The sequence below is a fragment of the Myiozetetes cayanensis genome, unplaced genomic scaffold (assembly GCF_022539395.1).
Source record: "Myiozetetes cayanensis isolate MyiCay16 unplaced genomic scaffold, myiCay2020 scf3, whole genome shotgun sequence".
Lineage (NCBI taxonomy): Eukaryota > Metazoa > Chordata > Aves > Passeriformes > Tyrannidae > Myiozetetes > Myiozetetes cayanensis.
Genome location: NW_026087521.1, coordinates 28,693,356 through 28,981,713, shown reverse-complemented (window position 1 = coordinate 28,981,713; position 288,358 = coordinate 28,693,356). Strand labels below are relative to the sequence as shown.

At 38.9% G+C, this 288,358-nt stretch overlaps 1 protein-coding gene across 2 annotated transcripts; it reads right to left on the bottom strand.

Moving 5' to 3' along the window:
* Nucleotides 1-56,464: 56,464 nt before the first annotated feature.
* Nucleotides 56,465-288,010, bottom strand: PDZRN4 (PDZ domain containing ring finger 4). Of its 2 annotated transcripts, XM_050325400.1 has the most exons (10): nt 287,405-288,010; nt 285,019-285,105; nt 281,284-281,388; nt 98,332-98,585; nt 96,706-96,808; nt 74,079-74,177; nt 71,798-71,860; nt 68,266-68,367; nt 64,891-65,007; nt 56,465-58,621 (listed from the first exon to the last, which is right to left on the bottom strand). In XM_050325400.1, exons 1-10 carry the CDS (start codon nt 288,008-288,010, stop codon nt 57,095-57,097), a joined length of 3,063 nt encoding a protein of 1,020 aa, XP_050181357.1. In that variant the 3' UTR covers nt 56,465-57,094. The 2 variants fall into 2 exon arrangements, with proteins under 2 accessions (XP_050181357.1, XP_050181358.1); XM_050325401.1 differs by lacking the exons at nt 281,284-281,388; nt 285,019-285,105; nt 287,405-288,010 and adding an exon at nt 158,738-158,806.
* Nucleotides 288,011-288,358: the final 348 nt, after the last annotated feature.

Genomic DNA, 288,358 nt, shown 5'->3' with positions numbered 1-288,358 from the left:
AGGATTAGACGTAGCCATAAATATGATAAATGGCTTGCTAGAAACTACATTAAATAGCAGTGATACCAGCCCAGAGATGAGTTCTGCAACAATCCTATCGCAAGCCTGTGTGGATGAATGATTCACTATGTGCTTGCTTTTCATGGACATCATTTAATGGAACTTCCTATGTCACTAGTCATTTGCACTCCAAATACAGAAGACTTGTGTGTTGCTGTTTACCATTTCATCACACTCTCCTCATTCTCCTATTAAATAATGGGAAAAGAAATCAGATGAAATACAAGTTGTGCCACCCACTCCCTTCTATAATACTTTTTCCATAGTCTTTTGACTGTCCCTATTGTGTGTTGGTTTGTTGTTGTTTTTGTTTGTTTGTTTGTGGGTTTTTTGGTGATTTTTGTTGGGTTTGTTTGTTTGTTGTCTAGTCTTTGACCAGGTTTTTCTCACTGTGCTTCTCTGCTCTGTAATCCACCCCCACCGAGGGCAATTCTGGATACTCATATTAGTGCTGAGTCCTACATCAAGATCCTGAGTGCTTGAGCACAAATTACTCTTGCATTTTGTGCAGTGGCTCTGTTTTCACAGTATTCCAGGGACCCTCACTGTAAACCAGCCTAGAAGGTAGGCTCATGGATGAAATGCCCCGTCTGCACAGAGTTACACTATAAGGAGTTAGCCCTTGTCAGAACTCGACCCACTACTGCATACAAACTACATACAAAACTTAAAAAAGTAAAGTTTCCATCAGGAATTACTCCTACTGTACATTTCCAAAGGATGTGTCTTCTAAATACAAACTTTGAATATTGGTATACTATAAATAAAGAAACTCATGTATTTTTTTAAAGAACATTTGTTTGACAGTAAGTATTGCAGAGATGAAAGGGTGAAATAGGGGACCAAGCTGCAGTGATGAAACCTAACAAAGACTACCAATTCTAGGAGCCTGTGGAAAAAAGTCGTAACAGGAAAGAAATAGCACTTCCTTTGACAATGACAGCAAAGATTTGAAAATAGGAACAGAAAGTGTACTGTCAAGATGACTTTATTATAGCCTGTTTGGGGATCTTTATCTCTGAAGTTGCTTGCAGCAATGCATCTCATTTAGCTCCTCAGCCTTGCTGATGCACAGTGCTTGACCCTGTGTCTTGGAAATGTACTTGCTATCAGTCAAGCCTGTTTGTATTAATGTAACCACTTTTATTTATCATAGTAATATACTTCATTTATATCCTTCAGTTGAGCTTTGCTCTCAGATTGACCCAGATGTTTGTATGCTGTATATGGAGCTATTCTTGCTTTTGTGGCTTACATTGACTGAAGAGCAGACCTGAAAAGACACTTGGGGCCAGCTTGTATGGAAAAAAAACCCAAACAGAACAGACATATCAAGTTGCAGTTAAATCCAGACACATTATTTACAACATCTCAGACAATACTTTTACACCTCCAGGCATTTATAGCAATTACTCAGTATGTATTATTTTAACTCCTGGTTATAACATATTTGACAGCTTGCATTGTGGCATGGTAATCATCACTAAAGTTATCCCGAGTCCTTCCTCAGTGTTTGGAGGCGAAATGAGAAAGATTCAGCCAGTAATCCCAGTTTGTAAAACCAGCAGGTTTTATTTGGCTCTGATTACTCACCTAGCATAGCTTCACCGATTTATAAATAAACAAACCCAACATGCTTTAGTGTTCATGGCATAAAGCTACGTGAGAGCAACCTGTGCAGGTATTGGCTGACCCCTCTTGCTCAGTGTATGATTCAGTCCCTTATGTGAGATCACTGGGTTGGAAAGATGTGTCAGATTAAAGAAGAGTAAGAAATGCTCCATGCTCTCTTTTTGTAAAGGTTTCATAGCACTCAGTCTATGGGAAGCCTGCCCCCTGCTTCTTCCAGACTACGGATATTACAGGGCTATTGCTAGAAACCAAGTTAGGGAGATGTAAGGAGTTACCAGCTGGCAGATAAGCTGTGCTACCTAATTGCATGAATGCTCCTTGTCTGTTACAAGTGAAGAGTAAAATGTGTGAGCTGAAATTAGTAAGGTGATTTATGTAAGAAATAAATGTTTTATTTTCCTGAGCCTTATCTCAATGCTACTTATACAAATTGCAACTCTGACCTTTGCAATGCTTTTTTGTTCCACCTATGGATTAGGTGACATATACACATACAGTCAGCCACTGCAGCTCAATGACAAATGTAAACCTGTGGAAACTAACTATGGAGACTCAATTGCTTGTGATTATCTTCCCATATCTGATATTTTGTACAGTTTTTGTAAAAAAACTATAAGAAAGAGGTATGCTTTGAAATTAGGAGAATTGAAGCCCTTCGTAAGTTTGAATAGGATTTCCATGTCCATAACCTGAATTGTTTATGGATTCAGGGACATGGGAAATATAATTGTGACTTGAGAACACAAACAGGATATCATTTATTAAGCTCATTCTACTCAGTGTATTGGTTACAATGCTGAACATCAGCCTTTTTTTTTCTTTCCCTGTTTTTGAATCCTTTATCTTGGCCTTAGTAGGAGGTTTGATGCTATGGACTGGAAGATGGTTATTAGCAGATCTAAAGTGATTTTTCTATTTGATTTTCCACTCCTGTATGTTTATCACTCTTATTTATTGGTTTGCAAAGTCCTTGAAGAAACTAGTGCTGTGCTCTTGGAAATATCTAAGTCAAAACAGTCTTGAGACTTTTCTACCTCTGCACAGTTGGTTTATGTGATATATGACTACAGCTCCTGCAAGGGCTTTAGACTTCACAGATGGACAGCATCTATAAAAGAGTGAAAAGAGAAAGCAAAAAGTGGAGACATTCAATTGCTACAGCACTTTTCTTAAGCGAAATCCTAGGGGCCAGATTGTATGTCACTCCACATTGTGTTCACTTAAGTTACACCACTGGAAATTGTAAAGCAGATATAATTTGCTTCCAGCTCTCAGTACAGCAGCACTTTATATTACCAACCATTGCTATTAGGGGTCCTCAAAGAATCGTGCAAGAGAGGTTTTTTTCCCTTCCTTAAAGGTATGAAATTGTCTCCTGCAAGAAATGGTACAAGTGTCATTGCATGGACTTTCTCTCCTTAACTGAGCACTGGGACAGGCTTGAAAATGTATAGCAACCTGGTGACCTGGGAGTCTCCTTCAGCTCTAATTTCTGTGATCAAGGAGAAGAAGGATAGAGATAATATTGAATTATGTTCATGGCATAAGGATTCCTGGAGCTAATTGCCTCTCCCAGGACAATGTCAGTCTAAAATGTTTTCCAGTACCTTTCACTAGCAGTTTTGACATGTGAAATTCAGGTGTTTCTCTGAGCTCTAGCTGATGTTGTTGATAACATTTATTATCACAAATGTCAGGATACTGTCCCAGTTGCTTCATTATTGGACTCTTTTTCACATGACCTTCCACAAGATTATTGGTCTGCAGTGGTTTATGAAACTTCATAAGGTCCAGCATGAGCTTCCTGTAGTGACAGGACAAGCAAATGACTAGAAATACTCTATCTCCACCAGTCATATGGTCAGCAATACCATGACCCCTAATACAACTCTTCTGGAGTTGCTTTTGCCCTGTTTTCTCTCTTTAATCTTTGACCTAAGCAGTTCAGGCTGAATGCTTGGGATGCCCTTCTGATAGGTTTTGGGGAGTTATATTTAAGTGCTTGCAACCTAGGGAACTCCGGTACAAAAGGTTATAAACCTACCTCTGAACACATTCAGACACACCTTTCAAAACAAATGAGAAATAGGACCTCTTTCATTGCCCCCTTTATTCCAGGCAATGTTACTCATATACTGGTTGATTCTGCTTTGCAAAGATTCAGATACCACTTGAACGATTCTTTGAAATTTCTGAGCTAACAACAGTGAAGGGGGAAGGAAAATACTTCTTTAATAACCATGTCTTAAAATACTATATACCAGTGTGATAAAGAACTTGAGAATCTACTTCCTCTAGTCTTTTCTTTGAGATGGCCATGTGCACTTCTTCGAAGCTGGTGTTGAAACCACCACTTTAGTAGCATTTTAACTTAGTTTTGCTTCACTTGGAAGACAAACGTGTGTTTTAGAAAAACATCCTTAGCAATTGGGAATTTTTTTCATCTAGATTTGCTTTCCTCATGTCCCAGCAATAGTCCAGGCTGCTCTCCTGCTGCTAATACGGACTAGATGTAATAGATGTTTTCACCTGTCTTTTATGGGGTTTTCTCAGATCCAATAAATATCTTAGAATCAGGAAATGCACAAAGAGACATCTATTATTTTATGGTACTTCCTTAATTCTAACCATTATCAAAGCTTCAGTACCTGTGCCTATATCTTTTTTGGCAAGCTAAGAAAATCAACCCTGCTACTTCAGCTCATTGATTATTGTTCTGATGAAATTGTTAACCATTAATAGGGCACAGTGCTGAAATATTAACCCATTTTACCTCTCCAAGGCATTATAATCAACAGATTGAGTAGGACTTAAAATGTATGTCTGGAGAGTGCTACAGTACATAGCACACCAAACTATGACTTAAAACATACTCTGAAGAAATCCATTCTTTTCATATGCAATATGTAACTGAAATGAGAATTAGAGACAGAATGGTTACCGATCTTTCACATGAAGATGTTAAAAAGATGTCTGCTACTGCACCATCAATTGTTTTATTCTGCTACTCTGGAAGAGATGTAAGTTATAAAGGAGATACCATAACGAACTTCCCATGTAGATGAGCTAAATTGAAAAAGAACTCCCACCAGAGTGTATTATGCAGATCACCTTATTCGTGTGCCTCATATGCTTCTGCACAAACACCAATCTTCTTGCCCTTAGCTGTCTTGCCATTTCCTACTTTAATCAGTAAAATAAATTCTAGTGTAATGCATGAACCTTTAATGAACTTCCACGTTTCACCAATCATTATAGTAGCAGCTGTAAAAAAGGCCTTCTTTTGTTAAGAAAACCAAAATACACCATAGCACCCTTCCAACAGCCAAAAGGTGCTAGTTATATCTCCAGTATTGTGTGTCTGCCATTAACTTTCTCTCTGGAAGGCCCCTCCTAAGGTATAAACCAGAATCAGAATACCTGATATGTTAGCTGTGTTTTGCTGATAGCTTTTGTTTTGTTTTAGAAGACAGTTTCAGCCATCTCTGTGTACCTCTAAAGATTTTTGTCTGATTCCTTACAAAAAGGGTATGAAGTGAACATCCTAGGGATGATAAAACAAAGATAAGAAAAGATTATATCTTTCTTGCCAGCTTCCATCTCTGCAAGTTACTGAGGCAGCCGGATAATCCTGCAAAAAATGAGGTAAATCATAAGGAACATTACAGTTTGAATGGGTTTTGTCTTTCATTTAGCTGACAATGCCTTAGATGTGTTCAAATGCCATTATTTCTGTAATGTCCATGACACACAGTTCTGATAATTAAAAGAGATTTCTTGCCCTTAACCTCTTGTTTTCACAGTGACTGTGTTAACATGAAACATTACCCAATTGTTAAGTCTAGGTATCGATTATTTCAAGCTGTACATGGACTAATATTGTTTTCCTTGTGGACAGACTAATGTATTTGTCCACAACAAAAGACAAACAGACGTACATCTTTTTTTCAGAGCTCAGAGATTAATTTTTAGAAGGAAACTAGACAAAATTACTTGCACTGCTGTTAAGCAGTTTCCTTCTTTGTTTTCTTTCTTCTCCCACTGAGGGGACCAGTTATAACACAATACTTCTATTTTTGCCACAGGAAAGGTAGGGATCCTCTGCTTCAACAGAGGAGGAAACACAAGCTTTATAGAACAAAGAAAGCTTGTGCACTTTTTATTAAAAACTGCATTTTACAACTGAAACATAACCTGCAGATAAAACAGCTGATACGGCTATTTTGCTGGTTGTTAAAAGAGTTTATACTACATTAAATTGACTCCCATGGGTTTAATTTTTTCAGTGCTGTTACAACCACCAACCTTTCTTATTGAGAAGGTCAATAGGCACAATGTGAAGTCTTGTAAATCATTGCCTTGCTATTTTTGTAATATATAATGTGACCCTTTTCACACACCTTAAAAATTATAAACCAGAGCACATACTGTATATCAAACAAATAAATCAGCTGCTATAAATGTAGTCTTTCTTTTGGTTCTGGACAGATTAATTCTACTGCATTTCATATGTTTTAAATTGTTTTTGGCTTCACAGGCAAGATCTGCTTTTGTAGTCAGAAAGCAGAGACCCTGGATTAAATCTATTTTAAAAGCTTAATAGAAACAAAGTGACCCTGAAAGCATATTTTAAAATTATTCCACTAACAGCCTTAACAACTATAAACATTAAATAAATTAAGTGACTATATTGGAAAAAAAATGTGGTCAGCTGATAGAAACTTTTAAAGTGAAATTTTGAAAAGGAGAAAGAACAAGTGAGAATTAAGCTTAACAGTGATCTGATAACCTATTTAGTGCTCCAGGGATGTTTTTTTCCACAGGTGTATTCACTAGCCACGTTTCACAGGCATACTGAATTTCTTGGTGTGACATCTGGGAAAACTGACTCACTGAAGGATATGTTTTATAATGGAAAACTACAGTGTTATAAGGAAAAAGTTGTTTTAACCAGGAGACTGTTTATTCAGCTACACAGAAAAGCAGGATATTTTTACTTCATATTTTGTGTGGGTTTACTTCCTGTTCTTCATGCCTATTACCACCTGCATATCAAGTCCATGCTTGCAATCTTCTGCATCAGTCAATAATGAGAAATTGATGACCTTGGTCCTAGTCCTCTGCCTCTGCTGTTGGAGGAGAAAAGACTGATCAGAGGCATTTGAAGGGGAACATATGTAAGAAAGGTAAATTATTAGAATTAAGATAACATAGCCAATTAAAAAAAGAAAAACTCTGAAAAAGCTCTGAGACCTGTGAGTCTTTGTGTTTCTATAGTGTCAACTCCACCCTGCAGAAGACTTTTCTCAAAATGTCCCTCAGTCACAGTCTACAGTGAAGTGACTTTGGCGTTGGGCACTGTCAGTATGGATGGAGTAAAGGAGGCGATGGATTTGTTGCACATGTGCCTTTCACAATGCTAGCAAATTCCATATTGTGGAGCTGAACCAATGGTGAGATGTCCCTTGAATTTCCACTAGGTGAGTGTTGTACAAAGGCTTCCTAACTGTGTTCCTGTGATGACCCGATTATGCTGCTACTGATTTTGCTGAAGAAGTTTAATATAAGAATTTTTCTGTTTCCTATTTATCTTTTTATCTATTTTATCATGTCTCCATCACCTTATTTTTCTAATGATTCTTTTGTTCTTCTTTCCTATATTTCATATGTCCCAGATTTTTACACTATTCATTGTTAAACATTAATGGTTCATGCTTACTGCAGTATTCAAGGACTGGGAGAGACACTCTTACTGAAAGTCCAACAAGAATGTAGTGCAGAACATACATGAGGTTGTTAGACCAGCAATGGTTTTACAGGGCCCAAGACAGCTGGGAAGTGCTGTTTATTGGTAAGATAGTATTTTACCTAGCTACATGAAAGAAATTAAATTCGAAGTACAGTGCTTCTTGCACTGACTTGTACAAGGCCAGACAAAATTTGACATGACATAAAATACTTTCCCATGAGAAGAATTTGATATATCTATAGATCATGTCTAGGCTGACAGCCAAGTTGTGATCTGTACAATTCCCTGATATAGACTTGCATTATTTTTTTAGAGAACACTGGTTTTTTGTATGTGGTAAGTTATAATTGACACTGTCCTACAAAACATTGTGTTCAAGTTATACTGTAACTGTAATTAGCGAAAAGGTACTGCTTCTTCTTTGTGGTTCATTTGATGTAAGGGCCAAAAAAGTTTGAATTCAGTGATCTCTTGATCAAATCAAGTCTGCTTGCAGTTGATATTCTAACCATTTTAATTCATGAAAATAATTTGTATGCTCACATTTACTTTATTTCAGGCAGAAAAATCCCTTTGATTTGAACATCTAAGAGTTTTCCTCTTCCTTTCCTCAACCTCTCCAGGGAGCTTCCCCAAAAGAGTTCTCAGATCTGCCCTTCAATTCCTAGCCTTTTCTCTACAGTTCTTCCAAATACTTAAAGTAGACCTGGATCTCAGTCTGTTTTATGTCCTATGTTTTATGTCCTATATTTTTTCTCAGAACGTGTTTAGAGGCAGAAGATGAGATACAAAATACTGGGAGTCCATGAGTTACACCATGTAATATAAATATGGAAAATATTTTCTCATTTTTTTTTACATTCTAAAAAACAAAAAACCAACCAACCAAACAAACCAAAACCCAAAAAACCAAACCAAACCAAACAAAAAAAACAACCCCCCCAAACAACAAAAACAATCAACAACAACAAAAAACCCAAACAAACCCAAACCAAAACAACAACAACAACAAAAAACCCCACAACTTACGTTATGGAATGCATACAGCTGAAAAAGAAGACATAACCCCAGTTATTCTTGGTTCTCAATCTTATCTGAAAAATTCTTGAAATTTAACTGCAGATCTAATGATTTTAGGATAAAGCTCACTTTTTTTTTTTTTCATCTGTGTCAGTCTTATTAGACTTATTAGGCAACAGGCAGAACCTGATGAATGGGAAATTCCACCTGAATATGAGGAAGAACTTCTTTACTGTGCAGTGACCAAGCACTGGAATAGGTTGACCAGAGAAATTGTGAAGTCTCCCTCACTGGAGACATTCAAGAGACATCTGGATGCAATTCTGTGCGTGGTGCTCAAGGATGACCCTGCCTGAGCTGGTAGGTTGGACCCAATGATCTACCTGTGATCCCTCCCAGCCTGACCCATTCTGTGGTTCTGTAATATAAACACTATGACAGGAAATGGCCTTCCTATACCCATACCCACTGTATCTGCAAAAACTGGGCTCAGCATCATTGTCTTCTCTCTGTTAATTTTCTTTTTCATAAGAACACTCCACTTCAAAACAAACAAACCCAAACCTAAACTTAATTGTTTTTTGAGACCTTTTAAGCTTTTACTCCAAAAAAGTTAGTCCCACATAGTTTGGTGCATAGTTCCTCAATCAATGACATAACCTAGTAATTTCAAATTTAAGATTAGTTGTGGGGGAGTTGGATTAAAATGCATTTCTAAATGTTACTGTGATAGGCTAAAATATAAGAAAAATTTTATATATTAGAGTTTTACATGAGACTTTTTGTGAAAATATTTGGCAGTTTTACCAGTATATCTAACACAGTCCTGTAAGCAACAACATTTTGTCACACAACAAAAATAAAATACAAATATAAAATATGTGAAGAGTTAGTACAGTAACAAAACCCCAGGTAAGCTTTTTTCTAATATAAAAAAGGAAAGTCAAGACTAGAAAATTTATTAATTAATTTGCCTTCATAAAATTTCCTTTAGAAATGTGTTTTATATAATGAAATATACATGTTTCATATGATCTAAAATATTTTACTGACAATGAAATATCCACAATCTGGCAATAAATACATGTAAGTAGTTATGCTATGACTGCCTTAACTTCAAGATTTTTAGATGTCAGTAATAACTACATGGTGTATTCATTTATTTTCTATGTTAAAGAATATGCAATCGAATTTGACTGACATTAGCAAGCCAGAAAGCTTGTTTAAGCTTTCAAAATACTTCGAAACACTAAAATAATCAGTTTTTATAGCTTTTAAAATAGAATTTCAAGAACATTGGGGTTTTCCATTGAAAATAGCTGTTCTAATATATACAGTGATGTTACTAGATAATTACGTAATTTAAAATGTAGTTCAGTATCTGAACTAACCTGCCCTCTCTAATCCATGATTCAAAGGATGTTGAATGTTAAAAGATTTTCATTAGTTGAAGCAATGTCATATTGATTGAGCGTAATAGTCTTTGGGGAAATTTCTCAGATGTTTAATCAAAATGGGAGCTCCCAAGGGCGCAGGAAGTTCCTCTTCTACCCTGTTGGTTGTGGAGGCCATGGCAAGATCCCTTCATTGATCCTGGCAATCATTCACAATGTGCATTTTATGTGGGTGTCTGAAATGGTATAGTGCTGAAAAAGTCCTTATGACTCATGCTTTGATTTCTGCTCCAGGGTGTTACAGGTATCAATGGTGGGGAGCACAAAGCAGCCGTGGCAAGGTGTGGGGCCTAGAGAATTGCAGAGGTGGGTCTGTTTTTCCTCCTCCTTGAACCCCCTTTTGTCTCCCTCTCTTTCTATTGCTTGCACTCCTAAATATATACATGGCACACTGAAAGAATGCTTGGAAGGTTCTGCAACACTGCACTTTCTCATCTTATTAGGAAATTGGCTTTCCTGTTGACTTTTGTTTTCCCTTTGCAACTCTATAAAGAGGAGCTTCCCAAGAGACTGAAAGATGATTGGAATAAAGATCCTTGCCAACTCCCCTCCCATCTCAGAGAAAGGAAGCACCTCACATCCCATTTGCTGGAAAGGCACCTGAATTGAGGTTGCTTCCAAGTATTTTGAGGCTTCTTTCTGCAGAGGATCCACTGAAATATGAGGATTGCTAGTGCCAGCACTCAGTATGACCCCAGCTGCCGTGGACAATCACGAGGTGAAAAGTGGAATCCCAGACAGACAGGCCCCAGGCTACATTTGCCTTTATCATGAATAGAGGAACACTTCTCCATGGCAGTCCAGTGTAAATAGGAAGCCAAAGTGTTTAGTGAAAAATTGACTTCTTATGTTCAGCTGAATTGCAGCAGATACCAGCAGGGCATTGCCATTATCATGTAGGTCACTGGAAGTCAGGGCAATGGGAAAACCTGGGAAAACCAATACCAAGGGACCCCTGGCACAGGGGCTGTTCTGCATGCCCTTGGTCAGCAGTTAAAGCAGTGGGCTTGCTGCTCCTGACTCGTTCAGGAATCCCCCCCAGTAAATTTTAAGAGCCTAGTTTAAAACAAGAGGCTTGAATTTGAGTGCCTAAAGTGTACATCAGCAAATGCTGGTTTTCAGAGATGCTGAACATCTGCAGCCTCTGCTGAGCTCAAAAGGCACAAAGGGCTACAGCCAAATGCTGAGCTGCAGGAGAATATTATACTTGAAGCCCAGTTACCCACTTACTGCACTGGGCTTGGATTTGGATACTTCATTTAGAGAACTAGCATTAAATCATTACGGCCTTTGACCTTGAACTCTGTGTTTCAGTTTTACCTTCCATGAGGCAATAATAAAATTTACCTACACTATTTTGAATCAGGAAAAAGCTATCAAATGCACCATGAGCTGCACCATTGCATAATTGGACGTTTTTGTTGTGATTATATAAGAAAAAATAATATACCATGCAATTAAAGAACACTTCATCTTTTAAATCCCTGTGATAAAAATTTCTCTTTTTTTGGTGGGTAAGCTGTGACAATATATGCATATGTTTAGCAAAACGCCCTTGAGAAATAAAATAGCATGTGAAACTCATTTTTTATTTTGTGGTAAACTTCATAACACTTTCTCAAATTCCATCCATCAGATGGATTTCCAGTTTATCTAATGTTTGAGAAATAACCTTATAACCTACATATGACAGTTGTTTGGGTTTTATTAAGTGCCCTGCTCACTGGTAGCATTGTGGCATTAGTCACAGATATTTGTGTGCTACTACAGAAAGCCAAGGAAAATTATTATTGTTCCACATTTAACTATGGTGTCTTCCTTTAGCCCCATGTCACTTAGAAGCATCTTGCACCAGGATGGTTTTGCTTTTAAATTGGAAAAAAAAAAAATTGTTTTTGTGGTTTTTTTCTGTAGTTGGCTCTGGTATTCAGTGCTTTGGAACAGGCAGCTTTCTTTTCTGAAAACAGTTTGCCAGCCCTTTAATTGGCTTCTGTTTAAAGGAATATTTTTATGTAGAAGCTGCCTCCTGTATGAAGAATGAGGGGGTAAATTGATTTCCGTGTAGAGTTCAAGGAAAGCTGTCAGAAAAGGAGGAAACACATAGCTGGCGTTAGCCCTCTAAAGAATTCCTCTGCTGGGAATCAGAGAAATAACTAAACCTAAATGAGTTTACTAATAAGGTGAATTTAAAAATTATTCTAAAGGATTGTTATTACTATTATTATGAGAGAGGTTTATTACAACTTTTCCTATTTCCAATCTCAAATGCCAGCAGTAATGACATCTTCTGTGAGAATGATATTCATTATAGCGCCCTGGGGCTGTGCACTCTCCTCACCTTTTTTATCTCTGACTCTCTCTGCTGGTTTTAATTCAGCATAAGGTACAATACAAATGCCCTTTCATGGGACACAAGCCATTGCACACATGCCAGCTTTTATGAAAGCAGTTGAGAGTCTGCACATGAAAATGTACCTTTGGCTAAAATAGTGTCCACAGCAATGGAACTGCCAGGTGTTTCATAGGCACCACTGATGGAAGAATACTGGAAAAGATAATGCTCCACATCACAAATGAAAGCTTTGGCTGAAGGCAAAATGAAGAGAACAATTAGTATTCCTGGCATAATGGGTCAGAACAAATGCTGCAATAGGTGTTCCATATTATTAAAAGGTATTGTGATAAGGGTTCTTCTGCAAACACAAAGGCAGAATTATGCAGAGCAAGGTTTAAATCTCAATTATTTTTCATGCCTTTTATTGACAAATAGCTAATGAAAATTACTCACATTTTCCCTGTATCTTATCAAGCATTGCTAATGAAAAGCCCCACTGTTTTGCATGGATGTTGCATCATTTCATAAAATTTTCAGCAGGATATGACTTACTAAATAAGTTGTCACTCAAGCCTTATTTCCTGCCTGTCTGCAACGAATCAAAATGGACACTGAATTAATGCTGAATATTGTCTGTGTTTGATGAGGTCTCTTCAAGATCTTTGTTCTGTCACTGTTAATGCACTCTGCTTGAGGGACTTTTCTGATTTCCTATTGTTTCCAGGAAAAGATGAGATACTACAAATGTATCCCTGGCCTCATCTAATTTATGCCTTTGAGGAATTTTTACAGGAGTGAAGACAAATTAAAAAATTGGGGAGATTAATCATTAATTCACAAGACTCCTAGTCAGAAGGGCTTGCAGAAGTAGAAAAATAAGTACTACGTTTTGTTTGTTCTGTGTCTTTAATAGTATAACTGAAGTGTTAGCATTTTAAGTAGTTGTCATACGCTCAGGAAACAAAGAAAAATTTAACCTTAAAGCACTGAGATGAATGCAGAAAGACTTTTCTCTGGATGGGTCCAAGAGCTGAGCTGTTGCATAACCCTTCACCTGGGTTTTGTAGGACAAGGCTGGCACAGGAGCACATCCAAGGATAAGGCTCAGCAGAGCCTTCCCTGATGTCCACTCCAAAGCACCTGCACCTCAGAGAAGGTCAGAGTTAAGAGGTATCCTGTCTTTTGCACATCTATTGGTCAAGTTAGACAAGTCCCTACACATTGTTTTTTATTTCCTGAATGCCAGTAAGACTCAGCCACATTTTGGTTGCCTGTGGGGCGGTGAGATCTTCAGCATCAGGTGGGAACGTAGCCTGGGGACCAGTACTTAGCCTGCTGCCAATCCTAAATCCTTTTTGGGCTTCACCCCTCTGTCTCTATTTTTTATCCTCCTGTAACACCCAACACCAAATATCACTGGTCATTTTTAGATGATTTAATCATGCGCTGCTTTTTTTTTAAACATCTTTCTCCTCCTTCAGCTCTGTGTCTTTCCTGAATAACATTTGCCCTGGGTAGGTGAATTTGTTCTCTCCTATCTCCTTCTCTCCATTTACCACACAGAGTATTAAAGCTGATTGTTACTGGGCTCTGAAAACTACCTGACACAGAAAAAGAAACCATTAACATGCTTCAAGGAAAAATTATATGCAGGGAGCCAGGATGCTCTGTTCCATTTCAGTAAAATGAGGTATCACCAATGAGATGGCTATAAATCAGCTCATGGTGCCATGCCATTGTTCCCATCTCCCCTGCACACTCATGATGAAGTACAAGGTCTGTCCTAGGCCACACCATTTTCAAACATGTTAAAAGCATAGCGAAATAAGCACAGAATTCCTATTGCTCTGCATGGTTGAGATTAGATATAACTGCAATATGAGATTATTTTAGGATTTTGTTTAATTTGGAGAGAATGCAACAGGAATCACAACTTGAGCTCTCAATTACAGCTACATTCTAGAATGTTGGAAATCTCAACTAATAGTAAAAATACTTGATGAACACAGGTCTTCTTGTTGCATAATACACACAAGGGGGTTTGTTAACCATCCTGAGTTTTACCTCAAGCTATTTAAGTGCCTTGCAGAAGATATTAATTTTGTATGTTAATGTTTGTATCATCAGATGTTCTTATTTACACACTACATTGACACATAGTGTTAATTTGCAAACTGTGTTAAGAAATATAGTTTCTATGTGTTTCCTACATTAAACATACAATCCTCTTACTTCCACTAGTGAAGCCATCTTCATAAGTGCTGATTGGTCACTTTTATTCAAAATTCATAACTAGTCACTGTTTTGCTTTTTGGAAATCTGACTGTGTTCAACATACCGGGATGTTGATGAGTCCTGTGGCACCAGTGGAGGTAAAGCGAGCCATCTTCTCACTTCAGGTGAAGGTCCTCCCCAAAGACCTTCAAGAGAACAAGGCCAGGACTCCTCAGGACTCATTATATGAGAGACATTGGGTGAAAGGGCTGGCTGAAGCAAGAATGAAGCACTGCTCTTCAGCCACTGGAAGAGAAGCTCAGTTAAGAAGCATGTTTTAGAACCTGGGCAAATTCTGTGTGTAGATGTCAACTGGTGCCTATGTTGCTTTTGTCATATCTTCCTGAAGTAAAAAACTGTAGTTCCAGAGTATGTCCATATGGTCAGCTTTGTTGACTCCATCAAAGGGACCAAAATCCCTTAGTTAGTGCACTGTATGCCTGGAAATTAATCCACAGCCTCTAAATCAGAACAAACTACATAGGTCTGTTGAGAGGCAAACTTGGACACAGATCAGAGGATAACGTGTGCCAGAGTTCTCACCCCAGTAAGCACACACAGATGTGTACAAACGCAAACTGATAGACAACACTGAACAGGGGATAGTATGGACATATTTTGGAGAGAATTACACTGAAGTTTGTCAGTGAATGAGACAATAGACATTGGTCCCAAGGGTGAAAGGTCTCGGAAAAGGCAACCAGAAAAAAAAAAAAACAGTGCTACAGTCCATTACAGCAGAGGACACAGGGAATGAGGAACTGAATCCCCTGACTAACGCAGGAGTTCTGCCTAGGCTTCAGGTCTGCATGTGTGTGTACAAAATGAAAGGATGCCAACAATGCAGCAACACAACTTTTAAAAGGAGCCTTTTGCAAGAAGCTAAAGCAGCTATGGAATACATGACTCTCATGGGCTGTCTCATAACAAAGCAATCTGTCCAGCTAAACTGGAAATAACTATTTGATGGACCATGTAGCTGCTTAATAAAACATGCAGTGACCAAGCATGCAGCACTTCTGATCCATTCTTGGCTATTGCCTTAACCTTTTCAAGTGGTGCTTATTTATTGCTCTTAATACAACTACCTGTATAAGAAACAGTGACCGGTAACACAGAGTCCTACCTTAATTTATACCTCTTCCATTGCATCCCCTAGAAGCTCTAAACATAGTCTGGAGATGCCTGCTCTCAGCAAATAAAACAAGATCCATGATTTGATTTTCATGCAGTCTCTGAGACAGAACTTGATTTATGTTTGATATAGTTCTCACAAAAAAAAAAAAAAAAAGAGAGAGAAAATTAGTATGCAGCAAAATGCAGTCACACAGAGAGCTGGACACTGCTCAGATTTAATGTTTGCCTGTTTCTGATTTATTAACCCAGTGCAGATGCACCTGCTTCTTTTCAGCAGAGTCCTATTCTCTCTCCACTTTTCCACTTGCACTGCCAAAGGCACAAGAATAGCTGCCTTGCCAAAATGTGCATAGTACCTGCTGGCTGGGGAAAAATGAGGATGTAAAGCAGTCACAATCGCATTTAAACATAGATATATTCTGGCATCCTATAGCAGCAACTAAAAGCATCACAATTTATTTCAACATAGTGTTTTGGCAGAAGAGCAAACAAAAAATTGCAATTGATAAAGAAGACGAGGAATCATAAGACACTAATTCTTCATAGTTCTTCCATGGGTTCCCTATGTAATCTCAGTTAAGTCACATGGACCATGGTTTTCAACCCTGCATTTGTGAAGTTTTGTAAAGCTCAGCTTTACACTTGACCCTACATTGGGTCTTAAGCATTCAACATGTGCAGCTCAGCACTCCTTACCAATGGATAAGAATAATGTATGGATAGGCCAACACACTCACCTCATCCCATCATGCACACAAACATGTCCTGTTGCTGAGGGCTACTTGCAAAGAGAATTAAAAGACTGTTTCTCCTGGCAAGGAGCAATATGACAGCTGAGCTACAGAGCAAATTATTTCTCTTTGTGTAGTTAATAATCACCAGGTCAGGGATCTCTCCCTTACATCTAACAACTGTGTGCTCACCGAAAACCAACAAGCTAAACATAAGCTCTTTTAAGATTTTATTTTAATGAATCCGCTCCCTCCAGGGCATCTGAAATTCAGCTGAAATTGCCAGCTTCCCTAGTTTCAAATCTGAACAACAAGGTTTGACGTGGTTTACTGCCCGTAAACAATCAAAATAAAAAATGCTTTTCTGTTTTAAAGTGTTGCACAGCTTGTGAGGAGGCTTTCTGGAGATGAACTGTATCCCTCGATACCATATCTGAGGATGAAAGAATATGTGAGGAAAGCAAATGAGAAGTACTAAACCTTTTAAGGGATTTCATTCAGCTAACATCCTTCCAGTGTTTCAAATAGCAGCAAGAACTTCTGTGCGTTGGCCGGGGTCTTGTGGGGCAGAGGCAATCCCATGGCCACTTTACCTTGGGGGTTACCAGGGCTACTGGACCCCTAGCTGCCATCCTCCTTGTAGCTCCTTCCACTTTCTCAAGGTTGGTGAGGAGCATCAGCATCCTGCACCAAATAAACTCCCTTGAAGGGTCACAGGCAGCATTGACTGTGAGCAATGCAAGGCAACATGCTTTGTGCAAGAACACATGCTTTGTGCTTCACAGGTATTGCTCATGCTAATGACATTGTAATTCTTTCTGAGTGAGGATATGACAGTAAGCAAACTTACTGCAAGAACCAGTTTAAATCTTTAGTTACTTTGGTTATTGAAATAAGAACTGTGAACAATTTCTGAACCTACATAATATTCTTGTGGGAGAAAATAGTCTCTGGAATATATGGATGTTCTGTTCTGTTGTGGAATAAATACATCTTTCCTCTAACATTTTAACTAAAGATTTTCTGAAAAATAACAGAATAAACCACATTAAAAAACCTTTACCCCAGGCTACTGTAATGAAGAAAAAGTGTTCCAAATGTGAACTAATGAAGTACAGAGTAATGAATATTTAATTTGTATAATTTACCAAAGTGCAGTTAGGAATCCAAGTGACATTCTTTACAAACAAAATGTTCATTAGGCCTTTACTGTAGCTTGCATGCAATCATTAATTTTTTTCCCCATATTACTCTTATTATGGTATTACACAAAGGTGAATTAACATCTCATGAGAGTGTCTAGAACTTCCAAAGGAAAAAAAAAAGAAACGAGGAAGGCAGTGGTGTCTATTAAATTTAAATAAGCTACCTGTTTACAGTGAAAAAAGATAAAAGACTAAGCACAGCAGAAGAGCAACTGAGAAAAGGAATAGAAAAGGTAATTGAGTTTTACATTATGGGCTTCTTCACTTGGCAGTGTGAATATTATTGAATTAGCTCTATTACTATAAAGATTACACAAAAGCAGAACAGTGTGAAGGCTTGGCATGAAACTTTAACAATATCAATGGAGGTGAGATAAGTGCTACCAAAACTGTGCATAGGAATGTATCAGAGAAAGAATATAGTGGGATTTTTTTTTTAATAGAACTGAACTATGGTGTGATATGAATTTTAATAGGAGCACACAGAAAAATGAAAATGGGAACAGCCAAAAAAGTCCATGCACAAAGGGAAGGATTTCACAGCCACAACCTGCACGGTAAATATCAAGAGGTGAAATATTTGTATTGAAGGGGATGTCCTTCATACCATAGCTTTATTTGACAGACTATCCCTTGACACATCCTCTCTGTCTCTAGCTTACCAAATTGACTCTGGTACAAGGTCACATATTTACCTGAAATACAGATTTCTAAGTGAGAACTAAAGGTCAGCAGATTTAAATTACTGAATGTGAATCTAAAACCTATACTTTTTTTTTTTTTTGACTGCAGAGGATTCAATCAAAGTGGTGCTGCATTGTTTCACTCTCTTTTCCAATGTTTCCTTCTTCACTGCAACCCAAATTTATATCTGTTCCTTATACATTATTTACTTAGCTACTGACACAGATTTTTCTGCAAAGCACCTCCATAGGGTGTTTAAAAAAATCTATAAAATCATAGCATAACACAATTACTATTTCACACTTTTCTTCCAGAAGGTACCATGCATATCCGGTAAATATAACTGACTTAAAATCAGGCTGCTTTTTCCATACCTCACTGAAGTGGAAAAGTGGGGCTGCTCTACAGGGGTACTTACTGTGGCACCAGGGATCCTGATTAACCATAAGAAGTACTAGTGCCTCAGGCTGGCAAGAAAGTCTAATCAGGTATTAAAAGAACATTATTTTGACAAATTATACATTCTAGGAGTGTATATATGCAGCATGCTGTGTTCTGCGTTTTGTCTTCCCCACCTCTGAATGAAAGAGTGAATTGCCCTTGCCACGGATCACCCCCATCTATTCCCTCACCTTGCTCAGCGCTGTAAGTTAGCAACACAGCCCAACTGGAAGGAGCTGGCAAGCAGAGTCCAGGGGGATTTCCTGCCTGTTTAATGCAACTCCTGCCCACTTGAACACAGAGCAGGCAGGTAGTAGCAGGTTCCTGGTACCCTCCCAGGAGCTCAGTCCTGGCAACTTCAGGTGTCAGCAATGGAAGAGCCCAGCAGGGTGCTAGACCCACACCCTTCATTTAGCAAGCTGTTTGCAAAACATGGGAATGCAGCATGGAAATGTGCAAAAGATGATCTATGAGAGACTGATAACAGAAGGTGAAGTAATTAAAAAAGCGAAATTAGAGGAGAGATGCAAACTACGATCTAGACATAACAGGTGATAGGTCCTGAACATAATTGTATCTGAATGGGCAGTTTTCAGGTTTCATCACAGATATCGCAAGATCAACTAGGTTGGAAAAGACTCTGAGATCACTGAATCCAACTGTGACCCAACACCACCCTGTCAACTGGACCATGGCACTAAGTGCCACATCCAGTCTCTTCTTAAATACCTTCAAGGATGGTGACTCCACCACCTCCATGGGCAGCCTATTCCAATGTCTAATCAATCTCTCTGTAAAGAATTTCTTTCTAATGTCTAACCTAAAACTCCCTTGGCACAGCTTAAGACTGTGCCCTCTTTCCTACTGCTGGTTGCCTGGGGGAAGAAGCTGACCCCCATCTCACTCCAACCTCCACTCTCCTTGCAGAGAGTGAATATTTTTCTTGCTGTCTTAATTTAACAGAAAAGTGAGTAATTCCCATCTTTTGTTCCTCAAAGAGACCAGCAGTGATGTGACACTAAGGAACCTGAAGTGAGGCACTAGGATCTGGAAAGCAGAGGTGAGCTGAGTCCACAGTAGCTGCTACAGCACAGTGAAATATCATCAGCCTCACTGCTCAGGAGTGTATTAGCCCAGTGCCAAAAGACCAGTTTAATTTACTACCTCAATTTGCATTGGACTCCATTTCCATGTGCCATAGTTGGGTATATCAATATCTGTCCTGTGAGGACAGTACAGGGTTTTTTTTTTTCCCATCCCTGTGGTAATGCCCACTACCCTATGCAGGTTTGTTTCTATCCCACCCAAGCTTTCTGTGTGTACTGGTGAGGAAATAACAGCTCTGATCATCAAGTTAACAGTACATGGGCTTAACTGAGACCTGTCATAATGATAATGCTTCATGTTCTTGGCCATGTCAACAATCCAAATGCAAACACTATAAAAAGTGTTATAACAGGGATTAGGCAGTCTCTGAATATGCCAGACGAGACACAGCAAGACCAGGTTTTGCATGAGTCAGGTTGTTACCATGGAAAAGACAAGACAAGACAAAGGAAAGCTGGTGGCATAAAGGAAGGACATGGATATGCATAAGGAACAGCACTGAACAGGCATGAGCCAGATATGGTGAAGAGGGGAGTGGTGTGGCCAGGGCAGCTGGCCCCACGTCAGAAAGCAGCTACCCCATACTGAGCATTCACCTCATCCAGTCAGCACTGTGTTTTATTCAAAGCCAAATGACAAAACTGGAACCAAAATGTGGCCAGTGTCTATAAGTAGCCCTTCTCCTGATGGAGACAATGTTGTGCTGATGAGTAGAACAACAGATGGACATTTTGGAGGAAAACAGTATAAAATGAAAAATTTCTCTGTTGGCTACTGAGGGCCTTAGGTATTATCCAAACTTCATCATCTGAAATAGTGGCAAAAGAGGTGAATGGCTATGATGCAAGACATGGATCCAGAATATCCAACCATATCTTACAGGTTGGCTCTATCACTGCATCAGTTTTAGCAAGAACTGTGGACTGGACCATTTTATAGGGAACTACGTTCTTCTGGTTTCCCAAAAATGATCCAATAGAAATGTTGGTATTGAAACAAATGGTGTCTGGTTCTGCTTGGCAGGGAGTGGGATACTATTCTTTACTGTTAAACTGTGGATGAAATGTAAATATTTTCACTGTGTTTAGTGCTTCTTTGATGCAGCCATGCAGTGCTCCTCAGCTGAGCAATCTCCTGACAGTGGTGTTTGCTCTTTGGCCCTTGGGACTTTTCAGGGTCATGGTGGCAGCATGCTGCTCTCCCTTATAGCTGGATTTTGATAAGAAATGCTTCCCTACTATAGCTCCAGAATTATAATGAATTAGACTGGGGAGTAATTCATTTGTATTGAAGCATTTCCAGCCCCAAGGTTGGGAGACCTCTTAATTCCCTGCCTTCTCCCTCCTGCAGAAAATGGGAGGAGTTCCCACAAAGGAAATGGGGAGAGAGTGCAGACTTGAAGGTAAGCCTGGCTCAGATGAGAAGATTAAAGGCAATTTGCTATTCACATTGAAATGACTTCGGAGCAACGTTCTATAAATATTAGATATTTCATCAGTTTATTTTTATCATTTGTAAGCATATTCCCTTCTCCTTCCTGAACATAAATGAACTGACTTAATCCTACTCTTTTTCATTTAATAGAATTATTATTCCTTTTGCATCTCCCCTGCTGCTTCATATCACTGCTGAGTATTTATTAAGAACTAGTAAAATTCATGGATTTTGCTGGCTTGCCAGGTACAGAAAAATACAGAAAGTAGGCAAAGAGCAATCTTTTGCGCTTACTCAACAGGGAATGCTATGGCTATAACAAGCTGTTAGATTATTTAAAGAAAAGTAGTAAAATTGTGGAAATGAAGCAACAATTTTCGTATCTCATGACCCAATCTTGCAAAGGGCTGATGCTGCAGTTTACAAAAAACCCTGAGATGATAAGCAGGAAGACTGTGGCAGTTTCAATGGCACAATACAACATTATGGGAAACACTCAGGACCAGGAAACAAAATTTTTAAATGTATTTCAGTCTGGGGATAAGTTAATAATTTTTCTCTGGAATACAGACTTTGCATTGCAAATTGAAGACCCTAGTCAAAATGCTCTCCTTAGTCTTCCCCATTCTCAACACCAATTTCCTTTAATTTCCCCTCCCCCTTTTTCTTTTTTCAGCATTCTTCTTTTTTCCTTATTTTCTTATGATTCCTCCAAAATTTTTCACTTTCTCCAGAGATCTACTTTTAAAAACTATTCTCCAAAAGAGAAGATAAAGACCCCACTTCTCAAAGAAATCCATACATTTAATTATCATCTAAAAGATATGGGCTCATGTTAGCATGTTTGATATTTGCAAATTCAAAATGTATCTGGCAAAACTTCTCTAAAATGGAATTATATTCATTGTGTATGGAAAATTCTGAGCTCATATTAGTATTAAACATTTCTTGCAAAACAATAAATTATTTTGATAATTTTGTTTTAATTTTATGACCACATCTTAATTATAATAAGTAACTACATATATAAAACCTTTAGCATGTTAACAAAATAAATATTTTTTTCAAACACTTAATTATATGCAGGAGTCATCCAAATTGCGAAAAATCTCCAGGGAGACCTTCAGAAGTAATTAATAATGTTTTATTCAGGTGCTAGTAACATAAGTGAGCCAAAGGTGGAAATCACTTGTTCACTCCCCTTGGTACTGAGATTACTCTCTTAGGCCTAGTGTCTGGCTCTATAAAAAGGCTATCTTTGTTTCTCCAAAAATATTAAACTGCCGCATGAGAAAAGATGACACCCACATAGATAACTTGAAAGATTTCTCATTGCTTCCAAAAATGCCAAGCTTCACTCTGTGCACTGGAAGTGTCTTCTAAAGAGAAAAGCACCAGGTTCCTTCTTCTACCTGATTCCAGGAGAACCAAAGTTACAAAAATGAACACAGAATACTTCATGCTTGAGGAAAGATATTATTGTACCATTAAGAAATTATATCCCACTGGCTCAGGAAAAAGCCTCCAAAATTGCAGAAATGACAAACGCAGAGTGAAACTCTCTAATAATAGGATTTATGGCTCTATGTTTTATTTTACGTGGGTGCCTCATACTTATAAACCAGTAAACTGGCATTTTGTGCCTCAAAGTGTCACTTTGCATCCATAATAAAGGATTATTTAAAGATTCCTGAATATATTCTTGGCCTTATGTTTGTGTTTCTGTGTATGTACACATATATAAATAAAAATGTACATATACACTAGATATATACAAACTACATATGTATGCTATATGCATACATACACACACACACACAGATATATATATATCTCCATCCATCCATAGATAGACATTTAAGTTCTTCCCACACCTAGTTTTCTGGAATGCACTAGGTATTCTCTATTTTTCTTATAAAGCCATTAGGATGTAGAAAGTCATGCAGAAGTCCAGCTGTCATATAGAACTTCGTGTTTAAAATGGTGATCAGTCTCAAAAAGTAGGGAGAGTGTATGCATGCAAAAAGCATGTCTGAAAAATTAAAACTGATTCAATGTCCTCATTACCGCCATCAATGATATATAGAAGGCAGTAGGGTTTGTGGTCTGGCACCACTAAAGACTGATTCAAGATAATTAACAACATCGGACTATGGTGTAAAATATCTTGATTGGCCACTCAGAGAAATTATAAGAACCACCATGCTGATGGCCTGGGAAGGCCTTGTATATTTGCAGGACTCACAGAACATGAAAGGATGTCCAGAAATAGGGAACAATGACCCACATTACAGATTGGTTTAGTTTAAGGCAACTGGTCGTACAAAAGTTTACATGCATCTTCAGTTGATGCAGAATACATACTTTCAGCTCTGGATGGAAACTTTCAGGAACAACCTGAGTAGGATGAATGTGTAGATCTGAGAAAACAGTTTTGTAAAGATCCTAAAAAAAAACAAACCTCCAAACAAAACTGTGGAGGAAAATAAGGTGAGGGAGTTGTGATGTGCCACTTATTTGCTCATCACCTGCTCAGGATATATAAAAATCTATAAGGGGACATACGGATCCCAGTCTATGACCTTCTGGAAAGGCAGAGCCTGAGCACCTGTGAACTTCTCAATCAGACTGGATCTGTCTCATTAACTCAACCCACTCACACTATGGATGATTTGAGCTGGAGCAACAGCTGAAATACTCTTTCAAAAGGTAAAGAAAAAGGGTGCAGGTCATGGTTGTTGCTGTGCTTATGTCTTCACCCTACTGTCACCTTGCTCTTCACCCTACTGAATAGTCACTGCCATAGGTGAGCTTGAGGAAATAAATTGTCATTAAGTAGATTCTACTTAAACAAATAATCACATTTAGAAATATCACTGGAAGGAGGAAAAGGGGTATGAAAAATGTTTACCAATTAAAAAGTGAAACTTCATATAGAAAAGCAAGGATTATGAATTTGATATACTCATGGGACCCAAGAAAGAGACCCAGAGGTGAGGCAACAGGAAGTCGTGACGGTGACATTTTGGCTCATCTGGGAGAGTAGGTGTCCAAGAGGCTAATAAGTCATCTCCAAGAGAGGAGAGAGAAAGTCTTGTCACTGGCAGTGCTAGAGGTTAGGGGAGCAGAGATGATTTCAGGGGCAGCCTTGAAATTTCAGTTCTGGGGGTAGAGTTTGATATGGGATGGCAGCCAATCCAAGGTGAAACATCCAAGAGAAGGAGCATGAGCCTGAGAGCAGGCATGTGCAGTAGGAGGAGAAGTTAATTTGAGAATTGTTAATACGACCATGTGGATGAATCTACTCAGTGATAAGAAGACTAGAGGAAGATGACAGCCACAGGCAAAGAACTTGCGCTATTATTTGTAATTGGATATGTCTTTACTTCCCATTTATCAACACCTCATTTACCCACTGTGCAGGTTCATAGGCAGTTAACAAAATGAGGAGCATCCTGGAAATTACAAAACAGAGTAGTGAATGTATGGTTTTACAGGGGAGACAGAGGCAGATAGTTTAAATGACCTTCACTATTCCAAACAGTAGAAAAACTAGGCACTTCTCACTGTACGAGTTTAGAAGCTGACTGCAAACTTTCATGCAGACAGAAATATAACATCTGTCCAGAGTATGTATGTAGGAGCACACTTGGCCCTGCCAAAACCTTAATGCTGAAGGTTTACTCCTTTCCTGATTTTCTCGGGATTGATTCATTAAAGCACTGTCATTTTATTATACTTCCTATTTCAACCAGATATTTAATAGTAAACAATTCACTACATGATCTCTGATGAATATCAAAGACTCATTTGTAGTGAAATAAACTAAAACTGCCAAAAGGCAAGTGTGTAAAGCAAACTTTTGCCCTTGAAATCAACTAGTTTTGAAATATCTCTTACACCAAAGCAAAGCAGGAAAGCAAAGCAAACAAGGATCCTGGAGAGACAGTGAGGATGGAATCAGACCAAATAACAGATCACAAACCTGGGGAATCAAGTAATATGCAAATAGTGGTAATCAACAAGGATAACAGGAAAAGCATGATCAAAGCTAAACTCTTCTGATATGAATGACTCCTATGATATGCTGGAAGTGCATTAGCACCCTGTAACCACAATAAAAGAGCCAAACAAAGTAATTCAAATCAAAGAGTAGCACACAGAAAGAAAGAATACATAATAAAGTAACACATGGTAAGCAGGTTCCACCTCTTGCTACAATTAATTTAAGAAAGTGAAAAATGGTCTCACTGAGGTGCTTGATATTAAAGCAAAAATTAAAAAGGAAAAAAACCCAAACCCAATAACAACAGAAAAAGTTCCAAACCAGCAGCCAAGATTCTGTATAAAAGAGCTGAAAACATTTGAAGAACTGAAAATATGATGAAACATAGCAAGCCTCTCAGGACTCATGGAACTAATTATGCGGTGTTTCCTAGGAATCCTCTATATTCCTTATCTTCTCAGGTAATAAACCCATCTCCCCTGATTCTTGTGAATCCCACATCCAACATCTGTTATATATACTTTTCAGTATACACTGCTATGTCCATGGTCTTATGGGAACTCTTGTCCATCTGCGTCACTTATAGCCCCACAGTACCTCAACAATCCCCTGACAACAGTTTTCTCCATTTTCCCACCCGCTTTCCATGTCCCTTATGCCCTTCAGTGACACCCTCTAGGATGTCCCATGTTCCTGGCATCCTCACATTGGGTTGTCCTCACTCCCACGTGCCCTATGCTTCATCAAGTCACAGAACTGCAGAGATTGGGAGGACTTCTGGATGTCTCCAGTCTGCCTGCCCTTGCCCAAGCAGAGTCAAATAGAAGAGATTACTTGAGGCCGTGGCCAGTTGGGGTTTGAATGTCTCCAGGAACTCCGCAGTCTCTCTGGGCAACTTTTGTCAGTGTTTGACAACCCTCATAGTAAAACAGTTTTTCTTAAATTTGAGTGGAATTAACCATGCAATAGTTTTGTTCTGTGACCCCCCCCCCCCAGAATATCCCCCACTGTGACCAGCTCTGAGCCATAACACATTCACCTGCTCAGAGTACCCTTAATCTCAAATCCACATCTTGCACCTGCATGTAGAGGTTGACATCTCCCTTGTCTTCTACCTATGTGCTTTGCTTGCTGGCCAGGCAGAGGCTGTGCCCCTGGTCAGGATGTGATTGGCCATGCACATGAAGAGCTGGAAGCCTTTTGGTTGTTAGGCAAACCAAGTATAACCCTCAGGGTTGACCTCTCTCTGTTTACCCTGATGATTGCCTTGTTAAGGTCCTTTCCTCTATGCAATCATCACTAGAGCTCCCTCTGACAAGTAATTGCACCTTCACTTGGCTCAAAACAGGCAGCGGCTTCAAAAACTTTAGACAGATGCTAACAAAGAAAGCCCAAACTTTAATGAGGGTGTTTATTCCTTCCCATTGACAGTGCTTTTAAGTTAGACTCTGAAGCTACTTTTATGTTTCCAAAGGTGGGAGGAATTAGGCCTACAAACAGCATAAGCACCTAGACATAGACTACATTGAGAATACAGTGATAAGACTGGAGACAGTCTTGTGACCCAAAGAGATATTTCAGATGTTCATGATGGATATTATTACTATCTCTCTTCAGTCAGGGAAACTATGCGAGATTCAATAATAAGATCATTTCTGAAGAAAAGACAGCATACTTCAAAAATCTTAAACCGTGCAATGTATTCCATACAAATCACAGCTACTATGATCCCTAGGCATTGGTCTTTTTAACAAAGCTTTCAGGGAGCAATATGATATTGAGCAAGAGAAAAAAATGCATGATGCCAAATTCACTTGATGAATCACTGAATGGTACTGAACACACCTCAAGCTCAGAGATCATTTTTCTTTCTTCCAAGAAATCTGCAGAATAAGATTCATATAAAAATAGGTTGTAATAAAAAACCAGTTGCCTGGGGAAAAGAGTAAAACTGTTCTAAAATAGCATCTGAATCTATGAATGGAATGAACTAATTTAATAACACTGAAAAATATTGCAGAGACCAGCTTCCAGCTGAGACAAGTTTAGTAAAGCACCTCCTGGCTTAGTATTTTGGCTCACCTGGTGGAAATGCATTGAGGGTCTCAGCTGGAGCCTCAGCTGTGCTAATGTGCAGGACATACATTGGAAGTCCAGACACCAGATGGGGGATTTTGCTTACTGCTTAAATTGGCTCTCATGGCTGTCCACCAGTTGGCAAGCACAGGAGCATTTTAGGTTTATATTATGCTAAAAAGCACAATAGCAAAGGGCGGAAATGAAGAACATGACTAAAAAGGTAACCCTGTTCTCAAGCAAACATAGATGTGATTGATTTCTCTGTGATTATAGGAGTCTTGTATTTGCCATTGAAATCTGGCATGTAATGATTCTCATTTTAAAGGCAATGTAAATAAAAAAATACCAGTGTGAATGTCACACGTACATACATATATACCTGGACTTTTAGCTAAAGTATTGAAATCCAGGAAAAACTATTGATATTTATGTGTTTTGGAATCCCAACTGTAGGAAAGCTACATACTGAAGTATGTAGCAAAGTATGCCCTTTGTTGCTTTACCATATTGAAGCTATTTTCAAAGCTGCCTTTCATTGGTTTAGGAGCCAGACGTTTAACTGTCTTTGAGAAGCTTCAGTTTATTTTTATCTGAAATTCTCTGCATGGCTGAACTCATATTTTGCAAGGCTAATTCTGTATGGCCAGATGAAAACCATTGCACAGCCTAAGATTATCTCCAGTCCAAGTTTCATTATTTCAAATACAGTCCTGTGCTCACCTATCAAAACAGCTACCAGACTTGAACTAGGGACCTGAGCAACTCAGAGTGCAAATAGAGTCAGTCCATTTTATTACATATCCAAATGTCAATTCAGTTGGCCGGTAAACTGATGCTTTGGGCTACTAAGGCTACTAAGTCCAACCTCAGTGGTAGTACAGTATTTTCTATTGCATTTGTCACAGTGGGGCAGAAAGTGCTCCAGTTTTACAATCTTTGGAGGGAAGACTGAATTTCACTACTATGCAGGGAATCTCCCTTGGAGGAGCTCATGGACACTTTTGGTCATGTCTCACATAGAAACTAAAACAAATCTGGTAATTCCAATCAGCTTATGTACTCCTATAGCCAAATGATGCATATTAAGTTGTTGTTAAAGTAGAAAACATAGTAATATATTAGAAGACTATGCTATAATGGGAAGATATAAAAAATTACAGCTATTTTCACACCTTCCCATTTTATTGTATCATTCCATATTACTATACTTTGCTACCTTTACTCTCTTTTGTTTACTCCTAGCTACTTACTACTTTACTGTCACTTTACTGTATAACTATCTTTTTCAATTCAAGCACCTCAGAAATTCATAATACATGTCAGGAGAATTTGGATCAGAATCCAATACAGCTGATGTCTTAATCCCTTTGTGACCATTGAAATAAGAATGATGAACATCAGTGCCTGAGGCTACGGTGGCATGTGGATTGCAGGTGATTCCAAATCGGAACATCGTGTTCAAGATTTATAGAACTATCTAGGGACATCTATCTCATTTCCAACTTTCAGCTTTTGGCTAAACAGAGATCTCCTGTATTCTTTGAACCAAGTTATCTTTCCAGAGAAAGAAAGGAATTTTTAATTTTTAAATTTAAGACCTTTAATGCTCCTCTGAAATGGATTAAGCCCTTAGCCTGTGGTAAAGAATACATAAAGTCGGTAAATTTGAGACAGAAACTAGCCATTTTCTTAAAATATAGAAGAAATTAATTCAAGACTAGTGTTTCAGCACAAGAACTCAAAAGAAAACTCTCTCTTTAAGAGAAATTAATTGCTTTTGCTGATAACTAGTTTTGATTTGTGAGCCAAAAGCATAAAATATGTCTAAGAGGTGAATAATCCTCAGCTGGAATAATTAAATTCCTATCAATTGTGACATAAGAACAGAACAGTCCTCTAAAGCTCTGGTACCTTTGCAAAGTAAAGATCATCTACAACTACATAGTGCTTCATTATTTACAAAATGTCTCTATATTTTCTGTCTCTATAAAAATTGCTATTCTAAACTGATTTGCTTTTAGGATGGTTATTTTTCAAGCATCAAAAGTAAATATTTTCATGTTTCATCATTATTCTGTGGTATTGAGCACTTGGGTTATTTTTCCCCATATCTTATACAGTTTTGTATCCTGGGTTGGATTACCATCATGGTCATATCTGGTGTCTTTGTGCCCGGGGTGATGTTCAAGTTTGTCTTTCTACTCAGTAAGCCACTGTGCAAAGGATGCCACCACCAAAGGATGCGTTTTGACTGAACAGCCACGAGCCCCATGTCCTGCACAGCAGTCACTGCAAGCAGCTCACAGTTCTGTGTCCTGAGAATTTCATGGTGATGATCAAGGACATGCTTTGAAAACGGAGCTGCTGGTGAGGGCATGTAGATGGGTCAAGCATGGATCTGGAGCTAAAACTGGTCCTCTGGGTCCTTGCTCTGATTTAGACAAACTGCATCCTGCAACCTCATCTCCAGTCTGGATCTACATGGCAATACAGACTTAGGTTTGTGGTACATCCCGCAATTCACAATTCACACAATCACTTTGTGAGTGTGGTGTATCTTTCTTTCTTACCATACATTCAAGATTTTCTCCAGAGAAATCCAGGACTTGAGGGGAGACCGTACTTGTCCATCCAGGTTTCTCCTCAGATGCCTGTGGAGATCTAGCCCAGTTGTACCCTGAGGGACCAGGATACCAGCATACACTGCACAGTCAATGTATAGGACCTGATTCACCCTTGGGAGAGGCTTTTCTCTCTCCATGGAGAATACAGGGACCTTGGGGTAAGCAGGCTTCTGTCCTAAAACCTTACAGTTAGGTGATGTGAATTCAGAAAATCTTTAACTGAAGCAAGCTGACACAGCATCCATTAGTGGGGCTGATGCAGAATACAATCAGGTTTAAGTCAGCTTGTCACAGTAACAAAGCCTGTTTAAAAGAAATCAGAAATTCAATAAGAAACATATTGAGAATTTCTTAAAATACTGATGTTTTACAAACTTTTTACAGTTCAGGTACTTGGATCTTAGTACTTTGGTACTTAGCAAAACTGCACTGAACATTGCCTTCCTGTTTAATAGGCACTGAACTGTTAAGATTTACTTATTTGTTTGTTTACTTGTAGATTTGAAGGTCTCCCTTTGCTAATGCACAATTTTTATCTTATTTTAGTGCAGATATTTTTATTTTCAGCTACAAGATAAAAGTCAGTCATATCGTAAAAAATCCTCTGTATGATACATATGTTTCCAAGAGGACCCAGAAATGAATTTTAATGTCTAGAGTATTTGCATTTCTTCTTCCACTAAAGAGGGGAAGGAGCATAATCTCAGCATTATCTTGATTTATACTTTATGGGAATGTATGTAAAAGAACATAAATACTATTACTGCAGTTTTGTATCATATTTCATGAGGGTTTTTTTTCTTTTTTTTACTAGTGCTTCCCAGTTTCATCTGCTTACTGCCTTCTTCATGGAAGAAATAATCATGTTGATATAAAACGTTGCATCAAATACACCTGTGAACATGCACTCCTGTTTACTGGATTTTAGAAAATAAAGAAGCTTTTTTCCAAGCTCCTGCTTTACTACAGAGAGAGGGGATAAACAGCTTTGGTTAATATCTTTGAAAGTGCTGATAGACATAAAATACTGAGCTGCATTCCTGCTTCACTCATACATTAAAAAGAGGTTGGAGGGTACTTAGGAACAGAAGGAAATGAAATTAGAAGAATAGGATTGCTCAGCAGAGTAACTAGAAAAGTCCTGGGCTCTGTGGTTGGTAATAATACTAGAATTAATGTAACTAGCCGTACTGCTGTAGCCTGCAACTGTGGAAGGTGTTCTGGAAAAAAGGGAAAGGTTGTGTATGGTTTTTACATGTAATGGAAGTTTATTTCCTAAGATTGCTGTTGGAGCAGAAACCATATTTCACATTAATATCACTTAATATGTTATTCATTGCCCTGGGCTCCAGAAACGAGCAGTGAATTAGGTCATGGTGAATAAATACCTATCAGTGTCCATCAAATGACATTCCTCATCTCCTTTCCCTCTTTTTTTTCATTTCATATGGTATCAAAATCTCATTCTGTTGTTTATCAGGCAGTACATGACAGAGCACCCCTTTCTGGAGGCAGCTATAAATATATAGTTCCCATTACAGCTAGCATCAACCTCAATACAAAGGGTAAGGCTGATGTAAATCCCCCTCATTTTGATGAGGTATGTGCTTCATTTGGTCAAATGAGTGCAGTTTAAATGACCCTCAACTAATTACCTCTCAATGTCATGGCATGAGGCCAAACTAAGGGCCAGCTCAAGCTGCTGGGGCTGTGGGGTCTCCATGCTGTACCCAGGTCCATCACTTCTCCCTCCCCTTGTCTAGAGGTTGACAAGAACTTATTGTAGTAAATGCTGGCTTACAAATAATAACTTCTGAAGCTGCTCATCAGCAAATGATAGTTGCCCAACCTTTTTTTTTTTTTTGAAAATGATCCCATTTTCTTTTTATCTCGTGTCCTTTGCATCAGACAATTGTTGATATATTTCTATTTTGATATACATTGACGTACAGCTCCTGAAGGACTACATAAGTGATGCAGGCTGCTGCAACAGTTAATTTATAGCCTGCAGACACAACCTTAGCTCTTGGTGATGCCCAAGACTGTGTGCAGATGACACTCTCTGTTGTGCAAGAGGCAGTTCCTCACACCTCGGCATTACTGGATAATGGATGCTTAGCAATCTACCTCATAAAAAGATGATCAGAGCATTAAAATTAATGGGACAGGAAAGATTAGTGGCCTGCATTTAGCAATGCACAAGTGTTATACGACTTTATTTGCCACTAATGCCCGTTTCAGGCTCACCACTGGCCCTGCAGCTGCTTTGTTGTGTTCAGTGAGAGCCCAGCACTGCCCATCAGAGTTAAAACTCACCAGGCACTGCCAAAGAAAGAGTGTACAGAGGTCCTCTGCAGAAAGTTTTTTTGAGAACAGAGATTTATGCTTGCAACCTGAATTAAAAAAGAAAAATTGGCTTCTTTTCTGGGTGATAATTCCAGTCAGCTGATGAGAGGATACTGCTCTTTTGCCACCTGACCAGAATGACAACTAGTTTTGGCTGTACAGTTTCTTATAGGAAGATTCACTTTAAGTACCTTGTTAGGGAACTGTTGCTATTTTAGGGGAATGCCCTGAAGGGCCTCCACCTTGTCTCTTCTATTTATGCATTTATATTGCTTTAGTTAAGACTGTGACAGCAAAGCTGTCATAGATACTGTATTTTCAAGAAGCCATGGGATCTTTTTTAACACTGTAATGTGGGCATAAAAATGTGCTTTGGGCTGCAATGAGTATTACAAGATATGAGCCAAGAAGCAGACTCATTTGACCAAAGTAAGCCTTACCATCTCAAATAGTTGGGATTTTTTACGTTCTACATGTGCAAAGCATGAACACATTTTAGTGACTAGGATAAAATTTTTCTGGACTACCTTTGAGCAAGAGTTCCTAGCAGTGCAGGGGAATACAGAGGAGCATGCATGCAGTTACTGAAGAAAGATGTCTGCCTTTCTTTGGTGCCAGAAAAATAGAGACACAATTGAGTATCATCCTGACAGTACAGCCTCACTGAACACTAGACTAAAAAGCTGAGCCACAATGAACCCAATCCAAGGTTGACAGGAAGAACATTAATGGTGGTGACATGGGCAGGTGGGACCCTAGTCTTCCCTATACTTAGGTTTTGTGAGACATCATAGAATTAGTCTATGCTCATGGCATCTGACTTGGCTTTACTTCATTCATTTGGTGCTGCTTCTAACTGTGCTTCAAGAATTTTCCTGCCTCAAACATAGAACAAATGTCTGTATAATTCAGGCAGAATTTCCCCTTTTGCTATGGCAAGCATTTTAATAAAGAAAGCCAAAACTGTCTTTTGACTCAGACACAAGGGCCCAGATTTTTAAAGAACACATGGAGAAACGGACAAGAGAGAAATGGACAGGGAAGCTGAAGTGAATCCAGAAAAGGTGGGAAGATGACATAAGTAAGCTACTGCATGTTAAACCACCATGTGGCTGTTCTCACTTGAAACAAAATGTTCGTAACTGGCTGTGGATAGCTCCTAGAAGATACTCAGTGTAAGAATGCCAACTTTACAAATTTAATTCATGCACCTCACCTCCTCTGGGTGCCCTTGTGCAGGTGAGTCACAGTGAACACAGCCAGTGACTCTTGTCAGTTAAACTGGGTCTCTGCAGCAAACTTCTGTCAAATTGACATTACTTTTTATTTAAACTATACTCAGATAAAGACTCAAACTTTCTACCTAGGCAAAGTTTCCACTGAATTTTGAGGAAGGATTGATTCAAATTTCAGATTCTGGTCTCCAGAATGAAGGGGGGCTTTTGGGTGGATGGGGAGGAAGAGTCCTAGAGTCTCTGAGTCAGTGGATATAAGAATGATTGGAAGTAACAAGTGAGAAAACAGACTTAAATATTGGGGTTAATAATGCTACCTGGTAAATAAAGTAAATAGAAATAGAAAAAGCTGGAATGTTGTACTGATAAAAAGCAAGTAAATGTTCAGTGGAAATGAAAAAAATTATGTTCCTATTCAGTAAACAAACTAGATTTATTCAGAATTTCTAGATACTGGACAAGATTCAGGGCTGTTTTGGATGATGAAGTTTAAGTTTTGACTAAAGCAGGTTAAAATAGTTGCATGGTTTTAAACAATTATCTCTTTCTTGAATGTGGGCAGACACCACATTAGCCAGCAATTGCAGCTCCAAGGGGATGTGCAGGAGAGAGTCATGAAACCTAAGTCACACCTGAAAATAGAGTCATGCTTCAGGTCCATCTTCTGTCTGAACAGTGGTGGACTACACTAACACCACCCTGAAAGGCTGGAGTGGTACAAGGTGAAAACAGGACAGGGAATAAATCATAGGGTTAGCCATGAAGCAGAATGGTAAATGAAGGGCTAGTTGATTTAAGGCTCATGTTTATTCAATTCTAATTACACTAGGTTGAACCATTTAATGTGGCACACTGCATCACCACAGGGAGCCTATCATTCATGGTGAAAGGGATGCTGGAGATAGCTGTATTTATATTTAAAATAATTTGTACTAGTGTGTGGGATCTCAGCAGTCTTTTCTACATAACATCTGAGGATTTGAACAATTTTATATTGTCCCTGGAATTATCGAGGGTGCACAAAAAATCCAAGGGGATGGGTATTGAAGCTGGGGTAGCTCTAGCTGACAAATTTATTACAGATAAATTGGTATTACTGACCTTTGTTTAAAGCCACTGGACACTAGATCTGGCCAATTGATTTGACTGTGTTCTTTTGTCTTTTTCCATGGATAATTTTTATCTTCTCTTGCTTCAAAAGCTAACTCACTTCCTTTGAAGGACAGTAAGCTTCACAGGGTTCAAGCTAAGCTTCTTGAACTTAAATCCACCATGGATATCCCCTGACTGAATCAGCGATAACGTGAATTGTGTATATCTAATATTTCACACAATTATACTCCACATCAGCTTAAGACTATGTGAATTCTAGTGCTAAATTTAATCAAGTGCTCCTCCAATGTGGAAGAGAATGGATCTCCAGAATTAATGAAAAGAGACAAACAGAATCAGTTCCTGGGCTCTTGGTTCTGTCCACTCTGAACCAGAGCATGTCCCAGAGAAAAGACCTTCAGTAACAACTGAAGGCTGAAGTCTGACAATGTGAGAACTTAACACTGCAAGGTATGAAACCCATGAAGAATGGTACACTTAATATGGACTGTAGAATCAACAAGAATTTAATAAGTTAATCAGATCATCACTGTTTGAGTGCACATAAATTTGAATTGTTTCCCCATTATAAAGTGCTTGTCTGTAAATTATTGCAGAGAAAGCCATTTTCAAATTAATGTTTGAGCTATTAGAAAATACAAAGGGCATTTTCATTAATTGGAAGCAGCTTTTCTTCCTCTCTCTTTATCATTACCTTTGTTACTAAGAATCAGTTTAGTGCTCAGATTTATTGATGTGTATGATTCAGTGGCATTATTTGTTTAGAATTTGTCCTATACCTGGTGGAATAAACTCATTAAGTGCAAATGAATAGTTATGTAGTCATCAACTAAAATGAGTCACTGCAGTTCTCGTTACAGTGCCTTTGAACATAGCTGGAAAGAAAGTCTCTGTGAAGGTTACAGCTTCCCTCTCTGAGGTAACCACCATTAATTTTCATCCCTTCTTCGGAATGGCTTCAGAGACTCATTCTTTGGCAGAAGACTGTGGGTCTTTCTTCTATCTAAGAATGTATCACACAAGCCAGCAAAGTATTTCACATTTCTGCTGACGCAATGCATTTGTTTTCACAGTGTATAGGAGCTTGCATTCAGAAAGGAGAACATTGCTTGGAAAAACAGCTGCTTTAAAACCAGTATTTTTGGAGATAAATATGATATACATGTACAGCGGACAAACTTGCTGCCATTGAAGGTTGAAAGAAGAGGAGGGTTTGTGGACTGTAGGACTCACCAGGTTCTCTATTTCAGTAAAACTGCCCACAAGGACAGGAATTCCTCATTTCATGTTAAAACTGCTGCAAGGGAACATACTGTAAGCAATTAAGGCTAACTAGGGCATTGACTTCATTTTTTTGAGAAATAAGAGTCTCCACAAGCTTTGCCTACTTGTTTGGATGCTTCATAATATAGGTAGACTGAACTCCATTTTGTTGATACTCATACCATGCTAGCACATGTTTTGATGTCCAGTATAATAGAGACTTTTAAGTTGCTAGCAAAGTTGCTAGGGTAATACACCTCAAATGAACAAAGGATTCCTACTCACTTTTTAATAGCAACTGGAATAACTTAGTGCACCAGAGGCAAAATCCATAAACTGATACAATCTTTTTCAAAGTCAAATGCATCACACTGTATTTAGCATAAGCCTTTTGAAAATCCTATTGCTCAAGAGCCATTTCCCTGAGAATGCTGTATGCTAAAAAAACCATATGGAAAAAAATCACACTAAAACTGATAATATCTAATAGTCTTGCTCACAGCTACAAACAGCTCAGTTACCTGAGTTTTTCATCTAAACAGTCTTAATACATTTTGTAAGCACGCTGACTATGTTTCTTCTCCCTACTTGCTCAAAGGCTGAGTTCATTTGTCATGGCCAGAGACATCTATGAAGGGAATATCAGCTGCTTACAGCATTTGTAATACCGCCCTTAGGCCCATGCATTCCAAAATATGTTGGAGTCCCTTCACTTATTTTTACAATGCTTGTGGAGCACAGGTATGGTTGCAACAGTGTTTACACAAGATCAGAGCCAATGCCCCCTGAAATCAGCAGGATTTTTTCTTTCAAGTTCTGGGGATTTCAGACAGAGCATGCCTACAGTCACTGTTATTTCACTTTAGGCCACTTAACAGGAATTAGTTCTAGTTCCTTTTCTTCTTTTTAAATTTGTGTTTCCATGGCACAGGAACATAATTAAAGACCTGGGAAGACATTGGAAATGCAACCAATGAGACATTTGATATAGCGCACATAAAGTTTGCTTCAATTAGGAACGCAGAATTGTATTACACATCACATTAAATGGTACATTAGCAGATTTAAATGCTTCCGTTGAATTAAAACCGGTTAGTTTGCTTGTTAGATTATTTTTTTGTTAGAGTAATTGTGTAGTTTTCTGGTTTTCAACAGCACACATGGAAGAAGTAATTCAACTCTTCCCTGTGTGTGGGTTCTAGACATGGACCAATATAGCTTTTCTACCTGGACCACTGCACGCAACATGGCACACAAAAGCAAAAGAGACAGAAAGTGTTCTGTTAAGTTGCATATTTAATTCACAGAAGAAAAAAACACTTAAAGATCTAAAATTCTAATTAATTTTAGATGTATTGTACAAATTGCTCCAAATATTACTTCTGCGCTGAGCATCCATATTATAAGAATTCACCATTCCCTGGAAGTAAGCAAATTAAAAGAAGAGCAGCCAAAAAGGTATATACTGGAGAAAGATGTCAATGCAAAATGGGTAACCTCAACTTGGTTGAAAAATGCTGAGTTATTCACCAAAACGTTTTCTCGGCGGAAGACATTTCTGTAGAAAGGCAGCTCTTCAGTGCAGGAAAGCAAAGCAGGAGTCATGAAAAAAATTGCAGAAGCTACTGATGGAGCAGGAAAGGCTTGTTGCTGTGTCTCCATCTAGAGCAGATTATCTCATTTGAGGTGGAGCAAAGCTGCACCTCCGGCAAACTGACCTTGCAGAGTCTTTTTGGCCTCCATCAGTGTCACTGGGAGAGTACAGCAAAACAAAGCACAAGATGCTACTGAGTTATAGAGTCTGTTCTCTGCCCCATATGGTACCTGGGACACACAACTTCTAACCTTCCACCCCAAATTCCCTATTGAACGTAAATCCAAGTTGAACTTTTCATGGGGTACCCTCATGGGGAGCCAGAGACAGGGTTGTCCTACCAGTATGTGTGAAACACTCATGCTTCCTCTTGGCATTTCCATTTACTTTTGCCTTCACAGTACTCTAAGATTCTTCACATGGCCATGACATGCTGTAATATTTGCTTTCTGAACTATTCAGTCAGTCATCTTTGAATGACCTCACTGTGTGAAGCATCTCAGTAATATTATCTCATTTTCTGACAACCTTTATGTTCATTTTCCTTGTAGCCAAGCCACACAGAAATAAGAAACAAAGAGCAAACTCTTCTTTTCAGAAGGATCATGAGAGAGTTTTAATTTCCTGATTGGAAGACTTCTGATCCTAAGCAGAGGAAAAGCCCCAGTAAAACCATACCTTTGCTCATACATCGCATTCATCTCAGTGTGCAAAATTAGATCATTACAAGCTGTAGTGGCTTAATCAAGTAGCCTTTGAAACACAAAGGCCTCTGACTCAAATAGGGTTAGTGGGGTGTAGGTGGTTTTGTTTTTTTTTTTACCACTGCTACCATAATCTTTAAAGTCATTCATGTTTCCACAGACTGCTTGCTGATGATTATGAGTAATGAAGCTTTGGATCCAGTTATACATGTGCTTCCATCTGGTGTTGCAGAAGCTGATTCTATCATTGTTGCTTTTTTGTTAATAGCTGGTTTCTTGAACTCATTTAAGATACCTGTTACCCTGCACTCTTCTTCATCAGCAGTGTCAGTAGAACAGCTGCTTTTGTATTCAAATGTCCTGAGCACAAAAATTGCCAATCGAATTATATCTGTTCTGGGTGTTGATCTGAAGAGGAGAAAACACATTCATTCTCAACAGTTTGTAATGAACTGATTCTCCAGTTGTTGAGGCACATCATCTGACAGCGGTTCCAGGTTTGGGAGGATGTTTTTACATCCACTGGCAAGTCATTACTGAGAAACTTACTTATCTGTGGATATCTGTGAAAGGTTCCCATGTTCAGACAAATCTTTCTTCACTTGCATATTATTCCTTCCAACAATATGACATCCACCAGGAAACTGTTCAATGGTTTCTTTCTCCTTTTTAATGAATTTTGCTAACTGCCATTGAGGACTATTCAAGAAGATGCTTCCTTCTCTTCTACTGTCTAAAGGTTATTTTTAGGTTACTTTGGACATTTTTGTGTGATCTGTAGTGATGCCTCACATCACCCTATTATCCAGAGCAGCATTGCATGACATTTGAAACTCAGAAACTTATCTTTACCCATCATCAGTAAAACTCATGACCCCGTTCTATCCAAAAGTACCATTCCTTCTCTTCCCCTCCCCCTCAACATTCAAGCTAAATTACTGATGTCTCTGTGGTTTTAACCTCTTTTACTCAGTCTCAGTGTTTGTTCCTCCTACCATCTCTTTTCTCCTATGTCCACAGCAGATGAGCTTTATTACCTTCTCCTCTCAGTGCTGCATGGCTAGAAGACAGGTCCCCTGTTATGTGCCCTCAGCCCTCTGCATAGAGCTTGTTTCCAAAATGGGCAGAGCAGAGCTCAGAGTCAGACAAAGGTGGGAATTACAGCAAGTCTAAGTCTGCAGTAGGTTCTAGTGAAGAAGGTGACCTGATGGCACTCCTATTTGGTCAAATGGTCCCATATACGTGTTCAGCAACATTCCCCCTCCTCTGCCTTATGGTAGATGAACATGGCATGGGGAACTTGCTGCTCATCATTGCTTCTGCCTGGTGCTGAGCACTGCAGCTCATGATGAGAGGATTACCGTTATATCCTAGTTTACTTTTTGGACATGTTCATTTGCAGTTCATGAGCAGACAGGAACTGTCAATACTTTAACATCTGATGGGTAAACTAGAGTGAGCTTAGATGACTGGAATATCATAACTGTGTAGCTGAAGGCATTTCTCCTCACTAGGCTATAATGACAGGAGCATTTTATGTGATCTTTCCTCTCTGCTTCCTTCAAAGAAATATGTGTGTGTGACAGATTATATTAATGTGGCTAAGGCTTGCAACCAGTTTATATGTGCAGTGATATGGTAATTGCAGTTGGGTGGAAGTGGTGGTAATGGTGAAGTTTTATGGACATTCAGTAAAACATTTTGAAATAATAAAGTAAAAAAAGCTATTAATGACTCCCTCATTTAGTACTGTCATTGTAAACAAAGTAATGGCCATTACATCAGTGTTTTTATGTTTGCATTTGAAAGCAGATTTGCAATAACAAAGCTGGAATCAGTCCAATGCAGATCATAAGCACAGTTAAAAAGCTACATAGTAAAAAGCACAGATAAGACCTTTCATTACTGATGTTCAATAGAAAGTCCTAAGGAAAAATGAAAAAGTAATTTGATGTTTCTTCCGACCTCCTTAATCCCCTTGTGGATATTATGCTTGTTTGACCTGATCTAACTTGGTTTAGCTCACTTTGTTGTCCCTCGAATGTATTACTCCAAATGCTAATGTCAGTATATTCACTTTATTGATACAACCTGCACCGTAGTGACAAGAATAGCCTGCTCCTGCATCCTGTAGGTCATTTTGCTGTTTCTTATCCTTCTAGGTAGGCATATGTTTTTCTGCTTTATTATTGTACACCTGGACTTAACACATAGTATGATAAAAGCAATAAAAAAGAGTGCATTGAAATTTCAGTATTAAGCCAATAAACACTGAATATGTGATGACTTTTTCCTTGTGTACAGCATTGGTATTATTTCAAAGAAGCAATAGGAAACACAAAACAAAACTATTTAATCTCATCTAGTCTTGGTCTTGCCTGCCTGAAGTCAATCACTCGCTGTTGCAAAGTTATGGGCCCATACATTCACCCTCGCTAGTGCATAGTGTGCACCTGACTTTCCCCCTGGATTAACTGTTGAGTCAGCAAAAGGTGGTCCACAATCTGTTCTAGAAATGAAGACTTGTGGATGAGAGGTAAATCTGAACCTCTGGCATAGCCCTGACGCTCCTCTGTCACATCAGGTTGCATGCAACAAGCCAGTGGGTCTGTGCAGAGTGGCCCAGCTGGGTGCAGAGTGCTCTAGCTCAGCCCTGAACTGCCTAGTTCAGTGCAGCAAGAGGGGATGGGAAAAAAGGGAAAAAAAGAAGGCAACTGGGAACTGGGATGAGGTTTGGCCTAACAATTTACCAATGTGATTCTCAAGGAGCTAAATTGCTTCAAGTAACTGGGTGAAAACCTTCAGATTTTGGACCACTTAAACATGATGAATTGAATTAAAGGAGCAACAAGCACAGAGAGGTATAGGCATCCATAAGCTTGCAGAAATATCCTATTCTAATCTTTGTTACTTTTCCAAGGAGAAAATTCATATCTGCAACAATTTTGCACTTCAAAATTAAGCTATAGAGAAAAATGAGTGCATGAAGAAAAAGCAAGAGTCAGCCCTGGGTTTATATTAATTTTAACTACAAAATGGTACAGAAGTCTACTGCATCTTGGAAGTTACCAAAACCAGAAGGAGTTTTTGAAAGCTTTTTCTGCTCTGAAAATATTTTAAAATACACATGGTTTGAAAGACTTTGCTCAAGCTATCGACCATCTTCATAATGCTAATGTCTATTAAAAAGACCAAACAGTTGCATTTATCATATTGGATCAGGTTGTAAATATGTAAAGAAGCATGACAGACAATTTAGAAAATTAATGGTGATTGTGTTAATTTTGCAGTGTTTACTTTCTTTGAGTTCATCATAATGCCATACAGCATTATATGTAATTCCCTGTACAGCACTATGTGTAATTTGCTGTGGAAGGCACCAGTCCCTTAGTACTCAATTTCTTTACCCATTCTTAGCTGTAGACATTTTGTGAAAATAATAATAATAATATAAAACCCAGCAATATCCTTCACTACCCAAGTGAACGCAAAAATTAATAATCTCAGAAAGTCTGTATTCAACCTGACACAGTGAGCAATGCAAATATGGTACAAAGTCTATCTTTACATTTATTTGCAAATGTGTATAGATATGCTTCATATAAATTAATCCTCTATTTCATTATAAGGAAGGAATTATGTCTGTGGTCAAAAGGGTGTGGTACAGTTAATCTGATTTAGCACAGCATGGGAAAAATTAATTGAAAGTCAGAACTGCATAGTGTTTATTATAAAGTAATTTCACACCAGCTCAGGATTAGCATGGTAACAGGTGACAATAGGTCATTACTATGTTAATTGAAAGACAGCATGCTTTTGTAAAAAAAAAAAAAAAAAAGAATAAAAGAAGAAAAAAGAGATAGAAAAAGGGATAGAGTCGAAATGAAAAGGAAAAGACATTAAAATGCAGTATTTTATCTAGGGCTGTAGTTGTATGGGACATGTTCCAGGGAGAAGATAACTTCTGAAAAGAACTCGTGAGCTTATGGTGATAACCTTGCATTGTTCACTGTGCATGAAGCATGGCAGATACATGTCTCCTGTACGAGTTAAGCTGGTCACCTCTCTTTCCACAGGAACAAGCTGCATCTCCAAAGCAGTGGCTGAATGTTTTCAGCTTGCTGACACTGCTCACTGGCCCAATCACATGGAGGTGAAGGTGAGCACAAGGGAAGCAGAGCTCGTATATTTACCTGGCTTGCCCAAAGGCAGTGTGGGCCCAAACAATGCCACTGGGAGCCAGAAGACTTTGCAGCAGTGTTTAACAGAAGCAAAAACCCTGGGTTTGTTCCTTGACAAGAGGATTAATAAAATAAAAAGACTTTCAAACCACCAATGGAAAATTGCCTGTCACTTTGATAGCATGCTGAAGCATGAAGCCGGGGCAAGCTCATCCTTCCACTTGAGCTGCAATACCATTATCCAGCTCTGAACAGGAATGGGTGCCGCAGTGCTCGGCTGCTCTCCTATTGTGCAGCTTGACAGACACTGATGTGTAGGCATTTCCCATTACACACTGCGATGACCTGAGTAAGCAGTCCTGAACCACTAGCTTCAGTCCCTTGGAAGAAATCAGAAAACTATTTTTCCCTTTTATTTGCATAATAGCAAAAGATGTTAGATCAGTTTTGGGGGAGAAGATCATTTTGCAGGTTCTCCAGTTGACAGGATACGAAGGGTACAATGTGCACTTGTGTGTAGATGAGAAAGACAGAAAAGAACTCTGTATTAATTGCAATCACCACAAAAAGACCTTTGCTAATGGAATGTTATAATTTAAACTAGGATACTTGCTGAAACCAAAACAATATGCCTATGTAATGAAAATAGCTCTTGCTTAAAGTAAATGGAAATTCAGAGGCGCAGCTGGACCTGAAAATGGGAAACTCTGATTTTATTTCCTGGAAGAAGTATTTAACTTCTTAGATATCCTCACTCAGCTTGATAGATGAGCTGATGAGGAATATGACCTTTCTGCTCATTCTGCTTCAGAAAAGTTTGCAATTCAGTGTGACACAATCTGTTGTAATATGTTAATTTTGATGCAGTTCTGCCAGAAATACTAAGGGTGATCCCTGAGACCTTTACATCCCACAATATAATCCTTTCAGACTTCACTCTCACCTCAAAACATCCTGATTATGGTGCCTACTTATCTAATAAAGGTCAAAAGAAAGGAAAGTGTCAAAGTTCTTTGATTACTTACTACAAAGAAAAGAGCTCAGGCAGAAGATGGTGCCCTTGCATTCAGTGCATGGTACAGTGTGATGTGGTCTGCTGAGATCAAGACCAAAAGAGTAATGCTGCTCCTGGTCAGACCATATACCATCCTAAACTACTGCAGGGCTAAGGTAATAACTCGACACAAGTACCCCTGAAGACAGATGGGGTAGAAACGTACTCACAAGCCGTACAAAGAAGCAATATAATAGAAATATTTTTACAACCTTGGCAGGAAAATCTCTTGGGATAGTTAGGGTAAAACATAGCCTCAGGCCTTACTATGGTTAGGAGATATGATTTTCCTGACGATAAGACAGACTAGTGAAGTTGAAGAATAAACACTCAGGCTCCCCTCTACACATATAATATTTCAAAAAGTGTATTAGGGTTGGTGGTTTCTTCTGGGACCATAGTCTAATTATTGCTCAGTAGAATTATTTTAATGGTTTATCTTTGCAGCTCAGTCCGTCAAAATCTCAACTCATGCATTTGTAACAGGCACCCGTGCTCTGATGCTATTCCTCCTCCATAGCCAACCTGAATTATAAGCAACGGTGCTGCATCCTGCTCACCCCACTGCTCCAGCTCAGCACCCTGAGTCCAAGCTGCTGGGCCACACACTGCATTGATCTTCCCCTGGGGACTCCCAAAAAGGCACAACTGGCACATTCCCCTCCCCATGGGTTTGCTGTGGTGACGGCTGCTTATTGGCAACATGCAGGCAACACGTAATTGCTACGGGCAAGAGTAGAGCTGAGACACTTGCAGACGACATCAGCACCATTGTTGCTGCTTCAAAGTGTCACTGATTCCCTTTCTGTCAGGGTCTCCTTTTTGCTCTCCACTTAGTTAAAAAAAAACAAAACTAAAAAGAAATAAGAAAACACCCAAACTCTCAAGCAAGGTAGACAGAGTGGTAATAAAAGTGTGTTATAAATGTGTAGGCAAAACTAGTAAGACAAAATAGGAAAAACCTGTCTGAAGCTGCAGCAAATGTAATCTCAAAATGTTTCCAAAAGTAATTTTTTCCCCTATTCATTTGTTCTTGGCTGTCTCTGTTGTTTACTCTGCTGTTCTGTGATCTTTAGCAATAACAGTTCAATTTAAACTCTGAGCAAAAAGGACTCTGTCTTCTCACCTTTCTGTACGGCTCAAGGATAGCTTACACAGCTGCGTTATGGCTTTGCCCTTTCTAGATGAGGAATATGTTGATCTGGTTTCAGCTCATTAACTCTCTAAGGAATCTCTTCCAGCTTAGCTGTCTGCAAGGCTGGAATCGCCCATACTTCAGGATGAGGGCTTTTTTCCTCTTTGAATTTCTGAACAGTTGTCCCAAAAGGCATAGACACTACAAGGCAGCCCAGGAAGCTGCAGGGTGTACTTCACTGGAAATAAGCATCCTCTCTTAGGGTAATGAAATTTTGTGTGCTGCGTTTGGCGTTCTGGGATTCATAAAGGTTATCAGTCAGGCATTTATAATAAAAGTTCTTCCTGCTTTTCCTGGCATGCATGGGGAAGATGGGAGTGTTATCATTCTGACATTTCTGTCAGAACTGGTATTTGAACCACTGGATGATTCTGACAAATGCCACTGCTGTCATCTGCTGCTCAGTTTTAATTATATCTGACTGAGTCTTTCAATGGCAGCAAGCAAAAAACTTAATTAGTTGGTTTAAAGGCTGATCTTCAGAGTTTGAAGAATCCAAACAGCTTTGCAGCATTTCTGTATAGAGACTGCCATTTTCAGTCTGACAATGCAACTCAGAAGAATTAATGGTGCCACTCATAGGAAGGAAAAACAGAGAAAGATTTACAAAAATATACAACCACCACCATTTTTGTACCTGACATGTCAGTGAGACAACCTCATGTCTAAGAAACTGCTGCGCTGGCTTGCAGGTGGGTCTCAGACAAATGGTAGCAGAATGCAGGCAAAAGATTGGGTGCTCAAGGGAACACAGCAAATGAACATCTGTTACCTTAAACAGAATGTATACATTTATTCTGCAGCAGACTGCAAGCACTGCACTATTTGGGAAGACTGAAAGGCTGGCACTTTCTCACACACCAATGCACTGTTCAAACAAGCTGCTCAAAAGAAGATTGCAGTAACAATTTATACTACCTCTGTGTTTGCTTTCACAACCGTTAATATGATTATATTTCTCTGCTATATCCTGGAAAAACAAGCAATAGTAAGATGCAATGTCAAACTGCTAATATGATGCAATTAGAAGTTAACATTACATTCACATACTCACTGCAACTTGCCTGTGGGGAAAAATGAACTGTAAATACATTGTTTGTTTTCCAGAAATCCCAGGACTATGAGTTTGGGCTGCTTCATGATGTGGACTGGTAGATGGGCTTTCCTTGTTGGTGATGTCACATCATCTGGAACTGTGCTGCTGGTGTCCTTTAGGATATTGCTGAATTCCATAATTTTCAAGGTATGGGCTGGTTTTCCTACATAAAATGTGCCAGGAACTCCATGTGAGCTGCAGTCAGTAGGCAAACCACTTGATGACATACAGCCCACAGGATTGAACAGCTTTCATTTCTTTCCCTGTATTTGAAAGGTTTATGTTTGTAACTTATCACTGACCACAGAATCGCAGAATCACCGATGTTGGAAGGCACCTCTGGAGATCTCCTCATCCAACATGCTGCTCAAAGCAGGTCCAGTTGAGTAGGTTGCTCAGGGATGCATGTGTTCAATCAGGTTTCAAGTAATCTCCAAGGCTGGAGACTTTCCAACCTTTCTGGACAACCTGTACCACTGCTAGATGCATGTCAAAAAAAGGCTTTTTCTGTTTAATCAGATTTTTCTATATTTCAGTTTTTGTTCACTACCTGTTATTCTGTTGCTGAGCCCCACTGAGAGGGACTGACTCCATCCTCTTTCTTCCCTCTTCAGGTATTTATACACATTTATGAGTTCCCCCTAAGTCTTCTCTTCCTGGTCTGAATTGACACAGCTGCCCCAGCCTCTCTTATGACAAGTGCTCTAGTTCCTTAATCATGTTTGTGGCCCTTCACTAGATCCAGTCTGGTATGTCCATGTCTTGTGTGGGGAAACCCAGGACTGGACACAGCACTCTCCACTGATCAGCATTACTCAGGCTCATGTTCAACTTAGTGTCCACCAGGAAACCCAGGTGCTTTTCAGTAAAGCTGTTATCCAGACAGGTGGCCTCTCAGCAGCACTGGTGCATAGGTTTATTCCTTCCCAGGCACAAGGCTTAGCATTTCCCTTTGTTGACCTTCAGGAGACACCTGTTGGCCATTTCCTGCAGCCTGTCCAGGTCCCTCTGGATGGCAGTACAACCAGCTGGTGTATCAGCAACTCCTCCCAGTTTTGTATCATTTTAAACTTGCTGAGGGTGCACTCTGCCACACTGGCCATCATGAATGAAGAGGTTAAACAGAGGATAGGGGGAAAAAACTGACCAAGGAAATTTTATGACTTCTATCACTGTACTCTCACAGAGTCACAAATCTAGTTGAGCTCTCCCTGCCTGGATGCTGACTAGGCTGCTATACTGAATCCCAGTCCACTGGACCTAAAGAGGTCCATGAACCCATGTAGGTGTACGACTGGATGACAAAAAATGTGCAGTCAGCTTCTCTGGCCTTCCTCTGCAAGCAGAGGGGACCTGTCTCTCTTCTGAACTATCAGTGGGCTAATGAAAATATTCTCCCACTGTGAGGGCAGCCTCTTCTCTCCTCTTTCACAGATTATTGTGTCCTTGGCAGCTGACCCATGAAGGTGAGTATAAATAAATAGAATAACATACCTCCCTGTAACATTGTAGGGGAGTTTAGTTAAAGAAACTCATTTGGCCTTGGATAGTACTTTTGCTAATGGCCATAAAGCAATGTATTTATAGGATATGTGATATGTTTTGTTTATCTTGGACGTTTTATATCTTACCATTTTCTAGGACATACACAATAAGCAAGCTCACTTTTTACTTTCCATTAGTGGTTGAAAAGTAAGATTACATTACTGTTAGGTTTTTCCCTTGAGTATATTTCAGAAGGTAGCAAGTGTTTGCATCCACATAACAGGCAGATGTTTTGTCAGATGCAAGTGGTTTGTATGGCCTGACAGAGTGACACCCCAAACCTATTAGGTCCCAGAGTGTTAGGTTTGAACTGAAACAAAGTCATCAATACCTTGCAGTGCCTGACAAAGTCCACAGCATTACGACAACAGGCACAGAATACCCTATGAGAATTAAGAACCTCCTCAGTGGAAATATCCCAAGGACTCAATGTGCTCACCAGCAGAAAAGTGTGCTGCAGTTACAGCAGGCCTCATTTTGGCATGTGAGGAGCTGATGCGTGTATGAGTGTATGCAGAGGGTTGTGAGCACTGCTGCTTCTGTTCAAATACAACCTCCTTCAAGCTGACATTTTGGTACTAAGCTGGGCAGGCCACCTTTGTGGCAGAGGATACAAAAAATCACCTTCTTTATGCTTAAGGGCTGGAATTATTGCTTTCATCCTGCAGTTGTGAAACAGTGCACCATGTTTATTCTTCAGCATCACTGTGAGGGAAAGGGGTCATCCCAGCAGCCACTACTCATCCATGTATCTCCTTCTTACTCCTTATGCTCTGTTTTTAGCCATTCCTGGAGGGCTTTCCCCATCTCTCTACATGTCTGCCACACATTAAAAGCTCTTTGGCCATGTTCATAAGGAGTTTTATGTTTCAACTGTGTTTCACTACAATGTTCACAAATGAACATTTCTGTGCTGTGGCTTCCTGCTGAAGGAGAGGATGTGGCTGGCAAGCAGCTCTGCAGAAAGGGATCTGGGGGTGCTGTTTGGCAACAGGCTAAACCTAAGTCAGCAGTGTGCCTTGGCAGCCAAGAAGGCAAACCTCATCCTGGGGTGCATCAAACCCAGCATCACCATCTGGTCAAAAGAGGTGAATATCCTGCTGTATTCAGCATTGTTGTGGCCTCACCTAGAGTGCTGTGTGCAGTTCCAGGCTCCCAAATTCAAGAAAAATGTGAAGGTACTCAAACGTGTCCAAAGGAGAGTAACAAAGCTGGTGACAGGCTGGAAGGAATGTGCGATTACACGTCCACCACACCTCAAACACGCACACACCTGTGTGTTTACACACACAGCTCTTCAGGAAAGAAAATCTAGCTCTTCTGTAAATTTCCAGTTCTTTCTTTCATAAAGTTTTCTGAAATGTCTCAAGAGGAGATGACAGGCTCTTACCAGATAATTTGGTAATGAGGACTACAAGTCACTTTTTATTTATTATTTAGAACATTTAGATATCAGAGGAGGAGCATTAAATTTCAAAAATAATTTGAGTTTTTCTGGTAACTTTTAAACTACTAATCCTTAGAGTTCTTCCAAGGATATGAAGAAAACAACAGAACTTTCAAATAAACTGTATATTCAAGATAGGTTTTGCAGTTTTTAATGACAAATGCAGGAAACTCCTCACTGAATTCACAGATTGGCCTTAGACAAGATATTCAACAACTCAGGGCTTCACAAGCTTTGGTATTTTTTTTTCATAAACCTCCCACAAGCAGCAGCATCCTCTCTTAAGGAAACAGAACTGGAACTCATTGAGATTAACCATGATAAATACACATCTTATAGTGGATCAAGGTTTCCAGAGCAGCTGGGGAGCAAAATAGCCACATGGTGCAAGTGCCTTGTTGAGGCTCCCAGGATGCAGTGAATCTCCTTTCCTTCTAAAAACATTCAAGTAAGTAAATGTCAGTATACTCTTTCTGCAAAAGCATCTTATAGACCTGTTCCTTTGCATGAGGATGGCTGGAGTGCCTGCCCGTGTAGACTCAGCCTTTTGGCTAAGCTGTCACTCTCCATCATCCAGCTAACACAGTTATTTCTGTATTATAGACCCATTATTTGACACTGAAGATATCTGGTTAATATATTAGCCAAAGGGATACTGAGAATAATATGCCACCTTTAGCAGGGAATATTGGATGCTTTAGTCTTTGAAAAGTCCCACTGGTCTTTCCTTTGTGGATAGCTGTAAATTGGTTACTGGAACTAAAATGCCACTTTTTGTCCAATTCTTTCTTGATTTTACCCAGGAGGTACATAGCAACACTTGATTAAATTGCTTGGTGCTGTTCTCTGTCTAAAAAAGACACATGACTCTCTCAGCATATGCATTTAGGATACGTTAAAAACAGGTGAAAAAAGAGCTTTTTTTCTTGTCTATCCTTTTTTTGAAAGGCATTAACATACTTTAAGACAGAGTTTTTACTCTGCTAAAGCTGTGTAAAAGTTAGAGGTCTAGCCTAAATTAGCTGGACAAAGTCCTCCACAGGACATATTTCCTATAGAGGAAAATTCACTGTCTTTTGGAGGTTTCTCCCCTCCATTCCTGAAGCTAACTTAACTTTTAACATAGATGGCTAATTTAACTACTATCCCAACTTCGAGGTCATTACAGTTAGGTGAGGTGATGCACACCAAAGCCTGCAAAAGCTTTCGATAATTTTCTCCCTTTAGGAAAAATCTTCTTTTAATTTTGCAGGCCAGGCAAATTCTTAGGAGCCTCTTGGCTTTAGAGATTTCAGAGATGATGATAGTGCAAAAGGATAACAAAAGAAAAGAGTAACTCTGACTTCTTTAGAAATTTTATCTCATTCCAAAACCTCCCAGTAAGCATATCCTTGTCTGGGAGAGGGAGCCTCTTTGGATTCACTACCATTCGTCAGCTAATGGGAGTGCAAAAACTGCAGTGGACATTATTTCTTTTCACATCAGCAAAAAGGGGGAGGCATTCAAATTTGAACTGAAAATTGAGATGAGGTAAAAGATGAGTCATTCTGTAAATATAAACCCTTTAAAATAAAATTATAAAATTATACAGATGACATAGAAGTATAAAAATTGTTACTGACATGAATAATTCACTAACTATTGAATGGTATAAGTCACCAACTAATGTGTATTACGTGCCATTTAATAGTGGATGTATCTGAAGAAATATGGAAATTGGAATACTTTAATAACTTTCTATATGAAAGATGATGAGACTGCCTAAATGATTAAGAGGAAGATATGTTATAATGAACTAAAGCCACTCGAGTGTAAGGTAATTTTAATTCAAATCTCCATCTGCTTATGTATAATTAAGACTCATTTAACAAGTTAATGCCTAACAGTGAGAACTGATAAGTTTGGTATTAAAGAGCTTAAAAGAAGTAAATTAAACTGTCGAGTTTGAGGAGCTTTCATTTGAATTCCCTGCACCTAACCAAAACACAGCCTTCCAGGTGCATTTCTTTATCCTGTCTATGCAGCTAGGTCCCAAATTTGGGGAGAAAAAGGAGGTAAAAAACCAGAATTTCTTTGTTATATGTTTGTTTTAGATATCATGTCAAGTCAGGAGTTTGACAGCATCTTTGCTGACATGAATATTTATACTGTTCAACCTGCTCTCTATATAGTGTCTATACACCATTAAGAAGACACTTTGCATTCCATCAAAAATATTTATACATTGCAGAGATTGCCAGTGGGGTGAAATAACCTATGAAAATAAGAGGATTGCCTTTGATGTGCAAAGAAAGTAATATTTTCTTCAGTGGTAAATTTTATGTGTTATTCACCCGCTTAACTTTCTATTTAAGTCATTCTCCATATATCTTTCCTGCAAGGTCCAGTAGTCAAAACACTGGCTTCAACCTTTTCATCTTTCATCATGCAATTTTAATTTTCTTCTTTTGGCTTCTTATCCACTGTCAAGATGAGAGTTTCCTATATTCACTTCATATTTAAAATTCTCTGTACTCTCCAGTGACAATTTTTTTGTCACTGGAGTCAGACATCAGCTTTGATTTGCTCCTAGTGCTTAGGAATAAGTTAAACACTTGCGTATTGGAATGTGTTGGAAGAACAAATACCACAGTGTGTCCAATGCCTATTGCAATGCACATGTTTCAAAGTGAAGTAAGACAGAAAAACAAAGCCATGAGGTTTTATGACCAAGACAAAATCTCAATAAATGACCAACATAGACCTTGCATAATTGAAGTTTACTGTTTTGTTCCAATTTACTGTTTATAGAAAGTTTCTTCATTCTAAAAGCATTTGGGTTAATACCCATTTTGCTTGCTACTGTGGGTCTCGTAAACAAGGGAACATACATTTTAAAAGGTCTTCCTTTCCTCCAAGGTTTAAAAATGCCCTCTCTGCAGAGATGTCACCAGAGGCATTTGCAGCACTTCAGCAGAATGAGTTTCAAGTGGCATAGGAAATGTGCCAAATGAACCAAATCACCTAAAACTGAGATGAAAACTTAGTTACAGTCATACAAAGGTTTCCATTTGTCTTGATAAGCTGATCTCTGAGAAAAAAAATGGCCTCTTTTAGTTCAATGCCCCCTTCAATATTTATTACCTTTCAAGTTCAAAAAGTCTTGCTTCTAAGGGAAGGAAGTAAGTAAGGAAGGAAGGAAGGGAGGGATGGAGAGAGGAAGGAAGGGAAGTAGGGAGGTAGGGAGGGATGAAGGAAGGAAAGAAAGAAGAAAGAAGGAAACTTAAAAGTGCAACATAAGATGAACTAGTCTGGAGGAGGAAGAGGCCTGCATTTTCTCTGTGAAACATTGCTGACGGCCCTTCCCTGGTACCTGAGTGTAACCCAGAACGCATCCTAACCTCCTAGATGACACTGTCACTTCTGTATTTTTGTATGTTGGGATATCTTTGTTTTGGGAGATATTTGTATATTTACAGAAGAAAGAAGCTTTCAGCAGGGAATGGACTAATTAGTAAGGACTCTGTCACTCTGCATGGTCTAGTGACTGTGGAAAACAGCCCATACACCTGTATGTAACTCAACTCTCAGTTTTACTTCACAGTTCACATCAGTTGTCAACAACATGCCTGTAGCCCAGCCCCACTACCAGCACCTGTCACAACCAGGATGGTATATGAGACAACTCCTTCTTCCTTTGAAGAAGGATTTAAGCGACTTCATTTGGGGTGGGGTGGGGTGAGGAAGGTATTTCTAAATATCTGTCTAACATGGCTCACTGGCCAAACGCTTTTTGTTTGTCAAGTAGTCTTCTCCATCTAAGCAATCTTTACAACAGAAGTATTTCACTTCTTAACCTCACAGGTATCAAGGTTTTGAACTGCTACACAAATACTATTTTTCCCCGCCTCAAAACTAGATGAGTTGAGCAAGGGAAGTTAAGATTCTTAATTGCCAGGAGCAGGAAAAGCTGCACATAGCTGAAGGCTCTCACAGTGAGAGATGGACCCTTTTCACAGATGGATAGAAACCTGCTTGCTCCCAAGAAAGGCTCAGGGATTATACTTGAGCTGGCTGCCTTGCCAGGTGCATCCCAAATCCCAAGTTGCACCTCAGAGGTGTCATCCAAAACCAGATGTCCATGTAGTAGCGGATATTAGGGTAAGATTAATGACATCTGAAAACCTGGGCAAAATCTATACATAAGCAGTTACATGCAACTAAAAATTGGACCAAAGTGCTTAGCCTTACAAATGCAGCAAGTGTCATATAAGCAAGTGGAATGTTCTTCTTTAAACAAAGAAACATACTTCAGAGCAAAGGCATTTAAAGAAAAAAAACTTGCTTATGATCCCTCTGCAACATCCTTTCTTCTCCTCTAGGCAGTAGCCAACAAACCTCCCTGAGAATAATAACACCAGGTTTCTGACAGCTGCTCTGTTTTGCTGTAGCCAAATGACAGTCCCCATCACATTCATTTTAAGCACATTCCTGAAGAATATTTCATACTTTGAAAAAGCAGTAGGTCCATAAAATGAATATTAAGAGAACATTTAGCACATATCTGTTTGGGATTAGCAGCTTAAAGGTTAAAAACCCAAATAAAACAAAACCTGGAGCAATTCCAGCCTTGAGTCAGGCAGTATTTTATCACCAAAGCCATGTCATGCACCAAGGATCCCGTTCTGTCATTTATACCAAGAAATGTGGCTTAGAAATGAATATTAGTTAAACAAAAACAAAGAAAGAAGTCAAACATCATTATATTAATGAATAAAATCCCCATGAGTTAAGAAAGTGTAATGTAAAGTTGCTGTATCATTGCTTCTGAAGTCCTTGTGCCCTCTCACAAGGCAATGTATCAAACACAAATTGGATTTCACCTCTGGTTGCTCTTGTTCAGTTCAGATCGTGTTACCAGTTTCTTTTGCAAAAAGTAATTTGATGCGGTAGATTTAGTTTGTTGTCGTAATCATATCAAAAATACCATTTTCCCTTTAAGGATACTTATACAGGAAGATTCAGGGATCCCACTGATTTTAACCTTACTTGTGGTGAGCAATGCTCCTCATTCAGCTGGCAATACAGTTGTCAAGTACACAAGCCTTTTTACAAGGTTGTTTTGTTGGCTTCATAGGAAAAAGTACCTCCCACTGGTCTCAGCTGAGTACCAGTGTTGGGGGAAGGATGAGTGGGACATTAACACCTTTCCCAGCAATGATGTGGCCATGGTAACACACCTATGTAGCTCCTCTTTCCTGACCTTTGCTCTTTATCCCAAAGCTGCAAGCAACCCTGCTAAGAAAGATCTGGTCTTGTTCCAGTTGGAAAGAATTTTTATGTTTATGTTACTTCATATGGGAAAAAACCTGTTCTCACAACAAACGAGTCTTTAAAGATTTATGACAACATGAAATGTATTTTGTTCCTTTTCTTGTAATTTGCCTTGGTGCTAAAATGTTATTTTCCTCAGTAAAAATCACGACATTCAGAAAAAAAGCATAAACAAGAATAAACTACATGTGGGATGTCCGCATTGTATTTCACTGATAAAGAATTGCTGGGATGAGAGAGCACAATGCTGAGTCCTGCCCAGCATAGAAACTAGCTGAGAGCTGCAAGCAGTAGAACACTCACCTGCCATTCAGCCCTACTGCACCACCATCATGGGTAGCCTCGCAGCCCCAGTCTGGGGTTGCATATTTATTTTTCTCCTAGAAGAAATGACTGAGGCATTTCATCAGGGCAAAACCCAACACTTCTTCTCCCAAAAACTGCTCAGGAAGAAAAGGAAAATTACACTAAGGAAGAGTAGTTAAGAAAAAAGGAGCGAAAACCACGGGTTGCTGGAAATCCCCCAGACTAAGGATTAGGCAGGGGTGTGCCTATTTCATTAGGTGAAGGAAGGTGCCTGAGCTCTGACAGGTGTGTGCTGAGCTAGAAACCACGTCATGTGTACCACCGACAGTACTACTGTATCACCTCTTGATCTTGTCTTTGTGTCTCACTAGATTTTGATTAAATTTTTCTCAGATTTGGACACATTTCAATTTACATTATATTAATATACTATAAATAATGTTTATTTGTTTCTCTAACTATTATCTATTACTTGCCTCCTCTTCTGGCCTCCAGTTAGAGTCCCCATCCTACCACCCTCTAGTTAGGACTTTTCTCTAATTAGACATGGATTTTCCTAGTTTTATTTCTCAGTGATGAAATTACGATATTACATATTCTTGAGATTCATGTTGTTCTCTGAATTTGGATGTCATGTTAATTTGAAGGGAGCTCTGAGCCATGATTTAATAATGGGAAGAAAATAGTAAGCACTGTATCTAAGAGAAAGGCATAACAGTAGCCATTGACTGGAGTTGACAGCAGCTGAACTCTAATTAGGAATGAGACCTGTTTTTGAGCATGATCATTGGAATGCAAGAAGGGAAACGACCAAACCTCTGTGCTTGGAAGTCTCCAGAAAATGAATGGGTACCTTTCTAGATGACTTAGGTTGGGCAAAGATAATTCCTGACTCAGCTGGAGAGGTGATCTGGTAAGAGTCCCTTGAAGCAATACTGCATCACCCTGTGAACCTTTCTGTCTTGGACACCACACTTTCTCTAATTTAACAGGAAACAGATGAAGTATTTTTCATTGTGATCTGAACAGCTGTATGCTTAGTGAGGATTTAGCATGATGTTTCCCTGAGTCTGGTGGGGAGAATTTTCTGATTATCAAACTGTGAACTGTCAGTGGCATAATCTTTTCAAGCACTTGGAGAGCAGTGTTTTTATGGTATTTTCTAGCCTGGAGATGGAAAGAGCACTGCCAAATGCCAACTGGAGCCAAAAGTGGTTAGAAAACAAAAGAGTGATTTCCAGAATTATATTTTGGAAATACCATAATGAGCCTTTCTGCATCTTTAAACATATATTTTAAAGCCTGATGTCAAGTGACTTCTGCACCTAATCCCGCTATAGAAAGTGCTTCCATCAGTTAGGAGCTGCTGTGAGTCAAGCACAGGGACAATCAAAATGGGGCTATTAGGCAAGGTCTTTGACCTCGCTGACTACCCAAGACTAGTCATTTCAGCTTGCTGTAACTCACTGGGTTGCCAGCAGCAGCAGCTCAGAAGATGCCCCAGCAGCAGCTGAGATGCCTCTGCTGCATGGAGAGACAGGGACATCAAGCACCCAGACAGCAAGTTGTAGTTGCTCCTGAGCCCCAGCCAGCTCCCACTGGGACTCTTCTAGAAGACATGGATACTCCTCAACAACAACTCCATACCCTCAACCCATTTAGTTGCTTTTCATTCTTTACTTTTCTTAACTCATCTTCTATGAAAATGTCACTCCCAGATTTTCTTGCCCAAGATTTGGCTCAGGTTAGGCATATGGTGTGTTTATGTTTTGTATGTGTAGAGCAAATAGCAAGCTCAGCCAGGGAAGGACTCACAGTAGTTACGTGACATCTTACAACACAGTAATACATCAATGAATCATTCAATCAACTAATAATAGCAGATAAGGAAAAAACAGAAAGAACTTGCTAAGTCCTATGGGTTCTGCAAAATGAAAAGCTAATTCATAAGACATAGCCTATGGAATTGTGTCCCATGTTCTTGAAATCTCTATATGCTCTAAATACCATGCACAGTGAAATGACTCATACTTTAAAGTCAAATGCTCAATTTAAATCAAAGAACTCTTGACTTTTTTTTTTCTTAAAGATAAGCAATAATTTATTTCTCTTTCGTCTTCACAATTATCACATACTGCCCAGCTACATGACCAATGCCACTACATAACACAGGAGAATTGCCCACTTACACTTTACTTGGACAGATACAATTGCAATTTACAGATTAAATGTACTGTACAATGTGTAGTTGGGAAAATGTCAGTCTTATCTATATGATGGGATGTGGCATATGATTTATAAACAGATTCAATCTAAGATGTAAAACTTTAAAACTTGTTAAGCCAAGGATACAGTATAAAGCATTTTGTTTGGTATTTTATTGTTACTAAAGTAGGAAAAGCAAAATTAGAGAAATAAATCCAGATCTTAAGTTACGGATATGTATTAGTTTAAGAAATTAATTGGATTCTCCACTTTTTTTTTTTGCTTTGCTTTTTTTCCTTTTTATTTTTTTCCTACAAATGAATATATGAATATATTGCAGGATAAATAAAGACTGCCAGATAAAGAAGGTACCATTATATGAAAAACAAATGAAAAATTACCAGGTAATTTTGCTTACAAAAAGATCAAACTATAAACAGTCACAAAATATATAAAAACGCCACATTGAACGAGGCAATCGTAGTCTACCTAAATTGGTAGTATACTCTCTGAAAGAAGTTGAGTTCATACAGTAGTAACTGATAAAAAGGCATTGTGCACTCTTGTGCCATCTGGGGATTTAGCACCATGTGTCATCAGTTCTTGGATTGTCATCCAGTTGTCCAAGATTTTCTTGTTTCTCTTTTTCATCATCTTTTTGTGACTCAGTTCAATAATGTTGATTTCCTTTTTGCCCTCACTGCCACTCTGTGGACTTTCCTTAAGACACTCCAGCCTGCTCCTCATCATGAACTCCCGCCGCCTCCTCTGCTCCTTAGCTCGCACCAAATGTTGCTTCCGCTCTTCTTTGCTCCAGTAGCGACCCATCTTCATCTCACTCATCGTATCATCATCTGTTGTCATCCCACTGCGCTCCTCTTTAATTTTTAAGGCACGTTCCTTCAGGATTCTGTCTCGAACTGGTCTCTTTGTGATGTACCTTGTCCCATCACTCCTTATTTTCACTTTCCATTCCATCTTGGGCTCTGCACACTTCTGTGAGTCTTTGCACATGCTCACCAGGCTGAGCTGGCTTTGGGCATACTCCACGGCAGACTTCTGCTGGATCAGTTGCATATAGCTTTGATAATGCTTTGCATGAGCAGGTATATTCCCGTACCTGTAAGATGAACTGTGATATGGAGACAAGTAGGGAATGTGCTCGCTGCCCTGTCTTTCCTGGTCTGTGAATTTGCTGCTTTCTGATGCCAGCACTGCATTCTCGACAGCACTGTTTTGTTCTGTAGCTTTGGTTTTGGCTGAGGCTGTCTCCCTGTTGCTTTGTCCTGAGGATGACTGATTAGCCACGATTGTGCTCCTCAGGTTTTTCCTATTGGTTATGCTAATCATCCTCTGGAGAGAGTTATCAGGGGATCGCTCCACTGTCAGCGGAGTGCTCCTGCAACTTTCAGCTGTGTTGTAGGCACTGGAGCTGTCCTTGTCAGACTTCTCAGGGTGCTCCATGATATCATCCAGTTTGCCTCTTTGTACATCTATACTGGTGTTATAATTCCTGAAACTTTCATCGTGTAAAGCCCAAATGTCTCCGTACTGATCTCTCACCTTTTGGAGCTGGTGAGCTTGCATAATATTCTGGCATTCAAGTTCAATGTTCCTCAGTTCCTCATTGAGTAGCTGCAGCTCATGCTCCACTCCATCTTGCTCTCTTCTGTTGCACTCTATCATGCTGCTCGAGTAATATAGATCATACTCCCCATGGTTTCGAATCTTGCACTTCAGTTCCAACAGCTGCCGAAACCTTTCACATTCCTCCTCTGGGTTTCCTACGAAGTCAGATTCAATGTATTCCCCAGACACAAAGCTTTTATTGCACTGGAGCTCAACACTTCCTAACATATCCTGGCTGTGGCCCAGATCCCGTTTGCTCTGCAGGATAGTGCTGTTTTGCTCCTCAGGTGCATTTTCTTGCTCCGAGCTCTCGTCGTTGCGGAGACTTTCATCTGTAGGTCCCACTCCGCTGTCCTTCTCGTGATTGTTGGATGATGAGGTTGCAGTGTCTGTAGTGCCATCCTCCTCTTCATGTTTCTTTGGCTAAAAATTGAGCAAACCAAAATGATTACCAATTGCAGACCATATTACAGGAGAACATTTTCCATATCTGTTTTACTTAAACAGCTGGGATCTGATTTAAGCTGAATTAAAATAGATCACTAAGCAGCAGTCCTACTGCTCATAGCCTTTAAACATTTCTGAGAGTCATGCTGTGGTGGCCACACAAAGAAAAGTAGATGAATTACAGTACTAGTGACATAGTTTTTAAAGTCTGGAAAGAAATATTTCCCCCTCTATCTAAGCCATCTCTTTGCAGTGCTTAAAGATAATGATCACCAGATGGTGCGCTGTTTTTGATTCTGGATTATAGCCAGAGACTGGTGGAGTTGAAGTCTTCTCAAACTTAGGAAAAAACTTCAGTACTGGTATCAATTCAAACAAATAGAGCAAGCAGCCAATCAAACTTATGGTACTGGCACAACCTAAGAGGGTGCAAGAAGACTACTGTTTCTTTTTTTAACCAGTGAACTTTTTTTTTAGCTTCATGGAGATGGGCAAGGTTGACCTTGCAGAGAGTTAGCTACACCTTCCATGGCCCTCTCTCACATTTCTCATATTCAGTAGCCTTTTCCTGAAAGAGTGTTGATTTTGAATTCTAGGATTTTGCTCAAATAAACCTCAGTCCATTGCATCCCTGGAGACTACTTTTGTTCCATCTTTAATGTTCCTTAGAAATAAAAACAGTCTTTCACTATTAAGTATAGAGCAACACTGAATGCTTTGCCATGGGCATAATGTCAAACTCTTTGGCTGTTGATTCACACTCCAATCATTGTACCTCATCTATTTATATTCTCAACCTATTTATATTCTCATAGAATGTGAGATAATACCTCTGTGAAGAGACAGACACTTTATTTTTCAAACTAGATTAGCAAAGAATCATGCAGAGTGCAATTTATATGACCAAGTACCTTATTGTACACAGTACCAACCAAATGCCATGTCTCTTTTAGAAGGTATAATTGCATAATTATGCATAATGATGGTAATAATCGAGGGAGAAAAAAGGAACAGAGCACACAGTGAAAGCAAACAAACTCAACATACTGTCATATTTCCCTTTTCATCTACTTTGACAGACAGTAAAACAGAATGAAAATGTCTCTCCTATCTCATCCTTTCTCCTCTCTTCGTGTGCACCTCATGATCACACACCCTTCATCTGTTTTTTTATTTCTTCAACAGCTAGGAAAAAATAATGGCCTAGTCTCAGAAAAGCAAAAATAGCCTCCACCCCCAACTCAATGTAAGAGTGGAATAAAACAAATATTGAAAGAAGCACACTACCAGGAGAATTCAGTGCCTGTGAGAAATCAGTTAAATTTCTGAAAAGATGCTTTAGGACATCTAGGTTTAATATCATAATTTTCTAGTTTACCTCCTCCAGGTGAGTGCTGCTACATATGCTATTCTGGTCCCTTCTCTCACCTGCTTTGGAGCTGCTGCAGCTTGTACTGACCTCTTCTGCTCCCAAACCTTTCAGCGGAGAAGTATCTCCAGTGTGGGTCACCTACACTGCACCCCAGCCACTGCACTGTGCAATCCATGTTTCTCACTGCTCTGGAAAATATTTAACTCCTGACAGAAAGGAGAGCAGCTCCACCAGACAATGGGAGGGTAATGCTGCAGAACAGTCAGGAATTTGGGTGCCTGTCCCAAATGCAGGGCTTCACACTATCAAATGAAGAGGATGAGCATGAGTGACATAGCACTCTCTGACCTTGAGCGTGAGTGACATAGCACAATTTGCATATATATGATTAAAACTCCAAAGAGGGTGGCTTATCCATAATGAGAATGTGTTAGCACAGTTACACAGCTTACAGGAGCTGAGCTCCATGATGCTTCCTCTAATGTCCCTAGAATGGTGCTACACCACCAAAGCATGTATTCAAGCACTTCTGAAAAAAACCACTTAATGAGGCTATTTGTATAGGTGTTGGAAAAAGAATTTACACTTTGGGTCCCTGCAACCAGCACTTTCAGAATTAGTGGCTCTTGTTTTCCATACTGCTTTCATCAATAACTTAAACTTTGCTCCTTCAACTTCCACTTGATTTAGACTGACTGAAAGTAATACACTGCCATCTAGTCAAGTTACACTATCCAGAATTAATACACATATAAAAAGATGTAAACAAAGCAAAGCCATTTTATCAGTCTAATAGAAACCAGATGGGTGGAATTGATCTGATGAAATACAAGTGTCTATAGTACAGGCATCTGAATGTCAGGTAGTCACTTTGGGTTCCCCTCCCTGTCAGGAAGAAACAAGTCCCTTCTCAAACTTTAGCAGACATCCGTATCACATAAAATCTTTCCTTAATATATGGATACTTGCAGCTAATTCCATTAAGAAAATGGAAAGTAATACAGATATTTATTGTACTGCATGTTTGTGAGATACATTTTATTAAAAAATCCACTTTGACTCAAGTAAAGTAGTCCCTGGAATTTCTGTCCTGGACTTTTAATGCTTTCCTGAGCTTCTAAATGTGCAGTAGACTGAGCAGTTTTTTACAACATAGGATTGCTTTGTCTGGTGTTATCTATTATCTATTTCACACAAAGTGTTTGTTTTCAAGCATATATTGTCCACCTCTTCTACAATTACTTCTGTTTGAAATGCCAAAAGGCTCCTCAGGCCTCATCTTTGCAGTGAGAACTCAGATAATGAGAAGGTAAACCCAGTGAAGCGTACAATCAAGCAATAAATGAACCTCAAAAGATTCTGCATTTCAGCTCCAGCAAGCATTCATGCCTATAAAATGGCTAATCTTACAGGAATTCAGGCACTGTTCTATTCTCATTTTACAACTTATGATGTATACTGGGACTCAAAACCCAGATTGCTACTAAACTCTGAAGGCAGTAAGATTCAGCTGAAGGGTCTAACAAGCATAGCTGCTAGTGGGATCTCTGGTCAGTCTCTGAGAGCGAGAGGGAGACTGGCCATGGGGAGAAGAATCTCCAGTGTCAGGCTAACCACTCCAGCCATAAGGGAAGTTTGGAATTGATTTCACTGGTGCACTAAAAGGCCTCTCTAACAAAAAAAAAAGGATTTTCTCCCAGATATTTTCACTTCATTTCAGCTTTGAATGTACTAGAATGATTTTTTTAAAATCCAATTCTTTCTCTTCTTAATAGGTTTTGATACATTCCATGATACCAATAAGAGTTTCTGCATGGCAAATGTATGGTATTCTTCTGAAAATTATCTCTGCTGCACAATGAAACATGATATTGTAAAGGGGAAGGAACACAATGGGTTATTAAAAAATGGAGAATTACATCTTTCCTTGAGGTTTATTGGACTATTCCTTACAGAGAAGATACAATTCTTGATTGAATTCTATAGAGTGGGTGACTATACACTTGATTCTTCTATTACAAACTGTACCAAACTTTTCAGTGACAGCTTACATTAAATGTTAAAATGGCATTCTATAAAATGGACTCATATTTGGAATAATATTCTGGTATAGAGTGTATTCATTCCTTTAGCTCTAAGATTCATGATGACAGATGATTATGACACCAGAGGACTAAGGTTTTGTTCACTAAAAACAAAGCTTGTCTCCAGGGCCATCTGGGGAGCTTGAAGATAGTCAGATTGGCCACTGGCAGCTGCAACAAGAGCAGTTTCATAGCTTCAATGGATTGTGTGATTCCCCTAAGGAAACTGCAAGATTTCCCAGCCTAACATGGAAGTAAAGAACCAGTTTTCTGTCAAGTCACTATGTAGAGTCTAGAAAGGCAGCAGCTGTCACAAATTACTGATGCCCCATTACACACCAAGCTGCATTTGGTTGAACCAATTACTCATCAGAAGGGCAAAGGAATGTCTGGCTGTCCTAGAATTACTTCAAGCAACCCAGTGTCAGATACTGACAAGCACAAGTGACCATAATGTTTTTCAAGTGTAATGCTCTTCTACAGTAATATAAGATCTCAAAAGGGGAAGAAAAATATCCTTGGTAAAAGATCCCAATGGGAAACAAACAATATCAATGGGTTCTGTGAAACCACTTCACAGAACACCACTATTTAATAGTTAACACTATTCAAAACTCAAATTCAGTGAAAAAGCCAAAGCTTGACAAGAACTTTGGAGTGGAACATCACAACTGTGAAGTGATTTCAGAGCTCCCAACATGTCACGTGAGGGTCTAGTAGGAGTTTGTAGATAGGCTTGTTCAAGAATTTCTACCAGAAATGGGGGTTTTGTGAGAATGTCACCATGCAAACAAATTTGCCTTGCAAAGAACAAGCGTTCTTTCTGACAGGAAATATTCTGCTATCCAAGATAAAATTTTGGTTAAAACAATAAAGAAGATACCAAATATCAGTTCAAACTAGGTATCAGTGCAGACATTTGACCTGGGAAATTTGCCTGAGGCTTGCCTTACAGCCTGGAAAAGAGAGTCACAACTAAAAGGCTGCTATAAAACATGTTGCAAGGCTTGCTTCACCTCTGACCCTGGAGTTATTCCACTTCATGTAAATAATTAAATGTTTATAAGATCAAAGATTTGTAATCTGATCTATCATATTCCATGAAATTGTCTTATTATTCTGTCACTGCCTCTGTCCAAATGAATATTTCATTTATGTTTAATGAATAGCTTTAATAGAAGCTATCATCTACTCATTAGACCAGTGTCAAGGCTGGAGAGGAGGTCAGGAAACTGAATAGATGCATGCTCAGGCCCTCAGTGTGAACCAGGTACTGAGGTATCTGAAGCCAAATAAGCTTCCTGGTTTCCAGAAGAACTCATGCAGCCTCACCTTGAATATTGTGTGCAGTCTTGGTCACCATAATATAAGAAAGGTATTAAGCTCTTAGATTGTCCAAATGAGGACAATGAAGATGGTGAAGGGCCTTGCAGGGAAGCTGTATGAGGAGTGGCTGAGGTCACTTGGTCCGTTCAGCCTGGAGAGGAGGAGACTGAGGGGAGACCTCATTGCAGTCACAACTTCCTCGTGAGAAGAAGAGGGGCAGGCACTGATCTGTTCTCTGTGGTGGCCAGTGACAGGACCCAAGGGAATGGCCTGAAATTGTGCGGTGTGATAAGAAGTGTCAGGCAATGTTTAGGTTAGACATTAGAAAAAGGTTCTTCTCCCAGAGGGTGGCTGGGTGCTGGAACAAGCTCCACAGAGAAGTAGTCATAGCACCAAGCCTGACAGAATTCAAGAAGCATTTGGACAACACTCTTGGGCACATGGTGTGACTCTTGGGGATGATCCTGTGTAGGGCCAGGAATTGGACATGATGATCCTTCTGGGTCCTTTCCAGCTTGGCATATTCAGTGATTCTGATTCTGTGAAGAGGGAAGGCTCTCACAGTCTTTCTCTTCACTTCAAAGAAAAATGCCTCAGGTTATTTCTGAGCAATTCAGAATGGGGAAAAAACCTGTAAGTCACAAAGCTGTGTGGATAGGAAACCAGTTTCTCCCCAGTGGCAGAATCCAGAAGCCAGGAGATGAAGTTGGATTTTATATCTTTGGCTCCACACAGGTGTGCATACTGACAGATTATCTGATTCAGGAGAGGACACTTACGCTTTCCACAACAAAGTACAACTGAGAAGATCTTCCCTTGATGAAACAAAGATGTATGGCATCTTTGCCACAGTCACACTGCCTACAGAACATATGGCCAGGTAAAAGTCAAGATAGCAGCAATCTGAGACTATGCTAACAATATGCCTATTTGTCTCCATTAACAAAACAAATGCCAAGCTGTGCACTGTTGGTGTAAGAAAAATACACTTTCATTACAAAAACACCTGTTGTTTATTTTAAGTACCTCTTCCATCTTCTTTTGCAAGCTCTCTGGTGGAAGGCTGGCTCATACCTTGCATGCATACAACAAGAGGGGCACCTATTTCAGCTCAGAGCTCTAGGTGCTACACTGGTAAAATTGATTAAAAAAATTGAAACAAAGTATAACATCATAAACCATGAACAGTTCAGAATTAAAGAAAGAAAGAAATATTATTCTGAGTGTTCAAAGAAAACGAGAAACCTGCACTTATCACACAGTCTTAAATTGTTTGCTAACTTGCCATACTGGGCCTAAGCATCTATTGTTCTCCTTTTCCTCACCTACAGATACCAGAGTTCACAGCATTGTAGAGACAGAAATCTATCAAAGCCTTTGACTCCATTTTACAGCATACATCTCTATTAATAAAAAGGTATACCTAGCAAAATTTCAAATGATATGTTTAGTAGTGGTCCTACCTGCTCCACCTCGTTGGCTGTGTACTGCATTGCTTCATTATGCTGCTCTTCCAACATTTCCAAGTTTAACTCCTCTAAGAATTCATTCCTTTCATCATCCAGCCACCCTTCCTCCAGCTGCAAAGAATACATTAGTATATTATTTTATGTTAGCAAGGACACATGCTAAAATACAGTAAACCCAAATGGCAATGCTCGACTAGTTCTTTTTATCCTAATGATTCTCTTCAGAAAGCCAGGCAGAAGGAGTTCACATCTCAAAAAAAGGAGAAAAAGAAGGATAAAAAAATTGGACTCTTATGCCTTTTATCCTTTCGTAAAACAGTATGACTGATTTTCTCTCATAATGAAGGAGACTGCACAGCACAGACATTATTTCCTTTCAAAAGGTATGAAAGGCACAGCACATAATCCTGAAGCTGTCATGTTCATTACTGCTGAGAGCCCCTGCACTGAAAGAGTGGCAATGTTACTAATAGGACCAGGAGGCAACCGGTCTCTTTTCTCTAACAACCTCCATCCCAGTGTTGTGCCCTGCTGCTGCCACCTCAATAGAAACCTTATGCTGTATTTCTGTCACCATTTTCCCATTGATCTTCCAGGTAAACAAATAAAGAGAGCAGGGTCACAGAAAAATGTGGTGACTTGAAGGGAGGCAATTTTTGTTCTCCCAGTGTGTCTGGAAGCAAGGTTTATCCATTTGTTTGGGTTTTTTTCCCTGAGTGTAAAATAATACTTTGACATTTGATGAAGACAGTGTTGCAAAAGGACATGAGGGAATGCTATCTTTTCTGTCAAGTGCATATATCCTCTTCCTGCACCCGTTTTACGCCCTTCACATCTTTCTGAACTGGTAAAACAGGCACCCTGGCCTGAAAGGTTATTCTTCCCATTTTGTTCATTATGCACATGTGTGCACATGGTGTACATCCAGTTGTATCTGCAATCCCTTGCCAGATGGCACACTGCATCAAAAAGAAAAACTGGTCAGTGGCACTCCTGGCTGTAACAACAGGATTGTAGCAGAAGGAAACACTTATTGTTTTGTCGATGATGAAGAAACCAGAGGATGACAGTGACAAAAAAAGTTAGAAGGGAAAATCCTCAGCATCAGACAATAAAAGACTACCACCTACTCATATCCCAAGACAGCAAGAGCAGTGTAGCACAGGCCAGCACCTACAGCAGAAGTACTACTGCCTCAAAGTCAGAATAGCTCTGGCCCCAGATGTCAGTCAGAAAAATTACACCAAGCTAACAAGTTCCAAACTACAGAAGGAGTGACTAGTGCTGTGCAGTACTTCTAACTGATTACAGGCAGGAAATCACTGTTTCCTTTACAAACTCTGTTGTGGTTTTGCCCATGTCAATGAACTCTTCCTCTCATAAAGAACATAAGCCTTTCACCATTTCCCTTGGCAAAGCCAGTCTCCTACAGTTTGGGATTAGGAGGAGACTACTTTTCTTAAGGACATATAATTTTTTTGTTTGTCCTTAATGGGACTTTCAAACCATTCTATGAAACATCTAGTAATGGCCACTGGTTTCCTTTACTTGTCTTATTTTTTTCCCCACAAGGAAGGAATGAACACAGCCTTCCCCTACCATAAAGGACGCAGTTTAATTTCCGCCATTTGAGGAAATTGCAGAGATTAATGAATCTGGAAGATGGAAGTTGAACCTCACTTAGGCCAATCTGTTGCTTTCATTGTGGCAGGCTTTGTATCTAACTAATGAGAACGTTTGTGTTATGTTACAGTTTTTAGAATAAAACTAATATATGGTTTAGTATGCATGTGCACTACATGCACTGTATACACACACACCCCCTCAGAATGCACATGCATGGGTGCTGTGTGCTCCTCTGGTGTTCTGTCTCAAAACCTAATTATTCATCAATATTCACTGCACGAATACATGGTCAGAGAGGTTTTCTTCCCTGTTGCTGAAAGAATATGCTCAGCAGTCACCCTTCAAGACTGCAATACTGCCATTACCATTTTCTATCTAGAAAAGAAAGCCTGCTTAATCCTGTTGCCTTTTACCAGAGTCAAAGCAACACAACTAGCAGAAATGAGTTGACAGCCTGATCTCTGACATACTCATGGCTTTTCCATAACTTTTGTATGAGTATGTTCTTAAAACACATAAATCCAACGCCGATGCCCCAAACCTAAATCAAACCACATTGTATGATTTGTAAGGAGCATCTATATGAGAAGCTACATTGGTACTGATACGCAATCCCTTAACTCACATAGATGTAATTTTTTCATGTTGACCAGTCTAAACAAATACAGAGAATGAACTTTCCCTGGGCATGTATCTTGTAAGTGGGTGGGTTTCTATTCCCTACTGAAAAATAGAATCTTAGTGAAAACCAGTAAGAATAATGTTGAAAAAATTCTTTCAAAATTCTGTAATTGAGGGCTACAATTTTGCAATATAAACTGAGGCATGGCTTTTTTCCTGTACTTTGTCATCAGTTTTATGGGATTTGTTTAGATTCTTGAAAAACATAAAGGAAATGAATGCTGAAGTTGTGACTCCTTTATAACTACTGTATTCAAGCAGAGATTCCAAGTTGCACTGAATTACACTTACTTAATTTAATTTATACAGAGTATGCAGCTAGTGAGACTGAATCAGATCAATAGCATGAGAGACAAATGGCAACATAACCAACTCAGAATTGCTGGTAGATGGAGAGAACAGTGAAAATGTAATGTCTTTAAGCTTTGCAAAGGCCTACAAATGGAATATAAAGAGAAGTACAAGTTTTTGTACTTCTTGTATGTACAAGCATGTACAAACATGTTTTTGTGACTAAAGTGCTTGAAAACCAATTTGATTCTTGTTTGCTGAATTGTATTGTAGTGAAAGTCCCATAATTGGCACATAAACAAATTATTTACATGCCTGCTTATAAGCATATAGCACAAAAAAGACACCTCACCAATGACAAGCTACAGCTTTGCATAAGGTCATATAAATTATAAAGTTCACATAAAAGATAAAATTGATAAAGGTAAGTATGGGAAATTTATCCCCCAAATAAATTAGAATCATGTAATGAGTAATGTATCATCTTCAAGCTCTACTTCATATTTTACTAATACCATATTAGTCCTGCCAGCTTTATTTATATACCAGCTTACTCTGCTGGAAAAGAAATTGCTTACTTTCAGGAAAACAAGCCCTAGTAATATCACATTATTTTCTTTCCTGGCTAAACAGGGGATGCTCCACAATTATCTGTTTGCTCCTTTTGTCAGTAACTTTGGCATTCCTATTTCTTGGTAGTTCATTAGTTACAGTGACAGTGAATGCCTGGTATAACCCAGGTTCTGGCTCAGTGCATCTATTTAGTCTAACCTGCATCTCCGGTCTTGCAACCAGCAACACAATTTTCTTGCATTCTTCGCTGGAGAGCAATGCCACTGCCTCTTCACGATTCTGGACATCTTGGCCATTTATCTAGAAAACAAATGAAAGCAGCATATTAGTTTCTATTTCCACAAAGCAACACACAATAAAGGGCAGATATCAGCTCATTTGTGCTGAATGTATGGACAATGAAAATTGCGCAACGGGCTCATCTTCAGCCCCTCAGCGGTAAGTGCCTTCACTCAATTATGCGCTTACTGTAAGAGCTGTATTGATCGTTGAAGGATGGTGGACATCAGAGGAAGCAGTTATGTTCATAAATGTCCAACCTGCGCCCTGGTAACATACATCTAGCAACACAATTAACCAGCCCCTGACAGGTGACGTTCATCTTTCTCCGTTCAGAGTAATGGAAGTGTCACTCTGAGATAATAGTGCTGGTGGAAGCAAGACTGGTAATGCTACAGCTGAAATCAGTCACACTGTATGCTGGTAGAGAGCCAATTAGAGAGCTACAGTATTATCTCTCACCAGGCAATACTTACAGGCCACTGGTTATTGCTGCTCCATTTAATCATTTCATATTCCTGTAGACAGCTTAGTAGACAGAACCGCACAAAACATATGTATCCCTCTTACAAGGGGATAATCAAAATAAAAGTGGTTCTTCCCTGAGACTGTGCTTTTCTTGCTACCTTTCTCCTATTCTGTCAGTCCATTAGAACAACCACACCCATGACTACACGGTAACAAACAGAATTTGCATTGTCCAAAACCCTTTACTGAGGGAATCAAATAAAAATCTTATTTCCCATATGCATTTTGTTTGTTCAATTCACAGCACAAGAAATAGATTATTCTCATTGTGGCAACAAAACCTCAAAAATTTAATCTATTTGAAAAAGGGTGAAAACAAAACTGGGAGACAGAACGTTGTGAATACTTGGGGAAAAAAAAGTCTAATGGTTCAATTTCAAAGTAGCAGGAACTTCTGGTTGAAAATGAAAGTTGAATTTCTGTATATATGTTTGGCCTGACTCAAAACATAGCTTAAATTTACATTAAAGAAAACTCCAATGTATCCTGATGACCTAACTGGCAATGAGTGAAACATCTGATAGTTCAAAGCTTACACAGCTGTGGTCTCTGGGAGTCCCGACAACCCAGGTAACACAGTGCTGCTCTAACCTGAAAAGCAGAGATGGCTGCTCTGGTGACTCCTATCAACTGAGTAACTGCTCCCTGTGGACCCCAGAGACGGTGGCCAGGCTGCCCCCATGGAGGTGCCCACCCCATCTCAGCTGCACCATCAAGTGGGATGAGCAGGACTTCAGCCTGCCCCACAGCATCTGACCCTGTTGGACAGCACTTAGCCTGAGGGTTCACAGCTAAAAATAGCAGAAGTTTAGACAAGTCCCACTAGGACTGTCCTTACAAAACCTTTCCCTTGACTTTGTAACATTTCATGTAAAATACACAAGCAGTTTTCAGATGCTTAAGGAAACTGTGAAGGTTGGCAGTTTTGGAGAATGAGAAGTTAACAGACTCAGAAATGAGAGGAAACCTGCTATAATTTTGTGAGGAATACACAAAACAGAGCATCTCTCTACAGCCTTAACCGATGCCACCTGCCACCCACAGAAAATGCCCCCATGCTCAGGGATCCGCCTCTCTCCCAGCTTCAGCGTAATCCCTCCATAATGGCACTGTCACCTTCTATTTCTCTGAGTTATCTCATCAATAAGAGTAGATAGAGGTTCCATGTATTTTCAGATATGAAAGTAAACCCCACATAACTCTCTGGGTGTTAAGTTTAATGATCAAACTCATAGCTATATATCAGCACTGACATTAAAGTAATTCTCCAGTCCACAAGAGGATGGCAGAATTATCTACGTTTTCTCTCATCTCCAGAGTCTTTACTCAAAATTGAAATGAATTTCATTAGGAACTCGAGAACATTCACCTGACCTGCTGTTGGCTGTCTACCCAGAAACTTTACAAAGCAAGGAAAGGAGCAGAAAATGGAACTACTCTCTATTTCCTAATTTTGACAAACATAGAGTAGGAATGAAAGTTGTTTCTACTTGGTTAAATAAAAAAGGGATGTTTTTCTGATTTTTGAAAGTTATAAATCCTGCTTTCTTTCTTCAGTAGGTATTTTACAGAATGACACAGAATGTAGTGCCCTGACTTTTCCTCTCCTAGGTGCACCACCTGGTGTAGTTCCTTCACCCCAAGTCCTGCTGAGGACCTCACTTCCCTCACACTGTAGCATCTGTGTCTTCTGGCAGAGAACATTGTCCTACAAACATTTTCACAGTCCCAACCACATAGAGTCCCAACCACAGTCCCAACCCAGCCGCCCCTGAGTGAGGCCAGACATTAAAGTTTAATTTATTATTTTCTCTCCAGATAATGGGCGACTTTGGCAAGCCTGTTGTAGCTACACTCCAAAAGGTGATGTAAGCTGAACCAGGATAAGAGATACAGGCATAGGTTTCAGTAAAGACGTTTCCTGCAGAAATGAAAAGATTGGAAGGAAGGATCAGACTGATCTTGTGACAACCTGAAAGCTCATGTGTTAATGAAGGCTAATCATGGACTACATTACAGAAAAGCAAGCTGTGATCACCAGGAGCTACTTCTGGGGTGTCAGTGAAAAAAAAGGTCAAAATACAAGGGAAGTCAACTTGGAATCTGAATTAAAATGCTACAATACAGCAAAGAGTTTCTAGTTTAGTGATTTTTGGTAGCTGTTTTGTGATTTTGCACTAGGGCAAAAAATGCACTATCCACTGCCTGTTGAAAATGGAAACCCACTGCCATTCTAGCTACTTCCCTCTCTGCACAGGTTCATTTCCCTCCTCCAGAGGCAAGAGTCAGCTACCCTCACCCACAGGGGCTGTATCACAAAAGCCTCTCTTCAGGGCAGCTCTTTCAGTGAGCAGATCAACAGAACTGAAGGGAAAAAAAAAAAAGCCAAGATGGTGGATTAGAAAAGAATTCAGAAAAGTGATGTTTTATTGGGGAAGGAAAGAAAATATTAGAAAAGCTTAATGAACCCCCTACTTAAGTATGTTCAGGATCATCCTTCTCTAATAGCACATTTTTTTGTATGAAAACTCTTATCATCTATGCTCAGCATAAATGAGCTTTACCCAAATTTATGCGTTTGGTGAATGAGCGGCAAATCTCTGACAATCATATTTATGTATGCAGGATCCTGTTTAGAATTTGACACTGAGATGAACATAGTGGAAATGATATTTTCTAATAAATATGGGGGAAAAAAAGACATGGGATGTAAGTGCATGAGCCAGAACGAGTTTGTCAGTCTCATTTTTCAGTACACGCACTCTAGCTCCCAGCTATTGTGTTAAAAAACAGACAGACATGGATTTTTGCATCGATCACAGTAACAAAGAGAACTTCCTTCCCTCATTAACAGTCCACAGAGAAGATGGCACTCCATGTTTGTCTGAAGAAAGAGTTTAATGAAGAGTCTGTTTTCTCATACTTGCAAAATGCGGTCTCCTTCACGGATCCGTCCATCTCTGGCAGCAATGCTGTTTGGATCAACCTGCACAGGACAATATCGATTAACTGAACATGAAAAGATTTTTACCGGAAATTGTGACAGGTGCACAATTGTGTGGTTTGAAAAAGTACCATTTTTACACCATACAGAAGCAATCTGAAGTTTCCCTTAGAGTCATATGAACTCAACAGTTCTTTAAATGATTGCATAAGCTTGTTTCAGATAAAAGGCCTCAAAACAGAAAGGGTGAAAGGGTTGGGAGCATATGATTTTCAGATTAATACTTTCCTATGCCACTGCCAGGCATTAACCTTCAGCTGTCAGAGCATTGAAAATTAATGACAGAGATTCTTTTCTATGGAAGTTCACTATGGACTGAGGTGCTTCTGCAGCAGTTGATACCTCTATACAAATGAGCCTGTCTTTGGGAAAAGAGCACAATTCTTTTTCTTCCATGGAAACACTATTAAATTATTATTTCAGTAATCAATCTGTTATTTCCTCTAGAATTTTGCAGTTTGCAAAGAAACATTAAAAAACCCAAAGGATCCACACTGTATAGATCACTCAGAGATCTTCTATATTGTTCCTAGTCTGAACTGGTTAATTTTAAGTTAGTTTAAGCTAAATAGATGTTTAGGACTCCACTGATAGTTTATCAAAGTCACTATAGCGCATCCCTGAGCAATGACCTACTGTTTGCTGCAGGGCAATTCAATCTATCACCTTTCATTTGATGGTTATCTAAAATAATTTATTTTGCCTCATCATGCCATAAGCTATTTTTTCAAGCCAAACATTTGAGTTGAGCATTTGGTTCACAGGTTACATCCTCTACATCTCAGATATTATTTTCTTCTTGTGCATTGTCATAGAAAAAAAAAAAAATGAAGTGCTCAATCAATTACGAAAGACAATATAATTACATTCATTTTCAAAGGTCTGAGAAAATTTTACCATGTAGGAAAACCAGAACACTTCAGATATAATCCTGGAATGTATTAAGAGATTCATAAACTTTCTTTGCCTTCACAAGGTCAAACAGACTTTAACAGCAGTGCTTATACAACTGGTGGAAGATATATTCTTGGGTAATTTATATTAATTCCTCATTCTTTTTCCAAGGCTGTGCTTTTCAGCTTCTTTGACATTGATATTGGCCTGTGAATATGCAATCTCGCTTTCATCCCCCTTCACTGATACATAGGAGAATTGTCTTTACTGATCCTCTCTGTCCATGAGCTTCACTCAGAATTTAAAATCATGGAATCATGTAATTTCTCAAGTTGGGAGGGACCTATAAGGTTCATGAAATCCAACAACCTTCTCCTCACAGAACTACCTAAAACTAAACCATATGACTAAAAGGATCATCTAGTTGCTACTTGAACTCTGTCAGGCTTGGTGCTGTGACCACTTCCCTGGGGAGCCTGCTCCAGGAACCAACCACCCTTTTAAGTGAAGAACCTTTTTCTTAATGTCCAAATTTGGATCAAGATGTTGAAAAAGCAACAAATTTAGATCACACTTCATGCAGAAAAATCACCAGTGAGCTTGGACTTAGCAGTGACCTTGGATTCACAGGAGTTCTGTTTTACCCAAAAAAAAACCCCTCTTTGAATGTCTGGAGAGTCAAAGGGAGACAGTGTTCCTGGAAGTCTTGTGGACTGACCCATGAAACACTAACACCTTGTGCTGCCTGCCACATTTTATGGGTGAAGCAAATGAAATCTGAGGGTTAATCCCATTTCAGTATCTAGTATTCTGTTTTTTGTTTTTCCATTCATCTCCCAAGCTACTCTCTCCACCCACCTGTGGTATGTCTGTGTACCACAACTGTTAACAAAAGCAAAAATAATACAATAATGATTGACCACTGTTATAATTACCGAGCCTGTAGCAGGAGGAGAATGCAAGCAGGCTGCAGAGAAGGCACTTTTCTCCCTTAAAGCTCTGCCTGATTTCCATCATAAGGGCACATTTCTTTCGTAACTCAGATTATGCACAGACTGCTTTTTCCTTCCCTAACTATGATGTCGTAAGTAAAAGCACTTACATTACAGAAGCCCACTTTAATAACTACACTGCTTGGACAACATGATTTAAACTGATAATATAAACGAATTGAGAGTGACACAAGCTGGTTGCTGGCTGACACTTCTGCGCTCTGGTCTCAGAGCAGTTGCTTGTACATTCCCTGGCACATTTAGCCCTCCACCACGAGCGTCTCCCACACTCCTCCCCAGTGCCATGTCCTTACCTCACTGACATAGATTCCTGTGTCCTCCTCATCGTCGGTTCTGTAACAGACAGTCAGTCCCAGTTTCTCCTGGCTGCCAATGCGGCACAGCTCCACCTCCTACAAGAAAATATACAGGCTTGAGTGGTGGCTCTTGCCAAGGGTGGGCAAAACTGCGCAGCACAGGGCAGCACCAAGTCACTGAGATACTCCTACTGTATGACCTACTCATACCACTCAGTCTTAAGACACAATATTTTGTGTGCATCTTTAAGGGGGAAACTATTCTGAGAATTAAGAAGGAAATTCCAGTACATTGCAGGTTCAAGCTATATAGAAACTGTTCAGTAAGACAGGCCAAACTTTGAGAAATATAGCTGTGCATCAGTTTTGCAGTTTTTTGACTTTTGGATAATAGAAGCTGGCTTACAACAGATTACATAGTCATTCTAGTCCCATCACTCCAGCTATTGATTTATAGGATATGAGACAGACTGGCTACACATCAATCAATCCATCACACAAGTGCCAGTCTCTTATAACAGCAATCCAAGCCATAAAGCAAAATCACAGCCTTCCATTAATAGCATAATTCCTCCCCTGACCAGTTTAGTGACACAGCTTCATTGCAGAAGCTGTTAGATAACAGAAGGATCCTTCCAGGAATCTCCTGTGGAGCTGAACAGCCTTGGCATCTTCCTCAATTGTGAGGTGATGCAGAAAACATATTTTTAGTGTCAGTTGTCCTAGCAATGGTATCTTATTAAAAGTGCAAGTTTTAGGGCAGATGGCACAGTGATAACTACTACATACATCCGAGTTGAGCATCTCTAGGGTTTCTTAGGGGAACCGTTCACAAAAAAAGCAAAACTGCACTTGTCTTGAACACTGTGAAAAAAACCCAGTTGTAATACAGCAGAATGAACCAAATAACACAGAATATTAGCTTGGTTGCAAATGGGAAACTTTAGCTGATATTTGTATTTAAAGGGAATCTGCAAGTGACACTTGGACCTTAACAGCTTCTGCTTCTGAGGCTGTGCAATAAAAGAAGAGAGACCAACCTGTGCTTCATTTCTCAGTCTGTGATACAGAGTTTCTTCCTTCCCATCCCCACAGATGTCATGCAGACTAACCCACTAACAGGCACAGGGTGCACAGCTGAGCCCAAGGAGTTGTGGAGACCAGATGTCAAAATACCTCAACATACAGAAGAACCTGCACTTCGCACACATGGGTTAGCCAATGAGCCTCGTGACATTTTCATTTCAGCTGAACATCTTTCACAAAGTGCACTGCTATGGTTCGCTCCCTACTCCCTCACCAATGTACAAATCTACGTAGGTTTATTACCTGCACAAAGCCTGTAAGCTTCTCCCTCGACTTTAGGCATTCAATGTATTAACAAAAAACAAGAAAATATAGGAAAAAAAAGGTGAAACCTGTAGCATTCTTCAGTTTTTCTTAAAAATTGCAGGAGTTTTATATAGCATGGTAAAGAGTGGAATTATTAACCAGTACACATAACACATTGGGTTTGAAAGAAGAAATGCAGGACCATGTTTTATTAGGGAAAACAATTACAGTGACCTGATTTTGGCATTGGGAGCAAAAGTATGTGTATTGGAGGGAGGCCTATTCAAAACCCGTAATAATTGATGCCTCCACAGGGAAAGAACACTTGACTAGAACTGTAATATTAGGGAGAAATTACAGTAACAAAATGGCTTCAATTACAGCAACAAGGTATACTTTTAAGGAATAGAGAAGCTTGTGGTCCCTTGGAGGCCTATAAGGAAACCTAAATACACCATAAAAGACTGAAACTGGGACCTTTAAATCAAGGCAAATGAGGATCTGTGCACAAGCAGAAATCCATTGACTTTCATTGTCCTGCTGGCACAACCTCCTATCTCCCCACATTAAGGCTGGACAGGGGCCCCACGGACTGCTTTGAACACAATTTCTTTGGATGGGAACAACCTTGAAGTTCTCATGGATGATTTGTTTCAAAATGTTACTACAAAGCTGTACCGATGTTTCAGGTTGCAAACAAACTGAATCCTATCGGTGCACTGGCTCAATGAGAAGAATAATTTAATCATTTAGGGCATGAAAGAACAAAGGAAAATGAGGATGACCTAATAGGCTTCATCCTGGGAGTCGAAGAGATTTACTAAAATTGTCTCTGGGAACCAGCTGACTAACAAGTATCAGTGACTAACATCATCTGACTGGGATGCAACAGCCCTGGCTGCTCATAGTACCTGGGCTACCACAGCTTTTGTTTCTCCGTTCCAGTAACAGAGTTTAGAGCTGAGATCAGTACTCAGTATTCTTGGATTACCTCTTTCCTAAATGACTATATGGTGTGGAGTCTGATGACTGCACAAGGCTGTGGCCACTCAGAAGCTATAGATACCTAACACTGAGGTACTGGTACTTATTGTGAAAAGCCCAACAACCATTTCTTATTTTTCAGTCTAGATGCAAGTACATACTCAAGTAATATCTCATTCAGCACGAGGGAGAAGTTGGATGAGGTCTTTTGCTTTGCATTGGAATTCATTTGATTAAAAGACATTTGGTTAAAAGACAAACATGGAAACTAGAATAAGGGCTACCCCCTCTTGAAAGACTCAGATGCAAATTTCCAAAGTAGCTGATTTCTTCAGACATGGGAAAAAAGAACAAAGATGTGCAGATCATGCTTCTGAAGGTTTGAAACTAGTTATATTGGCCATCCTCTAAAGTGATGGAGGAGTGGCTGTAGGCTGTGGCTCCTGGCCAAAGGCTGACATTCTTCACTGATGGAAAAGCAGTTTACAGGTTATCAGCCTCAGGAGACATAAGACCAAACAATCAGCTGTCAACTCTTTGTGGAGGGAAGACTAGGTTACTACTGTCATTTCTCTCAAGTCTTAGAAGAGTAGATTATAAACATCAGCAAGTGGATTGCTGGCTTTCTAGAACTGCTGAAAAAAAGGTTAAGTGCTATTAAAGGAGACCTCATAGAAGTTCACATCAGTTTGCAGTTATAGTGAGTCTTTCTACTAAGAACTAGATTACATAATAAAGATGATGGTCTGGTACAAAAGAGACCATGAACCCCTCTGTGATCAGTCTTTTAGTGGGAGGAAGAGCTCTGAATTCTTCACACTTTCCCTCCACACACTGGAAAACAGATTACAACCTAAGAGGAAAGTTGGTAAAGTGTCTTCTCAGTGCACACAGAAGATGTTGACAAGAGTTATTCACCAGCTGACCATGTGCTGGAATAACTGCACACATGGGAAACTTACTCTGCCATATTTTGATTTGTTGACCACTCTGCCAGTGGTGTCTACTAAGATCTTTGAATCCTTCCCCACTTTCTGTCAGGATTAGCTACTCCTTGTTCAACACTGTCCACCCTATTTAAAGTGTGGCTGAGCTCTGTCATTCCCTCCCACCTCCATTTGAACCATCCCACCTCAACACTCCTCTCCACCAACAGAATCCTTCCATCCTCATCTTCAAAACCATCTCAGTTCACTCTTTCCCTAAGGGACCCTTAACTCATATTCACACACAGTAGCCTCACTCACCATTTTCTCTGTTTTCCCACCAAATGTTACCATTCTTATTAAGTGCCCATGTCCACACAGTCCCCACATCACCTTCATTTTACTCTCACCTTATAACTCATCCTGTTATCTCACCTCTAGAAATCTGTAAAAAAATTACTGTCTGGTAATCAGAAAGTCCCATCTACTAAACTGACCACTTCTCCCTGTATGAAACACACATATAGCTGAGCTCTGCTGAAATAACCTATTATTACTGCTACTTTGTTCTCCTTCATCTCTCTCATCCTCTGATTCTTTGTCTTGCCTGCCTCCTCACACTTCTGTATGATGAGAAGTTTTTGTATGGGTAGGAAATTAGGTAAACAAGAAATTACAGCTCAGTACAAATTAGTGGCAATGAACAGCAGGGCATAGTCTTCCCAAGGTAGGAGACTCTCAAAGTCCATACAAGAACTTTCAGTGTTTGGAGGAAACAGGGTGGCTTTGAAACTCAAAATAAACTTGAGATTAAATGTGTCCCTTGCCCTCAAACTTCCATGGAATGGTTCACAGAAGCCCTGACACTCTCTGTGTTAATATTATTTTGTTGAATTAGACCTACCATATCCACAGTTAGTGAAGATATCACATGGAACTGTTAACTCCTGGGCTGCTCTAATGCAACGGAGGTTTAATTAGAAAAACACTGCCCCAGCTCTAATCTAAATGGTTTAGAGTCCAGTTGCTAGACAGTATAATGTTGTCTCATCTCATTCTATGTCCATTTTTCATTTTTGTCCACTGATGACTTGTAATGAAATACAGGAAAACTAGTTTACTATATGAATTGTAGATCAGTATAACTAACTAAAGCCATTCAGTTATTCAACATTATTTTGCTATATGAAAAAGGTAAACTCTACACTTGGTCACAGAATAGGAGTTTAATGAAAAGTCAATTTTTCCCCTTCAAATTACAAATACTTGTAATAATATATATCTTTCTTTTGGTTTTTTGTCATAATTGTCCAAATGTAAAGGACTCATTTGGAATGTAGAGGCTGGGAGCCAATGTGACAATTTCATATATTTACACACACTGCACAATAGAATAGCTACTGCTTCAGTCTTCTTATCTCATTTTGCCATAAGGTTCAGTTTCTGCCTTGTCTGTGATATTCCCACCTACTTTGTTTAATGAGAAGCAAGTGAGAATGTAGGATCTAAGATTAGTGAAAAGGAAACCCTTTGCGGCATATTATCATCTAGCTAATTATACTAACCTCCTCTGGTATCCTTGCAAATTCACACTTCTGTTGAGCGACAGACCAATAGTGAGGACTGAAGTTGACTGCAGAGAAATACTCTATATAAGCAGTTTATCATGGATCTCTCTGCTCTGAAAGCAAGAATTCATGGTTTTCCCAAATACAAAACATACCGGAAGGGGTGTTGTGTCTGAAGAAGGATAACACATGTACACATATATGTTGTAGGAAAATATATGTATGTAGTTAAGTCCTTCTAACAAATCAGCATTCATACTGCACCACGGGAAAAGAACAGAAATAAAGAGGATGAATACGAAGGTGGAAGAATTAGGGATAAAGGTGACTTATTTGAAATAAGAAAGCGGATATTTTACTTTCCCTTAAGTTTGATCATCCAGACAATAGGGGAAAATGGTTTTTATTAGCATTTAGGGTATTTTGTCTTTAATAATTCCCATAAGGGTTGATTTTGGGATTTATATTTCTGACAGGAATATGAAGATTTGTTATTATGCGTGCTAGCTAAGGGGGAAAACTCAGCTTCAAGTGGAGGTTTGTGACTTCCTGGAGGATAGACTGTCAGCTACTGAGCCTTTAGCAGACAGGAAGCCTGTAATCTGTAAAGGATTTTTTTTTCCCTTCTTTGACTTCCTTGTGAAATACACTCACTGTAAACTCCACCATGTGCTGTCAAGTTAAAATATCCTGTAAATGCAAATCAGACAGGCCACACAAGGCTTGCCAGGTCCACAGAATTAAAAACTGGGTTTATCTCATTCCCATATGCTTAGACCCTTCCTCCCATTGCAATGCTGTATTTGTTCATAGCACAGTGATCAAAAGTTTCTCTCATTTATCACATGGTCCAGCAATCTCATTCATCCAGCCTAACCCATCTCCCCATCTGCTCTGTGACTGCTGTCTGCTCCCTGTCCTCACCCGATGGGAGTCTCAACTGACACCACAGTGTCTTCCTCCTTGCACTCATGACCATCAGATTGTTACTTATCATTACATATCAGACTGCTGAATATGCACGGGTAGGCACACCATGCCTCAAGTTACTCCATCGTTTGATTTTTTTATGTAGAAGTGTAGCATACCCCAAAAATTTTCACTTCAGATCTGCAGGGTGAGAATGAATTCCCACATCCAACAGAGCTTCTTTATTATCATAGGATTCATCAGCTATAGAGCCAAATTCTGTTCTCACAGGTGCAAGATGATATTTCATTAATAGGTGCCTATATGCCAGCACATTAGTTCTGTTTTTTTCCTGCTAATATTTTTTTTAATTTTTTTTTTTTTTTACCACTGCTGTTATTGTCTACAGCATTCTGCTGTCTCAGAGCACTCTATGTCTGGACACAAAACAGCATGTGGCTCTAAGTGTAGCTATAAAGCAGGGTTTAGCAAAAAAGTGATTTTGTTTTTAAGTGTTTCTCATTCTGCATTATATTTGGTTTTGGTTGTATTATACATTTGAGAAATACTTGCTGATAACTGTCCTTTCTGCTTTGATGTAAACAAATCTTGTGTCAGAGATTCCTAAACCTAAACCAGGCTTTTAAAAATGAGGATTAAATTTAGCCTATAAGGTAGAGCCCCCATCCCTTGAACTGAGCATTGTTTTTTCCCCCCATGTGGAATGGAGATAACCCTCTGTCTCTTTGTGGTAAGCTACAAACCAGATCCATTCTGGCAAATCTGACAGCCAACGTGATTTGTCCTTTTCGATGCTGTTTATGTGAAGTCAGGACAGTCTTCTGTCAAAATTGATAAGTGAAAAGACAGTGGGGAATGTAATTTTTTTTTGTAACAGCAGAGCTGCCACCAGTTCCAACTTGTTTACATCTGGGCTGGCTCTGTCTTGCTCCATAGCTTTTCTATTTCCATCCAAATAGCCCCCAAGTACATTGTGGTTGTGCCTGTCTATGTAAAATCTGAATAACAGAACATACTGGGACTGTTAGAGAGAGGAAGAAAGAACTTATTTCTTTAGGTTATTTTCACTACCTGAGAATGTCAGTCAAAGCAAAACCTTGAATTCTACCAAATCTCCATAGGCATTTACAGAATGGGTTCTAAATGGGTTCTAAAACTGAACTCTAATCTGTTAAAATGCTGCAGCACTGGTTACCTTCCATGGTAAAGGCACCAGAGGTGTTGTTTTGCTTCTCTGATGGAAGCATTGTTTTTCTGATGGAAGCGGCCAGTGTTTGTAAATTAAATCCCCTACAGACTTTTAAATACAAGTTCATTCATTGTGAAAAGGATGCAATGGGACCCTGCAGTGACCTGTGAAGGGGAAGGCCATTTCATTGCACTTTGTTTCACGCTGAATACTTCTGCAACACAGCCTACAATTAGCCTGTGTTACATAGACATTAACGTATTTCCTGGAAAATCCCTTTGACAGGAGACCATAACTCTTGATGGCATTAGGATAGTGATCAGGTCTAGGATGCCTTTGTTTGCCTGTGGTATTATTTGCTTTCAGTCTGGCACTCCCAGAATCCCAGGTGGTTTTGATCTTTTTATATTGGCACATGTAACAAAGCTGAAGTGATAAGCATATCCTCTACAGATCCTCTCTTGCGAGCTGTTTTTTTACAGTAGCTCACCCTAAACAATCATTTGTCATGGAGGTAAAGTGAAAGAAGGGGTTTATGTTTGACTGATTTATCTTATGACAGACGAGCTTTTTTAGCAAACTGAAAATTCTTGTTTCCTTTTGCCATTTCTCTTCTTGCAGTTATTAATAAATAGTTAGTCTTCTATGTGGTTTGTCATTAAAAGGTAGTAGAGTCCAGGGATGGTTATAAATGTCACTGCTCAGGTTCTGTGAATTGTGGGGTCATCTGACAGTTTTGCTTTCTCATTTTAAGCATATAACCTGTCACTGTCTTTTCAAGATTTGTAATCATGTTCTTAAATGAATTTTTTGATGATTGTCAGGAAAGACTCTCTGCAGTGTAACTGACCTGCCTGGCATGGACCTACACACAGATATATGCACACTCTATGTACCTATATAGTCACACACAAAAATTTGTACACACAGGTACATGCACACACAAGTAAAGAATTAAATATTTAACACCCACCCCAAGCCTGAAAGCAAAATACCTACCTTAGTATGAAATTACTTTGTTAAATGTACAGTGGAAGCACCACAGACTCTCTTCATCTAAACAGAGATAGGTAACCCATAAGAAAAAAGAAATCATCATATTTAAAACAGATTGTTTTGGTGACTTCTGCTAATGCTAGGACTTACATCTTTTTTTCCTGAGTTTCCACAAATTACTTCTTGTCACCCTTAAAGACACAAATTCTAAACAAAGCAGAGCTAACAGTGTCATTTAGCTACTGTGTAATGTGATACCTGTTTGAAACGCTGTGTCTGTTTTAAGTGTGCAGTCTTACACATTGTACACAACCTGATCATTTGTACATGACAGTCACAACTCCTCCTGCATGGTACAAACTCAGAAGTGAAATAAACTGTGCTTTAAAATGAAGTCTAAAGAACCACTTTATTCTGATGATGATGCACTTTTTATTTTTTTTTGTTACAAACCCAGGCTGTCATTTCCTGTTTTACCCCCACTCTCATTTGCACATATGAGTTTATGTAACATGTAATATCACTTTTATCACTTCTGAATTTGAGATTAACTTTTCTTTTTTATTAGCTCCACTGTTAGCTCTCTACCCTCCTAGGGCTTCATTAGATTGAACTATTCCTGTACGAGGAGTGAAGGTTCTGTTTGCATTATTTATTTTTATTTCATGAGTAGAATTACTTGCCAGTGATGATGAGTGTGTGGCATTATGAAGATTAAATATTATAGAAGGTAGCTGTGTATATGACCAGTGATTTGGCAGCCTGAAAAAGGCAGTCATGTGGAAGAAAAGGCCAAGAAAGTGAATGCTATTAGTGAGATGCTGCTACGTGCTTGGTTGTTGGAAGCTCTGCCTGATAATGATCCAAATGTTTACATCACTCCCAATGACAAGAACTGCAGAGTTGAGATTCCTTACACAGTTATGAGACTGATACCAAGCTTTGCTTGGTTTCCATAGTTTACAGAAACCACTAGCAAGAAGTTGATAAAATTGATCTGACTTAATAGGACAACCTTCCTGTAGTAACCCTGACAAAAGTATGAAAAGCAGCCAAAATTCAGCTATGCATATAAACTGGAGATTGATCTCACCCATAAGGATGGAGAAACAAGATGATACTGAAGAAAGAATCTTAATTTTAAGGTGCGTATAGTCCCTGTAGTCCCTGAGCCCTTCTATTTGATACCTCAGAGCTCAGATGAATGAGGAATTTTTTTTTTTCAGTGTAACTAGTTTATTAAAGTAAGTCAGACTTCAATGTACTTTCTCAGTTAATTCTTCATTGAGCTATTCTGTAAGTACCCTGTTCTCGGCCTTTTTTGCTTCATTCATTCTGTCAATTATACCATTAACAAGATGAACATTAAAAGCAGCTTCTCAGCTATTACTACAGGTAAAAAGGAAAAGCAAAGATAAAAGTAACTACTCTTCTCCTATTTTGCTTTATTATTTTGGTTTTGTTTTATCTTTTTCTTAAAATTTATGCTAAATGCTATGGTCCTCCACTGTGTATCATCAGATATTAGGCCCCTCATTGCATTCAGTAAGCCTTGTTTTCTTCTCAAAGTGCAGTCAAGGCTATGACACAGAATAACTTGACTGGCAAAAAACCACTGCTTTACAAGTGCTTCTGAGAGAAACTGAGGAAAACAAGGTCATAATCATAAAAGTTGTCAGCTAAACCTTGGTGTATTTTAGCCTTTGCAAACTCTTAGGTCATCCCACTATGAAGTAAATCATGTAAAGAGTTCAGAGCTCTGCCTGGTAATGGTCTGTACAGGGGTAGAACATAAAGGTGTTTCACCTCACACCTGAGGTTGTTTCAGAGTCTGCACATGACCACTTATTTAGCAATGGGCAGTAATTCAGTAATTGTTGAAAATTGCATTGTTCTTGGTGGCTATAAAGATCACTTTTTTTTCCCCCTTTGATGTTGCAATAATATCAACTAGTAACAATTGTAACCTGGTTTTAGTCCAAGAGGTACTGATACTATTCCTCTGGTACAGAAAGATTCCTGAACAGACAGACATGGCCATAGACTGCATTTCTTGGAATTTTTTTGCATTTGAAAATATTACATTACTGTGGATGTTTCACGACAAAAGGAGTTTTCCAGACTGGCAGCATTTATCTTTCTACTGGTGAAGTAGGAATCCTTCTCCAGTATGCTGTGGTGATTTCCTTTTGTAAAAACTATGTATGTATGTACTGTTGTGTTGATTCCTAATTTAAACCATGTCTTTTTCATACATAAATAGCAAAGCTTCTCTTCTCCTTTCTGTTTTTTGTTTTTTTTCCCCATTCAGGAGAGTTGTTTAAAGAGAAGAGGGAAGAAAGGACACTGTTTTGGTTTTACAGGCTAGACTATACTGATCTTTTCCTCTAAAGATAATGGAGCTAAACGGGATGAGCAGATGCTAGTTAGTGCTGAGAAATTAAATAGTCAACTGTATCACAAACTGAAAATGCTTAGTATCCTCTGTCTTACCATGTAACAAAAATATAAACCTTGAGCTATGAATCACAGGTTCTGTTGCACTGGAAAGTAACACTAATTACAATTAATTTGTTTTTTGACTATGTCTCAATGGTGAGATGATATTTTCATCATAATGAGGACTTAAGTGTTACCTGATCATACATTGTCCATTTAGGAAAAACACTGTTATATTTTGATTCCATACTGCCCCTTCTAATGGTGTTACCACAGTTCATGGGACTCATCAGTCTGACATACTGTACAGGTGAAAGGAACTCAGTAGCTATGACAATTTTGGTAGTCTCTTTTGGTCCTTTTAGTGGGTGCAACAATTACTTTAAAGGCAGATGGGGAATACTGGAAGGATGTAGAGTATTTATAGTATTTCTGCAGTGCCTTTCAAACTTTCTGCATTTATTCTTTTATGTGCTGCTACTCTGGTAGTGTTTGCATTGTTTTCTGCTTATAGGTAATGACTCCCCTATTAAAACTCTTTGGCTTTCAACTTTGAAAAATCAGAGATACAGCTAAGGAATCATTTTTTAGAGCTCCTTGAAGGTGGGAAGAAGAAACCTCTCAAACTTTACCAGTTCAATTTTTTTTTTCTGCTGACACTTTCCAGAATTTGTTCTCCAATCTGTTTTCCAATTACAATGGCTCTGACATAAAATGCTTGAATGGACCATCTCTTGGTTATCAGGTAGGAATATAGCACTCCATATCTGGCTAGAAGTCCATTACCTAACTAGGGGGCTGGAGTACACCTCCTGCAAGGGGAAGCTGGGAGAACTGCATTTGGTTAGCCTTTTGAAAAGAAGTTACCCTCTTAATAAGGAGATTTTAGGCAAGAGTCCAGAAAAGTCAAAACCAGACTCTTTCTTGACAAGCACTGTGACAGCCACATGAGCCAACAGACATGAGTTGCTACTCAGAAAATTCTAATTAGATATTTAGGGAAGTGCTTCTTACCATGAGGGTAGTCAAAGACTGGAACAGTTGTCCTGAGAAGTTGTAGACTGTATACTGCAAAACATCCCAACTATATTTACTGTATAATCAGCATACATTTCTTTGCCCCTCTTCAATAGGGTCTCTGCAATTTCTGGACTTTCCTCAAATAGAGGTAATTGAAAGCAACTTGGAAAATTTAGAAGTGATATCTACTGCAGGAAATGGGACAATATTAGCACATGACATCAGTGCTAAAATCTTTACAGTGACTTCTACATTTCTGTTTATCATTTGTCATGTTGGAAATTAAGGTCTGAAGAGGATCCAACACCTTCAAAAGCTCTACATACTTGGAAATCAGTCTGAGCACTTGAGACTGTCAGATATATCCTTCTCTGTTCGTGAATGTCCCCTTTGATACTTAGGAGTTTTCCTGGTCCTAATGGTACAAAAACATTCAAATCTGACACGCTTCAATGGGTAGAAGAAAACCTGTTGAAAGTGAGAATTCTGACAAGACCAGGAACTTCAGGTCCCCAGAAGATTGCTATTCCTCTTCCAAAATACACATATGCTGCAGCTGTTTCTGATTATCAATGATCTTGAATTCAATAAAGAGCCCCTTCATAGCTTACAGTTGTTTCAAAATGGCAGCAAGTGCCTTCTTCTAGACAAAACCCCAGGGATTTATGGGTTGTCATAGCTGCAGTTCAAATCAGTTGATAATCATGTGGCATAGTTAGCTTTAACAATACAATAAATTAAATAATAAATTAAAACAATACAATACAATAAACTTCACCTACTGCAGGTAAAATCACACTTTATATCTGCCATATTTCAAAATGTTACTGCCCAGTACTTGGCTCTGTAAACATCATTGTTACTGCTGCCTGACTGCTTTGGGCCTGAAACATGTCAGAAGATTTATCTGCCTCATCAGCATTTTCTAAACACTCAGGTAGCCAATTGAAATGGGGAGGTATAACAGATGTGCCAACATCTGCTGCCGCAAGATGGACAGCAGAACATATAGCTGTAGATCCAAACTCCTAACCAGTTACAATTCCATGTGTTTGGACAGCCTAGATCTACAACTTTGTGAAGGTTATATTGGGATATCAATTAAAATCAAGTTGAAACTGTAATTACATTTGTGAGATATACCTTCCTGTAATTCAGTTTATGTCTTTCAGACACAGCAAATGCAAAATACTATGAAAAAGTTAAAGTTGAATTTATAAAATTAGAAATTCTTAAAAAGCACTATTAAAATCCCATCCAATCCATGCTCTTTTTTACCTTGAGGTACACACATATTAAAATATGTAGAGTTAAAATATGCAAATTTGAATCACATACTTGTGCCTATAAATCAAGCACATGAAGCAATAGGCAGTGACTTTCAAAACACATTTTTATTTTCCTGGCACCAAAATGAGGTCTATGGGCATCATATCCATGCTGAGTTTCAGCTGTTCGAACTTCTGTTGTACGTGGAAATGTCCTCCACTCCCAGACACATACTTGTGTGGGTTGGTAAAATCCTGAGATGAAATACAAAGCAAACTCATCACCTGCTTTTTTGATGCACAATACAGTTTCACCTGCATTCCTGATCACCAAACCATGCCCTCCAGGAATGACTATCACATTCTCTTTGAAGAGATTCCTCATTAAATAAAAAAGCAAACTCCCAGAGAAAAGGCCTCTCCTGAGTTTTTTGATTTCTCCTCTGAAGACCCAGCATGCATAATATTGAAACCTTGTTTAAAGTCCATTTTCTTGTAAAAGGTTCTCTCTTACTAGGGGGATTCAGCCCATGCCTTCTGTGCTCTAGGATTTCCTAAGATACTAAACTTTAAAATAGTGACATTATAATAAGGTGGTTAACATGACTTAGGCTATTTTTAAAAGAACATGTAAACTAAATTATTTTCTCCCATCTTTTGTCTTTATAGCTAGATTTCATGCCTCCAAGACAGACTACATGAACATTCAAGTAGAAGGCATATGAAAAATAGCATTAATAAAAACCTTAGAAACATTTTGACTGTAAAGCATATATGGAGATATGTGGGATAATAATATAAGAACTGTCTAAACAAAGAATTTCTCCAAACCAGAAGATTTATAATCTGCAGATTACCATAAATATGAAAATATTGCCAGCAACCTTCTCTTTCTTCACTGAGTGAAAAAACACATACTGTATGTTGTAATATTGCCCAACAATAAAGTGTTGCAGAACTATAGTCACTTTTCTTCATTTGCCTAGAAAAACATAAGCTCTGACAACAAGGAAGAATTTTTATTACATTCCAGGTAAAGTAAGGAGTAACCCTGTGCTTGTTTTATGAAATCATGAAACAAAATGAATATCACTGACTTGATATATTTTCTTCCTCTTCTAAAACACAATAAATGGTAATAACTTTGATAAATTTGCCCATATAAGTTTTGTGTCTTTTTCTTCCCATTTTCTCATGATTCTCTGAAGTTGTGGACCCAATTCAAATCCCTAAACTGGGATATTCATTACTTAGGGGAGATGAGATGACAGCAACTTCATTGGCTTTGAGTGTCAGGATTTTGTGATAACATACAGTAATAAATAATAATAATAATAATGGCCAGTCTTCGCGAGCGAAGATCCGGGGAAGGTCTTTCCACCTTCCAGCCTGCGCATTGGATTTTTTAGGTGAGACACAGTGTGCGCGGAACTGAGCCCACCCTTTAATCCTAAGGTTCATCTGCCGGGGCCAAGCGAGCTTGGACGGTGGCAGTGAGGTCCTTAGGACGTAGGTGGGTTGCCTTTAAGGGCTAACGAGCCCCACCTGCCCGGGAGTGGCCCTGACCGGGAATCGAACCCGGGTCTCCGCGGTGATAGCGCGGCGCCTTTACCACTGGACCACCAGGGGCTCCTAACATACAGTAATACACTCAAAATCAACAAACAACTGTGACAGAAACTACCCTGAAATCGTCTTCTACCTAAATGACCCACTGATTAGCAAGGAAGAAGAGTGATTTATGGCCAAAAAAGAGATGCATTACAATTAAAGTCTCCTGGGTTTTACTGCCAGTTCTGTCACTGACTGACTTGGCAACTCTTTCAATACAACTGTCCTTAGCTGACCTGCTTATGAATTCCTGTAGCAATACAGGACATCATAAACTGAAGAATCTTAGTAGAATGGTCTTAAGCTTAATTAATTTATACTTGAAAAGTTATTTCAATTCTTAAAAGACAAATGAAAAACTGAAAAGAAAGGGCTGCCCCTCCTACCAATCCTTTGCTCATTTACAGTGTACAATTGTCACAGTTAGGGAGAAATTCCCGACTTATTATTGTCCCTGTGTAAATTATACTCCTATAAATTAATGGGTATTTGAAAAATAAAAATGCCAGTGAAATACATAATCTTACACTGTTGTATGTCAAATGCTTGCTAAGAGTCTTTTAATTATTACACAATGTTATTCAAAGAATAACTGTGACCTCTTCCATTTTTAGTCAATGGTGACAGTCAGCTGGATCACAGGCCAAGTGTTAGCACCTCAGAACTCCTTTTGAGTTAAAAGAAAAAAATCACATGGAATCACTGTAGTGCTTTCTCAGGTTCAGCTGAAACAACTCTAATAATCTATTTACTTATCCAGGAGTTTTCCTCACAAGCTTTTCAATTAATACCTTTAAAATACAGTCCATTTTTTCCCCTCTGGATTTGTATGACACAACAGGTAGGAATGGAAGAAAAAAATCCTAATCACTCCAAGACTCTCCTAAGCAACCAAGACCACAGATTACAAGCATATTTGTTCACTTCCTTCATGATACTGATCAGCAGATGCTATATAGTAATAAGAATTGCCACAAAAAATCACAATGATGGTGTCAGTAAATGCCTCTATACCATGGGGCATCCACAATTCAGCTATAACTGCTAGGCAGATTATGAACTAATGATCAGAAAACAAACACAATGCACAAAGTGTCACTCCTATAACAACAGGCTGAGAGAGTTGATGTTGTTCACCCTGGAAAAGAGAAAGCTCCAGGGAGACCTCAGAGCTGCCTTCAAGCATGTAAAGAGGGGCAACAAGAGACCTGGAGAGGGACTTTTTACAAGAGCATGTTGTGATAGGACAAGGAGTAATGGATTTAAAATGAAAGAGGGCATGTTTAGATTACATATTAGGAAGAAATTATTTACTGTGTGGGTGGCAAGGCACTCAGAGAAGATGGGGATGCCCCCTTCCTGGAAGGGTTCAAGGCCATGCTGGATGAGGCTTTGAGCAACCTAGTCTAAAGGCCCATGGTAGGGCAGTTGAAAACAGATGATCTTTAAGGTCCCTTCCAACCCAAATCATTCTATGATTCTAAGATGAAGTCCTAGCTTATCTAAGCCTACTCTGAGCTGTCAAATTGGCCCCTCCACCACAACAGCAGCTGCATAAGGTAAGGCATGTGGCGAGAAATATCTGCTTTTCACTGAAAATCTACACCACAGCAAACCTGTTCCCATTCCTCTTACCATACCAATCAGGTCAGATGACACTGGAAAGATACAATAGTGTCCACCATTTCAGCTCTTCTAAACTACAACACCCACATCTCTATTAGGATCCTTTTTTCTTGAAGCCTTCCCTTTTAAATTATGGTGGTTGCTAAATTCAAAAACTGGCTTTTATTTGCTAAAGGTGACTCATCCCAAGTTTGAAAAAGTTCAGGAGGATAAAAAAGACTCCAATCACTGTAGGATGTGCAGTAAACAAGCACAACCTTATAGCAAGTCACAGAGGTATTAGAGTGGTTCTTTCCCTCCACATCACTGTCATCCTTCCTGAACATGGCTGGAACTTGGTCTGAGGAATACCTATCAAAACAAGGTTTCTCTCTCTCTCTCTCTCTCTCTCTGTCTCTCTCACCCCTTTATATTACTGAATAGAAAACATGACTTAGTAGCTTTGCAGAGAATTTCTATGCTACGTGTAAGGGATTTCTAGAAAACTCTTATCTAAGAAATATTTTCCATTTTGATGGTTTCACATCCATCTTCTGGTTTAGCTTCATTGTACAGAAACTCATCAGGTAACAAAACAAAAGAGCCTGACTGCAGCAATCAGCAGTGCTGGCAGTGAGTGCACAGAAGCTGTTCCCATAAAAGCTGTTTGTTCAGGTACTAGCAATTGAGGAGGAGCTTTAATTGCATGGCTGCAAGCTCCTGTAATGCTCACAGAGGGGTCTTTGCAGGCTATCGCAGCTCTGGAGGGTGCTGTTACAGACAATGAGCTCAGTAATCCTCATGTTAAAAAGGCCCTAAATATGTATTTACAAGATAGACAGATCTGTTTGGTTTACTGGTTAAATAATCCATGTGTTGAAAAAGCCTTAAGTAGGAATTCACCAGGCAGGCAGGTCTCTCTTGGCCTATTACTGCAGTGGAGGGCTGTTCAGAACGTCACTGGAGACCACACTTTAGTGGCCCATAAGGATGTCAACCCATAAGTACTTACAGGTGTTAAAGTAACTTTATTCACATAAGCAGTCTCACTCGGACTGCTAATCTGAACAAAATTACTCCTTCTTTAGTTCTAAGGAAAAAATACCAGTAAAATCAATCACTTCAAAAGTGTAATGACACAGAAACGGTAAACTTGAATTTGCTCTTGAAATGCCTTCCCTCATCAGAATGGGATGAGTGTTACTGGAAGAGTGAACCAATGTGTTACTGCAGCATTGCACCTAGTGCAATGCTCAGATACGGAAAGAGAAACAAAGAAAACAGGATAAAATTTTCCCCTACACAACTTTTAAGTGTCCAGTGAAAAGAAGTCTACAAAAAGCCTTACTCATAGCCAACTCCAAAAGCTTACCTCTCTTCATGGTTCACTTTTCGTTGTTTGTGAAAACAGCTGACAGCATCTGATCCAGAAATGCTCAGGTCAAAAGGAAACCTCAGCAATTTCAGCAGGTTTGGATCAGGCCAGTGGTAAACTTAAGGGACTTATCTAAACTTACAGTTAACAGATTTATGAATGCAAATACTTATCAAAACATTTATATGAACAGCTGTGCATAATCATAAATTAGCACTTCCATTCAACATGCATAAACACACATTTATTTCCTTATTCTGATGGAAAAATCTGTCCCTTGGGTCTACAAATCAGAACACAATCTTAAGAGTAATAATTTTTGCCCAAAGGTATTAACCAACCATCAGAGCACTATGGGTTGCTCTGCTTAGGAGGAGGTACTGATGATGGAGTAAAGCATCTCGCATATGAACATTCCAATTTCCAGAAGTCCTATTTTCTAGAACATAAGAGGAATCCAAATAGCATCTGTGTAGTTTCTAGCTCATGCTCCAAGAGGGACAAATCTCACATGGCATCTTCTTAAAATACTATACTCTTTCATGACTGCGGTTTCCTGCAAGAACTCTTATCCTTTCATTGTCTGGACACAAAAGGTTCCATAAAAACTGACCACAGAAAGATTTCACCTGCACATGACTCATGTGCTTGTCTGTTCATTTAGTGACAAGCACAGACTTCATGAGCAAAAAAAGTAAAATAAAGTAGCTCAATGGTTTCTAAGACCTGAAGTGAAGAAAATAAGAGTACCTCATAATTTCATATAGGGTCAACTCTACCCTTAGGAACCTCTGCCAGGTACTGGTCTCTATACTGTCCCAATCTGTCAGCATTAGCTTTGCCACATGTTAAAACTTGTCATCAGACACGGGCAGGCTCACACAATGGCTGCCATTCTCCCTTTTTCACTCTGAAAATGTTAAACCTGGCATGGTGGACCGTTGATGTGGTTTTCCAGTCTCCTGAGAGCTGTGTCATTGTACTGAAACAATCACTTGTGTCTAAAAATGAGAACACTCAGAGCTGGCAAGTCTTTTAGGCAATTATTCCAGTCTCCTTTGGACATCCATATCAGCTAACATCCAACCTCCCTCCAAAAAAACCCCTCAATTCTGATAAAAAGCTTCAACATAGTCTTCCTCATATATGCAACAATACCTACCTCAACCCACTGCTATTCCTTGTCAAGGATACCTGCTTTTGCTGTTTGCAAGAAGCATTCAGCTGGAAATATGAATCTTTTCCTATCTGAGATATATGAGTTTTTAAAAGCTGTAATCCCCCAGCAGAAAGCAATCATTTCCTATTTTGCTTTTGCTCAGAAGCTACTTCAGTACATGCATGGTATGAAGGTCTCTGCCCTTGGATAAGGAACTGTTGACTAAACAACACTACCAACTTGTGCCTGCTTGTAACATCTCGTTTCCTTCTGCCTCTTTCACTGAAAGGCTGAATATGTGGGACATATTCAGATATCAGTGATGCTTTCTTTTGACCAGCTTTGTCTTTACAACATTCTTTGTGGTTTTTCTTCTACCTATTTTTCAACTCTTCCACCATTTAAGTGACTCTAGCCCCTTAATTTCTGTCTTACTGGTAATGTTCCAAACCAAGTATATCATATTTCTGTCTCCTGCACAGTAGGTTCAGAAATGTTAGTTGATAAGTGTACATCCATTATCTTATTTGCTCCTTTCTAGCACCAGTATCCTCTATTCTTCTTACAAGAAGAAATTTTAGAGCCAGGGTTAACATCAGATTAAACAAAAGCTGTGATGCTTTTAGTCCTTTCACTCATTAGTATCAGTAAGTGTGACGTATACTCTAAAATCACGATGTAATTCCAGCAGCACAATAAGCCACTCCCAGCCAGACTGGGTGGGTTTGTCCTGATATCTCTGGCTCTCTGTCAGTGATACTGACTACAAGTCCAACTGAGCATTTACAAATCAGTCAATTCCTTCTTAAAAGTCATGATTATCTGGCTATGCCAGAATTGCAAATCTTGTGGTCTCTTTCTGCCAATACCGACTGATGCTGACTCTGCCCTCATCCCAATATCTACAAACAATTAGGATTCCTTTTAGGGCAAGTTTTGCAGCAGCAACATAAGGATGTTCAAGTTGGCTATCAGCAATCCTTCATCATCTTCCCAGACATTTGTTTAAAGTATGGCACTGTATGGACCCTAATGAGCCTCCTTGGGAGTTTATCCTTCCAAGACAATTGGCTCGTGCGTGAGTTCACTGCACTGCGACAATCTGAGCAGAACCCACTGGGCTTTTCTAGCTTACAAATGGAGTAGAAGAGTCTTGTAAGTGTCTAATCCTATCAAATCCACTGCAAGTACAAGTTCATATCCTAGCACAGATTATTGTATGTGAGCCTCCTGTTGGTTTCTTATGATGGTAACTCATGTACTTAAACACTCGCATGTATTTCTAAGCAAGTTCCAGACTGATGAGAGTTTTTCAGGATATTCCTTTTCTTGGAAAGCATTCTTGTTTACAGCATCTCAGTTGCTAGTCATCTTATTTCCTTATCTGGCTGAGTATTTTGCATTTGTGTCTCAGAGTTGATGTATTCTTCATTTACAAACCATTTCTAGGATGTAATGAGGTGTTGCATTAGTTCTTTTTCTGCTCACTATCTCGTTTTAATTATTTTCTGAAATCTTCAGGTTTGGCTTTTAATCCATTTAAAAGTTACTGAGTTTGCCATGGAGACCTGCGAGCAGCTTATCTGTATCCTTTTAGTACAATGGGAATGCTAATATGCATTTTAGAAACTGAACCACACTCCTGACATCAGACAGGTTTTTTGTTGCATGTGACTAGCTAAAGTTCACACCAGAAAGTTGTTATGAAGAAAAAAACCAAGACAAAACCAAGGACCACTAATACAATTCTCCTTCTACATACAATACAGAAATAACAATAAATGTGTTTCCCCTAGACACACGAGAAATCAAACAGTGTGAGATAGAGAACACTCTCTGATTCTTCCAACCAGCTTGCAGACCACAGGGTGGCACGAGCAGAGCTTCTGCACCTCCTCTTCTTTCTGCTTTCACCTTTAGATGGTGGATGGACAGCGATGATTTGAGAAGTTGTCTTCCCAAGTCCTTAGCATTTTTCCCCTTCCCCGATGCTAGTGCCACAGCAGAACAACTTGTGCAGCTGTGCAGGAAATCAGATCAGGCAGCTGGACTACATTAAAAACAACCCTTCTTAAAATCTATTTTTAAAAAATACTGTATTACTTCCCACAACTGTTTCACAGTAAGTAACACTGACATAACTGAGGGGCCAGAAAACATCAGGACAAGTCCTTCCATACAGGAACTGAGTGGTCACAGCAGGGTACACCTAAGCCAGTACTACTGTAGACTGTGACAGCGTTGGACCATTGCACTGTCCTGCTGCTTCTCCCCGGGACTGGCAACAGGAGCTAGGAATCTCCTTTTGACTCTCAGATTTTTTGGGGGATGGATGTATATAGCTCCGAGAACAACGCTCTCAGTTTTTCCAGCTCATTACTTATGGTATGGGAGCTTAACAATGAGTAACCTTAACCATAATATTAACATATGAGTTTAAATTTCGGGAATGCCTCTCATGTTCAGAGCTCTGTTAATTAAAGGCTCTGAGATTCTTTTGTTTCTCCTACAAAATTACCACATTTAGTAGAAAGCGTTCTTCTCAAAGGAGTCTAGACATTTCCTTTCCTATTTAAATTTCACTTGAAACACTTTATTTCAGTCGCTCAGTGAACTTGCCTTGGGCAACTGAATCACAGCTGACAGCAAACTAATGACTATGATGGTGTGATTAGTAGAGATTACAGGCAACAGAGAACCTGCCAAAACATTTGCTGTTGTCATGATGCTTATGCCAGCCATTATTAGGGATTAATAATGTCCACAAAGAGGATTTGATTCCACCAGGTAAAGCCTTTAAAAATTGTCACTGTTATTCTGATTAAATGGTGAAAATTATTTTTATTTAACCATTTTTTAATATATACTTTCTAGATGTGTACATTACTAATTTATATTTAAATATTACCAGAAAAAAATAATTTCTATTACATTTAAGAAACAAGTAGCATGACAAAACACACTTGACAGAGAAGTTTAATATTATATTACACATGGGGAGTCAAAATAGAACTTAAACTCTGAGAATCTTATGTTGCAAGATACCACAATAAAACCCAACCAGGAAGAAACAGAAAATCCCTAGCAACGACTTTTTGAGGAGTTCAAATATAAGTTTGCTTGCTCTGATGAGATTCACTAAGCAGATGTTATTTGATTTTTCTGCTTCCTGGGGGAAGAACTTCATATTCCTCAGGTTACTAGAAGAACAATGGGCTGAACTTGCAATAGAGCATCTTAGCTGTTAAAACCAATAAAAGTGAACTCACTGCATATTTGCCAAAGCTTTTGCCATGCATTTAATTTCCAAATGTCATCCAGTTATATGAAACCTTTAAAAAGGTTTCTTAAGGTAGAGCAAACAGAAGGATAGGATGTTTTTAATCGTGTATTAAAGATATTTAATTATTTATAACCACTCTTATTTAAAATACAGTAACTTGAACCTATGTAAAGACTCAGCACTGTTTAATAATAAAAAGAACCATCTGTTTCTTATGCTTGTCCCTATAAATATTTTGTAACTGGATGATAGTGGAAAACATGAAAAGTTAATGACTGACTGACAAGCAGACTATTTAGACATTGAAATGAAAAGCTAATGAAGAGCAACATCACTAATCACGTTATCATTTTAGGAAGCCTCATATTTTCTAGTGACTCAGAAACACATCCACCCTTGTCACTGGAGAGTGCAACACATTAGCAGCAAAGGAAGATTTGTGGTAGTGAGCACAATTTCTTACAAATGCAATACTTACAATGTCAAATATCAAGGAGTAAGTAACAGAAATTATATTACTTTTCCAATTTGAAGTATGATCTTACAAATGCTCAAGTACACATCCAAGTATCTGAAAGACTGATCTCTAAGGCAGAAGATATAAGGCCAATTGATTCTTAAAGTTAGAGGCAGGGGGAAAGCAATCAAAATTCCAGTGACCATTTTTAATTCTTTACTGCACGAAGAGGGAACATATTTAATAAGCCGTCTAGACTCGTATGTAGTCACCCACTGCAGAATTCTGCTTTTATACTTCACATATTTAGCCTAACCCCAGTAAATCCTGTGACATTACACAGGTATAAGATAAAATAGTCTTTGGTGCCGATTTTTTAAGAAGTATTCCCACTCTTTTTCTGAGAGAAGCCTGCTATCAGCTGTGTAAATGCCATATCTGTAATAACAGAAAGAGAGGCTGAAGTGTGCCAGTGATCTTACCTCATACTCAAAGTCCTCTGCTCTATCTGCATCAGCAGGCAGGCTGGAAAGATATTCATTACCTTCATAAAATTCATGCTCCACTGGATGAAGAGAATGGCAGCTATGTGGAACAAAGCAGTACAACAACAGTAGATGAGGCAATAGGGTTTTTTTAAATTAAAATGTGATAAAACCCCACATTTCTTTGCAGTTTTCTCATCTCAGGACTGCCACTCTGAATGGCACGACAGCCTGAAAGGAACTCTACAAAGAAGCAGTATGGGCTGTTTTCTTTTCAAAAGCTCATGCTCTGTCTGAGTTAATTTTTCTGGGTTCATTTTTTGTCATATTTGACACAGGGTGATTTCTTAAAAGGGTCTGGTTTCAGTCAAACTGTTTAATTGTGACAATTTGGGATTTCTTACACTCATAAAGGTACTTAACTCCAAAATTCACATGCTGCATCATGGCTGGGGGCAACTCACTAGTTCTGGTCATAGTCTTGAACATCCACGGTCTACAACCCACACCAGGCTCACAAACTGTTCAAGAATTCACATAAAATAACTTGCATTATCCTCTTCTGTTAAAGTGGTAACAGGGTAGTGAAGTGCACTTGAGCAACCACACATTTACAAATGTCAGGAAACTGCACTGTTAAATGGGCTTGGTACACAAAGAATGCGGTCTTTACAACAGCTCTAGACCAAAGGCTGGATTCCAACCATGAAACACTCAGTGTGGATCTATCTTCTCCATGCTGAGGGCATGGGAACTTCAATTGCTGTAGCCTGCAGTTTGGTAATATCCAGTAACAACTCAAAAATACACATATCATGTTCCTTGTTGTGCAGCAGTTGGCAGTAAGCTCAATCCATCTTACCTACAATTTCTAAAAATGGACCTACATCAAAGTCAAAAGTGATATATTCTCCATTAGCATCAATTCTGAACAGAAGCACAACATGATATAAAGTCAGTGAAAAAGCTCTAGGACTATCACAATTTTGCTGGCTACAGACAGAGGGTCTGTAGGGTCATCTAGGGTCACCCACTACATGATGTTACTCATGTGGTGGAGTCAAAAGAGGAACTCTATACCCTATTTATGTATAAGTTCTATCTGCTGGTGATTGCATCCAATTCTGTTCCAAAGAATTGAACTAATGGATAATTTAATTTATACAATTTGCCATATGACAGGTGAAACTGTATTTTTTGAGCTATATATTTTTGGAATTGTTTTGGTTTTGATAAGGGGACCTTCATATTAAATAATTTGTTTCCCTGATTTTTTTGTAATAAATTTGGAAGAACAGAAAACAGCAAGACAAGCTCCTTCTAGGTTTGAAGAAGCCTTGTTGGTACTCTGGAACCCAGAATAGTTTTTCTTCTTAACCAGGGCTTAGTGTATGATGAACAAACACATGAACATAGAGCAAATATCGCCAAGATTCCTTCCCGTAGCTCTAATCCACAAGTAGAGTTTAGGAAAGCTGTCACTGAAGTATGAATGGGACAGTGGTTATCAAAGACATTTGTAATTTATTTAAAGTGTTCCTGACAGCTTTTCAAAAGAAGGCTACAAGCTACCACTGCAATGCCTCAATCCCAAGGTAAAATGCAGAAAAACATGAATCATACCTGTCTGAAAGTAGAAAAGGGCAGATATCAGGAACTGGCGGTGTGGAAGGCCTTAGTTTGGCCAGAGCCATAATGTGCTCAAAAGTGATGTCAGTCTGAGTGCTGGCATCCATAAGCTGAACATCCTGAGAGCTACTGTGAGCTTTGCTAACTGGGGCTCGTCGTAAAACCTGAACTACAATTGGCTCCTTGGCATTGCGAAAAGCTTCCACTGCTTCTTCGTGAGTGGCCCTGGAGAGGTCCTTCCCATTGACCTAGAGAAAAACAAGAAAATATAGCAAAGGTTAGAGAAAAGGCAGCATAAAAATATGGATGTAAAACATGGGGGAATGAAATACTTGTGTAGTACGTCAATCCACCTGACGACATTGACTGGACTATATTTTGGTATACATGCAAGAGGGAAGATACAGCTGGAAGGGGAAATAAATTCATTAATCTTTGCAAGAAATTAGAAATGGTTAGAACCCTTCCATAATTGTCCCACCTAATGGAATCCAAACACAGCAAAGAAACTACAATATTCAGAAAGTGATGTAAAAATATTTATCTCATGCTATTTTATTCATCTCATAAAATGGAAATAAAAAAGGAGGGGTGCCTTTAATTTTGAATTTCATAATTTTCTGTGGTATGCAAATGTTTTAAGGATTTCAGGCATAGCATTGTTAATAATGCAGATGTCAATAAACATGTCTCTGATGTCTAAAAAGAAACAAGGTCAATTTTCAATGTTTTGTCACTTATCTGCTGTGGCTATTATACAACCATTAAGACCAAAGATAGTGACTTGACTGATGTAGTCAGCTGCTGCTTTTTTAAGGAAAGAGAAATCTAAAACAAACCAACTGAATAAATAATTTGCTATGAACGGGAAAATAATAAACCTTCCAATCTAGATGAGGCCTTAGGCTATTAAAAAAGGTAACTGCAAGGATGGATTATGCTAAATTAATATGAATTCAGGTGTTTAGGGCAAGATTTCAGCTCACTACAAAATGTGAAGGCCAATTTGTCAATGGTAGTCAATAGCTAAGCCCTTGTACACAGAAAATACTATTACACCGTTTCCAGAGCAATGGAATCACTGTTGACTGCTATACAGGACTTAAATGCTGTGAGCTACTGTGGAAATGAAGTGATCCTGTGCTGGGGTAGAAAGGCAGGGCTTTCTAGTAAGAATTGTGAATATCTGAAGGTACCAAAACCTGATTAAGATTTGTATGCCTAGGAAAATTTCTACACTGGTAGCAAATCAGAAATAGGATTCTACTGAAAGTTCATCTCCAGTTAAACTTTGTTGTATAGACAATGAGTCATAAGACTGCTTACTGAATTAAGACTAAATCCTCTGCAAAAATGGTACAGACCACATAACTGACTTTCCCCAACATTTGCAAATACTGGTTGAAACAAAAATTTACTTGCCACATCATTCTTTCATTCAAGAAATTCTTGGAACTTCCTTGTCCAAAAAAGAAAAAATTCAAACAAGAACAATGTCAGCAAACTTAAAAGAGCCTCTGTAACTTAGCAGCCTTCAGCAACATTTTGGGGCAGCATGTGCAGCCATAGTCCTGCCTATTTGTGTGCATGACTATTATACTGTTGAGCATTAACTACACATATATATCAAGTCAATACATTGACAGGGTATGTGCTCAAATACAAGGCAGAACCATCCTTCCTGTGATACAACTTCCAAAGGAGCAGTGATTTCATGTCCACATTACTCATCACATATCACCCATGAGGACATGCAAAAATGAGGACTGTAGAATAGCCACCAGTGCAAAGATTAGCCAATCTTTTTACCTAACTCTGATGCTGTCTGCAGTGATGAGAAGGTTAAAAATGTTGAACAGATTTCTATACACAAAAAACCTCAAAATTCCCTGTGCTGTATGCCTGGGATACTCAGAAGTTCCATACTGCTGCAGCCTAGACAGTGATCAGGTAATACAAACACAAACTAGTTTGGTCACCTAAGTTCAAGGTTTCTCCAATGACTGAAAATATTAAGATTTAATGTTATAATTTTATTAATGTTATAATTTTATTGCTTAAATTATCATCCATCACATTATAACCTTGGGTTACATTAATCTAAGTTACATGGAAAAGTATGAGTCATATCTAAGAGGAAGAGCCAGAACAGTCAAAGAACAAGTTATGTTATAAGAAAACCAAAGAAATTTACCCAAGGAGAGTGCTTCTGCAAACACTTTCCAGGAAGACAAGTTATGCTGCCAGGGTGGTCAGACTCAGCCCCATCTAACAGGCAATTAGAGATAAAGCTTCAAGCCTGGGTCTTCTAGTCACTCTTCATTTCTAATCTCTGCTTCATTCTTGTTTCTACCTCAGATCCTACCAAGGACACAATTTTTCAGTTTCTGCAGTTTTTGTAACAAGAGTGTCCTATACGCTCTCTGACGAACTCTCATTCCTAAGACCCTAAGAACAGAAAAATTACTTTCCTAACTCCCAAACACCTTTTGATACTTTGAAAGCTTCGGATAACTATATGGTGTTTCTCCTAGAATTAAATGCTTGGGAATAAATACCACGTAGCACCGTTTCAAGTTTTCCCATACTCAAGTATAAAACACACAATCCTTCTGTATCCCAGATGAACCACATGGATTTTGGCTCAAGCCGACCATTTTATCACAGATTCACATCAGCAAATCAAAGAGATACAAAATACAAAATTACATTATTAGTTTGGTTTTTTTTTTTTAAACCAGAAGCTCTGTTTATTCACATCAGTCAATACTTATCACTTACTCTATGGAAATAGACATAAATTCACAGCAATGCTATTTACATGTAAATTTTATTTCTAAAGAATAATAATATTTTAAAATCACATGAATGTGAAAAAATCACAAAAGATACACATTTTCATTTATCCTGGGAACCTATGGTTGACCTCTATTTTCATTTAAATGCCTATTTATTATATAGACTTTGAAAACATTCCATCCATTATGTTGGTTTCCTCTGAAATACAAGCACACTGGACCCAATACTTGTTTAAATTCTCACTTGAAGTTCATCAACACACTTTCTCGATCTGCATAAAGGTCACATAATTTATGAATGCAGCCTTTCTCAGAAGAAAATCTATAGCTGAATTACTATGTGCTGGCAGCTGTCCTGCCCACTTGGGGCTGACGAGAGTTTTTTGAAAACCTAAAGCCAGTACTACAGACGGGGTTGGAAGCTCTCTTCATGCAGCTTCTTTAAGGATTTTCAGCCTTCTGCATTATCCCCCAACTCACATATAGTTACCCTGGGAGCCATAGACAGCTGAGCACTTATTTACAGCAAGCCATTTACAGGTTCTTAGTGGATGATTAAATAAATTCCTTGCCTAGGAAAGGTTACTTTCAGTGGAATCCAGGGTACTATTTTAAGTGGATAGACAAATCAGTCACTTTTAACAGTCAACACAAAGACATGGGAATACATTTGTTGTAGCAGATGGGCTAATTAATCCACAAGCAAGTTGTGAATGTTAAGTAAAGAATATATCTTTTCTCAAGTAAACCATCCTCCTGCCCTGTTTGATTAAGCTTTTGTTTAATGGACACTTTCCCCCACCCCCTCACATTCCCTCCTCCTGACCCGCCCTGATATTGGACACACTGCTAAGTCTGAACCACTCGTCAACATCTCCCCCAGAGTGACTTGTGGCCACTGCCTGGATCACGGCCATCCCTTCTGGATTCTTGCTCTAAATCCAGCCACATGCAAAACTTCATCAGCATCAGAAAATAAACAAGGAAATAGGCTTTGTCTTTCATGCAAACATCGACTCACTTTGGCAAACTGCCACTTCCAAATGCCAGCATCATTGTACATATGCTTATTCCCACTCACAAAGAGGTAGACAGAAGAGAAGGAAGGACAGGACTAAATCACAAAACATTGACTGTAACAAATGTAGACAACAGGTTGTTAGGTTATCCTCATGTTATGAGTTCTGAAGATGAAAAAAAAAAAAATCAGTCCTTTGATGAAGACTGCTTCCAGGATTTAAGTGCCTGTGACTGAGAACTTAAACTGCCTTGTCTGTCTTCTAACACTTTTCTGCTCTTGATAATTTAATACAGGCCAGAATTTTTGAACCAAAAGGGCCAGAACTTTTGTAGCCTTTACTTTTTCCATATTATGAGAAAAATTAGGGAAAAAAGGAAGAAATAGGAATAGTCACGTGAATGCAACCATCACAAAAGGTGTTGCATAAACAGCTCATGAGATAAACCTCCTGTCCTCAGCAAATACCTCGCATATGCAGGTTGAAATTTAAGATCAATTCTGCTGAAGTAAAATCCTTTCAGATGCTTCGTTTATTCAGTAGAGGCAAAGGGAAGAATAACAGGAGTGCTGCGTAAGAGCAGAGATGCCTAGACATAAGGCTTTCATAGCAAAATGACAGAGATGCTGTCTGACATGATGATGGAGTTCACACAAGGCTCAGTGTCCTAGGGGATTTCAACACCGATAGAGAAGATGTCCCTGACCTGACAGGTGCTAAATCTATTTTCATCACAGCAGTTGCTTCACCTTCAGTCTCTCACCCTAAATACACCCAGGCTACCACACCCTTAGTGCATCCTTGGACAGCAGACTGGCACAAAGATTGAACACTGTCCCTACGTTTGACCAGTCCTTCTTTAGGACAGGAATTTGAGCCCTCCCTAAATGCAGGCCACAGGAAAAAAAAGAACAAAAACACACGACCTTCCTCCCAGACTTAAAGCTTTTGGCACATACAGACTCTAGAAAACTTCCACTGCTGAGGAGCAACAGCTGTGAGGCTCCGTGGGCAGGACTGGGTGACATAGCACTTGTGAACTACCAGTGACACACATGCCGAAGAGGACACTGCAAGTCTGCTGCTAACACAAATGTGATAGCTCATCTACTGAAAGGGCATTTGACACACTGACCTTTTAGGTTACAGTTAAGTACTAAACTGCATTTCTTCAGCAAGTTAATCTGAGAGACAGCAAATTCAGCCATTATACAAGAGCACTGTCTCAGTCAGGGTTCATGCAAGTTCAGTAAAGGGACAACTTTTATTATGCTGGTTAATGACATTTCCTCTTCCTTAGCCAGATGAGTTAAGCAATCCTTGTTCCAGTTTGATCCTTTGCCGCGCTGACAGCAAAATCTTATCGTCCCTTCTAAAACCTACACAAGCTGCTGAAGATGCAGCTTGTACAGGGAACGGACAAATAGTTCTCATCACAACTGCAGTTAACTATAGCAAACTAGTGAAAAAGGAAACTAATATGGATGAGCTTGTGCAACTTCAGTTCTCCAACAAATAGAAACTCATTTAATATCTTTTTGCTCCATGATTTTGCCTTCTCGACCCAGTCATCTCTAACTAAAAACCTCTGCTAGAAGAAGTGTCTCCCAAAATTGTGTGCAGAATCATGCTCCATGTTTTGAAAGAAAAATCAAGTCCATTGTAAGCAAAGCAATCACTGAAGATTCCCCTTAACTTTAAGAGGAGGTTTGGGGTTTTAAATAAAAATTTATTGACTGCCTAATTGCATTTATGGTACTGAGTATAGGAAATGGATGGTGTTTTAGATGCAAGGTTGCTTCCAGCTGGCTGAGTTAGGCACAACAATCATTTACCATAAATGCCTGTGAGTATTTCAATCTCCTCCAACAGTGTATGGACATTTCCATGCTTAAAGGCTCTGTGGATTTGGGCCCTCACCTTGGGACGTCTCTTAAATAAACACTTAGATGATACACTTCACATCTCCAGGATAATTATACCTGCTCCAAGTTTTAAATCATTACTGAATTTGCAGGTTTAATTTGTGGCCAAAATGCAAACTAAATTTCTGTACTTCACAACATGGAGCTTGGCAGTCTGTGTAACTGGAGAATAGGCTCTCCAGCTCACAGCCGTGTGTTAGAGCAGTGCACATCTCACAAAGATCCTTTCAAGTCCTTTAATACTGATGTCCAACAACATCAGAACAGCTCAGAAAGCACAGTTCAGAAAGCACAGCAATAGCTCAGAAAACATTCACTTGAGTTTTGGAAGAGAGAATGTAATGTTATCTGCTGTTCTCTTGGTTTGTGTTATCTGCAATTTTCTTGGTTTGTGAGTAAAATAAAAACAACAAACTAAATTTAAGAATCACTGTATTAGTTTTCAGAGTGAGATTCCCAGAGATAAGAGCAGGTACACATGCATTTGTGATCAGCTACTGCTATCCTTTTCTGACTCCAGCAATCTGCCCAACAGTGACTCATTGCAACAGCCACTTTTCTCGCATCCTCTTCCAGCTAGTATTCCAAGTCTCATTCTCCTTTTCCTTCCTTTGTTAGCTCTGGTCTCTCTCTTAGGCTGCCAGCTTTTCTCACCCTGGCACCTTCTCTCAGTGCGGACTCTTCTTACTCTCATGCTTGCTGATTTCAGTAACTTCCATCTTTCCTTTTCTGATCTCTTCTCCACAAAGACCTCCCACTGCTCTCTCACTGAACCTGTCTCCTACCCTCAGGTTGGGAACACTGGCACTTGTCATGCTCCCACAGTGACAGCTGGAGAGTCTGAACCCCCATGAGGTCTGCCTTCACCAACACCTCCTGGTACCAACACGAATGCTCAGCTAACCCAGATGGTAATGCTGCAAAGCTGGGGTGTATTTACTATGCAAATTGCTTTTAATATTGACAAACAGTTTTTCTGATGATATTAAGATTCTGCCTGAGGGTAATAAAGACTAAACTAGTTGTGGCATGCATAAAATACGTTGTGTTACTTCTTGATATAATTAGACCATCATTTATTACATTAATCATTGCAAACTTTTTCTATTTATGGATAGGACAATAATTAAATCTCTCAAGAGATCTACCACATGCAGCAACTCTTTTATGGTGGAGAAAATGCAATCAAAGGTTAATGTGTGTGCTCAGAACACGTTTTATCTCTAAGCCCTTGCACTGAATGCTGTATTCTCCTGCAAACTTCATGGTGTCCCTGCTCTGTCACAAGCTGACTCTCCAGTTTCTCTTAAAGGCTAGGTATTTTTCTCAGGGAAGAGACTCTTCAAAAGATATTTGCCATTAAAGTTTTCAGAGATCAAATTAACAACATTCTTTAATCATGTGCAATTCCCAAAGAATAATGGAAGAGGCTGAATGGCACATTTCAGGACTGTAAACAACGTGTAGTCACTTTTTTCCTTTTCAGGGAATTATATTCTAGGTTTCACTAATAGAAGAGTTTCTCTTGCACTTCTAAAAAAATCCCCCACCCTTCCATGAACTCTGCCACGGCTGGCATCCCACATGAATGTTACACTTATCACTGTCATAACAATTCATCCACATACAGACGACTGAAACTCCTGGTCTCCTCTGAACTGAGTAGTTTAAAAAGATAGATGGCTGCCTTCTGGCTAATTGTGGGAGTTCTTTCATTACTATAAAAAGACTTTTTATATCTCAAGTGACTTTATAAGCAGTGAATAATGAGACTTAAAGTCTTGGAAAAGAGTCTACTGATCAAATGCTAGGATAACTTATGGGCACAGTGACCTTTTCCTCAGTAAGATACTCCAAACTGCTGCTGTTGGCACATTATTAAAATTCCCCATTTAAGGCATGTAGTTAAGCACAAGGCAGACTCTATTTTTTTAAGTTTAAGGTAGTACAGCAAGAGCTAGAGGTCTCCCAGCATGGAGGACTAACTCCCAGCCGCTCCAGCTGTGCAGGAGCAGGACAGATGGCTGTAGTAGTGCAGGCAGCTGTCTGGGTCTCACCATCCTGCTCCCAACTGCACTGCCGACACCAGGAGCCTGCTTCTGCTGTGCCACAGTGATCCTTCACCCAGCAAGGGAGCACCTTTCTGCCAACATGTCCACCAGCAAGCACCAGTACACTGGGTAGGCTCCTACAAAGCTGCAAAGAGCAACCAACAGAGCATTGCCTCCAGCCTATCTGGTAAGTGGAGTTGTGCCCTGGCCAGAAGGGTGCTCCATGCGCCAGCATTTCACACTGCAAAACTGTAGTGTGATTAAACCCAACATCAGAGCACTGAGACAGGTCCCAGCCTGGCTGATACCCTGGCCAGTTCCCAGGTTCTGCCACACATCCAGTGCAACCCGACGTCCTGCTGGGGTAGCACCTACATGAAGTGCTAAGGTTAGAGTGATCCCTAATTGCACCTGCATTGTTTTTTTTTAATGAGCATACAACACACTAGCTCTACTTTAATATGCGTTTTTTACTGTGCATCTGTTTTAATTTTCATCTTGAAGGAATAGAAAAGGTTTCTCCTCTTTGGAAACACAACTTGGAGATCTCTTTCATTATTCTTCCATTCTTCTCTCATGCTGCCTTGACACTCATTTGACACTGTTCTTCAGTGATTTCCATGGCTTTACTCCAGAAGCATCATATTCGCAATTTGTTTTGGCATAATAGTACTTTCAAAAATTCCTTCCAATGTTTTACAGGATTAAATATTCAAAAAATACCTTTGATAAGCTCATATGTATTTAGATTTTTTCAGATATAGGGGCTGAAAAACAACAAATTACAATTAAGTTTAACTTCATCCTATCTCTGGAACATGGCAACTTCCTTGATCTCTTTTTCAAAGAAGAAATTAATTCAGAGGAACCACCCATTTTCTAAAATGAAGCAAGTGATGGGACTTTTCTTGCCATTTAAAAGTTCATTAGATGCTCTGGTACCAGAAAGTTCCCAGTAGCTTTTAGGAAAGCTTAGCAACAATTTTTATTTGAACATCAAGAGAAGAGCTGTAAGCTTTTAGTTACACACAATGAACACAAATAAACCTACATGCAGAGGCATCGAAAAGGGATTTGATGACACATATTTATGACTGTTTCTTCCCTTTTGTTCTCTCTCTCCTAATCCAATCCTCCTTTAAAGACTATTCATATGAGATTACTTTATTTTTCTACTGGATGATGGCTTACTGCACTGACACAAAAGTATTTTAAGTTGTTTCTTTCTAAAGAAGCAACTTCGTAGGAGGAAAAATGGTGAGGGATGTGAATATCAGTACCAGTTTAATTCTATCTTATTTATACAGCACTGTGACTGTGTACATGCCTTCAGTAGTTAAGAGCTGCAGTTCCTTCCTGGCTGAAAATCAATTACAGTTGCTATTTCTGTCCCAGTGTTTCCGACTCTACTCTTTCTTCTAGAGTGTCTCTCTCCTTCCTCCATCCGTATCTTCTGCCTTCCTTCACCACTTCCTTCCCCTGTTTTATTCCACTTGCCTCCGTGGCTTCCCTCCACTATCTTTCACTTGCTTCTTTGACTTCCTTTACCTTCTTGGGTTTGCTCTCTGCAGCATTAGCAGCAGCAACCACTCCTGTACAGCTTTAGTATTTAACACCTGCAAAGGGAACCTTCCCTGAATGAAGTTTACATGGGAATTCCCTCCATACCACCTTCAGGAGAGAATGAAGTAGCTGGCTCATTTCTCCAATGGACTCTCCAAAAATCAGCAAAGGGCAATTTCCGAGAAAGTTCACACAATGCTCATCAGTTTCCTTTTCCCAGGCAATTCCAGGTGTATGGCAAGTCTGTCAAAGCTGCAGTTCGAGCTCTCCAAAGGCACAGCTAGACTGTTAAGGTCCAAATGGCTGAAAAATACATCAGGGGAGCTTTTATGTGTCTGGTAGCCAGGGCTGTACTGTTGACTGGCCACTGAATATGCCGCATCATTGCCCTACAATACCACAAATACCACTAAAATATAAACAGATTTTGAAGAATTTGTCAACTCTTCAGAAAACAAAAATGGCCTTTGGATGCATGTGGGCAGTTCCTGCTGCTTTCAATTGCCATGCACCGACATCAGATGTTACAGTTTAGCATACAGAGCAGAAAAGACCTTTTAATATCAGGAACAGAGTAATTCTTTCTGTTTGGAGCAACATAACTATCCTTTAATGTGTAATGAGGTTATCTGACAGGCTTTTGATTATCTTATTTAAAACCAGCATGAAAACTTAATTAAAACACTGAAAAGAATGCCACAATTCACACTTTATACCTGCTATACTTATGTATTTGGAAAATAAAAAAGCCTAGGCGCAAGAACTGTCTTTTTGGTTACACAGCATCAAACACTAAAGAGCCTCAAAGTAAGCAGGGCCTTCTAGGTACTGTATTAAAATAATGACTATACATCTGTGCTGAGAATTTAGACAGTGATTTACACCCTTTTATATAAAGTTTATGGCCTAGACAATAAAAATACTTTAACCATGGCACACTGCAGGATATCAAGACAAGCCCAATGTCATCTTTACTTTTTCTCATGAAGAAAATCCTTTTAAAAATGAGGTTTCCTTTTCACAATTTATATGACATTTCATAAAAGAAAAAGACACCAGTGAAAGAAGAAATAAGACCCTTTATTTTTTACATTATTTATTAGAAGAGAAGTGTTAGGTGCACATGAACTCCTGCTGGTAATATACAGATTATATACACAGGATTATTTTATAAAGGAAGATGTAAGTTCCATATGTGCTCATAAAACAATGATTACCAGTAGAATAGCTTCTGCAACCTTCTTCAGCAGAAGGCAAGAAACCATGGTAAAATATAAAATACCTATGCTCTGCAGAAGTATAGATTAGGAGCAGAGTGACTGGTGAGCAGCCCGGCGGAAAGTGATCTGGCAGTGCTGGCTGACAGCAGGCTCAGTGCGAGTCAGCAGCGTGCTGATCCTGGGGTGCATCACCAGCCTGTCAAAGGAGGTAATTACACCACTGTATTCAGCACTGGTGCAGCCCCAACTAGAATGCTCTGTGCAGTTCAGGGCCCCACCCTCTGAGAAAGATGTGAAGGCACTTGAATTACATGATCCTAGTAGGTCCCTTCCAACTGTATTCTGTTCTAGTCTAGTCTAGTCTATTCTCCCAGAAACCAAAGTATGAGATGTTGCAACATCACAGCTTGTAAAATTTTTGTTTGTTCTTTATATAGGAGGCAGGCAGGGAGCAGAAGCATAGGCTTGCAACTGGATCAATATGCTGTAGTGAAGTGCAAATTTCAACCAAGTCATATGTGTTTTTACAGCTGAGATGTACCTGAATTCAAAGGTTTCTTCTTGGCTTATTTGTTGAAAAGGTTATGTTTTAAAATGGCTCAATTGAAGAAAGTGTATTTTCCCGCTTAAATTGAAAGTCAAATAGGTTCTTGTTTCAAAATCCACATCATGTAGGACTTGACTGTAGCTTTCCTGTTACTGCTGATAGATATATTCTTTAAGAAAGTCAGGTTCCTTTAAACTTTCATGGTAAGCTGGCTTTACAAGCTAGTAAAGTAAAATGTCATAGCATAAAGTTATTGGTGAAAAGAACTGCATGTGAAAAGCAGAGACTTCCAATAAATTGAGAAATGTCTGAAACCAGCTCAAAATGGCAGGGCCAAATTTAAACAAGCCTTCCCCACCCGAGGAGAGGCAGACAGGCATAAATCATTCCCAGCAATCAATTCTGCTATTTGAATTCGTCCTGACACTTGTTGGGCTCGGTTGCTGATGTGGAACCATGGCAGAAAGGCCAGGCCACTGGGGAAATTTGGCCAGCTTCCACATCTGAGAATGAACCACCCGACCGCAGGTCTCCAACCCTTGTATCACTGTTCTTTGTTCCAAGCATAAACCATTTTGTCTGCTGTATTTCAGGTCTGCCATTATAAAGAAAATTTTTTGATTACTGTTCATATAAGAGATGGGAAATATTGGAATGGTACAGGTTGCTTTTTAGGCAGACAGTTTAAAAATAAGCTTGCCAAGTTAATATTAATGATTCTGTTTCTCACTGTGACTAGTTTGCAGTTAATTATTGATATTGTTAGACAACAAAGAAAACATCTGAGAAAAGGGACTGTAGGTTTCTAATTCTGTCAAAATTCTGTGAAAATTCAATATTGGAAACATTGGAAACAAATTTGCTCTTAATGGAGATTGTCAGAGAAGAAGATTTTTGTAGGGAAAAATTTGCATATTGGCCTTGAGTGCTTTCCTTAATACCAAATTGGAAATACCACTCTCAATTGTCAGCATGTAAATCTCACAAAAACACAGTTAAGGTAGCCAGCGCTATTTTACAGATATTCAGAATGTGCATTTTTTTCCCACCTCCCCCTACAAACGTCAGCCTTAGGAAAACCCAGGAACTGTGAGGTCAGGTACCCAGACATGCAATCTTAATCTCCAGCTTCCCCTGGTGCCTGTTGCAGTCAGTGGAAACAAGCTGCAGGCCAGTCATCTCATCCTGTATGTCGCACAGCTCTATTGAGCGAGAGGGATTACTTGAAGCAGATTGTGACACTGTGATCTCAGAGAGGGCAGTGCTATCCCATCTGATATCCTCATATACGATTAACAGCCCAGGTGCACGAGTATCAAAAGGTATCAGTATCCTCATTTCACCTCGCATTATTTGGGCAGGAGAAGGCACAGAGTTCCACATAGACTGTCAGGCAGGAGCTGCTTGTGATCCGTGGAGCAAGAGAAGAGCCATCACGCTAACAGGCTGGAAACAAACTCAAAAGGTACTTTTAGAGCTGCCATCAAAGCCTTGCAGTTAAGCAGCCACTTCTCCCCACTAGATCTACCCTTTACTCCAGGCCCAGGATAGTCAGCCAGATTTCTTAAAAATAAGTCAACCACTAGAACACAAGACTTTTCTTAAAAAATGAGGACAGTACAGACTGGGAGCAGTACTAGCTGCATATTGACACATTAGTCTAACAAATAAGTCATTTGCCTAGAAATTGGGAAAGCTGAACTCAGCATAACTGTATGAAATCACATCTTTCACTCTGCAAGGCAGTCTTTCCATCAGGTTACTAGACATTTTGGAATGCAAGAAATTATACACTGCTTTCTGAAGTTGTAATTTCAAGTCATCAAAATATAATCTAACCACCTATCAAATAGGGCTGGACTTAAGGAATTAAGTATGTGGGTGGATGGAGGCTACTCTTCTGAGTACTCCAACTCAGCCAAATGAGTACAACAACTATGTTTAGAACTCTGCCAGCAGTGGAGCAAATGGGAGAGATAACGGGTCTAGTCTCAGTCTCTGTGTTCTTATTATTACACTGATTACTGTCTTTTCATAAAACATGACTCATTAGGGCATGTCTCTTTTTTCTCTCTACCTTCTTGCCTCATCATTTAGCCTTCTCCCCTCCTCACCTTCTCCTTTTCCCCCTCAGGGTTCCCAGGTAAACCTTCCAGTCCTGCTGAAGCCATTGGTATTTTTAAAGACATTAAGCATGACTTTAGGAATTGGAAGGTGAAGTTTGCTGATATTTCAGCAAATGTCACTAATAAAAGCATTAAACAAGATCACTGCAAAGACGTACTCTCCGGAAGCTCCAGCAGTAACCTCTCTGCAGCCTTTCACTTTCCTTTTTAGCACTACATGTAGATGGATATTCCTCCAGAGTCAACTCTATATCCTCCTTACAACCTCTTATCTAACCAATTCTATTCCAATTTAGCTAGTATTTTTCTTTATAATACCAGACCAGATGTTTTTGTTAATCTGAAGTCCAGACAAAGGGAACCTAACACATACTCTTCATTAAGATAAGGCATTTGCTAATCAAAAAGTCTATCAGGTTATCCTGGTTTTGTAACCATACACTCCTACTTAGTCTGTGATTCATTATGCCCCACTTACCCTTGCCTCTCCTAAGTGTAATCATCCTTTTCTTAGAAATTGTACTTTAACACCTTCTATACTGTGTATGCTGAACTTGGAGGCTGGCAAATCCCAAAATGATCCTAAACCTAGGTACACCATTTAATTTTATTCCATCAACTCCCCCATGCTAAACTAGATTAACAAATCTCCCTATTCATCCTGGCTACTGCTTCTCTCAACACTTGTGTCCCTTGCCTTCAGTATAACTACATCGATATGGGGGCTGTGATAAAAAATGAATCACTGAAAACCCTTGCTTCAGAAATCATCTTTATTAAAACGTTTTGGTTATTTACCCTACAGTCAATTGCCTTCTCCCTCCATGTTGTCCGTGTTCCCCTCAAATCCACTCTCCTTCCCCTTCACTCTTCAGGTGCGTTTTGCCTCCACTCCAAACAGGTACCTGTGTAAATCCTTCTCAGAGTTTTAAACTTTTCTGCTTGACAGACATTGCACCTTCCGAAAGGGCAGAAAACCTTCAAAATGGGCAGACTGTGATAAAATGATTACTCTCCATAAGTTGTATTTCATGCAACTATCTGGACACAATGCACAGTCAATGTACAGTGGAGCCAACTAGGGCTCCAGGTTGAAGAGGAAGACAGCAATTGTTCTGTAGTACTAAATACCTTACATTTGTGTGAGTATTCTTTCAATTTACCAAATGACAAGACCTGGTTTTGGAGAATTGAGGGACAAAAAAATCAGTCATTAAAATAAAATCAGTGAAAGACAGGAAGAGAACAGTTTAAAATGCTGAAAAATTATAAAGACGTTTTATTATGGCATTTGTTAATCCAGGGAGAACATCTCCATTAATAGATCATGGTATTCAAGGGTGTTGTAAACATATTTCCCAGGATGAGGTCTGGTTTATGGTCTTGGACAGAAATTATTCTTCCCATGTCTTACAAAAGCCAGAAAAAAAGTGTTTGCTCAGCATGATTTCAAGTTACACAGCGGAGACTCCATTGCTTCTTGATGCCTTCTGTGTAGCCAGAAGGTAGCTCAAAGATGGTTTTACTTTTTAAAGTAATATTTTACAGGCTGTTAATCCAGAAAGTGGATTATTGCCTTTGGGTATTTTGTGAAAAAGTAAAATAGAAGACAACTGAGATATTTCATTTATTATAGCTGTTGCTGTGTGTGGGCAATCATTTATTTTTCTCCCATAATATATTAGGCTTCTCAGCACTAGAACTTCCTAAAGCAGCTTCATTAACATAGTTGGCTCTAAGCCCCTTAGAGTCTGTCTTGTCAATTATCTGTGGATTTCAAGACTTATAAGAAAGATCATAATGAACTGGGTTTGAAAGAGGCTGTAAAGGTTTGAGGTATTTATACGGAAAAAGGTATTTATACCTGAAAAAGGTTTGAGGTATTTATACCTGAAAAAAGCACATTCACCAAGCAAACTGTAATAAGGACAGATGTTGAAGTTTGATTAAAAACTGCAGCAACAGCACAGAGCAAAAACAGGCTAAAGTCATGACTGATATCTGACTGTTGTTCATGTATCTCCAAATGTCACCAATGTTTAGGACTGATATTAAACAAGATACCAAGAGGGGAATCACAGCATGGTGTTAGGAGAAATAGGACAGTTCTTGTGCCAGTATATCTGCATTTCCAATCTATCTGACAGCTGAAGGACTCCATTTAAGGTCTGGACACCTGTTGGCAGATACAGATATAAATGGCTTGCAGGTACAGCTCCTGGAAAATATGATGGCTGCAAAGAACAACTCCCAGTGTGAGTACTCTGCATGGCTCCATCCAGATCCTCCTCTGGCACATTCCCTCAGCAACAGGGTGGCACACTGATGGCACCAAAACCAGCTCTGCCCTCAAATTTCTGACTCTCAGCTTCAGTAGCAGTGGATACAGGCACAGTTAACCACAAAACTTTGGTATCTCTGTACTTTGCATGCTGTAACACCTGGATACAGCTGGGTTAGGACACTAATACAGTGGTTTGCTTTTAATAGGTGACATGTGGCATATGCCTGTTTGTTCCTGGAGTACATTCTTTATTACATGGCATGAGAAAGACTTTTAAACCACTGTTCACGGAATTTTGACTCATTCAGAAATTCCCTTCTGTGTCAAAATAATAAAGGCAGAAGTCCTCAGGATAAATAGAGAAAACTAGAATATATGTAGTTGTATACACTAATTAGCCCCCTGGAATGCACATGAAAAACAAGGCCTGTGAATGTAAAATTAATCTTAATTAAAAAAAAAAAGTTTTGTGAAAAAAAGTTGGAGGCATATTTGATAGGAGGCCAGAATATTGTTGCCTGAAGTAGAATGATATTTATAGACCAAGATGTGCAAAACTGGAACATTGTTTTTGTCAAGTACAAATTAAGCTAATGTACCATTAAAAGCTGGAGGCTCATACACATTAAAATCATGAGATTAGGACACAGACTGTGTTATGACAAACTATCTGTGCAGAGACATGATAGGGATGATCCAGCATCCAGCTAGGAACTTGAAAATCAATTTGCTGCTTCTGTGGTGTATTTAGGATGAGCCTTCTGAACACCAATATTACTCCAAGCAAAGGTGTGCTTTCTTGTTTTGTGAAAAGAACTAACAATGGGTAAAAAGAGAAAAAAAGTATGAAGCCTTATGAGAGGTAAGTCAGTACTTCTGGAGATAGTATATATAACCTTGTTATGATGCACAGCTCTTCCTTAAGTTGGATCTTATATTCCTCTCCCTGCAGCAACTTCATTTAAGCCACACAGAGGACAAAGGAGGAATAAGACAGAAAAGAAGCTTATATGCCAGAATGGTAAACTAAAGTTGAGTCAGAGGACACTGGACATTAACTTTACACTGTTTGTCTCCACCTTCAGCTACAAAATCAAAATTCCTTTCATGCTGCCTCTGCCTCCCTCCTCTATAGTGTCTCTCTGACCTTTTCGCTAATAGATATTTTTAATATTAAAAAATCACTTGCAACTTTATCCTTGCTTGTTCATGGGGAACCACACACAAAACAAGACCACAAACAAGAATTTAGAAAAAACAAAAACAAAACAAAGTTAACTGTGGATCGCACATCTTGTGGCAAGTGTGCACAACACCTGAGGCTCACAGGTCTTATACAGTGACAGCCTCACAGCTGGAGGGGGCACTAGGAAACAGACAACCTGAATCCAAGGCCCTCCACACTCTAGAGGGCTCAAACCTCTGTGAGATTTTGCTCTAACCACAAGGTCATAAGCTAGTATGCTCTGGATAGCTCTGCTGCCACTAGAGGAAAAGGACAAGTGCACAAGTGGCTTGGTGAGGGAGATGAGACACCTCTCTGAGCAAAGTGCACTTGGACAGTCATTTGTACTTTAAAAGACAAACACCCTGTCTCGTTCCAAGGAAAGTTTCACTATCTACAAACTCTCAGAGGTTTCTGCTGAGAACAGTTCAGCAGGAATGAGAGAGAGAGATTTCAAAAATACTGATGGCACACAGAAAAACAAACCCTGTGGATTTTTGTAGGAGCTCTTTGCTTTCTCAGTCCCACTGGAAAACTCAACCCTAACTTTATTCATAAATCATGAAAGAAAACATAGCTCCAAGCCACCTCCTAGCCACAAAACAGTCAGTTCAATAAAACAGGAGTTGGACGCAAACTGCCAGACAGCACAGAGGAATTTAGGTGAGATTCCCAAACTATTGAGAACAGCCAACAAGGAGCCTGCACCTCCAGAAACAAATACAAGCTGCACACTGAAAAGTGAAACCCTCCATCTCTGTAAGTCTGTGCTGCTGCTTTTTCTTTTTACCATGTGTGGTTGCTCTGCTGTTTTGCACATTTGCTTCATCAAAGCAATTATCATCTGCAGCCTTTTTGAAATTATTTTCCAAAGATAAAATAATTATGTCAAGGACTACTAAAAGCTCTTCATTGTTCCGTGTCTGCACAAATTACCTTGTATTTCAGATGATTTGATGTACATTTAATCACTACAGATTAATTAGATGGCACACAGAAACCAGCAAAACTGAAGAGCTAACTTCAGTTTAAGTACACATGTAGCTTACTTGTGGCTTTTTAGAACAATTTTAATTAAAAGTTCTAGAAAAACCATCCAGTTGAAAATATTGGAAGCTTTGGGATGGGCTTAGCGTAGCTAATTAATTTTATATTTAATCAAAGCAGCCTTTGGCTGTAATAAAAATCTATTTTCCTCTGGTAATAAACATAGTAATTCTGTGAAAGAGAATATATAATTTACAAAATTTCATATGTACAGAAGATCCATTCTGAAAAGAGATCACTGCAGTATAAACCTTCTGAGAGCAGGTTTTTTTCCTTTTAAATATGTAACACTATTTTGAAATCAAATTTAAATGCCATGTTATAGCAGCAATTTCTGAAAAAGATGCCCCAAAGTGCCTTGGATTCTTCCAGAAGAGGAGAAACAATCTAAAGTGACAGTAGGTTTGAATGAGACTGACTTTTCCAGTGAACCACAGAGAGAATGCAAGAAATGTCCCACTGGTTCAGACCAACCACCTCCACCTAGATAGCTTGCTTCCAGCAACGGCAATGGCAAATGCTGTTTGGAGTGACTATGAGGCCAGCTACTTTTGGCAATCCATTCCCATGTAGCATTCCAGGCGCTCAGAGAATTTTACAGATCATCCTTTAAAAATGTCAATTGCACAAAAAACCTGAAAACCAGACCTTTTCACTTTGTTTCTAAACAGTAATGTATAATAGCTGGCAGATTTCCAGCTCTAGCCAGCCTGGCCAAACGCTGGATTTGATCCATGCAATCAGATGAAAATAGCCCCATTAATGCAGTATAAACCTTCCAGCTTCAGGAGTCACAAAAACACTCATCCGTCTACTTACACAGTGACAGCCAAGAGCTGCTACAGCATCTTTTCTACTAGAGAGTTCCTTTCATTTATATGACAGAAATTCCCAGCTGTGCTGCTGTAACATGTTTTTCATGTGGTCCCACACTGAATTATCTGCATTCCTTTATACTGGGTACTGCAAATTTAAATAAAATTGCTACATTAATCTAACATGATGCATCTTCTGCTCCTAAAATATCTAATGTTTTAATATAAATAACAGCTTTGAGTCTCTGCTTGTTTAGATGGGTCAGAATGCAAGGAACTTTAGCTGCACTGAAATATTTAATTAATTTGCAATTGTAAAAATACTTCCTTACCTTTTTTTTCAGTTAACACAGGAGACTGCCTAGAAAATTATCAGTCTGATGCACCCTGCTGATACAAATAAATTGGCAAACAGATTAAGTATTGATCTGCTAGCAAACATTTATTGGTGGATACCAGTTTATTGGGAATTAATGCTGAAATGAAAATGGGTGTTTAATTTATAATATATATTATGTATATATGCACACGCTGCAACCTCCAGTCATTATGATTGAATTACACTAAGCATATAGATCCTTGCTTTATTATAAACACATGTAAGTACAGCAGATCTGCATAGATTTTGCAACATTATAAGAAGACTGGCATTAAGCACTTTTCCTGTAGTAAAACTTAATGCTGCAGTTCTCTTTCTCTGGCTTCTCTTCTACTTTCTCTGTGTATTTCAAGTATATTTTCTCCTTTTCATATCTAAGAACCAAAACCTGCTCATCCTGATACTCATGCAAATACTATCTTTGTCAGCCTGTTGTACAGATTTAAGGCTGTTTAGTTGGCAGCAGAAAGCTTCCTGAAAGCCTTTCTCAAGGACCTCAATTTCACCTGCTCTTTCAGCAGGACACCAAAAAACTTTAGCACTGTAGTCAAATAGTTGAAACATGGCTCTTAAGTAATTTTTACATCTCAGCTGTACTTTGTCTAGCAGAGGTATGGCATTTAAATTACTTTCTCTTTTCAGTAAAAGTGTGATACATAAGTATAAACTCTCCTATTGCCTTCCACGGTTTACAGTTAGGCCTTTTGCCCTAGCAAATAGGTCCTAGTCCCAATCAGCTAGTCCATCAGTTTTGTTCTTGCTTGTGCAAAAATGTCTCTGGAACAGGATTCTACAAACTAATTACAAAGGGTCTTACTCTGCATATTTACTCCGTAACCAGCATTTCCTAATAGCAAACCATTCTCTCCGGCTAGTTGTACTTTGTTTGGGATACTTTCCATTGCCCAATATGTCATCACTATTTTTCAAGACATTCTCCAACTATATGATAGTGGGTACCTTTGGAATAAAGGCTTAAGTACGTATGTCCAATCTCCGTGCTGAGAACATGAAGAGAAAAGCACAAGCCAACAATTTGTATTTGGGCTCCATCTTAATGACAGGCTTTCCTAGCATTTTCCATCCAGCCCTCTTTTTAGATGTCACCCTATGTGACACTTTATGCGTCACCCCATGTTAGCCTTATTCAGACAGTTTGTTCCATAGACAGTAAAGGTCAGAAACTTCTCTGTAGTAAAGACAAATCTTGAAGGAGAATCAATCAAACCATAACCGCAAAATTTAAGGTATAAACCCCTTCATTTCCTCCAGTGAATCTTCCAGAGCAAGGTACTTAGGTCAAAATGTAATACCTTAGACAGAATTAATCAGAAGATGAAATTTTAAAGTAGTCAAAATTAGTTGTATTGATCAACAACTGTGCATGTAAGAAGAGCAACAAAGACAGATGATGAGGCAGTATGCTCACCTACATAGGGTACCAATAATAATTCATATTGCATATACTGAAATGTTAGAAATTTTCCTAACATTTACTTTGCATATCCTCGAGCTTTGCCTTCTGTTTGCTTACACAATTGTTTGCCCCTGCATATTTCATGGGGAAGGAGACTTGAAAGAGGTGTGCTTCATCAACGGAACCATTAAAAAGAATGTATTGCTTTTGCTTTCACAGGCCTCATTGGAGCAGAAATAATTAATCTATTCTGCTCTAAGTAGATTCTCTACCTCAAACTTAGTAAAAATACAAGTGCATCAAAACAGTAAAAATGGCAATTTGATTGATGACCAGAAATTATCAAAATGCTGCTTTATAGGTCCTTGTGCTGATGCACACCTTTAGGATCTACTTTAAAAAGATACCAGAGCAACTAAACATTAGAAAAAAAATAAAACAAAAACAAGTGGGTTTGAAAACATCAGAATACACAGCATGCCTCATTTCTCTTCTAAGAGATTAAGTTTGACTTGATCTTATCTCCATTTTTTTCAATAAATGATCTAATATCAGAGCATTTCTCTGTTTCAATGACACACAACACAGAACTAGTTATGGTGTTATTGCTGCTATTATCTAAAGACATCAGAATAAAGTACATAGAACATGATAATACATCTTGTACAAGAAAAGGTCATGCAGCAGTTCCACAATCTGCTGATCCCAAATATATGTACAGTTATGTCACTGCATTATAATCACATTTCTAATGTATTGCTGGAGTGCCTGATAGCAAGTTTATGGTACAATGCCAATTGCATGACATCGTGGGAGAATAGACAACTGTCGAACCAGCATAAAATTAGAACAGTGCAGACAGATGATATCTGATTTGGTATTAAGCATAAGCCTGCTGGTAGAAAATTAGCCAATCAACATTTTTTCAACAAAACTGGAAGATGAATTTTAACCCAGTCAATAGTAAGTGAAATGCAGCCACAGAACTTGCTCTCTTGTATTTATGAGCCCAAGAACAGCGTTTACTGCATCACTGAATGACAGCCCAGGAGAGCTGGGGAATATACATGGAATTTATCCAGGCAAGCTTTTTTCCTCATCCAAAAGAGACACAGCAACTTCAAATGAAATGAGGACTGTAGCAGTTGCTCTGATTTAAACTGAGCTGTATTAATTATACAAAGGCTAACTAAAGGGTAGTTAGCACATGTAGAGCAAGAGGCAGTGGAAGCAAGGAGTAAGAACCCAGAGAGAAGAACAAGGAATCAGCAGGTTGGAACAGTGAATGGCTACCTTAGTCAGATGTAGATTATGAGAAAATAACACAATTTGCTCAAATGTCTCAATCTAGTTCATGATTTGGGGTATGACTGACATTTGTCTGTCTCCCAGGCAGAGCTTCCTGTTTTTGAGGTCCAGTTATACAACATATTTTATTTCACTTGCAGAATAAGTTATCATAATAAATGTTTTTTATTGATTAAAATGGATTAAAAATTAGGTATTGTTTTTCTAAGTCTCCAAAAATGGAGTTTCTGTGAAAAAGAAATGGAAAAAAATATCAATTTGTAGCTGTTAAAGGAGAATACCAATTAAAGCTAGATTTAACAAATTCTAAATAATATTGACTACAAGGTAATGTCAAACCACATCCCCAATTAAGAATACAAGACTTGAATGAAGTATACAGAGATAATTAATCTTCTAATTAGGATGCTAAAATTAGATCAGGATTTGAAGGGTGAAATGCTTTAATCTTTACTTATCTATGCAAAAGAGTTTCCATCTTTTACTTTTTTAAAGAAATCACTAATCTTTTCCATTCTGGTGTAATTTTTTCACTGGTGTATAATGAAAATGGCAAATCACATGTGAAAGCCTGATTCTCAGAAACTTCCTGTCTTAGTTTAGGAATGTATGCACTCAGGTAAACTGGAGAAGCAGACACATCACAAACATGGATTGGATTTAGTGCTGAACTGAGTTTCTTGAATTTATGAAGAATTTATAGCTTTTTAGTATATGTCCAAAAATCAAACCCTTTACAGATTTTCTACTGAGGAAGCATTAGCTTTTTAGCACTAGTTATTATGCAGAAATCTTGCACATAGAGGCTTATGTCCCACAACCAGATGTCCTCTGCCAAATACATAAATTCATAATTGAGATTACTGATCATAATCAGTCTTTATGTTTTTAAGCCATCTTTAGGCCATTCTTAAAAAAAAAAAAGTTTAAAAACAATGAACTGTGAACCCAGTCATTGAAAGCATCCAGAATTTATCACCAGTAGATCCAACAGTGTGAGCCAAGGCTAGAAGTACCATCATGTTGCTGGAGAGGGATCAGTGTGAAGAAAAAACGAATGTAAAGAGATAAAAACAATCAGAGTATCTGCTGCAACTTCACGACAGTCATGCACCATGGGAAAAGGTTTCAAGTCTATTTTACCTGTCCCCTCTCAGGGCCACAGTGTGCTCATTTTTTAGTGAAGGATAAAAGGCGAGGGATTTGCTGCATCCTTTTTTAGAATGAGTCACTCTTGAAAAACCATGCTAAGTATCACAAACTTCAAACCTGTCATGACAGGACTTTGATTGAGACAGAGTAATACTTTAAATGCAGGGCACACCACATGTTAGAGGAAGATCTGCTTCCAGCCACTGCCACCACCTGCCCTAGTGGCAACAGCCTGGCTGGTAGATAAAGTGATGGAGAGCAAGGGGAAGCAAACTTTTAGCCTTGCTTTTTCAAACCAAATCCAGGAGTAAATATGTCTCAGCTCTTCACTGTCACAAGTTTAAAGCACATCTACAGTTATACTGTAAATTAGATAAGGCACCAGGATCAGACACAGTACATTAAAAAAGAAACCCTGTAGAGAAAGGCAAAGCTTGTTCATTCTTGTTATATACCACTTTTAAGCTCTTCTTTGCCATTCACATCTTTGCTAAGTTATTTTATTTTTTTTAAGTTGCATGACTTTTATTGGTGAGTAAAACAAGAACAGCAGGATCCAACTCCTACTTCTGTAACTCTTTCATCTGCTTAGCTGACTATATTAGCCACTTTCCCTGAATGGAGAATGGGGGAAAGTTCAACAGCAGACTGACATAATAATGAGGACACAAAATATAGATGAAAAGAATACATGCCTAAATGTCTGATGAACTGATATTAGCATATAAATGCAATGTATGTACAACAGCAGCCTTTGAATTAAACCACAAAGAACACTGTCTACTTGATTAGTTGTTTACTTTTTCTTTTGAGGGAACACATCTGAGCCTCAGATTGATACTTTAATAAGGAACCCAAAAACCTTTAGTGGAGATTAAAAGGGCTACTAGTTTTGTGTCATAATTCACAGATACTGATTGTGTAGGACTTTGACAAGAACCATTAATTGTCACTGTATAGCTACCTTCTGAAGTCACATACTCAATTTAGTTCTAGTTCTTACAAGACGTAGTAGGATCATTAAAGGATGCTTGAGGCTAAGCACTGATAATGGGAGTATTTTAATATTCTTGGTACTTTCACAAAGGAACAGCATGTCATACGTCTTCTCTATGTATTGCACCTAAACTCTCAAAGGAAAAAAGTCTTTTTGTTGCCTCCAATGTTACCTAAGAAAGTGAGGTGTTAGGGTTTCTGCACTCTTTTACAAGCCTGGTGTACAACAGGAATCTAAAAAAACCCCACACAAAACAAACACAAAAAAGCCCAGACAAAAGCCAAAAGGGCTTTCATATTTTCTTTGTACCTTTTGCACTAATCTTACAGACTGACTACTGTTTCACAATAAACAGAAAAAAATTAACAACAACGGGAGTCTTTCTTTATCTGAAGGCTTCAGGAGTTCAAGAAGGTAAGATCTTTCTTCTCCAACAAAAGTCAGGATGGATAAAACTCCAGATTAATGTAAAACTAAACAGAAACTTTCCCATTCTCCTTTATTTCTTCTTTGCAGTTGCTTCAGAGCAGCAAGACTGAAACACAGCAGGATAAACAGAGGCTAAATGCGCTTGTGCAGGCAGAAAAGCAGAGGAAAACTTCAACATGAGGCCAGGTCTCAGAGCTCATTATTAATGCAATAGCAAGGTTTAGGTCAAATAAATAAGCATTGGAGAGGTATGGAGGCAAAGAAGCTTCTCTCAGGCCACAGTGTTCATCCTGCTTGGAAGGATTGGCAGGTTTATTCTACCACAGGCAAACACTACCATAAAATCAAGAGATAGCATCCACCTGACCTGCCTTGTAGATATCTGAAGCTCTATGTCTAGAGGCTGCAGGCTGGATAAACACATCATGTGGTAGGTGAGCAATTGGCTCATGGGTCAAGCACAAAGGGTAATAGTGAATGGGGTAACATTAGACTGGTGACCTGTCACTAGTTGGGTTCCACAGGGCTCCATCTTAGGCCCTGTGCTCTTCAACATCTTCACTAATGACTTAGACGCAGGACTGGAAGGGATACTGAGCAAGTTTGTAGATGACACAAAACTGGGAGGAGCTGTTGACTCCCTTGAAGGCAGAGAGGCCCTGCAGAGAGACTTCGACAAATTAGAGGACTGGGCAATTAACAACCATATGAAGTCCAATAAGGGAAAGTGCCAGATTCTACACCTGGGATGGGCCAACCCTGGATATATGTACAGACAGGGGAATAAGATGCTGGAAAGCACTGCCACAGAAAGGGACCTGAGAGTCCTGGTCAATGGCAAATTGAAGGTGAGTCAGCAGTGTCCTGGAAGCCAGGACAGCCAACTGTGTCCTGGAGGACATCAGGCAATGTATCGCCAACAGGTCAAGGAAGGGGATTGTCCTGCTCTGCTCTGCACTGGTGACCTTGAATATTATGTGCAGTTTTGGGCACTGCAATATAAGAAAGACATTAACCCATTAGAGAGTGTCCAAAGAAGGGCAATGAAGATGATGAAAGGCCTCGAGGGGAATCCATATGAGGAGTGGCTGAGGTCACTTGGTCTGTTCACCCTAGAGAAGAGGAGACTGAGGGGAGAAATCATTGCAGTCTACAACTTATTTGTGAGAGGAAGAAGAGGGGCAGGCACTGATCTCTTCTCTGTGGTGACCAGTGACAGGACCTGAGTGAATGGCCTGAAGTTGTGTCAGGAGAGGTTTAGGTTGGATATTAGAAAAAGGTTCCTCACCCAGAGGGTGGTTGGGTACTGGAGCAGGCTCCCCAGGGAAGTGGTCACAGCACCAAGCCTGACAGAGTTCAAGAAGCGTTTGGACAATACTCTCAGGCACAAGATGTGATTATTTGGGATGGTCCTGTGCAGGGCCAAGAGTTGGACTTGATGGTCCTTGTGGGTCCCTTCCAACTCAGCATATTCTGTGATTCCTGTGAAGTCAGTGGGGAAGAAGGCAGCTTGACGCCAATGCATCTGATCCATTTAAGCTCTGCTAAGGAAGAGGTCAGCTGTACTCTGATGGTACTTGTTTCTTATGCTGTTTTTCCCAAGTCCAGACACATGGTTGAAACAGGGCTGATGATCTGATTCAAGTGTCACTCCTCTTTTGGCAGCTTGGTTGTTGACCTCAAAGAGTTACTATTTCATCTAGTGAGTAACTGGGCACCAGCCTCCATGGAGATGAAAATACACAATGAAAACATTTAACAAGTGAATATTAAAATAAAAATATCTTAATTAGCAACCCACCAGAAGTTTTCATTCAGGTAGTCTTACTTTCACTTACATTTTGCTAACTAAATTCAGATGTTTGCTAATTAAGATCACCTTTTGGTGTTTTGATGGCTTAATCTGAATACTGTCACTGTTCACACAGGACCACATCTAGTCTTGTTTCAGATGGATACTGAACTCAGGATTTGGCTCTATGCCTCAGTCACAGAGGTTTTTGCTCTTCCCTTTCTTTCCCCTTTTCTTTTTTGAGAAAGAGTATGAGATATTTCTCAAAGTGAGACAGCAAAACTGGTCATATTTCAGAATGCTTCAAAACAGAAACTATTCATTCTTCAGAGGAAAGGAAACAAAGCTCTAGAAGAAGGTTCAGCACTACAATATCCCCCAAGGTTGGCCAATTAATTTTAGTTGATTTGGAAGATTCAAATCATGCTTTGTTTACAACTCATTCTATATTATTTAACACATTATCGCTGTTGACATCACATTAATTAAATAAGCACAGAGACAGATTGTTCCAGCTCTTGAAAGCAGAATGAATAAAAGACCCCACAAGAACAGATTTCTCCTCCTCACACACTGCAAACATCAGATCACAGCTACAGTATTTCCTGTCACAAATTAATCAGGTACCAATCTTTCATCATCTGAGCAATTTCTGTTTTGATTACAAGCAGTGCATGATAAATTAAAAACTGCCAGAAGTTTCACAAAGGCATTCCTTGAGTGAGTAACCCACTTTCTGTGTCTCTCTCTGAGATCGCATGCACCACAAGGGGAATTTATTGGACTGAGAGGTCACAGGAAACTTGTGTGGGAAGAGGGAGTTTGCACTCAGTAGTGCCTGAACAGCACTGATTCCAGACTGAAGTCATGTCCTCTTTCCTGTGCCCTGAGAAGTTGAAAGGAAAAATATCTGGGAGAAAAACACTGCTAACATGCTTTCTAGATAGTGAAAACCATCCCATTTGATTGTTTACACACTGACACCTTAGCAGGGTCTCCTAGGACAGCTAATCTAGCTACCCTTACCATTCCATGGCTACTCACTCATCCAGATATTCTTGGTGCCACCAACAGAAAAGTGAGTATTTTCTTGGGTTCCTGCAGACCGTGAAGGCTGCTGCTGAGAGAACAGCGTGTTTGGGACCAAAAGCCCAAGCAATTACATTGTTGGGCTACACTGTTTTCACTCCCTCCTGCTCAGCACAGTCCACCCAGAGCAGGACTGCTAATGTGTGCCTCCTGATGCAAAACTACAATTTCTCTCATCAGTATTCTCATAAAGAAGACTTTGTTTTCCACACAGTGATTGCAAGAATCTTAGTAACTGCAGATATTTCTGTTTTACACCTTATTCATACTTTCTTTCATGCACCTTTGTGTCCTAACTCCATCTCCTTCTCCCAAGTTAACACACCATCACTTGTCCAAAGAACTCCCTCCATGACCTCTGTAACTCCAGATGTTCAATTGTAATGGATGTACTACACAGAGCTCATTTGTTTTGTATAAATAGACTATGGGAGCACCTTGGAATGACCACATATATTTCAGGCATGCTATTAAGATCAAATAAACTATTTTAACACATCCTTAATCTTTCTTTAATAATCTATTCTAAGTGAATTATCTTGAAGCAATGCTGGACTATGATTGATGGCTCTCTACAAAATCTTACTGTTGGCTCAGTACAAAAGCAATACCATACTAATAATAGGAAGCTCTCCCTGGATATTCAAACCAGTTTCTTGCAGAAATAACAGGACGGAAGACAGACTGATATTCCTGAAACTAGTTCAGCAAGTCTTGTGTTAAAGCATTTTTAAACTCAGAATAAATATGTATGCTGCAGTCCAAGCAAATATTTAGGTAAGTGTGATTGTTTCACTACTTGTTCTGCTACTGCACATGCAAGAGGTAGATTCAGAGTCGAAGCTCTCAATACTGTGACTGTCAGTGCCAAGAAAAGACCACATCAAGGTTGCTGAGAATATCAAAAATACAAGAAGACTTCAAATGTTAACCAGAACAAGTAAAAGCATAACAGAAGCCTTCCCCAGCACCAAGGCAGATATCCTCTCTTGCTTATAAAATCCTCCTTGCCTGATCTTTGAAGGTTTTTGACAAAACACTGGGTAGTAATTTATCCTGTCTTACCCTAGTCATGATCATCACTTCTTTATCCAAGTTCATCAGTATGGGATGGTAAAGTAGCTTAAGCTAAGTGGCACTTCTGGCTCTTAAAAGGGAATGATTTGTACAGTGGAACATTCTGCAGGCAGGAGCAGACCAGTCTGCTAAAAGCAGGATGAGTGGGAGGTCTCACAACAAGGCACGTGGCTGGGCAGACAGGCAGGGGCTTGCTAAGGAAGTTACTTCGAAAAACTGTGAAATGGGTTGAATGAGGCAGGAAGCATGCTTTTCTCTTGATGCTACAGATAGTAAGATAACAGTGGGTTGCTACAAACACTTTGGGTCTTATTTTATTCTCCGGGAATGCAGTCAAACTAAAAGTGCTTGCACTACCACTCAGACACTACTGCCCAAAAGTATCTGCTTTCTCATACACACAAAGGGACATGTGAATGTGGATTTCCACTGACATGTTCAGAAGGAAACATAGATTAGCATTATCAGTGTATATTAACATCTTAACAGGTATAAAATGTGGAGAATTTATCAGAAAATTGATATACTCTCTTTGTATGAATGCATAACCAACAGTCTGCATATCAGCATATAAGCAAAACAAACAGAAACAAACAGAAAAAATAAAACAAAGGGAGGAACAGATTGACAGTGAGACTGTGAAAATTTGCTTTATCAGCATATTATGTCATCACCACATTCTGTAACTTACTTCTGATGTTAAATAATGTCTTCTTTTAAAGACTATAACTAGTGTCCCTTTAACAATTTATAGAATTAAGTGGAACTTCAAGAATGCAACAAAAGGTAAAAAAGCTTCTGAACACTGGAGGAAACTGGACCTTATTTTCAAACAAATGCTTCTGACTCTTCAGCTAACGGAAAACAAACAAAATCCCAACTACTGAACATCTTCGAACATGTCAGCACTTTTACTGCAATTACATGAAATTCTGTCAAGCTGAGTCAAATACACTTCAGTAATCCCCAGATAGATCCCTTTTGTTACATTTCAGTAAATCCCAGGTGGATTCCTTCAGTTACTTGGGGAAAAAAAGGAAATATTTTATCATAATATATTGCTTTTTCAGAAGAAAATTTTAACTTCCGGATTGCTAGTTAGTATCAAAATAGCATCAATTTTCCCCAAAATGCTATTTACACAGAAGAAATAGGAAGTTTTATCACTCAAAATTAGTGGCTTCTGCTAAGGTATATGAAAGCTATGCAAGACATCAGGGAGTCCTCAGAAAGCTGTTTTAACCAAACTGAGCTGAAATAATTTGTAACTCCAGTGCTTTTTTTCTACATACAGAAGCCTGAAACTCAGTCCCATCTCTCAGGACAGGTTCCAGCACTGTGAGAAGGCTAAGGAGACCTTACTGATGCCACCAAGAGCCTTGCCGAGAGGTGCAGAGAGAACAGAGCCAGGCTGTCCTCAGAGATGCACAGGAGCAGGATGGGAGCCAGTGAGCACAAGTCAAACCAAGGGAAATCCCAGTCAGACATCAGGTGTGGTGGAACACCAGGACAGGTTCCCCAGGAAGGCTGTGCAGATTCAATCCTTGGAGAAAGCCCTGAGCAACCTGCACAAAACTGGCCCTGCTGTGGAAGGGGGCTGTACCTGATGGCCTCTACCCATCCCCTCCAACCTAAATAGGCCATGATTCTGCTCACAGCATGTAACAAGAGGGAAGAAAAATGAAGAGAAATAAACAACTTACCAGCCAGCTGGGCATTTTAAGGGAAATAAAAGTGCTCTTACCTGAAAAACATAAAGGAAAACAAAATCTGAACATGTTATCAAAATCAGCAGGGTAATGAATTGTAGTAACTCCTGGTACATAAACAACATACACAGTTATGCATTCATGACATTGCAAACATATCCTCCCATATACTCAAACTCGGTAAAAGATAAGACACAGCTATGCTGAAATGCATACCAGGGTCTCTCCACATCTGCACCTCCTGTGGCTTATGCCCAAAGCTCAGAGAAAGTAAGTTTGTCATCTGTAGACTCTGTGACCTGCAAGTTTTCATACTCACTTCCTTACTATTTTAATTTCATCAGACATGTGCCAACATTTCTTGTAGACAATTTTACCTTCAGTCCCTGCTGAGTATATGTCCACTAATGACCATAATGAAACATGCTTTGTGTGAGAGCCTGTTCATTTATTTTCATTCCCGTGAGCGCCTTCAGAGACCAGTGTTGCAATCACGGCTACTTACTATTTAATTCCCAGCCAAATTTATGGCCAAATTGAAAAATGGATGCAGGCTGCCTGATGCAGGATGCTTTTGTCTGAAGTGTCCTCGTGGAATCATTATACTCGCATTAATCTTTAATCTGCAATTAAACAATCAGTTCTATGTAAAAGATAGCTGCAAACAGATCTCCTGAATGTGTACCAGGCAATATATCTTAATGGGCATATGCGTGCTGTCGAGGGTCTGCAATTAGGACAGCATCCATCACTGGGCCCCAGGTCAGCAAAAGGTTAGGGGAGAACCAAACCTCCCCAGAGTGCTGAGCATCTGTCCATCCTACCTGCCCTGCTCTAGGGCTGTGCCTGCAGCAGTAGAGAATATGGAGACAAAAGCCAGGTGGGGGTGGGAAAGGAGACACAATAGATTAAGGCATGGCCTTACTGATAAATCTGTCTTGGCAGAAAATGCAACCTGCTTTGAATCTGTTTCTTTCCAATTAAGCACCCTGTTTCCAGCTCAGGCAGATGCTTAATTGGAGACTGAGGCTGCCAGGCAAGCACCAGCGCCATGATCATTAACAGGTAGTTTGGAGCCATTAAGGTGCTCCTGCTTGTCAATTTCCCTCTCATATACCACTGACATAAACAAATGCATCTTCTTTCTCACAGCAGCCAGCTCACCTCATTTGCACGCCTGTGTGCTCCAAACACACCTTTGGTTCCTGGGACTGTGAAGTTATTACATTAGCACCCAAAGCATGTGATTCAGCAGGGAATACAAAGGGCCTTCCTGCTTGGTGTCAGTGTAATATTAGAATGGTACCAAATGGCTTGGGCAATAGGTAAGCAGAAGGGCATCTGTTTCAGAATTTGACTAAAATTCCATAATTAGATCTTGGTACGAGATCCGTCTGCTCATGTGTGGTTTTATCAAATGCTTTTGAGTAATCCAAATAAAGGACCAGTTTTCATACCTCAGTGGACACCATTTCTGATGCAAACGTGGGCACAACCTTAAGAAACTCCACACCTGTGCAGAGCATTCTGTATGAATAGATGATTGCACCAATACACCAGGTTTTAATTACAAACATGGGGAAACAAAACTACAATGATACCCACGAATGCTGCCTTACTACAGGAAATTTATGCCTTGGCAATTTTAATCTTAATAATTTACTCACTGGCTTAGCAAAACCAAAAAAAAAAAAAAAAAAAGCTACTGGGTTCATGTCAAGCAGTGAGATTCATTTTGTTTTATCTTTCAAGGGTATCCTGACAAGAATTCACAACTGTCCCATTTAATGGTGTAAAGAATTCATTGCCACGTATCACTTGCAGCTTACAAATCAGCCAATCTCGACAAATATACACTAATTAAGGGCAAGGAAGTAAAGGCACTTATTGATTGCAAGGTCTGAAGCACCAGAAAACTGATTAAATATATGTTGTTAAGGAGTTAATAAATGATTTAACTCTGCTATGCCATGCTCCGTGTACACCCAGGGCTATGGTAGCTAAATGGCAATTCAATGCTATAGTCTTCCATTATTTCCAGTGGTCTAATAAGACAAGCAATTAGACTGTTGTCTTCCCTTCAAACCACAGCATTAGCATACTCACTTGTGCAAAGGAATAAATGATACCCATCAGATGGGGTCAAAACTACCATATATAAAATATTTTGCAAAGAGAAGACCCATTCATTTAAAGAGAAGTCTCAGTTAGCTGCTACGTAAAGATAATAGAATTTTACAGCTGCACAGTGATCACAGAAACTGGTCCACCCTCAGGGAGAAGAGTCTTACTTAAACGTGCAACCTTTTAATGGATTCTATCCCTAAGGTAATACAGACCAGCAATGTACTATGATGACTGTAAAATGATTACCCTGGACCCCTCTTTTATGACAAACTGACTCTTAACAACATGTCATTCATGGTTCGATGAGCAGAGTCATCATCCTGACACAGAAAACCTAGGACCAAATGCCCCTAGCCACGTTACAGATGGGAAACGTATGCAGTTGTCTTCTGTAAGGTCACATAAATGCTAACATGTTTGCTCCCTGTCCCAGATGGTGGGTGGGCACTGCTGGGCAAGTGGGAAAAAGGGCAGTAGTAGCACCCTGCACCCACACAGTCAGGGCAGGGCAGTGGTCCCTGCTCAAGGAGCTTGCTGCCCTGTCTGGATGTGGCCAGATGGGTGACCACAGGGTGTCCTGTGAGCCATGAGATGGGCTGCCTGGAGTTTGGTTGCCATATCAGAAAAATTGATGCTCAGATTGAATAAAAATAATCATATAAATGAAGCATATATTTACTACTTTACAATTTGCTTTCTGCCTCCAAGTGATGCTGTATACTGCACTTTTCCTCATCACACTTCTACACTGCTTTACAGAATACCAAATGAAGGTACAGCTTTCACTAAAATTCAAAAAAAATTCCCATTTTTTCCTTTGCTTGTAGAACATATGCAATTGCAGAGAGGGATCAGAGAATGGAAGGATATTTTGCAACTTCTCTATGAAGTAAAAATAATCATCTCTCCTTTTTCTCCTTTCTCACACATATACGAGCTCAGCACATACACACACTCATGATGTAAAATCATGGAAAAATAGGACTTGACAGACCTCAGGAGATCATCTGATCTACCCCTGTCTCAAGGATTTACCTGAGAGGAGTTTATTATGTGTGTCCCTTCCAACTCAACATATTCTGTGATTCTGTGATTATGCTTACTAGAAATTCCCAGCCATCCTTCTTACTCATGTTAGGGTGTTCTTAGACAGTGGTGGTGCATCTCCCCCAACCCCCCATCCTCAAACCATACTCAAACCTCGCCTCAGAAGTCTGATAAGCCTTGACAGATCTGAGTAGTGAAATGTCCCTTGACCGTACCAGTTGAGCTGTGAGGCACTCCCTGATCATACCAAGAGCTATTGCATGATATAAGTGGGAAAAATCAGAATCATCAGCTGCCCAATCAAGGTGGGAAAAAAAGGATAAGCAATTATCCTTTGTAGCCTTGGTAAACCATTTACCTGAATCCTAATCCATTGTAGCCCGAGTGGAATAGTATCATCTTGCTGCACTTTGGGAGAAAAGCCCAGTAGTTACTGACTTTTGAACTTATCTGGCCACTTCTGTTAAGGACAACAAAAAGTGTTTTTATAAATACACCAATAACAAAAGGAGGGGCAAGGAAAACCTCCATTCTTTGTTGGACATGGAGGGGAACATAGTTACCAAAGATGAGGATAAGGCTGAGGCACTTAACACCTTCTTTGCCTCAGTTTTCAACAGTAAGACAGGTTTTCCTCAGGACAACTGTCTTCCTGGGCTGGTAAACAGCGATAGAGAGCTGAATAGTTCCCCTGTTATCCAGTAGGAAGAAGTTAGTGACCTGCTGAGCCACTTGGATCCCCACAGGTCTATGGGACCAGATGGGATCCATCCTAGGGTGATGAGGGAACTGGCAGAAAAGCTCACTAAGCCGCTCTCCATCATTTATCACCAGTCCTGGTTCACTGGGGAGGTCCCAGATGATTGGAAGCTGGCTAATGTGATGCCCATCCACAAGAAGGACCAGAAGAAAGACCTGGGAAACTATAGGCCTGTCAGCCTGACCTCAGTGCCTGGCAAGGTTTGGAATAGATCATCCTGAGTGCAATCACACAGCACCTACAGAATGGATAAGGGATCAGACCCAGCCAGCACAGGTTTAGGAGGGGCAGGTCCTGTCTGACCAACCTGATCTCCTTTTATGATCAGGTGACTTGCCTGGTGGATGAGGGGAAGGCTGTGGATGTGGTCTGTCTGGACTTCAGCAAAGCCTTTAACACTATCTCCCATAATACACTCCTGGAAAAGTTGGCAGCCCATGGCTTGGACAGGGGCACTCTGTGCTGGGTTAGGAACTGACTGGATGGCCGGGCACAGAGAGTGCTGGTGAACGGGGCTGCATCCAGCTGGTGGCCGGTCACCAGTGGTGTCCCCAGGGATCAGTGTTGGGCCCAGTCCTGTTTAATATCTTTACTGATTATCTGGATGAGGGGATTGAGGGTACCTTTAGCAAATTTGCAGATGACACCAAGTTGGAGGGGAATGTCCATCTGCTGGAGGGTAGGAGGGCTCTGTAGAGGGACCTGGACAGGCTGGATAAATGGGCTAAATCCAATGGTATGATGTTTAACAAGACCAAGTGCCTTGTCCTGCACTTTGGTCACAACAACTCCTTGCAGTGCTACAGGCTGGGGACAAAGCGGCTAGCAAGTAACCAGACAGAAAGGGACCTGGTGGTTTTAATCAACAGGAAGCTGAACAGGAGCCAGCAGTGTGCCCAGGTGGCCAAGAAGGTCAAATAGCATCCTGGTCTGTATCAGGAATAGTGTAGCCAGCAGGACCAGGGTAGTGATTCTACCCCTGTACTTGGCATTAGTTAGGCCATGCCTTGAGTACTGTGTCCAGTTCTGGGCCTCTCAGTTTAGGAAGGACACTGAGGTGCTGAGTGTCTAAAGAAGGGCAAAGAGGCTGGTGAAAGGACTTGAGCACAAGTCCTATGAGGAGCGGCTGAGGGAGTTGAGGGTGTTTAGCCTGGAGAAGGGGAGGCTCAGGGGAGACCTTGTCACTCTCTACAACTACATGAGAGGAGGTTGTAGCCAAGTGGGTGTCAGTCTCTTCTCCCAGGCAACCAGCAGTAGGACAAGAGGGCACAGTCTTACATTGTGCCAGGTGAGGTTTAGGTTAGACATTAGAAAGAAATTCTTTACAGAGAGAGTGATCAGACATTGGAATGGGCTGCCCATGGAGGTGGTGGAGTCATCGTCCCTGAAGGTGTTTAAGAAGAGACTGGATGTGGTACTTAGTGCCATGGTTTAGTTGACAGGGTGGTGTTGGGTCATGGGTTGGACTCGGTGATGTCAGAGGTCTTTTCCAAACTGGTTGATTCTGTGACTTGGGTTGTGGCCAGAACAGGAACTTACTGATGACCCAATTCAATCATCTTGTGACCCTATAAAAAGTGGTCCCAAGCAAGCTCTCCAGTACTGCAGCAGCACCTCCCTCTGAGTGGGATGCCTCTCAGAGCTCGTGAACCCTCCAACCTGTGATACTCAAAGAACCATCACTGACAACAAGGCCTAGGCAAATACTTCCCCCCAACACACATTTCCATGCTCCTCAAGGTGCAATCCTTGCCTGTTGGGAAATTCAAAGGACTTTGATGTGATCATTTCACTAAACCGGAGGGGAATTTTTGATAGGTACCTTCATACACATAGAAATACACATACAGAGTGTTTTACCTGTGTGCATGTGAATTGATTATGGTATGAATGTTACTATCTGAAATCTATAGTTAAGTCATTGTTATAATTGTAGTGAACCCTACTGAATTGCTTTGTAAAGGTTAAAGTACTCAACGATTAAGTGCTGCTAAACCTTTTTGCATCCTTATCTGTATCTCTATATCCTTTGCACCCTTATCTGTACCTCTATATCCTTTGCACCCTTATCCCCTTTTACATTTCCAGCTTTCGTGTAAATCATTCCAAACTGCTTCTAGTTTGATCTTCCTTTGTATGCTTCAACCTGTATAGTAAGCAATAGAGTGAACCTTGCCATCTAACTCTGTAAAATTGCATTTTCACAAATTCATATTAAAACCTGCTTTTGCCAATACCTTTGATGGTGTTTTTTTAAGTGGCTAAACCACTCAAACCAGTGACATGGACTCAAACCCAAATCTGTTTTGCTGTAGTTTAATCATATTTATTGTCTCACCCTTCACAGGCACAGAGAATTCTGATATGTACCTTTAAAAACCAGACCTCTCCAGTCCCCAGGGAGAACAAACCTCTTGAGCTTTCATGCCGTCCCTTAGGTTTGACTTCAGCCCTATAATTCTCAGTTACTTGCATATTTATTCTTTCTTTCTCCTTCCTATTTTCTGCTTCACATAAATTATGAAGCATACACACTGAGCCATGCTGCATATCCTTAGTAAAAATGGGCTGGCTCCAAGAGAAATTCACTATTTTGAAAATGCCAAATTTGAAGTGGAGCATTTGCTGCTTAGCATCTGTCAGTCACACAGCACTCTCCTCTGAAGCCTATCAATAAGCACACAGTGACGGGTGGTCATCTGAACAACACTCTGTGCTTCCATATTCAGCTCAGCAGTCCGCACAATTTTTACCAGGGAGCTGCAAGGATAAGGAGAGTGAGAGACTTTTTCTAATCAGGTTAAAATGTTTCAAGTGGCTCATTTTTACTTTCTGTACACTTCTGAAAGATGACTAGGAGTCACTGTGAGAGACTAAACCCTGTTGGAGGTGCACTGTATTCATAATCTATTAATAAGCAAGAATGCATCAATTTTGGTTTGACACTGGAATAGACTAAACTACAAAAGGACATTCACACAGAGGTGAGAATGAAAACTGAAGGTAGTGACAATGAATTACCTTTCAGTAGTAGAGGACCTTGGAAAACTGTAAGAATGATATTTTGTTTGCAAAAATACTGTAAACCAGTTGTTGCTCAACAAATTTCCACAATTAAATACCACCTCTATGCACTTAGTATTTTAAGCTCTAGGAGAGTCCTAGTAAAGCCTGTGCATAAGTTTACAGCAATGGAAGGAAAGAGGTGATGTGCTCTTCATATCTCACAGCTTTGCTATGTTATTACGTTGTTATGTTGAGACAGACCCATTGTACCAAACCAGTGTACAACTGGGATTTCCTCCCCAGCCAGTTTACCAGGATGTGAGGCCTCTTCAGATAAATGAGTTGATCCTATCTAGCTATTATTATCATTTAAATACTTTCTCCTCTTCGAAGGCAAACTTTCTACTCTGAACACACTTTCAGTAATCATGTATAATTATATTTATTTAATTGGAAATAAATCTATACACACCAAAGGCTTTTAAAGAAAGAAGGCATACAACATGTCACAGCTCACAAGAATAATGGCAACTGGAAGTCAAGCTCTTCAGACTCCAGCCAACAACCCTTTGACACCACAACGGATTGGAAAGTCAGTGTCTCCGTGGGGAAAATGTTTTGTCAATTAAGAAGTTCCTTTTATTACTTTGGAAAACAGAAATTGTTAAGTCTGTTTTTTAAACAAAATGTTTCCCACTAATAAACGAACTTTTTGATGGACTATGTCAAAGGCAAAAAGTTTCTTAAAGCATTGGAATAGTTCAGATTTTTCTGGTTGCTTTGTTATTACTTCCTCACTGTGCTCCCAGTTGGGATTGGGAGACTCACTGGAATGAAAATATATGTAAGGTGCACTTGCAAAAATCTGAAGACACAACATTACAAAACACTGGCTCGAAGCATATCCTGCTCCCTTACAGAGGCTTCCAATCTTCTTTAGTAGGTACTGAAATTCCACAGCACTTACTTCCTTTAAGTATTTCTGTGGACTGATCAAGTACCTACCAAATTTTGAAACTGATTTTGCTTGGATTTGGATCATATCTTATACACATTAACTGAATATCCAAAACATAATCTACATGCTTGACAACCAAAAAAACCCCAAGCCAAAACAAACCAAAAACCCCAATTCCCTTTGCTCTTCTGTATCTTTATTTTGCAACTGCAAGCAAAATGGAGAAAATTATTAATTAACTTTTACGGCAGCAATTAAAAAACAGAATCATCAATAGTAAAACTTGAATAAGAAAATTACTGCGTTGATCTCAAAATCTGTGAAGGATTGCTCACACTGCTGTAGGATGTCCACAGTCTGATGGGGTCCTTGCTAATGTAAACCGTGGCCATTTCATCAGGCTGTGCAAACATGTTCTTGTCTTGCTACTGGGAGTTGTCTGCAATCACTGTCTTTCTTAGGAATGATGAAACCCCTAAAATTCTTAGGTCTAAGGCTCTTAATGCTTTATCGTTCTCTTCAGGTGTTGTTCTCATCTCTCAGCTTCCATTTGTAATTTCTCAGAAGTATTCCAGTAAGGAAGTACACCAAACAGTGCAGGAGATTAAAGACCTCTTATAAGAAGTACATAGGCGCTTTGTTACTACTTACCACCCTTCCACCTTCTGACACCACACATATTTTTTGTACTGCCATCAGCTACTATCAGCTAGTGGAAATACAAAGCCTATAAACATATATGAACCATAGACACATAAAAGTGCCATATTCATGAGTTCAGGACACTCAGTGTCCAAGGAAAATGACCAGGGAAATAAATGGAAGGAAGGAAAAAGGACACTAATGAAAGCTTATTTATTAATTCAAGGGTGTTCTTGGTTTCTGTGTCTGAAGATCAAGACCACACACTGTAAATGGAACTAACATTTTGATATATTATACAAGTCTTCTATATTCTGTGGTTTTTTCCATTGCAAAAGTAGATGATACAGATCAGGGATCCCTTGGTAGATCATAACTTGAGTGCAAGGTGAAGCCTGCATTTGTCTCTGGGTCACAGATTTTTATACTCTGCTTGTGCTAAGTAAAAGAATGAAATATGATTAACCTGTACGATCTCTCTCTGACATTAGAAATAATGATTTTTTTTCCTGGGGAATGAAGCATGAAGAACAAAACCTAGCACAATATGTATCCATTTATATTTCACTGGAAAACTGTGAGTGAAAGTGAAAACAAAACAAAAAACAGACACAAGGAAATCTCTGATTGATGCTAACTTTTTATACAGCATCTTCAAGAATGTAATGAGATGTACATACTGCACCTACAGGCACTACTATGCAGAGAACTCATCGATTACCATGTATTTCATTTGGCATTTCAAAGAAGTCACAAAACGTAAACAGGAAGGCCTGATATATACCATGATGTCTTGTATTTTTGCTTTATTTGTATCCACCCTTCAAAACTCAAGGAAGCCTATTTTAGCAATCTTGCCATAACTTCTCTAAACAAAACAAAAACGAGAGATGGGAAGCTCACTATTCTTTAGGTTCCCTTTTTTTCTGCAAGATCCGAAACTTCCTAACAACCTCTCCCCCCATGCAGTCTACTGTCACCCTTAGATGTCATTGAAACATTATTAATATTTGTAGCTGGGTATGACACTCAGCCACCAGGAGCAAAGCTATTTGGCACTGTAATGCAAATGACTGCATTCATCAAAAGAGCTTTGTTAGTTATTCATTGTGTTCCTTATCATTCCTTTCCCAAACCCCAGTGCCTCTGCAGTGTGCACAGAGGTGTGTCCGCAGCAGCATCTCCGCTGTAAAACCCACCCTTATCAGGCAGAGCAGGGTGCCATGGGAGTGACCTGCCAAGTCACTGTGTCTCTTCTCCTCTCCCTCACCCTTTTGTGCCGTGTTGGTCTTTGTCCTCATCTATGGGATCTGTCTCTCTCTGCTCAGCTCACTGTGCCAGACTCTCCCACAGCTGAAAGAATGATTTGCAATGAAAGGAACTCTAGAGAGATGGGTAATTCCTTTCTTCTTCTACCCCATCTCCTCATTTTCTTCTGAAATAGAATGCACCAACTAACTTTCTGCAGGGTCAGCCTTTTAAAAACAACTACAGCTACAAAATAGGCCAAGCCGTCGTGTTTATAGTGGTAGCCCAGGAGGCCTGCACAGACAGAAAGTGGTATTGACAGGTTTGGAAAGGGACAGACACTGACTCTGATGCAGGCAGGCACTTGGGGCATTTTTTTTCATTAAATCTTTCACTGCTTAACACAGTTCAACATACCATTCCGTACCTCTGGAGAAAAGCTTTTGGGGGCTGGAGCCAGAGATTAATCCCTCTGTAATTTCTACTGCTGTTGGCAGTACTAACTGCCAAGGGATTCTGGGGAAAGATAATGGCACTGTTGTCTTGTAACCTAGGTGTAAAAGTGGTCTTAATAAAATTGGGATGTTTGAGGCCCCATCAATAACCACACCACACCAATTTTATTGGATGTAACAGATGCAATCTGTTTGATGTGATATAGGAGGCTCATCCTAATAGAGTAATTAACAGGGGTTGGGGAGACACTCAAAAAATTGTCTACCACAACAGAGACGAATTCAGCACAGTGCAGTCAGTTTAACCTCTAAAAGAAGGTAAATATGTAAAATGAGCTTCAGTGTAAAATTGCATTTTACACTGAAGAAAGATCCAGACCAGTAAAATGACTGGGCTGTATCTTTCTGCAGTGTAAAATGTAATTAAACGGCGTATGAAAACTGTGTATAATTAAGCCAGTTTGGAATGATTCTGGAGATATTCCATAATTAATGTTTGTATAAAAGCAGATTTTCTGTTTTGCAAGAATCAGCACATAATCAGCAGCTGATTTTTAACCTGAAAAGATGCTGATCCAAGTATAATTATTTTTACACATACTTACCCTTCCATGAAAACATAAGCAAGAGACATTTTTTCTAGCTGAAGAACTGCTGTAACAACACAAGGCATAATAAGCTGTTCCTAAAGAAAGCTAAAAGAGGAATGGAACACTAGGATTTCATCAGTGCAACAAATAAAATAGGAGCTATTTAATATTGAGATAGACTTTTTCCTCTGGAAACTCTTATACTTCTGGTATATGTTTTCTGAAATTTTCATGAGCCCTCTCATCTTCTTGAATTTTCAATTTGTTTTGCACTGATGAAGCAATATTCTTCATCACTGGTAATTAAAATTATTAACATATTGATGGTTTATCCTGACTTCTTTTAAAACTTACCTATGTTTTTTGTGCCCAGTTGACCAAGAAGGCCAATGCCATCCTGGTTTGTAGCAGGACCAGGGCAATGATTAGTCTGTTGTACTCAGTGCTGGTGAGGACACACCTCAAATCCTGTGTTCAGGTTTGGGCCCCTCACTGCAAAAAAGACATTGAGGTGCTAGAGTGTGTCCAGAGAAGGGAAATGAAGCTGGTGAAGGGTCTGGAGCACAAGAGTTATATGGAGTGATTGAGGGAGTTGGAATTGTTTAGCCTGGAGAAAAAAAGGCTGAGGGGGCACATCTCACTCTCTGCAAGTACCTGACAGGAGGTTGTTGTGAGGTGAGGGTTGTTCTCTTCATAAAAGTAACAAGTGATAGTTACCAGGGGATAAATGATAGTACCAGGGGAGGTTTAGATTGGTTACAGGAAAATTTCTTCACAGAAAGTGTTAGTGGGCATTGGAACAGGTTGTCCAGGAAAATGGTGGAGTCACCACCCCTGTAGGTATTTAAAAGAAGTGTAGATGTGGCACTTAGCGACCTGGTTTAGTGGTGGACTCATCAATATTAAGTTTACAATTGAAATTGATCTTACAGGTCTTTCCAACCTAAATAACTCCATGATTCTATGAAAAGTCAGCATTAAGGAATCAGCAACCAGTTTTCAAAAGTGTCTCCTAGACTTTGACAATATCTGTTGTTATTACTAAGTTTATTCCCATTTATGACCTTATCTTACAGTGATTAGAAGAGCAGTTTTAATGTAGCAGAGAATCCAGGCATTTACAATAATAATAAAAAAGATACCCTTTAAGAGATGCTTGTGTTAGCTCTGCTATGTATTTTTAGTAACTGTTGTTTCAAAGTTTCTTACCGTTCCCTCTCATCTTTTTCCAGTCATGTGAAATTCACCACTGTGTAGAATACCATCCAATTCATGACAGTTTTTCATGCTCTTTCACTAGGACTCATAGACTACTATCAGAATAAAAGTGCCAAATGCCTGCCGGCACCATCAGTCAGCTGCCAGGATCTGGAGATGTTAGATGTTTCATTCCTACAAGTGGTTGTGGTGTGATAGGACTAGCACAGCATTGCTCAGGTGTGTCCCAAAGATACCACTTTGCACTGAAGTTTGGTTGGCTCCATCTAACAGGGTTTAAGACTGAAGGATCTGTAGAACACTAAGAAAATTGCTGAAACTGCCTGAAATTCAATTGTGACAAATATCTAACTCTGGATAAGGGCCTTCAAAAATCCTGGACAAAAAAACCCCAAAAAACCAAAAGCAGAAAAAGCAATAACATGGAGGTATAGAAGCACACAAAACTTACTCTATACAAAGCCAACAACATAATTTACATCTGTATAAAAAAGATTGAGTAGAACAAACTACTTATCAACCTGCACAATATTCATCATGTCTATTCCAGTTCTGGTGGCTTACTTAACAGCATATTCTACACAAAGCATCACCAGTGGAGAAACATATAAAAAAAGAGGAAATGTTGTTTATATCCCTGGTATGCTGAATTAGTAAATGACACAGAAAACAACCTATTTGCACATTTCTTACACTTAAAAGGAGATGTAAATGTATTATAGTGCAGAGAAATCTAAAGGTGTACTTACATTTAGAAATGGGACGTAAAAAGCTGAAGCATTAGATACTCTCTTAGCAGAGGGAAAGCCTTTCAATTGGCCACAAACTCCGTAGCACAGAAGATTAAATTTTAGTAGAAAATTATCAAATCAGCAGAAAATAAAATTGATTGTTGCCATGCATAGTGCAAAAGCAATATTTTACTGAGAAGACTGAATACCTCAAATACAACATAAAAGCTTGCCATAATGACAGATAGTTCTATCAGAAAAGGTACTGAGTGCATAATTAACCACTGCTAATACCTATCTGAATATCTGAAAAGAAGAAAAATTTATTCAAGTGGAATATACACTATTCATCAAAGCTGAAAAAAAAAAAAAAGCTACACTGAAAACATGCACTAGTTGGGCTAAGTTTACGATCCCCTGACAGAAATGTATAAATAGGAAAAATTTACCACTCATTCACTAGGGGCTAATGAAGCAGAACTAAGATCACACGCACACCATCACTCAAGTACACAACATTTGCAACTTCTCAATTTTATAAGGAACTGCCTGTTCAAGTCACATATTCTGTAACAAAGGTCATATTTTTTGTTTCAGTCTAAACAGCAAACTGTAATTGGCTCAGAAGTTTCATTTTTCTTAAGCTAATGTTAATTTAATGAGTATTTCCTCCACATTCCTGGATATAGGTGATGGAGGACTTTGCTTTCTCAGTTTCCCAGTATCAATCAGTTACATAGAGCAACAGCATAAAAAGTAATATTTAATTGAAGTTTCCTGTTCTGTAGAATGATTTATACTCTTGGATAAACAACCACAGATCTAAACTCTGGGGTTTTTTTATAGCATTTCACAAAAATGAGGAAAATCTAATCCTGTTATGTCCATACTAACTAAGCTACTGCAATTATTTAGCTGCAAATGCGGAAACAGTACATATCCACAGTACAGTAATATCGCAGTATGTTACCATATGTGATTTAAAAAAATGCTTCACAGAACTAAAACATTTTTAAAGGATAATCAGAAGTTTATGCTATGTAGACAGGTGCAAGTAAGGTCTAAATTTTCAAACAACGGCAAGCTTCCAATCCCTGAATGTTCATTTAGAGTAACATAAGCTGCATTATTTTGCAGCCAATAGAGGCATATGGACAATATTCCTGAACGTACTCTCAGCTCTGAAAGTTGTAACATTTGCCACCAGCAACTGTAAACATATTTATGAATTTTTAGCATCATCTTATTCTGATCCGTGTCACGTAGTATTTTCTAGAAGCTGTTTGTGAATGAAATATAAATTGGTGAGGTTTGAAGTATTTCCCATGAATTTACTTTTTCTAAGGTCCTATCAAAAATGCTGCCCTGCAATTTTACTCAGGCGATTACATATACATATATACATACATACATTATTTTCTTCCTAATTTACTTACACAGTCTGTAATTCACTTAACTTAGAGTGTAAGGTACTCTATGAATGTTAAATAGATTAAAAACTATGGCCCTTTTTCTAAGAACAAGAAGGAAATGGTACCTTGGGCTTCCAGCAACGTACTAGGAAAATACTCTCTGGAGATGAGTTCTGCCTCTGTTCTCCAAATGGGCCCAACATACTGCCAAACTATATGAAGCATGACTTTTTTCCTGCTCTAAATATAAACCTCCACTACACTTATGGTATAGAAGTGTCCTTACTGAAAGGTTTAATTCAGCATGTTGTTTTCTGTAAGCACACATATAGCTGAGAGAACAATGGGAAAAATACCTTAGAGCACCTGGTCACGTATCTTTAACACTCTGCCTAAAGTTACATACCTGGAAAGAAATGACCAATACAGTCCTATTCTACAAATGTAACCATGAGACTAGCTTGGTTATGAATTATCCTCTGATGCTGTAAGACCTGCATCCTGTCATTACTGCAACCAGTGTCACATCCTGCTCAGCAGAGGCCAGGGTGATCGTGTCTTCCTTCTGCATGGGCAGAACAAAAACCATGCCAGTATGGGAAGGCAAGGCAAAATTCCCTAGTGTAACACTGTATTTATTTCATTAATAGCACGGTAAAAGACATGGTTGTCCACTAGGAAAAAACAAACAGCCTACCACTGGAACAATATTCACAATATTTTAACTGAGGACAGTAAAGTTTTACTCCCCATTGTTGTACATATCACTAATGCCAGCGTAATTCTTATTATTTAAACAACCATATATGTGCTGTGGAGTAGAAAGAAAGCTAGTCAATCAGAATTCAATACTTACTAGTATTGACCACATTCATAACATACATATAAAATCTCCCACTAGAGGAAGAAAAATAGGAACCATAAAGGACGTTTTGGTTCAAAAGGCTTGAGGAGCCTTTTCGCAACACTTTGTACACTTGGTACATTTCATTGTGGATGAATTTGCAAATAAATCTTATAGAATGGCTCAAATCTTTCATTCTTTCCCATATTTTAGTGTTGCTGAAGTACAAGCAGTAACACCTATGATACTGTAATTTTGTTTCACCAATGAACAAAGATTGATATGGTAGTCAGAGAATCAAATTAGAAGGAAGAGACAGGAGTAAATATTCTGTCAGTGTTGTTCAGTGTTCCTGTGCAATAAAAGGAAATCCAATTTTCTCATCCCTCCTCTTGCATTCAGATTCTTTTCACTACAACAAAAAGCTAAGCAATTCTCAGTGTCTTCCAAATTAAAAACATGGCAACAGCAGCTTTTCTGAAAACCTGTTACCACAGGCTTAGAGTAGCTTCCAACTAAAATCTCCTGAGATATGGGGAGGTGGGAGGCTGAGACCTCTCCATTCTCAAGTCATACTAGAAATTAACAACACTGTCATTTGAATGATGACCTTTCTGCATTGTGCTAAGAATTGGTTTTCTTTGGCAACAGAATTTATTCTTTGGGATCTAGTCCCAGCAGCTGCTGCAGTCATTGCAATCCAGAAGGGTAAGCCAAAATTTCTGTCCCACTTCCCACATTTTTCATATCCCACTGAAGACATATGCATAGGAAAGAGCGACCGTTACAGGGGTGCAAATTTCAAAGTATCAACTATCTGCTGCTTTTGTCCTAAATAAAATACAGGATGCATTCTTCCACCATTTCCTTTTCCACAAGTCATTTTAGCTCAAAGTAAGAGTGGCAACATAGAGTTTATGCTCCTGGTTACTCTGGGGTTACTTGCTCAAGTTCCTCTAATGCTAAGGGTGAGAATGTGCTTGAATAGTCCAGAGCTGTCCTGCTAAGATCAGTCTGCTAAGTAGGATCTGACTAAAGGTTCATTGTATTTTTGCTTAAATTCCCTGCATTTCAGAAGTTAATTATCCGTAAAAATGTTATTTTAAAATAATGAATCCACTCTCAGCTAGAGGTCAAGTAAGCAACTAAAGAGAGAGGAAACCTCACAGAGAAATTACTAAATTAAGGTTCTTAAAGTCTAATTTGCCTAGTTTTATCTTAATCAAGTTCCTCTTCACAAATTTTAGATGTGAACAATTATCTTTATAGTAACTCAAGTGAATCCACTGCCAACATAAAAATATTATCCACTTCACAGTACACCATTTCCAGACTAAGAAAAATGTTGGACAAAGCAAAAGGCCTAGAAGACTATCAGTGATCTCAAATATTTACAGATAATGGTATAAGAAATAGTCTTTCAAGACTCAGAGCTCTGAAGTGTTTCCCACCCCCCAAGCCAAACACACTTTTTGAACTTCAGTCAGAACACCAACTAAGACTGAATTACCAAGACAAAGCATTAACACCAAGTCAAAGCTTAAGAAACCTGAATTCCCTCCACAGAGTTTTACAAATCTATAACATATTTGAACTTTGCACGGAAAAAAACTTTAATGCATCCAAGTGACACAAGTGCCACTAAGCAAGTGAACAGCTACGCCTGAACACTTGCTGAAGTCTCTACAAGAATATTAGGGAGCCTAAAGTGGCCCATTATGTTGCATTTTTGGGGCATGCAAGTGCTCAAGTCAAACTTCAAATCTGAAAAAAAAACTAGTCTCATTACCATGAACAAATTGGAAAGAACAGTTGTCTGCTATCTTAAGAAGGCTGTCGTAAATCTATAAATAATCAGACATACTGATCACTCAGGAGCCTTTCCTTTTGAATTTGGTCTGTGTCTTCACATTTTCATATGTGAACATATTCAGTAAATATGACATCTAGCCCCTCCATTCAGCTAGCTAATGGCCCTCATCTAACTCTGAAACATTGGACTAGCACTTTGTGAAGCCATCTGTATCCATGAAATAAAGATAAAGCCAACACTGCAAAGTCTCTTGTATTTCTAGTCTCCCATTAATCGCCCTGAAGAACTTAGCATAAGGTAAGCAAGACTTATCACCTAGTAGAACGTTGTGACATCCCACAAAAATGCTCTCCCAGAATGCAGGCACTGTAGCCAAGCAAAGCCCTGTGGGTTCTTCCTAAGAGGAAAGGCCTGGGCTTGTCAAACATGTCTCCATCCTTCCCTGAGAGGGTAATTCAGGCATGCTAGCAATATATCACAGGCAAGATTACCAGAGGCAGCTGATAAATCTAAAAGAGTCTGTATGTTCACTTCCTGTAACAAAATTAAAGGAGTAAATATTGATGCAAACTCACTGCTCTCAATATGATATTGAAAAAAAAAAAAACCAACACCAAAAAAACAAAATAAGGGATCTATTGCTAATATTAAAGTTAAACAATATAGTTAAAACTGGAAATAGCTGTTCAATTTACTCTAGACAGCAGTAGAGTCTCATTTGCTCTTTCAAAGGCATAATCAGTTGAAGGGCACATTTTTCTTCTCTTTGTTCTTTCCCATCAATTTTAATGGGTCCAGAACATCAGTCACATGAAATGTAATGGGACAAGAAGATGGATGAGTACATTTGAAGGCACTAGTCACAGGACAGAAAACATCCTGACAAAGTGACACTGGCAGCACAGGGTACAACAATAGAGCCTGGACAATATTTAGTAAGTGAAACTACAGTGCTACATGATTTGGTATTCTCACTGGGCAAAATCCTTCCCCTGTCACTATTCATCATGTTCCAACAGGTCAGATTTTCAAACGCATTCCCCTGCTGAACATGACCAAATGACATTCTTAAATCAAGGAAATACGTAAATCTGGGGACAAAGAGGTCATTTGGAGATAAATGGGAATGGCCTCCTCTATTTAGAAGTTAAAACTACTTCATCAAGAAGGTTTTAAATGGCTTACAAAGATTCACACCGGAGATGAGAAATGTATAATGGTTATAAGATGAGGAGATTTGATATCTATGTTGACCTTATAGACATCAACAGGATCACACTACTAATGAACAAGTAGCAAAAATCCCCTATTTTTACTAGTACCTGAAGAAAGCAATACCAATAAATTAACATTTAGAAATTGTTTCACGCTAAAAAGCTTCTAATTTGCACAGTACAATAAAATATATGACTTAAAACCAACATCCCCATTAGGATCATCAGCAAGTGATCCTGGGAAAATGACAATGAAAATTCCTATAAAAACTGATGCTTTGTGTACAGTGAAGGAAAAAACAGCCACCCAACAAAACCAATCAAACACTTTCTGTACTTTGAGGAAGCACGGGAAATGCACGCAGGTCCACACACTACCGCAATGATCCACTTGTGTTATAACTTTACCAATAAATGCTAACTGGATCGATCTAGCACTTTACAAGGCTTATTATGATCATCATCATTATTAGACAATACTAATTCAGTTTCTTCATTAGCCATTTGCCAAGATCTCTACAGGTAATCTTTAAAGCTCTAAACAAGAATAGGAAAAGAGAAACCAGAAACCTCTTCAAATATATCCACCAGAGAAGGAATTAGAGCTAGACTTCCAAGTCCTACTGCTGCACTAAATAGGCCCTATGCCTCAATGTAACCAATCACCCATACAATGGCATGCAATGTCCAGAAAGCAAAAAGACAGCTGTTGACAATTAAATTCTCTTAAACAGGGCAACATCCCTCTCTGGTATCACAATATACACTGTGAAGGTGATATTGTATCCTTTTCTATCCAATGCCTTACTGGACGCTGTTTACATAAACCCTTCTTGTTACTTTCCTTCTCTCCCACAAGATAGGAGAATGCTTTCCAACAAAATCTCTACAAGTATATGCTGGTCAAGATGATTGCACATAGACAGGAGTTTCCCACAATAATTCACATATCTCAGAACAGAAAATCCTGAGAAGATAGAAATTCCCCATTAGAACTCTTCAGATTTCACAGACAGTATACCTAACTCTGGAAAGAGTAAAACACTAAAATAAAGGAACATTTGACTCAATTTTGGCTTCCAGATTTCATATTATATGAAATAACACACCGTTTTATAAACTGTTGAATAGATGATGTTTCAAAAGTTAATCAACCTAAACGTTTAGCTATGATGATACATAATATTCAGACATTTCTGGAAATTTATTTCCCATTTTTTTTCTCTAAGATCATGTTTTGATGAATTACTTAATTTTTTTTAATGAAGCATTTTGATGGAATTATATTTCTCAGTGATAAACAATGTAGATACCTGTTGGAGATGGGACCTACGAAAGCATGGAAGATTGGAGGAAGAACCGAGAAACCAACACCAACTTCGATGCCTGGAAAGTCCAGAGGAACAACGCAGAAACAAGATCTTAAGTGTGCTTCAAAGACTGTTATGTAGTGGCTTGTGTTTTACATTAAAACCTAATATTAGGTTGACCATTTCCCATTTTCCCTTCTTCTCTCCCCCCAGCCGGTAAGCCCTGTCAGGCTTGGCAACATCTATCTCGTTGGTCGGTATACCCGTCCAATCCTGTTATCCCAAGTTTTCTCCTCCCCAGTTAACACCCACTTATGTTTATGTATTTCCCTTTATCCAATAGTCTGTAGCAGATTTGCATGCTCTGCCTAGATACCTCCCCTTTTCTAGATTGTTCTACCTCAGAGGGTATAAAAACCCTCCATTTTGTTAATAAAGTTGGATTGGCTTTGGCTTTCAAGGTGTTCACTTTGTGTCTGTGTCTTCCTTGTGGGTCACAGCTCGGGTGAACTTAACCTTCGAGCCCTTGCTCCTGCTACCTTCCACAACTCACAAAACAGCTTGCAAGAACCCCCGTCGCTGGTCTGTTCCCTTCCCACAACAAGACTGCGAGAGATACCACACACACTTTCTGGAATTCCCCATTTATAAACTTATGTGTCTCTGTTTTTCCTGACTGTAATCGTAGACTACATGACAAATTAATTTAAAAAAAATTGCAATGAAAGATATCACTCCCACTTTTAGAAATCTTGACCTCTGAGAAAACATTACAAATGTTGAACTTTAACTAATAACTAATCTTTTCTTCCATCTTTTCTTGCCATTAAAGTTTGTTTTGAGTTGGTAGTTCCTATGACCACAAATATCATGAGGAGTCTGAATATTTCACATTCTAGCCATGGGGAAGTCAAAGACCTGAATAATGATTATTCCCTGAGCAGCTTTCCCTGCAAATTCATCACTATAATATGCAAAAAGCACACTACAGATACAATCAAACATATTAAATAGGTCAGTCAATTGTTTCGTTATATTATAAGTAACCAAAATTAATCCTTTTCTTTGATTATTTCAATTGTTCAGTCCTCATAAGGATTTAGCCAAAAGTTCACCCAACCCAATGCTCCTCTTGGTCCTCAGGACATGGGTTCTGGCACTGCCATTCATTATTTTTCTGACATTACAGAGCAACCGAATACATAATAAGTTTGTGGCTCTTTCCCAGGAGCTTCACCAGTTTGATGCACATGGACACAGAAGCTGCACTGACATTTGCAAAGCAGGATTGTCCCTAAAGGCATGTCTGCAGATCCTTGCCAGAAATAGCCTGGGGTCTCAAGTGTGCCATGATGTGTTGACACAGCCATGGCTGGCTTCTGTTGGCACTGATGTCTCTGGACAAGCCCTGAAAGTCCAGAGCCAAACCATTTCCTCCTCCTTAGGGTGACGCACTGCTGCCAACACCATGTGGCTGGGTCTCAGCCTGACCTCTCAGGCAATGCTGCCTACCCTAGTGGGGTGGTTTGGACAACCAGAGAACTAGAACCCCAAATAAGTCACTTCTTTTTTGTTTTTTCTCTGCCCATCCCCTCCAATAATGAGGGGGCAATATGCAGAAATATAAGTAAAAATAACAATTTACTACAAGAAATAGCAGTAACCACAATGACACGGAGGAAAATAGTTAAAGGCCTAATGTGTTGCCTGGTCCCCCTACCCTTAGGACGAAGACAGAATGGCTCCTGTCCCACACGGTACGCACCACACAGTCTCCCCAGGAACAAAGACAAAATGGTTCCTGACCCCACCCTGTATGGCACACAGTCTCCCGGGGGACAAAGAGAGAGAGGGAGAAAGAGGTAGTGGAGAGGCTTCCCCCTTGCCCCTGGACCATGGGGCCTGGAAAACAAAGAAAAACAATGTAGCAAACATTTTTGTGCAGGAGGACAGCAACCGGTAGCAGGATGTAGGCTCTCTCGCTCAGTGGGGCCAGCAAGTACCAATAGTACCAGCAACAAAACCCTAAAACAGCAGCACTCCCCTGCGGAAGCTGGAAAAAGCAGTTAGTGATAACCCTGAAGCAGCTTGTTGTAGGGTGATTGTGAAAGCCCTGAAACAGCTATGGCGGGGCAGCCCTTCCTCTCTCGGTCAGCGGCAGTGACTAGTGACTGCTGAGCAGTGACTCCCATCCCAAACAGTGGCTGAGGAGGGGTCCCAGGCAGCGTTTCCCTCTGCTGCGGTAGCAGTGGTGGTGATGCCAGAAGGCTCTTTCTCTTCCTGCGACAATGGTGCAGTCCTGGAAGGCGCTACCTTTCCCAAGAGCCAGGGCAACAAACATCAGCCCTTCCATTTCTGCCTGCGATGCTTTTTCCTCTAAAAAGCACACACCCCAGCTGTGATGTGGTGGTATTGAATATTCAACACTAAACATCCATCTCTTTGATTTGTAACCATGGCATTATCCACCCCTTATTCTATATCATCCACTTATGTCCAGACTTACACCTTTCAACTATATACAGATATATATATACACACACACATATAACTACACAAACAGAAATATTATTTCAGTAGTCTCTGACCATTCTTTCAAGATTCTTGTTGAGTTCATTGAGTCCATAACTGGTGTAACTGGAGTGGTCCATACCCATTTGTCCATCATGCATACGGTATACAATAGTAGCGTCTTTCAGCAACCAGTATTATATATGTAATTCAACATTACAGTTGTCAAGCAAAATTGGATCTCTTTGAGGTACACATCATGTTTCCCCATCCTGCATTACCCACCAAGTGCACCCAGGTCCTTGAGCAAAAAAAATCCCATGTATGGGTTTGCCTTAACTCAAGGCAGGACTAGTCAAAACTGTCTTTCCTAACATATTTCTCATATGCACAACGGTGACTTTATCTCCATCTATGGTACATAAGGGTTCTGATTGACCATCTTGATTGGTGGAGCCTTGGGTGTTAAATAATCAGGCAGCCTTCACTAAATGCAGATCCCACTGTTTGAAGGTCCCACTGCCCATTGCCTTCAATGTGGATTTTACGAGTCCATTGTACCATTCAGCTTTCCCAGAGGATGGCACACAATAGGGAATATGATATGAATGGTGGTCCTTCTGTTTCCACCTGTGGTGCTTTTCGGCTGAAAACCATGCCCCCAACTGTAATGTGGTGGTATTGAATATTCAATGCTAAAGCTCCACCCCTGCTTTGTAACCATAACACCAAGACATGCAGAAGAATACCAAACCAAAATTAAGACTGTTTCTAAACATTATCTTTCTAGTTCATCCTAATTCTTTTCAAATTTCATGAACCATAAATTAAACCTGATTGATATTTGCAAGCTTTTCTCACTGATCATAAGTGAGATTACTTGTAATGAAAAGTGGTTTTTACAATACATGATTCCAAGAGCTAAGGAAAAAAAGAACAACAAACCTCCCAAATACTGAAAGATATGAAATAAAACAGAAAAAAATCTCCAGCTGAATACTACGTTGTATCTAGACAAATTAAAGACACTTGTAGACTTTTGCATATTCAGCCCTCTCAGGTTCAACTCTTACATTAATACACATGAAGCACAAGAATTCTACATGTGACGTGGTAGTTTGGAAGATTACTTGTTCCACTGTGCTTATGTTGTTTCAGAGGTCGAACCTCATGGCCAAAACCTCTAGGGAATAACCGCTACCATAAAAATTCAGACAACAAAACAAAGGAAAAGGAATGTTTGTTTTCCTTCACTTTGTTTCTGTCAATTGAACATACAAAAATAAACAAACAGAACCCCCAAACTTCTTCCTGAAGAAAAAAAGAATGTATTGGTTTTTCCACTGGAGAGAAAGATATATAGAATTTCTTAACTTCCTCAAAGTGAAACAATAAAAACCCACAACAGTGAGAGTCATGGAAGCCTACGTCATCCTATTATGCAGAAATGGCCAAATAGCCACCCTGTCCTCTGCCTGTCCACACTATTATTTTAAACTAAAATACAAACAACTATAGATGAGAGTTTGCAGTGCGTTATATGAAGACATATAGGTTCAGGCCATGGCATAAAAGTATTTATAAAATTCTCCTTCTCACAGTTTGTTATAAAAGTATTAGATAACCTTTGAACAGTTACTGATTTAATATCCTTTCTTAATAGACTGATTTTTGCTATGATTATTGAGCAAAGTAAAACAAATTACAAGCTTATTACACACTAAATAGAAAACTACCTTCACTGCAACCACAAAGTAAGTGTATCAAGAATAATCGGCATTGAAATTTTTAAATTCTTTCATGTCTTGATATTTTGAGGTGATGTTTGCAAACTAGGAAATCCTCTTGTACTTGAAAAGAAATCTACCTAACAGTATCATTAAACTACTTTGCATAAATCTAAAAAATTAGAAAAGCATTTGTGGTTGAAATTAGCCAGTGGGTTCCAAGTTATGGGATTGACAGAAAGGCAAATAGAAAAAGCCCATGCCGTTTAAAATAACAGGTCAAACATACTCTGAAGCTAAACAGTCTTAAAGCCAAAGATCCAATAATTTTTCAGCATCTCTCTTTTAATTATTTTTATGAGACCTCACCAAATCCCTCAGGGTGGAAGGAGTGCTGGTTATCACCAAGCCCTGCTGTACATGTCTCCATTAAGCTCTTAGCTCTTGAGAGAAAGCTGATGAAACAACCTACTGTCAATTAACTCCAAACATATGCATGGCTGTGTTTGGCTGACATTTTAATGCCCTTCCCCTTCAATGAACCACAAAACAAAAATACTGAACCTCTAAAATATGCTTCTTTGACAGAAAGCTCAAGGTAGCAAGACTTGCTTCATCACACCACTGATGTATAGAACTCACGTAAAGATATATTTTGCCTTAGGCCTAAGGATTATATCCATACCAAATCACATCAGGAAGCAAGTTTCAAGAAAGGATAGCTCTGTAAAAAATGCATAAAAACCCGATCATTAGAAGAATCCTCAATCCCCATTGTTAAATTCAAGATGCAAGGAACAGCAAAATGACAGAGAAAATCATGCTATTCAGTACATGAACCACTTTTTTTATTTTCATGGTGTTGAGTATAAAATCACAGAATGATAGAATACCCCTGCAGATTGGAGATATAATCTCAGTATGTTTTTTTATAGCTGCCTCTGTTGTACCCATACCCTGAGTTCTTATCTCACATACTACTGTCTGCTTTCTTATCTCAGGACGATTCTTTCTTTATCTTTCCTCTTGAGGTATGCACAGGAACTATATGCCTTTTACAAGACAGTAAACAAGGACATAAAATGAAAGCCTGGCCCCAGTGAAGTCAGTGGTAACACTTCGGAATTTCCTGTATTTTACCGGAAAGAAAATATGCATTTTATCAAAGACAGTTGGCATGAGATCCAAAATAATTCTTAGGCACTTGGTGTATAATTCAGGTGTCATGTTTAAAGAATCATCTACAAAATCCTGCTAACAGGTTTAGGTTTTTAAAAAATCAGATGACAATTTCCTTACATGTGTAGCTGTAGGCATGAATGTCTTCTCTACAGCCACCATATAACCAGGCAGCCAGAGCTGGTTATTTTAAGCAGCCTGTATGTTCCCAGAGCCAAAGCCCAATCCTTTGGGACTCCTCAGGGAGCCTTCACACCCAAACAGAGCTCTGCATAAGAGTCTAGATCCAGGCAAGACATGGCCTTAAAGACATATCTTCCCTTTTAAGCAGCTGGTATGTGGTGACTCACAGCACAGAGCTGAGGAGTGGGTGGCCGGGGCTCTGGGGACAGTTACTGATAGGCAGCCAATGCTCTCTAGGGCCCAGGACCACTGTCCAGTGAGGGACGGTGAGCTCCTCCACCAGGAGCAAGAGTTCAGTTGTTAGCAATGTCGCTACACTGGTGTGTCTTTCTGAGTAGAGCCTGAAGAAACATTATGGCAATGGGATTAGTTATTTCTATGATTTAATTTCTATGATTTAATGCTGCTTAATTATTAGTGTAAAGTAAATAATCAAGGAAACAGAAGAACTAGGAAAGCTGTGCCTGCTAACCACAAAGATCCTCTCTTATCTGTAGGAGAAGTCAATTTTTTGAACTCATTTTTTAGTCTTTTCAGTTCAGGAGAGGTTCTTTAAGGAAATTCCTTAGGAACTTTAAGGAAATTTAAGGAAGTTTCTAGGACATGGCTAGGAATGTATGACAAGCATTACTTGATTGCATTTTTACCATAAATACATTACTCTACTAACATGGGACAATGAAGCTTTGAGGAGAATTACACAAAGCAAACCTCTAGAATTATTCAGTTAAACTGAAACAGTACTCCTACAAGTTTGTTGAATCCTTCAGCACCTCAAAATTTATTTTTGAGCTTGTCAAACAGATAAATGAGTATTCAGAAGAGTTGCTTAGGAAAAAAAAAGTAAGAATCAGGGGTTTATCAATTGTTCCATGTAAAAAATTTAGAGAGAAGCAAGAAGAAAAAGATAGGAAATGCAGTAAGATAAAGCCAGATCTACTTTTGCTACTGATTTAACTCAACTCAGACAACTCAACTAATTTCCAGACAATTAAATTTAGAATTTTTTCTTTCATATTCTCCAACAGTAAAAGTGTGCTGCTACAGAATTTCTAATAAAAAGATATAAACCAAAAATGTGTTTGTGCTGATGCAACACAAGATAGTACTTTCCCATTGCTGGTGAAATTCATGAGAAGTATTTGGAGGTGGCATTGATATACAACAAAGGTGACAAAAAAGCTGTGACAGGTATTTATAGAAAAGAATGAGAGCTAATGGCAGCCACCACATCGAGGAGTTGTCATGTACTGACCTCACATGGCATCAGTACCAAAAAAAATTAGTGGCTGAAGGTTGGTTCAGGAGGAAAATAAGTAAAACATCATCTAGTCTTCTTTAATTAATCTTCTAAACCAAGTTGAATTTTATCAAGACCAGAGAAAGCAGGTCCCAGTGCCAAGGTACACTGCTTGGCCCCCAGTCATCTTTCCTTATTCCAATGCCAGCTATAAGCAGCATCTCCTGAAACATACAGAGGTGCCTGTGCTGTTTCAGTGGCCAGGCTTGATGTCTCTCTTGTGAGCAGCTTTGAATTTGAATAGATGCACCACTAAAACTTAGTACTTCAAGTAGCCCAAGGGATATCAAAATGAACATAAAATCAGAACTCTAAACTGGTGAAAATTTGAGCTTATGGTAATTATGGAAATCAATATTAGAAGCAAACTGCATAATCAGTCTTCAGAGGATTATAAAATGCTGTGAGCAGGTTCTACTATCATCTCAGGTCAAATATAAAATAAAATGTGCAACCTTCCAGTTTTAATCCCAGCTTCACCACTGACTTTGTGAGTCATCCCAGATAGCCTCTGTTTTCCATTCTAGCTCTTCTGCTTTCTCCCTTTCAATTCTAAGCTCGCCTGAGCTGGGTTTGCTTCTTAAGATGTAACTCGAAAAAGAAATTCACACCATTCTTTGGTTAACTTCCAAAAGTAGTGTTCTTTCTCCCCTCTTTTTCTCTGGGTTAACCGCACATTTTAAAAATAAAGCACAAAAGTCTGAGCAAACAGAAATGATTTCCACATGATATCCACAGAATTCTAAAGAAAATCTGCATTTTCTTGAGTCTCACTGAAAGGCTACTGAAGATTACTGCTGATTCCCTCCAATCCTTTCAGCTAAATGAGAAGAATCCTCATCATGCTGCTAACAAATGACTTGAAATCACTTTTTTCACCCCTGTAGTGCAAGAGAAAACCAGCTAAAAATGGCACAGGTCTGCTCCTAATGGACATGAGCATATACCAGATCCCAGCCTCTTCTCTAAGTGACTTGACATAGACTTCCTGGCTGCACACTTATTAGCTCAATCCTGCTTATACAGCACACAGGAAATAATATTAAAGAGCTCCATGAAGTAGCATATAGGGCCATAAATTTCAAATTGAGACATCTTCCATTTCTGCACTTGTAGGCATATGGAGAAGAGGATTTGAGAGGGGTAATACACCTGATGCCTTCCCACCGTGAAATCGAGAAGTAAATCTGAGGTGTCCTCACATCTTGAGGACTGGTGAAGAGGCACTCAGAAGCACAAGGGTCCTTCAACAATGCACAGTGGTATCTCAAAAGCTTCCATTGTTGAAATATAACTATTTGACTTTTTGTTTCAATCCCAATCTGCACATGCAAAACACAGTTATCAAAATAAACATCTCTGTCACACTAACAATTGCTGTTTTTGGTGAGGGCCCCCCTGATCTCTGAACTGCTATCTCAGTGAAAGGCAAACAAGCCTGGAGGAAAAGGAATGGGGGGAAGAGTGAGGAATTATACATATTCTAATGATGTCTTCATTTCCCAGCAGCTCTACAACAAAGTGCTCTGTGGTGCTGAATCTGACCTCACTAAAACCAGTATCAGAAAACCTGCCACACTGTAAGCACTTACATGGTTTTCCTCTGCAAACATGCTTTCCTTTGTTTACTATATCTTTAAGTACATGAATGCACAGACCACCCACAGTATCAGATAGCCTAGCATGGGAAAGGTGAGAGATGAGGCTAGGATTGCTTCTTTATATGAATATAAATTAATCTATCTGATCCACATATGCTAGTGAGCCACAGCTCATCCTTAGTCAATTCATGTCCCTGACAGGCTAACTTGTCCCAAGCTCTCCAGAAATCATGCAGATGAAAGAGCCAAGCCCGTGGTATAGGAATTACAGGACTGGAGAGTTAAAAAGGGATTTGCAAATCAAGTAGTAATGCCTGCCTTGGCTTAATTTAACGTATCCTATTCTACTGCTGCTCCCCCCTCCCAGCAGCAGCAAATCAGTACTATACACAGAAGCAGTCATGGTGTGAGACACTACCTGATCTCTACTGCAGCACCTGGTTAAAAATATGCTCAGTATCCTCTGGGCTCTGACCTGCATACAATGAAACAAAGATAGGGATGGTTTTACAGATGAACACAGGATCTGGAAGTGAGCACACTAAGTCATTTCTCTGCTCTCCTTCTGCACCTTATCAGTGACATTTCCCTAACAGCACAAGATGCAGCACCAGGCTCACTGCATTTCAGCTCCCCAAGGAAACTCACTCAGATCCTCCCAGGGATAACACTTTATCTGGCAAGAACCAGAGTAAAAAGTGAAAGCATTAGTTAATTTTGCACCTTGGTTGCTCGCATCCACAGACACTGCAACTCAACAGCAGAGAGGATAACAGATAAAGGGAAGAATTTCTCTAGAATCTCTTAAAAACCCCACCTTTGGGTTTGCTGATCAATCACATTTATAACCATGCGACATTACTGCAAGGAATATTCTGAAAATGCATTTGCTATGAACCAGGCTCAGCCTCTCTTCTTCCCTGCACACATGCAGCCCTTTAAGAAATGTCTAATTCCCTTCACAGCAGAACCTGTGTGTCTTATTCCCTGGCACAGAAATGCAGACACGGATCCACTCTACTCCATTTTACACTTTCAGATCTGTTTGGCAATCAAGAGCTGGGGAGAGGAAAGGGGAATAGAGGAAAATGTGCTGCTATGCTTTTCCCTGTGCTGCTGCTGTAAGAAGAAATGAGTATGGGATTATGACTAAATATCGAACTAAAGGGAAGTGTTCCACCTAGAGACCATCCTCACCAGGCAAGGTAACGGGTATGTTACCTGCAAACAGACAGTCTTTTAGAATTGAATATGCCTGCTGGTTCTGTGGTAAAAAATGATGCAGAGGTATTGCCCCCAGTAGTAATTAACAATGTTAATCTTCTTCTTCCTCTCTATGGTGATAAAAAGAGTAATTTTTATATTTAATTAATGCAGAGGATCATTTTGGAAACTGGCTAATGAGGCTCTGATCACATTACCATGAAAATGTGCATTAACATCGCAACTGAGGAGGCTGCTTCATGTGTAGAGAATCCACTTTGTAATTAGCCCACTGTGAAATGAATCACGTCAGGAGGAACTCAGAGGGAACCAGTGGGCACTGGGCACTTAGCTGCTGCTGTGCCAATAGACCACCAACATTCTAAGCTGGTTTTTCTCCTCTGCACTGCCTGTCAGCAGCAGTGCAGTCCAAAAATGCCAGTGTTCAGCCTCTGTCAACGGCAACGTGTCAAAGCCAGGACAAATTACAGAGAGAGAGAGAACAGATGCTGAAAGGCACTAAACTTTAGTATGCAAGAGTCTGCTGTGCCAAGAGGAAAAAAACAAACAAAAAGCTGCAAATCAAATACTGATTCAATAGGGTCCGAGAAAAAATTATGGGCTATTATGGGAAATGCTTTAATCTTATCTTATTCTGAAGGAGCTGGGAACACGTTAGCAGCAGACTGCTACTCTGCTACATACTACACTGCTATGATGCTGAAACAGACACTAAAATATCTAAATGGAATTAAGATCTTTGTCTAGTAGTAAACGGAAATAGCACACACAATGAATGAACAAGCAGAACATCTCACCCATGGAAACCCTGTTGTACTCAGTACCTGTTTAAAGGTGACAACATATTTCAGAATTATTTCAATTTTAATTAATTAATCTAAAAATTTAACATACTTCTCAGCCAGCACAGACATGCCATAAAAACTTTGTTCCTTAACTTAGGTTCCTTAACCTGAGATCACACACCTAATGCTTTCAGAGGCAGCAGTGCAACTTATCTGAAATCAGTCTTATTACCAAAGCCAAGGGCTCCCTTAAAACATCACTGATACGGTTCAATGAGACTGCTACTATATGACTGACATCTTGGCAGAAGATGCACAAAAATGTTAAAAGAATCCTACAGGAAGTCATCTGAAGGGGGAGTGGCATACAAGCAGAAAACAACAGGCACCCAAAATACTAATAATTACCAACCTCCCCCCAAACAACTTAGGCAGCAATTTGCCAAAGGAAAGAAAAAAGGCAAAGCAAAACAAAAGCACTACTTACTCTCTGTAAAGAACACACATTTTTACTCTGGAGATGCTGGTAATATCCTCTGCACTCACCTGTGAAACTTCATAGAGCAGTTTGTAGTGCTCCTCTCTCTTCTGAAAAGTGCACAGATTGCAGCCCATCCTAATAAGCAACACAAGAGCAAAGCCTCTAATTTTCCCAGCACTGAACAGCAAATGCACTGACAGGGAATCACCCTCCAGACTTGTCTACTGTTTTTCATCAGTCACTCCAACCCCGACACAAAGGCACGCCACTGTTAGCTGGAAGCACAAGGCAGGGCAGTGTGTAGCAGCATGCTCTTCTTCCCTTTCCCTAACTATCTTATACTCACGTATACACACACAGAGTTTCGACTCAGTTCATGGCAACACTCCCCCTGTCTCTGCATCAGTGCACATGACTACACAGATTCCCACTCATGAATATTAATAGCCTCTCATTGATTATTTATGACAGAACGTGTTAGCGGGGAGGGGTGTCATAGCTGCTGCTGATGACAGATGAATATTCACTAATTAAGAAGCAAATGTACCGTGGTTAAACAAAATTCACTTGTGTCAATACCACCTCTGTTTATTAAGGTTAGAGAGACTAAGCTGCATGCATTTCACCCACACTCACCTTAATTGTGAGCCTAATTCATTAATGGGGGTGTGAAAAGCACAAGTCAAGTCTTCTGTTAGGTCTTCACCTTGTGCAACAGGGATCATGGAATACATTTAAAATATTTTCAAGTGTTTTAGGAGAGTGCTTGTGAAACCTGAGTTGATGTTGCTAAAAATTTAAAGCAAAGATGGAAGAAGAGAAAATTAATGCAGATGGCTATACTGCTAGCTTTAACTTTAGTACTGTCAAATTTAGCCAAAATTCCAGTGTATTCATAAAAGGCATGGGTCTGTAACAAGTCATCATATGTATTCAGTAAACATGGAAGTGCAGGTGTGCCTGACCTGGTGTTGTTTACACATTGTATTGTCTATTAAATAACCTCACATTCAAGTCTCTTTCTTTCATGTACTACAGATTAATATTAATTATAGATTAAATTTCTCAGAAAGAGAGAAGAGTAGTCAGACATACCCTCTAGAACTCCTAGTTATCAAAGCTTTTGTTATAACATGTCATTATATCCACTTTTACCATTTGTAAATTAGATTTTAATGGTGCCACAATTCTCAATGTGTGTATTAAGGCAAGGATGCATTTAAAATTAAACCCACATGTTAAATATTAAAGCCAATGCAAATCACACTTAATTTGAGGTTGACATTATTCCTGTATTGTATATAATAACCCATTGGTAGTTATGTCAAATAAAAAACCAGCTATGAAAAACCAGGACAAACCCCCCAACTTTGCTTCTATTTTATCCTTTCTCAGCAACTTAGCTCTTAAAGAACTATATCCTTGTTTCAAAGCATCTCTAATCTGGACAGGATAGCAGGTGGAATCCAAAGCAGAAATAATTACACGGAAACCAGTTAGTTAAGATTGACACTGGGCCCTAAAGAGCTGGAATTACTAAGCACTGATGTACAACTACTGGGTTTTTTTGGGTGCAGTTTCTTAAAAGTGCTTTGTCAAACATTTAAAATCAATAACAGGAAATGATTCTAATGAGCACTAATTGATAACAAATTGTCTTTGCATCTAGCAGCACCTCAAACACCACAAACGCTGAGTAGCTAGTAGATCAACAATCATGTGCTGCTTATCACTTCAGCCCCTTGGGATATAATAATCTGATTTTCTGGGCCCTAATTTTACCTAACAGCCGGGATAAAAGCCAAGCAGAGAAACCTACAGGAAAAAATGCTTTCCGTATTAGTAAAGTTTGCTAGAACCTCTATGTAAATTACAGATAGCTTGAGACTAACTCTTAATTAAATTTCATCTCCTTTAATAAATTATCAGACGTAGGAGGAATCGAATAATGACCATTAATAGAGCAAGCTCTTATCAGCTTCCAGTACTGTTCTGAAACAGAACATTAAGATTAATTTTTATTTGGTGGAAGATCCTGTGCAGTCAGGTTTGGTTATGAATTTTCTCCAAAGTCCAAACATTTCAAAGATGAACCGTGGAGGCAGGTTCATCATTGTTAGAAAGAATCAGCCTCTGTTCTCCTTCTCCACACTCACATAAGATGCTGTTCACGCTGAGAGGTTTAAACCCATGATGCAAACATCAACTCAATCTTTGAAGGTTTCTATATTGTGAGGTGCAGAAGGATTCTCAGATGTGTAAATTTTGAACTTAAGAAAGTCAGATCAATGAACAAGACAACAGTCATGCAAGGACAACCATGCCATCTTTCGATGAAAGTGTTTTCTCCTTCGACTGACACAACTTCTTCCTCTGACACAATTTGAAAGCTAAACTACATTCTTGAAAGGAGACATGATTTGCCCTGGTATATTTTTGATAGTCTCTTAAAATTAATTCTTTAAAAAGTGTGTGTGGGGAAAGGATATATTATTACAGGAATATGGGTATATACAAGAAACAAACAACAACCACAAAAACCAAGAGACAAAATAAGCAATGAAAAGCTACAGTTAAGCTTTCAGCAGTTTTCCCTGACAATGTCTTTTTTCACTGTTCTTCCTCTGGTTCTTTTGTTTACTTCTCTGAAGCCAACACAGGCTTCTCCATTCATTTGTCAAGTGCCTGCCCTCTGCCCATACAAAGAGTAAAAAAATTCTCTCTTTTGTGACCACTAACGGGCAGAGTCTGCAGGGCTGAACAGATTTCTTTGAGAAGGAAAGGTGTACTTCCAGGTTCTTGAACTCCATCTAAACATACAGCTTTGATTTTACATGTGATCAAAATACTAAACATTTCAGGCAAAACCTGATGGAAATACAAACTGAAAAGAAATATATGATGTACTTTGGTCAAGTTGAATTTGATACCAGGGAGAAAGTAATCTCTTTCTTTCCCTTTTTCTCTCCCTCATCTTAATCACCCCCCAACATTTTGTAGTTGAAGCGACCAAAAAGGTACTAAAATATAATCAAGTAATTCTTATTTTATATGTAATTCAAAGATATTTCATTAATTCAATGCTTTTCTTGATTGTGGAGTTCTTTATGTTCATTGTAAACAAGTTAATCTTACCATAAAGACTAAAATCATAACTCACAGTCAAACCAGCAATGCAATAATGAAAAGGGATGGAGTTTTTAAGAGAGTTACAAAAAAATTTCTGTTAATATTTTCAAAAAAGGTACCCTTGTTTAGGTCCTCTAATTAATTTTAAGTATCTGGGAGATGACTTACATATTTGGTATATAATTTCCTCACTGAGGTATAGAAATGTCTAATTTATAAGCACCCATGCTTGAAAGTTTATCATTGCAAAAAACTGAAGACAATGACACTGCAAATTAAAGACCACTCACTCCTTTATATCTTCTTTATCACACAGCTAAAAGAAATAATAAAACATAACATTCGTCAACATTCAGTGAAGTTGGTGAAGCTGTTGGTCCAAACTCAGTGGTGAAACCCAGTTCAACATACATGGAATTCCAAGTTCTCTTTGCAAACTCTTGAATTCACACAGTCCTCCTGCCAAGTCCATTGCATTCACTCCAAAAATTTTGAGGAATTTTCAGAAATCCATTTCACAGAATAGATGGCAATGTAATTTATAGTCTAAGGGCTGCATAGCTGCAAAACAAAATTATCATAAGAAAAAGGGAGTTGGAAAAACCCTTTGCTTATGCCCACTGTTCTGCACAAAGGCTTGAACTCATAAAGCTTAACCTCAGTCTGGGCAGATCTTTCAGATAATTGTCATATTTGGTGTTTTTCATAAAACTTCAGCTGCTGGAGTCAGGTTATTGTATGCATCAGTCAGTGTGCATATAGGAAAAACAAGGAACTTTCCATACCTGTGATTGCACAAAAAAATTGAAAAACCTTCAGTAAACATAATGCAAGACTCAGAATTTGCATACAAGCTAACCAGCTTGAACTCTAAGATAACATAATATATATTACCCAGTAGGCTAAATGAAGGTGCAAACCATGGAATTACAGAATCATTGAAATAAGCTTAGGCTTCAATAAAATGGATTTTTGAAAATATAATAAACTGCAAAATCTCACCACAGTTCCTAAAAGATACAGAAAGTCTTACTCAAAGTAAAAATGCTATATGTTTTCCACAGGCATCAGAACACACTTAAAACTGCATGAATATAAATACTAAGAATTTGTATCTACAAAAAATGCAATATTGTCTGGAAATTAATTTATGTCCATAGGGAAGACACTTGTTTAAACTCATGTCTTTTAGCACAGCTAGCAAGACTTCATGCACTTCTCAAAGTCACAGTAAAAGTAAGGGTGGTGGGAGAAAAGGCAGGACATGAAATGCCCATGTTCTGTATTTCCCAGGAGGGCTGTAATTTATCTGAAGACTATCCAGGCCTACCTGACTATAAATCAAATGAGCTCTGTAAGTGGTATCTTTCATTAGGCTCAAATGCCTCCTGGAAGGAAGGGAGCAACTACAACACCGTATTGCACAAGCCCAGTATATTGATAGTCATTGATTTTTTTTTCCTATCCGTGGTTAAATTGACATGAGATCTGTGGGATCCCATGGGATTCCTTGTCCAAGGAGAAAAGAAAAGAAAGCACATGAGGAACCTTTTCTGTCAAATTTGCTTTCATTACAAGATCTCCTTGTTCCTTTTGTTCTACACAAGAAGAAAAAAAAAAAAAGAAAATAACCCATCTGTTTCAATCTCTGCTTATCTACCAATCCCATGTGAATGTCCAGGCTACCTTTCTTTGGGAAAAGTACAATTCCTTTACCAGGTCTACTGGCCAAACTTCAGACTGCTCAGATACTTTTGTTTTCTCTTTTCTTTTTCAAAGTTTCATCCAGGATGTTCTTTTCCAAGGTTTTTACTCTTCCTTATAGCTCCTTAAACTGCTGCCATGATCAGTTACAGAGCTGTTGCAGAAAACCAAATGATGTATATGCTGAATTTTAAGCCCTTAGGAATACATAAAGGTTGGCGTCAAGATTTTGTTACCAAATTCTAGAAGGAATTGGACTTTCTCTTGATTTTCTCTACCTCGCCAGTTAGTTATAAGGAAACAATCTTACATGCCTTTAGTTGTTTTAAACCATCTGATCATGTGAAACCAGGTTGATGGCTCTTAACTGCACTGGAGAGTTTCAACACTATGGAGTGTGCACAACAGAATGATTCATAAATAAGCTTGAAATGATTTAAAGTAAACAGGTATTAATCAGGATAGCCAAATCTAAAATGTAGGTTCCCACAGTTGTGGGAAAAAACTCTGATTATAGATAAATTGGTATATAAAGGCCCATGCCAATAAACATTAAATGATGCACTTAGGGAACACTGTTAAAATATTCAGAGTCATGATCTCTAAAGTAGTTATTTCTACTCAGAAAATAGATGTGGAGTTGTGGACAGTTTCCTTGAATTGCCTGAGGAGAAGACTGACAGTGGAGCAGAAAGTATTGTAATGAAACTGCACAAACCCCAGAAATACCCACATGTGAATACAGTTCTGGTCTTTCCATCTTTAAATCATTTAATGGAAATGGAAGAGCTATGAAGAACAAATAAGAAACACAGATGTGTAACAATTCACTTTCCCTACATTTTTCATCTTAACCTGTATCCTTTTTTCCTCATACAGGCAGGTATTTTTCCTCATACAGAAGACATTGCTTCTCACATTACATGATGAAATAATTACACAATACATTTAGAAGGAAGCATGGATTTTTTTCCAAGTAATTTGGCAGTGGAACTCATTATCAAAACTTGAAGGAAGTGAAAAGCAGAAAAGGGTTTAAAAAAGGTATTTAGACAACTTTACAACAGATAACTGTCAGAAGTCATCTGCCTGCTCAGGAAGCCCATAATTCACTGACTCCTGGGAGCTATGAGAGATAGGACAACAGTGAGATTTCTCTCCATGCATCCCCTTGCTGATAGCTTGCCTGTATTTATTACCCACCCCTTCAGAAATCTAATATTGGCAATATGATCTCTTTACTAATTCAATTTTAAAGCTCCAAATTTACCAGTTCTTGCACAAAAAAGCTAGAATATGTACTTAACTGAAAGTTCTTTAGCTAATATTACTTGCTAATACACCATAGAGTACAACTACATTACAAGTTTTTATTAATGATCACATAATGACTTTGAACTGCAAACACATTTATAAAAGTACATTTTATTATTGCCCTAGTTGGTTTCAAAGCTTTTCAAGCTACATTTGTTAAAAAAAAAACCAACTAATTTTCCTCTGCACCTGAAGATTATATCTGAGCTTTTTTTACATCTGTGTGGGAAAGATCATTGGGAACTAATGTCAAGTTTAGGCCTAGATCAAACATAGGCAAATATCAATGAAAGGCCTCATTGAGAAACTGAGCTCACAGTACAAAACTGTAATTCAACTGCTGAAGCAGCAGGAACTTGTTCAGAGGATGAGAGCAGAGGTGAGGAACTCCTTGGCTCTGTTCTTTCCTCTGATACCTGCGTCACTATAAAAGCTCTTCTTTTTTACATTCTTATAAAATGAGTAAAACCTGTCTTGCAAGAGCATCAATTCAATGAACCTTTTAAGACTTTGCAGAGCTTTTCAAAGAATGTATTATGGATGGCTGTTACACCCATCCAAGTTCTGCTGAGGCCACCCTTGCTGTCTCCAGCACTCAAATGTAATTAACATGTCTTATATGGTTTCTCAATCAAAAATTTTAAGTTTTATGCTGCTAATCAGTATAGAATTACAAAATGAAAAATTACTCATGACTTGATAAAGTCCCTTGCTAAAAATAACAATCACAGCAATTTGAAGGATTAGAAAAGTTAACAAGATAACTACTTAGGTGAGGGTGATGGTTGAACGTGCCTTCTTACTGGAGTGGCTAAAATAACTAACTAGAGGTAGATTGGACTGTTTCCTTTTTAGTTGCCTTCCAGTTTAAGTACCATTAGTTGGATAAATCTGCAAGAGTAGTTTTGGCACACCTGAGTATTTGCAAAGTGAAGTAAAGATGCTGAGAAGAGGAGTTTGTCATGAATATGGCGCTACCAGTATAGCGACACATTTAGCAATACGGACATGCCACCATTCACTTTCTCAGCTCATACAACTGACAATCTGGAAGAACTGTTGAAGGATAAATGCAATAAAATAGATTATTCTGCCTTGCCCCATATAAATGGTCTACCGTGCCCTAGAAAAACATCCCAGGATTAGGGAAGTTTTCATGGCCTTGAATGGATTTTCATGGTATTGAAGCTCAAAAGGAGACCTGCACTGAATCAGGCCATAAAAGCAGCTGTTTTTCTCCTTTGCCAAAGGAGATGTTGTAATATAACTGTCAGAAGTTCACACTACTATAGTAAAAAATAGTTTTATAGTACAGATAAGACCTAAGTCTTTAAAGGAATAGTGAGACAGAGGGCAGTTGCTTGCTTTTGTGTAACTAATCATGACTTCATCACCCTAAACCTAGTATTAGGTGGTGTATGTGATTGTATCTCAAATCTGGTTCCCAACACCCACCTGACAGAATGATGGATGCAGGAGTGGCACTGCATGATGCTGCAGAAGGAACTGCCCATGCTACTCCTGTGTCTGACAGCTAGTCAGACTAGCTAGTTTTGTTTAGACTGGCTATTTTGATTTAAAATAGCAATTTGAAGTGAAATTAACACAGTTTATTGACAGTCATTAACTGACTGCCATCAAAGCTCCATTGATTCTGTTGTCAGCAAAGCTTTTTAATGATCTAAAACTAATGCAGCTTCCCTTCCTATAAAATCCACCTAGCATCAAAGATATAATTTGTACACTGTTTGGGCTTTCTAAAGCTTAAACTCACGGCAAGTGCACCTGCTTTCCAGAAGATCATTACGTAAATATCCCAGCGAAGCTCAATCAACCTGGCTTTAGTTACCCTACCGTCTGCTCTAGGAGAACATAATGTTATTAGATGTGTCATTCCCTGAAAATTGTTGGTGTTTGGCTACTGTGGCAGGTGTCAGGAGATGCAGGGGTCTTTCTACTGGATGCTGACCTGGCTGACTACCTAGGCCCAGCCCAGTCCCTGCCCCCACACCAGCATCACTGGAACCCCATGCCAGCCTCTCTGCTAGTCTCAAGGTGCCCTGAGCCCCCACAGCACACCAGAGCTCAGGCTTGCCACTGTGCCCTGCCAAACCCCAGCTCATTTCAATGTTCACCCAGGCCACTGAGAAACAGCAATATCAGGTCTGAACTCAGGTAATAAGGAGTTAGGAAGAAAAATGTAGAAAGAGTGAAAAAACTCCTGCAGAGCTACAGGGATGGAGACAAATGAAATCCGATTAACAACGCCTCTTCTATTTTGATGTCCTGTGGAAAAGAAATTAGCATAGCAAATCCTGCTTTATCTCTGAACGAAAATTCAGATCCTTAGTCTGAAACCCACTCTTTTCTCCTGGAATAAAAAGCCAAAATGAAGATCTTGTCAGCTTTGGCAGGGAGATTGGTCACACATCAGCAGTTTGCAGGGGTGGGTGCCCACCCAACCCTTGCTGCTTGCCACCCAGCCTCTGCTCAGATGCTGCCACCCCTGTGCTCTGCTTCAGCCTTACTGCAGCTTGCCAGGACTTCTGGTTTGTCTGAGCCCCATGGACAGGCAAGTTACAAACGCTTTTTGAACAGAGCTTTCTAAAATAGACAAAGGGCAATGTACAGTAGAGGAAAAGAATTCAATTACATTACAGTCAAAGAATGCAAATTAAAGTGAAGTGCTTAATTAGTATTTAGACAAAAAGCAGTATGAAATAATACAAACATCAAGACGACTTAAAAGAAACCTGGGAAACTGGAATTGTAGAGGTAAGGGTCTCATTCACTTTGCCAAGACTGAAGCGGTGAAAACCCTCACTGTGTTCTGAAGATGAACCCCTTAGCACCTTTCTTCACTGAAAAGTGTTAAGAGATGAAATAGTAGCAACACCAGTGCAATTCATCTAGGATGAAAATCCTTCCCAACTAAACTTTCACACAGAGAAAACATGCTCTCACAGAAGTTTTGCATTTCAAAATATACCCTTCTTGAAAAACACGCCAGAGCTCCCTAGTGTATTTTGGCTGTCAATATCATTCATAAATAAAGATAAAGCAGAGTCTAGACCAGAGAAATACAATGAGAAATAAAACAGAAATCTGCTGCTCCAAGAATCTTTGCTTTGTAATTCTCCACTAATGTTATCTCCAGTACTGGTGCTTAGAAAAGGATGATCTTCAAAGGTTCCTTCTGTGTTTCTGTGGTTTTACCTAAACTTCTTTCCTTACTAGGAAATGTCCACCCTGCTTTGTCCAACAATGCAGTGAGTGCTCTTGGCACCCATTTACTTTACCAAAGCAAACAATGCTATTTCTTAAAAATAATAAAATAAAATTTTATTATGTGGGATAGATATTTCAGGAGGTACTGTTTGGAGTTCTGTATCTCAAAATGTTCAAGGACACTTGTACCATCTTCTTCAGCTCCTCTAGTAAGGCAGATCCTGTACTTACATTTGTAGGAGTTTAAAGATGCTCACGGGCAGACACATACCTTCCCTGTGGCCCCACACCTACCCATCCACTTGTCTGCCCAGACCAAAGCACCCTGCTGCAATACAAAAATGAATTAAATGTAATTTTATATACTCCAGAGACAATTTCAGCACTACTGAACCATTTAACTTCAAAAGGAAAACAAGAGACCTCAGGCCATGTAGGTATCTCCTGTGGCTGAATCTGTCCACATTTGTATTTGTCCATTAAGAAGTCAGACCCCATATTTTAAACTCAACTGTGTTTAATTTTTTACAGAATTACACTTCTCACCTTATAAAACAGAGAGGTCTTTAAGAAGGTCAAATATTTCCTCTTTTATTAAAAGTCAATGCCTATTCTCTTCTCTGTGATTCTTCCTGCAAAGATATGAAACAAATCACAGAACAAAAAAAAAGGGAAAAAAATCAAGGAGAATAACTGATTGGGTAAGGGTAGGTGCTTTTTCTGCAAGACCTTCACATCTAGTCTGAATATCTCTTATTTCTATTCAGTTCTTGTGCAGGACACTAGGATTATATGTATCAACTTAATTCAGTGATAAGAAAATCCTTACTATAAATCCTTCCATGTGGGACAAATCTGTCAAGATCTTGATTATCAAAACAAATGAACAGACAGTAAAATGTGACATAAGTAGCATACACTTTACATGATAAATTAGCCCCAGTACAACTGACAGACATACTTTAAGGGGATGTTAAGGTTGCTATGGCAAGTAATGTCTTTACTCCCCCAGCACCTGAACCACAAGTTTTCTGAGTCAATGACTTCTAGCAAAAGACAACAGATTTTCTACGGTTAAACACTACTTGCACGAAACATAACACATTTCTCAGTCTCACTGTGGTCTCCTTCAAAAGTTATTGTCTTCAAGAGTGACCTCACCCTGTCACTGGAGTGACTAGTCAGAAGCTGTAAGGTTGCTCTCTTCCCCTTCAGCAAATGTGTTAAGGATTTACTGTAATGGTCTAGTGATGGACAAATAAATTAGGAAACTCATGCAGTGACCAATAACATTGTCAGCTCAGGAAAAACCAAAGTCTTGTCTCAAGTTAGAAATATGAACTGAAATTCAAGTACTTCAGCTACCCAAAATTTTGGATGTTACACATTTCTCAAAAATGGGTTGTCATGAAAGAACTGAGATTTTTTAAGAAACATTCCCATTTTTGGTTGGAATGAAAATTGTAGGAGAAAACACCCATGATTTCAGCATAATTCTCATCCAAAATGGTGTTTGGAACTCCTAAAGCAGAAAATCAGTGATACGTTTAAAGAAACAGAGCAAACTCCAGTGAGAATTTAGTAAAGCATCCATAACAGCTATTTCTGTCAACAAGATATAAGCACCAAGAGCTCTTCTGCACAAAGACTAAAACAATAAAGAGAGTACATTCCTGACACAAGGTATTCAGAACCTACATCAGGATAGGTTCATCCTTGATCCAAAAAATACATGAGTCTTATACAGTAATCCTGAAAGCTTCACTGATTACTCCTCCTGGAAACCCGCCAGAAATTCAAATTAAATTAACTTCTTCTGGCTTTCTTAGCAAAACTCATAAACAAAGCTGTGTCCTCATTGACCCCAGAGGAGGTACCAGCTGATCAAAAACTCTTGTTTAGTTCCAATTTCTCTGATTACAGAGTGTCTTTTTTCTTTTAAGTTACAACATATGTATATTGATCACCAGCAGACCCGGCTATGACCACATAAAACTCACCATGGGAAATGCTCAGGTTTCTTTACATCTAGGAAGGATTGCATCTTTCTACTGTGTAGTATATTTCATACAAATGTTTCACAAAAGGTCACAACTCAACTGCCAAAATTATCATTTAGGTGCTTTTCTGAACACATACTATCCTTATGGAAAGTTAAGTGATAAAGTAAGGATGAGAAGGAAAGATCTTGAAAAACTGTCATCCTCAGGTGTCTTAGTTTGTCTAAACTCTCTATGTACTGTCGGTGAAGATGAGATCAATTTATATAAAGATCTATTTTATGTTCGAAAATCCTTTTTATTCACAGAATCACAAAATATTTTGAGTGGGAAGAGACCCACAAGGATTATCGAGTCCAACCCTTAGCCCTGCACAGGACCATTCCCAAGAGTCACATCATGTGCCTCAGACTATCAACCAAATGCTTCTTGAACTCTGTTAGGCCTGGTGCTGTGACCACTTCCCTGAGGAGACTGTTCTAGCACCCACCCACTCTCTGGGTGAAGAAACTTTTTTAGGTACAAGCAGAAGAGCGAATAATTCTAAGCAAGTAAATGAGATTATTTAAAAATAATCAAATTTAATTTGCATAAAAAATTAAAATCTACATCAGTAAACTACTTACATAACAACAGACGGTTCATACAGAATTTTTCATATAGAGGTATCAAAGTACCTCATAAAATCAGTTATTATACATTTTAAAATGTGTGAACAATGAAGAAATCTAGCAACACATAACACTAAAATAAAACAAATAATTTTCAAAATTATTGAAAACGTGTAGAAAGCAACAAAAAACTCCATGGTGAGGGAGCTGCCCAGCACCAGGTAGGTGATGGTAGACCTGCCAGAAGATGGCATCTAATAAATTGTTTGGGACAACAAAACCATTTTGAGATCTTTACATATATTATAAAGAAACAAAACCAATATGACATTAAATTCAATCTTGAACAAAAAACTCTTTGAGGGGAGCTCTTACAATAAGCTGCAGAGAACACATATAAAATTCACAGGAGCTTCCAGCCAGCAACACAAACCTGTGCAGTTTTATGTTGGAGACCTAGCAGTTTTATCACAGTTTCTCCTTTTCTTCCTTTACAGTATGGTGAGATTTTAATTTTGCATATCCCGCTCTGTATTTCTTTGTTTCCTATGTCCAGCTTAAATTCTGCACCTTGCCACAACTGTGAATTTCTCTCCCAATTCATACATTCATGACTCCAAACAGGCTGCTCCTGTTGTACACTGCTTTTGTACATCATGTCCTGCCCCTTCCCAGCTCTTCTTTACCTTATTTCCCTTCACCCTTGGCTTTAAAACCTCCCCAGTGTTGTCCCTCCTGTGCAGCCTCCCAAAAACTGAACTCTAAAATAACCCCTCTGGCTGGCAGAAGGCTGTGCAGGAGAGAAAAAGGGACCTCCTCAGGTTGCCTGTGGCTAGCAGGTGGGAGGGTCTGCCAAAGCCTTTGCAGCAGGGGGGGCTCAGCCACGTGTGCTCCCTGGAGCTGCTCCCCATGACAGTCCCAGCTCGTTTATTAAAGCAAGCAACAGCTACACACCTGCCTTTCCTGCACACAGCAAAATAAACCAGAATGCTTGGGTCACAGGTTTAATTGATTCCTTTTGTCTTTCACCCTGCTTCAGAAGTCAGTCTGATCAATACTATTTCACACTCTCCAGAGCAAGCTTTACTGATCTAACCTCTGACTAAAAACAGATTCATCAAAGCAACACCAGAGGAGGCAATATTTATCCTTTGCAACACACAGTGAATGTCATGTTACAACTTCCTCCTGGCTTTCCTCTTCTATTAGGAGAGGAGGGGAAGGAGTAGTGAAAAGGAGGACTTGCACAACCAAAGCGAGTGCCAGCACTGGAAACTAATATTGTGTATTTATCCACTCACATTAAGTATGGAAGAGGAGTCACAGTTCGTGCTCCCTCTGTGCTCTTGCAAATTCTCTTCCTTTCCATCTTTCAGTGGGTGACAGAAAATAGCAGTTGTGCTGGGGGAAAGCACAAGACCTAAACAATAAATAATATATGCCTCCATATCTCTACAACTACTTCCTTCAAGTCCAAACAAAGTAGATATGACAATCCAGATAGGAAGTCATGGAAGCTGCCAATTCCATTCAAAAAAGCAAATAAATGAACTTTTTCAACGCTTTCCTACATTTCTTTAATAATCTTAATAAAAGTTGCCAACTACTGACAGAGCAGTAACATGTTCATTTGTCCATACAAAAAGCCTTTCCCTTGCCAAATGCCCAGGTGTGAAGGGAGGTAATCAGTGAGGCTGTGAGAGCACTGCTACAGCAATGCCCACACTGGAGGTACTGAGCAGATGCACTCGCAAAGACATAAGGCTTTGTCATTTTGTCACACAGGAGAGAAAACTATTTCCCATACAAAAATGATAGCTACAAGGGCTCCTATGTGGACCTTGTTTGAAAAGTTACTTGTGCCGCTTCAAGTGCCTACTTGTTTCCTTGCCAGCCATTTGTTCTTATTCCTTCTTAGGTTGTTATCTGGATGTACTTTTCTCAAGGACAGTTTCTCAGTTCTCTTCAATGGTGGGTCTGTTGCTGACCCCTTTGGTGCCTTCTTCATATTGACCAGATTGTTTTTCCTTAGGAAGTTAAAAAATTCCCCCAAAAGACTAAGTCACATTATATCCTGGCTATTGTCAATTCTCCCTGCTGTTGATTATTTCCCTTTTGAGCAGTTTCGCTGAGAGAACATATTTTTAATCACTTCCCATTCACGGTGCTCACCTTCACCACCAGAGACTCAGACACAAAAGCTCATCTGTCACTCTCTACTACCATTGCCCCTGTTCCCACAGCCCTTAATTTAACGTTCTTAACTTTTCTTTTTTAACTTTACTAAGCTTTCAAAAAAAAGAACATGTTCAACTTAATTCTTCCAATTGCATCTCTCTACTGCTATCTATGAAGCTCTATAATTTAGGGATAACTATTCTCTTTTTTTCCTATGCTGAACTCCTGTGATCTCATTCATACATCTCCTTAAACCTATTTCCTTCAGGAAGTCCTTCTTCATCAGGTCCCTCACAATGGAATCTAGATTCCTCTGCTAAAATTTAAGTTCTGGGTTTCTCCCCAGATAGGTAGTTATCAGCACCCTCCTGAACCTCTGTCTTCTCAGAACGCAGTCTGTTGGAGAACATGAAAGGAACAGATCTTTTGTATCAAACAGATCTATTCCAGGAAACTATTTTTCCAAACATGAAATGTTACAGGAATACAAGCCAATCTAAACTTAAACAGCAAAGTGAACAATTTATGAGACTTAACTAATACAACTCAGAGCCAGGAATTAGGACCTGGAAATATTTCTGCTCACTTGAACAAGTGAAAATGTTTTACACAGAGAGCACACACTGAGCCTGTAACTGAATGTTCTGTAATCAAACAACTTTTCAAAAGCTGCAGAAGCAAGTGCTTACCTCAAGAAACCACAGCAGGACATCAAGTAACAAAAAGTTTGAAGATATCACTCTGTAAGCTCACGATTTGACCTCTGGGTACAAAAAAGGAAGGACCATGTGCCTTCTCATTTTCCATGCTAATAACTAAGATACCACTTAACATGATTGCTGACTACTACATTTGCAGAGTGAACCAAGAATTTCCCTTCAAAAGGTATGTCGTTTTGCAGAAACCCATAAAACCTGACCTGATCATTCACCACATTCCCCAGCACAAACTAGAAGCCTGTTTCCAAAGCTTATGCCTGTGGCCCTGCATGTGTCTGCCCTGCACTGTCTGCTAATTGGACCTAGAATGTGCTGAAATAGTCAGCTGGAAAAGAGCCACCTTATCTTTGTGCTCTGAAAGAATTTTTAAAAGGGAAAGAAACTCCTGTTGTGAATTATGAGAATGAGCATCACTCAAATACTGTTAATAGGCTGATAAGAATTACCTTTTAGTCATGTCTGTAATACTCCAATCAGCAAGGACTCACCTCCTCTCCCAGAGCCTTAATTTAAGAAGTTTTTAAATTTACAGAATTAGTTTCCAGAGATATATATTAGCACATTTTTTCAAAACAGATAAACATTGCCAAAATAATTAATAAACACATCTTTCCCTGTGTAGCCAACCAAGGTCTCAGTTCTGAAAACTTGTGCTAATAATGAATGACACATCGCAGCAAACTAATTGTATGTAAAGTCATTGGGTGTATGTTTAAGAATTTTAATTACTGTTCCGTGATTGCTTTATATTCAATATGTAACATGCAGGTAACACAGCCTTTATGATGATAAGCAGTTTAATTAGAAAGCCGAGATAAGAAAAAAATGCCTTCAAGTTACAGAATTTATTCACGCTGGCCGTGTGTTAACTTAAGCACGTAGTTTTCCTCAGTGAAATGCTAATTCTGCCTAAATCTTTGTTTCTTCACATTACATCAACTGCTTTATTTTCCTTTTCTTCTCTCTCTTATGGATGTCAACAGCACAGTTTAATGAGATCATGACCTCAACCTGTCTTCAATCTCTGTGCAGGTCCACGCAAGTGAGCTGAGCCCCACACTCCATGGACAGCTCGAGGCTCCCTGTGAGCTGAGACCAGCCTGGACTGCACCCTGGCTGCTGTTACCCTTTCAGTAAACTGTCTCAGAGGATGGCCATTGATTTCCTAGTTATTATGAACATGAAATTATTGAATGAGAGATGATAGAGTGTTAGGTCCTACAAGTATTTTCCCAAATGGGTTATCTAGCTGGTGTTGCCATGGCAATGAGGCTGTTTGACAGCACTTACAACAAAGAAGTCTTTGCTCAGAATTCAGCTACAAAATAGCTCCTTGCTTCCTACTTTATCCTTCCTGGCCTTATCCAGCATTTCCTCAATGCCTTCCTAGCCTGTGCCTCCAGTTGGCTGCTCCAACACCAACCAGAGCATGGTACCACTGCCAGCCATCAGTCTTCCAGGAAGCACCCTGCCCATGACACTTTTGCCTAAGATAATGTCTATTCTCCTAAGATAAAGTAATAGGTCTCACAGTGCTAAATCCACTGGAAACACAAGCTCTGCATCAGGACACACAACTGAAAGCCTAGGAGGAATCATGCTCACAAATCAGCCATCACCTTGCACCTTCAAGTCATAATTTTTTTTGGTTGGTTGGTTGGTTGGTTTTTTCCTAAGTGCTTTTTCTACCAGCAGGACATAGCCTGAACAGTTTAAAATAAAACTCAGCTACCCACCTTGTCCAAGTGCTTTCACATTTGCTCAACTTTTCTGATCATTCCAGAAAATGCCTCTTTTGAGCTTCTGACTCCCAAAGAAAGCCATTTTACGAATCCAAAATTATGTGCAATAATAGGTTATTTCACTTAAATTGACTCACTCACATTTTAATTCACTGTTAAGTTTTCCAGAAAGACAGTGACAGGAAAGGGAATTATTGAAGCGGTTCTGGCTTGTTGCAGTGAGCTACCACAAAGCTGTAGCCAGAAAGGCTCACATGCTTGGGTTTTGCTGCCCAGGTTGGTAACTGCTCTTCACTGTGCACATTTAGCATCTTTTTTCACTCTGCTCAGGCCACAGTGAATTTTGCTGTACTGTGTTCCCATGCCATGTGAAGATGAGCAGCGTCTCAGCTGCCATCGTTTGAGTTGCCACATGTGGGTGAGAAAAGTGTTATGGAATGCACCTACATTTTCAATATACACCAAATTATCTTGCTGGAAGGTGGAAAAGTACACCTGGGAAAGCTGAAAGTAGGATCCATTGTGAAAATATAAGTTAAAAATGTGCCCAGATATTCCCTGATATCCTTACCAAATGAGAAATATTTTTTTTCCTCCAATCTCAAATAAAAATCTATCCCAAAAGGTGTGAATTTTGTCAAGATGGAAAAGTACAACTAAAAATCTTTGAAGCACTCAGAAAGTACTGACTGGATTCTCAGGAGAAACTGAGAACTAGATATGGAGTGAGAAAACAGATATGTTTCTACGATAAAGCTTAAATGTTCGATCTGTGCCAACTATCTTGTTTCTGGCCAGAAATATTTTAGGCCTTAAAATATTTTTAAGTGCATTAAAAAAAAAAAAAATCCCTGGTACAGCCACATCTGCTCATAGCAGTATTTTTATAGGACAGCCTCAATTAGAGTTGGCTCTTGATGAGCCTCATCTAGGCTGTGCTGCGTGAAGCAATAAACTAGGCACTGAAACACATGGAAAGATGCAGCTTCATGCTGCCACCAACCCCCACTGTCATATTTTCTCTCCTCTCATACCCTCCTCCTAGCATAAGCAAAGCTGTAAATGTTTTAGGGCTCTGTGATAGTCCCTGAGAAAAACAGGAAGCATATGTAATGTATTTTCACATGGAAAAAAAAAAGGAGATCCTAATTTCTAGAGTGTGCCTTCTGTCCAAAGTATACCCTTGACACTAACTCGGCTGTGATGCAAATCACTTTACACAGATTACTCAGCCATAGATGATACCAAGGTACCATAAGAAGGGTATTAGTCAACAATTTCTCACGAAGTCCAATTATATGTTTTCTATATAATTCCCTGGCTACCCACTAAAATTTTGCTGATATTAGCCAATCTAAAAGGCATTTCAGGGACCAGGAGCACAGATAATATCCATTACAAAACCATTCTGTGGTTTCTGTAAAATCTAATTTAAATACACTATAGGGACTGGAAAGCTGCTACAAAACTGCAGATTCAGGATCTATACAAAACAAAGACACTGTGTCAATATACTCTTCTTTTAATATGGAGAGACATCCAAATATGTGAAGATCAAGCTGAAAAGGATGCATCCAATGGCATAACACTGCACTACTTCTGAGCACCTCTTTGATGTAATTGCGAGGACCTGCCTGGCCCATAGACATAATTGATTTTTTCAGGTTTGTCCCAAGTTTTTCATGCAAATACAAAATCAGTACAAAACACATGTAATTATTAATTGGGGAAAAAAAAAGACAACAAACTTTTTGGTAAAATCCCCTCCCCTTCTCTCTTCCCAACCTAATTTTCAAAATGTGTCCCTTCTGAAGATGGCTAGATGGTTCAAGGCACAGGTAATGGCCCTTCACCTGCAGTTCACAGGTTTGACTTCAGTCTCAGTTGGTAGTGACTGAACATTATTATGATGAGACAGCTGTTCAATGGTCTGTCTGAAACAAGCTGGCAGTTTCAGTCAAGTTCCTACTAGGCAGGCGTTTGCATCATTAAAATCACACCACTTCATTTGATAACCTTGTTGAGAGTGTCAGCAAGGAGGTCAAGGATAGAGGGACTTGAGCACTGCTTTATGGTCTCCTGCACGAGAATCGAAAGAGCTTTGGCTACTTTAGGTTTGATGTATAGGGAGAATAACAAACTAACAGGGAGAAACACGAACTATCATAGATTTCACTGAACTGATACTAGGCAGAAGACAGTTCTCCATCTTACCAAAAGCACTTCAGCCAACTCTTCTTTAAAGCTTTCAATTATTATTAAGAATTTTCTATCTCATATGAATTCTCGTAAAATGAAAAAACACCCAAAAGACTTTAAGGTGGAAGCAAGTCCCTATAAAAAATTGAAAAGACCAGTATTTTTAGAGGGGCAAGGGCATTCCTTTGGTTTTTGTACAGCCTTTATACACTGTTTGCCAAAGAAAAAACTCAAACTTGGGTAAACAAAAAAAAAAAAGAAATTGGAAAAGAGCAAAACCTGTGAAGCCTTGGTATATCTCTTATATTTCTTGCTTTATGTTACAAAAATGGTATAAGAGAGTACAGCATTGAAACAAAACTTAATGTAACAAATTGACCTAATTACTACCTATAACTAGGTCAGCACAGACACCTCATAATCATTGTCCCAGAAAGTAGGGGATCAGCTCCAGCATTTTTAGCTAGTTTAATAGAACTGTGGCAACCCTTCCAAATACTTAGGACTCTGTGACATCAGGCCTTTGAGTTCATGTAGCAGGGAGCATGTTTCTTCTGTCATGAGGACCAATTCTGGGACCATTCATGGGCCAAAGAAAGCACAAAGGATGTGCTGTCTGGATACACACCAATTATCATCACTTGGCAAAGTTTTTAAGAGTAAGATTTTCAAGGATGTGAAAGAAAATAGTAATTTGATTATGCTTGGCCAAGTTAGTAGACAAAAAATATACAGAGAAAAGCATTTAAAAGAGAGATTTAGAGTGTTCCTGAAGCTGTTAAGTGGGGAAAAAAATTACACTGCTATGCCGGGAAAACAGATGCTAAAGGATATTCCTTTTTTTACTTCACTGGAAGTTGCTTAAAGTGATCTCATTTGATGATGACACTGAAAAGTGAATGAAGAAAGTGAAAGGCTACTTCCCTCAAACCCCTTAATTTTAAAATTGTGATTACAGTCCTAGTACAGTGCAGTACTGTTTAAACATACTTGTTTAAAGATAACACTAGTAAAGCTTATTTTGCTATGGGCAATCCCAGCAAGCTTTAAAACCAAAAAGAATACATTTGTTCACCAGGAAGATTTTTCCTATAAAACAAATAGCAAATTCAATCTGCTGTTAAAAAAATTCCTCCATTCTAAAAGCAATTAAGAAGGGCATTTTCCCCCCCGCTTGACTTGTCAATCCTATTAGACCAAATTCTAATTAAGGGTGGAAAAGTGGCTATTTTATCTGCCAAATGAAAATAATTTAGTGCCAGTTAATGAGGACTGGCTTATAACTGATTAATCATTTTGATTCTGGCTTGTTACAGTGGTAGAAATTGCCTTCAAAAGATACAGTAGGATCAGCAGTCGTTTTCAAACATTTGAAAAACAAACAGAGCTTTCCTTTGTGACCAGATTAGGCATAAAAATATCTGAAAATAGGAGCAAGATAGGTGCAACAGCTTACAGCTAATTTGAAAAATATAAACTACTTTGAATGATAATAATAGTATCTAAACCTGGCAATCTTTTCTCCACATCACACTTGCAACAAGTAGACTGTGACTAACAAAGGCCAAATATCACTATGAGAGAGGGGAGACCAACCTCACAAATCCTTACTCACATAAGAAGCTTTCCCTCACCATTCTACAGTGCCACATAGTAGTGCTGACATGAAAACTTTCAAAATCAAGTTTATACCTGTCATCAGGTACAATTTTTGAAACTAAGCCCATTTCAGTGTGGATTGGCAAATGCTGCACAAGAATAACAAACCCTACCAGTCCTTCACAAGTGGGTAAGAAGTCATTCAGATGGTTCAGAAGGCATCTCAGGGCAGTTGGCATTGAGCGTGTCAGGATATAGGAGTGCACACAGCAAAAATACCTTAAAATAGATCACCTACATCTGTTTTATTTCTTACATTCTGGATGACTACACAGTTGTGTAGCATTTGCATTTCTCAGTATCATTTAAAAACATTCAATACTTTCATAACAACGATGTATTCTACACCTGTGGCACCTCACCTGTCCTTGACAACCATGCAGAAATTGAACAATGACATTTCTCTTTCAACATTTTGTGTAAATATAAAAATAATGTCAAAGTCCAAAAACTAGATCATTGGATGACTGAAAACTCATCTCATTTTCTCACCTGGACACAGGTACCAAAATGATTAAGTGGCTCTAAAAAAAAAAATTAAAACCAATTAAGTCAAGATTGAATGGGTCATCGTACTACCTCAAGAAACCAGGTTTATGACTGATTTAATTCACATGAAGCAGACAGGTCTTTCCACATACTTACCACCATTGCAACAATACAAAGTCGCTCTTCTGCTTCCACTGGAAAAGTTTGAAAGACCTTAGCATGATTTACTGTTAACATCAACCACCGCTGAGATGTTTCTTGGCTGATATTCTTCACATTTATGTAATTTGATTTTGGTATTGTGACTTTAAGTAGGTGATCTCCTTCAGAATCCAAAACAAAACCTGGAGAATAGAGGCAAGGGAAAACCACAATTTCCCTTTGGATACCAGAAATCTTTGCAAGAAGTTTAGGCACTTAAAAGTTCAGAAACAGAACTCAAAGTTTCTCAAGTACCCAACTAGTTCCTCCTGAACTTTAAACATATCTCCAAGCACTTCAATGACTTTGAAATCAGACAATAGCTGCTTAAAAAAATACAATGGTAACTCAGTAAACAACATTCCAATACTTCCTAAAGGGACAATCTATATGCTCTTGTTCCCTCTCTGCAGTCATTTAAGGTAGCTGCTGTATTGATATTTTACAGTATTTAGAATTGGCATTGAAGAACACGCTGTCTGCACTTAGTGATGCATTGTGGCACATGACACCTAATTTAAAGCAAGTCACGTTGACAGAGGGAGTTTGCTGGACTCTTTATCATACTTTTTAATTTTACCTACATTTCTAGTTCACAAGGAAGTCTCCCTAATCAGTGAAAATTAATGAGGATGTAAAAGAATCAAAAATACCTTGGATGGTCCCTGTAGCCTATTTACATGCGTGTTTAACAATTACTTAAAAGAAAATCTAAATGCTTACATAGGATTCCTTTAGGATTCTGGACTGTACTTACATATAATGTAAAAAAAAGAAATTGTAATTAGATATATGTTCAGAACCACCATGATAAGATCGTTATTAATTGTCATAATTAATATATAAATGGACATAAATAGTCCAAGTCACTGCAATTGGAGTGAGAGGAACAAGACCACCATGGCACTCCACTGTTCCCCAGTGCAGCATGCTAAGCAGGGGAGTGCTACGTGCCCTTGTTCCTGTCAGAAACCTGTCATCCCATCTGTTCTAGTCCACTCACACACAAGAGAGAAATGAACTTTGCCACCTCAGTCAGGACAATTCCTAAGCACCAGCTTTCAACTTCAGCTGAGGAAACAGACACTTTGGTTTTAAAACTGTGGCAGCAACTTCACTGCTCTTTAATTTCACACAGTCCCCCTGAAGCACTTCACTACTGAACAGCCTTTAATATGATTTGAAGCAGATACTACTCCAGGGCTTTTTCATCTTCATCACTTGTTTGTTTTGACCTTGACATTTATTCAATTAGAACTGATTTGCCAATCATGCACGATGCTTCCGAAAGTCCATTTCCATACACCAGTGAATAGGCCCATCCATTTAGCAATGATCTTTCCACATGCCCAAAGTAAAAATCTACAAAACTGAGGAGCATACAAAATAGCCAAGGTGTGTCTCTCACAAGGCATCTGCTATTTTCTTTCCCAGCATTGCTCTCAGTAAATGGAAAGTAGGAGAATCTATGAAACCTCTTTTGGCAAATAATCAGCTCCAGCATGGCCTAACTCTGTCAGATTAATAGGTTCCTTGAAATCTGGGAGGAACATCTCATGTTCAGGAAAACAGGATTCATCCCCTAAATATCATGGCAGCTCCTCCACAGCTGGGGAAGAGAGGAGAGCATACAGTCCCTATCACATCTCTGTCACGGGCTCAGCACGGGGAGAGGAAAAATTGTTAAAATTGTCAAGTACCATTCACAAATTTATGCCTGTGGAGTTGTTCCTTCTGGAAGAGAACCAAATAAGTCATACTTTTTGAAAATTGCTTAAGACAGCTCTTCAGTCTGCTTCAGGCTGGCTCTCAGTGATGATTTGTATTTTCATATACTCCTCATACATTAAGAAATTTACACCTGTCAGGTTCTGACAGAGTGTCTCCATCTTCAAGCTTTCTGGGGAAAATTCTTTGCTTGCAGACATTATCCAAATAAGTTTCTATCAGAAGTCTGGGTGACATAACAGGTGGGGGTCTAAGAAATATGCAGCAGACAAGCAGAGAATTTTAATGAGAGATAGGGGCGTCTGTGATAGCATAAAAGGGATGGAAATTTCAAAACTTATCCCTGACACTTTAAACTGCACATGAAGCCCATGGGTAATTCTTGAGAGAATACATAAATGCCTGTTACAAAATTTTCTTTACTACCCAGGTTGACATCAGAATTTTTATTTCTATTTAAGGGAATCACGCTTGGGGTCAAACAAAGCAGCTCAGAGAACAAGAGTCCTTGCAAATAAGCAGGAGGATGATCATTCTTGCTGGTACACTCACTGAAAATAAAATAAATGCCTGTTTCCCACAGCCAGTGTGTGGACAGAAGAGAGGTTGCAGCGTGTGGGTGGGCTGAGGTAACCTCAAGTATGGGAGTCCCTGATGAGTCCCTTGGCCTTCAACCAAACCCAGACCTGAAACTCCTCTGGAAAGCTGACATCCAGAAAGATACTTACTAATCATCATAAAAATACTATACTTTTGAGAACTAGTCAGAAAAAAATGTGAGCTTTGTGGCTCAGATTCAGTGCTATGTAAATAATATGGTGCTCAGCCCAAGTACTTTGGTGAGATGACCCATTAGCAGTGTTTCCAGCTCAGACAACAAATGCTTGCCACATACCAGCATCCTGGCACAGTGGTTACTTCAAAAAGCTCACATTTCTCTGTAAGGACAAGGAACATTTCCCTCCCGTCCTCTTCCCTTCTCCTCTCCATTCTTCAGGATGCAGGAGGTTTCACTCTGTGACTCTACTCCAAATACTTCACTTTCACATGGGACATTGAATTTGCATGGAAGGCAGGGTGACGTGCTGGCAGGAGGCACTGTGGGCAAGAGGTCACACCATTGGTTGTGTAAGAAAAGCAGTGTGGGACTCCTAGGTGAGACCATGCCTCCATGGTTGGGGATGCCACTTGTCAGAGGTCAACATAATTTGGGGCAGGAGCATGAGGAAGGGAAGCAAGCATCCCTCAGGGTCTGTTTCTGACCTCCTTTGATTGCTAGCTGAATGAAGACCCAAGACAGGATGACCAGAGAGGGCTCTCAGCTTCCCTCCCCCTTTGGCAGTGGAGAGATGAAGAGGTGTCAGTAGCATTGGTAGTGTCATTATGCTCTGTTCAGCAGCAAGCAAAAGACAGAGCACCCACCCTACTCCCCTTTCCTCCTCACAGCCCTCTCTCACTTCACTCTAAAAGAATTCCGTGGGTAAAAGAAAAGGAAAAAGATGCTGCAGCTGTCAAGGACCACATATCACGCCTCTCTCACCTTCCTCCCTAGGAGAGCAAACATTTGTATTCTCCCTAATGTTGTAAGGCAAGTTATTTCACACCCATTTCTGCTGTAACTAACAGTAGTAACACTGCTGGGCAGTAATACTTAATTACCATTGCTTTTATGGTTTAATAAATGGTTGGATTACCAATGCTAAAAAGACACAATTTATCAACTGTAAATTAATGTTATTGAAATTAACTTTGGACCATGAAGAGGTCTTTTAATGTCTCTCATCCATTCAACATTTACTGCCCTTGTTTTATAATTGATGTGCAAACTGCTGAATTATTGGATTTCTTCAATCTTTTTAAATTCTTTATTACTCGATACCTTCTGTTGTACTTTAATGATCTGTCATGCCCAGTTCTTCCAAATAAGGGCTCTGTTAAAAGAAAAGGCCTGGTTAACCACTCAACAGTTTAATTTTTCTCCGTGTCCAACACCTTCTACAAGCCTCTCTTCTCCCTTCAACTGCCGAAGGAACCAAACCTCTGATTTATCTTAGTTCTTGAACTGTTTTCTTTTCTTTGGCAAGATGTACAAGATTGCTTGTTTCCAGCAAGTTTTAAGGGTAAAGGTAACTAAAACATACATGCACACAGTGCTGGAGTTAGACGAGATACTCATGTACTTGCTTGAAAGTTTCCGAAAAGGTCATTTCAATCCCAAAGGCAGTCAAACCAACCCCATTAACAGCACAGTCAGCTGCTTGTTGGCATTATCTTTTCCAAAAGGCCACTCTGAGGTTCAGGCTACTGAATGCAGACTCCAGCTTTATTTCATCTAGAGGTGCTTAACAAATTAAAACTGCTTTTTTGCGTGCAAAGATTTCTCCAGTTAATTGCCACATTAAGATTGTCTTTTTGTGGAAACACTGCTTTACCTAACTGGGGTAGTATTTCTTCACATGTAAAAGGAAACATTTCTTTCAGGCTTCATTTTTATTTGTAAAACCCCACAGAAAAGCATCTTTCTCCTTAAAAGATGTCAGTTGCCAAGTACTGATGTAAGGGGTGATGCATATCTCAAGGCACACAAAAAATCAGAAATTGTATCATCTGGTATCAAGTGACTTTTTGAAATTAATTTAATTAAAAATTAACAAATATTTGTAAGTGGAGACAGACTTTCTATTCAAAGATACAGCAGTCTGTCAGTCATGACACAGCTGATGAACACCTGCTCTAATTCTATACACAGCATAAAGCCTAATTGTTTTGTCATTCCTGCTTATATAAGGGAGTCTCATTGCAGGATTTCAGGATGTGCCAACACAAAGGCTTGGAATATTTTAAAACTGGTCTCAATATAATGCAGTGCAAAAACTGTATGAAAACAAAACAAAGCAGCAATAATATAAGTGAGATAAATATTGCGTGATTTTATCCACCTTTTTTTTAAAGTGAAATCATTATTTGAATTGGGAAAAAGAATTAAACTCTCTGTAAATGTCAAAGTAGGCAGGACTACATTGGGGAAAGTTCAAAATACCATGAAGTGGGACAAAACCCACACAAATATACAAGGGAACTGAGTGAAATGAAAAACATGGGCAAAATACAAAATGAGAGTAAAAGCAGCTATGGTCAAATTAAATGTGGCTGAGAGAAAGAGCCAAATTAACAAAAATGTGTGAGATGTTTCTGATACAGAAATTAAAAATGAGTGTAGCAAATGAAGTGAAAGTGAGTGAAAGCAGCTAATTGGTCACAGTTAGTATATAGGAATCCAAAAACCTGCATTAGTCACCATTAGGGATTGACTGACGCACACTCACATCATAGGAACATTCACTTCATTTTTAATAAACTGAAGTCTTTCCATTTCAAACACTGAAAATTTGCCTCTTATTTTTCAATAGAGGAGATGATCTTCCTTTCTCCCCCTAAAATACTAAAACCAAAGCCCCTAGAAGAGCTACAGTGCACTAGTTTGAGAGTGATCAGTTCACCCACATAGATTGAAAGGAAGTTTGTAAGCCATGAGGGTGAAAAGCAAGATATAAACATAGTTTCCTTTTTTTTGCCTCAATCTATACAGATTTAGATCAACCAAGACATTTAAAGTAGCTTTTTATTTGGTTGGAACTAAATCCTCTTGTCCTCCATTCAAATATCTCCACTACTTTGTTGATCATGTGGTCAATCACTTCATTACATCATATCTGAAACAAGACTGTAAGAGTCACAAGCATTAATAGTTTTTTCAGGTACTTTTCCCCCCCTCTATTTATATTCCACGGTGCTTCTTAAGTGTTTTGTAACAAAAAAAATCAAGGCAGGCAAAAGGTTAGCAGTAGCTGATCATCCCAAATTATGTCTCCTGTTTCTATTCAGTTGATTCCCTCAACCAATACAAAGTAACTGAAAATTATCTCAGCACAATAAATCCACTGCTAAATAATTTATTTCATCACAGTATCATTAATTACCATAAAGTAATTAAAAATGTTTGGGATCGTTTTTGTTTAGTTTCTTATGTTTTGTTTTATTTTGTTTTTTAAACTAGCCTAACAGACAGCTAAAGTAGGTTTAAATGGAATATTGCCCCAAAGTCAAAAATCATGAACAACATCTTTCATTGGTGAGCTTATTAGGTGGATTGCTGAACAAGAAGACCAACCCAAATCAGTGTTGTAAACATCCCAATTTAAGTTGGTTTCTGTAATGGAAAGCAACTTGTTTTCTCCCAAAGGCACAAAGGCTCTTCAGGCTGCAGATAGAATAGATGCAAAACAGGCTGCTGGTACAGTTCTCTCCTCAGCAGAAGAGACAGCCACGTGTTCTAGTGACTACTTGGTCTCTGGTCAAGCCAAGTAAAGCATCTTGCACTCACAATTACAACCAGATGCTTGAAATCAAAAGATGCTGGCCTCGTAATAGGCTCTACAAGGGGCAAACTACATGTGACACACACACTCAGAAACACTGTGTGCTGACAGAGCACCCTCCAGCAAGACTATGAGTCAGTGCCACCATGGCAGTGGGGGAGTTTCCCTCATAGCCACCACCATGCCCTCAGCCTCTGAGTGAGTCTGGCCCTGGAGACTCCCTACTGCCCTGCACAAGCCACTTTTTAAAGAAACACCTTTCAGGGGCAGAAAAAAAAGTCTCATATTGTGTTCCTGTAAAATGTGACACATTCGGCATCAGAGGCACCAGGTGACTTTTAATGCAGCTTAAAGTATGGTTGTTCAGCATACCACTTCTTCACATTACTCACAGTGGATAAGCCACAAAATAAGTGGAATATATGTATTGTCGTTTCATGTGTTAAAAAGTCTGATTCACCACTTTGCAACTCAAGTGGTCTGCCAGTAAGACCTACTGGGAAGTTCTATATCACACTGCCTAAACTCCACTGAATACTGTAGTTTCATAGGTTAAAAAAATAAATGGACAGTTTTGGTGAAAGATGAAGTAAAAAAGGACATGTTGATATATTTGCTTCTACCTTTTGTGACATTTTCATCTTTTCAGTAAAACTATATGACACTGTCAAGTAAAAGTTGGATGAAATATATAAAAACCAAAGAAAAGGAAGAAAGAAAACACTATAAATATGAGAGGGGAAACCATCACTGGAATACCAACTTAGGTATTCAATACAAATACCAATACTAATTTAGGACTAAGCCTTTAAAGAAACATAAATACACAGCTCAGAATATTCCACAGTCTTCCATATCTAATAATTTCAGTGTCCATTGTTCTCCTCAAGTCAAAAATTCCCAGGGAATTCTTCCCTTTGTTTTTTTTTTAATTCAGCATTAGCTGCAACATTTTGCTTTTTCTTCGTGATCTCCTCAGATAGATTTATAGCAGAACTCACTCTCTGAAAGACATGACATTCTTTTCTTTGAAGGCAATAGAGAGCTTTACCAGAAAAAAAGGAACTGCCTCTGCTTTGTTATACCTGGACATTCCTTTGAGGGGTACACAGCCCATTTTTCTTGCCTGTGTCAAGAAACTAAAAAAAAAAGCAGCAAACTAATTATATGGTCCCCAACAAAAAAGATCTCAAGTAGCTGGAACAATTCTTGAGATCTTTCTCTGTCCTTAACACTGAACAGGACTCCTAACATGGAGCAGCCTTTATTCCCTTCAGTGAATGTCATGACATTTACACTGAACTCCCATGAAGTTTTAACAAATGGAGAAGCAGGAGGGTACACAGCGAAGGCCCTTAGATCCCCAGAGTATTCCATGCCAGGAATAGGAAGCTCTTCCTGCTGAGAGCCAGACCATCAACTGCTGAGGAAAAGATGCCTCCACTGACAGCAAGCCCTACTGTCATGGCTGGGCAGACAACCTTCGCAATGTGAGCCTCTATTCACCACTGGGTCTGCAGCCAGGCAAGCATGATACCTCTGCTTCTCCTCACAACTTCTCAGAGGAGCAGGAGATGGGAGTTAACAAACCACAGAATGGCAGAAGTATTGCTCTAATTTGAGGGTATCAGCCTTGCTCAGTAAAACAGTGCTCAGCAGAACGAGTTACTAGGGGAGGACACATAGTTTGGGGCATACACCACCAGGCTGTTTCTCCTCTCAAGGCAGCCAAGTACTAGAAAGCAAAATATTAGAAGAAAGTTGACAGATTGAAGAAAGAGAGTACAGAGAAAACAACAGTATTTTACCACTCCTAAGAACAATGGTGAGGTTAAATGTCCCAAGTCTGCTAAAGCATACAAAATCTTTAGCTTGGCAGTGGAGTTTGCAAATGAAATTTTAACAGAAACTTCTGAACCCATCTTATTCCTTAAAATGAAAATGAATTATATAGGTTTGGCTTTCCTTAGCAAGCTTTTTCAGTGCTCCTTTAACTAGAAACCTTATTTCTTTGCCCAGCACACAGCTAATAATTTTTTTAAGCCTCAGGACAGTGCCAATGCCTCTGGTGGAACTCTTTGCAAGGTGAGTTATATCTACCATCTCTTCAGGAGATAAGCAGAGAGGCTGTCTTCCCCATGCAGAGCACCACACAAAGAGGTTTAACAATCAGATATGCTCAGGAGAAAACACAACATGAAAAATATAAATAGATAATAGTTTTCCCTTCAGAGTTTAAGTATAATGTAAAAAGTGTCATGTTTTTACAGGTAATAAAGCAATCATGATCAGAATGCTTGCACCTTTAGCTCATTGTTTTTCTCTATACTTCGCCCTGATTTAAACAATAATTTTATTTTTGCGGATGATTCTCTCTTTAATATCAAACAAATCAATCTTCTATTCTTTCCATCTAAAATGGACTTGGTAATTTTTAATAGGAGATTCAAAGGAAAGAGCAAAATGTCATTTGTCATTTTTCTTTTTAGCACCAAACAAGTGATGGGAAACTGAAAAAAATGGATTATACAGAGTGCTGGCACTGGCTTCATTTACACTTCTGGTCTTTACACAATGGTTGCTTTCCGATTACAGAGCCATAGACTTCATAAAATAATTTGCCAACCAGTTTTGAAACTCCTCCTCCAAAGCTACTCGCCAGTTTTCTTTCTAACATATTTTGAAGTAAATAAGCCAGGTTCTTAACACAATTTAAAATTAAGAAACATGTCTTTTTGCTAAGAAAGCTAAGAAGCACATGTCTAAGAGATATCCATAAGCATTTCTATCTAGCAAAAGAAGACATACTATCCACATTAAGCTAATGACTGACAGCAGACATTTTCACAGTAATATTTTCAGTCCCCTGTGGCAAGTTTGTGTGGTCACAGAATCTTTCCTTCACCAGACTAATACTCAAACTTCCATCTTTCTTTGTCTGCTATTTCTGCTCTGACAAATCCAGTAATATCCATTTTATTGCTGAAGTCTTATAAAAAGAAACAGGTTACCCAAAAAGGAAACATTATGGTCTATCCCATTAAACACAGTAAAACTTTAAATCTCACATAAAAATAGGTCATCCAATTACATGGCAAAAATGACATTTTTTCATTGTCCAGTACACAATATATTTACAGGAAAATTACCAGAAACCCCTCAGCTGTATCAGATCTGAACCTTATATTTAGATGCAGTCATATATTACTGCTGATAATGTGATGCCAGTGAATAGATTGGAATTTTTCACTGTCTTTTATCAAGATAAATTGTTCTGTCAATAGCAAATGGCTGGCAAGTATTAACACTCTGCACACTATATGACTTTTCATTCCAAGCAAAAATTGTATTTAATGCTTTTGCACAAAATCTATGGCCATGACTATCCCTATTACCTATTTAACTGCCTTTTAAAAGGAGGATTTATTTCTGCAAATTAGGATCTGGGTAACAAGATGGTATCATGCATCATAAACTTTAAGTCAATACAAGGCAGGACACTTGCAGTTCAAGTGGGGAAATACCTTTCTCTCATCACTTGGTCATCCAGTAGCATTACCAAGCTGTGGTGGGAGCAGCTGCTCAGAGCAGAACTTTATCTTGGCATTCTTCCACCTACACTGCCACCACATCCCACAGTAGCCATTTGCTCATTGGTCTATTACTTTCAATAGGTATTCCTGTAATTGGCTATTTCACACTTGTAAGGCTTGAACTGGCAGAGTGCAAAGGGCAGCCAACCAGCCTGTCAGGGTCCTGCACACCGGTCATCCATCAATTATCATCTGCTATTACAAGAACGAGCAAATGCTCTGAAACCTTGTTGGCTTGGATCAGCTTTGCTATGAGTGCAATTTATTCCCAAACCATGTTAAGTTCCTATCTGAAAAATGAGGAGGTTGCTAAGAAATGAGTAACATGTTTGTTGGTTGGCACATGCTGCGGAGGGAGGTAGTGTGAGAGACATTGCTGATTATCTGGAGGATTGTAGCTTCTGCTGGGTTCTGTGGCCACCTGCTGTCCTACACCTACTCCCTTTGCCAAGAAATACTCAAAAGCAGACAAATAGAGTTTGTTTTATAAATGATGACTTCAAAGAAAAAAAAGGTTCTGCCCACAGCAGCCCAGAAAGGCTGGGCCCACTGCCGGTATTTGTTGCAAATTCTGCATCTGCATTTATGACAGAAACACGTCTGGAAGGAAACTAGGATAAAGCACTACATTAGGTTACAAAGTTAGGAGGATCGTAATAACACTAATCCCGTTTCTGCTTTAACCAGACAGTCTGAGAGGCTTCATTTGCAATGAAGTCAGACCTGATCTCTCACGTCTCCTGCAGCATTTTGTTCTGCCATCGTTTTTATTACTGCTATTTAAAACGAAAAAATTTTTGCACATCTTATTTCCTATTCACTAGGTGTCCCAATTCTAGGTAATATCATTTAGTATAAGGTGGCTGGGGCTTATTATCTACCAGCTTCTTGTACAAACAACCCAGACAACTCCTTCCCAAAGGCCAAATTGATCTGTTGTCCTGTTAATTTACAAAGTGGTCTCTTGTCTAGCAACTGCTTACCTTCAGCAAAGTAAATTAATAAAAAAAAAAAATATACCAACTCCTTTATGATATGTGTTGTGTTATGTGTGTTGTGCTGTATTATATGTGTTAATATCATCCCAAGTACTTAGAAAGATGAGGAAAAAAAATCACATACGTGTTAAGAGCAAACTGATTTAGAAAGCTGCTAAGGATGTTCAAAAATCAATTCCAAACTTTGAGAGGACATGACTAAGGCTCTTAATAAATCCACCTCCAAATAGATCTAAGAGTTATGTACCCTTACTAGTTGAATAAATGAAGTGACACCAAAGCATATCTAATTGTAATACATCACAAGATAATCTGTCAAGCCCCAAGTGTTCAGGTCCTGTCACCCTTCTTCATCCATTATTTATATACAACCTTCACTGCCAGTGAAATCCCTATGAAGTATAGCTTGGCATCCAAATGCGCAGTTTCAGTCACTCAGTAGACAGTCAGGAATCAAACCCGTACAAACCCTCCAAAATCGCTGTTATTTTGCTGGAGAAAGAGTTCAGAAATGAACAAACATGCAGAAGCCACAACTGTTTTCTGCTTTGCTTAATGAACTGAAGAGCTACCACCCCTGTGTCTTTGCAGTGGACATTGTGGCATTCCCTGCTGTCAAAGCTTGCTTTATATCCATTTCAAATGGTTATCTGGGGCCCCTCTAGCCTATATTTCTTTATCCTATTTCAGAAAGGAAGGTTTGCCTAGAAACACATCTCAGTGCTCTTAACAGCATCTGCTGTGGTAATAGGCAAGCAAACTAATGGAGCAGTGCAATATTTTTTACTCCAAACTTGCCAAAGATGTGTGAAGGGCAAACAGTTGGACATATTTACATACATTCATGATCCAGAAAGTCTCAGTTCAGCAGCTGCTGCAGCAAAGGCAATTCTTCCCTGTTAGCCTGCTCCACAAGCATGGCTCTGCTTCACATCCTGCTGAGAGTGATTGGCCATTTGCAGGGGAAGCCTCCAGAGTGATAGCCTGGCTGGGGTTTTTTCACCAATTCTCATTTTAGTAACTGAAGTCACAAATTCTTAATTACCACTTTATTGCAGAAGAAACAGGGATTCCTCCCCCTTCTCCTCTTCTTCCCCCAAGGTGCACATAAGACACTTCTTAAAGGCAAGAATAAAGATGCACAATTCACAGTTCTTCAGCAATTCAGCCAGGACCTCTGCTTAACTCACAAGGCTGCAATAATAACCACAATCTGTTTCAGGCATGCAGCACTAGAAAATTAAAGGTCCTGTAAATTACACGGTTATATTCCTCCCACAGCCCAATTAAAGGCTTTATTATTTGTCAATAAAGTATCAAATAAAAAAGGTATCCTCCAGATAAGGCAGCTGTTACCATTTGGCTCCAGTGAGCCTTTATTTATATTCCATAAGTTTGCATCATGAAAGTTGCTGATAGGCTATGCGCATTATTACCAGGTGCCCCATGGAAACTGCTTGTGTCCCCAGGGCCAAGTCCTCAATAGCACACGTCTTTTCCAGTACTCATGCAGTCTATTCACACACGGCGTGATTCATGTTATTGCTCTCTGCCTTTGAAGCTCTGAAACAGCAGACACTGCCTTGTCTTTAACACAGCATCGTCCAGCACCGCTGATCCCTGTTCTGAGCCAGTACCTGCTCTGGTTGCCTCTCAGTATGACGGGTTGTATGTCCAAAGGTGGCCAGAGACACCAGAAAGATTTTTTTTTTGTTGTATACTCCAAAGGAAACAGGACCAGGCCCCTGAGAAATACCTCCATCCTGCTGAGAGTTGCTGTCACGCATTCCTAGGCTAAAAAGGTTGGCTGCTGTTTTCTCTAATGTCCATATCCTCCCCCAGCTTCCCAGCAGTAACTGTGTAGAGCTGAAGCGTCTCTCTTCTTCCTCATTACCCATTTGCATTGACTTGATTAAAACATGATTTCTTTTTTTTCATGCAAAGAACAACGGCTTATGGGCTTGTACAATGGCTGTATGTTTTCATCCCAGGAAACAGTAACAGCCCTCTGGAAGCAAGGCATTAAGACATCAACACAGCACTCCCATGGCTTAATGTGCATGATTCTCTCCCCTTCCCCAGTTTTTTTAATTTCAGGCACTTTCTACTTCCTATTTGGGCTTCTGAGTGATACAAGTGTGCAATTAGTGAAAAAAGTCATTAACATCTACAAGGCACTCTTCAGACATCAAAAAATCAAGCTATGCAAGTTTGCTTGCTGTTTCTTGTAATCACAACATTAATTTCTTACTTTTGGGGAAAAATAAAATTCCTGTATTTTACTGATGATGGTAGAGCTAAAAATTAATTTAAGATGATAATGCGACATGAAAATAAAAGCCTCCTCTGATTGAATTTCAAGGACTCTTCTGTTTAACTAGCTTCAAGAGTCCTTTTTTTGATCATAATAAAATTATTTGCCATATGGTTCAGATGCTTGTGATCCTCTCTCAATGAGAGGATTATGCATGAGATATAATGCCTACTGTAGCTGCAGCCAAGCACACAGCTGGCTCTGATAATGCCAACAAATGGCTTCATCTATCTCAATGTCACGTAGGAGCTGGTGCGATGTGAATCAGCCCAGAGTACAATTAAAATCTACATCATCTGTGAGAAAGGTGATGGAGGTTCTGACATCAGAGCTGTGCTAGATTCATCCTCTTTCCATTGTAACAGAAGAAACATGTTGCCCCTTTCACCCTGTCACACTAATGATGTGCTTTGCACATCCCTTCCTGTGCACAGTAAAGGTAGTAAATCAGGGAGACTCCTATTTAAAGGCTTTGCCTTTATCTGACATTCAGTAACGAGGACAATTTCTAAATTTAAGTGTATTTCTTGTTCCCCCCTCTGTGATGAGATAATGCCACTTGAAGTCTATAAGTGAAATATGTGTAGAGGAGTTTATGATCCATATGGCTGCAAATTGTGGCACTATGCAAGAATTTCCTTGTTTAAGTTCATCAATATTTAGTCACACTAATAAAACCAGGCTTGCAAATCCATTTCTTCCACCAAACCAAATTTTATTGCGGAAAATGGCCTTAATTCACAACAAACAAGCTTGATATCAAGACATTGATGAACCTCCTCTTTTAGGGCTTTAAAGTCAGTGGGAACCTGTGCAATTATTTTGTTTTATTGTTAGACTCATTAAAGAGAAAACCTACAAATATTTTTTATTAGCATTTTCAAGGACTTAACATAAATATAAGACATAATTACTTATGTCTGGTTCTCAAATTTTATTACAAGCCAGCATTATATTACAATATTTTAAGCCTTTGGATATCAGAAGTGTAATAGCTTGTCTGGTGGAACATGGCAAGAGACTAGCTAATGTTGTTTTTTCTGTCAATTTAGCTGCATCAGCTTGTGAGGCACATTGCAAGTGGTATTGCTAATCAATGCAATGTAGGCACTGGAAAACGAAGATACGCAGTTTTACACTCACTCGTGATCTTTACTGAGATGTAATCAAAGTCTATTTAAAAATCTTTAATCACACAGTATACATGCAGACCATTTTTAACTATCTTCTGGTCAGGACTTAAGACAAAGTGCCAGTGCATGCCCCCGAATTATAATGAAAAATGTATTTTTAAATGCCCATGTTTTTTACTAGATAAGACAAAATGCATCACATTTGGCTTTCCACTGTGTTACTCTAGTTTAATGTCATTTGTCATAATGGTGTTACACTATAATAAAACTAATATGCAAGTATTAAAGCATTATGTTATGCGCCAACACCAAAAATCAAAATCCAGGAGTGTAATACTGATTCTCTCTCCATATGAAAACTAGCACCTTGTTGCTTCTGTTAAGCAGTCAGTGATAACAGGAGGTTTTGCCTACATGCCAGCCTGCACATCTGTAACAAAACTGCTCTTTAAAGTTGATTTAGACAAAATAACACAATAGTTTACATGATACAAGCTTTGGAGAAACATCCAGGTGACATAAAATCTTCTGTTTAATAGCAACAAAAATTACAAAACTTTAAAATTAAAAAAACTAAATCAACTCAGAGGAATACTTCTAAGGAATACTTTAAAAAGCGGATATCTCTAAACTGAGCAATGCAACCCTTACAGCTGATGTAAAATACCATTGCTCCTTGTGGGGGGCTGGGGGCAGGGTGAAAAGAAGAAAATCCAAGGAAAATTTTTACTGCACCTAATAGGTCTGCCCAAATCTAAAGTTACTGAGCTACTGGGTGGCAAGGCTTCCTGCCTCACTGAATAAATACTTCTTATCTCAGACCTTACTCTTGGGTTTTTTCCCCTCCCCAAGTAATAACAGCTGGTAACTGCATAAGGATGCACTCATTTATAATTCAGGTATGGGCTCTTCACAACTGTACCAAAGAAACTTTGCCTTTGCAGATAAGACACCTGCAATTATATCCAAGTTCAGCTTCCCTCCTTTACTTAAGTAGATAAGCACACAGTAGCCCATGCTCAAGTTTAAAAACAAACTGCAAGATCTCATAAAAGCAGCCACTCTAAATGACAAATTGTCTTTTTTCCATGCATCTTTCAATAGCTCTAAAATAAATAAGTTAAACCACAAAAAGGTAAAAAACTTAAAGCGGGAATTCATGTGCTTTTACTTTGCCCATATGCACAAAAAAACATTGGTAAAGGTGGCAGATATCCTTCAAAATGAAAAAAAAAACCCCACCCTCCCTTGAGGTGAAAATGCCATTGGAAACTACTCACACACTTCCTCTACAGTCCTGAAAACTGTATTACAGCTACCTCAGCTTGCGAGAGTGATCTACCCACTTTATTATACACTTCTGCAGAGCTCCCACAAATCCAGGAATTTAAGAAAATCCAACACCCAATCTTGAAAAATATTTATTCAAGTAATGTATTTGAGGAGACAGACTCTCTTAAAATAATGGAAATAAGAGTTTTAGAAAACTAAATCTGAGAGTTTTCTAATAGCAACAGAAAATCTGTTGGCTAAATGTGGCCCTCTAAAGCAGACACCAAAGTTATAATGCAAATAGAAGTACAACAAAGACAGAAAGAAACACCACCATACTACCATATTAAAAATTTGAAGGTCAAAAAGCCATTGATTTAATGACAATTAGATTATAAAATTGCTAAAATATTAATTTGAAATCACACTGCACAATTTCTAGAAGCAAAACATCAAAAATTTCCTCATCTACGGTAAAGTGGAAATTCTTGATGGTATGTGACTTGGCCTAAGTTTCAATATATTTTTACTATGTTATACTAAAAGCAACCCCATGGTACAATAATACTTTGAAGAAAATTAAGACAAAGCTAATCTCAGCATTAGCTGCAGGAAGAGAAAGAAAGAAATAAAGAAAAAAAGGAGATGAGTTTGACTACAGGAATAAACGTTATGACAATCCCATCCTTTAGGACTTGTGTGTGCGCTTTTACTTTGTCCATGTGCACAATAAAACTGAATTCTGCAGGCTACCACACATACTGCCAGACTCTGAACTCCCCCTATTCCAAATAACCAGGCTCCGAAAAAGCCATATAGAAGAAGTTTGCTTCCATCCAGGAGAAAAAAGACAAAACCCCCTTAAGTTAAACCCTCTCATCCCTAACACACACCTACAAAAGAATAAAACCTAGCTTTAATTCTTGAATTATTTGGTGAAAATAGCAGACATTAGATTGACAACACCCCCAAGTCCGACGGAGCCCTGCCAGCCAGCTCCAAGACAGACTTGCCGCAGGCCAAGACCAGGACCACCAGCGATGGTGGTAGAGCCTCTGGGATAACAGACTTATACATTTTGCAGTCAGAGAAAGGAGTAAGATTATGTTACCAAAACCATTCTGCAGACACCAGGGTCAGTGGAGGAAGGGGAGGAAGGTGCTCCAGGTGCCAGAGCAGAGATTCCCCTGCAGGCTTTGTTGTAGACCATGGTGAGGCAGCTGTGCCACTGTAGGCTATGGACATCCACAGTGCAGCAGATCCACCTGCAGTCCTTGGAGGACCCCACGCCAGAGCAGGGGAATGTATAAAGGACACTGTGATCCCATGGCAAGCCTGCAGTGGAGCAGGCTCCTGTCAGGACCTGTGGCCCTGTTGGAGAGAAGAGCCTATGCTGGAGCAGGTTTGCTGGCAGGACTTGTGACCCGTGAGGGACCCATGCTGGAGCAGCCTGTTCCTGAAGGACTGCACTCCGTGGTAGGGACCCATACTGGAGCAGTTTGGAGAATGACTCCAGCCCATGGGATGGATTCATGTTGGAGGTGTTTGTGAAAGACTGACTCTTGTGGGAAGGACCCCATGCTGAAGCAGGGGAAGGGTGTGGGGAGTCATTCCCCTGAGGAGGAAGGAGTATCAGAGAAAACATGTGATGAACTGACTGCAGGCCCCATTCCCCATCCCCTGGTACCACTGGTGGAGAGGAGGGAGAGAGGCTGGGAGTGAAGTTGAGCTTGTAAGAAGGGAGGGGTGGGGAAAAAGTGTTTTAAGATTTGGTTTTTATTTCTCACTGTCCTATTCTGATTTGATTGGTAATAAATGAAACTAATTTCCCCAAGTCAAGTCTATTTTGTTTATGATGGTAATGGGTGAGTAATTTCCTCCTGTCCTTATCCTGGCCCACAAGCCTTTTGATCTGTTTTTCTCTTCCCTGTCCAGCTGAGGAGGGAAATGATAGAGTGGTTGTAGAGGGCATCTGCTGTCCAGCTAGAGTCAACCCACTACAAGCCAAAATTCAGAATGTGGTATAGTGTCTTCAAGTCATGATAAACTAGACTGTTAGTGAAGCACTGAGACTTCAGGGAAGAAAAAAGGAGGATCACAGAAAGCTATTTAACATGTGATGCTATATTTTTCTCATACTTGGCAAATCTCCCTTCCTGTGATGTTCTCTGAACTTACTGTTCTAAGTAATTAGGAAGCAACAAATTGTATGGAAAACACTTCTTATCTTAGCACACCAAGCAGTTTAATTCAGTTTCTGGTTAACTCCCTTTGAAACATCCAAAATATTTTGCTGCAAGGTTTTACTACTGCTTGCCACTGTTGATAAAATCCACTTCTGCATGCTGCTGAGGTCCTCATCACCAGCTGAGCACCTAGATACGGACAGAAGCAAGAGGTACCACAAAAGCAAACTTTTATTGACTGAGTAAAATGTATTATTTTAAGATTTTTTTTGTTGTTGTTTAAGATCAGAATATAATTCTCTTTAGTATGCAAAATATTTCTTCACAGATTATTTAGATCAAAATATCTGCAAGTCTGGGTCATTAAAAGGTGCAAGAGACCGGAATAGAAGAATGGGTATGTGTTTAGGTTATTGATCAGCTCCAAAACATGCTGCCTGTTTTAAAGACCATATTAGAATCTCAAAGAGAATGAGAAATAACAAAGAAGATGGGAAAAAAGGAAGTTTACTTTTGAGCTAGCTCCAGTGCACCTTTGAGCTTTGATATTTTCCATTCACCTTCTACATCCATTTTTCATTTTTCTAGAACCAGCTGTCTATTCATAAAGCCAGAACTATATTGCTTAATATAGTATCAATATTTCCAATATAGTGCTGACAGATTAGAAAAGGTTGTGGAAAAGCAAAGGCACATATGCAAATGTTTTTTAATATTAAATGGAAACATCCCAAAATCTCAAATGATCCATGTGAAATTTTAATTATAACTTAACAGCTGTTTCAGCTAATTGAAGGATATCAGAAAGGTGATTTCCTTCTCATTGTAATTAAAGAGTTAAGCCTAATTTACTATTGTCAGAACAAGACTAAATACCAATCTGGTCTGCCTAATTATATAAAAAGGTAAACAGGAGAACTCCAAGACAGACATCAGAATGCTCCCTCCTACCTCAAAAATACCCCAACACACATATGCAGGTACTTATCCCCCCCATTCCCATCCCTACTTTAAAAAAAGTAAACCAGACAAGTTTCACAGTGATCCCTTCTGCCCTATCTTTTCTGGCACGAAGATGAGCAGTGACCTTTAAAGCAAGTGAGCAGCTCACTCCAATTCTGCTTTGCCACCCTTTATTAATTTTCCCTAGAAGCTGTTTCCATTCCCTTGACTTCACAGCCTTATTGTTTAATATTGTGGATATACATAAAGGTAAACATATGTTTTGCATTCACTAATGTGGTATTATCTAGTTGTCATCAGCGAAAGAAAAATGCAATACAGATATAATGCTGAAATAGCTGTTTTTCTATGACAATGCAACAGTTTTTTCTTCCTGAAGCTTTGAGGGAAAATAGAGTGAAAAAAATGGTTTTGATCTCTATCTGAAATATGTATTATAATATGCAGCATACTTTTAAAATTGTATATTAAATATACAAGGTCTTGATAACAAATATAGTAGTTCCAAATGTACCTGAACAAAAGTCAGAAGCTATAAAAGTTCAAAGATTTTGTTTTTCAAGCAATTCACTGATTAACCAGACAACCTGCACAGATCATGAGAACTTTCCCACTCCATGATTTTCCACCTCCCTTACAACACAGATGCCATCCTTGAAGAGAAACACGAAAGATCTACCAGAGATGTAAAACCTGGCTATAACTGTCAATAATATTCAGTGTGAAGTTAATTGCTGAAGTATGAATTATGTCAACACTTACAAATACATACACACACACAAACACACATATAAGTTTCAGAAGTACATTACCTCCAGCTTGTTTTGTATATGAAACACCAGAGAATTCCACAGGGAATTTTGCTCCTATCCAGGCATAGGAGCAAAAGTCGTGAGAGATGAGTGAAACACTGCAACCTGGGAGCAGTATTTCCCTGAAAAAAAGTGCACCTATATATTTAACCCACATTTGCACACACCTGAGACTCTGCATGGCTCATGTGCAATCAGCACCAGACCCTAGCAAAAAGGAGAATAACAAGCAGCCCCACTATGCCAGATGTTAACAATAGATCAGGATCACAGAATGGTTTGGCTTGGAAGGGACCTTAAGGGTCACATAGTTCCAATCCCCCCAACAAGGGCAGGGACACCTTCAAATGATCAAATTCTCAAAGCTCCATTCAACCTAGTCTTGAACACTTACAGGGAATTTTCATAGGTGTTTGATCCACCATGTGGATCAAGGAAGTGCCAATGCAATATGGAAGGCATTTTGGATGTCTTTAACAAAGGCCAGTGCTGGTGGGAATGAAGAGAGGTCAAACAATCTTAGATTTGAGCAGAACCTAAGCCAACAATGAGGCATTGTGTGCTGAATACGATCTGTAGCCAGACAGCTCTGTTCAATTTATTAAGACTATTTTAAATCAACACAAACAAAATACAGAGAGACAATCACATACTGAAAATACTAGAGACAAGTTTGCAGTAAGCACACTTCCTGCATTTTGCTGCACAAGAATCTTTACAACAACTCCAGTCGCACTCTAAATACTAACCACTCTGCTTTTATGCTCAATTAATGTGACTTAATCCAGCCATAAGCAGAATATTTCAGACAACTAGATTGTGCTGGGATTCCCCTGCCTCCTTGTGCTTCTGCTGACCTTGACAAATCTCTTGGTTCTCTTCCATATGACATAATTTCCTACATCTTTCTAAATGGCCAAAAAGAGACAATGAACAGCAAAAACTTAATGAGGAGTTATAAAAGTGTGCTTGAAAACCATCTCCGACTAATTAACTTCAAAGAAGACAATAAAAAAATAGCAATTTTATTCTCTACAGAATATTACAAAGATAAATTGTATGCATTCTATTTTGGCTGCTGTGCCCTTTGTACAAGTAGGTCTTAACTCCCAGGTCAGTGGGAACAGCTAAAGATATTACTCCACCTTCATTCCACTGCTTTCTCACTCATTCATTTGTGCTTAACCCTCTGCCCAGATGTTGTGGAAAATCTTCATGCAGATTTATCTCAGGAACATTTACAGAAATATTTACCTTTACAGGTATCATCCCATTGGTTAACTTCCCCAGATAAGAAGCTACTAGAATCAAATTATTTTACTACTCATCTTTCTCTGTCCTGTCAAAAGTACATTTAACGCAATCTATGTGATGAATGTGGTCTCATGAGAAGTGGGAGGGAAAATTAATTTGGGGGGTCTGACAATGAAAAGATCATTTGTCATTACTGAGCTGAGCTGTGCCAGCAAATGACCGTATTGTTAGACCCCAGTGGCTGCTACCCATTTTCTGCCCCTTCCTTTAGCAAACTCCTCCTTCCTAAAGCTCCAGTTCACTCTGAATGAAGGTTATTAGCAATACTAACCAGCCAGAGTGGGGAGCTTGGATGCAGTGGGGGTGGGATGTGAATTTGTAAGAACTAATTTGTCTAATGTTCAGTAACAAAGGCAAAGCGTCTGTGCTGTGAATTAATACAGCATCAATCACTGACTAACTGCTTCAGTACATGTAATGAGAATATTCCCAGGCCAACCCCATGGTCTGCACAGACAGCTGGGGAGATAATACTCTGAATTGAATTTTTATTTTAATGCAACTCCCATCTTCAAAGCAAGGAAGAACCTAGGGAGACTATCTTGGGTATGTATGTACGTGTGTGTATATATATTCATTATATATATATATAATTTTATATAAATTCAATATTTTATATATATATTTATGTATGTATCTATACACTCCCACCATGTACATAACAGCCTTGCAGAAAAATCTTAGAATTAAAGTATTTATTTTGAAAAATAATGCCTGGTAGTTAGATGTTCAGTTGATTTTAAGGTTCCCGGCTGAATGGCCCTTTTCATTTTCTCCGAGTTGTTTTACCTTCTCTCCAGTAGATGTTTTTAACCATGTAGTTAGGTCATCTTATTACAATTTTAGTTTGTATAAAAACAAAGAATACCTGAATAATATCCAGAAGAGGGTTGGGTTTTTTTCTCCCCTTCATTTGCTGCTCACGTTAAGGGGAGACACAGAAACATGTATTTTAATACCTTCACATTAAATGCAGTCATACTTGAAAAACATATCCACTCACATTTCTTTAACAAGGACATTTACTGTTTGCATAGTAACAGCCTCCCATTATTTTCAGAAGAAAGAGCAAATACATTTTTTGATGTTAAAAAAAAAAAAAATCATTGCCTATCAAAAATGCATCTAGTTGATGATCACCTGGCACAATTAGTGAATGCACTGGGCAACTCACTGCACTGCTACCTTTGGAAAAAATGAATTCTCTCTATAAAAAGGTTTATCAGGGAGAATTTAGGATTGACAGAGAAACCTAAAGAAAAACAACAACAAAAAAATCCCCAAAGAATTAAGGAGAAGTATAAGACAGACCTTTATTACAAAGGTAAACATGAATGTGCTCACTTAACTCTCTATACTGATTGTGTGCTAGAGCGCAACACACACAGACTACTTGATCTTCAGCCCTCCCAACTTTAGAAGGCTGCAGTGAAGTAATGAAGATATTTTATTCCTTCCCAAGTCAGACATGCTAAAGAATCAGAAGCGTTGCAGGTCATTACCAGAGCACTCTCATCACTCTCCCACCACTGCCTATTTATGTTATTACTCTGCTAAATATTTTGCTGCCTTCAGCAATGTATTATTGCCTTAGAGACATCTAAATACCTCCTAGATCAAACCATAGGCTTTCAAGGGTGAAGGGTATGCTGCAATACAGTCTAAAAGCCTAATCTACAGACTTCACCCATCTTGTGCTGCATAAACTGTTAGGCACAGGTTTGAAATAACACAAAACCTTCCAAACAACCCACTGCAAATTAAAAACTTGTGAATTCAAGGCGAGTTTAGGACCATACTATCCTCTTTGTCAGACAAGCCCTTCACTGTCACAACTCTGTCTCTAGGCCACTGTGACACTGGGGAAACAATAGTGGGGAGCAAACTGTGGCCTATTGCATTGGGTTTGTGTGGCCAGGTTTTGGTATTGGGGGCCTACAGAGGTGGCTTCTGTGAGAAGCTGCCAGAAGCTTCCCCTGTGTCTGGTAGAGGCAATGCCAGCTGGCTCCGGGATGGACCCACCGCTGGCCACGGCTAAGCCAATCAGGAATGATAATAACACCTCTGTGATAACATATTTAAGAAGGGAAAAGAAGTTACTGCAGAGATGAAAATTGCAGGCAGAGTGAGTGAAAATGTGAACAACAACTCAGACACCAAGGTCAGTGCAGAAGGAGGGGGAGAAGGTGCCCCAGGTGCTGGAGCTGAGGTTCCCCTGCAGCCCATGGTGCACACCATGGTGAGGCAGCTGTGCCCCTGCAGCCCATGGAGGATAACCAGGGTGCAGAGATCCACCTGCAGCCTGTGGAGGAGCCCATGCCAGAGCAGGTGCATGCCCAAAGGACGTTGTGACCCCACGCAAAGCCCACGCTGGAGCAGGGTCCTGGCAGGGACCTGCTGACCTTGGGGGAGAGGAGCCCATGATGGAGCAGGTTTTCCTGGTTGGACCTGTGGCCCTGTGCGTGGACCCATGTTGGAGCAGCCTGTTCCTGAAGGATTGCATCCCATGGAAAAGTGACCCACAGTACAGCAGTTTGTGAAGAATTGTTGCCCATGGGATGAACTCACACTGGAGAAGTTCATGGAGGACTGTCTCCTATGGGAGGGACCCCAGGCCAGAGCAGGATAAAGACTCCTCTCCCTGAACTGACTGTAACCCACATTCCCCATCTCCCTGAGGTGCTGGAGCAGGAGGAGGTAGAACTTGAGAAAGAGGGAGGGGTGGGAGGAAGGTATTTTTAAGGTTTATTTTACTTCTCATTCTCCTGCTCTGATTCTGTTAGAATGAAAAGTAATTAAAATCCCCACTTTGAGTCTGTTTTGCTTGTGATGGTGATAGGTCCTTAACTCAACTCATGAATCCTATGTTGTAGGGTTGTATTTTCTCTCCTCTGTCCAGCTGCAGCAGGGAGTGATAGGCTTTGGTGGGTACCTGGTGTCCAACCAGGGTCAACCCACTACACCTAGTGTTACTGAATCAGGACAGTTTTGACAAAATATTATGACGTGATATTCTGGAAAAAAACATACTAGAATATGGCACTGGGAGATACTTAAAAGTAGCTTCAAACAGAAAACAAAATTCCATCTGCCTTCGAGAAAGCAACAGAGGGGGCTAGGGGGAGCCATGGCTGCCCAAAGTAGCATACAAAGAAAATTCCTCTTTTTTAGTGAACAAAGGATGAGCTGCAGCCATCCTCCCCCAACAAGCTTCAGTGTAACCCCTGGGAAAGGCTGAGGTTTGTTTTCCTGTGAGCTAGAGACACTGGAAATAATTGCGACTGAACTTTCATTTAAACCCATGTGCATTTATCAGAAGAAATTATATGTGTATATAGGAATGGTCACACAGCATTCTGACCAAGCAGGACACCACCATACTGGTTAAATTAAACAATGGTTAATTGAACACAGAGAAGAAAAAAAATAATTTGTATTATTTAGCTGTGGAGCAATAACTTACTTGATAAGATCAATTGAGAACTATTTAACATGTACCTGAAATGTCCCTTTATACCTTAAATGTCCCATAAAAAACATTTTTGATAAATTTTATACATATAAAGTATTAGGCCTTTAATTAGATCATGTACCTACACACTATTTTTATTGCTGGAAAAAGTAGATCCTATAGCTCCAATCTGAATTGACAGAGAACATAAGCCTTTTTTACTCAAGACGTACAATAAGCAGTCCATAGCATCAGTCCAGGATTAGCTCTAGGAAGGAACTGTGATTCAAATACAGAATTCTTTCCATTGCTGTGATGGTAGAAGGAAGTAATTTATTGCAACTAAATAGAGACTACAGTGTATTCCTTTTTTTTTTTTCCTAGTAGCTGGTGTGTTGAGGCAGGTGCAGGGAATAAAGGCTGCATATGACAACAGCTCCTCTTCTACTGCCCAGCTGGAAGGAGAGCTACACACAGCCTCTCTCAGCCCAGACTTCAATTCCCAGGACAAGGAAAAGGGTTAGAAAGATTCTGTCTCCTTGGTCTTACAAAATGGTATCCCTGGAGTTCTTTTGCAATTTGGTTCCTGATGCAAAAAACAACAACAACAAAAAAATACCAATGACTCAGAGGGGAAGCTCTGCATCACATACTGAAGAACTTCTTCTCCTTACATGTCTTACTTTGTTTCAATCCTTTTATATTAAAAGAAAATTCAAAGGAATATGATTTGTAATTTATTTAAAGGTATAAACAAGAAGAAGAGCCTGTTATTCATTTTAAGTGTATCATTCCTCAGTTAAGTGCCAACAATTCAAAAAATTATGATGGTGAATGGCAGCTATTATTGTCAGTATAGCTTTCCTGTCAGAATACCTTAAAATATGTGACTGTTGACACCACCTTCAGAATGTCTACAGGCCTACCCATAAAAAAAATCCAAGTATGAAAAATCGTAAACAATTAAACACTGTTGGCAGTGAATACATACATATATTTTGTTAATTTATTCCATGTTTCATACATATGAAGGGAATAAAATTAAGAATAATTATTTCTCAATAAAAAATAATAAAGTGGACACAGATTGTGGGTTTGTACACTACTTGCTTGTGGGAAAACTATAGATGAGATTACATTGTCGTAATTTTCAGGAGGAAACAGTATTTAACAGCCTTAATCAAAAGTGGGTTTCTCAACATTCCCAATAACAATTGATGTGAAAATGAAAGTCACGCATTCAGGCAATCTAAATCATCAGTGATTTATCTTCTGCTGTTGTTGGATTTTTTGTTTTGTTTGGAGAGGTTGGGTGGTTTTGGGGTCAGTTGAGTGTGTGGAATTAAATCCAACTCCTAATCTGGTGAGTTATCTATGGTGTGCAAGGCAGACACCATCCATTATGTAGCATCATTGAGTGACAGTATGAATAGCAGTCTTTGCCAGTTAAAGCTGTGATAAGACCTGAATTGTGAGAGAAGTTCCTGCTCCAGAACGATCCCTATTGTTCCAGCCATCAGTTTTGGCAGCAAGACTGATTCAAAGATAAGACAGCAATGATGCTGGCGTTCTACACAGGAAAATACCAGCAAATAATCAATTCATCTGCATGTAGAAAGACATCTATCAAGATAATTTTTATTTTAATAAGATCCAGTGTTATGTTTTTAAAATTAATAACTTTATAAATATAAAGAATTTCTTAAAGTCAGGATCTGATCCAGCGCAGAATTATTCTATATTCAGTATTTGCATCCTCATGACTGATAATTTCTGTGAGTAACTCTCTGGTAACAGCCCTCATCTCAGCCTTACCTCATTTGTAACTGCGTTGCTGCTCGTGGGTACATCTGCTTAACTTCAAGTAGCGCTCTGCTGTCAGCCCAGCCCTCTGCCAGTCTGAGCACTAAGCGTGCGTATTTGTCCCCAACAGGGATGCAGGAAGTGTTGTGTGGGAGCGCAGGACGCCACTCGTGACCGCGACCCGCACGCACGGCCGCGGGACGGGCGGTGCCCTCGCCGAGCGGGGCCGTCCAGCACCGCGGACAGCGCCGGGAGCCCCGCGGGCACAGGGACGGCACCACCAGCCCTCGGGGGAACACTTGCGGCACACGGCATAACCCCAGTTATCTGCAGAACGCCCTCAGTAACAACAACAAAAGGATCGGCTGAGCTCTTTCGGAAACAGTTGCCGAAATAGCAGCTTAAATGACCCAAGGCACTTAATTTCCCTAAGTTTCCAATGAGCTTTCCATAACCCCCCTCCATCACAGTCTTTTAAGGAAAATAAGTAACTGGGGGGCAAAAGACAGTCATGGAATTGATTAAAAAATTAGTAAGTGATAGGAAACAATGAGTAATGGCAAATGCTGCCCCTCAAAATGAAGAAAATGTAAGAGTGAATGCTCCTGGGCCTGCTGCTGAGATGGGGACTATTTATTCATGGCTTGGAAATGAAATAGCACAAGTTAGGAACTCTGGTATTGTGAGCTTCTTGGGGCTTTTTTACTGGAAGTACTGGGAAGTTTTACAATCTTCAAGTAGCTGAAGAACCTCAATGATACTACAAGTGGTAAAATGAAAATCCATTACAAAAAGTAAAATAAATATGAAGAAATAGATCTCAGTGTACACTATGGGACTGTGAGATAGTTTTTTAAAACAGAAAAATGAAGGTAAAGAGGCCCTGCAGAGACTCTTACAGCAGGGTAGACTGGGCCAACCCTGGATGTATGTACAGACTGGGGAATGAGATGCTGGAAAGCAGTGCCATGGAAAGGGACCTGGGGGTCCTGGTGGATGGCAAGTTGAATATGAGTCAGCAGTGCCCTGGCAGCCAGGAGGGCCAACCATGTCCTGGGGGTCATCAGGCACAGCATCACCAGCCAGTTGAGGGAGGGGACTGTACTGCTCTGCTCTGCACTGGAGTGGCCTCACCATGAATATTGTGTGCAGTTTTGGACACCACAATGTAAGAACAATATGAAGCTATCAGAGTGTGTCCAAAGAAGGGCCATGAGGATGGTGATGGTCTAAAGGTGAAGCCGTATGAGGAACAACTGAGGTCACCTGGCTTGTTCAGTGTGAAGAGGAGACTGAGGAGAGATCCCACTGCAGTCTACAACTTCCTCACAAGGGCAAGAGGAGGAGCAGACACTGGTCTCTTCTCTATGGGGACCAGTGACAGGACCCAAGGGAATGGCATGTCTCAGGAGAGGTTTAGGTTGGATATTAGGAAAAGGTTCTTTACCCAGAGACTGGTTGGGCACTGAAACAGGCTCCCCAGGGAAGTGGTCACAGCACCAAGCCTGAGTTCAAAGCATTTGGACAATGTTCTCAGGCACATGGTGCTATTCCTAAGGCTGTCCTGTGCAGGGCAATGAACTCTGTGGTCTCTTCCAACTCAGGATATTCTATGCTTCTATGACAACTAGGCAAATCTTTTTTCATATATGCAATTGTACCATTTGCCTCTGTATATATGAAACTACCCTTAATTTTTTCCTAGTAAATATCTAAGAGAAATCATCTGTCACAATGATTGACTAAATTTAGCTTAAACAGACACAAGTTGATGCAAATTAAAAATAAAGTCCATAAACAGTCTACGTAATTCCCATAGCATATCACATCCTGATTACTCAGACGCAAAAGATCTGTTGAAGACCATCAATTTCAGCTCTTCAAACTTTATGATTTTTCTATCATCATTTACTTAGAAATGAGATTCTTCAGAAGACAAATTATTCTTTTTCTTTTACTAAATTTCTTCACACTGAAAGGAAAAATGAGGGATATAAAATTTAAAAATATAGGCACAGATCATACACCAGGTATATTTTAATGTCTGTTAGTGTGTTCAGGAAAAAAAAAATCACAGGAAAACAACTGACTGAGGTTCTAAGGCTGAACCAATAAATAGAAGGGAATAAAGAATTAACAAAGTTCAGAACTTTATATGCAAGTTAGAGGGAATTTCATACCGTTATTCATAATTAGATAATATATATTAAAAACTGACCAGGTTCCTCTCTTTCTCTATTGCATAAAATAAAAGTAATTTTAAATTAAAGAACAGAAAATGCAGAAAAAATATAGGGAAATATTTCTTTTACATAGTCAATGGAACTGGCTGTCACCAGGTCATCAAGATAAAAAACATAGCTATGTTTTTAAAAAGTACCAAATAATTTTATGACTGCTAATAACATTTGTAGCTATGCAAGGTAAGACAATAAGGGTAATCAAATCTCATGCTTCAGGGTGTAAGACAATGAACTGCAAGGTTTAGAAAGAAATGTGCAGTGTCAAACAAATGGGTAAGATGCATTAGCCATTTGGGAAGAGATTTTCTTCTTTTAAAATATCAAGAAATAGCCACTGCCAGAGGCATGGCACCAAACTACAGAGACCTAGTGTCTGATCTGCTGTGACAAATCCTTCATTATTATGAGTTTGGCTTTGATAGACAATAGATTCTCCTGAGTTTTATGGAGCTGAATTCAAATTAAAAGCACATGCTCTATGAAAGCATAGCTTGGAGGAAGGATCTGAAGGACAGAACTGTTACCCAGTAATTAAGAGTTCTGTACTGTGCTTTCTGGCAGCAATTATTTTAACATAATTCTTAACAGAGTCTATTAAAGAGGAAATGCCAATTAGCAATAGCTTATTGCACAACAAAAAAACGACAGCCGATATAATTTACTGCCATAAACTACACTGAGAATTGACTGCTAAAAACAAGATTGGACGGTTAATTAAAAACGGGAGAGAGGGAGGAGAATCTAGATGCACTTAACAATCACAGGTCTGATGAAATTTCAGTTCCTACACAGACAGCTCAATTCAGTATCAGGTATAACTATCCAGTCTATGCCTATTATTTGAAGAACCCTTCAAATTAGAGTGAAATGATGTTTTGCATACTTTTTTTCAGATTAGATGTTCATACTTGCCAACCAGTCAGTTATTCATTTGACGAGAGAAAAATTTGTGGGCATGCTGTTATTATCACACTTCACATCAGCATGAAAGAGGACAAAGGAAGAAGCAAGAAGGAGCCTTAATCTTGGCCAAACGAAGGACAAGCAATCTGGATCCATATACAGAAGACAATTATCTGTTCTAAGATTTTCTAGCAATGTTGCAAAGCACTTCCCTGAATCACTGACCTTGCTCTTCCAGTCTAGCCCAAGTCCTGTTTTATCCCTCATCCAGTTGTTGCATCAAAATGGAATATGGATGACACAGGAAACATGCAGATACTGCTGTGCAAAGCAAATCTACAGTCTGGAAGGCCTTGCTGTGCAAGAAGAGCCTCCAAAGGAATCTAAGAGTGTGCTTTTTAAAGCTTATAAAAGTGAAATTAAAACTGCAAGTTTAGCATAGATCTGCTAGTTGACTCTGCTTCTTAATTCTGACATATAAGAAGCAACCTCTGTATATTTTTACCTTACAGGAAATGATGGCAGCAGGAGGAGGAGAATGATCTTTAGGCTGGAGATTTAGAGGGCATGCACTGCAATCTATCCCATTAAGCTGATAAAACAAACTCTCACAGGAACCTGGTATGCAATGGCATTGATGCACTCAAAAAGCTAATACAGATGAAAAGAGAAATGTGAGGTTTTCAATCATAAGAGCTGCGCTGTTTTGCAATCAAGATGTTCAGCTATGTGGAAACACAGTTTGGTAGTGTTATCACCTAAAAGATTGCAGTTCCCCATAAGACTGAAAGGAAGGAAAAAAAAGAAAGATAATGCTCCTGCTTTCCCCCTATAGGGCAGAACAAATTGAAATGAGATTTTTTTTTTAATTATTTTTTATTTCTTGGTAACATGATAGTTAGGGAGCATCTGCAGACAGATTTCTCCATGAACTCTTGAATTTATGTCTGATTCAATTCAAGTATACATACATTCTCTTGTCTTCTCAGTTTCTAGTTTTAAGCCTTATTTGGGGATGGAAACATGGAATCTAATTCTTCAGCTCCCTGTATTGAATCTGAGAATTAATTATCTCTTGCCTCAATAAATTAGAAGCAATCTTTGCTTTTAAAAGGAGAACATAATTCAAATGTGCTTTGTCTGTCTACCTCAGAGTGAGCTCATGCTTCCTGAAGCTGCAGGTCACATGCAGCACTGCAGAAGATGGTATATATTTATTGATGAACCACCTGATTGATCTGTTTTAAATTTTAGATGAGGTTTAGCCTTCCTCTGGAGAAAAACCGGAGTGCTTTTTTTTTTTTCCTTTAGACACATTGTCAGTGGTTCTTCAGCATAGTTGACTGCCATAAACAGAACTGAAAAATCATCAAACCTGAACTTGGAACTAAATAATGGTTATAGAGTATCTTATGGACCTGATTTGATTGTTAAAAATCAAATAATTACTTACTTGACCTCAGCTTCTTAGATGATGTATAAATCCCTTTCTCATAAATTACTATGTACCTCGTGGGTTAAGTAACATATTACTTAAAAAGAAAAGCATAGCTATAGAATCCTTTAGATTTTTCATTTTTAAAATAGCAGTAAAATTTTTATTTTATTTCTAAGTAATTATTGGGGTTAAGGTCTGGTAATATGTATAATAAATAAGTGAAAGGCCTAGGAGGTCCTTCCAAATCTAAGGTTGTCAGACTTTTTTTTTCCTTATTAGACTCCCTCTCCAGATACTCAGAATTTTGTCAAACTGTTCTTTTCATCAAAAATTTCCAAAAGGATTGTCTGACTCAGTTGCTCATTCAAAACCTATCGTTTTTACTGAGAAAATGCATTTTTGGAATGTAACATAATCATAACAAGCAGTGTTCAGATTCAGCTATTAGACTTGCTACAAAACACTCTGAGAAACACACATATATAGCGTTTACTTAGTTTGCTACTGTTCAGTGGCAAGCATGTAAGGTTTTATAAAAATAGATATTAGACAACTACAGACTTACAAGAAACATCAAGATGTTAGTTACTATATGCACGGAGAGCTAGATATTGTATTTCTGTAAGAATTCACAACACAGACACCTGTGCACTGGTATAAACATCGTAAATTAAGAACACAGATACAGACCTTCTCTTTCTGTTTTAAGTTGAAGGTTTGTTCCTGGTAAGCTCTAAATTTTACTGAAATGCAGACTATCACATTAACAACTAACCAGAGCATCAAACTTTCTCCTAAAAAAGAGATGGAGCTCTAAGCTAGGATTATTCAAATTATTTCATTTATGACAGTTCTGATTTAGGTTTTCTTGTATGCCTGTCTAGAAAAATGTTTTTAACTTTGAGTCACTAAACTGTAACCTGTGAAATCCAGTGCTTCAGAAGACAAAGAAATCAGGGTTTTTTCTGGTAGTTTGGTTTTACTGCTGAAAGGATACATCTGACTAAGCAACTAAAATAGCACTGGGCTACTCAGAGATCTTTCTGACCAGAGTTATTGCAACTCAAAAATAAGCTTCTCAAAAGCATTCTTAAAGATTTATGTGCTATATTTATGGAAATGCTTCTTTGGAGATTTGGCTAACATAGATATATTACTCTTAGGCACCAAACCTTTTATTCCCCCTGAATATGCCCATTCCTCTTGGACTGTAAGAAGCATCAGAAGACACTGTATTAAAAAGCATCTAAAAACCTCTAAAAGCCTATTGTGCCCTTTGTTATAAAAACAAGTTGCTCCTATTTCAGCCTTCTGCTTTTGAATACAAAGCTATGCCCGTTATATCTACAAAATTATAATTGAACTTCTTTAGCTATAAGTAAAGGCTGACAAAGGTCTTCTTTTTCTCAAGTGTGCACTGTCCATTTTCTAATTACATATCATAGTATTTGCTTCATAGTACCATAGGAGGTGAAAGAATAGAGGTGACCTGTTGAGTAGTTCCCGTTTCATTAAACTTGACCACCAAGTTGCTTTTTGCCTATAGCAAATTACTTTCTGCTTTTCTCTCTGCACAACAGAACTTCGCTCATCCCCTTTCTTTACTCTGATACTGGACTTTTCAAGACATGAAGACCCCAAGAATTAGGAATCTCCAGCTAGGGGAGGCTTCAGTAGGCAATGTGTACTGGCTTACTTTGTTCAGACCTGGCAAAGGAGCCAGGTTGGAAACAGGTATAGAAATGAGAAATTTTGTGATCTTCCCATTGAAAACAAAGTATCAGACTTGAAATCATGCAATTCAGCTCAGTTACTCTAACAAACATAATGCATCTGTTTGATATTTTCCTTACAGTTAGCTCTTAGAATTGAACCTTAAAAGATACTTGCTCTCATTTAAATTCCAAAAGGAAAACAGCGAAAGTTAATCTTATTTGGCAAATTTCCACATTTTGTCTTTTTTTTTTTTTTTAACCAAATTAAATGCAGATACTGTCACTGCTATATCTAGGATGAAGTATTTCCTCATCCTGACCAAAAAGCTGTTGTCAAGAGTTAGCAGAATGCTAAACCACCAAATCTTGTATGTCTGCTTCCAAAATAGAAATGTAGACAGTGCTGAGTTTCACAGATTTAAGGGACAGAAGTTCTGTTCGAGCTGTATCTCTATCCTTATATATATTATGACATCATAATGGCTGCATCAGCTGTAATAAAAAATGAATTCCCTTGACATATATTACCCGTAAGTGCAGCATAGTAAATAAATGATTCATGCAAGTTCAATTACAAGGGTATGATGTCTATAAATGCTAAGTATATGCAAGACAGCGATAGTAAAGGAAATGAACCCATGCAGTGTTAAAAATGCCTTCCAATGAAGATTTCTGACCACACCTTTCATCTCTTTTTACATGTTTTTTTACATGTGTTTTACTAAACACATTCATGATAACAATCTGTTAAAAGGTTACCTACAGAGCAGTGTTTCTACCCTTACTATGGATAAATCTAAAAACAGAACTAGGTTGCTCTTCTACTGCAGACGCAGTAAAGAAATCTTTTTAAGAACTGGAACTCCCAATGAATTTAAGATTCCACCTCTGTCTCCTGTGAATTAAATTATTAAGCCTTTAAAATAAAAAATCTCTACCCATGATAAATTACGTACATACAGTCTAAAACCAGTATATTTTATGTTCATATGTTTTGTTCCTTTAGTCCATATAAGATGACACGACAAACACAGTTTCTTATATTCTTCAACTATTTATAGGAAACTTAATGGTTTAGAGACTAGGAAATGTGTCTAGGTATATAGGTGGTCATACTCAACTCTAAATCATGTACAGTTGATAATCCTTGGCAAATGTATTCATAAGTCTTTATGCACACTACAAGACAATCATTCATGGTAGCAACTTTTGGACATTATTAGCAGAAAAACTAATTTCTGAATGGATCTGGAGTAGCACTGTCAATTGTTTTATGCAGGTTTGCAGTTACCCATTCGCCCACAAATGAAATAAGAATGGTCATGTGGAGCAACCTCATCATCTTCCTAAATTTATTCCCCACCTCTAGTAGGAGGTAGCACTGGATGTGTTAAAGAGATAGTCCAAAAGAACAGATTATCACTGGTAAGTCATTGCCACATCTGGCCTTATCCCAATATATGCTAAAAAGTGAAGTAAAGAAAATAGCACATAGTTTAAATATATCTTTCACAAGTGTGTATTGTCATAATTAGTAGCAACCTTGGATATTTTGGATAGTGACTTAAATAACATATTAAGTGTGAAATTTTGATAAACACTCAGTTTTCACAATTTCCTAAGAAATATGTTTAAGAGCTAAATTGAAATTCCTAGGCCTACGTTCTCCAACTCATTCATTATTCTTTTAGTCTGTCTGGGTTTTAATTCATAAATGCAAAATCCCTCAAAACACTCACCTAGTAATAGCAAGGCAGCCATAGACTTTTGAACCATGGATGAAGGCAAATTTGTATTTTTTAGGGTTCCCCTTTACAATAAACAGCATATTTCTATGTCTTCTATATTACTGTGTATATTAGTTGCAACACTAATTAGAGAAATCAACAAGAATTTGGGAAATTTCCTGTCTTCCAGACAGGGCACTGAAGCCCTGCTGCCCAGGGCACCCTATGTTTCATTGCAAGTGTCTTGCAAGTCTACTTTTTTACAACTGAGTCTTGAAATGTGTTTCACCAAACCCCAAGGGCAGATGCCTGCAGGGCAGATCAAAACTTCATAATGCAAGAAATGAGAAATGCAAATGTCAGTTTCCTTATTTTGCAGTTATGGCCACGTAAGTAGAAAAATTAATTTGTATAGCACAGGAATCTCTCAATGTGATAAAATAAATGTGTGAGAACAAGGACAGAAAGAGTTCAATATGACACTCTACATGGAAATAATACACATATTTACATTCAAAGTATTTGAATACACAAGGATGGGGATTGACTTTCTGAGGCTGTTTTTACCATAAGCAATAACAAGGAAAAATGCCTCTTCTAGGTTTGAAGATTATTTGATATTAAAATAGTACAAGACAGGTGCTGAATATGAACAGAAAGTTTTAGAACATTTTGTTCACTTTTTAAACATATGGCTGTAAACTGTTAGAACTTGCAGCATTCGCTACAAAAAAAGATTTAGAACAACAAATTCTCAAGTCATTATAAGTGTGCGCTACTAAACCTCTTGTCTAAAAGTAAAACACTTGAGTATGCAATTCCCCTGTACTGTACTGAAAATTTGCTGGAAAAGATTATTCATAAAATATCAATGCATCATTATTTACAGTGAATTTAAAAGTGACACCATCCCCTTAAATGCCTCTTTTCACACAACCACTTGGTTCTAACCAAAGATGCAAATAAAAAACAGAGGAGGTAAATGATCTGAACTCCTCCTTATTTTACAAGCATTTTGTTTACAACAGCCAAATGATCTGAACTGTAGGGCAGTGAACTGTTTTTAATCAAGAAACATGCATCAGGATGTCTGCCAGATTTTATGTAGTAGTAATACCAATATCATCTGATATACATATTTCTCCTTAACTCTTAAATGGATTTCAGGTTGATCCTTATACTCACCTTCCTTGAAAATTCTACCATATTGCAGCATTTATCTTTACAAATGCCAGCAGCAATTTTTAATTTCATATTATTTCCTTTCTTTTTAAAGCAACAAACAATACTGTGGAGCTGTATTAAAAATAGATAAACATTATTAACTTAGACCACATGTGTAAATATCTACCACTACCAATTCTGCACGCTGATGTTTTGTCAGTTTTTTTTAAATAATGCAAATAATGCAGTAAATTTTATATGGGTTTTACTTTTACTTTAGTACTGTGATTAATTTTGTGTTTGTCTAAGAATATGAGAAACACAAATATCCTTGCACGGATACTTGGAGGAATCACACTACTAGTTTTATTAAGTCAGTGTTCTCCACACAAGTTCCAGATATGCCATCAGACCCATAGACACAGTTAATAAATGTAGAGATACAGATGTCATCCACTCCAAAAAACACCATTACTACACACACGTGTTTCACAAGTCTATGTTTGCACAGTGGGAAGCAGCTCAAGACTCAGAAAAACCTTGGATTCTCCAGGAACACCTTTGAACAAAACAGGTACACAATGCCACACTGTAACCTCAACTTCACAGTGTGCTGCAGCTGTATCTCCTGGCACTTTTATCTCTCAAGGAGATGGTAGCAGGGGTACAAGAAGGTTATGTGTAGTCAGGGAATGAAAGGCAGAGTTATTCATACACCTCTCTATCTTGATCAAGATGCACCAAGGCTGCTCAAAACTGACTTCTTACTACCAGTTGTGGCAGTATCGCAGTTCTGAATCCAGAATCTGCATTGCAGTTCTGCTCCGAAAGTCCACACTTAAATGCCATAGAAACATAGGGAAAACAGGTCAATCCCCAAAGAAGCCCTTCCCATAACTCATTCTAGGAATAACCATAATTTCTGAAATGGCAAATACAGCTTTCTTTTCATTCAAACAACAACCAAGCACTCACTGCTGTAATGGAGAAGGAACACGCCTCAGCAATTCTTTCAGAGGATGTGTCTCCTGAGTCTCCCTCGAAAGGTCAATGAGAAGGAGCCAAAATCAGCTGCTCTGACAAATCTTCTGGAGGAGTTGGTTGGCTGTAGTTCACCAATCTCACTTACTGAATACCTAATCTAAATATGGAATATGAATAGATATTACTTGGACAGACCATGAAATGCATAGGCTCCAAGTACCTTAGCAGATCAAGGCCACAGAAATCTTCACGCCTGGCACCTCCTTGTTCCCTAAGTTCTGTCTGCTAGAAAGTGTTGCTTAGGCTCTCCCAAAAGGGTGCATATAACCAAATAAAAAGTTAACATTAATTTAAAGATGGTTTATTAGCTGAAATATAAAATATTCTGAATAATATCCCTCTAAGATTTTTCTTTCTCAATTCTTTTAATTCCTGATTCTTTTTCCTCACACTGGACTATCTCTTTCAGTCTACACTGTACTTGTTTAGATTGAATTAAGGTTAGCAAGAACAGGCCTAAAAGATTTACCAGGTTTTTGTGTTGCCTTAAGACTTAATGATCAAGTTCTTCTATATAGAATACTTTAAATTTCTATTAAAAACTTACGAAATTAAGACTTACCAGACAGACTTGAAAGCAAAGCCTCCAAACAGCAAACGTCTGGAGATTTTAACATCAGAATTACTTCAGGGGAAATAAAATGGCTCTAGACTACATTTTTCACATGTTGGCATCAGTGTTCAGATTGCCCAACGATTCAACTAATCTTTTTAATGACACCTTGCAACAGGCAATTGTAAAGGTGATCCTGCTGTTGCAGTAATAGGCAATCTGACTCCTGTTTGATATGGCAGCTATTTTCTGAACCATCATTATATCTGTATGGGTATCAGTTTTGAAACTAGCAGTTTATTGCTACAGATGACCTGTTTCAAATGTGATAGATATCGTTCTCTCACGCTCATCAGATTTGCATCTCTATTTTCCTCTTATCCATTTTTCCTTTGCATCTTGAAGAGACCTTGTACATTAGTGCTATTCAGTATGGCAGAGCCTCACATTAAAGCATCAGTATTGTAAGTGTGGATTTGCCATGCAGTTCGATCTTTGAATAAAAAATGCCACCATTTTACTAAAATAAGTTCCACCACTGGAAATAAACACCAAGAGCAATACTTTTCCATACAGCACTCCTTTTATTTTCCAGAACCCAACTTCTTAAGACCAGCAATTGACTGATTACTTAGCAACCTCACTGAGTCTGATAGAATCATGCTGTGATAATGGAACTATCAATGCTGTTATAATGTACTTACACTCTGTAGATAGCTGTTTCAAATGGAGCAACATTCCCTTCCAGCCCAATGCTTCTCTGCAAGGCTGGAAGGCCTGGTAAAGATGAAACACATACCTTTAAAAAGAGTAAGTTAAAAAGAGATATCACTGACCACTGATCTTTCAGGCTACATTAAATGTTGCTGATGCCATTTTTTTCCTTCTATTTTCTCATTTAACAGTAAGTTTTAAACTGATTTTCTGTGAAGAAAAGCAAAGTAATAAGCACCTTTAATGTATTTTCCTACTTTCTATTACTTTGCAGTAACAATATCAATATAACTAATAATTAGTAAATTACCATGTTCCATGCTATTAGCATGTTATATAGGTCAAGACTTTTGTATAGAAGTATTTCACACAGCAGACTAGCCAGTCTACATCATGAGGATATAATTTGTATCAGAAAGGTACTTAGTTGAAAAACACTGTGACAAAAGGGCAGCATTTACAAAAGTGTATAAACAGCAGTTAAAGACCCAACCACACTGCCTGTATCTGAAACACACTCCAAAAAAATCCACCCCAAACAAACAAAACAAAAGCAAACAAACAAAAAAAACTAACCAAACAAAAAATCACCCCTCATGCACACACCTCGCCAAAAAACCAAACACAAACAAAACCAAAAGTAATCCAAGAAAAAACACCCCAAAAACAGACCCACATCTCCTCCTTATTGTAAAAAGCATGGATGGCTGAGCTCAGATCCAAACAAATGTACTCTTTTCATCCCCCAAGTAGTAGCTTCATTCACCATGCCTGCTTGAAACAAGTCCTATTTCATGAACAAGATGGTCTGTGAAAATTCTCGTTGATGTAGGTCAAAGTTGTGCCCTATAAAAATGAAGTTATATGTAGTGAAGTTATGTGTAGTAGTCAAAAAGTAACTCACAGCACAGTGCTCAGGCCATAGCCCTATTTGCTTCACATTATACAATCATAATGGGGGTCACAGAAATATTACACAGTTTTAAAGATCTTTGCTGCATAAATAAATAAACAGGTATTGCAGATGCAGCTACCTGCATCTCTTGGTACCAAAGCATCGTTAAACACCTGTCCTAAACACCTTAATTTCTCCAGTGTAACCTTTATCATTTAGGTGCCTAAATAAGCAACATACCCATCTGGACTTCATACCTGGACAGACACAGGCATCTCTGGAGATTTGCTTTGTGTTTACCTCAGCTACAGAGGTGCTCTGACAGAGATGGTTGTTGCCTTAGAGACTTTACACAGAGTCTAGTTTAACCACATTTCAAAACAATAATGCCTCAATTTGGCATGTAAAGCCATGCAACAGGAGACATGGCTCAACAGAACTTAAGCTTGTTTGAAGTCTTGATTTATAGTCAGTTTTATCATGGTAGCAATTCACAGTGCATCTGAGTTAAGCATCTTCAACAGGCCATAATAGAATCTTTTGTTTTTAAATACACTCACACACCCTTCCTTAAAATAGTAGATTACTGCCGCAAAGGAAGAGAAAAAAATCAACATACCGGTATAGAATTTTTATTGCCAGGAAAAAAAATAAAAGAAAGAAAGAAGTCAACAAATTCTATTAGTAAATTAGACATTCTCAGCTTGGCCAGGCCTGATGGTGGCCACTGTACAGTATACAATGAACTAACTGAAATTCATTGAGAATTTACAGAGAATTAAGACCTTTTTGAAGGGAAGTCAAACACAGCACCTGTCCTTACAAATGGGAAAAGCAGTCACTCTAATTTCAGTAACTGGAAAGATGTTGAAATAAATTATTAAACAATCAATTTTTAAGACCTCATGGATAATAACGTGATAGGGAACAAACAACATGGATTTTCCAAGAAGAAATCAGTCAGGCCAATCTCATTTCCTTCTCTGACAGACCAACTGCTCTAATGGATAAGGGATAGGCAGTAGATATGATATAGCCTGACTTCACTAAAGCCATTCATGCTGTCACACACGACATTTCCAGGAGCAGAAGAGAGAAATATGGTCAAGATTGAATTGCACACAAACATAGTTATCAGCTGTTCTTCATCAAGCTAACAAAAGATATCAAGAAGATCTGTAAGGGCTTGTCTCAGGTCCTGGAAAACATGCCATGTTCGTGAATGGTTTACATAACAATAGTTCATATGTGTAGAAACCCTACAGATGTTACTCAGTTGACAAAATTTTTGCAATTTTAAGAACAATTGAAAAAAACCCAGAACTACTTTGATGAACTGGACAATGCACATGCACACACATATATTGGGAACAACTGACTAGACACCAACAGTACAAAAATCTGGGGTGATAGCATTTTACTAGAAAAACAAGAGAAACAAAAACAGCCTTCCAGTATGGGAAATTGTTACAGCCAGGTGACCATTAGTTGTTTCATTCTGTGTTCACTGAGCACAGAATGAGTTGCAATCATCTTAATCTGCTCTGTGAGAGGTGACTGGGAGGAAAAAACCCAAAACACAAAGCCATAGCTATAATAACAACTCTTTCCAATGCTTGTTAGTCTATTGGGAAAATATCAACACGGGAGGTTTTCCAGACTCTTTAGTATCTGTGAAGGACAGTGATGTGTCTCTTCATACTTTAGAATAGAGACCTGAATAAGAGAAAATCCTGAAACCTCTTCCAGGTTTTCATACCCTAATATCTCACAAAAGTAAGAACTGTGTCATTTATCTACAGCTGGTCTTAGACTAGGCTTCCATTTGCATTGGGTATGCATCATCTTCATCATATTTATTTATTTATTTCCCCATCCACAAGCCAGTAGAAAACAAGTAGGATAAAAGAAGTCATGTATGAGCATCGCAAAGTTATCACTATCATTTTAGCTGCTGAGGGTCACTGTTTAGGCACAGGAAAATACTAGAAAGTAGAGTTGTAACTTGTTAAATCCAACTGAAAGGTAGTGAGTGAGTTGTGGGTTTGGTCTGCATTAAGAAGCAACAAACAGACTTGACTGCAGGATCAAAGAAAATACACAAAAATCCTTCAATAGCAAAAAAGCATAAAATCAGCAAGGAAATTAAATGAAGCTTGCAGCATTTCTCTATTCACCTTACACTTAAACAAAAGGCTTTCATTTTATGGTTATCAGATCGGAGCTTCTAGAAGGAACTCTTCCGTAAAATTTATGTGAAAGCTTATGGCAAAACATTCATGCATTTGCACGGTGGTTTTTTTTTTTTTTTAATGAAAATATCTATGTTAACTTCCTGCACTTGGATAATAAATATGTTGATAGTAGAACATTAAGGTGTTCATATGTTCTGTGATGGATAAAATTGTATTCTATACAAACACCTTACAAGTCTGACCTTGTGCTAGCCATATGTGAAGAGCAGCAGCTCACTTGCCAGAAGAACATCCTTTACAGGGAACCTGGGAGAGGGCTTTTCCCTGTCAGGGTAGTTTTAAAATGGAATATTTATACATACTGAAAAACAAGGAATAAGGGAAAGGACTTCAGATACTTATGACAGCTGCCACAATATCCCACTGTTTTCTGACTTAGCTGAAATTGGACAATAGATCAATAAGCCTCTAGCTGATTGTTACCTTCAGTGAAATATGATGAAACATAATTTAGAAGGTGATTTTAAGGAGTATTTCTCTGGGGCTTTTATGACACACATTTGAAGTTTATTTTCTTTTTCCCCATGAAAAATGATTCAAAACCATGTGCAAAATTGGGAAAGTTTTCATCCAAACAACCTGCCTTTGTCCCTCTCTTACCCTGCTTCTGTTTTCAGTCATATCAAGACTATTTCAGGGTACTGTTTTCAGATTTGAAGTCATATTTTCACTGGAGAGATTATAGCACAGAGAGTAATGCTGTTAATACATGCAGCTAAGCCAGGTCCTGCCTTCAACATGCTCTTTATTAGCACATCTCTGCACCCACATGCTTCATCCATCAAACCTGACACATCGTATACTGAAATCGAGCCCACAGTAAAAAAACCCTCCTGAATTCCTTTCTTACTAACGTAAGAAAAAATATACTGTAGTTTAAAAGTTAATTCTATGTCATGTATTTTAAGGGTTTTGTCATACAGTTTCATAGGTTGGCTCCTGGAAAACCAGTCAGGTTAATATTTTAAACACAGCCACTCAAAGTGACCCTATGCAGTTCTGCTGCATAGGTAAATCCCATCACCTCCTTCAGTGATATATGCAGATAGGTAACAGTTTAAATGTGTCCCATAGCATTTCAAAATTACATTCCATGGTCACTAGCAAATAAGACTATCTTCATAAAGAGTAAAATGCAATGCAAAAATGAGAATATAAGTCAGTAGACAGACAGTTCATGTAATTAAAATCCAGATGAGTCCTCTGCCATACTCACATATACCCCTAAGTATGTGCTCTGACAGTGTAATGCCACCCTCATTTTCTTTAATTTTTCTGTTAAACTTAGCATATGACTTGGCCTGACCCAATGTCATATCACTCATGATAATACCCCCACAAGATAATCTAGATCTAGTACAGATTCATGATGTCACTGTGTATAGTTACAGTCAACATGAGATGACCTTTCAGTCCCATACTTTCTTAAGAATATAATTAGACTTATCAAGAAATCTCTAGATTGACTTGGTTAAGTACTTAGCAGGGTATTCAGCAAGAGCTGAAGTCAATTCAAGTTTCAGTTGCTTTAATTAATACAGAGTTTGAAAGCTTTCATTTGATGAGATAGAAAGAAAAGAGCAGAAGTAAAGACCTCACAAAACTCAGCTGTCTGCTGTCTTAGTAGAGAATATTCAAGATGGTAAAAGAGTGGCAAACAACATTAATGATATAGAAAACAAACTGTGATTAAGAAATGAAGGGTTTCCTGTAAGTGCACTGACAGGTGTGATGCTGGTAATTCATAAACTCTAAGATATAAAGGAATAACTATACAGGTAATTTTGATCATTCTCCTCAATGGAGAAGCACCATGGCTTTATAATATTTGAAAATCCTCCATGTACAGCACTACAGACAGATGTACAGTCAAACCCTTAAAAACTAATCCTTACAAGAGTGTAAATTTTCCATTAAGCCACAAATGTGAATTTACAGGAATCCACAGACGCATTACAGAGAAAGGGTGGCCAACATTTCCACGGACAGGCATAATACCAAATTTCAGATTAAATTCAGTGAGCACAACTGCATCTAGAAGTGAAGTGACACACAAAACAATGTCAAACAAGTTGATATCTTCAAAAGGCTGCTGTGATTCTGAGACAATTTGCTTCACACCCCCAGTATCACTGGCCACCTTTGTTCAACGTTATTATACACAATTTGTAGAATAAAGATGTGGGTCAATCCACAAGGTCAGATTTACTTTGTGAAAAAATTCACACACATACAAAAAAATTTCTTCTGCATTCTCTTCACACTTACCATCCGGACTGCTTTAATGTTTTATGCAGAAATTGTAAGAAGGTATTAACATTCTTATATATGCAATGCCAATTTAACCAAAAGGTATGACTTAACTGTCTGTGGAGTTTTAAAACAGTTCAGCTAAACAGGGGCAAAATTTGGAGGTTGTTCACATTTTGCCTTAAACCAGGCTAATATACAGTAATTTATACACCATGGTAGTTTTACTATAATGACAGTTTTAATATTAATAAGTAACTCGTGTAAGCACAAAAAGAAATTGAAAGAACAGAATAAAGAGCAGAAGAACAGAAAAACTGAAGCTGCCCTGTCTTTCACAGTGTGACAGTAAGTTTGACCCTGTAGTGGTGTATTAGCTGGACCTGCTGCTGGCCATGGCCAAGCCAATCAGCAATGACAGTGGTGCCTCTCTGACAGCATATTTAAGAAGGAAAAAAGTCATTGTGGCCAGAGAAGAGAGGAGTGAGAACATGTGAGAGGAACATCTCTGCAGACAACAAGGTCAATGCAGAAGGAGGGTGAGGAGGCACCAGAGTTGATTCCCCTGCAGGCTGTGCCCCTGCAGCCCATGGAGCATAACCAGGGTGCACAGACCCACCTGCAGCCTGTGGAGAAGACTCACACTGGAGCAGGTGGATGCCCAAAGGAGGCTGTGGCCTGTGGGAAGCCCACGCTGGAGCAGAGTCCCAGCAGGACCTGTAGCCCCATGCATAGAGGAGCCCATGCTGCAGCAGGTTTTCCTGGTTGGACCTGTGACCCTGTGGAGGACTCACACTGGAGCAGCCCATTCCTGAAGAACTGCACTCCATGGAAAGAGACCCACATTGGAATAGCTCATGAAGAACTGTAGCCCTTGGGATGGACTCACATTCAAGAAGTTCATGGAGGACTGTCTCCCATGCATAGGACCCCATGCTGGAGCAGGGGAAGGACTCCTCTCCCTGAAGAGTGGCAAAAACAACATGTCAAACTGACTGTAACATCAATTCCCCGTCTCCTTGAGCCACTGGCTGGGAGGAGGTTCAGCCCTGGAAGGAGGGAGGAGTGGGAGGAAGGTCTTTTTAAGATTTTCTTACTCGTCATTATCCTACCCTGATTTTGATTGATAATAAATTCAATTAATTTCCCTGAGGTTTTTTTGCCTGTGACAGCAAGCGGTGAGTGCCCTCTCCCAGTTCTTATCTCAACCCATGAGCCTTTCATTATATTTTCTCTCCCCTGTCCAGCTGTGGGAGTGAGAGTGATACCAGTGGAAACCTGGCATGCAGCCACCGTCAAACCACCACAAGCAGCCAGTAAGTTGTAAAGAGATCTTGCTTTTCATGAAAACACAAGCAATCTCCTTTTCATTGTGAACTTCTTGGTGCAAAAAATTTGCATACTACACAACAGTGAAAAAGTCCAATCTAGCCAACCAGCAGCACATACAGAGAAAAAATAAAATTATTAGTGTTATCTGCTTCACATCAGCATCAGTGAAACTGCAAGTATAAGCTGAAGGTACATCATGTAATGATTTCTCAGTGCACCCAGGGACCAGTTTTCAAATTACATATGAGCAGATGGAAAGGCAAACTACTCCAAATATGAAGGAAAATGTTATAATATAGGAAGGTTTCACCTACACACAAGCTTTTATATGTTTAAATAAATGTGTTCAGCTAAACCACTGTAAATCCGTGTTCAGCACCCTGTGTTTTACCTCTCACTGTGATATCATTGCTTTTTGAATCTTGAAGTGAAAGGGGGCACTATTTGGTCCATAGTTTTGACTACTCAAAATATCTTCTGAAATTAAGGTATGGGCTCATGGGGACTCTTAGTAGGTTCTGGATGGTTTTTTGTTGGCTTCCCCTACTGCCCCCTCATGTTCTTAATATGGCACCTGGCTAAAGGAATCTTTCTGGCATCATTTTCAAAGAAATCATAATGACCACTGTGGAAACTAGAAGCCTATTGATGTTTTCCCCAAGGCAAATAAATATTGCATATAACAAAGTGTGTATAATAGATTTTTATTTTAATTAAAGGTTTTATAGAGCTCCTATTCCAGTCAGAAAAACATCTCAATTCTAAAACATCACTAGAAACTGATTGCTGGTTTTGGAAACTGGTGAAACAGGTCAAGTCCCAATTCATTCATCTGCCTGGCACAGACACTGCCTACATGAGGCATAATTAAATAGGAAAGGTATTAGGCTAGCCAACTGTATGTATATGAAAAGAAAATTGTTCTTAAGCAGGTCAGCAGTGGGTCACAACAAACAGCTCAATGATTAAAGGAAGATACACATACAGTCATTACATTTGCTGATACAGTATCAACCCATTGTTCTGCACAGCTTCCCCACTCAGTACATCATTAGAAAACTATACTAGATGATACATTGTGCATTACTATCTGGAGATGGAAAACATAAATTATGCAAGATATCAATAAATAAGAGCTCCTAAATGGTCTTTAACAATAAAAACTGCTGACCTGATGCATGGCTGAGTTGCAAACCCAACAGAACAATAACCAGATAAATACTACCAATAGTTATAGTTTAAAAAGAAAAAAACAAAAATGCCAGAGATCATGACCTTCAAAACTATGCATTGCTTTTTATTCTTTGTATTCATAGAACTCATTTATGTGGTTATTTGGTTTAGGCCTTTGGAGCCAAAACTTAGGTGTGCAAAGCTTCTCCTCCCAAGATCTTTCAAGACAAAGAATGTGTACCCATCTCTGCACAGCCAAGGTGGGCACTTAAGGCTCTGGCTATCTTGCAGAACTGAACCATTTGAACTGAACCAGTTGTGCTGAACCAGGTTAAGCAGAAATGAAGGCAAGTGAATTAAATCACTACACAGCTGGAGTACACATATTTGGATTTCACTCTGAAGTATCGTGCAAGACCTGATACGCCACATATATTAGGGAGGAAAGGAGGCGGTAAACTAACAGCAGAGCAAATGCAACATTTTAAAAAACTACTCAAGTCTTTTTTTCACATTCAGAGTTTAACCCAAAATATTGTAACAAACAAGAATTTCAAGAACCATCTTGGATCTGATGGAGTCATTTCTCTCTACCATCATCACCACCTCGAACAGATCCACTGGCTATAAACTGGCAGTTGGCTTGCAGATGAAAGAGGTTAAGTGTTAAAGTATTAGCAAATTTGCACATAAAAGAGTATAAACCTTTAAAGAGCCATTTGCAAATATCATTGAAGGAAAAGCTTTAAATGTAGTCTTGAGTAGCATATGTAATTTGGGAAGCAGTCCAATGACTTTATATTTTTAAAGTTTATATAATTATAATAATATATTATTATAAATTATAATTTAATTATTTATAATTATAATTTAATTATATATAATTTAATTATTTATAATTATAATATATTTAATTATATATTGCTATACAGAATCTTTTCCAAGATCTCACTAAAGATTTAAAAGTGTTTAGGAATTAGGAAATATTTCTTGTACTCATATAATATTCCTCTCAGTCTACTCCAATGCAAAGCAAGTGTTTATGAAAGAACACTATTGTGACATTGTGCTACATGTCTTTATTTTTGCATTTATGTTTTACAGTTTCAGGTACTTTTTATCATGGAAATAGTCATAATTTGTATGGAAAGCTTAAGCTTTCAAGGCAGGGAGGGAGCTAGGAGGTCATAAAAGAAACAACTCTGACCAAAGGAAAATAAGTATCAGAAAGTCAGAACTGGGGATTTGTCATTGTCAAAGCTCAGATTTACATCTAAGCTGGAAAAGGTAACTTGCAAGGCAGATTTTGTAGTATTAAGCTTCTCTATTCATCCTTCTTGTCATTCTCTGAAATAATTCCGAAACCATTTTCAATAGTGTTTCTAGATAAATGTATTTCCATATAATTACTCAGAAATGAAGTTTAAATAGTAAACATTTACTAAGTTATAGCCATGTGGAGAAGGAACTCCTTGAACCCCAAAAAGGGAGAAAGTCCTGAGAAGTGATGCTACATCATGGTGGAGAACATGGGAAGCATGATCACCTCCAAAAATCCAGACATGACATTCAGGGAATGATCTCAGACCATCCTGCATCATGGTAAAATGCAGCTCAGCTACAGCATGAGACCACGAAGAAAAAAGGCAAATAGAGAACCCAAATTCAGCTCTGGTGAGCTGGTATTTGAGGATGTGTTATTTTTTCTGTTTTCAGGGGAGCTTCTGCAGGTTAACGCATCAGTCAGTACCAGGAATCAAAAATCTCATCAGTGACAACAAAAACACTTGATGTCTTAGGAAGACATACAGAAAGACTCAGGTTCTATATGTGCTTATTTCTTCCTTCTCACACTGCATTTCATCCTGAAGACTATGTATAGTAAGTAGAGCATTTATGGTCTGACCAAGGAAAACTGGAATGCCATACAGACATCAGGAAAAACCAAATGCATTCAAGTGCCAAACTCTTCAAATTCTGATCTGAAGATTCAGGTGTTTTATTCTCAATAACAGCTCTGCAGAGCACCTGTAAGAACACGTCTGTCTGTGATAAAGCTGTTAATATGCAATAATGCTCTGCAACTTCAGTTTTCAGCATTAGAACTTCTGTTACCGGTTTAATTTCTGCAGTACTGCATTATTCCCTAAAAATGAATTCTGTAATGAAACACTCCAGAAGTGTGTTTTAAGAGGACAAATGAGATCAAAGAATAGAGTCTAAATCACATTTTGTTGAAAGCACATTCAGCCATTAGATCAAATAAGTCTATATCACATTCTACTGTAATTTCTTTCTGGCAGGGAAGAAGCAGTTCTTACATTTTGTGTTGTGTTGTGATAAACATAATAATATGATTTAAAAGATCAACTATTATTTCACAAAAAGCCCACAGCCATAACGAAAGACTTCAGAATGCATTAACTTTACAGAAAGAATTAAAAGTTATCCCAAAAAGGAAAATCAGAAACTGTTGAGTAAAATACTGTGGCCAAAGTTTCTAAGGAAGGGAATAAATGCCTCAAAGCAGGCTAAGTGATGCTGTGATCATGCAGTGAGCCAGCAGGTGCTGAGCTCAGTAGTGTTGGCTTCAGACATACAGGCTCTGCCAACAAACGCCTTTGCACACTGGACTGAGCACACCAGACTTCTGCATGGAAGGGACAGGGACTTGGTCCCCGCAGTTCTTTTAACTAACCCAAATATACCTCGCTTTCATCAATTGCCAGATCCACTTAACAAGGAAATTGGTGTTTGTTTGGAATGAAGATAAAATGAAAGAGAGGGGTGTTCCGAGTCTGGAGTTTTAGGGATATTTTCCAAAGTAAAGGGAAAATTATGACTGACAGTTATTGATATAATCACTAAGGTTTGCAATGTCATTCAGTTTTTCTGAACATCAGCTTCTCTTTATTTTTGGAGGAAGTTCCAAGCACAAAGAACTAACAAAGCTTTTTCTGCAAATTCTTTGTTCCTATTATCAGACAAGATGGACTACAACATTTCAATGATTCTGTCAGAGTTAGGTATTTGGCTCCTCAAATAAAATTGCAACACAGGACTGTGGTAACAGTCAGTGACTGTGGCTAGGTTGAGAAAAACACATGAATAAGAACACACTGACAAACCTGAAAAGAGTGAAAGGCAAAGTAAAAGTTATAGCAAACCACTGCTTTAAAACAAAATAAACCCCCAGAAGCTACTCTGTTTTGTTTGTTTTTCCTATAAAACAAAGTACACTGTTGTTTGTAAAATACAGTAATGGAACATTATTATTTAACTTCTTAACTTGAGAAAGAATATTAGTCACAACACTGAATAATCTGCAACTGAGTACCTTGCACAAAGAATATTCTTAAACATATTGCTGTTCTTTGAAGTACACAATACTTTCTGTGAACGATTTCAGAGTAAAAAAATCACTAATTCATTTGAAGCTGGAAGGTTTACAGATCAGTTACCATAAATAAAGGATTAAATACACTAGAGCTCTGTAAGAACAGAACAATTATTCTGAATGGATGTAACTCAAAAGCCACAAAATCTGCTGGGGAAAACTTTAGCTGAGGATTGGGCAATGTAATTTCAGTATATGGGCCAGAATACAGAGCAGTGCGTTCAGTGTGTTCATCAACCCACAGAACAGATGCTGTCCATGGAGTACAGGGCCAAGCTACTTTGATGCACTCAGCTATACAGGTCACATACGCTGAGGAGTACACCAAGCACACAGACGGACCCCAGATCAGGGAATTACCTGAGGTACGACAAGCAAGGCAGGAGTCACAAAGTCTCCATGTAAACACAGGGAGCTTCCCACTTCTGCCTTTCTACAGACAGCAGAAAGAGACTGACTGTCTGTGCAACCCATGCATAAACTCTGTTGTCTCCACTGAGCAGCGACAGTTTGTGTGTGGCACCACACACGGGGCCAAACAGCCGTGTCCTGCTGAAATGCCACTAACCACCAAAGAGGTACCAGGTGCCACTGCCACCCTGGCAGCATCCTAGGCATACAGCAGCGGCAATGGTGTATAAAAAAACATTCTTTGGTCTTAATACCAATGTTTCCAAAGCAAACTATGCACTGAAGAATCATATTCCATGAAAGGACCCATGCAAGGATGAGGAAAAATAGAACAGGTAACTCTGGAAAACCAGCATTGCCACTGCCAAACCACGCTGCTGTTTGCGGATGGAATATTTCACTCTCTTCTTGCCAAAGATAAGAAAAAAGAAAGGAGGTTGCGGTCAGAGAGTGCCAATAGCAGAAGTGGAGCATCTGTAACAGCTGGTGGGCTAGTCCTATGTAATGGGAACTTTATTTGGGGTGTCTCAAGATTCGCATATGTACCAACCCCTTCACAAATACTCCAAGGTATATATAGCCAAAAATACAGGATTAGTCTTCTAATCACTTGGGATAATAAAGTCCATTAAGACTTCAAAAATACAAAAAAAATAGTAGTCAGTAATTCACAAAGGTTTCTTCAAATAGGAACCATACAAAATAGAAGAAGTTACAGTCATTCCACATAATATTAGGTAGTTTAGATAAATGTGGGGGTCTTTTGATAACATCTTTTAACATTCTGTATATACCCTGTAGCATACTTTGTCCAGGTGATAAAACTTATTAATGACATTTTGCTATGCTTTCTTTTGTTATTTCTTGTCTAGAAAATGGGAAGACTCCATCTCTATAAATCTAAACAATCAATTGTGCAAATTATGAAGGCATGAATTAGAATGACTGTCTTTCCTAAGAATACCACAACACATAATGCTCTAAAAATTAAACTGAAATTAATGAACTAGAGATAACACATATATTTTAGCAAAGTTTACACAAGTAGTTTTTCCTCTAATCTTGCATAATCAGCCCAGGTCTGTTTCTACCTACACTGTGTTGCCATCATCTGGGCTGTTTGCAGAAATGATCAGCTGATATGCATGGAAGTATACTGAAATGTAGTTTTTTACTATGACTGCCTGAAACAATTCTTAGGCATATAAAATGAAAGCAAAAGGGTAATTGACATTTGCCCCCTCCAAAAGATGCCCACGCAGGAGAGTTGCTTGTCACTCTGCATTCTTACACAGCTCTTCAGAGAGACATGGAGACCATGTTGCAAATGGAGACACAAAACATCAGAGAAGAGCTACAGTTCCAATTAGGACAAAATCAGCCACTCTAGGTGATAAAACAACGGGAGGCATCACAACATCGATACCGGAGAAATATTGCTACTTGTTATCTAACCATATCGCTCACTCAAAACATTACCCAGGAGATTCAGAGCCAGCCTAAACACTTCAGAAGCCATCCAAAGCCGTATGGCACTGCATTCTTTCATACCTCAGGAGTAAAAGTTAGGCAAAGCCTTCTGACAAACTGAAGTGATTTATTATCACATAGCAGAACTAATGCATTCTGCTTTACAACTCTCCTGGTAGTCTTGGAGAGATGTTGCATTTATTACCTACAGTACATAATGCCCGCTATAGATCTCTGTATTATTCATAAGACTGGCTTTTTTTGTGCCATCATAATGCTGATAAATTATAAAAAAATGCATATTTTATTTCAATTTCTAACATATTTTGGTACACATATCAATCCATCACATTGCTGTAGGAGGAAAAAGCATTATTGCTCACAGCTGTTGACATGTTCACCTCAACAGAGACGAAACAAAAGGGTTGCAAGGGTTGTTTCCATTCACAGCTCTCTCTCCACTCCATTGCTTAATTTTTTTTTGTTTAATATTTGAAGGAGGCTATGGAAAAAGTCAGTGGTACCAGAATTGAGGAGTGCTGGGGGATGAAATAGTACAGAAGATAAAAAAAGTCATCAAAGGTAGAAAGTGGCATTCACAGTTTTCTCTTCAAAGACAGATTTCTGCCAACAGAGTGGCTCCGTAAGATGAATTTCATTTCCTAAACTGAGGTTAATTTCTACAGAGGCTGATAAAGGTGCTGCTGAGTTACACAACTACAGATGCAGGTAAGGCTGAAAGGAAACAAGGACTATTTCAGCTTCTTTGTCTGGTTGATTTTTTTCTTTTTTCTTCTCCATTTCTTCCTCCCTCAGCTGCAGGTAACAAGAGCACAGAGAGCCCCCTCCACTGCTCATCAGTACTGAGGATAAAACCATCTCGCTGAAAGTATCATAAAACCTGAAAATACAATAGCCTGCACTCAAATCCATTCAATTACTCTCAAAAGCATTATCTATACTGATAGACGTATATAAGCTGAACTATTTGCCTGTTATTAAATTGTTTTACATGAGTTTTGACTGATGTTAGCACCATCCACTGAGATTAACATTAACAGGGATAGCCCTAGAGACACCAGGGTATTATGAGACTTGCGGGGCTTTTCTAACACTATTGGTTAATACCATAAGACACAGAACAGATGAACACAATTATCTAAACTATTAGCTTAAAAATAGCAGCTCTCACAAACACCAAAACTCTGCAGTTTCATAAACTCTAATCTCTTTTGGAAGGCTTAAATCTTACTGTTCCCTACCCTTTATACTATTCTGATTTCAACTTGAAACAACTATCATGAATACAAATGAAATTCAGTTCCCTGCTACTTCGTTTTTATTCATTAAAATTTTACTAATATTTACTGAGAGATCACAGCACAAACCCAACAGGAAGTGTGATACTTTAATCTGTGGCAGGCACACGGTGTATTTAAGGTGCCCATTTATCTGCACACAGACAGTCTGCGCAAGACGCCTATGCCTGACATACAGCCATGGCTTTTAGATCTATGAGATCATTAACATAATTGGCTCTGGAGCATATCAAGGGTTGTTTGCCTTAAAATCCTAGCAGCAGGCTAAAATATCTAACTAATACTCACCTTTTATACAATTTATTTCTAAAAACACGTTATTTTAAAAAATAACGTGCTCTCTCCCTGTATGAAAAGGAATTTTTACCTCGCATTAAGCCAGTTGAGTAAATTATTAAAGGGGAAATGGATTTCCTCTAACAAGCACTATGGGCCCAGACCCAGGCATGGACACAGCCTGAGCATGGTGTGACCTTCAGTTCTTTGAAAGTCTCAGCAGCATCTGGAGCAGCAGGATCTCTTCCATCTCACAACCATCCTCTGCAACCTGGCACAGCCAAGGTGGCCCTGGCAAGCCTGAGACTACCCATTAGCACAGAGTACCCGTCCTCCACCGAAGGGACCTGGCCACCATCTGCTCCCAAATACCTCACCTCACCCTGGCACAAAGGTCTCTGATTCAGAATATTCCCAAGCAAGATCAATCTTGGTAAGGGTTTCACAGAAGCAACATAGAGCAGTACTCCCTAGCCTGAAAGGCACCTGCCCATGTTGGAAGTATACCACATTAAACCACGGAATGTATCAAAAGCATAAATGCACACAAGGCAGCCTGGGCTGCACCCAATATGTTGGCTGCATGGAATAGACTGGGATATCCTGCCATCTGCTGGGAGAAGATGACTTGCTGAAGCTCTTCAGTCCCTTTATCACTACATATGTAATTATGGACTTTTAAATCCAAGGACACCAAATACAGTTATGAAAAAATGTGCAAATCATTCTGCACAACATAAAAGTAATTTGTGAAATACATACTATCGTATACACTTTGAAGGCATATTTGTTTGCCAGGATCTCCTCTGGGATATGCATTATTCTAAATAATACCATATTAATTTCTTCTAATAATATCAACACTGTAAATTTTAACAAAAACATTAGTTCTTGCAGAATTGAATTTTTTCATTATTTTAATAATAAAAGAAACATTTCAAAATGTCATTAACCTAGAAAGATTTGGTGATAAACTGTCGCTTCATAGCTTTCTGAAATTTCCTTATCTTTAGAAAATTATTCCAAGTGTTTTGGTATTTTGGGGGTTTGGGAGACTTTGTTGCTAGAACCCCAGACACTGGATTAAGGAGGTTTCCCAAGAATCTGAGCCTTTTAGTTCCTTTCAAGTAAATTTCAAGCAAAAAAGTTTGAGAAAACTACAAAAAAGAAAGGAAGGGACAACCTCCCACTCCCGCCCCCACCCCAAACAAGTCTTGGAAATAAAACTAGAAAATAACCTTATATCTTTGAAGACAGTAAATTTGGATTACCTGTATTGTCAGGAGTGAGGCAACTCCATTAGAGCCACCTAACTCCATACCATCCAGGCTGCAAAATCTTTAGCGCCACTGTCAAATAGCTTCATTTCTAGCTTGTGACTCTCCAAAGCTGACACAAACAGCAGAGGACCACTGCAGCTTACTCCAACCACACACCCAACTACACGCATGGAGTCCTGATAGTCAAGGCACTCAACTCAGTGCTGCACATCTGCGAAGCTAATTAGAATAGATGCTTCCAGGCTGCACTGAAAGCAGCTGTAACTTAGCTGGCAAGATAACACACATGCAACCCTAAAATAACTGCATGGTGAAAGCTTCAGGATATCCACAGAGATTAAAGTGCTGCGGTTGCTGCAGTGGTCCCTGTGTGTAGGCAAGCCTGTGTTACTGAGAAGCATGAAGGATAAGGTACAAGGTGATCACCCAGAGAGGAAGGAGCCCACCACTTGTCCAGGAGTATTTTGCAATCAGACAGCTGGCTGGGTGAGGCAGAGAGGAGTACAGAGCAAAGGTAAGTGGATTTGTTTAAAAATCTCTTCCTAAAAACTGCAACATGGAAAAAAAGTACAATCTCTGTATGTAGATCTATTAAAAAATGTTGACTTAACTTTCCTAATTACAAAAAAAAAGTTTGTCTGAATAAACAAAACACACGGACAAGCTTTTCCCCACTGTAGCAGCAACAGTCCAATTTATAATCCATGAAGAATGTAACCTGTCATTTAAAGAACAAGAGTTCTCAGCTGACTAACTGAGCATATACATAGGTTCCTTCTAACTTAATAAAAACCTCCAAAAGGTACACAAATCTTTCTGCCTACATCAGTGAGGGCATGATGTCAAAATAGTCCTGTTATTTCTAATACTTCTTAAAATATTAGTCTATTCAGAAAAAAGCACCATTAAATATTATGGCCCATGCCTGTAAATATGCATACTCCTCTGTAAACCTACAAGAGGAACCAGTACGAACACACATCATACATTCCAAATAATTTGACTACCAAGGAACCTTAACCACTTAACAAATCTACTATAAACAGATTTATTCACAGTGATGACTTCATATCCACCTAGAAAGGCTGCCAACTAAGGGAAAAAACAGTTTAGCTTGCACTGGGGAGTAACACAATAACAGTGTAAAAAGCAAAGTGCACTCAAATATTGGATCCAGTGGAAATCAGTAGCTGAGCAGAGCAAAACTGCTTGAGCTGGAAGCCAGGGAATGATGCCTGTGGTCCAGAGAAAGCTGCGTAACTAATCACCACTGCAGTCTCATTCAGTTTTACACTGAATGTGCAAACTGACACATCTAATAGTAGAGTGCTTCCCTCTCTCCTTATGGCTTAAAGGAAAGACTGTTTAAGTGTCAGGCTTAAACATTACACAAAACTCTAAGTGCAAGGAAGCAGTTTAAATGTATTTCAAAAGGAATATGCTGAAGTTCTGCCAAGCTCTTGCGTTTATGTCAGCATTACTTCAAATTGCACTTAAAAGCACTGCCAGCAAGTAGGCAATAACAAGTTACCAAAATAAAAAAAAAAGGAAAAATAACGCACCTACAGATAACCACATACTATGAAAGAAAAAGAAAGAGCAGCTTTACAAATGAAGCTCAAAGAAATGCAATCTGAAAATATATTCAGTATAAAATCAGACCAGCAAATAACTGTAACTTAGCTCAACTGGGTGGCCCATGCTCCTCAACACAAACTTATCACATCAATTTTTAAAACTAAAAAGGAGAGTATTATACTTCCACTGAGTGACTAGTATGAAATTATTGAATTCCTTGTCCTTTGAACTGCAAGCAGGACTCTTTCTGACAAGTCAGAAATAATCAAAGCAAGAACCACTATGCACAACATATTTCCTTCACTGACTAATATATCATATATATGTGTGCCTCCAGCATACAACAAGATTCAGTGGTTAACTAGAAACTTTTTTTGTATCAAACAAATTTTGGATAGTGAAAGCAAATTTTGGATAGTGAAAGTGAAATAAGTATTTCCAACAGGACGGTGTCAGAACTCAGTGATGGACATTTGCTTTCTTCTACACTTGCTCTCATTCCATGTCTTGTAGCAGTTCCTTTACATGTTTGCAGATGTGCATATGAGCCATATGGCGATGCATAGATTTTTGAGAGTGATCTTCTTCAAGAGGCACTTAAAGCAGTCACCCCCTTAATGCAATTTTAAATAGCTGTCAAGATTTAACACTTGTTTAGCCAGACAAATAGCCTATTATTGGCAAGGTGGCTATTCTTCTAGTACCTCAATCAGGTCATGCTTAAAATCAATATCCAGCATTTGTCAATTGTGTTTCATGTGTCTTCAGCCTGATCATATTCATTAAGAAAGAACAGACTACTAATAGCATTCATTATAAATCAGGTTATAGTGTCGGGAAGCAAACAATCTTACTGCAAAATAATGAGCTTAAATTCTTAGCTAGAAGAGCTATACAGATAAAGCTCAGCTGTAAAAATCATAATGCATGTAGTCTTTAGTCTAAGATGACCTTTGGCCTACAAAACCCCAGAACAATGTTACCATAAGTATTCCGTCAATCCACGATTAATATCAGTCACGAGAGGAAAGGTAAGCCCAGTGGAACCCTTCTTAAAAAGAAATCAGCTTATAACCCATATTCCATGGATTTGTCCTACCATTAGATACACTAACATTTGAACAAAACTAATTTCACCTTCAACCTTCCAGTTCCCAATAAAAACGGAAATACAGCTGATCAATATCCAAAAATTACTTTTCAAACATACTTCTATTTCTTCTTAGCAGTACAAACTGATGAACATTAGTGAATCACACACACTCATCTAACATATCAAGCTGCAAAGATTGGCTCAAAGTGTTTTATCTCAATTTTTTTCCAATGCAATTAAAAAAGAGATAGCAAAGTCCACCCTTTTGCATCTTCAGCCCCAACCTGCACTCCAGCTGAGTGTCACCCCTGATTTATGTCACTAATAACAATGGCAAATGCAGGTGAGCCCAGATCTGGATTCAAGTCTGTAAACTGGATCAATCACAGATGATTGGCATTTGGAATCAAAGTAGAATGAGAAAAAGGAAGCAAAGAGACAAAAGAGTAGAGCATAGCACAAACACAAAACAAAAAAACACCACAGGTTTGAAAAGGTTGAAAAGCCTTTTCATTTTTGAGAGAAGAGAAACCAATTATTTAGAAGCAGAGGGAAGTCATTAACAATTTTCCAGCTTTTTAGTAGTGGCTGTATCCAAGAGCCAATTAAGTAAATGCTACTGCAGGATTGCCAGAGTTCCAATTTCTTGAATTGAATTATTGTTGCATTGTAACCACTGGCTGAAGCAAAGGCTTAAAAGACCCAGTATAGTTTCTGTTTCTTACCATGGAAGCAGGGGAGAATGACATTCAACATATTTCGGAAAAAAGACTTTTAATGCTATTCATTAATGTCAATTACTAACTTCTACAGACTTACATATCACAAACATTCTTTTTGACTCTGTAAGATATCAAATACATGATTAAATGGGACAACAGAAGTACATTAGAGAAAAATGCTGACCACTTGTGAGTTTACTCAACTGAGAAAACCAAAACACAAGCCACGGTGTAAACTGCCTAAAAGCTTGGTAATTTTCCTATCACCACGAAGAAAGGACCAGTTACATCTTACCATTTTTCTCATATCCTCTGCACTCCATTGGCTTGATTTGTCTACATATTGTATACTTTTCTCTGCAGCATGCAGAGGATAGGGTGACCCAGAATTTAATTGGAAATCGCAATATAATGTTAGGTAAGCTCCACCAGTACTGCTGCACTGCTCTTAATAATGCACTTAACAGCTTACCAACACTGACTGTAATATATGTTTGGAATGTTTTGTTTCAATCTGCATCTTGCCTTCCTTTGGATATGTAATATTATTATTATAATTAGACATCCTAATATATGATTATATTATTATAATTATGTAGGAATTAACATATTGCTTTATAGAGCTGAATGTTAACATGGATGAATTATTTATAAGACAAGCTAATGACTAAATGATACTGACTTGAGAAACAGCAAAAAGTCAATTTTAGATAAGTTTTTATGTCATTACATCTTACCAAGCAATTAGACTTGAAACACAAGCAGATTTCTCCAAATAAATTAATAGAAGCTCCAAACAGTGAAACAACTGGAAACCTTTTAAACTTCTCAAGGGAGGAGGAAAAAAAAAAAAAAAAGAAAGAGAAGAAAAAAAGGACAAAAATCTCTTACAGAATCTTGGTATTCAGCTACCTAGCCAGATATTTTGACATATTTGTGTGTTTATCTCTCTACCCTGTTTACTCTTCCTCTGCAGTACATTATACAATCACTAAACAACTGCCTTTTAAATAAGATGTGCACAAGTCAGATGACGATGACTTGCATTCATTCCACACCCACACTGCCAATATATCAGAAAGTAGGGCCAATGCAGGCCTACAGAAATAGAAATGAAAAGCCTGAACTGGGTAGGTTTCAAAAGAAGAAGAAACAGACATTCAAGTCATTCTCTTTCTTCCTTCAGCTGGAAAAGATACAGTTAATTTTAAAACCAAAGGTTTTATGATGCACACTACCAGAGCTCTGAAGTTTCACAGAAGGAGGAGACCTGCACTACACAGCCCAGGCTTCCCAGTGGGCATGCAGAATATCACATATACCCATCTAGCAGGACATGCAGCAGAAGACAGAATATGTCCAGGAGCACAGACTGGGCTGTCACTAAGCTAAAACTGCCATGAACCCCAAATCTCTGCTGCAGGTCCTTCAAGAAGACAGAGTGGCACTTCTCTTCATGAAGCCATGATTAAAAGGTAAAATGCATTTCTTTTTTTGTTGTTTTGTTTTTTTGTCCTTGAATTACACTGGAAATGGTAATGAAACTTATTTGACATAGACAGAGAGCACATTGACAGCACTCATATTAATAGGTTCTGTGGTGTGTAAATTGTACAATTTTCAGGTGACCTTCAAGACTTTGACCCCAGACCTTGCAACTGCGATCTGTTTTGCAGAAGGCAGCTTGTATAGCACCAAAATTTTGTAGTTCCAGCCTCCCTTCACTGTTTTAAGTGGTGAGGATGCAGTAGGTCTGTTTCAAACTTGAATGGGTTGTAATCAATTCAAAAATTAGATTAAGTAGCCATCTCATCAACGTGACCAGGGACGTAGGTTTTTACATCAACAGATTACCCAAAGGGTCTAATCATTAACTGTTAGTAACCTGAAAGCATTATCCAGAGTAATTTTAATGTCTTTTAACCATCAAAAGAAGGAAAAAAAGCACACCTATGAAATGGGTGTAGTTACAGAAGCATAGTTTCTTCCATCTTCGTATGTTGACAACATCTATACAGGGGACTGTCATAGGTACTGACTTTTAGATTGATTGTCACTATTTGTTGCACATTCAGTTTGGTTTACTGTAGATCAGGGAACCAGAAACACGAACAACTGATGCATTTTCCAATTGTGGCATTGTGGAGTCTCCTCCAAGCAAAGAGATGGTGTAAACAGGGAACTCCTTACAGAAAACTACTCAATTGTCAAGTTTGTATTTTCCTACTCCATAATCCCCAGGAGAGGGTAGAAAAAATCAGGTTTGCTAAACTTAGCAAGCATGACAGCAATTACCTTCCCTCCTCCATTAGTTGTTTTGAGGAAAACAGGTGGGGAAGAAGGGAATAACAAAATGAAAAGAGGGGAAAAAAAAAGTCTGCTGCATGTTTTACACATTTCTCTTACTTTAAATAACAAGCTGGTGGTGTTCTCCTGTGAGAACTCAGTTGTTTCCTGTATGCTGCAGCTTTGATTTTACATTTTACAATTTTTTTTCCAAGGTTTGTAAGCAACAATTACCACCACACTATCTAAAACAAATACCCAGTCTGAGCCGGAGCCACTCATTTGCTCACAGATCTCCCCTCCCTATCCTCAGTTCCTCCTCAGCTGGGAAAGTCACTTTTTCAGAAAACCATTCTCAGGGGTGGCCCCAGTAGCACACCAAGGAGGCCACCCACTTTGAGCCAGAAGGTACGGCACAGTCATTATATCATCGCTCTCATGGGGTAATCACTGGTTACTGAACTACAGTGAAACAGAGCTATCTCCAGTTTCTGAGTTTACTACCTGTGCTTCTCTGCAATTTGTATCAGAAGAAGTGCTGGAGCCTCACTAAGGGCAGGCAGCAGTGGGATCAGCCTTGTGCTTTGCGAAGTTCAGTGTCACCAGCAGCCTTTAAATACTGCTCACAAGCCCGTATTGCTTGGGCTCATGAAAATGAGCCAAGTAGTTTTTTAACTCTCAGGTACTTAAACCTGGGTCATCAATCATATTAGAAAGCCCTGACAGCTGACCAAAACCAGCATTTTCCACTGTAAAAGCTGAGTATTTTATTAATGTGTATCTTGTTTCTGTGTATCACTTCTAAACCAGATAGTCACACCTTGTAAAAAGTCTCTAGGTGAATAAAAACCTAAAGCAAAATGTCCTGTTATGTGGATCTTTTTTGAACAGTCAACCAAATGTTTAAAACTGATTTGTTTTTTCTGTGCTCCATCTATTTAAAAGACAAACTGCACAAAAAGCTCCCCCGGCAGGGGACCATCCACCAGAAGAATCAGAGCTCTGCTCTCCCACCCGCACTCTCAGGACCAGTCCCTCTCACAAAACCACAGGAAGAAGACAGAGTGACACTGTCAGACACAGCAGTTTCATCTTTTCACACTTTTCATCAGAGAAAGAACTTCTCTGCAGCAGTCCTGCAAAGGAGGGGGGTCGGTATGTGTTTAAGAAAAAAGGATCTTTTACCTTTAGGTGTGATATTTAGTCATATTTACAAGGTATCACACTAGAGCTGCATGTTTCTTTCTAGAGTAGGTAAACTCTCTGGGAAACCCATGCAAACGTTTTCATAATGGAACCAGCCCTAACCAGAGGCCACTGATAAAAACAGCACTGATGAGAAAGTGAATGGCTTTGGGACTATTTATATATGCTCTCTCTGTGCAGCTCTGGAAAAAAAGAAAAACTGGCTTTTTTTGGTTTTTTTTTTTTTTTTTTTTTAAGAAAGAGAAAAAAAAAAAAAAGGAAAGTGAGAGAGTGCAAGTTCCTCATCGGTGTACAATTAATAAAAGACTGGATCATTCAAGCATGAGTTTTGAATGGATGCCCTAGCTCCATTTCAGTACTTCAGAGCAAAATAAAGCAGCTCTGTAGTCTCACTCCACAGGGAATAAGCACCACTTGCTGCAGAAAAAAACATACTGTATTTCATCTTAGAGTAATATTAATCACTACTACCAGCTTGTTTCATATTTACAAAGGGAAATGTAATAATAAAAAAAGTTTAAATTTGTAGAAATTTGTGGGAAAATATGCATTTAAGCCTAACACATACATTGAATTTATTACTATATAATTAAAAAAACCATTGTATTGGAATATGAAATTATAACATTATCATTGCTCAGTACACCACTGTCCATGGCCATCTCAATCTTAAGAGATGCTTTGCAAATCTTTTTAAATATTCACATTCACATATCAACCTAGAACTTCTCCAGAACTGCCTTTGAAGTCTGTTAATCACATCTGCACTTTTGAACCCTACATACGAACGTTCCCAATCCTGACTTCAATTCAGTTAATTACTTTCCCATCTAGGAAAAAAAAAAAGAAAATTAAAATATAAAACAAAGTCCATGTGCCCATCTCAGCATAAGAGGCACCATATAATATCATCCCAAAACCTGATCCAAATCAGTGTTCTTTTTTCATCAATGTTGCTAAAATATGCTAAGAAATAGGGAAAATATAAAGCAGTGGTTTTGCTGGCACACCTTCTCACACTTCCAGCGGTTACCAGATTACAGAAAGATCAGAACGTGTGAAGTTAAGAAATCATTTCCTTCTATAGTGCTGGCAGTGACACTACATTTATAGCAGTATGTTTATGGGATAATATTCAAGTGTTAAAATTGGAAACATTATTCTGAGGTTTTATGACTTACTACCTTTCTAAAATCTGAGAGAATAAAGGTAGTCAAAGTTTGAGTTTTTAAAAACTCATATTAAGTGCTCCAATTTAAATTGATTTTTTTGCCTGAAGTTACTTATTTAAAAAGAATTTATATGCTTAGTTTTTCCTCAAAAAGGTTACAAAATTGTCACCTGAGCAATTCAGCAAGTAGACTTGATGCAATTTGTCTTTTCAAATTCTTTTTCAACATCTCTAAACAAGGTTGATTTTAAAGAGGTTCTATTATAACATACAAATCCATTACAATTACTAAAATGTCCTAAAAAGAACAAAATAATTGTTTTCCTTGTTCTACCACTGAGCTCACATACATTCTGCAATTAAACCAGCTTAATTTGAAATAGAAAACGAAGTTCAACTTTATCAAACTCGTAGCTGTTGTCTATCCACTGCTCTGTCACTTCATCTTCTTTCCAAAGCAATATTAGATTGCCCTCTAATGGATTACCTACACAACTGCACAAGCACGTTTTTCCTGTTAGTCTTCAATAAGTAAACAAGTTTTGCATGAGAAATGGGAAAGTAGTTTTGTTTCCACTCCTGTTTAACTATCTTTTCAGATTTTAATTAAACTTTGCAAAATTTTAATTTTCAACCTATTCATTTTTCTGTATTCAGTTGCAAAATGAAGCAACATGTGCTGCAAGTTCAGGTTTTTAAGTGGTCTCAGGCTGTAAGCTGAATTTGAAATCTAGAGTCAGAAAGCTGCTTATGAAATAACAAAGTAGAAGCTGACTCAGCAAAGGATTTCTCAAGAAAATTTCAAGAGACTCCAACTCGACTTTTGAACTCAATTATCTACCCCAAACCAGACATTACACTTGCTGACTCCACCGCTGTCCTCCCGTGTCAGCAAGATGACAGCCAGCACAACTGCCTGCCTTTCTGCTCTGAAAGTGCTTATCTCTTCCAAATGGGAGACAACTACATTTTACAAAAAACCAAGACTTTGTGAAGAGATCTAATTGTATCTAAAGGTGATATCCACAGTAAACAATAGGCATGTGGATTTACTCTACATAGCTATTTGCAGATCATCTATGCTTAAAGTTTGTGAAATAACTGAATTGAAGCTTTCACTATATCCAGCCTAAATATGCTATTTAGAATACCACAGCATGGATCAATGAAAAAAACCTTCATGCATTTTAATAAGGAAACACACATATATTCCCAATAAGGACAAGTGAGATGAGAGAAGAAAGTGACCACCTCAGAGGCATCCCATCCTGCAGAGGAGGAAGAAGCTTGTTTTACACAAATGTAAACTAAAGACTTCCTTCAATAAGCACTTTTCTAACTCCATACAATCCACAAATCTTATGAAAAACGTAGATGAGGCAGCTGGAGGAGCGGCAGAGAGCTTCATTCCAGTCTTCAGGTAAGTGAAGACAAGCAATCTCTCTTGGGACCTTTAGAGATATGACTCACAGTGGTGACCATAAAAGGGGTGTCCACACTGACCTCTGTTGGCACATGCTGCGAGCACTTCTCTGCCAGCATCTGTAACACACTTTATATATGATCCAACCCCCCTCAACTCTTAAAAAAACATATGCACTTTTAAGTAAAAGGTGAGGTAGAGTTTTTGTTGTTATTTGTTTTTCAGACATTTTAATGATCCTACAGCACTATTTTTCATTTATCTTCATTCTCAAAATGCCAAATATCCACTGTGTATAACACCAATTAAAATAAAAAGGCCAACAAATTTCAATTTAATGGAATATTTAATCTATTAAAAGAGCAAGAGTGTACAAATTTAAGCACAGCAACTATCATACTCTAATTGCCTAGCTTTATCCTTAATACCACCAGAATAATCATTTGTAAATTAAAACAATTCATCTTTAAAGTATAAGGAAAAAGATTTGGAGAATGTGAAGAAAATGGAGACTTGAATCTCTGAATGTTTTGGTTCAAACAAGGATCTTCTTCCTGAGAGTAACAGAATAAAGGAGGTTCAAGGGAAAAAAAAAAAAAAGAGAGAGAGACAAAAGGCATTTCTGGATTGCAAAATTCACGAAGTATAAGCAACATACAGACAAGTGCCAGCATCCAACAGTAGAAGAAGAAGAGACTAGCTTAGATCTACATCATGAAGCCAAAACAAGTTGAAGCAAAAACTGTGGATTAAAGATGTTTAAATAATTAAGTTTCTTTTACTGCAAGTTACTTGATTTTGATGATACCAAAGAAAATTACATTTTCTTCTTTTGCTCTTATAATGAAGTGCAAGCTAATTCAGTCTGCAAACAAATATGTAAAAGCAAACAAAACAAATAAGCCTTTCTGATAATATCCAAACAGTGTACCATGGGACAGAGTTTTCTCGCTAAAGTTCTAATCACTCACTTGGGGATTTGTTCTCTAAAGCTTATAAAGGTTAAGCATCTCCAGTAGAGCTATTTAATGTAATGTAGCAATTCTTGTCCTGTTCTGGCTTAACTGACATTTGAGCTATTATATTTAAAACAAACAAAAATGAAAGGAAAGTCCACTAAACTGGCTATGACATTTTCACCCATGAAACTGGGTCTAACCTATGCTTCTGAATAGAACAATTTCTGGTATTTGCACACAGAAACAGAAGTAATTTTTACACACAGACCACTCAGCACCTGACTATCTGACTAGGGTGGAAACAGACTAAAGTACTGAAGACAATACATATTGCCATATCCAAGCGCTCAAAAATATGCTTACCCAAAGAAAAGTGTCATTCAGGGAGGTTATTTCTTCCTCTGTCCTTCTCCTGAAGTTGTAACTTAGACTAAAACTGATGGATCAATTTCTAAATGACTAAGTTTAACTAAATGAGCCAGCTGAGTAATACAAAATAAGTTAAGGTGAAAAGCATTAAAATAATAATAAAAAAAAACTATACTCCCTACTCACATAAAGAAAACAAAGGTAAAAACTTCTACTCTCCTTAAGAAAAATGAGAACTGAAAATTAATTAATGAAGCAATAAAACTTTACTGGCAAACAGGTATCTCTATTCAGGGAGGCTGAAAGAAAATGCTGTCAAGCATGGAAGACCAATTTGTGTGAAGAAAAATTTATAAATGATGACTTTCAGTTCCACAAAACTATCTTCAAACTATGATTGAGACTAAGAGTAGAAAACCCTGTAAAGAGGAAACTCTCAAACATACAGAGACATGACAGTCAGCTTTTTTCAGGAAAATTTTTGAAAGTCTATCTCAAACTTCAAACCAGACTGTTCATTATCAACTGGAAATATAAAGGGAGAGATGCTTCTATATCAAACAAAGGTCTCTGGAGCAATGTGGTCTAGTGGAAGTTGTCCCTGCCCACAGCAAGGGCATTGAAATTAGGTGATCTTTAAGGTCCCTTCCCAACCTAAACCATTCTATGAAAGGTATTATTTGGTACAAACTCTAGAGAGGTGGGGAAGTGTAAAGAAAAGGAGGCAATCCTAACTGATGTGTAACCACAAGGTTGTGACATTTTGTTTCGCAAAACGAAACAGGTAAGGTTAGATGACCTGCTACAAAGGCCAAAGAAAGGTCTTTGACAACAGCCACAAGAGGAAAAAGTTTCCAAAACAATACAGAAAAACGTATAGCTCTGATTTATTTTTTTTTTAAATTTGTCACACAAGCCTCAGAGTAAGTGTTATCTCTGTCTTGAAGGATTAGTAATCAAGAAGGTTCTGCAGGGGCTTGTTTATCAAGAGCAGCTTTAGATGATGCTTCTATCTCTCAGCCTTCATGTTATTTGAAAAAATACAGATGGGGGAAATAAAAGTGATTGCCTGGGTCTTTCACAGATCAATAGGAAGCAGAAATGTTTATTTGGTGAACAGTAGAGGAAGCTGTCTGATTACATGTGAAATGGTGAAACATGACATGAGAAGTAATGAGAAATAAAGTAAACAGATCAGGAGAGTACTTTTCCTCTATTGTCTTTTGGTTATAGCATCTTTTGCCTTTTTTTTCTAAGCACTAGACTATTCTTCTCCTAATGATACTTTAAGTTTCAAACTAAAGAGAGAACTTTTGAAAATTATGGATGACTATGGATTCTGTTTCAATTTTGGGATGACAGAAATCATATTTCTATTTTATTTATGAAAATGTGGAATAAATTCTAAAGATAACTTTTCTCCTCCAAAACAAACTGCTAGGGTTAAATAAAACACAATAGACACATCATTAGCATTCTCTGAACGAATTCCAATTAATTCCTTAACACCAGGGTGCTCATTCTGAGAAACACAGGGATGAAGATCCTTGCTAAGACCCATGATGCAGCAGGAGCTGAGTTCCATGTGTGGCACAGTTCATCCGAACAACTGACTCCAGCAAAAAGAGAAAATCCCAAAGGGTCATTAATTCACACTGAAGACAAAAGTAGTACTTCACCTTCCCATTTCTCATGAAGGCAACAACGCAGTCAAATGACCTCTCTTCCTAAAACAGCAACTGCCCCCTTCAGTGAGAGCCTACCAAATCCTCACCTGTGTGTTTTAGAGACCTCACATCCATATGCTACTGCTCACACAAATCCAACTCTGCACATTCCCAGTTAATCTGAAGGAACAAAGCCCTCTGAAAGCCCTTGTTGCACACTAGGTACTTATTTGAAGTTACTACCCGTTTAGTATTTGCTGACACCAGTAAAAAAAAACAAACCCTGTAAGTATACAGTAATTTCAGCTTAAAGTAAGGCAAACAGATTTCCCAAGTATTAACAAGAACAGGGAAGGACTGGATGTTTTATCACAAGCATTCTAATGCCTTAAGGATGGAAACTGTAACTTGGGGGAAAAAAAATAACCTGAAAGTTAATTTGATTGCATGACTAGCAATTCACACTCTTCTTTACCAAGCTCTATCAGAAAAAGCATTACTCTGCAGAATAACAAGGTGCTCAACTAGACTACTAATTGTACCATATGTGGGTGGGAGATACTATCTTTGAGATTTTGTTCATGTTGCATTTGTTTTCAGGTTGCATTAGTTTTCCCCTGTTAGAAATGCATTCTTCCACTTCTTCCACCTCATTTCTAGATCCATATCAAATGGTGCTGCTAAGAAAAAAAACCAACAAATCATTGCTTCATCATCCCTGTATGTAAACCTGGGGATGACATAAGAGGGTGCTTCAGAACAAAGGCTTGATATGGTTGGGAGCAAGCCTGTGATTTTGTTTCATCTCAGCCACCACCTTCTGACTGGAGAAAGGACTATCTTTTAAATCAGCTGATGAGCCTGGAGAGTCTTTACAGGACAGGTGAATATTAGAGATCACAAATTATATTCCAGTCATGCAATTCCTAGGAACTAAGAAAAGTATCCGAACAGGAAGGAGCAACTTACAGTTCTGGCAACAATTCTTGCAAGTCTCAGGCAAAGATACCAAACTACATCATCAGGTGATGAAAGATAAATGATAGGAAGAGAGTGCCAACATAAGGTTGGCACTGTAAAGAGCAGTCAGGTAATTAAAAAAAATAAATATCTGTGCATATTTGTGAGGTAGGGAGAAGTGGTAGAAGCTGTTAGCAATAATGAAGCTTGAAAGGAAGTCTTTTCTATGCATATTTCTATTTTTATATGGAAACTTTTTGGTTAAAAACTTATTACACTTTCTGGACTCTAATATTTAAAAGTATAAACACTGTTGTTTTGTTTTGTGGTTTGTTTGGTTGGGTTTTTTTCCCCCTCAAAGCCAGTTGGCAAGGGCATAAACTCTTACAACTCTGGAAGTGTCAACAAGTATATGCACAACAAGCATGGACACTGACCTATGGAGAAGTTGGCTTTGTGAACCATCTTTTTGAAAGACTCATTTTGCGCCAAACAAGATGTTTTCTATTTTCTTTTTACTTTAGAAGAGTTTCTCCAACCCTACTGCAGTTTTTTTCCTTTAAATTCCTCTTTTAAACTCTTATTTGTGACAGAAGAACAGATATCTAGCTTACAGTGACCTATTTCGTTGTGCTTCAACATTTTTATCCTCAGTAGTTTGGCTTATACCTGAATTGCAAGTTATAGCTGAAATCATCTTTTTGCTCTGTATCTGAACGCTGCCAAGCCCAACAGTGTTAACCATAATTTCAGTTCCATTAAATTACAATAATAAATACTAAGAGATTTCCTTTTGTTTTATAGTATGGAAGATTTTTTTTCCCACTAATTCAGCCTTAGTTAATGAAAATCAGAGGCAACTACCTCAATAATTAAGAAAAATACTTCTAATTTCCCAAACTATTACAGTTTCTTCTTATATAAAGGCACAGACAAGTCTGAAGTCCAGCAACAGCTGCATAACAATATACAAAGTTGATGCAAATTCACTGCCACCAAGTTTCTGTCAAGAAATACCAGAATGAAGTTGCATTCATACAGTTCTCAGACATTTCAATAAGTAACCCAAATATGCACAGATTTCTTATGGGGTGAATTTTTCTTTCAGTAGATTCATTTACATGAAGTGGGCACACATGACACAACAGGGAAGACGCTTTCAAAGTGAATTTTTTAACAGAGAAGAGTTTGGGGTTTTAGTAACCCTAAACTCCCTAGGTTTTTTAGTATTGGGGTTTATTTTGGTCTTTATCCCCACGAAATATGAAGGAAGAAAGAAAAAGCAGGTACACATATTTGATGGAAAAAGCAGTGGCTACCAATGTAAGTCTCTCCACATTGAATATACTTAATCTTCCCAATAAAGATCCTCTAGGGCTCACAAGCTGAGATGTGCCTCAGCAGGTATGTTTTGTTATTGACAATGAACAAGTGTTAACGTATTTATTATCTCTGAAAGTGCTAACATTAGTCAAGGTCTGTATGCTTCAGTACTCACTACAGTAAAAACATCAGCTTTCTATCAATGTTTACTTCTTGTAAAAGTTAAAGTTGACATGACAGAGTTAAGGCTTGTCTTTTTTGAGATGAGAAGGTGCTCAAGACGTGCAGGTTCAATGATTATCTGACCAGCCACAAGCAAGGAGATGATTTTTTGTGTCATGAGTCATATTTCTGAAGTGCTGCTGCAGGCACTGCAACAAATAAAAAAAAAACCCAAACAACCAAAACCAAACCAAACAAAACCAAAACAAAATAGCTGCAGGCAGGTTTTGACCCTGTGACTCAATGCGATAATCATTAGAGATTTCAGGAGAAGCCATAAAATCTCCAGTCAAAACTCTTCTAAAGTCAAAACTCTTTCCAAAGACCTTTCTACTAACATTTTCTCAGCATGGGTAGAAAAATCTTCAGATTATCGTGGACATATTACTCAGGAAAACCTGTTCTGTTTTAACATTGAGGAATTCACTTGACAAAGCAAGTTGGGTTTTCTTTTCCAAAATGGTAAGGATCAATGAGTATACGCTAATCAAATTAATTGAGATACTTCTACAGGCAATAGTGTTCCTGGAAATACCAGAATTACCCTAATTCTGACAATATTAATAAAAAAATTAATGAACAAAATTGGTGTAGTGAAAAAAATGCCTCCTGCTACATGCTAACCAAAGCCACTTTGCACCAAGTGTATCCCATTGCTAAAGAGGAGACAAAAGATCAAGTGGACTGTTGCTGGGTTCCAACAGCGCTGTACCATTACTCATTGTAGCTTCTTAGTACAGGTTATCTCCTTTCTGCAGTAATGTCTTCAAATTACTTTGCTGTGAATTGCTACTATTAGCTTTTCCATGATGAAATCAGTTAGAGTAACACCAGAAATTAGTCCCACCTTCAGACACTCTTGGAAATAACTCTTTTTAGACACACCCATTGAATGCAACTACTGAGACACGGCAGTCACTTTAGCAATTCGGTTTTGTCAGCAATTTTAGTGTACCTTCAAATTACATACAAAAAGACTTGACTATCTTGACTGTCTGGGGCACTTTCATTCAACCACTTCATTTTCTTTAGCAGTTTGCCCCAAGGATACAAATTCCTAATGATGTGTCAGTTCATCAAGATCATGCAGTACAACGCAGTAAACAGTCATTTATCATCCAAGTCACCAGGCTGCAAAAATGTTTCTTTCAAATGCAGTATTGACAAACACAGTACATTATAACAGCTTATCCTGGCTTGTGCTGGTGCTTCTTTATAAACTCTGTCAACTTCATTTTCTGGCCATGAATATCAGCCCTTCTTCTGGCATCATGTGCTATAAGGAGCAAGTGATTTCAGACAGCAAATAAGACAACTGATAAAATGACTTATAGCCATCACACTGAAGAGGCAGCATGTTTGTTTATGTGGGACATGGTTTTACCCTCCAATCACTCTAGGAATTTCAGACTTGCTGATATGTATATGTGGAATGACACGTTAAAAGTAAATTCTGGAGGAAAACAGAACACAAACATCAAAGTAATTGGGGAAAAAAAAAAAAAGAAATGAAAAACCATACCAAAAAAATATGAATCAGAAGTTCCTGATGCTGAGCACAAACAAAATCATCAGTCCAGAGAGGAAGACACACACACAAGAAAACCCAGTAAATATGTATGTGTGTTCAGTAACATTGCCAACAGATAGAACTGATTTTTGAGTCAGACAAAAATATACTTCTGGGTATGCTTACTTGAACATTATATTTTTGAAGCTCAGTAACAGTTTTTAAAAATGCTCATGTTGGATTTTGCCTCATTTTATAACTGGAAGAACTTTCAATAATATTTGAGAGAGAACTGAAAATACATAGGGAATCTCTCATTTAAATCTAGCCTGATGGCTTAAGTCCAGTTCCTGCATCCCAACCAAGGGAGTGCCCAAGAGGGCACCAACTTCTGGTTTCTTAAACTACTTTGCTTGTACCTACAAAACTACGGTCATGAATGTCTCAATAAAAAATAATGAAATTTAAGGTTATAAAATAATAATAATAATAATACAATTAATTTAACATGTTCTTGCAAGCTCCAATTCCAGTGAGAGAAACCCTTTCTCTCGTTTGTTTTCCTGATTTAGAGAACATAAGTGAAAGCTTATCTGCTGACTTTCAGTGTCATTGTGGTAACTGAATACTGGGCAAACAAGCAACAGCTGTAAGAAACACTATGCTGATGAAGTGGCATAATCATAAATGCTGATGGAAATCAAACACAGTAGTTCTAAAGTCAGGGGTTGGGGGTTTGATTAACTGCATTTTTCTTTGAACTTCAGAGATAAGAAACTATGGTGACAAATGGGGCCCCTTCACGTGGATAGAATCCCATTAGATACAAAAGATACCAAGTGTATTGTTATTTCTTTCAGAGCTGGAAAAAATGCTATCATAGGCTCCTGTTTCTAGGAATTGAGAGCAAGTTTCATCTGAAAATGCATAAAGAAAAAAAACAAAACCAAACCACAAACAAAACAAAACCAAACCAAAAACCCCCCAAAAATCCCAAAACAAATAACACCAAAAGAATGCAATCACACATTTCAGCCAAAAAAGAATCTTGATGAATCCAGACTGCTTAACAATTCCAGACTAACAATACTGTTGAAACTGCTCATAATGCATTTGGACCACAACATTTTTCCTGTAGTAAGTGCACAAAGTTAATAAAAATTAATTACTAATAAAAGTAAAATCTAAGCTCACAAAATCTATTGCTGTCTTCATAACATATTTCTAAAGTGCTCATAAAAGCAAAAACTTATCACCAAATCACAGAAGTGAAGTCCAACCCTTACCCCTGCACAGGACCATCCCCAAGAATCATACCATGTGCTTGAGAGTATCATCCAAACTCTTCTTGAACTCTGGCAGGCTTGATGCTTAGTTTCTGAGTTAAAGCCATACAGTATGTATTTCCTCAAGCTATTTAACAGGAGTATCTATAACCAGTTGACTGCCGTTATTCTGAAAATACACAGTGATGGTAAGAGCACTGATAATAAATTGTACAGTTAGTTCAGCTTAAGCGCTGCAATGCTACGGAATATGAAAGAATCACACTGAAGACTCTGTCAGATCACCAAACTCAGCAAATCTGTCAGTTAAAGCAAATGACACTGCTTTACAGATTCCATGTGAGATAAAAGTGTTTATGGCCTTGATTCTCTTACTAATAGTAGCTTTTCTTATCAGCAAACTATTGATGAATGAAGGTAAGATCTCCTTGTGTTGTTTTCTAAATATAACAATGAGATTCTACTGTCTCATCACATCTTCTGAAGCAAATAATTTCTACTGGTGTCAAGTGATCAAAGAATTCACCATCTGAGATGAGAATAAAAAAACCCAGTAAAATAGCCTACAGCAAAACACCTCCTTTACTTCAACAACACTAAACCCAAATATTTCAAAGCATTACAGAAAATACAAGTAAAGTACACCTTTTATATTTAAATTGTAAAATATAAACACTTCCTGACCACTACCTAATGAATGCAATCCTCATTAGGGTTACCACCTACAAGATACAAATCAACTTGCAGAGGACAGTTTCATGCTATATTAATCACCTGTGCTAAATTTCCCAAAATTTTTTAACTCTGAACAGATACATAACTCCCTTGCAGTACTATGGTAGTCTCTGCTTTGTTTATGACCTACCTTTCTATTAAAATACACACTTTCTTCTATCTGTTGGCATATTCAGCTAAGTATTGCTTATCAAGTGTTCTAGCCCACTTCAAAAAGTGCGCATTGCACTCCTTAACACAACTTACTTCCATCATCTCTAGGAACCTGACAGTATAAAATAAAAAATAAGAATGTCTAAAGTGGATCCACCCTTGCTTAAGGCTATTTTAATAATTTTATACAAATTGCTACACTAACAAATTGCATTTTCCCTATTCCATCTTAAACATTTATATGCGTTTATATACACATATGGAACAGTATTTTCAGAGCTTGTTAAAGTTGCATTAAATCCAGCCAAAGACCAATAGCAACACGGTGCAACTCTCTCTACACCATGAGTACAATACAATACATGCAGATATACTGCATGATTATACTTCTGTATAATCAGAATGCTGTGACATCATGCAGCCTTTCTTAGGTTTCATGTAGCTCTAAGTTTCACTTTTGACAACTTCCAAAGGGTTTAGCAAGAATTCAGCAGTACCATATACAAACACCAGATGTGATGATCTGCGTAACTTGAACAATATAAGGTTAACTTTCAGAACAACAACTCCTCAGCCACCCCAGAGAGGTGCAACCCACTCGCATCTTTCTTTATTAACTGCATGCTCCATACAGGTCATTTCCTGGCTGCCTAGAACAACAGTCCTGCCTAGCTACATCTGTAAAATCTTTCAGCAAATGGATCAGTGCCAGCCCCTTATTCAGCTGAAATATCCAGTGACGGTACAAGTTCTCTAATCTCCTGAGCTGCAGTCTGCCTTCTGCCAGAGGTTGAAAAACAAGCCCTTTCCCTGAGAGTTTCTGCAAGCAAAAGAGTTACTTTCTCCCTCTAACGCTTCTCAGCTTCTTTACATGGATTATGCCATTTTCCTCCTTCCTTTAACCTGCACAGGTCGATGTTATAAATTGCAAAATTACTTTGGCTTAAAAAAACTTCAACAGTAAATTTTAATTACACTAAGATTAACTGAGTTAATCATGTTGAAATTACATTTTCAGTGAACAAAATTCTAATTACACACTGTTTTCTTTAAAAAAGAAAAGACACAAGTGTCTCACTGTACTGGAAACGGTTCCTGGTCCTTAACAACTGCTATTAAATAAAGCAATAGCAAGCCTTACTTTATTCTTGACCAGTTCTTATTTGTGTATCTACTCTTGGGAATTATCTTAGCAATGAGGGAAAGCAGAACATCACAAAACATCCAGGTGTTAATACTGCAAAAGACACCCAGGCAGAAACTATAATGCTGCCAGCATGTGTGATAGAGGACAAAATGGAGAAGACATATTCCTGAACTTGTTGCTTTCCAAAGGCTTTCACCAGGGTCCAGATAACCACTGTCCTGGAGTTACTCTGGGGAGCAGCATTATACTACATATAGCATGTATGTGGAGGACTTGGGCACATTGCTCAATATATGATTAAGAACATGTAGTTGTAGTAGCCAGGATAATCATTTAAGCTTTAAGATGACTGCAGCAAGAGCCTCAAAGTCTCTACAAGGCCGTGGAACAGTACTCACAGAAAAACTTAAGTTATTAAAATTGAGCTAGAAATACTGCAACAGGGAATTAAGCTACAGATTTGGCCAGTAATGAAAGGAACAGTGATGAACAGCAATTAAAGCACAGGACTGAGTTGCAAAAAAGTAGAATGCTCAGCTCAGCTGTTTACTTGCCAGATGACGAGACCCAGGTTACATAAAGCCTAACATGCACCCTTATGTGTTCTAAGTACATGTAGGTTGAGAGTACTTGGCTGACGCATAAAAGTAGGGGAATTTCTGCCATAGAGTACATCATTCTTTGTCCCTTCCCTTCTCCTGACCAAAAAGGCTCATGAAGGCCTAGCAGCATCCTTTCATAGGTGTAGAAAAAAGGTCATTTTGGTTGGAGATGTGCAACTGAACTGGGATGCTAGCCAACCACAGCCTGCAGCTGCAGTCCCTCCATGTCCCCAGCTTGAACCAGCAATGCTCCTTAGAAGGTTGCTGGAGAAGAACTAACCTTGTCAGACAGCCTTTACTCTCATGAACAGGCTTAATTGCTCATTACCAGTGAAAGAAAGACCCCGTATTCTGTTTGCCCACCTCCAGACTCTGACAGAAGAAAAACACCAATCTGCCACACAGGGATCTTCTGTTATTTTGTTCAAGTACAATGATTTTCACCTGGTAGATGCTGAAGCCAGAATTTATTGCCCTATTGTTCTGGGGAATAATATTTGAGAGGTTTGGTAAGATTTGAGAAACAATTGGTCACTATGAATAAAGAGAACTTCGTATGATCATTGCAAAAGTCTTTGAAGTGGAGAAAAAAAGAGAAATTCGTTAGAAGAAAACTGGGTAAAATTATCAGAGTATTCAGGAAATTCTTGGGGTTTTTTCCTCAACATTCTTTACACTGAGAAGGAAGGCAGGTAGAGTGAGCACTAAGCAATGGATAATAATAATGGGTATGGATGAAGAAACTCCCGGAAGACAGGTACTAATTCAAGATAAAATAACCTGAAAGGTCACAGAGGCCATGAGAAAAATCAGAGATTTTCTTGTAGGATTTCTTTCTAAAGTATCCAAGTAGTACTAGATCAAAGGACTACTCTGAAAAACCCTATGGAGAACAGGCAGAAAGCAAGAGCAATAGAAGCTCCATTACTGCATGTCTTGCACGACTGCATTTGTGTAATTATTCAAAGAACAAGCATTCACATACAGACTTCACCCAGCAAAGGGTAGGGGTCACATCTGACCAAGCTTGCTCAGTGGCTCCTGTCATGTTTTCCATCCCACAGCCACTGGCACCCAAAATGCAGCTGCAGACCAAAGTGGCATATGCTGGAGGTCTTTATCACAGATGACATACTGCATGCCATGGCAGACTTTCCTTTCCTATGTCATCCTCTGACACAAAATACTAGACTTTGCCCAAATCAATTGGCATTAGTTGGGCATTTTCATGTTAAAAACAGAAGAGAGAAGGAAAAATATGATCAGGTAAATTTTTTGTGCTGGAAGGAGGGTATCACGAGCAGATGCATCCCAGCTGGGATCACCTGCTGGATTCCACCAGCACATGCAGTCAAAAAGACCATAAGAAGGGCAAGACAGTGAAACCATTCCCACAGCTACAGGAATTTCTCTTTCCTTGTCCACATCTTGGGGGAGTCTTTCACCCTTCCCAGCAAAAGTCAGTAAAAGTTGAACTGTTCAATTAGTGGATGTTGAAAAACTTCCAGAAGACCTTGTAAGAATACAGAAAGAAAAGGTCTCTTGCTGATGAATGGGCAGAAGCATTGCCTTATACACCTAGCCATGGAATCCCCATTATGTTGGAGGTGTTGCTGCATATCACAGCAGAAAATAATTAAAAACCACACAAAAGCATTACATAAACTACAGATGCTCTGCAGATTTTCAAATGTTAACTCACAATGTAAGAGTAGAAACTCCTTCTAAAAAGCTGAAATATAACTGCGCTACTAGCAAGCAGAACAATAAGCAGGATAGATGACAGGCTGCTCAAACAGGGAGGAGTGGGAAAGAAGCCAGAACCTTTGGAAGAAGTGGTCAACAATAAGACAAAAGAGTCCAGAGGGTGTGTAAAGCAGGAGGATTTAGCAACATCCTAAATTGCTGAGAGTTAGCAGCTGGCTGGGCATAATAATAACCGGAGATTAATAGATTTTTCCAGTATGAGGTCAGAAAACTACATAAAATAACATTACAGTGCTGACATTTTAGAAGAGGGAGTGAAGCAACAGGTATTAAATGAAGCCACGGCAGTGGTGGGTGGGTGCAGAGTAGGGTCACTGTTCAATCCCCTAATTTTCAAAGGTAACAGCAAGTCATGAATACCAACTTCTGGCCCAAGTTGGAAAGCACTTTCTGTGGCTGTAGAGAGACAATATGCTGCTGTCTTTACGTGGAAATTTTTACAGCACAGAAAAATTCAAAGCAGGGATGAAAAATGAGCAGGATGCATTACACACTTAGCAACCGACCCTAGAAGGAGTAAGAAAGAAAAACTAAACCAGGAATTTCTGTAACAAGAACAGAGAAAACAGAAGAAAATGTACTCCCTGACCTTCAAAGGGGTTAGTACCACAAACACACAAGCACTATGTCACTACTTATTTCATGGCTTACTATACACTCTGTAGTACTTTTATTACACATTTTTTGTATTCAAACTATTACTCCTCCACACTGTGGTACCTAAAAGCTGAGCTGTAAGATCTTTTGATTCTACTGAAACTCTTCCCTTTTGACTGCTACACTTCATGCCCAAGACTGCAACATTCACCTCCTGTTTTTGAACAGCAATACAGCAAGACATTTTGTCTGATCCCCCAAAAACCCAACAGAAATTCAGAATGAACAGATATTATTGTCTTACTATCAATAATGGCAAAAATATTTTTCAACTCATTACTTTAGGAATTGAAAATAAACTGACAGACTAGTGACTACATGACACTGACAGATAGGAACATGGATAAATTCTGTGTTTGTACTCATGTTGCATTATTGGTCATGACGAAGCAGAGATACAGATGTGTAAGTTCCTTCCTTTTTTCATACTGAAATCTCTTGTTTGCCTCTCATCTTGTTCATGGACAAATATGCAGGAAACATAGGAAAAACAGGAGACAGCAAAATCAACACAGAGAACAGTATTGCTGATACCTACAATGCTAAAGTAAGCACTGGTATGTGAACCTTTTGTTTACAATGCTACAAAACCCCCTCATGTTCTTACACAGGTTTTGATAATAACTACACTACTATATTATGAGTGTCTTTGTGTCTTTGCAGTTTGTACAATATTTAGGCTGAACATGCACACTCAGAGTGCTGCAATAAAGTGGAGAGGCAGGATGCGTATTAGTAGGAATTAATTGCTAGGATACTTCTAACGTTTTCATGACTAATAAAGATAAGCCTACTTGCTGTTGCAAGTAAAGAACACATGGTGTTATTAGAAATTGGCATAAGGAGCGCCTAAAACATCCTCTGGCAACTCATTAAAGAAATGGATTAGTCCTAAGGAAAAAAAAAGGGTTAGAAATCAACTCCAAAAGATATAAACTCAGCCTTTTCTATGAGTGCATCAAGAAACTGATTACCATACAAGCACAGCGTAAGAAGAATTAGCTGCTGAGTTATGAAAAATTTGAAAAAGTAAAACACTTTAAATACATCCAAATATGAAGCAAATTTATGAAAAGAGCCAAGACATAGTAGGACATCTCAGCTCCCCACCTCTCATGGCCCAGGCAGACAAATACAGTTAGCAATGAGAGAACAGGAAAAGGCAGCTCACTTTTAGGCTGAGATCCCAGAAGCCTTCAAACTATTCCCACAGGTATGAATTTTCTAGCAGAAAGAGGGGGTAGAGCCTATGGAGATTTTAGCACTTCATTAGCAGGTTTCTTCTATGTCAAATCACCCCTATCCATGCCCCCTCCCTCCCCTTGAAATCAGAAATGCATGTTCCCCACCTCTTACTCCCACACCCAATTTATTCGTGGTGTATTTACTTAATGTTGTACATGCCACGACAGTGTCCAAGGGATTTGTCTGTTGGTTGCAATTGCACCTTATATGTGCTGCCCAGATTAATGGCAGCTCTGTGACGGTGTCCTCTATACCACCTTGCACTAGAAAAGGTGCTCTCCCTTCCTAAGTACCTGCTACACATCATGACTACCAGTCTGTTACATGCACAAGGTTTCTGATTCAGCTACCATCAAAAAAAATGAAGGCTCTAGGAAGTAAAACTTTTTCATCAGCAGGAGATGTTCTTACAAGTCTCTGGTAAATGAGAAGGTGTGCCAGATACCTATAATATACATATAATATACCTTAAAAAACCCAAAAGGACTTCATTTCAGCTTCAGAAAGAGTTCTTCAGACACAGCTGCAGCACTAACTGACTTAAAAATGCATGAACACAATATCCAGGATCTACAACAGAGTAATTTTATTACATGAGCAGAGCTTCAGGAGTGGTAGCAGTGTTTCAAAAATTTGAATTCTCCTCAATTTTTTTGGCTGCTAAAGCTATTAAAGTTTCTTTTAGTGTAAGATACTATTTTCTCCTCTCAGATGGACCAAATGTGAAATAGATACATATTAGTAGGGACTGCAAAACTACACTGTCTGAACATCTGGCAAAGCACCTTTAGACACTGCAAGACATGGAGTTCCTCTCCTTCTTGGCAGTCAGATCCACAGCACTAATCTACATGAAGGTCTCAAAGGGGAAGAGCTGCAAGAATCCAACACTGGAAAGAATAATTCAAATGCTGTCTTACAGGATTAAAATAACATTGATGGTTTTACCCACATCTCAGGATACCTCCATTTGTGCTCCTCTATTTAACCATGGAAGCCTGACCTTCACTATTATTATAGAAGAGGTTTGTAGAAGGTGCAAGTAAGGGGGAGAGGGAAGACTGCCATTACGGCAGGCAACTAAATCTGTCAGGTAACAGCTGGAGATAAGCCTGTACTGTCTCTAACAGCATACTAAAAGGTTCTAAAATCTCTCATCACTTACACTGCATTTATTCATGCCCTGCCTCTGGTACAATCAGGCAACTGGAGGGCTTTTTCTGGCACTTATTTAATTTTATTTTTATAAATCTATGATGATTCAGGAAAATTACATGGCAACACATCTTTCTGTGAAATAACTATACTCAAACAGACATACACAAAAAAGAAAAATCGAGAAAATATTTTTATATTCCCTTCAGTTCCCTCACTACAACAGTAAATATAATATATAGCAACTGGTCCTGTGTTCTGAGCAGTGTTTTCAAAAACCTTTTTCTTTTGCCAAAAGAATAGCAAGTTATTTTTTCACACACAAGTACTGAATAATTAATTGCTTTTTGCTTTGCCTTTAACTTCCAGAATTGACCTGGGGGTACTCTATTTCTTTGACGAAAAGAGGAAGACAGATAATGGGCATTTCTTGAGGGTCTCTCACATCTATCACTGTTATCAGGACAGGAACAGAGATCTTTCATGCTGTTCTGCTGATAACTCAAGAAGTTCACTATGTAAGTGGTCTTAAGTTCAGAATGTTTGTTTAGTACAGGAGATTTCAAGTTCTGCAAGAAAAATAAACACATTCTTTCAGGCTAACTTTAAAGATTCAAGACTGATAGTTGAAAAGAAAAATAAAACCCTGAAGTTCTACCTTCTGCAATACCTTAAGGGAACTATTTTTTCAGCTCATCATGAGCACAGATATGTATGTGAAAGTCGTGTGGTTCAAACAAGCCTTCCAGCTTATTTTTTTCTCCTTTTATTAATTAGCTCTTGAAACAGTAATCAATTCTGATTAAAGATAAAAGCTGTGATTTTATGCGATGTTCACCTGCTAATCGAAATAGCAGTCAACAAGCCCAAATGGCAGCTGAAATAAGAGTAGCAGGACAGAGAGCTTGCCCAGTAGCTAAGCCCCTGTTAGCATCTCTGGTCCTCAAACCAGGAGGGCAGAGGCTTGTGATGGGATCCATGTTCCTAAATGCATGTTTATACTGGGAAGTGACAGAGGATGTGAACATGGACAGCACACAGTCACTGCACATTTTTAACATGGCAGGATAGGGAGAATAAAAACCATTTTTTTTTCACAAGCATTTCCAGGTAGTCTAACCTCCCAACTGCCAGAATCTTCTTCCTCCTTTACCAGATCTCTTTAGGTAATTTACCTACTCCATCTTTACAAACATAGCCATCTATTCACACAGCTCTTGTATGCATAGACAGGTGACCCAGCTAACTTGCTGCAATGGAAAAGGCACAGCAAGCTCTAAATCACAGCTCCAGGAGGCTGTCTGGCACTTGTTGATGGTCTACACCACACCTTCTACACAACACCTATGACCAGCCTTCCCCAGACCCCCTGTGCTCTCCAAAGCAACATTAAACCAATCCCACAACAAACTGAAGAGGATGTCTGGAACCAGACAACTTAAACTGAGAAACTGGAAATTCAAGATAAGATGTGAACCATCAAATACCAACTTTGATAATTTGGTTCAATACTGCATTTCAGATGCTTCTCAAGATATATTTTATGCCATCTCAAGATATGGTACAAACTCAGAAGCAAATATTCCAAGGGGCAAACACATAACATCTGATCAAAAAAAAAAAAAAAAAAAAAAAAAGGCACTCCAGTTCTATAGGCTTTTCTTATCAAAGGAATTTGAAATGTAGCATATTCTGTTCAACTCTGCAAACCAGAACCCCTTTCCTCCCAAATCCCACAACTGTAGCTTTGTAACTGAAGGCCAAATTATGCCATATGTTCATGCACAGAACTTAGAAGTCTGACAATTCCTTAACTCCTGGCTACTTGAGTATTCAACTCCTTTCCCTCTTCTTTTCTCAGTATAAATAATGTATAAAACTGCTACAATAGAAGTTAAAAAGAAAATAAAGCCCACCCCATTCCAGATTCCATCATCTGCTATCACACATTTCACGGGCACCAGCAGCAGTGAATTTTAGATTCATTACACTTATCTTTTGCAGTAAGTCTAACTGAGGACAATTAGAAGTTGTTGAGCTCCACAGAATTAGCAAGAGAGAAAGAGAAATACACTCTACCAGGAGGTTTCACAGATAGGTACTGACATGCATGTAATGAAAAGACTCAGAATTTTCTTTTTTCAAATACCTGACAAGGAGGAGGTTGAATAGATGATACAAGAGCCTTCAGTAACTATTCACAAGGCAGTTCCCAGCACATCTCATTCAGCTTATTCTAGTTCCTGCTTTAATTCATTATACATTATCTTAGCCCAATTTCCTTGCCTAGACGGACACACATCATATATATTATCAGGACTTTTTTCTTCCTAATTAGATGACTGCACTTATTAACAAAGGCCAGGGGAAATCCTCAAAGTATACTGAAAACTCCAACTCACAACCAAGGTCAAACTGTAAAATAAATACCTCTCAAAGTAAAGACAAATTCAGATCATCTAGTTCATCCTCTGCAAGAAGCACAACTGTTTTGTCATCATAAAAAATGCTCTAGATAGGTGTTCCTGAAAGGTTTATATAGAACTGCATATTTATCTAACCCTGTAACCTCTTTCAGCTTAGGCTGTAGAGGTCACTTACACAGACCAGTAGCTGGCTTCAAAGCTGATAGATGAAAAAAAGTGACAGCAATGTATCCTTCCTTACCCTCTCAGCTTGCCCACTCCAATTACTCTCATATTTACTGACTTCTGGGCTCACTCACATTTCATTTTTCCTCTCTTTGATGATACAGACATCCTGGCTCCATCTGTCATAGGGTTAAATAACCATCTCGGATTTCAGTAGATTCTATGAACTGCAAAATAGAGCCCTGAACCAATGAAGATTTTCAAGAGTCTTTTTTTTTTTTTTTAATGGTCCCTTCCAAGCTAAAGGCAAGCAGAGTTTAACCTGAGTTTCAAGCAGAATCACATTTATTTTATAAAAGTTACAAATAGTAAGTGTTCTCTGCTTTTTAAAAACGTATAATCACAAAATACTATTCTAGGAAAAGGAAGTCAAAGAATGATTTAACTTCTGTAGAGTATTATCCATTATTGCTTAAAATATGGAAATATGTGTACTTTAGGAAACACCATAAATCTGATAATGTGTTTGGCTACTGAGGTATTCTAAAGGCCTACAGAAGGCAACGCTCTCTAAGAGATGTTCACTACAAAAAGTCTGATGAGCTAGGATATGTGTCTCTAAAACCATCTACTCACCTTAATTATATTCTACTGTTTCTACTCATTAGGCACTTTCCCATCAGTCTAACTTTTCATTCATTAAGCGACATAACAGTTGAGATACCCCAGTACAGACACTGATGCTCTTAGCTCTGTAATACAGACATCGTGCCATCCATCCAGATCTTGATACTCAAATTCCACTTAAGTGTATACACACCATTTTCAACCATGAACTGTGAGATTACCACATCATAAACACTTTTGGAACAGAGAAAGAAATTTTCAACGAATCTGAGGGCATAATTTATAAACTGTTTTCCAGGATTTTTTTATTAAAGATAAATTATATTCCTGCCCAAGACACTAAGTAACATGAGCCTCATTGCCAGTCAGTGCCATTTTTTTTGCTATCACCAACAGTAACTGAGTCAAAGGCCGCTGGCTATGCAAGCAAAACGCACTGCCCATGCAGATGTTGGCCACCTCAAACTTTTGCAGTGCATCCTACACCATGGCTAGGGATGCAGAATGGCAGGCCATTTGGCTTTTTCCCTTCTCCTATAATTTTTGTCAATGGTATCAGTAAAACATCAGCCTTAATATATAAAACATATCTTTGTCACTGCTCATCGCTCTCCAGTTATCACCATACAAAATTCCCTTACATATTGACCAAGTAGACTACTTTAATACCAGTATCTGCAGTCAGGCTTTTAGGAGTAAGTTTAAGAGCCATTATGTATATTAAATAATTTTGGCACATTAGGCACAGCAGAATGTAAAGTATAATTTGTGTGCAGCCTTCCCAGCTCAAGGAAGTCAGTGTGCCTGTTTTGTCTGAAATAGGTTTTGGACACTACTAAAACAACACAAAACAGGAACCTCATCCAGAAAGACAAATTGAAACAAAACCAAAACCTCAAAAACAAACAGAACAATACCAAAACACTCAGAAGATGATATCTTCATCAACAAGTCTTAAAAAGTCATTTTATCAAACATGCCAGATAAGGAAAAAACACGAAAACATGTTAATACTTTTAGTAACACCCAAACAGAGAAAATGTATTGATATTATTTTAGTCAACTTAAAAAAACAAGCAAACATCCACCTAGACATCCTGTCAGGTTAACTAGGAAAAACTAAGTCTTTGGGACTGGAAACAGTAGCCTACAGAAAACACATTTGTTTCAAGGTTATCATAGGGTTACAAAAAGAAAACAGACATTTGGGCTTGACCGTGATCACACAGTCGAGGCAGAGCTGGGGCAGGAAGCCTGGCTGTTGCAGTAGGATATCAGGCTCTTGAGCAGATACACCCTGGGTAGCAGCTTTGACTGCTCATGAGTGTGATTTGACCAAAACCTCACCAAATGCAAAATGCTCCCATAAGAACTGCACTGACTGAAGCCAAAGGACCATCAAGCTCCTGGTCCATTATGCAGCTGACAAGTATCCAGAGCCAATGGAAGAAGGTCAGTGCAGAGCAAATGTACCTTCCCTGGTAAGCTCTCCCAGCTTCTACCAGGAAGAGACTCTGTGTTGTTTACTGCCTTTGAGGCTGTTTTACTCCATTAATCTGTTACTTTGTTTTACAATTATATCAAATGAAATGAAATGTACTAAGTAATTTATCATGATGGTTTTAATAAAACGTGAGAATGAAATTTTAGCTACATTATAGCCAAAGCCTTTGGCGCTTGTGTGATAAAGTTTTACAGTTCTGTACAGAACTTCAAGGTCTTCAATCACAAAACAGATTAAATGGCTCAACACAGCAACGTAGTGTGGGGTAATGGAATAATTTGGCACCACAGGGAAAAAAGCATACAAAAAATGGATTTGGATAATATTGTGCTGACAAAACTAGAATTCTGGATCCAATTATGACTAATCCTTATATTTATGAGTTATTTAGGCTTTATTTATAGAAGGTAATTTCCAAGACTGTGCTTCTCCCTCCGTAGAAGCACTAGTTTAATACTGAGTTTGAAGAAAACTCATCTTTCTAGACTACTAGAAAAATGCTGCCCTAAACCCACTGCTCAAAGGCAAAGTAAAAGAAGAAATATTGCCATCACCTTCAACACAAGCTGATTCTATAGACAGAGAATTGCAAAGTGCTTTCTATTAATGACAAAGTTGTCTCCAGTAAGGCAGGAGTGCTCACAGCAGCTTCCTTTCTCCAGAAATGCTGTAGCTGAAATATAGATAGCGACATGGAGAAAATCAGAGATCTGATTTTCAACTCCAGGTACACAAAATGCCAGCTGTAACTTTCCAGGTAACATCTGATACTGCATACACAGCCAAACAAACTCCAAACTCTCCTCAGGCTTTCCTTACCAAAACCCAGTCATCCTGTTTCATTCTGCTGCAGGATTACTGGGAAACATTTCATATTACTTACTATAAGGCTAGAAAATTTTTTGTCAAAATACAAATATGCATCAGAGACTAAATTTTGCATGTCAAAACACAAATTCAATCACTACTGACATAAACAGGAGTAATCCACACTCTCCTTTCAGACTGATTACAGTCACATCTGTCAATTTAAATGTAATGGTCTGGAAATTGCTGAAAGTTGGGTTTGTGGTTTTTTTTTTCCTCCTCAATAAAGTTAATTTTCAAGTAATATTTCTAGTGTGTCTTTAGATCCTTTATGCAATCCAATATGAGATAAATGATGAGATACCAACTCTAGTAGCAATTATTTGAGTCTGAAATATACCACTAACTATTCCAGAGGTTTAATTGGTACACACTGGAATAGTACTTTTTTTCATTTAAGGCAGAGAAACTCTTTAATAGAAAAAAAAGTTTGTAGGCTTCCCTGTTGACTACAAGGGGTTATCTTTACTTCTAAGTCATGAAATAGGAACTGTCATATTAGAAATAAAGGCAATCTACACGCATATTTGGATGAAATCAAAGGCATTTCAACAGAAAAAACAAATAACTTCCTTTTTTATGCTAACTAGGAACTTAAATCACATTCCTAAGCATAGACAGCTACAAGATGTAAAATATTACAGCATATTTCTTTTTTTTCTTTATCATAAAATCTATCAAGATATTAAGATAATGCCGTTATGATTTTTTTTTGTGTGTTATCTTCGGTTTTTTAAAATGTTTAGTTAAAAAGAATGCAGTCAGTCAAACTTTTGACCCAGCAATGTGGTGCAGTTAATTAAAGTTAACCCAAAACCAAAAGCATCAAAGTATATATTTCATTACTGTATTGCAAGATCCTTACTGTGACAAAGAAATGCCAAGATCCTGATGAATGGCTGCCACTCTTCCAGAGATAGAAGAGAGGCTGAAAATGTTTTATCTGTGCTCTCTGGTAGAGGCAGATTAAGGAAAGGGTGGATAATAACCTTTCATATTAGTCTCAAACATAGGATTCACTCTATTGGGCTCCATGCTGTATTATTGCTTCATTCCAGGCTATTGTCTATTCTCATGACATTTATAAAAAAGGAAAACAAATTTCAGACATATGATTTTTGGCAGGACAAATGTGTCATTAATAGCCTTCTAAATGGTTCACAACATTGTAAATCATTTCACTAAGTTGCAATTATAAAAGTCAACAAACACGTTCTGAATGGTATCTACATGTAATAGGTTGATACCATCTTGTTTTTCAAGTATTTTAATAAAAACCTTTTCTCTCACTATTTTAGTTAATATAGAGAGGTATGGCTTAATCACAGTAGGTGAAAATTTTTATAAACTAATCACAAGTGAAATACAAATTTCACATTAAAATAAAGAATTGCATCTATTTTTCTTTCTGATCTGTAAAGAGGATCTGAAAAGATTTTTCTATGCACTATTATTTGCTAGGTTTCTTTACCTTAAATATAGCAGCTCTTTTCTGACCTGTTTTGCTCAATGACCTTCTTAGAAACAACTGTGAAAATATAATGTATTCAGATTCAATTTTTGAAGAGGTCGTTTGGTTTGTTTGTGGGGTTTTTTGAACTTCCAGAAATCTTCACTATTTTAATTAAAATCCAGTTAGTTCAAATTCTGGATAACCAGACAAAAATGAAAAGGTAGAGGTTATAAAAACATTTCTTTCAAATGAAAATTGAGGAAAGTCTACAACAGTTCCAATCTTCCAATACACAGGAGCAAGAAACAGATATTATTTACAAATGGAAAACAGACATACATGCTTACCTGTGAATAGAAATTTCTACTTCACGATCAATCTTCTAAAGGGAGCAAAGAGATCAGTCCTGTGATTGTCCTTCTTCTTAAACTAAATCTTTTTACCTTTAAGGTAGTATATCATTACTAGATCATTTGCATTGATGCTTGGGGTCCTGATTTTTGCAAAGCAAACTTATGGAAATATTTAATACTGAGCTTGTTCATGTCTTAATACTGTAATTACACTTCTCTGGTCTTAAAAGCTATGCATGTATTTGTAGAAGATTAGAGAGAAGTATACCAACAAACAGGACAAGTAAGCACAGAGTGAAGTCTCACAGCAGCCACAATCAATGTCAAAACTCTTGTTCTTGTTTGCAGAGAATTAATTTAATCAATAAGCAGTACCATGTTTTATGTTGAACAGTTTTCACAGTGATTTCACATAAGAGATCCACAAACGTAAATATATATATACACATATATACACATATTATAATATACTCTATGCATACACAGAATATTATAATTATGCACCCTCAAGGGTCTGTATTGGGACCAGTACTGTTTAATGTCTTCATCAGTGACATGGATTGAGTGCATCCTCAGCAAGTTTGCTGATGACAGCAACCTGTATGGTGCAGCTAACACACCAGAGGGAAGGGATGTCACCCAGGGGACCTTCATAGGCTTGAGAGGTGGACCTGTGCAAACCTCATGAAATTCAACACCTGGGTCAGGGTAATCCCAAGCACAAGTACAGGCTGGGCAGAGAAGGGGCCCTGAGGAGAAGGACTTGGGTTCCTGGTTGATGAGAAGCAGGCAAAGCTAAGGGCAGCAGGCAGCAGCTGACTGCACAGCCCTGGAGATAAGCACTTCAGGGCTTCCTCTGAAAAATGAGAGCTAGTATTTAAAGATGGCATAAATGGTATAGCCCCAACAACTGGCAACACTTTCCAGGAGCAGCTGATCAGTAGGACTCTTCTATATTGCACAACAACATGTAAATGAGGACTAATTGCAGGCTAGCCATGTAGGTTAGATGCTGCAGGTACTGGCCCCAAAAACCCAGCTAAGGGCTCTGACATGGCAGGCTAATGGAGCTTGAGGGAAGGCAGCTGACATCCTGCCTCATCAGCACTAGTTCTCCCACCTTGCTCTCCAAAACATCCTTTTGATTAAAACACATTCATTAACCCATTTCTTATCCAGGAACAAATTTTATTCACTGAATGACTAAACAGCAGAGCTTTGCTTTTCAGATTTTTGGATGGCCACACTCAGAGAAGCCAATTGTTGCCTAATTTTCAAAGGACCCCTAGTACCTGAAACTAACCTTTGCCATTGTCAGTCAGTGCTGGCCTACATTAGCTTTCCAGGAAATATATGTAAATGAAGATGCTCAGCTTGATTAAGCATTAAAACTATTATTAAGTGTTATTATCTAGATTTCCCATGCTCTTATAATATTTTCAAATTTATAATTAACCATGAGCCAATATTAAACAGCTGGACTAGAAACACCTGCATCAATGCAAGGATATTTTCTGACAGGATCAACAACAGTAATTAAGCTAATTAAACATCACCAACAGCTAACATTATTGAATAAAGTAAACCAAAAAAGAGGAGGTAGGGAGACAGCTTTGCATTGTGGGCAAGTCACAATCTTGATGAATTAGTCATGCACCATGGCCTGTAGATCTTGCTTCTGAAAACTGTCTGTATTCTTTAAAAACAAAACACATGAAGTGAAAGCTCTGATCTGACACAAAGATCAGCAATACTTAATCAGTAGTTGAGTTGTAGGAAGGCATAAGTTATAGCACTGCCTCCCAAGCAGTTTCATCATTTCCATGAGTAGATTTAGCAGGTGAGCCATAGTCCGCACCTGAGCATGAGACCATAGCAATCATCTTTTGGTTCTCACAGCTGCCACACAACACATGTCTCTATATGAACAGCATGACTCAAAAATTATCAGGAACTAAGTGAAACAAAGTCTTAAGCTCACAGAAGATAAGATGATGTCAAGAATTATACTCATTAATTAACTACATAAAAGGTGCTGATAAGACTGGAGAATGCCTGCTCTCCTCCAAACTCTGCTGCACAGTCCTAGCTACCATCTCCTGCCCTGTTCTTCACATCAGGAGCATGACCACCTGCCTCTTCCTACTGACCTTACTGAGAGCAGCTCATGGTTTCAGTCACCCAGCCCTTGACATTTAAAGCCTTCTCTAAAAGTCTTATCAAACAGAAGCAAAAAAATACATGAAAAATAAGAACAGATAAGAATGGTTACTTTCAGATGACTGTGGCCACCAACTCAGAGCTGAATGCTTCCACACCAAGAACACGAGAAAAAATGCCAGATGCAGGGGGAGTGAAAAAATAGGGTTAGTTTCCAGGAGATGAAGGGTAATACAATCAAAGTGACAATATTTTTTTAGCTCAACTAACTGCCATTAACACGCAGTGATCTGGGCGCTGTGTGAAAAACAGAAGTGATTACAGATGTGCAAGAAGGAAGCAAAGTTTTCAAAATATTTTCAGAGGGATTTTACAGAGAAATACTGAAACCATTTTCTTTATCCTCAAAATCAAGTAAGAAATATTTCCTACAGTAAGGTTTCATATAAAAGTATGAAGTAAAAAAGAATCAACACGGGTCTGTTCTTTGTATTTGTTCATGGTTTTCAATTAGTACAGAACATTTGTGTTTAACAGAATGACATAACTTGAGATAAAAATAAAAGAACTGACTGCTCTTTTTGAAAAAAAAAAAATAATTAACAAAAGCACAGAACAAATCTTTGACCTATTACGCAAATTGCTTGGAATTTTTTTTTTTAAACTTTAAAAGTAAATGCAAACATTTATGCCAGATTAATCAGTTCACAGGTGATTTTGGAAAACTATGTATGCACATATACATATAAATATCTATTTGTTGTATATTCACACATCATCATGGGCACAGAAATTGAAATATTTTAAATAAATGTTAAAATGTATCTGATTCATGTCAAGATACACACACTTGCAGCTGACTTCACTGTAGTTTGCCTTTCTGTACAAGTCCACAACAAAATTTACACAGACTCTCCAGAAAACTCTTCAAAGACCAGTAACCTCAGGAGAATACATGCACTTTCTGTAAATGGGCTTTGCACAGCCCTGGAACCAACTTGCTTTTCTGTGTGCAGCTCCCAGTAGTCAGATACAGATCTTCAGGGATTCCCTTCCTACTTTCAAGAAGGCATATTAAGACTAGTTTCGATTGCTCGAGCATACACTTAAGGTTTGTCAATACTACTACTCGGCCTAATCAACAGCTGCTGCTTCAGAGAAGCCATTTGCAAATGCAGATCACACAGATCCACGTACCACCTGTGCGTACCTACAGGCACTGTATTTACATTTGGTATCAATTTGTCTGCCCAGGCAGTAGCTTCTGAAAGCCAGAGGTCTTGTCATTTCACTGCAGACACAAAACACAGTCACAGAAACAGGGCAATGTAAGGTGCCAGTGCTGTGATCTGCCACACGGGCACACAGCACGGATATCAGGTTTTCCTCAACTGGACAAGAGGGAGAAGGGAGGATGGTAACCAGGAAAGAGGGAAGACACCATTTGGAGTACACGATCAGAGTAGGTCTCTTCCAACTGAAAACACTCTATTCTATTACAGTTTCTCACTCACAGCAGCTTTTATAGCTTAATCACTTCCAAATCTTCACAAGTAAAACAGTAGTTTGGGAAACTATGGTACTGCCTTCTGAACACAAAAAAGCAAAGTTCACAAATTCTAAAAATAAAATTTAAGTTCCATCCCAAAAGCACAGTTTTATCCAGAATGCACAGCTGAAAAACCATGTTAAAAAAAAACAAAAACAAAAAAAGACAAAAACCCAAAACAAAACACATAAACAAAAAGAAAACAAAAAACAAACAAACAAACAAAAACCTGGAAAAATCCATTTAATAGATAAAACTTCAGCTGTTCCTTTTATACTATCCTTTACTGCCTTACCTCCCAGCCCAATAATATCTTAACAATATAAAATAAAATGTTACACATCCTTCCGCTAAAACATACTTTAAGAAATCTATACTGAACATTAAATATTTGCAATTTTCTTTTATTCTGACTCATTTTTAGATTGTTAATTCATGCTTATACTTCACACTGGTGTTTCTGCTTTTGCTCCAAGTCTTCCCTGTTTTCTCTGTAGTACCACAGCATAGTAGGTAGATTCCAAGCCCAGTTTTGTACCTGAATTTATCTCTTCATACTTAAGTTGGTATTTTACATATTATGAACATGGAAACTGAGCTCCAATTTATAATAGTAAAATAAATAGATAATTCCAGAAGAACACAATATCAGAGCTATATGAAATGTGAGGTAAGAAGGAAACAAATTATATTCTTTCTACTTAAATTTTATTCATTCTTGAATAACACAAGATTCAGTAAGTTCTGGCTTTACAATGAAGAACTCTGTACAAAGAGAACCTTTTATCCCAACAAGCCAACCTCAAAGGCACTAAAAAGCAATAAAAAGATTTTGGTTCATATGAAAATTCCAAAAAGTTTACAATGTATTGGTAACGTTTTCTTCAGATCAATCTCATCCTAACTCAAATGTCACTAAGTTAAATATTTCAGGCTGAATTACCTGCCTTTGCTAAAAAATAGGTCCTTAACTAATCTTCAGTATTTGGAGAATGAGAAGATGTTAAGATCTTTATCAGTAGGCAATATGAACGCCAAGCACCCTGTGTGCTTTAGGTTCTCTAACACTATTTTTAGATTGGTATTTCTTTTTTCAGGGCTTTGTACACTGTTGAATACATGATCAGTAGTCAGAAAAGTAAACATGAAGCAGATAGCTTGGCACAGGCTGGTGAACATTACTTATTATTGTTCTCCTACTGGGTTATATGGATTCATTGTGGTTTGGCTAGTCACTAGTTGATAAAATGTACAATACGTGAATTCAGGGAAAACTCAACTCAACATTAGAAAAAAAGTAACACTGATGGCAGTGCTTGCAATTTATAGTTGGTCTCCACTGTTTTGTGGTTGTCCAGCATACAATTCTCTATCCACTCCATTAGCCTCCAGGGCTCATTCACCTCTAAGCTGCTGAATTAAAGGTAAAACTTGGCAACTGGATTGTAGAGTTCAGGCTTCTCCCAGAACAGATCTTTAATGGTTAAAAGCAGAACAGCCAGACAATAAGAACTCTGAGACAACAAGGTACTTATACAGTAAGTGACTGTGGTTAAGAAAGCACGAGGCGTTATCTTTTGGTTTTAAAGGATATAAAAACAGGGACAAATGCAAAGCAAGAAGTCAATAATGTACATGCACAATTCTTTATTTTGTACTGAAACTTCCCAAAGTACTTGTCAATGCCATCAGCAGAACAGTTGCAATGGACTGCAGGGCTGTGACTAACGGAAGACACAAATTTCAACAAGCAGATGAAAACTTCCCTTTTAAACTGTTCTGCTAAGACATTAACAGCACTGTCTGAACAGTTCACTCTCTGCAATGTGTTCTGAAATGTCACTGTGTTCTTTAATCTTAAAAATATTGTTCATGGTTTGTGCTAATTAAATGATAAAACTTCTGTATACAGTGATAAATACTGATTCTTTAGATTTCCATTACTTCATAGCAGGGAGGAAGGAAAAAATACCAAAAATCCCACACACTTAGTACAAGGGTACAGTATTCAAATGATTCAGAAAAGAAGGCTGAAAACAGTGGTCTACATTTAGTTAATGAGAAATTCTAGGAGTTCATTTTACTTTCTTACAGTTTCTTTTTACATTAAAGAAATAGAACTATTCCTCCTAGTTCCTCACACTCTTCCTGCTCCATTTTGAAATATAAATGAAAAATAGAAAAATCATTAAAAATACTTACTTAAAAATAAATTTTAAAGTATTTTGAATAGTTGAAAAAAAGGATTTCTGTATTTTTGAAAAATGTACTTATTCTCATGAGTATGTCTGCCACTCAAAAAAAAAAAAAAAAAAAGGGAAAAAAATTATAAGATGTCCTAGCAAGTGCATTATGGTTTTTAACACCATTCCCTTGGTCACTAGAAAGCAAATTTCTGTTTAAAAACTTCTCAGAAGTCAGTTTTCCATTTAACCACATCTTTAGAGCATGCTAAAAATCAGTTGTGCTGAGCACTTGGAGATTTCATGGAGACATTAAGAAAACAAGATGCAAGGGACACAAAGTGGAAGTCAGAAAGTGCTGCTCTACATCTGGCACTAGCATGAGGCATCTGATTTGGGGCTCTGAGCACTTCAGGGGAAGTGAAGGATTCAGATTTCTGGTCCAGATGCTGGATGTTGACCCACTCAAAAAATGCAATTAATCCATTCAAGGGCACAACAACCTGAAAGCTCCTGGAACATTTATTTTTTCAGGTCACAGTAGCAGCTACCATTCAGAGAAGGCTGGGGTACGTGCTGAAAAAGCTTGCTGACAGCATGAAGACCATATGGCCCTACATTTGCTGTGTGCCAAAGACTAGCCCAAATCAATCAGACTGTAACAGAGGAGTGTAGGGATCAAGATGTTTTAATTCATTCAAGACAGCAAATCCCTTCCATTTAAAATATCATGCCTTCTTTCCACAAGCTGCTGGAAGGACTGCAGTTATTTATCTGCTTGATCAGCATGCTTAAAGAAACAAATGCAAGATTGAAAGACTGTACTCAGAAACAGATGGGCAAGCCCTGAACCATGGGGTCCTTTAAACGCTGGATGCTCCAAATGGTGAAGAAAAGACACACGAAGTGAAAAAACTTCATACTCTATATCAACCCATTTCAGAATTTCTCCCACATTAGGTGACTACTTCTAGACACAGAGATTCATAATTTACCCAATTTTAAAGATGTTAAATAACTTGATAGGTTTTTGGAATACAGGTTTCCATATTTAAAAACCAAATAGAAACCAGCAGAATGTCCACAATTCTGAATTAATTTTTTTTCCTTTAATTTCTCCCTCCCCCCTTCCTATTTCCCAGTCTTGCTACTTGAAAGACAAATATTTTTCTCAAAGAAAAAAATATGTAAATCATATCCTGTAAATAGCATATATAAGCTTACTACATAAATAAAACAGCAGCCAAAAACCAGTGTTGAGTCATTCTGTGTTCCTTTCCTGTGGCAGCAGTGATTCAGTCAAGTTGTGTCTACATATAGTTGTAAATTTACATTAGATTTGCATTTCCAAACAAGACATATATTTACCAAAATGTCTGTGTATTAGTAATATATGTACTTTGATAAGTGTATTTGATTTTACTTAGCATAGTGTTTGATGATGGTTTGAAGAGACTACATCTGTTCTTGCCAATTTGAAAATCAGTTTTTCCATTACAGTATGGTTTTAAATGCAGCAGAATTTTGCATTTTGGCGAGAAGGTCCCAAATAAGAGCTCTTTTCTTTTTAACATTATCACTTCAATTTTCAAAGCATTTGGAAAGTACAGTGCTATACATGCTTCTTATTACTCCTATTCAAAAATTCTAAGGAGAAACATTCTCCTGTTCAACATACTGTTGCATTTCACAGCTTCTTAAAAAGTGGGTTATTAATTTTTTTAGTGAAGCCTTGAATAACTACTTTATTTTGGCATTTCTGCACTGGCAGGCACTAGTGCCTTTTTTTATTCAGCCTCCAATTATAGAGAACAGTGATTAGCTACTCCTTACAAATATAATTAGCTGATTAAGAAAAAGGGCAGAAGAAATCAAAGCTCTTGGAGCACATATCCCTGGATTGCAATAATCAGTTCAGTCCCTTAAGATAAAACACTGCATTCACACAACACATGTAAGCTGTCATCTCCTCTAACTGTGGAATTGTCTCAACCACAATAAAGAACAACCTTCATGAAAGGCTGAACAAGGTTCTTTTCACTTTATGAAAGTGCCAAGAGCTTCTGGGGTGCCAGAAACGTGCCATGGGAGGCATGGCTTTTTGCACATCCTTCAGTTCTAAGCCACAAACTCAGCACAGTCTCAGAATTTATCAGAGCTTTGCATAGCTGGGCTTAACATCAATTACTCCCACTAGCCTCCTTCATACGGTCCTCAAAGAGTTAGCTCTCCCTGATATATCCTAAAGTGCCCCCTGATGCTTCTACTCACTACATAACTGACAAGGTTAAGGAAAATAATTGGAAAAGGTCTTCCCTCCTCTCAAACCTTCTGTAGTTCACCATGTACCTGAGCTCCACAGCAACCATCAAGTCCACTATAATGGTAAGACAGACATAGTCCAAGACCAAGGCAATGGTACACAATCAATCAAGCCTAGTTGTCATGGAGATTTGGCTTGTAAGTAGATGAGAAAATGCTTTCTTCAGGACTGACTGAAGATCATGCCCAGAGCAAAGACCAAAGAGCAAGGGTTTTCACTGAAAAACCTTGCCACCTCCTGTAACAAATATAAAGATAGATTTCTATGACCTTGTCTTCCCTAACATAAACAGACACCGACATGTAAATATGTGTGTATGTAATTATTTGAAAAATTTCTAAACAAAACACTCCCCTGCATTAGCCCTTCTCTTCCTGGGAAAGGGATAAAAGCAGCAGCATTTGACAGATGTTAGTCAAATTGTTTAATGCATTCCTGAAAGTACTTATGAACACCTCTAAAGCATCATATGAAAAAAAATTTCCTCCAAACCTACTACTATAAAACTACATATAAAACTGCTTTGCTCCCACTGCTGGGCAAAATAGAAGCATGCTAAAGTCCTGTTGTTTTGCAAAGTTTACCTTAAAGTTTAAAAAAACCCAACCAAAACAACAAAACCCAAAAAACTCATAGAAAGGAAGAGAAAGATGACTTGCAGCAAAGTCAAGATCAAACAGGGCCTCTAGGATGATGCTGAGTTTCAACTTGCCAAATTTCCAACAAATTATACTTCAGGGTGAGAACAGACACTTTATAAAAGGAGATGGGTGTGAGCAGGCCTTCACATGGTGCCTAGGGATCTGCGGCCCATGGAAGCAATACCTGTTACGGGATCTTGCAGGTTCTTAGATCAGTCAGCTCTTGACGGGATAACCAAAATCCTTTCTACCTAACAGCACTGCTGAATTGCCAATTTGTCTACTGCCCAGTTCTGCAGATACAGTAGAGTTATCACAGTTCTGCTCCAGTACTGTTCCTCCTTATTTAGCTATCAGAGTTCAGGGCAGCGTGTACAGTTGATCCTATTTCACAGTTCAGTGATCCCTATTCCTACATCCCCTCCATTTCTCCCTCACTTCCTGTTTATGAGCAGGCACTGGACAGCACTGCCGCAGAAACATAAGGTTGGTGCTTTGTAATCTTTAATTGTGAAGTTTCCCGTTTTTCTTTTTCCTTGCATACTCCACTCTTCCCCTTCTGCTTCTACAGTGATCCATCTGTTGTAGAGATCCCCCACAACCAGAGCAAAACAGAAATATCTTGTTGGAGACATGGATTATGCACATTCATGTTCACACAAGATCCTGAAGCCTCTTCTATCATGCTTAAGCTAAGCCACCTAGACAAAGATCCATCATGGCAGAAGTAGCATAAAAACCCATCGTAACAGATGATTTTCACCACTTCCACTTTGCACGCTTTCTTGACTCCTTTCATGCTGGGTCACATTTCAGAAATGCTCACACACTGTTCCTTCTGCCCCATCTGCCCTGTGCCCCGTTCCAGCTACTGTCATATTCCAACCACATGTTTGGCATTTCTTCCCTTTTTTAGATAAAAGCACTGTGAGCATACATATTTCTACAAAAACAACACAGCATTATACTTGCACACGTGCCTGCTTTGTCTGTGAGAACACACCCAGATGAACACAGATGGGAAACGTTCCTACAGGCTCGTGCCTCTCTAGAGTTGCATTCACAGCAGGTTCTCAGCAGATAGAAAGTTCTCAGTTTATACCTCAGATTAAAAAAACCACCCCTTAGAAGCCAAGGTATTTTAAAATTTTTTCATGATGCTGCATTTCGCAAGTATCAAAGTAATATTTTGGCTGTTTATGAACATTAAGACCATTCAGTCAACTAAGGGATCAAATATTGAGTTTTCTGATCAGAAAATCTTAAGTCATTATTTGCTATTACACTATTAACACCCACTTCACCACTTACATATAATTTTGTTTTAGTTCTTCCTGTTCTTTGGACAGGAAGTATTTTGTGAAGTCTTAGTAAGATTTGCAAAAAAATATTATATATGGAAGTGTAATTATCTCAGAAGTCCATCCTCTAACATACCACAAAAAATACAGAAATTTTAGGTCACATAAAAACAGAAGTCTCATGTTTTCTGTTAAAAACACTGAATTGCTGGAATTTTAACTGCTTTTTGGAAGGAACCTAACCTGTTTTTCTAAACATAACATTTGCATTTCTGTTCAGTGAATAGAGAGCAACCCAGGCACCTCTAAAGACCTATAGCAAGTCCAGTCAAATTTAGGCTACTGATATCTGTGAACTCAAGCAATGAAATACAAAATTCAGAATCACATGATAACTACAGTGAGATGTCAACTTCCAAAACAGACAGTACCTTGAACACAGAGTTCCTTCACCTAGGTGAGATCCAGCCTGCATGGCCAATGTGGGCACCAGCAGCCAAAAACACCTTTTAGATAACGCAGCAGCTAGAATAAATATCAGGAGGAGGAAAACTGCTACTACTGGTATTTATTCAGTCAGGGAACCCCATCTTTCATATCTAGGGAAGCCAGAAATGCAAGTATCATTAAAGGAAATTTCACATAAGACCCAAGACTGTGCAAGGAAGAGGGAACTTCTAATGTTTTGTCACAAGCACTTACCTGGAAAAGGGCATGACCAGTATTCCAGACCCAGCTCCCTGGAATTAGTACCTATTTCACCACAGATTATCACTGGAAAATCCTCTCAATACACCTGCTGGCACCAAGCTCCATTTGAGGAGGATGGGCAGATGCTGGTCTAACACAGGAGAGCCTCTGCTTTAGTAACAAGGGCAGTTACCTGGATAGGTAAGCTCAAAATCCTTTGCAGGCAAGGCACAGACCGCCTGGGCAGGACAGACAGCTTTTTGTTAAGTAAAAAAGGTCACTGGGGGTAGTAGCTCATATTCAGTTGAAGTTATGCATACACCTGGTCTCACTTGATTTAAAAAATTTTTTTCAGAGAGATGAAATACTTCAGTTGTCCAAAAACCTACATTTTAACAAGTGAGGGAAAGGTGAAAAGATGCTATGGGCATTTCTAAGCCTATGGCATAACTAATTTATTATGCCAGGGATCTTTCAGATTAATTACGAGTTGTCTAATGATTGCAGGTGCCAAAACTGGCTACCTGCAACATAACATTATGAATTTGTGACAGATTTAAAGAATATAGCTAAGGCTACTTTGTGCATATTTAGATACGCTGAAATCCACACCATTAAAATTAGCTATATTAAGTTTTCTTAGCTACCACACAGATCTTACTGGCCACATCTGGTGCAGCTTTGGTTCAAAGTCATCCCAAATCTTCTAGCTCTGATCCCAGCAAGACATTTTAAAACTCACTACTTCTGCAGACATAATCTGACAGTGGAGATTCTTAGCCAAATAAACATGACTAGTATCAAAGATTTTGCTTGAGCAACATAGTGAGTGTAATGACAGAAACACGCAGAAGATAAAACACCACGAGGCTGACACACAGCACAGTCAGCAGTCTGGCAATAGTTTAAAAAGTTTCTATGTAGGCGCTTAGCAGATGTAAGTTATTCTGCCAGGATAAGCCTCAAGACTTCATCTTTATTGAAACTGGCTTTGCTGACATGGGCTTGAAAGCCATTGTGCAAGTACTCTCAAAAAAAAGTGAAAAGAACAAAGGGAAACATGGAATAAGGGGTGAAGTCTTATTTATTATCTACTTATGGAGCTCAGGCTGAATAAACAAAATATACATTGTCATGATATGTATGTGCATGCATCTCATTTTTCAAAGACAAAGATCCCAGATTAAAAATGTTTTCCTTTCCCTTCTTCTTCAACATCCCTGCTTCTAGCCATCAAATTAATTAGAATCAACTGCCTAAAATGCAGAAGGGCATTTCACTTGAGAGTAAAAGAACAGAAGCCTTTTCCTTGCAGTGCAAAGAACAGAAAAACATGAGCCTCCCAGACAATGATGTACTTACAGTTCCACATATGAATATTTTGTCTTCAGCCTGAGCCCTTTTTATTTGCACACAAGGTGCAATAGGTGTAATAGGATTCCTGCAAGTACATATCACCAAAGTGTTGTTTGTGCACACTGCTATCCCAGGGCAGCTTTACACTGCACAAACAATTTTTTCACAGAGGAGTTCACTTTGAATAAAGAGGATAATGTTGTTCTTCAGCAGAACAGTGAAAATGATCAGTGAGGGTCCTGTGACCATGTCCTGTGAAGAGCTGCAGCCCCTTGACACAGGGTAACTGGGGCTGTCACACTTCACCTCACCCTGTCACCCTCACCCTACCACCAACCCTGCCAACTCACAGGCATTTGTTTCAGCTTTCAGGTCCTCAAGCACAAAATACGCTCACCTGAGAGTAAAGCCCAAATAAACACCGACCTTTTTCAAATGTAAGTCTCAGAGGCTCTATGGTCTAGGCACATTGATCTCAAAACCCTCCACTAACTCAAATCATTTGCATGGCATTTTTACACTTAAATACCTTTAAGAAAGAAATCTGATTTCTCTCGTTGGCACCCTTCCAAATACTGTAACAATTATTTGGCCATGTTGCTGCCATAGATAATGACATATATAATATGAAAGGCAACACTCCTCATGTTTGCCAGCCTTGGCTCACAATTCCAGCTGCCAGTGCCATATGACTGTGAAATCCATTTGCTGCACTAGGTTACCCACAAGATGGTCATCTGAAATGTGCATAACTCACTGTAGTCAACCACATGCAGTTAATAATTGTTAAACATGTGATAAACCACTGAAACAAATTACCTTCTTATTTAGCAACATGCCTTGAGATGAGATTTGTTCCTGATTTAATGGGATAGTTCTATTCATTATCCCAGAAGATACACATTGCTAGAAACACCCTGGCCATCACACTCTCAAACAAATGACTTAAGCTATTAAAGGCTCTTTGAACAATGTCACTTTCTTCTGCTCTTGATTATTGAAGAATGGTCTCATAAAATAACACCCATTAGATCAGATCACCAAATAAGTAAAAAGCAAGCAATAATAATGTCCCACTTGCTATCAACTTCTCACCAAAACTCATATTCCATAAATCTGCCAACTTTTTTGAAACAGCTACAACATACAGATTATTTTCTCACAGCAAAAGCTTTCATACTGATCTTTCACAACCAAACACAGCAGTGCTCTCAGGGCATCCTACTGCAAGAAGACATTGCTAGCTATGCATGGGCAATGAAAAATTCAATGTTCTGACTCCAGCTGCTTCCTATATCTAGCATGGAGGAATAATTACTTTTTTGCATTTCATTTAGAAAGTCTTAATGTTATTATTTCTCCTCCTCTTTTTATTTTGGTCCAAGAAATTTTGGAACACTGAAACATTTAGTAAAGTATTTGGCCTAACCCTGAACACTTAAATGTTTGTCTGAATACAAAACATTATACACAAAGCTGTTGCATATTAATATGGCAAAAAGGGTGCTCCATTCAGATCTCTATGAATACTTATACTAGACTGGACCTATAGTTTCACATAGGACTGAAATCTGTTTCAGTGTGATTTTATGCAGCCAGAATTTTTCAACAGATAAAAATCAAGAATCAGTTATGGTGGCATTTGACCTCACGCTTAATAAATGCTGGTTTGTGACTTTGTTCTTCCTTTCTCCAAAACCACTCAATTTTATCTTAAAAATCAAGCCACTATAAAAGCACAATAAAATAAGGCAGGAAGTGTTGAGCAAATGCATGAAACTATATAGCTGATCAGTCTCTAAAAAAAGCCCCAAACCAATGTGCTAAGTGAAATAGTAATGTCAGAAGAAAATAGATTTTATCAGCATAAGGCTGCTGTTACAAAAAAAAAAAAAAAAAAAAAGCAGAGGTGAAAGCTTTTGAATACCTTGGGGAGATAAAGAGTTATGCTGCAAGTTCAGTTCTGCTCAGCCCACTTGGTTTCTACTAGAGATGTATGTATCTTACAGCTAAGAGCATAACCTTTATTTTTCCAAGAAAACATATTAATTTGGTTTCACATACTGCTCTAGGCTCCCAACATTTAGCATAATGTCAGCATTCAAACAGTCTTAGCTTATCTTTCTAGTCCTTAACAGCTATATAACACACAAAACCAGCTGCAGCTCTCTGCATTTGTCTTGTAATCCACTTGGTTCATGTGTCTTTTTTCAAAAACCTGTTCAACTGGCAAGTTCACATCATACCTCTAAGCCTCCCCTAAACTCCCAAGGCTGGAATGACGCAGCCTAAACAAACCAAGCAGCACTGGTATGTGCTGCCACTCAGAGTTGCATCAGAGCTGTAATGTGAAATGCCGTTTTGACAGCACCCTAAGGAGCCTGTTTCAGTCACTGTTTGAAACTGTTCCCTTGAGTCTTCTTACAGGCCTAGTTACAGTTACACATGTAGGCTAGATAGCAACCTATTCTTCTGACTGAGTTACTGATTTTTTTTTTAATTGTTTATAGTTATTTTATGGGAAAAACTGCACAAAATGCAGGAAGAAAATAAAATTTCCATGCTAGCATATTACATGACCATGAATGAGATATATTGGCCTTGGGGAGAACAATAGATCTCCTGATCATACAGCAGAAAATATTCTAATTCTTCTAATGGCTTAAGAAGTTTCACAGCAATGCTCACCAGCATTGCTTCTATGCCGTGTCTCAGAGTCACGACAGTAATAGTTCTTACAGGGGACAAACTCAGTTCCACTAAACCTGTGAATTTCCAGTCATTTGCTTGCCTTCTTTCTCAACTTAGTGAAAAGAAATCCAAAATGCCTCTCCTGCTTGCTGCTTAAGTGTCAACACCTTTTGTTTTGCTTAGATCAGCTTAATCCCCAAACCGATAACAACAGATTTATTTCTTGTTGGAAAAACCTATCTTGTGTCTCCAATTCTAAGAAATTTTCAAGCACTTCAGTGTACAAGAATCATGCTCAGACAGAGCAAAAGAAGAAAATGACAACATACTTAGTATAAAACCCATCAAATCCTTTATTAATCTGATAATATGACAGACTAATCCACTGGTGTGGGGTTTTTTTCTTACCTCAATAATCTTGTCATGAATTTGCAAGCCTTCTGCTTTGTCTGCAGGTCCATTTTCCAAAATCTTTGACACATAAATTCCCTGAGTAGATTCTTCCCGATTGTTCTGTACCAGGCAATAGGGGAGTTGTAAAAAGGGCCACATTAGTGCAAGAAATGAAATGGTACTGAAATCAGCAACAATGAAAAATATAAATCCATCTCACTTTTCCAGTTAAGGATTAAGCTTCTTGGGATTTTTTTTTCAACTTGCTTAACACAAAGTAGTCATTAATCAAAAGGACAGAAGTAATGAACTATTTCAGCAATTTTTATAAGATTATCCATTTACTTCCGGTTATTTTAGTCTAAATGAGACACAGGGTGCAGTGGTAATCCGATCCCCGCTAAAATACTTAAAGCAAACTTCAAACATTACAGAAGCCAGTGTCTAGCACATAAAGGCACGGGGGAAGATACTCATAAAAATGGAGGCACAAGTGTTTCTCTCAGGAGGGATAGGGCTCCTGCTGTACTGCTGCTTACAAACTTTCTTACTGCATTTGAAAATAAAGTTTCAAGGAGGAAAATTGCATTAGTCAGCTGGCATGTAACAGTGATAGGATTTAGTTGGAACTGGTTAACCTCATAAATCCTATTCACATGGGAGACTGAGAACTTGCTCAAGTATAAAATCCATACAGATCAGCTATGGACAAAAAAAGAACCCATTTGCAGTTGATCTCTAGACATCACTGAAGTACAACTCATAGAAGGTCAAATTAAAAAAAGACAAGTTATTTACCACAGCTGAAACAATATAACTGATGTTGTACATACTGAAATTATTTTATTCCACCAAATGATAGTTAAAAGTAATTTTAAATAGTTATTTAACTATTATATAACCTAGAAAGCAATAAATGAAGTATCTTTTTCCAGATCATTTATGCTTTAGATAGCAGTTTATATGATGTTTATTTTCCTTCTGTGACTGGTTGAATCCCTGACCAACAGCACAGTTCATATGTGGACAGGTTATAAGGTCTAGGTCCTATACACTCCTGGGCAAAATATTTTAATAGATACTTTGCATATGTGGCAACAGTCCTATGGAGACTCAACTCAGGTAGATTTCAGGTCAACAAACATTTGTTCAATACAACGTTAGTCAAGACTGACTTCATAAATTCCTCTTCTTGCCTCCCTTGTCACAGCGACTCATAGGTGTCAGGTCAGAAGTAAAAGGGAAACATATAAACAGTTCCCACAATATTTTGAAATTATGAATAAGCAGACCTTCACTGACTTCCCATTTAAGTAGCGGGAAATGTAACTCCAATAAAAGAAGCATAATAGCCATTAATGAAAATTAAGGAAGGACATAGTTTGTTTTCAACTTAAGAAAACAAAAAGCTAGATTACAGCACCTTCACCCACACCCACTGTGTTTCTTTTCATCAGCAATTTCACTGGCTTTTTCAAGGGCAATTTATGATCTGTTAAGAAACAAGGGTATTTCAGAATGGCTTGTGGTTCCCACTGGTTGTATGTGCTGGTACCCACCACTACTGACAGGCAAACAGCACAAGGCATACTGAGCTCCATCACCATATCACAGAGCCTAGAGGCTGTGCAGCAGCTGTGCCTATAGCACACACCTCCCTCCAGCCTGGCTTTGACATGGTGTCCTCAGGGGAAAGTCTTCCCAGCTGGACAGAGCAGGGACCCAGCACAGCAGCTCTGCTCCCTTAGAATAATGAACCAACTCCCAGAAACAGACTTATGAGGAGCAAGTCCCTTTCTGACAAACTAAAAGACAGACCTGTGATGAATTGTTCCTTTCCTCTCCTCTTCCCTTCAGGTAGAAGGTAAACAGTGGGGAAGCCTATTATGGACTGAAATGAAACACAGCCAACAGAAAGGACATTCCCCAAGTCACTAAGAGTCACCTGATTTCCAATGGGAAAAACCTTTATTGTACTTATAAAAGACAAACAACATGTGACGAAGGAACACATCCCCACATAAGTGAGTAATATAAAGACATGAATGACTGTTCTGCCCTTCTGCTGCAAGAGCCAACACTTCACCAAAAAGCACTTTTCCCTTGAATGTACAGAGCACCTTCATGTACTCTTTCTGTCTTGTTATTAAACAACTCCTGTTCCAGTATTTAAGTTTTTGAGCAGAATTTTGTATTTTCAATATTCTGAGTCAACTCAAGCATTTTTTTTCCTGTCCTATCCTTTAGCTCCAGATACACTGAGTGAGATCTTATACTGATAACTGAGAAATGCCAATCAAACACCTGTGATATTCACATTTATCAAAATACGTACAAAACAGAAAAGAACTTCTAAATTGAACTTCGAAGACTCAAAAACACCAGAGACCCATCGCTGCCTAACATCCCCACCAATTTCTCTATCTCCAAATATGAGTGTTAATGGAAATCCATGACCATTTCCTTCTCCCCAGTCAGCAGCTCTCTCAACAAACAGTGCTATGAACCTTTATATATTTACCAATTACTCCTTAAACTTCCAGAATATTAATTCAAAAAGCCTTTTTGTAATATATAAAACTGTTGCAGTATGCACTGTCAACATCTAAGTACTTTAAAGCAGCTCAGTTGCCATCCCAAGTAAACTGAACACATGCTCCCATTTCCCTGAAGTTTCCCTATAGATGTAAATAACAGAAGTCTGGATTTTATTACTGGTATACCCAAAATATGAATATAATCAACTTGTAGCCACTTGTTGTCTCAACCTTCCTCTGGAAAATCTAAGAAATTCTTGCTTTGGACTTACAGCACCAACATCTGGTAAGTACTGGTCTTCATATTTACCCACAGGGAACAGTAATTCTACAGTGGACTCTGGCTAATGGGAACAGACTGTTTGGCACCACTAAATATAGCTTTAGAGCAAAAGATTGTCAAACTAATATACAGGGTGCCACTCCATTTCTCAATAATAGCTGTAGGCTACAATTCTTCCACTTAACAAGAACCTGATCAGCACATAATTATTATCAAGCCTTTTTAATCAACTACTAATTTTCCAGTTTAACAGGTTTCTTTACCCTTCATATGCAATGATAGTCCTGATTCATGCTTTTGGAAAGATGAAAAAGAAAAAAAGAACTAGCATATTCATGTGCATATTCTAGGTGGGAGTTAGTGATCCTTATGCATATTTTATGATTTGCAGTGAACTTTTCAAACCTCAGCTGATGAGACTGGATTGATTTAAGATACAGCATCAAACAAAACTGTTTCAATTCACATACAAAAATTGAAAGCAGGCCTGCCAAAGCAGGACATGTGCTCAAAGTATCTGAGTTACACAAACAAATTTTCTTCTTTACATGAAAAAAAACCAAACCAACAAGCTGTTTCACAAAATTCCAACGGCCTAATCCTGCAACAATGACTCTTATAAGTAGTCCCAGAGATTTTCATTGAACAGTTTGCATGAATACATATTACTCACATGGGAACTGAGTGCAGATAATCCAAAGTTTTAGAGCAAAACCACTGTGAACACCTTTCCTGAAAATAGGAATAATCCAATTCTCACAAGATTATGTCTTCCAAAAAATGACGCCAACTACACCTGATAATATACAGTTCTTCTATCTACGGAGCTGATTCCATACTTACTGTCATCAAAAGTAACTCCAATTACTCACAGTGTATATAATAAAAGAAAGTATGGTCAAAATCACCTACAGTTACTTTTCTCATTACCTGATTGGGTCGTCCTCCTATAATATTGAATCCCAAAGTATCATTTTCTCTGTGTAGCATGATCATTAATGGCTTGGGTTCGCCTCCCTAAGAAGGAAGAAGTGAAATATTGTTAGAGAACACATTCTCATAAAGAAGTTCTTGAATGAGAGCACTAATTTGCAAAAGATTTTTAGCTGGAGAATATATAAGATAAGGCTTAAGTGAAAATTAGGCTGAAAAGACTTGGCCCTGGAAAGAAAAGCAAACAAATAAAACAAAGGAAAAAGTCACGTGTCACCAATAAGTTAACAGGTAACACCTGATTACCTTCAATTATCTTCAGATTATCTTCAGCTGAACAGAAAAAAGTGCAGGGTTTTGGTGCAAGGAATACTCAGCACCACTGAAAAAAGTCAGAGTTCCAAATGTCTGGAAGTTTCTATAAATACAAAATTCCTGTACGTGTCAACATTTCAAACTTGAAACATAGAGGTTAAAATGCACAACATAATAGTTTTCAGACCGGGAAGCCTTATCAGTACACATTTCATAGCAACTTTCATGGAAGATAGATAGAGAAAATGAAACCCAACTCTTCAGCCCAAACTTTGACTTCTCTCCAAAAAGTAAGCATCCAAAATCACATCTGTAAAATGTAGGGTTTTTTCTGAAGAAGGTTTCAAATATAAAGCAAACACTCAAAAGCACAAATGGAGTCAAAGTTAAAAATTAAGAAGAGCAAGGTTTTCTTTCCATGGACTAGGTAAATAATTTTCTTAATATTTGGAGGCTTTAGCACAGCAAGTTACCTTACGCTGAAGCCCATAGTTAATTAAAACTTTGACAGTGACATATTATATCGCCGCATGACACATTTGAATTTAATGAAGTCTATTTTTACTTTATTGGTAGTTTTCCTCCCAAATTCCTGTTTTATTCATTCCCCTGCTCTGAGCGGTGGGGGATGCGCGAGCGACAGTACCGACAGCGACACCTCCTGGCAGCGCTCAGAAACAGCGGATGCTCCTCCGCTGCCCAGGAGTGATGCTCCACGCCTATCCCCACACCTGCCATCTCCTTCCTGAAAGTCCAGTCATCTGTCCTCCCTTCTTCAGCCACCACTTTCCTTGCTCATCCCACACTTCTCAACAGTCACTGCTGCCCCACTTCACGTGACCTTATCCCACGTGCCAAGAGATGAAGCAAATGTATGAGCAGACCCCTCAGATCCACCAACCTAAACCTCATGGATTTGCTAACAAAAATACACTAAAAATAAACAAATAAATATTCAAGTCTTCAAACACAAAGTTTCCCTGTGTTTCTAGGCATATAGGTGTCCTGCAGATAACGTCTCTTTCCCGCTTCCTACATAGCAGTCAGATGCCCAGCACACCACATTGCTTCAGGCATGAGTTTAGCTTCTTTCTATCGAGATTTCGCTTCTCGGCATCCGTGAAGATTTGGGTAAAAACAAAACTCCTTGTATTAAACACTCCTCACCACAGCTGCAACCATCATTGCCTGAGCCTGCAGTGTGAGCTTCCAGTCAGGAGTTAACACTTAAAACCAACCAGCTCCATCACAGCGAGTGAAGCCAGCTCACTGGTACCCTTGGATGGTTTGTTTCACCTAAAGGAAGCGAGTTGGTCTTTAAGCAATGCCCTTAGACCTGAGAGGAGCACACAGCACTACTCCGGCCTCTGCTATCAAGGGCATCACTCTATTCCGCCGTACGATAGAGGTTTGCTGTCCTTTCACCATCGTTTCCAAAGTTTACAGGAATTTCACACTCCATTTTTTTAAGGGTAAATTTTCAACTGGTCAAATAAAAGTTAAAAACCATCTCCACGCCCCTGAGCTGCCGCCAGTCCCAGATGGAGCAAACTGAGCAGGAAAGCAACCCCTGCGAGGCAGGGCAGCCTGATGGGGGACACCCTGCCCGTCGGAACCGGGACCCGTCTGCCAGCCCAGGAGAGAAGCCATCTCCCCTCCCGCCCGCTCCCCTCCCCTCCTCCCCGGCGAACAAGCGCTCCGTCACTGCAGCTGCCAAGCACTGCTGGGCTCACCACAGTTCAAGGTTTCGGCCACCGCAAGGTGTCGGAAAAAGGACCGACAAGAAGCGTATCCCCGGTGGGGGCTGGCGGCTCCGTCTCCCCGAAGGCGGTAAGGGACGAGAAGTGGCGGCTCGCACCGCCCGGGAGATGCGCAGCAGGATCAGGCTGGGTCCCGGCACCGACTGCCGTGGTGGTGACTGCCAGCCCCCGGGGACTGCCAGCGCCCGCACCATCACTCGGGCAGGTCGCTCACAAGTCGGACACCGAGAAAGCAGGTTCGAGGGGAGCACAACTAGAGAGCGCAAGCCGGTGCGCAGTGCCTCGCCGACCCTGGCCACAGCACTCACCTTGCCAGGCTGGCTGCCCGCCAGGTCCCGGGCAATGCTGCTGATGTGGCTCATGTACTGCCCGAACTTCGCCTGGTACCGCCGCGCCGTCAGCTGCACCTCGCTCTGCAGCGCCGACAGCTGCGCCAGCAGCGACTTCTCCCTCCTGCTCCAGCGCAGGGCCTCCCTCTTCAGCTCGGGACCCGGCTTGGGGGCGCCGCCGCCCCGCAGCTGCCCCGCCGCGCTGCCCCCCGAGCGGCCGGGGTGGGGCCCGGCCGGGGGCTGCGGTTCGGCGGGGCCGGGCGGCCCGTAGCGACACGCCGCGAGGTGGGCGGGCAGCTCCCGCAGCCGCACGGTTCGGCCACAGCCCCGTGGGCTGTAATCGCACTTGACCTCCAGCTTCTGGACGAGGCTGCGGAGGGGCAGGACGGGGCGCAGCTCGGCGGCCGCCAGCGGCCGGCAGCGCAGCGGGCAGCGGCGGCGCCGCGCCGCCCAGGGCAGCAGGCAGCCGGCACAGAAGACGTGCCCGCACGGCGTGGACAGCGGCTCCTCCAGCACACGCCTGCACAGCCCGCACTGCAGCTCCGCCGCCACCGGCCCCGCAAACCGCGACGTGTCGAAGCCCATGGCCCAGCCCGGCCCCGCGAAACTTTCGGCTCCCCGGCCCGGCCCCGGCGCCGCTGGAGCCGCTCCTCGCGGGCGGGCGGGCGGTGAGGGGCGGGCGGAGGAGCGGGGCCGCGCCGGGGTAGGCGGGTGGCAGCGCCGAGACGGAGACACCAGCAGCTGCCCCCACCCTCTCGCATTAGCTCGCCCTCGCCGGCGCTACCGCCCCACGCCCAGCCCCGGCACCACCTCCGCCCTCCCGGAGCATCCTCGCTGCGCGGCTGGGTGAGGGACCGAGGCGCGAGAACCCGTCGCCATCCTGCTTGCCCACACCGCCCTCCCCTCTGCGGGTACTGTCCCGGAGGGTCACTC

Bases quoted from the DNA above. Each gene is read 5' to 3' on its own strand.
- PDZRN4 (XM_050325400.1), bottom strand. From the start codon at position 288,010: ATGGGCTTCGACACGTCGCGGTTTGCGGGGCCGGTGGCGGCGGAGCTG. The intron at 74,178-96,705 runs GTAAGATCACTG...ATTTTCTTGTAG, and splicing joins CAGAGGACTTTGAGTATGAG to GAGGTGGAGCTGTGCCGCAT. The intron at 68,368-71,797 runs GTATGAGAAAAC...TTTGTTTTCTAG, and splicing joins AAGGAGACCGCATTTTGCAA to ATAAATGGCCAAGATGTCCA.